The following is a 240,966-nucleotide window of genomic DNA, read 5'->3' as shown; positions in this document are numbered from 1 at the left end:
AGGGCGCGGGCGGCAGCGCAGCCCTGACTCGGACGCACCTGGCCCGGGCCGCGCGCCTCTAGAGACCTGCGCGAGACTGTGGGCTCCCCGTCCTCCCCGCCGAGTGACTCTCCCGGCGGTCGCCCCCTCGCCGCCCCTCCAGCCTGGGCAACTGGGGGCCCCAGACGACCATGAGAGATAAGGACTGAGGGCCAGGCAGGGGAAGCGAGCCCGCTGAGAGGTGGCGGGGGCTGCTCACGCCAAGGGCCACAGCGGCCGCACTCCGGCCTCGCTCCGCCGCTCCACGCCTCGCGGGGCCCGCGGGGACAGCCCGGCCCGGCGGGGATGCCGGGGCTGGGGCGGAGGGCGCAGTGGCTGTGCTGGTGGTGGGGGCTGCTGTGCAGCTGCTGCGGGCCCCCGCCGCTGTGGCCGCCCCTGGCCGCCGCCGGGGCCGCCGCCGCCGGGGGGCAGCTGCTGGGGGACCGCGGGAGCCCAGGCCACGCGGGGCCGCCGCCGCCGCCGCAGTCCTCCTCGGGCTTCCTCTACCGGCGCCTCAAGACGCACGAGAAGCGGGAGATGCAGAAGGAGATCCTGTCGGTGCTGGGGCTCCCGCACCGGCCCCGGCCGCTGCACGGCCTCCAGCAGCCGCAGCCCCCGGCGCTCCCGCAGCAGCCGCTGCCTCGCGGGGAGCCCCCTCCGGGGCGGCTGAAGTCCGCGCCGCTGTTCATGCTGGACCTGTACAACGCCCTGTCCGCCGACGACGACGAGGAGGGGGCATCGGAGGGCGAGAGGCGGCAGCCCTGGCCCCACGGAGGGGCCAGCACGTCCCAGCCCCGGCAGCCGCCCCCCGGCGCCGCGCACCCCCTCAGCAGCAGGAGTCTCCTGGCCTCCGGACCCGGTGGCGGCGGCGCGTCCCCACTGACCAGCGCACAGGACAGCGCCTTCCTCAACGACGCGGACATGGTCATGAGCTTTGTGAACCTGGGTAAGGATCTGGGGTAACGTAGCAACGAGAACATCCCCTATTTTCCAGTTTCCTGGGCCCGCGGGGTAGTGTGAGGGCGCCGAGCAGCCCCGGCGCGCAGGTCCGGCGGGCGCTGTGGGGACGCGGGGACAGGCAGACCGCGCGCCAGCCACCTGCGCGGCGGTGGGCGGCACGTGCGCTCCCCCGCGCCGCGGGCCGGCGGGGGCGCTCGGCCCCGGGGGTGCAGCCACCGCGGGCCTGCCTTCGCGGACGGCCGGGCACGTCCCGCGCTTTCTCACTCCCGCCCGCTCGGCCACGTTAGCTCCACCGCGGCCGAAAGTCCGTCCGGAGTGCAGCTATCCTGGGAAGGAGACGCTTCAACGCTCTTTCCCCTCTGAACTGCCTTGTTTTGTTCCCTAACTCGGAGTGCCAGGTTTCCCACCGCAACTTTTAGGGGATCTGACAACAGCTTTGGAAACTTGACAGGAGTGTGCTAAGAGGTATCCATGGCTCTGGGGGAGGAGGGCCCTGGTTGCGGGGGAAGGTCCCGAAAGCGCCGCGGAAGGCGCGCCAGTCCGGGCTAGGCGGGGCTCACTCCTGTTTGGGGCCGGAGCCCAGCCCAACTGGGTAATCCATCCAGTGTCCTCGCTCACATGCCCTTGGCCACTGTCCCAAAAAGCTGAACCTTTGATCACCGCGGCCCGAGCTGCACGGGCGGAGAAAGGGTGCGGGGTAGGGGCCGGGGTTGGGCGCTGAGTTGGTCTGAACCGGTTGCCAGGCAACAGAATGGAAATTCAAGGGCGGCTAAATCGGGCTCCGCCACAAAAGTTCTGTGGCAAACCCCTGACGGAGTCACATCGCCTTTTCCCCCCTTAAGTTTTCTCATCTGTAAAGAAGAAGGGTGCAAAGAAGGCTCTTCCGAGTCAGTGCTTCTAATTGGTGCGGCTCAGTTCACAAGCTGACTCAGTTCGGGGTAGACAGGGGGATGCAGGGGACGCGTCGTCTGCAGACAGACCTGGGGGTGCAGTAGCCACGCCCGGAGTGGGTGCAGCCGCGGTGAGGGTGCGTCTCCGCGGGCTTCCTTTCCCGTGCGAGACGCGTGGCTGTGCCCACGTCCCAGAGTGGGTTATCAGGGGCGCTTGCCAAAGTGGCACACAGGTCTCCTGGCCACGTCAAAAACGCCCGTCATTTAAGGGCATTATTTACTGGAATGATTCCCGAGTAAAAATATCTGGGTCATTTCTTTACAAGTATATCTATGATTCTCAACTCTGCTGAGCTTTGGGGAGAGAGAGTGGGGGTGGGGCTAAGGGCCAAGGGGGAGGGGAGGGTGTGGGGCAGGACGATTGGCATCCAAGTGGTGCAGAAATCCTCCTGGGAAATTCATGAAACAGAATCTCACAGGGAGTAGAGGCTCAGGGCCTGCCAATCTGGCTACTTGCACTGCCAGGGGTTCTGATTGGACAAGAATCTTCACAACTTATTGGAACCAAATCCAAAATTGAGCCACTTCCAGGAAGCATTCTAAGGAAATTCTCATGCCAGTCAATAAAATTTAGTAATGGGGGAGGGGTGGCAGAGGACCAATGCTATTCCTTATTCTAACTTTTCTGCTTCTTCTGACTTAATAAATTCCACCTCTTGCTCTCTCTCTCCCTCCCCACCTGCCCCGAGTTTGCTAACAGCTTTGGAGAAATGTTTTATTGCCTGCTGGCGGTAGTCCTCACCTGGACAAAAGGGAGGAAGACTGGCACTCCTGGCTTCTCCCAAAACAATTCCAGGAGCATCACCTGGGGCATTTGAAAAACTAGGGGTGCTAGGGCTGCTGCCCAGACCCAGAGCAATTACATCAGAATCTTTGAGGGTGGGGCTCAGGCACTTTTTTTTTTAAGTGTCTTAGGTTTTTCTAATGACCATAGTCATGAACCACTGACACAGGAGACCCTCATGTGTGAAGGAAATCAATGCGTTGTCCCAGTAAAAGATTAAGGGCAAAGCTTCCAAACACTGCTGCACAATAGAGTCACCCTAGACCTTTAAAAATCCAGATGATCAGGTGGCACTCTATATCAGTTAAATCAGAATGTGTGGGGGTAGAAGCTAGGTATCAGTATTTTCTAAAGATCCCCAGGTGGTTCCACTGTTTGGGAACCACTGCCTTAGACCAGTGGTGCCCAACTATTTTGGCACCAGGGATGGGTTTCATGGAAGAAAATTTTTCTCCATGGACAAGGGGGTGGTTTTGGGATGACTCAAGTGCATTACATTTATTGTGCAAAGTTCTTTGCTAGTGATAATCGGTATTTGCAGCCACTCCCCAGTGCCTAGCTCCTCCTCGGATCGTCAGGCATTAGATTCTCATGAGGAACACGCAACCTACATCCCTCAGATGTGCAGTTTACAGTAAGGTTCCTGCTCCTATGAGAATCTAATGCCAGGGCTGACCTGACAGGAGATGGAGCTCAGGCGGTGATGTGAGTGATGGGGAGCGGCTCTACATACAGAGGAAGCTTCGCTGGCCTGCCCACCAGCCACTCACCTCCTGTTAGGCTCTTGGTTCCTAACAGGCCTCAACCTGGACCCGTACTAGTCCATGGCCAGGGGGTTGGGGACTGCAGCCCTTAGGTGGTATTTGGAAATTTTGAGAGCTGGCTTGAGGCAAGTTTGTAAAGTACAGTGACGTTTATTGTGTTTAGTGACCTCCAAATTCCCCTCCTTCCTTGCTTTTCTGACCTTTTGTGGTCTACGGGTACACATTGCTTCTGAGTCACACTGCTTGAAGTTGGTTGTCAACTAATCCTGCTAGGGTGATGATTTAATACAGCATCTCCCTAGGGATATTTTTATTTTCCATAAAGGACATTTAAAGATTAAAAAAACCTCCCAAAAAATTCCAAGAGAACTCACCCATAGTGCAATTCCAGGCCCCAGGACAAGCTGGCATGGCACTGAAAGAGCATTCCAGGTAGGGAACTGTATCCCAAGCCCCTCATATCCCACCAGTGGGCTCTCTGACTACAAGTTATAGCTATTATAGGTGCAGTTCTGAACTCCATATGGGTGGTTAGAGGAGAAAACCTTTCCCAGGTAAGTAGAATCCAAGCTGCAAGCCATGCCACCTTCCAGTCAAGCAATTCTATTTCATCTTAATCCATTTAGCAGTAGGAAAGGGGGATTTCAGAATGAGAGACTAGAATGTGGTAGAATTTGATTACAGTGGCTCTGAACATAGGAAGGACAGTTCATTTGAAGAAAGTAACTGTGTAGCAATGTGGAGTCTCTAAAACAAAGGATGTTGTGAGAATTCCACAGACTTCCTAACTTGTGTCAATGTCATGTTAACTGCTGCATTACCTGACTCAGCTATTACAGAACCTACAGGAAAATAAATGTTTCAGCATTTATGTGTTTTAAAGGGCTTTTATACCTACTGAGTTAAGTAAATTATAAACTGGAAGTATAAGGGAAAGTGTTACATAGTTGTAAACATCTGTCTTCCCCTGGACTGGAGGAATAATTTACTCATGAAATATTTCAAACACCCCGAGCTTTGTCAGCCAGTGGGACTATCAGGAAGTATGAATCAACAGGATAAATTTCTCTCTCATAGCCCAAATGCTGGTCATCCGACCAGCTCATTGTTGTTTACGTTGACTGTTCTAAACTCTCCCTGGGTGAATAGGCTGGGATGTGTCACCTCCCAAGTACTAGCCCTCAGCTGCCACCCCGGCTGGTGTGCAGAGTGCCCGGGTGAGCTCGTGAACTTGCATTCAATCAGGGTCATAGATGCCATTTTCTCTTTGTTTTCTAATGCTAAAAATGTCTTGGCAGCCTAATCAGCAAGCCTGCCAATTTGGTGACCTTGGAGAGGTATCCTAAAATATCCTTCAGGTCATGGCTTAAACTTCACTTTCTCGGAGAAACCTTCTCTGCTAGCCTATGTAAGTCAATACTGCCCCCCACCGTACCCACTTCTTCACCATCACAGCGCCCTGTTGATTTCCTTCCTTGTGCCTATCACAAGTTTTCCTTTTAAAATTTGCTTACTCATTTGTTTGTGTCCCCTCCTAGGATGTCAGCCTCCAAAGGCGGAAACCACACTAGTCCACTGCCGTAGCCTAAGTGCCTGACATAACGCGGAGTGCAGGGAAGGTGCTCCACAAAGATTGAATTAAGGAAAATATAGACACAGCCCACATTTCACATTCATATTTCAGTAATCTGGAAGATCTCATTTTTTAGAAATGGTATACCTGATTTTTATTAAAGTGAAGATATTTAGGACACTGAGGTTCATGGTATTTGACGTATGTCATTAGTGCTTTAATATTATAACTCTTTTATTAGTCACCCGTATGTATATTAATTTATAATATGCATTATATCTGAGAGTAGTAAAAACGTTTCTCTAAATCTCTGCATTTCAGATTTCACTTATTTATTTTGAATTAGTGAGGTATTGATATCCAGATGCTAGGATTAAATGAAATAAAAAATTCAAATTATGCTCAGAAAAGGGAATCAGTATATTTTAGTACAAGTAATAAGAAAATTATTGTACTAAAAATACTGGCAATCTTCTGAACAAAATTATTCTTGGGAAACATAAATTAGAAGAAGAATGGAATACTCCCTACTTGTCTTTGTAACCAGATACACTGTACTGTCTTTTTCTCATAAACATAGGATCAGTAGTACTATTTTTCATTTAAGCTGCCTGTACTTACAAAGATTTTTGTTAGCAGAAAATAAATCCATGTCTGCAAGCTACTCACAGCAAAAGTAGTTTGGAGAATTTGGTTGCAAGAGTGTGATTCAAAGAAGTGGTAGATGTTCTAAAGAGATAACAATAAATGTGAAATTCAGTGTTATTTCAACAAAAAAATTGTACAAAGTGTTCTTAAACTTAAGATCAAAGGGCAAGCAGATACCATTGTTTAGACCTCAGATGGTGTTTCCTCTGGTTGTCCTTCTAAGAATGGGTATAAATCCTTTTTAAATGTGCTGAATCATGGTTAGTTCCTCTGCTTAAGAGCTTACCTCTGATCAGCTTGGAGGAGGGCTCCCCAGGGATAGAAGACGCCCTGTTAGGTGAAAAAAGCAGTGCTCAGCACTTTATTCAGCATGTAACAATTATGTTGCATCACTGTGTCTTCAGAGTTTAGCTACTTTATATGTTGGATTTCAAATTAATATTTTACTTGACTATGAGAGGTGGCAGTGAATACTGGCTATCAAAGGTGGTATAGTCTAGCAAACTCTAAATGATTATCAGCTCTGTCGTCTTTACCTCACCCATGTCTGTTTATGAAGCTGAGATAGAAAAGGAAAATGAAGAGGGTACAGTATCTTGGATAATTAACCTGTTTTCTGATTAATTATCAGAATAATTAATAATTAATCAGATTTCCACAAATCAATCCCCGATTCTCTGATTCCTATCTATCTCAAAAATAAATTATTCTAGGGAATGATTATTTTTAACTTAGTATAAAGTCATTATAGTTTTAATCCTTCCACTTTGAACTTTATTCTCTTTTCCCTCCTCCTCATTTCTGAATTTTAGTTATTTTGCCATCTTTGGCACTTTCAGCAGTGGGAAGAAAAGTAGGCAATATCTGAATCAGATACTTGTGTTTTTGACTACAAGCTTCCATAAGTTTCTGAGTAAAAGGAGTAGAAATCAATACAGAATCTCCCTAAGATATAAGCACACAATTTACCAAGTCCCTGTGCAGGCTTGCCCAGGGGCTGGGGGGTGTCTGGCATCTTCTCTTTGTGTTCCCCACAAAGAACTAGGGCATATCTGTTGTACTTTTTTCTCTGTTTTCATCATGACAGCCGAGTTAATTTTATCTAAACACATTTTCTCTTCTGACCATACCCTTTACCTGCTCTTCAACATACTTGCTCCCATCTCTGTTCCAACTCTTGCTGCCTGGAAACTTGTGAGCCGGAAAACAGCCCCGGTCTCACCTGGAATATATGAAAGCAGTGACAATTGAATTAAAGAGAAGGAAAGCCATCACCACTTTAGTGAAAATTAGAGTCACTAAAGAACCAGTGCCATCAACCAAGTTCCGAGAATGCCAGAAATTCTCAGAACCTGTGTTCCATCTGCTCACCTTCCACTATAAGCATCGGAAATCAGTGACACATTGTCAGTCACTGAAATTTGTTGGATTTTTTTGTTCAGTTACAGTGTTCTGAAGATATTGTTCTCTACAATTTTTTTCAATGTATAGTATAATATTTCAGCACCCTATGGATTAAGTTAGAGGCTGGAGTCTGACTAAGAACACAGTGTCCATCCAAAGCATGGCTTTTCTGGGGAAATGCATGCCCAGCAACAGTAAACCCATTTTGAGTTTATTGGTTAACCCAATTTGGGATTATTGGTGAATTTATGTTATCCATAGATCTTAGAATTTGAAAATTATCTTGCATATCATCTAGTCTCCTATGCTTGCAGTTGAATTTGTTAGATTTATTCACCACCATTTTTCTTCACTGCTGTTACCTTTTAAGGCTGAGGGGCCATTCCTAGAACTACAAGGAGATCCTAATGCATCAAAACAAAAGGGCCTTGGGCCAGGCCTAGTGGATAATTAAGGAGAAATTACAAAAGCGTGCAAGAGAGCACAGCCTGGGGCGAGAGAGGCAAGGGAGACCAAATCTGGAACTTTGTGGGTTTTCTCTTGGTCAATACCATTTTCTCCTACGACTCTGCTTTCAGAAAAGAAAATGCTGTGCATGTCTATAAATAGCCTCTTGTTTGGTATGCCAAAGGACTGTTGACCCCAAGGAATTGTTTTTTGCTCAACTGAGTTGAAAACCACATCGCTCTGAGCGGGCATTGTTCGCCGATATCCACTGATTCTCTTCCTGCCCTTCCCATCTCCATTATTAAAGAGATTGGGTCCATAATAGAGATGATATCTAAATTACATCACGTCGTTCCTTGATGGGTCCCCACGGTCTCATTATCTCAAACACAGCCCCAGATGACTGTGGGGAAGAATCTCCTTAAAACGTTTTTGCAGAAGGAGGTTCTAGTTCCAAGTGGGAGAGCCTTCCTGACTTTCAGGTTCATGGGCACACGCCCTTGATTACTGATCCTACTAGAAAGGCTGGGAGTGTCTTAGGCCTGAAACGTCCTTGCTCTACAGTGCCAACTTTACGTTCAGATTGTTTTCTCATCACCAGAGAGCTCCGTGGGGTCCGGGAGGAGTGGACCGGCGTGGACGCAGAGCAGGCAGAAAGCAGGGCCCCTCCGAGGCTGCCCGGGAGCCTGCTCCTCGCTGACCTCGGATATCCGTCCCCGTCCTTACTATCACTCTCCTGCCACTTGCCCTTTCACCTCTTCCAGAACATCTGCCTTTGTTGATTATTGTTCCTGTGTTTACAGTCTTGTTGGTTTCCTGTACATGAACACGGGCTGGAAAAAAAAATTCTGATTTGTGTCTCCACAGAGCGTGAACTAACCATATCGTTTGGTGGGAGCTGTTTTATGTACTGATAGGGCCAGGAGATTTTTTTTTTTATACTTGGACTTACTTATTCCCTGAGACCAGTTATTTTCCCTCCTTCCTTTTAAATCTATGAGTTATATTTAAATAGTCCAACGACTGAGTTTTGTAAGCTACAAAATTAAGGACTAAAAGTTTTTTTACTTGTTTTTTCCAGATTTTATTTGCATGCTCCCATATCAGAATAATAGAGAAGCTGTACATTAAAAAAAAAAAAGAGTTAATTTTTTTAGAGCAGTTTTAGATTCACAGCCAAATTGAGTGTAATTTTTCAGAGCTTTCCCGTATACCTTCCCCGATAAATGCGTGGGCTCTACCACCATCAACGTCCCCCACCAGGGTGGAGCATTTGTTACAATTGACGCTCCTACACTGACATGCTATTGTCACCCAGAGTCCACAGTTTACATTAGGGTTCACTTTTGGTGATGGACATCCTATGAGGTTGGGCAATGTGTAATGACATGCAGTGCAATATGGAATAGTCTCACTGCCCTAAAATCCTCTGTGGAGAAGCTGTGTATCTAATGAGGAAAAACAAATCAATGAAAATGTAAAAATTGAAGATATGCAGAGTTAGGGGAAAGAGTAATGAAATACCTTTTTTGTTTCTGGGGTTTTACCGCAGTGGTGTATAAAAGAAGTCATTTTGTTTATCTGTGACTCTGTGGGCCTTATTTTATAGTGCTTCTAAGTGTGGACAACAAATCTAAATCCATCAGAAATCTTTTTCTTTTTTTTTTTTTTAAGTCTAGGAGTTTAAAAATCTTTTTTTCTCCACATACTTTCACTGAGGTATCTGTCACCATAGTACCTAGACAATCCCTCAGGCAGAGATATGAGTGATTAAATATCTCCCTGGCTTGTGCCCTGTTTGATCCATGCCTGGCAGGATTTGGGGGAGTAAAATAAAGAAGTCTGAAGAATGAACAAGAATTATAGGAATTTTGTGTTTGTAGATTATTGAAATTTGGGGGGTTGTTAGGGGAGGAGTTAAATATTTTTTCTTCCTTTCTGAAAACTTGTATTAAAACTTAGTGTGACTTTAGGATTGAGAAACTCACAAAAATATCCTGCACTAGAGGCAGGATCAGGGGACTTTAAAAGGCTTCCTCAGGAGAGACTATTTAGATCAGACCAAAACTAAATTAACAGAGACTCCATAAATCCAGAGGTCTTTGTAAGTGAAATATAGAATAGGCTTATCTGCCTTTGAGCTGTTTTCTATGAAAGAGTACTGCACAGTGTTTAATGGAGAAAAAAATAAGAAAACACCATAACAGAAACAAGAAACATGGTAACTATAAAGAATACTGTTGATCCAAACGCTAGCAGTTCATTTGAAATGTGTTGGGAGTTTGTGAGCATTCCCTTACAAATATGTAAATTCCTGAAATCTCATCTTTTCTCTTCATGTCAATTACCCATTGTAATAGGGTATTTTCTTACTGATTCCTAGCTAAATTGTCCATGCCTTATCTCCCATCCCTCCCCCAACCAGAGGAAACCTCTTAAAAGTAGGGAAGAGCTTGGGGTCATGGCAGCGTCAGTGGGCTTGAGAAATTCAGCTTTGTTCCATAGCATCTGGCTGGGATGTGCTATGGTTTACTACTTCTCTGTGTAGTAGGATAGAAGTTTAATTGAGGGGCAGGGCTAAGGCTTAGGGGGAATAGTGAGAAGGTCATAGCTGGGGATATCTGGAGAGTAGATTTCTCTCCAAAGGCTGTGGAGCAGGCCTTTGCATTGCTATGGGGTCTATTTAGGGCACAGCCCTCTAATACCAGTTTTGGGAATTCCTCCCACAAATCTGGCACCTTGGTTATTTCATCTGATTGACTGGGTTGTTTGGTCCTATTGTTATACACACATTTATGTGTCATCATTGTCAGATGTGGAATCCAATGTGGCTGTAAGGATGAAGGTGGTACGTAGTGCATATTCGTTTCTCTCTCTCTCACCTTCTTTTCCTCTTTCTCTTCTTTTCCTCCCATTTATAAATTTGGCAACCCCATTGCAATATGTATGTTCCTATGTTCTTTCCCATAGTTTTGGAGCATTTGCCATTGATCCAGTAGAGCAGATTACACATTTCCGTGGAGTCTGGTAGTTTTCTACCACGAAAGTGATTCATTGTCTACTATAATGGTTAAATAGCTATAATGGTTAAATAGTTAAAGAACTAAATGGTTCTTGATGGTGCTAGAAAGTGCTTATGGCTGATTTATTGTAGAGAACACTCAATTAAGATTCAGGTGGCTTGAATTTAGCTGCTAGTCTTAGTATTTTCCTTTTAAAATAATATCTTGCTCAAGTCTCTTAACCAAGTTTTGAGGTCTTTTTCCTCCTCTGTAAGCTCTGAGATTGGGGCTAGATCAGCATTTTCCAAAAAGTGTTTCATGGAACACTACTTTTCCAAAATGTTCTGCAAGAAGAGGTCATGGAAGTGCTTTATCTTCTATTCCTCTCTTTGAGTGTATGAGCGTATTAACGCTCTGACAAGGCCAGCAGTAAAGACCCCTGCTAACTTGGTTTGGTAGAGTTTTGTTTTCAGCTTACTTTTGCTCTGTAACCCCTTTTTGCAGAGGCCCCTTGTATCAGGCCTGGGTCCTCTGCCCCGTGTCCCCTCCTTACCCTGCTGTCCTCACAGAGCAGGGGAGGGACACCAGGAGGCTGCATTTCCAGCTGCTGCCGCCCTTCTGTGGTTCCAGCTCTCTCTGGATGGGATGGGCCACCACCTCATGCCATCTTCGGCTGGAGACCCCTGGCTCTCTGCCTCCCCAGGGGGGACATGGCTCCCCATGGATTGCCTCACCAGGTCCTGCTTAGCTTGCTTACTTCTGTGTCCCCAGTTCCCTGCATTGAATCTCCTCCATTGTAAACACTTGTAGGGGGTTCTCTTTCCTTGGTTGGACCCTGATTGCTGCGGCTTCTTAATTCCCTGCAACACAGTTGAGAAAGCCCAGACTAGATCATGCTCAGGACTCAATTCTTGGAGTGTCCCTTTTTGTGTTTCTCTGAGTGATTCTTCAAAAAAAAAAATTTTTTTTTTTTGTAAAACAGCTTAATTGAGGTATAATTGACATACAATGAATTGCTTATTTAAAGTGTACAATTTGGTAAACTTTAACACAGGTAGGCCCCGCTAAAACTGTCACCTTAATCAAGATAGTGAATGTATCCTGAGCTACACTTTTAAACAGTCGCCTGTGCTAGGGACTGAAATAATCAATCCTAGCACACAGGAAGTGCCATGAGAAGTCCCATCTCTCATCTCTGCTGTGGCTCTTGGTGCTTTTATCTCACGGGCTTTGAACATCCTTAAGAATGGAATTTGCTGAAGATGTTTGTGAATGGTTTTCTTGGATGGGAGAACCATGGGGTCAAGTCTTCACAGGGTCAAGCTTGGTCTTGGTAATCGTGATTTATTTTTGCCCTATATCTCCCTTTCTACATTTATTTTTGGGAATAATAATAAAAATAGGCAGATCTGTATTCTGATTTTGAAAGCAAGGACTGGGGTCGTTATGGGTTGTCGGTGACCCTGTCGACATCTTGTTTCTGAAGACTCACATTTAAAAGATTTGATCCTGCTGGGAAACTGCGGAAAGATGCTTCTCTGTGTCTCTGTTTCAAATTCAGGCAATTTAGGTCGGGCACAAGTCCAAGAACTTTAAGAAAGTAGGCTCCAATTTACTCCCAACTTTTCCCTGTGCTCATCCTTCTCCACATGTTCTGTAAGCTCAAATAGAAATCGCATCTTTTCCTGCATGAAAACATAAGTATTGTATTTCTTTATGGCCTTTTGCCTTAAAGAATGGCTGATGTCACTTATTATCCTATTATCTCAGCAAGGCAAACATTTAGACTCACAGCGGCCAATATATGGTAAGCTCTAGTCAATAGTAAGATAGGGGAGAATTTGGAGAACATTAATATTTAGAGTAGTGTTAACAGAATGTTCCAAATAGCACCCAGTCACGTAATAGGACAATTTTGTGAAATTACTTAACCTCCCCCACCTGCGCCCATTCAGGGAGCCTGCTCTTTCCTTCCCTCTGTGTCCTTCATCTGCCCTTGGAGGACTGACTTCCTTCCCCGTCCCTCCGCTGGGATGGTGTCATTGAAGGCAGCTAAGGACTCGGTCCTGAGTCTTTGTCCTCCTCCCTGGAAGTGTGTGTAATTCTTTTTTCCCTATTGTACAGCCTTTTGAAAAAGTTCTCTTCTTTATTTCTGTGATACTGCCAGCACACCCTTGGGTCCTGTTCTGTCTCCATGCCTGCTGCTGCATTTTAGAGCATTTTCTGAAATACGGTAACAGATTCAGAAGGGTTGGTCTATGGCATGCGACCTACACCCTGGGCTGAGATAGCACTCGGGCTAGGGGGCTGGGGCAGAAAGGAGGCGACACCCAGTTGCAGGAGTGAGGAGATAGCATGTGGCCATAGGACAGGATGAAGGACAGGCACCAGGCTCTCAGGTGACCACAGAGGCTCGGTGGCCTGGTGGGAGCCGCTGTACTCGGAAAGCTGGATGCAGCTGCAGGGAGTTCTCTCAGAACTAAGCACCTCCCCAGGGAACTGTGTCCCTTCTCTTTCACTGACCTGTCTGTTCAGAGCACAGTCCAAGTACGGTCCTGTACCAGAATCCCACAGTGCAGTGCTTCTCAAACTGTGCAAGAACCTCTTTTTAAAAAATGTTTTAATGTCTATGGACCCATGCTTTTGTAAATTTCATTAAAAATGAATTGCCAGAGAAGTGACATTAAAAAGAACTCCAAATGCATACAAAATCAAGCCTCAACTTTCAATTATTAGATTCCATTAATATAAAAATATCAGTCAACTTGCTGCCAAACCGTCTAAATACTGTCCATTTCTGTACGTCTCTCACTGCAAGCCAGTGACAAACAGCTTGTGGATCAGCTTAGATCTATTAGCAAGCAGCTTCTCGGGCCCCACCCTGACTCACTGAGGGGATTTGGGTAAGGGGACTTGCATTTTGACAAGCTCACTTGGTGACTAGAGCAGTGACTGAGGTTTGGGATGCACGGTGCCAGCTACTCAGGTGGAACTTCAGTCTCTGCCCTCACTCCCACATCCAATTGCTGGGTGTTCCTGTCTCTCCCCAAGGTCCCTAGATGTGGTTTTATGATTGTTGGCCCTGACTTTTGTGCTGGTTTCCCTACTGTGAACCCTTCGCTGTATCCCTGCTGGCTTAGTCTTTCTGTAGCATTTCTGTAGCTCAGATGTGATCTGTTGTTCTTCCTCCAGCACCTTCACTGGCTCCTTATGGCCCACTGCATGAAGCCAAATGCCCCTGACTTCCGCCCCTGTCTGCTTTGCTCTTCTCCACTCATCTTTGCAGGCACTGTTCTCCCGTCAGCAGACTCTGCTCCACGATGTCACCCGTTTCCGCATTCTCAGTTCTATCTATTCTGTAAACCTCCGCTCAAATGCCACCTCATCAAGGAAGCCTTTCTGAAGTTTGCTAACCCATATCCATGACTCTTGGGAAGAACATGTGGGGCCAAATGACAAGAGAGTTTTGCTAGCACAGAGCACCACAGAGCTGCGTTCTGATTGCTGATGCCTGTTGGCAGGGGAGCTCCATGTGGCTTAGGGGAAGGAGCTGGGAGACTTCAGTCCAGTGTTGGCTCTGCCACCCCCAACCTCTGTGACTTTGGTCAAATCACCTTCAACACTGACTTCTCTGATCCCTGTCTTATGATAATGTTTTATTGTTTGATGTGCCCCCCCTCCCGCAAGTACCTCGCACGGTGCCTTTCCTTAGCTGATAACTCGATAATAAATGCATATTGGATGAAAGCAGGTCAATTACTCTAAAATAAAATTGTTGTATGCCATCTTCTTCTTTTCTGTCATCACTAATAACATCAGACATTTGAATGAGAGAATTGTAAACTGTGAAGCCCTGGGCGCAGGTATGAGAAATGCTTATTAAGTTATATACACAGCAGTGGTTATAAAAAGAGAAGTTGCCTTCTCCTTGCAGGGTTTATGTCCTGTGACTTTCTAGATGGTTTGAAAAAAAAAAAAAAAAAAAAACCTCAGGAAGAAGAAATATTACTTTCCTTCTATCTGATGTCATGACTGTAATAATTATGAATAAGAGTCAGAAAGACGTGCTGCCGAGTCTAAATTTAAATTTCCTGGTCGTGCCAGGCAGAAGGCTTGTGAGCAGGCACGACTCCTTCTGCAGGTGCTGATGCAGAATACTTATCTTGTCAGCTTCCACTTCAGGCTCGCAAGCTTGGCGCACATTGTGAAGGTGTTAGACATTCTGTTTATGTAAGGGCTGAGGGGTGACATAATGTCTATTGAAGCAAAGTCACTTAGCTCCCCACTAGGCAACAGGGAGCATTTAAAAACTGAAAACAGATCAAAGCCACGGGCAGGGTTGAGATACCTTTACCCAGGGGGCGGGTGGTCTCTTGGTTAGTTGCCCAAAACAGATGTGCATTATTGCCTCACTGTATTTCCAGACCATTGGCGAAATGAATCAGGCAGAATTAAACTCTGAACAGCCAATCCAGAGAGCCTGCTTAAGTGAGCACAAGTGCGTCCAAATAGGTTGGAAAAAATGTCAAATGAGAGTAAGCACATACAAGATGTGATGTTTCTCTTTTTATAGACTGTTATAAAAGTTGTTTAAAATTAAACAACTCTTTAGTACTTAAATTATGTGTAATGAGACAGGTAGGTCCTGAAACAGAGGCCTTTTTTCTTCTTCTTATTCTACTTAAATTTTGCTCTCCCTACCAGAATATATAGGACATAAGCACTTTCATTTCCAGGATATATATTAGCTGTAGGATGGAGAAAAGGGAGAGAGACAGATGGAGTTAACACAGGCCACAGAATAGCAAATCCAGATGTCTTTCACATTTTGTTTGATCCACTTCAAGGATGTAGCCAAAGGAAATATAAACATACTTTCGTATTTCAGTATTTGTAAGTCCTAGCAAGTGATAATCTTGTGTAGCTTATACTTCTAAAATCTATGTAGATATAGAGGAAAGTATATTATATGGCATATATTCCTTTTATCCCCTGGCCCAAATAAGTAGTTTATTGTTGTTTTGGGAGGGTGTATTTATTTAGGAATAAATAATAGTGTGTAATGTTGCATTATTCAGGATTTACAAGGTTAATGAGTCTTGGCTATTGAAATATCTGTGCCCTCTTTTTCCATTCAGCTGGCTCTTGTTAGAATCATTTATCTGCGGGGTGCAATCTAACTAGGGCACTTCTATTCCCCTCTCAGTGTTTGGATGGCAAAAGATGCTCTTTTCTGAAGCACATGGACTGGCCATTCTTTTGACTTCTTGTTGACCTAGAGGACTTTGTTTTCAGGCCAGTATAAAGGCCTGCTCATTCTCATGCACGCACGCTCTGTCTCTGTCATTGAGCTTCATGTTTTTTCAGCTCTCCTGGTGCTTGAAGCCTGGCTCACAGGAAGCTGAACTCAGAATCGAAGCTTCTCCTGAGCTACCACCTAGCATCCCTAACCACAGAGGCTACCGGGATAGCCCTGTTAACACTACACAAATAAAATATGTCACCAGAATTTCACTAAGATGAGGAATTTATTTCCATGATTCTCTGAGGTCAACTATAGTACATGCTTTTTCCTACTGGGCAGCAAACATGTGTTACCAAACTCTTACCTAAGTGCTTTTTGTTTACAATTCCACAGTGAATTCCTGGCTTCCTTCTTGTTGATTCCTGCAAATATTGTGATTTACTTCCACACCTTTTAGAGAAAGCAAATTCCAAGTTATGATGCATCTTTTTAACTTTTTCCAATATTTTATTGTGAAATTTTCAAGGGTACAGAAAAATGGAAAGATTTTACAGCAAATATCTGTATGCCCTACACTTAGATCCTACGATGAGCAGTTTACTATACCTGCATTAGCATATATCTGTTCTATTTACCCATCCCCTTCATCCATTCATTAATCCATCTTTTCATAAAACATGCATTGCAAAGTAAAGTGGCAGACATCAGTACACTACCTTCTAAATAATTCTGCCTGCATGTCATTAAAGTTCAATGTTTACTGTTTTTTGAGGTAAAATTTCTACACAATGAAATGCACATGTCTTAAGCTGTACAATCTGATGAGTTTTGATGAATGCATACATCTGTGCAACCCAAACCCCTAGCAAGAGAGAACATTACTGGCACCCAGAAATTTCCTTGAGGCTGCTTTTTGTCTGACCTGGGTGTGAGTAATTCAGGGGAGATTGAGAATTTAGGACTACCCCTCTCTGCATCTCTCCTTTCTGAGGTCCCCCTCCTTTCTGGGATGTCCTAAATCTGTCCTCTGGTTCTCCCAAGCAGAAAGACTGTGGGTTTCCTGTTGGTGTCCCTGCTGGGCTGCATGGCTGGGCCCTGCCTTTAAGCTACAAGTCACGAAATTGCGGATGCATCCCATGCTCTTTCCTACTTCCTAGTGTCGATACCCAGAATATGCCTGCGTTTGGTCAATCTATAGAGCCTTTGGGTAGCTGGGTGGGGTTTTTCTTTTTTTTTTAAATCAGAGTTCATGTTTTTAATCTGTGAAAGAATCAGTCCAATAAGATCTTACTGACCATTACCAGAAATGGAACCTTGTTAATTGTTTCGACAGTTTTTGTGTGTGGAATGCAGAAAAGATCTATCTGTAAAAGGATTTCAAATAGCCTATGAAGAAAAAAGTATACAGGTCCTATTGCCACATTGTGTCACATTCTGGAAGATATGGTGACAGTGTGTCTCTAACCAAATGGCATCTGAGGACTAGTTAATACATCATGAAAAAAGGGTTTCTTAAACTCAGGGAGTGTCTTCAGTATCAGATGTGACTAATTTAATTAGGTTGTCCATTGTTTCCTGAGCCCTTTCACGGCACCAAGGTAAGCACTGGCTGGAGTAGGGAGGGGTAAGGTGAGGATGCAGAAGGCAGGGAGATGTAGTTGCTGGCTTGAGAGGGAGGAGGCAGACACACGGACAGCTGTCCTTGATCCCAAACAGTATGATGGTGTCTCTGATAGAGGTAAAACCAGAGTATTATGGGAGCACCGAGGAAGACGTGATTAACTTATGGGGGCACATGACATTCAGGCTGAGTGTGGAAAGAAGAGTTGGATTTCCACTAGTAGATATGGAAGGCAAAGGTTTCATGCCTGAGGAACACCTCAGGGATCAGTGGTGCTGCGGGAATGGCAGGAAGTCTGAGGTGCCTGGTTGTGGCACTTGACTCAGTGGGGAAGAGGTTGGAAAGGTAGGCGGAGACCAGATGGTGAGGGATATTGAAGCCAGCCTAAGGAGTCTGGACTTTATTTTGTAGGCAGGAAGGCACTATTGATGCCTTTTAGTACGGCTGTGAAATGACCCATGTGTGCTTTGGGGAGATATTTCTGGTAGCAGTGTGGAAGACGCTGGGCATGGGGAGACCAACTAGGACATTTTTGCAATTGTCTAGGTAAAACCTCCATTTAATCTATATTTGCAGCATTTGAAGGTGTTTCTGAAATTTTAAAATAGTTTGCATTTTTCTTTTCCTGCAATTAAATTTAGAATGTTTAATCTAGAGAGGAAATTAGGTGACAAATTCGTGAATAGCACCCAAGAGATTATAACTTGTGGAAAAAGTACCAGTTCCAGTAACTAAAATCTTAAAGGTTGTGATTTAAATAGATATTTAAATAGAGTTAACCTGGTCCTCCGGAAACTCTTTCCCTCATTTTTCCTTAGAATTAAAAACACCCATTTGTGAGCTGGTTGCTTAGAATTAGGAGTGTCATCTGCACTCAAGGTGCAGAGAATATTCCCATCTTTGAAGCTAATTGGCCCACAGGGAGACTTCATCAGTGACCTAGGCCATGTTCCCAGGCTGCTTAGCCAAATGAAATGACTAGATGGAAATTCAACTTCATTATTTTTACCTGGATTTTTTTCTCTGCTCTTTTGGCCAACCTACACCTGTTCCAGGTAGCATGAAAGGTAGGTGTCATCTACTGGACTGGGAAGTAGCCAGTGCCAATTTAAACAGGTAGCACAATCTTCTCCTTTCTACCTCCTGAATGAATCACAGAAGGACTTACTCCTAAGTAAGTTTTATTTAAAGAGTATGATTCATAAAACTTCATCATCTGGATACCCCAAAACAAGGACAGCCATGTGCATGAGAGATGGTTTAGAGATGTTTAGACATTCCATGTTGGTATTTTCGGTAGGCTAGATTCCTGCCACATGGTCTTTGCCGCCATTTGTTATGTCTGTTAATGTGTTACCTTATATAGCAAAGGGAATTACGGTTGTTAAGCAGCTGACCTTAAAATAGGGAGATTATTCTGGATTATTAATCACGTTGAGTTCTTAAAGTCAGAAGAGGAAGGCAGAAGAGTCAGATTTGATGAAAGAGAAGGTGAGGGGAACTCAGAGCATGAGTCTTTGAAGATGGAGGAAGGGGGGTCCTCGGGCCAAGGAATGCAGTGGCCTTCAGAAGCTGGCATGGTCCTGAGCTGACAGTTGGCAAAGAAACAGGGAACACAGTTCTGCAACCATAAGGAACTGAATTCTGCTAACAAGTTAAATGAACAATGAGGAAACAAATCTTCCCCTGTAGCCTCCAGAAAGAAATGTAGTCCTGCTGGCACCATTATGTCCACCCATTGAGACCCCTTTCAGACTTCTGACCTACAGGATTGTGAGAGAATACATTTGTGTTGTTTTAAGCTGCTAAGTTTGTGAAAGCAGCAATAAGAAATGAATAGAGCAGGGGTGGGGAATCTTTTCATGTTGGAAGGCCGTATTAATTTAGTTGTAATCAAATAAAGCTGCATTCAAGAAACTTCAATTAGATATACTTAAAAATTTACATTATTTTGTAAAAATCTATCTACTGTGTAACTTAATAACTTCAAAAAGTGAAAACTATTTGTTAAAGTTAACTAACCTTTTAATGACTTTGTTGTGTCTGCTCTTTGTTGGAAAGCATTTGGTTGCAGCATGGAGGTCTGCAGTTTCAGTTGATCCTCTAGATGAGTATCAGTCATTTGTGACCTTAAGGATGTCTTGATTTGGGTTAGGTTGGAGAATGTAGATTTGCAGCAATAAGTCGTTGAAAAGCAAGAAAGCATTTTTCGGACATGTTGCTGAAGGCGTAGGTATTCTACTACATTTTTCCATATATCAGTTGGATCTTTCTTAGCATCAAACAATGACTTTAAAATGTCATCTACTGAGAGCTCAATCAATTCCATCTGTAGTTCTTTAGGTTCCTTGGTGATATCAACTAGGTGAGGCTGAAATGCTAATTTGAGTGTGATGTCATGATTCTTAAATTTAGTGAATCTCTCATTGTATTCTCCAATTAATAGATTTATAACAGTTGCATATTCTTCAAGTGATTCGTATATATCATCCTGCTCATCAATGACCTTGATGAGCTAACTGGGGAAAATGTTGAGCCAAAATTTCCTTTTGAAGAAGAAACATTTTGAAAAAAGATAACTTTTATGAAAATGCTTGGATTTTTTGGCCACATATCATATATGGACTTAGTTTTACCTTGCAAAGAAATATTCAAGTAGTTTTGATTTGACGTGATATTACATAGAAATGCTGCATTCCTATAGAATCTTGTTTTAATAATTCACATTGCTGATTCTGCTCTTCATAAAATTTATTAATAACTATCTTTTATCTTAGAGATAAAATTTTGGCTAACTCCTGTCCCTTTGATAGCCAATGCACTTCAGAATGATTGATTTGGCAAATCCACACTGAATATCTCATAGTTCAACTTTAGCATGTTATGAAACTTATGCTGCCATGGTAGGTTTGTAGGAATATAGTTAACAATACTTATAACTTGTTACAAAGTGTCACTTAAAATAGTAGCTTTAGCACAGAGATTTTGCTGATGCAAGATACAATGAAAAGAAATGAGAGCATCTGGATTTGTTAATCCTTTTCTTTAAATCTATGCAATAAACCCTTCATGATTTCCTGTCATGGAAGGTACAACTGTCTGTACATACAGTCACTAAATTTACCAAATTCAGTCCAACTTCATGACATGGATCTTAAAAGTTGTTGAAGATATCTATTCCCCATGTTCTGTTTGCAAGAATGCCCAAAGTGAGCAACTCTTTGTAGCAAAGAAAATCTTCTGTTATGACAGGAATGAAGTGTAAATCTGCACTGAGACAGTAGTATCAGTTGATTCATCCAAAACGATTAAATAATATATGTTTTCCTTTTGAAGTGTTGCATGAAGTTTTTCTGTTAAGTTGAAGGCTAAGTCATGCTGCCAATCAGTTATGGTGCTCCTTAAAAGGGAGCTATTTGTACTTTGAAACATTATTGGGGTCTAAGCATCCTACAACTCAACAATGCATTCTTTCCTAATTTCTACATTGCTGAATGGCTTCCCTCTTTTCCTGAGTATATAAGGTACTGTATAGGTGCTTCAGTGGCATTATTTCCAGGTCTTATTGCTGCTTGAAAGAATTGTCTTTGCTTTTGCTTTTCATTTTTTAATTTCTGCAATACAACCTTTCATGCCTCTCCCTCTAATTTAAAATATTTGTGGTCCTTATTAGTATTATAATATTGATGAGCACTGAATTTCTTTAATGTTGATATTGCAGTTGATAATGTTGATAATGCAGTATCACAAAGCAAGCAAATCATCTTATTGTTAGCAGAAACAAGATAATATTGCAATTCCCAATCCTCATTAAAAAAATCTGTTTTCTTCCTTCAGCATTCTCTTGGTTTTCTTTGACATGATGGGCTGTTGTTAAGCAGATAGAATTAAAAAATACCGTAGAGCTGTGCAACTGTTCACAAATTCTACTTCAAACAGAAACATAGTGCATCGTGGTCAAAAGCTGATAACAGACTGGCGACATCAGTCCCCATAAATTCTCACCAACCAACCTCATGCGGTAGTGGTGCTGGTCAGGTGGGGGAAGTTAGAACTAAATCATGAGAATAGCAGCCATCAATTTAGCCCTTATGGCTCATTAATTGTGCTGGTGAATCTGGGAGGATTATTTCATTGAAACTTATTTTATTCTTTGGTATTTTAAGTACGTTCATTAAAAAAATAAGATAAAAATATAAAAATGAACAAAAATGTATTAATAAAAATAAAAGGATTTTATTTTACAAAATTTGGATGCAGTCAAAGGCCACATTTGAGGACCTAGAAGGCCACATGAGGCCTTGAGGCCACAGGTTCCCCACCCGTGGAATACAGTGTTATTTATACAGGGCTTGTTCCCTTGGAACTCCTTAAATTAGAGTGATCTGAGATGGCATTAACCTGCAGGTGCTGGAGTCAGACTGTCAGTGTCTGAATATGGGCCTTCCCCTTAGAGGTTGTTTGACTTTAGGTGAGTTATCTTCTCTGTGTTCCAGTTTAGCACCTGAAAATATGGAAATAATAACTGCATTTAGTTCTTGGGGTGGTCATGGGATTAATTGAAGGTACTAGAAGTATGGAGCTTCTTAGAACAGTGCTTGTTATCTCTTAAGTACTCAGTAGTTATGAGCTATTATTAGATTTGTTTGCAATAAGGGGCCATTTAAAAAAATCTTCATGTTCCTTGCCTGCTGTCTGCCACCCTATTTAACACATCGTCTTGTACTGAGGGCAGGAAACAAAACGAAAACTGGGAAACTTCAGGCAGTACCTATTTATTCTTAAGTCTCTCTGGCAAGCACTTACATATTATGTATTCTCTGGAACCTGAGCAGATAGTGTTTATGAGAGAAACCTATAAAGCTGAAGCACTATGCCAATGTCAGGTAAAACAAAGTAGCACATTATGGGGCTACACCAGTTGTGGGGACCACATGTACCCTGTGAATAAGCTCAGTTCCTATAGTCAGCTTCTGATTAAAGAGACATTGGCCATCGTTAAGCTTACCCAAGCTGAATGATCAAGAGTCACTGGCAATGTCTAAATAATTGTCATGAACTGAAAAATATTCCAGTTCCATAGTCATACAATTTGGAATTCTATATTACCATAATTTCCATAGTCCTATAATTTTCTTGCATCTCAGAATGCCCCATCTCTCTAGGGCTGTGAGTGTGCTGCTGTGTTTTGATGAAATTTTAATCCTGGAGTCAATAAAGGATGAATCTGGCAAAAAAAGAAAAATTGGAAATCCCTATATCATTTAGCCAATTCAGATGCCTTAGTAAAAGAGGAGAAATTTCCAGTACCACCCTTCCGATCTCCCGCACTGATGCCGTTGGTATTCCACCCTTCAGGACAAGAGCACAGAACTTTCCTGTGCATGCTCATCGTCTATTGTGTTTTATGCATGAAAGGCAGCCGCTGAGCACCCACTGCACCAACCACTGGGGAGGGGTGGGGTAGGTATTCCAAGCTGATGTGTTTTGCAGAATATGAAGCGGTGCTTACCTCAGATTGCCAGTATCAGGACAATTCAGGGTTTTTTTCTAACCAACTTTTATTTTATCTTACGCATGTTGAGAATCTTCTAATGGATCATGATTCCACATTCTTTGGTCGCTAGGAAACTCAGAGCAACCGCTATTTATCATATGGTATTTATTTTCCTATATTATTAGCCATATCTTATTTTCTTGCCCCATTTTCTTTTTGTTCCTATTTCCACATCTGCTTAATGTTTGTTCTGTAAAATCATATTTCTATAAACTGCCTCGGATCTATTTTCAGAACAAGGCAGGGGCAAAACAAATTGCTGCTCAAAATCAATAATAAACGGTTAAAGAAGCTATTGCCTGTTGTCACGGGAGCCAATAGGTCCCACACCTACCTCTGTGGCCATGGCTTTGGGACCCTTCTCTGAGGATGAGCCTACACCCTGTGTTATGCCACCAGAAAGACTGGAGTCTTGCTAGGTGGTTATGTGTCATACACAGCCCCAAGTGCGCATGGGACAACTTGACATTCCGTGGCTGATTCATTGTAAAGATGTCTCTATCAAGTTTGACCTGGCATTAAACTCTGCTAAAGTGTGGTTCGTGGATAATGGTGCCTCACAGTGGGTTAGACAGGGAGTCTTAAGGGTAGATACCATGTATGTTGAAGGCACTTTCACTCAACATTTGTATACCTACATAAACATTTAAACATTACACATAAACATCTGAGTGTGCCAGCTTAAACATTTAACATGCTACGTGCCACTTAAACCTCTGAGTGCCTACTCTGTGCTGGCTGCTTTGCCAGGTGTCAAGGATACTAAAATATTCAGGCCGTGTATAGAATTATAGAATCATGTTGTTCAGAAGGGGGCAGCTGGTATCTAGATATGTGGAACCTCTGGACTACAGCAGGTACCATGACAGAAGTATATTTGGGAACATATCAGTTAGGAAATGATAAGGACAGGATGAGGAAGCAGAGAAGTTCTGAAACTGAAAGTTGAGCACATATTTTTGTTCTTCTGAGTTTCTGAAATTGCACAAGGCAGTGATTTCGCTTTAGATTCCCACAGTGACTTTTGCAATAACAATCACTTTTTATTTTTACTGGATGGTTTGCCTGTGTTTTACTTGTCTTTTTGCTGCTTAATTAAATGAACTCTATAAATATAGCGGCCTTGACTAGGTGTATCTTGAGATTTTTTTTGCAGCTGGTTCTGGAACTTGAAATTTTTTAAAAAATCAAAAGTCTCTTTGACTTTTTATTCCCTATTCTTTAAAAACGAAGTAAACGTTCTTTATTTGAAAGATTTAACATGGCAAGATTTTCAATAAGTTGGCTACTATTTATTTCTTTTTAAGTCTGGTTTCCATGAGATAAAGCATCAGATAACCTCCTCCCTCAAGTCTATTTCTGCCCTGATTCTCAGGCTGTCTGAGCTCTAACTCACCTTTCGTCTCTTCCTGAACTACATCAGCTATGCTGTTGGATGCATTCATCTCAGGTGCTGCTTAAGTGACTCTAATTTAGAGCAAGAGCTAAAATTCTCAACCTCCTTGGAGTTGGCTGCAACCCAAAGCTTCAAATATTGTTGGATTACTCTCTTCCCAGCCACATTAAGCTCAGCGCCTTTGATGTAGCTCGAAGGCGGACTTGACCAAGTGATATTGCCTCCTGCTGATAGTTAGGTGGAAGCCAACACCATAAAAATGAACGTTTTTACTAAGAGTGCTCGCTCAACTACCTGCAAACCCAGTCAGTCACACTGCCAAATTGGTCAAAGAAAGAAATGGGTTGAGAATTGCAAAGTGTGTTCCTTTGGCAAAGAAATGGGGCTCAGATGAATCTCACGGGGCCCTCTAACGAAAATGTAGTAGACACGTCAAACGCTCTAATTGGAAACTTCCAAAAAAACCCTCATCCCAGACCTTTAGTTTATTATAAAAAGCAATTTGGTTAAGAAATGAATAATAAAGATGAATCTTTGACAACTCTTTAAGCTTTACTTTATTCCTCCCTTAGCCCACCCACCTGCAATTCTGGAATACAATACTTCCTGTTGTTCTGAAAGGTCCTCACAGTGCAGCGGACGTTTCAGAGTGTATAATTGGCTCGTCACATGTATTCTCTGCCTCTGCATTCTCTGTAAGACTGCAGAAAGATTTGGCAATCTGGATTACACAGAGACATCATTAAATTTTATTTACAGATCTCTGTGGAGCAGTTGCAGCATGTTAGGACCTGTAATGGCCACAGAATTAGACATGGCTTTGGGCCAGGACAGTCACTTCAGTGGGCCAATTACAAGCAAACTGGCCACCAGAATATACCCAGGGCTCCCCTCTCCAGATGCTTGTTTTCTTTTAGACTTTGCTTAGCTATAGTGTAAGAGGTTTTTCTTTGTTTGTGAAGTGAGACTATTTTTCAATAATTCTAATCTAGACCTCTGAGCAATTGACAGCCTCAAATGATACAGAATCTCAGAAGTGATTTAAGCACCCTTTGAATGATATGTGCATCCCCCTGTCACCGCAGTTGCACGCTGGCAGTCCTCTAAGAGCTGCTTAAACACATCCAGGTACAGGAACTCCCTCCTTCACGAAGACAGTTCATTTGAGTTTTGTACTGTGATAGTTGATAGCTTTCAGCTCGCTAATTTTCCACCCCCTTAAAACTTCTGGGTCCTTGGGCATCCTTCTAGAGCAGGGCTTGGAGACGTCTTCTTAAAAGGCCAGATGGTAAATATTTCGTCTTTGCAGGCACGATCTTTGTCCCAACTACTCCACTCTGCTGCGACAGTGCAGAAGCAATACTTCAACAAATCAGGGTGGCTGTATTCTAGTGAAACTGTATTTACAAAACTAGGTGGCTGGCTCAGGGTCTGTAGTTTTCTGACTCCCATTCTAGAGCTAAGTAATCTAGGCCCTGAAAATGAATTACTGAAACCCTTAATTCCCAGGCTGGTTCCCTGACATAAACAGGGGCCCTTATCCTCCCCTTGTGCTGGATGAATTAATTAGGAAAGTCTATCTAATGCCATTCGACTAATTCTATAAAAGTTTTTAAGTCCTCATGGAAATGAATTTGTAGCTGGGATTATCTGCTGTTCTAAATGTGCATGATATTATTACAGCATTGAATATGGTTTTTTTTAAGGGGGTTGTTTTAATATATAATTTTTTGTGCCAGAAAATCTTAACTTCAAGGAAAGTGCTTCCAGCGTTCCGGCATCAAGTGTTCTTGGCTGGGATTTGGCAATTTGGAGATGAGGAAGATGCAGTTGAACAAAAATCTTTGCCCCCAAAGTGCACACTATTTTCATGGTTCTGAATACAACTCTCCCTTCCGAGCTGTGGGTGACAATTTAGATGTCTGCACACGATTGTTACATGAAGTGTAGTTTCCCCCTTTTCCCTTGCCCTTTATATTTTCCTCTCTGATTAGCCTCTTCCATAGGGCTGTGGTAGTGCCAGAATATTATCTACTGGGCACAATAAACACCTGCACCTAGCTCAGGGGATCAAGAAACTGGGTCAGCCAGGAGTCAGAGTCTATCACGCTGAAAAGCAGGTAATATTAAGCACAGAACCAGCCTCATTTTTAAGATTTCACATTATATATGGTAAGAACACTGCTGATGTTAAAAAAAATTTACTGGTTTGAGTCCAAAGTAATTTAAGACATTACAAAAAGGTTTCAGAGAATTTTAAGTAACGGCTATTAAAGCCAGCCCTGACCTCAATCAAGCACCTGCTGCTTAATTGATCAAATAGTCACTGTAAACCCTGTCTTTTCTATAGTAAGTGACTTCACCCCAATCACCCACTGACCGTTTCTCAGCACTTTCTTCAGAGAGGGGAGAACATGCAAGAGGAAGTGGAAAATTAGCTTTGGTGGGAGAAGTTGTTCCTGGTTAAAATGAGGCTTGTGTGTCCCTGCTACTCCAAGTGTGGTCTGCAGGCCAGTAGCAGCTGCCTCACCGGGGAGTGTGTTAGAAACGCAGCATCTCAGGCCCCACCCTGCCCCGTTTCATTTTGAATCTGCATTTCTACAAGACCCCATGGGATTCCTGGGCACCTTAACCCATGAGGCGCTGATCTCCCTCACCACCTTCCTTCTGTACAGAGGTGATACAGCAAGGCCATCCTTGTTTCAGAAATGCCCATATTATAAAGAGCTTGAGTTATTTGGAGGAGATAAGTTAGGGGAGAGAAGTCATGCTTCCAATGGCATTGAGACTTTGCCCGGAAATCACAAAATAAAATTATTCTGAGTGCCAGAAACTGTTAAGTGTTCTCTTTACTTTGCTATATGGACTTTTCTTCCTTTCTAAATAAGCATTCAATGGTACAGCTTTTCCTCTAAACACCAATTTTTTTTTTTGATATGTTGTGTTTTCCATTTGCATTCTGTTAAAAATATTTTTTAAATTTCCCTTGTGATTTCTTCTTTTGCCTGTGGATTATTTAGAAGTATGCTGTTTAACTTTGAAATATTTGTGGATTTACTGATTTCCAGTTTAGTTCCACTGTAATCAAAGAATGTTTTGTATGATTTCAATTATTTTAAATTTTAACATAATTTTAGGACCATAATATGGTTGATCTTGGTAGATGTTTCCTGGGCACTTGAATATGTATTCTGCTGTCATTGTGTGGAGTGTTCAATAAATGGCAGTTAGCTCAAATGGTTGATAGTGTTCAAGTCTTTTATATCATTATTGGTTTTCTGTCTGCTTTTTCTGTTAACTAATGAATGTTGAACTCTCCAACTATAATTAAGGATTTGTCTACTTCTCTTTTCAGTTCTAACATTTTTTCTTCTTCATGTGTTTTTTTTTTGTTTGTTTGTGTTTTAGGATATGGTCTTATTTATTATTTAACTCAAAAAGTCTTATTTTTGGCTCGACTCAGACTTAGAAGTAGATGCTCTCAGAGAGGACAGCCTACGTCTCTTGGCAATCTGTTCCTGGCGCTTTTCTTTGGCCTCCTTCATTCTCTTGGCCAAAAGTTTAGCATATTCTGCAGCCTCTTCCTTATTTTTCTTAGTGCGCTGCTTCTTCAGAGCAGTACGCCCGCGTTTATGTTGCAGGACACGTGGAGTTACAAGTCGCTGAATCTTGGGTGCTTTGGTCCTAGGTTTCTTACCTTCTTTGTTTAAGGGCTTCCTCACAACATACTGGCGAACATCATCTTCTTTAGACAGATTGAAGAGTTTGAGGATTCTGCTAGCTCTTTTGGGCCCCAGACGACGAGGTACTGTAGTATCAGTCAGTCCAGGGATATCCTTCCTCCTTTTTTTACAATAACCAAGTTGAGAACACTCAGGTTGGCATCCACAATACAACCACAGACAGATTTGTGCTTTCTTTCTCCAGTTCTCCTTGGTCTGTAACAGGAGTGCCCCTTACTCAGTAGCAGGCAGACACGGCCATGGGTCAAGACACCCTGCTTCATGGGGAAACCTTGCTTGTCGTTCTCACCAGTGATTCGGACCACGTAACCCTTCCCTTCTTCACCCAGAGCGTCGGCAGCGACTTCTGTGGCCATACGCTTCTCATAGAAAGTACGAAGTTTGCGTTCGTCGTCCACTTCAATGAGTTTCTGGCAGCCGGTGGCTGGGAAGGAGATATTCAGCTTCATCGTGAAGCAGCTGATTGCCTCCGAGGCGCCACGAAAAAGAGCCTTCTTCATGTGTTTTGAAGCTCTGTTAATAGGGACTCCACGTTTAGGATTGTATTGTCTCTTGATGAACTAGATCCTCTAGCATTATGAAATGTCCCTCTTTATGCTTGAGAATAGTCTTTGTTCTATAATCATCTTTGTCTGAAGTTCATATGGCCATTACAGCTTCCTTTTGGTTAGTGCTTGCATGCTATAATTTTCTAACATTTTCACTTTTAACCTACCTGTGTCTTTAGTCTTTATATATGTAAAGCAAGTTACTTATAAATAACATATATTTAGGTTTTGTTGATTTTTTAAAGCAATCTGACAATTTCTTCCTTTTAATTGGAGTGTTTAGAAAACTTACATTTAATGTGATTATTGATATGGTTGGGTTTAAGGCTACCATCTTGCCATTTGATTTCTATTTGTCCCATATGTTCTTTGTTCCTTTTACCCCCTTTCTCTGCCTTCTTTTGTATTGATTATGGGTTTTTGTGGTTTTTTTTTGAGACAGAATCTTACTCTGTCACTCAGGCAGTATACAGTGCAGTGGTGTCATCATAGCTCACTGAAACCTCAGACTCCTGGGCTCAAATGATTCTCCTGCCTCAGCCTCCCACGTAGCTGGGACTACAAGCATGACACACCACTGTGCTTGGCTAATTCTTTCTATTTTTGGCAGATATGGGGTCTTGCTCTTGCTCAGGATGGTCTTGAACTCCTGGCCTCAAATGATCCTCCTGCCTCGGTCTTCCAGAGTGCTCAGATTACAGGTGTGAGTCACCACACCTGGCTAATTAAGTTTTTTTAATGATTTTATTTTATCTCCACTAATGGTTTATACCTTTATGTTTTATTTATTTTTAGTAGTGGCTCAAAGGTTTACATTATACCTATGTAACTTGTCATGTAGACTTGTCACAGTCTACTTTTAAGTGTTTTAAAACTTACATATTAGTGTAAGAAATTTACAACAGTATACTTCAACTTCCCTTTTGTTCTTTGTACTGTTATCTTCATACATTTTACTTATGCATATGTGATAAACCCTAGAAACACTCTATTATCTTTTGCATTAAGCAGTCAATTATATTTCAAAGAAATTAAAAATGAGAAAAAAGTCTTTTACATCTACTTACTTGTTATTCTTTGTGCTCTTTTTTTCTAAATTTTTATCTAAAATTATTTTCCTTCTGCTTGAAGAACTTCTCTTAACTTTTCATGCAATATAAGATTTACTGGTGAATAATCTTCTCAGCTTTTGTTTGTCTGCAAAAGCCTCTATCTCTGTTTTGGAAAGAGTTTCACTGGGTCTATGACTGTAGATTGACAGTATTTTTTTCTGTCAGCACTTTGATGTTATTTTATTGACTTCTCTAAATGGCTTGATGACAAGTCTATCATTTTTATCTTTGTTCCTCTGTAACATAAAGTGTCTTCTTTTATTTGGCTGATTTTAAAGATTTTCTCTTTCTCACTGGTTTTTAGCAATTGTATTATCATGTACCTTGGTATTGTTTTGTTTATGTTTCTTCTGCTTGAGGCTCCTTGAGTTTCTTGGGTCTGTGAGTTTATAGTTTTCTTCAAAGTCAGAAAAATTTGGCCATTACTTCTTCAAATCACTTTTCTATCTTTTCCTTGTCTCCCCTCCTTCCAAGACTCAAATTAAACATACATTGGACTCCTTTACATTCCACACTTCACTGAACCCTGCTCATTTATCTTCAGTGTTTTTTTCTGTCTGCACCCTCTCATTTGGGATAGTTCCTATTGCTATGACATCAAGTTTACTAATGTTTTCTTCTTCAGTATCTAAACTGCTGTTAGTTTCATCCAATGTATTTTCATTAGATTTCTAAAAGTTTGATTTATTTTTTAGGTCTTCCAGGTATTTCCTTCTTATACTCATGTTCTCCTTTGCATTCTTGAGCATATTTTTAAGATTTGTAATAGCTATTTTAAGGTCCTTGGCTATTAATTCTATTACCTCTATCATTTCTGAGTCTGTTTCTATTGATTGTCTTTTCTTTTGGTTATGAGTTTGGATATTTTCCCACATCATTATTTTTGATGGATTTTGTTATATTCCTTTAAAGAAAGTTAGATTTTATTATTGTGTGCAGTGAAGTAACTTGCAGATCAGTTTGGTCCTTTTTGAGTTTGCTTCTAAGCTTTGTTATGGTGGATTCAGATCAGCCTTTCTTCTAGGATCAATCTATCCCACTACTAAGACACATTCTTTTTAAGGACTCTCCCCAGTACTCCATATATTATGAAGTGTCTGCATTTTGGTTCTTGGGCATACAAAATTTTCTCAGCCTTGTGTAAACTCTGTTGTTTTTTCTTTCCCTACCCCTTTTCTATGGTTCTTTCCCTGCCTCAGAGGTTTTTCTTGTACATCAGAACTCAGCTAAAGACTAGAGAAAGTTCCTCTGCAGATATTTGGAACTTCCCTCTATGTAGCTCTCTCTTTTTCACTATTCATCCTTGCAAATTTAGATGCCTTGGTCTCCCCAAACTCCAATCTCTGAGATTATTGGGCTCCATTTGGTAGTCCCCTCCCTGGGCTGCCGCCTAAATATTCTTTCCAGGCAGTGATCTGGGGCAATTGTAGGGCTCAAGTCACTTGTTTCAAAACTTTATCTACTTTTTAAATTGTTTATGGTGGGAAGGCAATTCCACAATAGTTAATTCCTCATGCACAGAAGGGGAAGTCCCATTGCGAGGTGTAAAGAAGTCGAATTAAAGACTATACTATATGTCAGTACTGGTTCTTGCCAAATTGATAGTGTAGTGTATGAGCTTCCTACGGCTGCTATAACAAAGTGCCACAAACAGGTGGCTTTGAACACAGAAGTTTATTCTCTCACAGGTCTGGAGAGTTAAAGTGTGAAATCAAGGTATCAGCAGGGCTGTGCTCTCTCTGAAGGGTTTGTGAAAGAACCTGTTCCCAGCCTTTCTTTGAGCTCCTGGTGTCCCTGACCATCGTTGGCATTCCTTGGCTTACAGAGCATCACTCCAGTCTCTACCTCTGTTGCCCCATGACGTTCTCCCTATGCCTGCCTCTGTGTCTCTTTTTCTCCTCTTGCAAGGACCTTAGTCAGATTGGATAAAGGGCCCACCTTACTCCAGTATGACCTCATCTTAATTAATTATATCTACAAGGACACCATTTCCAAATACTGTCACATTCTGAAGTTCTGGGAAGGACATGAATTTGGAGGGGATACTATTCAACCTAGTGCATATAGCAACTGTGAGTCTCAAAGTTCCTTTGATGAGGAAATTCTTTATGCTGAAACAAGACTGGTTTCTGATATGCTGCCTGCCTCACTTCCAGATCACTCTCCCTGCATCTCTGCACCTAACTGGGCAGTCCGTCAGAGTTCTTTTATAGCCACACCATGCATCCAAAGCTCCATCTTCACAGATTGGGGATGCCCATTTCCTTGTGGTTCCCTGTGCATTCCTGTCCTGCAGGGCAGGGAGGAAATCCTATCTGGCATCCCTCTGGATTCCCCCGGTCACCCTCAGTCACAGCTGCTGGTCACCACTCCCTAACATGGCCACTCTCTGACAGGTCACGTGTCTTAGAATCCGGCCTCAGATTATCTTCACAAATTTTTTTTCTTTCATTTTGTGATGCATTTCCCTAGAAGTGGCTCCTTTTCTAGATCAAAGTTCTATAGATGAGAAACAGACTTATGGCAAATTCTTTTTGCTGGTAAGGAAGAATGCCCCTGCATGGGGGAAACGCCAGCCAAATATAACATTTTCCACAAACATTTCATGTATTGCCTTATAGAGTTATAGCTCAGCCTCTTCCTGATAATAATGATAACAGATGACAAACCACACAAGTTCCGGCATCTTTGCGAATTCATATTGAGAATGTGAATGTTGGTTGAGTAGCTACCACACTGAGCTAAGTGATATCCCAATTCTCCAGGCAGGGAGCTGGAGGAAAAAACAAAGATTCTCACTCAAGGTTAGAAATAACCTGGCAGAATCAGGAATAGATTCAGTGAATGACTGCTCCACACTCAACCACCAGGCATTTTTTTAAAGACCAAGAAATTCATCTGGGTTTCTATTAGGTCCTTGCAGGACCTGACTAGATTTGTGTTTTGGAAGATTGCCACACCGACAACTATGATTTGCAACCAAGCCTATTTAAAACAAGATCAACAAAACCCCTCTCTTCCCTACAGTGCCCTGTGGTATTTGTGTGTTAATTTTGACTTCTTTCGAATAGCTGTGGGGATGTTGGGTAAGGGGTGAAGCTTTAAGATGCCTCAGCAGTTGGTCACAGCAGGCAGCTCGCCAAACCTGACACATAAGAAAAATGCATCCCTGGGGTCAGGCTGTGCCTCCACAGTTTTGGCATCGAGTCTTTTCTTCGACCTAACCACAGACCCCTCACCCTTTCTCCCCCCCCCTTCCACGTGCTCACGTGGACCTGCGGTAGAGCCACTGTCCCCTTCTCTGTGTGCTCCTCGTCCACAGGCCCATTTGTGGTTTGAGGACAGCCCGTGCAGCCTTGGGGGACAGGAGCTGCCCACGTAAGCCGGACACAAGTGGTCTGTTCGTTCATCGTGCTTCCCACCGGACCAGAGCTCCCAAGAGCAGGGGCTGACTTGTTCCTGTTTGTATCTTCAGTGCCCAGCACAGTGCCTGGCGAGGGAAATTCACCGAATCATCTTCTGAAGGGTTATATGGTGCAAGGAAGGCTTCCCTTAAAGAATATTTTTCTCGCTGATGGTTTGGGGACTTGAAGTTCCGTGATTCAGGAGGTGTTCTTTGAAGTGGCATATCCTTTGAGTTCCCCATTATCATATGTAAGTACGTATGCTTGACACTGGTGATGTCATTACTCTTACCAGGAACCCACTGTCTCCAGGAAGGTCATATGTTGCCAAAGAATTTTGCCAAATTGCTCCTTGGGCAGCTCCTAGAGGGGACCTGTGCGCACATGGGTGAAAAAAAAATGCAAGCGATGCTGTGGGCAGTTAGAACTCAGCTTTTTTCCCCACCAAGGTTCTAAGCTGCCAGCAACATGCTGAAATCCAGAACACTTTGGTGCTAGTCCTGGTTTTGCTCCAGTGAGCTGGCGACCTTAAAATTTCTAGATACCAGTTTTGCCCTTTCAACCAAACTCATGTTCTTTAAGCCCCTTCTAACCCTCAATGCTTACCTTGAACCTGCTTTGAGTTTTAAGTAATGAACACACATGGGATTAAACAAATCAGATTTTAAAAGTTTGAAGTGAAAGAATTTTTTTCAAAAAAAGAAATGAATTTGAAGGTCTGATTTTAAATAGAAGTGAATTTTAAAGATCTGCTGATTGCTTTCTTATTTTTAAGAAACCAGGATTTCTTTTTCTTTTTTTTTTTTTTTTTTTTTTTTTTTTTTTTGAGACAGATTCTTACTCTGTTCCCTTGGGTAAAATGCAGTGGTGTCATCATAGCTCACAGAAACCTCAAACTTTGGGCTCAAGCGAACCTCCTGTCTCAGCCTCCCAAGTAGCTGGGACTATAGGTACTCACCACCAGACCTGGCTAATTTCAAAATTTTTTGTAGAGACGGGGCCTGACTATATTGCTCAGATTGGTCTTGGACTCCTGGTCTCAACCTATCCTCCCATCTCAGCCTCCCAGAGTGCTAGGATTACAGGCATGAACCACTGCACCCAGCTTCAAATTTTTTTTTTTTTTTTGAGCTGGTAGGATAGAATAGTGAAATTGATACAGAAAGTATAGAATTGTAATCTATGTGGCTTTTTTCCAAATAAATCTGCCTATGTCAGTCTGTCTGTGGATTAAAGTAAGTGAATGAGAGTAGAGTGAGGAACATCAGTTTTCCACCTTGACCTTGTTGCTGGATGACTTTGGGCAAGTCGCTTAACTCTCTTGGGTAATAGTGTTTTAACATATAAAAAAAATGGATATCTGGTGAATAAAAGTCAAAAGTTCCAAATGCATCAAAAAGTTTTGTGAGATAAGTGTTGTTATCTTATGGGGCCTCCCAAGTGAGTTTTCTTTTCTTGGTGCTGTAATTAGTGGGTAGAAAGTCACCAGTCAGTTTTGTAAAATATAAGCCTATCCATATATTATTCGCCTCCCTAGGTTAACAATTCCAGCAGCTCTCAACAGTAATGGCATCTATTATTTGAATAGTCAGTTTGGCCTTTGCCTTATATTGAACATTAAAGTTACAATGCAAAACAATATCCTCCGTAAGATTCAAACTTTCTTCTCATATTTTATGCTTTTCTGTGTAACATTTCTCAAAGACTATCTTTGGATTACTTACACACACAGCTGTTTTATGAGACTATGTTGGAGCTTATGAGTCAGATTACTGTTACCAAAATGTTTGTGAAATCACTTCTTAAGTCATATATTTGCAGCATGTACAACCTGTTTGACAATCAAAACATTATGCCCTTCAGCACTTGGCTGGTCATGATAGTAAGTTTTCCAGTAGAGTGTTCCAGCATAATATAATTGAGCAGTAGACAGAAGGAGCACAGTATATTATTTTAACATAGAATCCCAAGTGCATTTCTCTTTTTGTAAGATTGAGAAGGACATATGATATTCTGTGATAGATTCAATGTGATCAATTAATAGCATAGAAAAATTCCAGTGCAGCTGGGGCATAACCAGGGCCAGCCATGGTTGCTGTTTAGTGGAGCCAACGCGGATAGATGGAAGGATGGACTGGTCAGAGCACAAGACACAGCTGTGGTCACTAAAGGGGTGAGCCAAGAGCACTGCCTGTGTGTCTCTCACCATCCCAGGCACCCACTGACACCAGCTCTCCACTGTTTGCTCTTAGCCAACCCTCAAGGCTCATCTCCAATGTCACCTCCTCTGTTAAGTCATTATTGACGTCTTAAGAGTAGGCTCAGAGACTCCCTTTCCTTGAAGTCTTTGTAGCATTTTATTTGTACTTTCTGATCGCTCAGTTGTCATCTGTTAACTTCTCCTTTCTCCCACTTGTCTGCAACGTCCTTGAGGACAAGGACTGTGTCTTTACTCACCTCGGGTTTCTCACGAAGAAGAGGTTTTTATCTTGATTAAGATGCAAGTGGTCAAGAGTCAGTGTTGTGTGTTATTTTTCAAAAGACATATCCAGACCCAGCCAATGACTTCCTGTGTTGACACTTGAAGGTTTGTTTGCTTTAGCAGTGAACTACCTTTCACAATAGTACTGGGCACCTACTATTGATCAGCAGCCATGTGGGGGAATTCGAACTTCTATGCAGTCATTTTTGCCCTCTTGGTGTTGACATCAGGGATGATAAGGAATGTATAACAAAAAGGTATGACATAAGCATGTTCTAAATGCTAGCTAGGTAAAACAGTGAATAAATTCTATAGAAATGTAAGCTCAATCCCCAGCTTACTAGTCTTTCCAGCTCTGAACATGACTGCATCTGTAATAATGCTTATATTCTGATTTAATAAAAAGATGCCACTCGGTGTGCATGTCTGAGTCTATGTGTCCACGTGTTGCAAGTGTTTTTCCAGTGGCCGTAATATGTCCTATCAACACATTGATTGTCCACCCATGTTCTCGCATTTCTCCTTCAGCGGATAAGCAGCGTGATGATAGAAAGGATCTTGAGAGTTGGCTTGATGTTTGAGCCGCCTGGAGACGCAGATGTGCAGCCAGCTGAAGTCCGTTTAGCAATGACGGTATCCTGGGAGTCTGGAGGAGAGATGTTTTAACAAGTGTGAGATGCAGCCACAGCCCAAAAAATGTGGCCGAAATGTGGCTGTGCAGCACGAGCCCAGCTTTCCACCTGACCCCTAAACTTGTGCGCGTCTTCGCATCCCTGCACTCTGCTTTGCACATCCTCAGGTGCATTCTGCAAGCATTAGATAAACAGGTTAGCTTTTAGAAACTCCTGTTTTGAAGTACAAAGCATGCATCTCAGATGTGAGTTTAGAACTTGGAGAAAGTTCTCCAATGTTTTCAGCCTCCACTGTCTGCAGCCAACCCCAGGGGAGGAATGATACAAAAGAGAGCTCAAAACGAAAGCACAAGACACCTCTTTACTTTGAAACAAGAGGACTGTAAGTATTCATTTAAAAAAATAAGGATAAAATTCTGTGTCCTTACAGCGAATAATGATCCTTTTATTTTATTTTAAAAAGTTGGGGGGAGGGAAAAAAGAGACACCAAAAAACAAAACAAGAAGAAAACATATTTCTCTAAGCAGAAAAATCTCCAAAGAAAATTCCACTTTCTTTTATGTCCCAGCCTTTCACCCTCATCTTTAAAACACCACTTAAAAAGAAAGAGGCTGGTGGGTTTCATGCAAAAAGCTATTTGCTACAGGGGACAGTTTGCCGGATACGGAAGTGTGCTGGTGGGGGTTGACATCCAAGTTCTCTTTGTCATGTCCAGGTAGAGGTATCTGAGAAGTGGGGACACTGTCCCTCCATTGTAAAGGAAATGACGGGTTCAGACGGGGAATGCAGGTGTGGCCCTTGGCCCTGCTAAAAGGAAAAAATAAATCCGTCTATGGAATTTGAAGTACATGAGAGGTTCCCCTCCAGGGTGACCTTCTCTCTACCCACCCTCTTGGCTCACATGGATGGCAAGTTATAACTGGACTACAAGGACTAATATATTGTGCAGCCGGGAGGGGGACGTGCCAAAAGAAAAATTCTGCTGGATCTAGCGTATGTGTCCTGCGTTCATTTCTAGGCCTGTAAACAAACACAGCTGTTGAGTGAAGGATCCGTCTTCAGAAAGGGTGAAAAACAGCGATGCCCTGCCAGTGAGATCGCAGCAGGGGAGAGTTGTTGCAGGGCTTGGAGGCGCAGCGGGGCTGGCCCGGGTGTCTCTCTGTACTCCAGGATAAGCTGGGCGCGAGAGGCCGTCCTGTGCTTCCAGCTGAGGCCGTGGAGTTTGCAGCACGCTCAGTGCGGGAAGGCTTTGAGGGAAAAGGAGTCTGAAATTTCATCTGCTTTCCTCAAATTAAACCTTTGTTTAACATACAAGACCTTGGCTGTCTTTCCCTGGAGGTGATGGAAGGGAACATTTATCTCTTTTTCCACTTGTGTTAAAATAATCTGCAACTTGGAGTAAAAGACTGTAGAAACTTGTGGGCCCAGCAGCTTCAGTGTATGTCAATTATAGAAACATATTGTTTACTGCTAAGAGTAAGTCTTGGGCCATACTCCTGTCTCTTCCCTTTCTCTACTGCTCAGACAGAGAGCATGCTGTCACGATGGCCCACCCCCATGACACGTCAGCTGAGCAGTTTGTTCTGGTGATGGTGCAGGGAGGTCGGATTTCTGTGCCACGGTGGACCTCTGGCTTCGGGTTGCCCACCACCTTCTTACTGCTGCAACCTCGGCCCCTTCAGCAGGAGCCGCAAGGAGGCCCAAGGGAGACGGGCGGAGTGAAGCCAAGAAGGCATTTACTTTGTGCACGGAGATCTTGTCACCTTGGCAATTGATGGCTTGAGGGTTCTGTTCATGCCTTCATTTATTTTATAGGTCATTTTTTAAATGCTTGCAGGTAATAAGTTGACTTCATGGCTGAATCTTCTCCCAGCAGGGAAAGACTTGTGACAGGTTTGAATTGGGGCTCATTCCCAGCTGTCTTCCTCCCTGCTCCCACTTGCAGCTGGACTTTTGAATGAGTCGCTGCCCTGGCACAGATCATTCTTGAGACCTGCAGACCTCAAGTCTCCCGATGATTGGTTTATGCCTTGGCACAGCAGTGCTGATGGGCCCAGGGTTATGGGTTTATTCCCCAAAAAGTTTGTTACCTTGCCAGAAATAGGGAAATCCCAATTCATTTGACCACATTCATTACTTTATTTGCTGCCTCAGGATTGTAGGATAATCATAATATAATGATCTAATAATTGCACCAACTCTCACCATTACAGGTTAAGGAAAAAAACCCTTCCCTCCAGATGAAACTTGGTCATCCTTGCTTGGTGCAGTTAGGTTAACCGGCTCCATGCCCACAGCTGACGTAACGAGGCTGTGTAAGTGCGTGGAAAGCAAACGTTCACCCCAGTACGTTTCCCACCACGTGAGCAGCTGCATCTCCCAGGGTGACGTGCAGCCTGGATTCCTGTTCCTCCATGAACTTGTCGGCCTGACCTGACCCCCTTTTAGCACGTGGTGGTGTACGGCAAGATGTTTCCTATGGCTGCTGTAGCAAATTACCACAAACTTCCTGGTTTAAGATAACCCAAATTTATTCTCGTACAGTTCTGAAGAGCAGAGGTCCCACACAAGTGTCACTGGGTTCAGACCAAGGTGCCAACAGGGCTGTAATTCTTCTGGAGGCGCTGGGAAAGAAGCCATGTCCTTGCCTTGTGTGGCTCCCAGTGGCCACCTGCATCCCTTAGCTCGTGGCCTCTTCCTCCAAGTTTAAATCTCTCTCTGACTCTCACCCCCACATCTATCATCACTTGTCCTTATTCTGACTCTCCTATCTCCCTTTTTCCCTTACAAGGGCCATTGTGATTGATTTGGACCCAGCTGGATCATCTAGGATTAACTCTACATCTCAAAATCCTTAACTTGGCTAGGTGCATGAGGCCAGGAGTTCAAGACCAGCCTAGCAACATAGCGAGATGCCCCCATCACTACAAAAAAAAAATTAGCAAGCTGCAGTGACGCAGTACCTGTAGCCCCAGATACTTGAGAGGCTAAGGCAGGAGGATTGCTGGAGCCAGAATTTCAAGGTTGCAGTGAGCTATGATCGCACCATTGCACTCTAGTCTAGTCTGGGCAATAAGTTAGACCCCATCTCTAAAAAAAATAATAACCTCAACAAATCCTTAACTTCATTGTACCTGTAAAGTCCCTTTGCCACATAAGGGAACATATTCACAGGTTCCAGGGATTAGGATGAGGACACCTTTTTTGGGGGGAAGGTGGCATTATTCTGTCTGCCACAATAAACTTGATATCTTTACAATGACTCACAATTTTTAAGTTCTTTCTGCATTTAGTGTGTGCTTCTAGTTTGTTTGTTTTGGTTTTTTTTAGTGCATGAAAGGAAGATCCTATGGAGAATTTTGAGTATTGTATCTTGTCAGCAGATTTTCTTAGTGGTTTTGCAATCTACCTTTATTGATGAGCCTATTAAAGTGAGTTATTAGAAATAATAAATTAGAAGGTTTTTAATTGTGAATGATTTCCTTGTCCCTGAATGTAGACTTGCTGCTTTTAAGAATAACCTACATAATTAAATAAAATCAGTATATATTTTGAAGGCATATCCTCTATGTCTTCATGGTATGTATGAACACATTTTGGATACCATCCCTATCCTGTTGGTGAATTTCTTGCTCCATTTTGAAGATGTTTGTTTTTTAAAAAACAAAAACAAACAGACAAACAAAAAAGAATTAAATACCTTTAAACAATTAGAAATGCCCCAGTGAGGTGAGGTATATGCCAAACAGGTCTGGAATAGCATAATATTTTGCAGATGTTTTTATGCTTATTGTAGATGACAGCAATAAACTTCTAATTAAGTCATTCATTTCTGTTTGGGGAATTAGAATGCACGTGTCTGGGTTGGTTTCTTTGAGCTTCTTTTGGCACAAAGCAGTCATTCCCAAACCGCCTGATCATCAGAGCACCCGAGGTGCTGTGTAAAGTGTAGATTTCTGTGTCCTGCCCAGGAGATTCGGATACAATACACCGGGAGGTTGGTGCTCAGGAAACTCAGTTCTCAGCTGTTTTTCTCCCAGATGCAAAGCTGTAATTTTTTTGTAGTTGTAATCTTAGGTGAAAACTTAATGCTGTTAGCTCATTCAAGCCAGAGACAATTCTTGTTCAGGGACCAGTTGGCAAACCTTTTGTACCTGGCAGTTAATCATAGTTATTTTAATTTCCTGATCTGATAATTCCAACATCCCTGCTACATCTAGGTCTGCTTTTGATGCTTTCTCTGTGTCTTCAGACTGTGTTTCCTGCCTTTTAGTATGCTTTGTGATTTGTTGTTGAAAGCTGGACAGGCCGATGCACTGGGTAAAAGGAGCTGCTTGCATAGGCCCCTAGGCCCGCAGTGAGTGGAGGTGAGGTGTGGGGGAGGGGAAGCCCTCTCTGGTCCTGTGAGTAGGCCTGGGTCTTTCAATGCAGTGGTCCCCAACCTTTTTGGCACCAGGGACAGGTTTCACGGAAGACAATTTTTTCTCCAGCCGAGATTGGGGTGGGGATCCTTGCAGGGGCCGGGAGGTGGTGGTTCAGAGCTCAGGCTGCCCATTTCCTAATATGTTGCCAACCGGTACTGGGCTTGGGGACCACAGTTTAGTGAGTCTGTGCCCTGGGCTGTGACCTTCACAGTGGGTCCCCTTGGGTGGGACAGGATGCCAGGAGTGGCCTGGAGTTGAGCATTTTCTTTTCCCAAGTATTTTAGGTTCTGGTTTATTAGTTCTTCCCGAGGGCAGGCCTTATTAAGAAGAAACAGCTTCTTTCCCCTCCCATTGTCTGAAGCAGGAGGGATTTCCCCCCATATTCACTGTGAGGGCCCAGTCGAGCTCCCGGATGTAGAAGTGCGCCCCTCCCGTGACCGGGTCGCCCCGGAGCTTTTAGCTGGGGACCTGGCCACGCTGAGCCTCCCATGAGTCTCCGCTCCCAGTTCTCATTCTCCTTCCCTGCTCTGGTCCCTGGCGGGCTCTGCTCCTGTAAGCCGCGCTTCCCTGTACCTGGCCGGCTGTCTCCCCAGGTCCTGGCGCAGCAGTTTGCCCTGTGACCTCACTCCTCTGAAGGAACGAAGCAGACTGGTTGCTTTTTCCTTTTGTTGAGCTTTTTACTTGTTGTTAGGACAGAGCGTCTACAAGCGCCTTCCATGCGGGACTGCCGGACTGGAAAGCAGAACTGAAATTCCTTGCGTCACGTGCATTTGGTGCCCTGTCCTAGGAAGAGCTGGGTCTCTGGGGTTTTTCCAGGCCATGGTTCTACTCCCTTTGTGTCGTCTTCCTACAGCTGCCTTCTGGCATTCGCTACCTGCTTCTGTGCATACGCCAGGAGCCCCAAGGTGCCCTCCCATGGGCTTCCTCAGCGTATGTGCTCATTGTTCCTGTTTCTTGCTTGTACTTGTTGACTGTAGTGGCTCCTCTGAAAAGTAGTCACCCACCCCGTTTGGCATCTCCTTGTCACACCTGTCCAGTCTCTGGACCGGAGGGGTGTCTCTTATTTCAGCAGCTGACTAGGAGCTCTTTTATCCTGCACCATCATTTTGAAGGGTAAAGAAATATTTCTCCCTCCCTTATTTGTGCCTTTCTTGTTGCACTCGTCACAGCACTGTGATATATTATAGTCATTTGTGCCCTTTTCTACCACATTGTTAACTATAAAACCAAGAGGCCAGAGATTGGGCTTTACTCATTGCTGTTATCCTCCAGTGCTCGAAATAAAGTATTGCATTCAATAAATATTATGTAACAGCTTTACTTTACCGACTATTAATATTAATAGATACAACAGTTCCAAAGGAATATGTACTTCTCCCCCCAACCAGTAAATATGTAATGTGTTAATACACTAATGCAGATAGGAAAAACAAAACCCAAAGCAAACAAGGCATGCAAATATCCCAGATAATTTCTGAATTAGTCTGGTTTGAGGTAAAGGGAATTGAGCTAGCTGTTGGGAAGGAGGAAGCAGGTCTGTGTGGATCAGCTCTTCATAGCTTAGACTTGCAAAGTGATGAGCAACCTGAGAATTGCTTGAGCCAGTGGGTCCCAAACTTTTTTTTTTTACTTTAGTAAAAAAGAGCTTTTAAAAGCCCATTGCTAAGGTTGCGCCCTTTCTTAATTCAACTGTGATGTCTGGGGTGAGAGCTGGGCATCAGAACTTTTTAAAGATCCACCAGGTGATTCTAGTGTGCAGCAGAATTTGTGAGCCACTGGCTTTTGCATCTTATGTATTGAGTTGGGATTCAGCATAGGTTTATTTGATCTATGCGTTCTTACTAACATGATCTCTGCAGGGTTTTGTTTTTCTGCATTTTCCGGCCTTTGAATTTAAAACCTGAAAGATTTAAGTGGTAGGATCACACAGAAATCAAGCACAGGAAAACACTGAAGGTAGTTGCCATAAAGGTTTCGGAATTTTCAGCGAAGAAAAAAACAAAATTGGAAAAAAATTATTGTTACAATTTGTAAATCATAATTTATAGTTATAATTATTTTTAAAACTCAAACAAGACGGCTGGCTGTGGTGGCTCACACTGGTAATCTTAGCACTCTGGGACGCTGAGGTAGGAGGATCGCTTGAGGCTAGAAGTTCAAGACCAGCCTGAGCAAGATCGAGACCCTGTCTCTACTAAACAAAAATTAACTGAGCACAGTAGTCCTGTACATCTGTAGTCCCAGCTACTCAGGAGGCTGAGGCAGGAGGATAATTTGAGGTTGCAGTGAGCTATGATGATGCCACTGCACTCTAGCTGGGGCAACAGAGCGAGAATCTGTCTCAAAAAATGAAACAAGGCCGGGCGCGGTGGCTCACGCCTGTAATCCTAGCTCTTGGGAGGCCGAGGCGGGCGGATTGCTCAAGGTCAGGAGTTCAAAACCAGCCTGAGCAAGAGCGAGACCCCGTCTCTACTATAAATAGAAAGAAATTAATTGGCCAACTGATATATATATATAAAAAAAAAATTAGCCGGGCATGGTGGCGCATGCCTGTAGTCCCAGCTACTCGGGAGGCTGAGGCAGAAGGATCGCTCGAGCCCAGGAGTTTGAGGTTGCTGTGAGCTAGGCTGACGCCACGGCACTCACTCTAGCCTGGGCAACAAAGCGAGACTCTGTCTCAAAAAAAAAAAAAAAAAAAAAAAAAATGAAACAAGACAAAAACATAATGTAAAGAAGTTGATTTCTTTGAATTTTTTATGCATATCGTCATATCTGCAAATAAAGGTAAATTTTTCTTTTTCTTTCTAATATTCATAACTCTGTCCTTTTCTTGTCTTTCATTGTCTTGGACCCCTGTAAAATATATAAGAATGGGTGACAGTGGGCATCCTTGAATGTAGTGACTTAAGTAAACAGATTTTCTAATGTTGAATCATTTTTCATCCTGGAATAAACTCTTAGTTGTATATAATTATTTTAATAGACTGCCATTTTAGCATCTTTGGATATAGTGAAATGAGATTGCCATACACTTACCCTTTTTTTTCTTTAATGCTTGTCCTGTTTTGCTCTCACAGCTATATAGCCACTTGTAGACTAAACTTAAAGAATGAGCTTGGAAGCTGTCTGCCCTTTTTTTTTTTTTTTAATGCCATGGAACAGTTTAAATAACACAATATAAAACTGATTTAAAATGGGAAAATAAGCCACATCCTGTTTTTAAGCGGTTGAACATACTTTCAAGTGAATTGATATCTAAATGCTTATTCAGTGATGTGAATGCAGCTTACATCATTGTTAAATACTAGGTCCTGCTGGTTTGCTTCAAATAATAGTGAAAAAAAAAAAGTGATCTCTTAAGGAATGACCAAAACCACATGTAACAATTGGTTCTTCTGTCTCTGGGTCCTGTGGTCCAGTGGGTAAGAATTGAGTATTCTTAGAACTGGGAAATTTTTTCATGTTTTCTCTGTCGTCTAAGTCCTGGACATAGGTTGGGATTGGTACAAAGCCCCAAAGGGAGAGGTTCTGGATTGATGGGTGTAAATATGTATACTTAGAGTCGTTATCTTCAATTTAACTTTCCTGTGGATTTTACCAGATTATCCACATCCTGAAGGTGCTCCCTGTTTTCTGAACCTTCTTGATGGGGTGCTGGTAAACATGTGGTTTCCTGGGCCCCACTCCAGATTTACTACCTCAGAAGTTTTCTGGAAGGGGGCTAGGGATGCTGTTACCCCCAGGTGGTCTCTATTATTAGGGAAGTTTGGGAAACCAAATCCTATGTGGAAATAATTCACAGTTCATTACAACGGCGATGCTTAACCTTGTCCGCACATTAGAATCGCCTGTGCAGCTTCGAGACTCGCCTTCCTCATTTAGTGGATCCGTGTCGAGAGGGGAGGCTGGGGCATCAGCATTTTTAACTGTTCTGCCGGTGTTGACAGTCACTGACTTTCAGTGTTCTTGAGAACTGGGTGATGTCCTTTTGAGACGATCATCGATGCCTTGGCATCACGACTGGGTATAGCTACGTCTGTGCCTTTGCCTAACAGGAGTGAGACTGGAGACCCTCTTTCTGCTCTGATTTTTATTTTTTACCTGCTCCTCTTGCTTGAATTTAATTCTACTTAAAATCATATGGGTCAGCCAAGCTAAACCTCTGCAGAAAAGCAGGCTGCACCTGACACATAGCAGGTGTTCCATGAGCGTCGGTTACTGCGGGTAGAATCCGGAGGTCAGCTGGGCTTGCTCGGCTCCTCAGCGCCAGGCTCGAGCTTCCTGAATCTGCGTGCCACGACCTCCTCACGACGCTGCTGCTCTGGTGTCTGTGTGGTTCTGCTGGCCTCTGCCAGCAGACAACAGTGTGTCTACTGCCGTGCTCAGAGGTTTTCTTCTGCACCGAGTTGATCCAGCTATGCAATCATTCCTGCTTCACATATGAGGAAACTGAGGCAGAGAAGTCACATAACTTTTTCTGGGACCAAGCTGTGAGTGTGTGGTACAGCGGCATCTGGAGCCCGAGTATCCTGACCCCGTGGCCTGTGTGGAGGCTTCTCACAGCCACGTTCTCTTGCTCTCCACAGTAGATTTGCCGAAGACTTTGGCTCGGTGGAGAGGGTGTCACACGGGGAGTGGGGGCAGGGCAGGCTGAGCAGCAGATACCCGAAGCTGCACGTCATTCATTCCTTTCCTTAGAAGTCCTTTCAGCTGTCATGCCACCCAGGGGCTTGTCATTCGGTCTGTGTCCCTGGCAGTGCCAGCGTTAGTGACCTCTCGGGGTCAGCTCTGGGAACTCCACATCCTTCCTCTGTGTTAGAGAGCACCCTGCTCTCAACTTGCACAGCCAAACTCATGCAGGTCTTAAGCCAAAAGAGTGGCCTCCTGTTAGTGGAGACGCTCTGTATCTTCTTGTCCTTGCTCACAGCAGAGGCAGGTTCCTGTACGTCCCTTGTCTCGCCTTCTCTTGTGCAGAATTAGACCTGCTGGAGGAGTCTTTTCCTTGGTCAATTTAAAGCCTGTCCCATAGTCTAAAAGGCCCACAGCCCAATTTGTCAGCAATGAATGCATTGATTTATGATGAAATTATAATGACTGGGGGGGGGGTGGTCAGACAAGTCTAGTCAAACAGCTGGAACTTTTCTCTCCCTGTAGGTGGGGGCCGAAGGAAGTCAAATCCCAAACCCAGTGCTGGTTTATTAATTTATAATGAGATGCCAGCTGCTCCTGGGACCAAGCACTGTGTCCTACTGCCAGCATGTCCTCTCCCTAAGGGCCAATGCCACCAGTGCCACAGGGGTCAAATTATAACCAGAGGGTGGTTAGGCAAAACCGGAACCAGAATTCAAGGAAAATTAGACTTCCCAAATCAGAATAGAAGCCCCAAGACTAAGTCTCCCCTCGCTCTGGACACTGCTTGGGTAGAAGCTGTCCTGTCTTTATCTCTGGACCCTTCTATCCAAGGTCTGATGGCTGACAGGTTCCCCCTCCCCCAGCTGGTTGTTGCCTGCCTTCTTTAGCTATTTTGTAGAACATTTCCTATGATTACTCTCATGCCTTGCAGGCCTGGAGCCAATCCATCTCTTTATGGTGGCTTCACTTGTCTTAATTGGATTCATTATGCATTGATTTTAAAATTTAATTTTCTGAGAGCAACTTTCTCTTATTTCCAGATTCTTGGAGGAGATTCCTTACTGTAACCCCTATATGCTGTTAACACTCAAGAAAAATGACGGAAAAAAAAATACTTAGAAGAGCCCAGCGCATTCTCTGTTTTCATGAAATTCTGCCCAACTAGTGCTCGATGCCATTCCTGTAGTTTCCACTTGCTCGTGCTCCCGAATGGTGCCAGTAACACCCCCATAACCCTCCCTCTGTCCTTTATCTTCACATACGTACATGTACACAGCCCAAGAGAACCAGTTTCACTGTTGATTGTGGCATTTTAGGCCAAGCCACATGAGTTCCCATATGTCAAAAGGACCTAGGGAAGGAGGGGAGAGCAGAGGACATCTGGGGACAGTGCTTGTTCACCATAATGCATCTTCCTAGGTGGCCATGCAGGGTTCTAGGCAGTGACCAGGAAGCAGGGGTCGCTGTGGAGTGTCCTACAGACAAGGTCAGGAATAGGGCAAGGGAGGGGTAAGCCAGGCTCAGTGCCAGGTAGAAATAGGGGCTCAGAACAAATATGCAAATTATTCAAATGACTTCAGAATGTGCATAGTAGTACAATTTCTATTAACATATATGTGTATTTGGATGGTTTCAAGAAAAGCATCTTAAAGCCAAAAGTTTTAAAAAGAATAGAGATAAAGAGAAATGTATACAATGGCTAAACTTAGGCATAAGACTTAAAAATGTAAATTTTAGATAATTCTAAGGTGAGCCTTCTCCTTTAATTGGCCCACGTGCGTGTGGCCTTTTTAGAAGCAGTTGAGTAGATCGTTTGGAATTTCCATGTTTGCTGCCCAACTTTGGTCTTTGCATTTAGGGTAGGGTTAATGGGACAGGTTCTCTCCCTTCATTTCTCTCTCTCCTGGCAGAGACGGTTTTCCTGAGGCTATTTGGAATTTTGGGGTAATGGCATATTAACCCGTTGGTAATGACTTCTTGGGAATGTATGAAAGTGCAAGGAGCCCTAAAAGCCTTTGACCTCTGTTATTTCCAAAGGGGCCTACGTGGGTCCAGCCCCACCTGCTGGAGGAAGGGCTAGTCCTGAGCCAAGCTGAGGAGTGGATGGGGTGGAACCCAGACTTCACAAAATGGGCCTTACAGACTAGAATAAGCTTCCCTAAGGAAATCGTTTTTTCGATGAAGAGACACACCTGGTGCATAATCCATACCAGGGTTTGGTGGTTCCTTCCGGTGTGGGGCAGAGGCAATTCTCAGCTGACTACCTCTCGTTAAAGCTCCTTGCCTTCCACCCAAGCAAGCACATCAAGATGCAAGCAGGTGAGTGAGACTGGTGCTCACCCAGGGACAGCCTTGAATTCATCTAATTTATGAAAAATGTAAAGCTTTCGCAAACTCCAGGATTTTATTACATTTGGTTATGACTCACTGTAGTTGGAAACCACCAGGCTCAAAAGAGGTACCCAGAAGGCACCTCGAACTGTGCCCTTGCTCAGTAGCAGGCGATCAGAGAAGCGAAGAGTTGATGTCAGGTGGTCGCTGGGCACCAAGCATGTGTTGGCAAGAAAGGCTGGGAGAGAGCCGCAGGCAGCGAGCACAACCCGCCTCAGGGCATCTTATCTCAAACTCCTGGCCTTGGCCTCTCAAAGTGCTGGGATTACAGGTGTGAGCCACCACACCTGGCCATACCGCACCTCATTTTATCCTTTAACGTCCCGGGTGGTATTGGAATCATCATCGTACGTGTTGAAGAGCAAAGCTCAGTATGTTGAAGAGCTTCGTTTAGGTTCACTCAGCTGTCAATGGCACAGCCAGGATTTAAGCCATTTCTTTTGACTGAAATTCCAGCATTCTCTCCATCACATCAGAGCTACCTGCTTGCTTGGTGGCAGGGGGCAGGAATCCGGCTAAGGTAAGCCAGGTCGAAGAAGAATGACGATCATTTCCAGGAGTTCTGGAAAGGGAGAGTAGAGCAGGATCTGTCTCAAAAGCAGTGTCAGAAAGGTGTCGGTGTCCGGAAGGGCGTGGACAGAGGCCATGTGGAGGGAGTTGCTAGATGTCACCAGGCTAGCCCTGGGCATCTAGCGTCACGTCCTCAGCGACTCCAGCGAGGCAGCTAGCGTGCCTGTTGTTTTTGAGGAGATTCGGGCATCTTGGAAGAGGGCGTGGACTTGCCCTGGGAGCCTCTAGATAGTGGGGACGATTCAGAGTGAGGTAGGCCCTCCTGCCCCTGCCTGCTGGGGCGTTGCCCTTGTAGACCCCACTTTCCCTGGCCATTGCGTGCAGCCCGTGTGGGAGGCAGCTGCCAGACCTCCGCCCCACGCTCCCGGGTGCCCTGCTGCACTGCAGAGGCCACAGGCTAAAAACACCCTTCCCAGGCCCAGCTCCAGCCAGCCCCAGCTCCTGATGCGATTTGCATTTCTTCAAGCAGAAATACTTGTGGACAAATTGCAGTTGGGACCAACTTGAAGGGGAGGAAGGCAGGGGCTTGAGGCATCCATTTGCCGGTTGGTGCCAATCTGGTCATTCCGCAGCAGGCTGGAGCCAGCAGGACCGATGGAGGCTTCTTGTTTCCCCAACTCTGCCTGAGATGGTGTGTGGCCCTGGGGCCAGCGTCAGGGACTGGCTTCCAGACGGTACAAGTAGCAGCATTCCTTTGGCCAGTTCTGGTGTGGGTCTAGTCGCTGTTATTAAAGGACCAGCCTAGAGCCTGTGCCTCCAGCCCACCCTGTGATTTTGTGAGCACCTAACTGAGATCCTTTCTGCTTCAAGTTGCCAGGTGGGGTTTTGTTATCCGCCACTGAGCCCTGACTGATGCAGGTAAGTCAACACCTTGTAACACCCAAATTCTCTCCCTGCTTGGGTCGCAAAGCAAGCAGGATATTGGGGCTCGTGTGAATATTTCCCCCTTCCCTCCTCTCCCTCTCCCCCTCCCCTCTTACATGAAGGCAGGCAGGGGCTGTGCGCCGATGTTGTCATTTAGCAGCGGTGCATAATCGCAGCAGGACGTGGAAATCAGTGGCCTGCGTGTTGGGGCTGGGTGGGCTGCTCTGCTGTTCTCCTCTGGCTACTCTGACAACCTGACAGAGTGTAAGCAGATGTTTCTGAGAATTTCTGAAAACAGTTTCAAAACATTTGTGTTAAAGCTTTAGTGGCAGGTTTAAGGCCTGAGCAAGGCCCAAAGCGGAGTGGTGCGTTAGGAAACATACCGGACTTGGACCCGGAAGAGCTCGGTTTAAGTCCCGCCTCTGAAATCCTAAACCTTTGGTGAGTTATTGAACAATTCTTAGCCTTGGTTTTCTCATTTGTAGGATGGTGAGGGTTGAATAGATCATCCTAGAGTCCTTTCTGGCTTTGAATGTCTCAATCTGTATTTATTACTGGCCCCTGTGGCTGCTACCATATAGTGTTCGTGTTCGTTGCCTGATTTATTTGTGGGCAGCTGGGGGGGGGGGCACTTAAGTTCACATGGAAAGTGCCAGTGTTTCAAGTGCTGCTTTGCAGTTTTATTCATTTATTGATTTATTCACTTACACATGCTACAGATACCGGTGTTTGCTATGTGTTTTTTAGGTGCTAGGGATGGAGGAGAGGCAAAGCTCTTTGCCCCTAGGCCAGAGGACCAGACAAAGGAGAAATACCAGCTGGTATTTCTCAGGCACATCCTAATGGGGTTTGGGTTGGGGATGAAGCATCCTGGCTCCTACAGGTGAATTGAGTTTCAACTGAAAACCAAGGGCATTTGGATGATATTGAAGTGACGAGGAAATTCCACCACTGCCTTGGTAACCGTGAGAGACAGGTCCAGGGATCATTATGAGACTGGAAGTTCACATCCCTTTTCTCAGTGAGAGTTGAGCCACCTGCTTCTCTCTGTGTGGCCACCTGGTAAGTCTTGACTTAAGTCGTTTGGTGTCTGCAACTACTGTTATTCCATTTTCCAAGATGTGCTGAAGAACTATTGTAGTAGTGTTAATGGAGATTATAGATATATATATATATTTTTTTTTTTTGGTAGAGAAATTGATTCCACCAATCAATTGAAAAGATTATTTACTGCAAGACTTAGTCTTTTCAGATTAAGCTGCATTGTGCAGTTCTAAGAAATATTATTATTTTTCCTTTTTTTTTCTAAGTCATGGATTTTCTTTTCCCCCCACCCCATAACAATAGTTTTAGGATTATAAAAACCAGAGAAAGGAAGGAACAAAATATGTCCAATAAGTCAGTGGCAATTACTGTTCAAATTTGAGCAGGGGAGAGGGACAATGAGAAGCATTGAATGTGTAATTCTAATTAGGAATAAATCTACAATCTAGCTACACCTTGACTATCTAGTCCCAAGCTTTTTATTCAAGGATCAAGCACTCACATTACCACAATATGGGAAGGGCATAGTGAGAAACTGCTTGTGGTGTAGGGCCGAGATGGCTTCTAAGCCTTCTAAATTTCAGCCTCCCCTGAGGGTTCCAGCAGGGGAGTGGAGTTCTTCATAAGCCACGAGAAAGAAAGGATAGCTTCCACCTGAGACGGTTGCCCCCAGGATTGGCAGGTATCCTCTGGTCCGTGTGCATGGCAAGGTGAGGGAGGTCAGAGGGGCCGGCCCCGTCCGCCCATCAGCTCTGGGTACTGGCAGGTGGCCTCGAATGCACTTCAGCTGTGAGACCATTGACACCTGTGCACGCACCACACACACGCACACGCACGCTCAGGTATGTGCTCAGACAGGCAGCTGTTAGGGCAAGGGAGAGGTGTGGTTTTATGCTTTGTGGTTTTTAAATGAAACAGGTAACACATGGATTCTTTATAAGAGCATCTTGCAAGCATTCTAAAGCTCCCATGAGTGACTGTGCGTCAAGTGGATGCCCCCTCTCTAGCTCCAGCACAGAGACTGGAAAATAGACGATAACAGAGTAAATTGAACTCCCATGAGATCAGTCGGGTAAAAAGGAAATGCCTCGTTTCTTAGAAGACTTTTGGCATTTGCAGGTTTGGAAATGGAGGTTGGAGAGGACCTTAGGCGAATGTCAAAATAAAACAAACATATAAACCGAATGAAGACCTTGATCTTTCTGGCATCATTAGTTTTCTAATAAACAAGGGAGAAGAGCTGAAAGTACAGCGTATAACCCTAGTAAACACATCAGAACTACCAAATTAGTCCTCTGTGCAAACACACCTTTATATTTAGAGCTGGAACCACTGCAGGAGTGACCTTTCTCCGAGGTTACTTGTTTGGGCGGCAGCAGTGACTCCTCCAGGCCACAAACGCTCTTCGTGGCCCCTGCCCCAGAGACACCACTGTATACATTGGTTCGTGTTTTCTTTGGCTTACGGAACGTTAAATAGTGACTGCATTGCCCCTAGTTTTCCTCCTTTCCCAAGATGAGGGCGAATAACTTTTATATGAGGAGCATTACCTGTTCTGGTCTAGTTACGTGCTCCCCGTCAGAAGTGCATCCCCCTGGGGAGGGTGGGAGTGCCATTTGGAAATTATTTTAGGTAACTGTTTACTGCCGCGACCATCAGAGCACCCTAAGGAACGTCATGGGTAGAGTTGTGTAATAGGAGATGTGAAACAGCTTCCTCAAGGTCACTGAGTCGGCGGCAGAACTTGACTTGCGTCTAGGAAGCCAGATTCCTCCTTTGTACCATCTGGCCTTAATCCTTCCCACTGGAAGAGGGCACTATCGTTCCTACCACTTCTAGTAGTCATTTCGTGTTTGGTCATCTTCCAGCCATGATTATCTTCTCCTGTATTCATGTTTTATTTCTCCAGTAAGATTACACACTCTCTGAGGACAGGTGCTGTCCAACTTTGTTTTCTCCCAAACTTACAGTCCAATGCCTCAAACAGGTATGTATTCAGATATTTGTGATTTTAGTGTTGCGTTAGGCATACGATACAACTGTGCTTCTTGGGAAATAGTGTTTCCTGACTGAGCTCTAGATTCTCTGGTTCTCTCGAAGGAACTGAGCAAGAGGACCTAGACTTGCCCTGTGGCCCAGGTTATAGCCCAGCAGGATTTGTGGTGGGTGCCCAAGAAACCCCATATGTCACTGAAGTGTGGTTTCCCTCGTGCCAGGTGAGCATGGTGCCCTCTGGGGGATGTTCCAGTTATTACCTCTGCTCTTCACCTGGGTGGATTTAATCTCTAATGAGATTTTAATTTGCAAATAGTGTACTTATTAAGAATGATGATAAAAATGTTATTACTCTTGCATAGAGCTTTATGTTTTCCCAAGTGTTCTCAGGTGCGCTATTTCATCTCACCTGCATGGTGCTCTCGTGAGGCTATTAATCCTCATTTTAGAGAGAAGAAAACCAAAAGCCGGAGGGTGGGTACTTAAATAGTGAAGAGATGCCATCCGAGGTCAAGAAGGGATTGATGAGAAACAGCCTTTTACTGGTACCTCTCTGGGGCTTGCTGTGTCTTTTTGTGGTGTCTGGTGAGCGTGTTTGGGTGCGTATGGTCTTTCTTGCCTGAAACCACAGGCCGCCTTTGGGAAACCAATTTGCACCTCTGGTTCACCTCATTCTACCTTACTTCATGGGCTGTATGTGGCTGAGTGTGTGTTTGAATTAAGTAGACTTTAGATAGTACACACGCAGTCATTTATTTTTGTGCTGTTTCCACTTAACTGTAGTGCTAATTCGTCATGACTTATTTTAGGGAACCAAGACATTTTTGCACTTGAGTTTCTGTGATCAATTTAATTTTACCTCTCCTAGTGTGTGTTGCTGGTTCCAGAAATGTTTGCCTACTGTGATGGCACTTCTAATTCTTTTTAAAAAGTAAGGGAGACCCTTCAAACTCTTACTTTTTTCTTAATCCTTGAATTAATCTAAATTTTTCTTTTATACCCCAGATAGCTTCTAAGTTAGTAAGAGATCGATGCATACCTTACTTTTAAATGTGAGACAATTCTATTTTAACCTGTACCTCGTAGCAACTTTCTGATCCAAACAGTGCAATGCATTATGTTACCGTCTTTTATTTGCCCTAACATTTGTGATTAAAGCTACTTCCACTGTTGCTTCAAGTCCCCTCTCACTGAATGCTTAGTATTCAGTAGTCAAGAGATGATTTACATTCTGCTTAATCCTCACCAAGTTTCTACAAAATGTTTTTACAAAATGAGTCATATTGCTATTTTTATTACCACTTTATACATGAGAAAACTGAGGCACAGAAAGATTAAGTAACATGTTAAAGTTCGCATGGCCAGTAAGTATGCAAAGCCCATGCCCCTTCATGAGTGCCGCGCTGCTACCTCTGTCAGCTTCAAGGCAGGCTCCTTGGAGATGTGGCCAAGGGCTCAGTGACTGGTCCATTTTTACCGTATCTGTATGGACTCAGCCTCACCACGTGCACAGTGAGCACCTGCTGTGGGAGGCAGGGTAGTGTAGAGCAAAGAGCACGCAAGGTCTTTATCATTTGGTAGGCCTGACTCTGAGTCTGCTGTCACTCACTGCCTTAGCAAGTTATTAACTGAGTCTCTCATTCATTCATTCGTTCGACCAATGTTCATTGAGTACCTGTCAAGTGTCAGTAACTGTGTCTACGGGATGCAATTAAATAAAAAACAGACATGGGAGGCCGGGCGTGGTGGCTCACGCCTGTAATCCTAGCACTCTGGGAGACCGAGGCGGGCGGATTGCTCAAGGTCAGGAGTTCGAAACCAGCCTGAGCAAGAGCGAGACCCCGTCTCTACTATAAATAGAAAAAAATTAATTGGCCAACTAATATATATAGAAAAAATCAGCCGGACATGGTGGCACATGCCTGTAGTCCCAGCTACTCGGGAGGCTGAGGCAGAAGGATTGCTTGAGCCCAGGAGTTTGAGGTTGCTGTGAGCTAAGCTGACGCCATGGCACTCACTCTAGCCTGGGCAGCAGAGTGAGACTCTGTCTCAAAAAAAAAAAAAAAAAAAAAAAAAAAACAGACATGGGTATCAACCAAATAATTACAGTACTGAGTATAATGCCAGACTGAGTTAAGTGCTCTGAATGAGCAAAAGCCTTTGACGAAGACTAAGAGGTCTGGGGAGGTTTCCTGGCATAAATGGTGCTTGGTCAAAGGCCCCATGTCAGCAGGGAATATAGAACTTTTAGAGAACTGAAAAGATGTGTGGTAAGCTCAAGGTCTGGCTGGATCCGTTCAGGATTTTCACCTTTATCCCAAGAGCATTGGGAAGTCATGAAAGGGTCTGAAGCAACTGCAGTGGGAGTGGTAGGGGCTGCCTGTTCACACATGGATGGATGGAGTGGAGTGGACGGGGAACCCGTTTAGGAAGCTGTTTTAGTATCTGGGTTGAGAACGTCAGAGGAGTTGGAGAGAAGTAGTTGAGTTTGAGAGAGATTCAGGAGGCAAGCTGACAGGACGCAGTTAGGGATAAGACGCGAAGGAGCTCGGGAGGGAGGGGTAGGGTGTGATGCATAGGATTCCGGCTTGCCGACCTGGAGAGAGGAGCATTCTTCATTGAGATAGGGAACTCTGGAAGCCCCCATGCCAGGTTGGTGGAGGTGGATTGTAATTTCAGGCATGCTCATGCTGACTTTGAGATGTCTTTGAGGCATCGAGGAGGAACTGTTGAGTAGGTGTTGGTTGGTGGAGCTCTGGAGGCTAAAAGAGAGGGATGGGGTAGAGATAGCATATGGTGCTCTGTGTGTGCAAAGGGACTTGAACAATGGCCACTGATGAGCTTGCCCAGGGAAGGAGGACAGAGTGAGCCAGAAGGCTCAGGACTGAGCTTGCAAAGACACTGTGGAGGAGCAGCCAGGGAGGTAGGAGGAAAACCAGGAACATTGAGAGGAGGGCGTCTCAAGGAGGAGAGGTGATTAACAGTTTCAAATACAGTGGAGAGCCCAGTAACATGAGAACCTGAAATATAAGAACTTAAAATTGGCCATTGAATTTTGCAACATGGTGGTCCTTGGTAGTTGAGATCCATTTGGTAGAGAGATCTAGGCAAATGTCAAATCGGAATGGGCCCAGGTAAGAATAATGGGTAAGGAAATGTGGACGTAGAGTGGAAACAACTTTCCTGCAATCTGGCTGTGAAGGGGAGGAGAGAGGAAAGGTACACACTAGAGAGGGTGCGAGGGCAAAGGGCGTGTGTGTGGTTGGAGTGGGAGAGAGTTGAGCATGTGTAAATTGTCCCTGAGAAGGATCCAGGTGAGAGGCAGTGGCTGATTCTCCAGTAGGGAGAATAGATGACTCACAATATAAAATGGAAATATTTTCCTTATAAGACTATTGTGAAAATTAAATGAGATAACATGTAAAGGATCCAGAACAGTTGGTGTTCCTGTCTTTTATGATGTTGTATATTTTTATTGGATCATTTCTAAGGTTCCATCTTTCTGGGTCTGAAAAGTTTTAATTATTTTTATTTGATTTCTTTTTACCGCCACTTATTTTTCTTAACATAGAAACATTGGTTTCCATTTCCATTCTCTCTAATATTTTTAAAGTTCATTTTTTTTATTGTCTAAGTGGATATAAATATTCATTAGCAATTTGGTTAAATCGTTTTGTATTATTATATATAAATATAAGATGCTTTTATTTCTAGCCTGCTTACTATATATTTTTCACATAGAAACCTGAAATGTTCTCTCCTTCCCAGTTTCATTTAGTGATTGTTGACATTTTTTTTGCATTTCATCATTAAATTTATGATTTGTCTTGACCTCTTCCCTGCTTATTATTTGAATCCATCTTATTTAATTTTAAGGAATATGAAAGTTTCTTTTAAAACAAATTGGCTAAGTAGAGCTCGATGGGTCTGTGTGTATGCATCTGAACGCATGTGTGCGTTCGTATCACATGAATAGTAAAGTGTTCAGAGTGTTATCACAAGTGTTATTGCAAAATAAAGCTTCTCTGTGCCAGGATGAATTTTTAAAAATTCATGTCTTAATTCAGATATTTTTTCAGGAGTTCCTTTTTCCCCCTAAATTAACACATTTGGCAAAATTCGCTTCTTTTCTTTTCTTTTCTTTTTTTTGTTGCAATTTCCTTTGAACTTCAGATGATAGTGTTTTATATGAACATGGGGAAAGATCAAACACAAGAGAGAAGGAAGTGTAGTAAGTTGATCTTGGATCATACTTTGAAGTCATCTTAATTCTTGGTAGGATGCTAACCCAGAGCGTATAGGAACAGCCAAGAGAAGAAGGGACCAGTCACCCCCGCAGAGCCTGGCAGCTTCCCCCTTGGGATTGCACGACCACTGCCTCCTTCCCAGGGCTGCAGAGTGTGCCGAGGAAGTGAAGGAGGGTTTTGTGCTTCTTACAGGCTGAGGTGCGCTAGAACCTTCCCTACTTGGCAAGCGATAGCCAGTACTTGCAAACCCAGAAGAGTAGTCAGAGCCAAGAAAGTTTATATGAATTCTGTGGAAAACAGATTTCCTTTCCTTCCCCACACACCTGTTCCAGGTAGAGGTAGAGGCTGACTCTTGAGGCTTACATGAGTGATAGTACACCAGGTAGCTCTGTTTTGTTTTTGTTTTTGAGACAGAGTCTCACTGTGTTGCCCAGGCTAGAGTGCCGTGGCATCAGCCTAGCTCACAGCAACCTCTAACTCCTGGGCTCAAGCAATCCTCCTGCCTCAGCCTCCCAAATACCTGGGACTACAGGCACGCGCCACCATGCCCAGCTAATTTTTTCTATATATTTTTAGTTGGCCAATTAATTTCTTTCTATTTTTAGTAGAGATGGGGTCTCGCTCTTGCTCAGGCCAATTTCGAACTCCTGACCTTGAGCAATCCTCCCACCTCAGCCTCCCGCCTGCTAGGATTACAGGGGTGAGCCACCGCTCCTGGCCCAAGGTAGCTCTTTGTAGCAATCCTCTCTCAGTATGTATAAAAACAGGGAATAGTACTTGTTTTCTACCCATCAATGATACAGTAAGGAAGGAAGATAACTAAGTTGGGCACTCCTAAAATAAATGATGTTTAAAAATGCAGGCAATTATTGCAGTAATTAATAATTGTATAGAGCTGAGGGGGTGATAGTTAATTGGCTTGTTTCTCTTCACTTCTTTTTATGTGTCACAATTTGCTTGTTATTAGTTTCCTTGGTAAATCAGGAAAGAGTTCTTAGATGTTCTTGGAAATTCGTCAGTATCAGACACTTGGTAAGATCGGTTGTGTTTTATTATGTGATTTTTGTATCAAAGTTGTTGTTTTGAGTGGGGACGGACTGGGAGAGGCTGGGCCTCCCTGACTTAGTAGGAGAAGGAGGCATCTTTTGTTTTTTGACTCCAATTCCATCATAAGCTGTTGAAGGAATAAGTGGAGGCCGTGCAACATGATGATCTTAAACTCTTCCCTTGTCTTCTGCTGGCAGGAGCATGAGGAGCAGCTCAGTATTTTGTTGTGCCTTGCAGACTTCTTTTGCCTTAAAAATGTCTGTTTATGGAGGGGGAGGACGTGGCTGAAAAAACACTTGTACATAAAACAGCTGTTAAGCAAATCTCCACACACTGAGATCAAGAGAACGTGAAGAAATATGTCCTTCCGAGGACCCTTTTGCCAACTTGGAGCCTCTTTCAGAAAATAAATAGAGCCACGCTACAAGTTTCTGGTAACTTAGTTACTGAAAAATAAATTGAGCTACTTAGACCCTTGAACCTTGATTTTAAAAAAAGATCTCTGGATTCTCTTGCAGTGATGCAAATGAAGCCAAAGAAACTATGCAGAATGTTTCTTTGCCCTTTTCTTAACTAATGTACCCTTAAAGAGTCCTGAAGATGCAGGAGTCAGGAGCCCTGGCTTCCCAGTACAGGGAGAGCAGGTACAGGTGTCTGCGGTTCTCTAGACTCCATCTGCAAGAGAAAAGATTGCCTGGTGCCGAAATTTACTGTGGCCTTTTCCCTTCTCTGTGGCTTGCTGTGGTGGGTGACAGTCGTGCTCAGTGGCTTCCAGGAAAGCTAGGTGTCCCACTATGATGGCACATTTGGCCACACCTCTTGTCTACCCTACTGGGAGCACTTGAGAGGATTTATTGCCTGTGGCGTATGCCGTGTGCTTGGGGTATTGTCTTTGAAAGATGAGGTCCCTTTAAAACTTCATGCTCACACTTAGAGAATTCTGGTCGTGTGCTACAGATGTTTTACAGTTTATTTCCAAACAGCTGCTTTTCCCTTCTTTTAGTCTGTTTTTCCCTTTTTTTTTTTTTTTAAATAAAATCCCTCCGGAAACCTTTCAGCTCACGTCCTTGGCAATGCTTCCTTAGTAAAAGTCCTTGCATTCCATGTCATGACATGCTCCCAGCCAGCACCTGTTACCATAGGCAGGTTGCTGTTCTGTGAGTTAGAAGTAGTTTTCTGTATGTGTATCAGAACCGCAGATTCAATCACCCTAGGACAGACAGCCTCCAGTGACAAGCCCTACCTAGCATTTTTTGAGACAACACAGAAAGTAGAAGGAAAAGCAGTGCTTTATAATTTACAATGCTCTCTCAGAGCATCAGGTAGAAAAGCCCATGCAGGTTACTCTGTCCAGTGTCAAACGGGGGAGGGTGTGCTTGAGTATATACCAATGTGACAGTGTCCCACTGCAGACTTCACCAGCAGCCAGCTGTCAATATTCCTGACCTTTAGAGGTAGGGATAGCAGGAATAATTAAGATGCACAGATGATCCCAAATCTTGGTAATGGTTTTCACATCCTTCTCATGATCCTCTTCCCCAGAGCTGCCATATGGAACTAAGTTGACTGGCTTGAGTTGACTCTCCTTTTGTTTCCTTTCCACTGATCCTCTGATAAAGATATTGAAAGTCTCATCGAAGAGGGCGGCAGCATCAGGGATGGAACAGAAAAGTAAAGACGTCGGGAAACCATTCCTTGAATAACTAAGTGTTGATCAGCTCTTAGGAAGAGGAAAAATGTGTTGATTTGTCCTCTTGCCAGTTGTGCATATGCAAATACACCATCTGTGCTGAAAAATGTGCATGGGTTTCTCTGGAAGCGCCTGAGTGAGTCAGTGTCTGAAATGGAGTTGCACCTCTAAAACAGTTATCAAGTATTTAGGGACGAGGTGCTGCAGAGCCAAGAGAGTGAAAACAATCCATAAAGGCGTGTTTGGCCGGCTCTCAAAAATCTTAGACAGTTGCAACACAGTCCTTGGCTCAGATGCTGGATTTTTCCCATTCATGTACTTTTTTTGACAGATGAATTGTTGCAGGCTGCAAAAAAGCTCTAAGAGGAATCGGGCTCCTCACTCAGAGCGGGGGTCTGTTTGCTGGCAACCCTGTTAGCAAGCCAAGATGCCGTGTGCTTCGTGGGGTGTGCTACTTTTTCTCAGCTGTGGCTGCTCTCTCTGGAAGGGTCAAGGGCTTGTATTTGTGTGCTAGGTTGGAATGAAGACCCTCAATTTAGTAAATACTAGGCTGGGGTATAACTTTCCTGGAATTCGTATTTCTTAACTCCTATGGAATGTTTATTACTTTCATTATAGTAATAACAAGATTTCTAACTCAGAATCCCACAAACACACTTGATCTTGGCATTTCCTTCTAGAGCCATCCTTAACTTTTGGCTGATTGGTGGGTTCAAATTTGTCTTTGACATGATTTTTCCACCTTCTAGATTGCTGACTATGGCAGATAGACTTTTTTTTTTTTTTAATCAAAAGTCATTTTGATGAAATAGGCATCCTAGCATGATATAATTTTAAGTATAGCTTCACACTACATGTGATAAATGTGACCTGTTACAGATACTAGAAACTAATAATTAACCTTTGGTTACAAGAATGATTCAGCCCCAGGTATGGGTGACTTTGATTTTTTAATTTAAATAAATGTGTGAACATGTATCCCCAAATAACCATCTTCTGAATTTAAATTTTGAAATATAAAGATAGAAAAGGGATGGGCCCCGCAGTGAGTTTGTCACCTGGTAGAAAAAAGATCCCTGCACACTGCTTATTACATCATATCTCTATTGTTTTGAAAATAAGTGTTCTGTGCTCCGCTCTCCGGGGCTCTTTCTCAGGAATGTGTCCTTAAATTACTGCTTGTATTTGGCACCAAGAGGGTTTTTTTCCTACCAGCTTTATTGAGGTGTAGTTGACAATGAATTCATATGTGTTTAAGGTGTACAACCTGATGATTTGGTATATGTATACATTGTGAAATATTCACTATCAAGCTGAGTAATATATCCATCACTTCATAGTTACCATTTTTTCCCAGTACTGAGAGCACTAAGGATCTACACTCTTGGCAAATTTCAAGTATGTATATAATACAATATTATTAACTGTGGTCACAAGGCTGCACAGTAGGTTTCTAGAACTCATTCATCTTGCATAGTGGAGACTTTGTACCCCTTACGTCTCCCCAGAGGCTTTTCGACACTAGTGAATGCACTCCAAGATTCAGCAGGGGAGAAGAGGAAGGGAAGGAGGAAAAGAGAACCAGCAGTCATAGGCTAATCAGTTACAGGAAAGAGTTCCTATGGAAACTGAGGTTCTGGAAACTTAATCGACTGTTAAAAACCAAGATGCCCATGCCCCTTCCAGAAACTCTTTGTAAACCCCCAGAGGTTGGTGCATCCCAGTTGGGAGGTTGTTAATTGGTAGTGAGTGACTCTTGCCAGGAATAGATAGAGAGGGAAAGGTTAAAAAAAAAAATAAAAGCATCTCCAAAGACACTTTGAAAAATAAAATTATATTTAAGAGAATATATATTTTCTTGTATTGTGTAACGATAAAAGGTATAGATGGGAAGTTTAAAATGGATAGAAAAATGGAAGGAAGAACGAGACCCCTGAGATGGCAGTTCCCGTGGCTCCTTGAGTGGAAAATGTGTGGATGGTGGTGACGGGCTGGTGGGTGCCCCCGAGTCTCATGGAGAATGGGCCACTTGCTCCTGAGTAGCTGGTTCCAAAGTATCTTGACCACTTCCTTTCTGGAAGTACTCTTGGCTGGTTGGGATTTCTTAGGAGACTCTCCCCAACTGGCCTTTTGAAAACAAATGCCCCTCCTAACCGTCTTTTCAGGATGAAGCAGGCTCCGAGGGCTTTGCCCCGGGCGCGGGAGCCCGTGGGGCCTGGGGCGGCGGTTTCCACACCCTCTGACTGCGTAGGCGCGGGGTGCCGGGCCGGCTCTGCTCGGGCTGCTCCCTTTGTGGATTTTCTGAGCAATACCCTGCTGCTCCTTTCCAGGACCTGCTTGTATTCTACCGGTTGCCACAGTCAGGTTTCTGAACCTGGGCCACTCGATGCTGGCTCAGGCACACACGGCTGTTGTTGGTGTGCGTGTGTATATTCAAGTTTGCATTCGAGTATTTTCTTCACGTGGCCCCCTTCCTCCTGCCCTTCCACTTGGTGAGAATTTTGCTAGCATCTGGCAGAGTGCAAGTGGACAGTGTTGGCAGACTCTGTGTCCACGATGGTCCTTGAGGCCTTTGCAGCACGAAGAAAACAGAACGCCACACCGACCGCCAGTTCCTTCGCCCTATGGGAGGCGTGTTTGCACAGCCCAGCGTTCTCCCTGTAGGTTTGCCCTTGTCACTGGGCCCAGCTCCTCCTTTCAGGCCAGTTCCTGCTCCCAGCTCTTCCAGCCTCCATAAAACCACTTATCCTCCTTCCCATTTACGTCCTTGGTTTCACCCTTTCTGCAGCCCCCCTCCGTGAGCACGTAAGCGTGCTCCAGTCTGCCTGCCTTCTGCAGAAACATCCCGCGGCCCCATCCCCCTAAAGCCTGTGCTCACTCTCACTTCTCCCCTTTCAGACAAAGTCCCGGAACATGTTGTCCACACTCGCTCTTCCCTTGCTCCCCTCGGCCACCCCTGCCTCTGACTGCCCCCTGAGAGGGTGGAGGGGATGTGGGTACCTGCGTGAACAGGTGGCAGTTTCCTTTTCTTTCTTGATTGATTGTGTGACTTTTACATCAACCCAGCAGGAGGAGAATCACGTCTTGTTCCATAACTTACTTTAACTGCTTTCAATACTCTGGATGACTCAAAAGCATTTCTGGGAGAACTAGAAGGTTCTAGTTCACTCCTGCAGTTTCAGAGAGGCTGCTCAGTGACTCTGACTGCTGCATCTCCCCTCTTTTGGGAGCTGCATCTTCCCCTAGCTTCTGTGTCGCCAGCTCCCCTGCCGTCACCTCTGCAGTCACTGCTTCTCGTCCCTTAAATGTTAGTGTTCTTCAGTTCTGCCCTTGGTCCACTCTGCTGCTCATCTTTGTGGAAACCTCACCTCCTCCCAGCACTCCAGTGCTCATTGATTTGATGTCTCTTAACCCAGAACTCACATTCATTCATTCATTCTCTCTCTCTCCTTCTCCCAACCCTCTTCTCTAATGACCCTGTGAACATCACTGCTTAGAAGTCCCAGAACCCCTCAAATTCAGTGTGTTGAGAACTGATTTCCTTGTGCCCCTCCCACACCAGCCACTCTTTCTGTGTCCCCTGTCCAGCGACTGACATCACCATATCCTCAGCTTCCTAAGCCAACAAAAGGGGCATTATCTTAGATTGCTGCCTTTCTCTTGCCCTAGCCCCAATTTCAGTGGCCAAATCATATCAATCCTACTTCCTTAATATTTCACATCTGTCTACTTATCTTTATCCTTCCCCACCCTTTATCTCCCACTTATACAGAAGACTTCCTTGACCTCACAAGGACAGGTTAGGTTCTTGTGTCAGTCAGAGAAGCAGAACCAATTGCATGGATAGATGGATGGATAGAAATTTATTTTAAGAAACTAATCGTGAGAGTGATGATCCCAAATCTGTAATGGCGGGGGCTGGCAATTCTAAATCTGCAGGACAAGCTGGCAGGCTGTAAACTCAGGCAGGAGTTGATGCGACTGTCTGGAGGTAGACTTTGTTCTTACCTGAGGAACCTCTGTTTTTGCTCGTAAGACCTTCAACTGGTTGGATAAGGCCCACCCACATTATCAGGTGAAGTCTCCTTTACTTAAAACCAGCTGATTTATGATGTTAACCTCATCTATAAAATACCTTCAAAGCAATATCTAGATTAGTGTTTGATTATATAACTGAGGACTGTAGCCTAGTTGAATTGACATGTAAAACTGACCCTCAACAGTTCTCTTTCTGTTCCCATAGCACAATCCCTTAACGAGTATTTCAGTGTATTAAAATGGGTTGTGTACTCTTCTGTGTCCCCTGCTGGACTGTGGGCAGGGGCTGTGTCTTGTCTACCTAATGCCTACATAAAATAGGAACACACACACAGACACACATAGACTCAGACAGACAGATAGACACACAGACATGCACATGGACAGGCACACCCAGATATGTGTGCATATGTAGAAGTGAAAGAATGAATGTTCATTTTTCTCAGCCTTTTGTGTTTTCATGGATGGTCTGTAGGAAGCAACATCACAATGATGTAGAACCAGTAACAGAGAACATTTGATGGCAGGGGATGGTTGTCAGGAAATGAACGGCGTTTCAATGTGCCATACAACCAGCATGTCACAGTTTACTATTACCAATGTCTGGATTCAATGGCAGCAGAAAGACTGCGGGAGAGAAACAAAGAAGAGATGAGCCACTTTGCAGCTAAGTGTTTCCTACTCAAGAGTCTGGTAACATTAACTGATAATTATTGTCTACCATGTATTAATATCAAGTACTCAAATGCTACATGATTTTTTTCATTGTGTAGCAATTGTGCATTTTCAGGTCACAAACTTTGGAGTTACAAGAAATGTAATTTCTTTATTTTTCTATGAATTAGTTTGTCTCACATCACCCACTTATGCCTGATGGTAGAAAGTTAATAGAATTGATGCCAGGAAAACACAATCATTTCAGAGTTTTCTCAGTTAAATCTTAGTAGTCCTATAGGAGGATGGATGAGTACGTTGTGGCACATCCAGGTAGTGATGAACTGTCAAGCCATGGAGAGAGAGAGAGGAAACCCAAATCATCAGAAGAGAGTGTGGAGGAACTATGGTTTTCTAAGGCATACCTGACTCAGTGTGAAAAGAACCATTCATAGTATTTCTTAACCCTGGAAGGGCCCTTCCTACTCTACAAAGAAAATTTTCTAGATCTTAGGATCCCAATACTGTCTGAAGGAACACAAGAGTCCTTTACAGGACACATTTATATATATATATTTTTAGTATTTATTAAACTGAAAAATAACAGCTGCCCAGTTAAAGAAGATAAAAAGGGATAGAAAACATCTCCTTTTTGTCAGGTGCTGGAGATAAAGCACCTACTATGTGCTGGGTTTTGCAAACCCAGTGGGAGTGAAGCATAATCCCTGTGTAGCCTTTCACGGGGAAAAGCATAGAGGCAGGCACCTTTAATGCATACCCAATCTGGGGTTTTGAAAGAGACATACAAAGGGGCAGCCAGAAACCCAAAGAAGGACTCTGCACCCAGTCGGAGATGATTAGCTTGGACTCCCAAAGGACAGAGTCAAGTCCTAAGGAAGAAGGAGTTGCCCAGGAAGACAATCTAGAGGGTGTGAGTAGGGGAATGCTCCAGGCTGAGGAGATGGGGAACCAAAGCCATAGAGTTGCACAACAGCCCTGTTAGTTCAGGGATCTCCAGCACAGAGGGTTGTGGCTGGCCAGGCAGGCAAGGTCCGGGTCACAAAGGGTTAGTGTTTTGTGAAGCCACTTAGATTCAACACCATGGCTGATGACAAGCCTTTGAAGGAATTTAATCAGAAATGGTGTGACCAGACTTGAGTTTCTAGCTACATTGCTGGGTAGCGCTGAGAAGAGAGGGTGGAGTAGACCCTGCAGGTGAGAGGCCACCATTGTCCAGTAGAGAGACGAGGGCCCAGGCTAAAGCAGTGACGGTATGGATGGAGAGAAGGGTCAGAAGACCCCAGGGAAGCCAAATTGGTGGGACTGAGCACTGAGTGGAAAGGGGAGGGAGGTATTAGAGATGACTCCTGGGCACCTATCTTGAGTGTACAGGTGGGTGGTGGTGCTTCCAGATGACTTAGAGAGTGACAAGGAACTGTCACTCTCTAAGTGTCACTCTCTAAGTGACAGTGGGGAAAGATGATGAGTTCAGTTTGACATGTGTTGAGGTTGAGGCACTCTTGGGAGACAGCCAGTGGGCAGTTGGAGTCAAGTCTGTCATCTGCAAGAAAGGTCAAGACTAGAGGTGTAGATTTGGAGTCTACAGCCTGGTGCAATCATTAACACCATAAGAGCAGATGAGATTGCCCGGGGAGAGTGCCCAGGGTGAAAATGAAATAGTGCCTGGCCTGGACCAAGAAGCAAGGGGTGAAGATGATGCCAGGACGAAGGCAGACAGAATCAGAAGTGCTCAGGATCCCAAAAGGGAAGGAGGCCAGTGGGACCAATGGTGTCAATTTCTGCCAAGAAGTCTCAAAAGACAAAGAAGAGCACCATCTGGATTGCCAGAGGGAGCTCATTGGTGGCCTGAGGGAGGAACGTTTTGGCAGACTTAGTGAAGATGGAGCCAAAGTGCAGCCATCGTGGCCAAGACAGTCTTGATCCTGTTGCAGAAAAGTCCCTTCTGTGCTTGGTGGAAAAATAATACTTTTTTCACCCTGTTCCTGACACTGTTGCATTAAGACATATTAAGTAACATTTTCACCTTCCTCATCTATAGGAATATTTGTTTGGGCTTTGTCTTGATGCCAGGATATTGTAGCTAATTTTTCCTAAATTCTTATCAGGTACATAATGTAGACATATTTAGAGAGAAACAAATTATCTGTGTGTATTGAATATCTTAACTCTTAGGGGGCCTAGAATTCATAGTGAAAAAATTTCTATTTTGTGAAAAAAGCAATACTTACAACATAGTGTTGCTTTCTCTTTTACTGCTTTGGTATAATTTCTGTATTGCTTAATTATATATTCAATACATAATGGACTTTTAGTTTTGTTTCATACAGTATTTACACTGGAAGCGAACTAAAGTGACTCTTTTTTAAAACAAAAGAATGTTGCTGGATTCACAATTGAATCAAATCTTTAAATTTGTAAATTAGTGCAATCAGTGAAATAACTGTCTCCTTCATAGCTATCCAAATCTTTCTGGTTAATTGGTTCTATTTTCCAGATACCAGCACAATCTTAGGCTAATAAAAAGAACTCCAAGTAGTTGTTTTTTTTGTGTTTTGGTTGTTTTTTTGGTTGTGTGGGGTTGGGGTTTATTTTTATTATTTGTCCATTTAAATTATAAAATTCTGGATTTGAGTGTCTCCTTCAGAGGATGCCTTATTAAGTGCTGCTACCTATTTATAATATGTTTCAACGTAGACTAACCAATGCAATAATGAGGAGTGTTTGGTAAAGCAATAGGAAACTTTGCAGTAACTACAACAAATATACGTCATCATACTCTTTGTGGAGATGACACACTGGAAATTTCAGGTGGTGCTTATTTTTAAATGTATGCTCTATTTAATGTGTCCCTAAGTTCTCAGTCTCCAAAATAAATCTAGCTCGGGTAGCACCCCCTCTCCCATCCACCATACAAAACATGGGCTGTTACAAATCCCAAGCAGTGAAGTATATAGTCGCTTCAGCTCTCTCTTGGCATCTAAAGCTAAGGAACTAATATTCAAAGAGGTGATGTATTTTAATCCTAATAAGCACCTAAGAATTCATTGAGTGAAAAGTTAAGTTTAGCAATCGACCTTGGCAAAGTGATGCTTATAAATTATATCAATGTGAAATTGTGTTTTAGGTGAGAAACAAGAGTGGGTGTTGAGAGGGGGAGTAATAAACCATCAAACTGCAAATGGCGACATTTCATCACACCACTGTTCTCATTGGACATTATTCACAAGCAGACTTTTGATTTATTTTTCTCACTGGGTCTGTAAATCTCTTTCTTGGAGTGCAGATTACATGAGTAGTTAAGTTCCATGTGCCAGGAGATGGCTTGGTTCATCTCTTAGACTTTGACTTTATTAAGAATAGCGACAAAAAAGTGGAACAAAGCAAGTTTTAGAGAATCTCAAAATGAAAAACAAATTTATTTTAGATGCTATTTTTTGTGTTTTATGTGTATTTCTTTTTTTTATGGAATGATCTTCTCTGTGGTAATTTGTTCCATTACGGTGCTTTGAGAAATGTAGAAACTGCAATTGAAAAGATCAGACGTCTCCATTGGTTCATCCTTCTCCTGGGATAGGGTGACTTCTGCTTGCCACCGTGTTGTGGGTCTTGTGCTTCTGTCATTCTTTCCCTTAAGCTAAATATGCTTCTGGAACTCTCTAGTAACCTAACCTTGGTCTGTTAACTAGTTGCCTCCTTTGGTTGGGTGAAGTACCAAGGAGACCAAGTCTTGGATTTAATAATGACAAAAATAATCCTCTGTCTCACATATGTACATATGGCTACAGAGTCCATGAGGCATCTTATAGTTTAAGACCACAGATTATATCTTTAGGCAGAGTCAGCCAAGTCCTTGCCGTGGGTCATGAAGGAGAGCCGAATGCAAGACCAGAAAGCTGAGGACTCTGGGCCCACCGGGAACCACAGGGACGATCTAGGCCACTGTCCTCACCTTACAGATGACAAACTGAGGCCCATGGAGGTTGAGTCCCTGCATGGTCATGCAGCCCCTTAGAGTTGATGCTGGATGGCCTCCTTTCCTGTCCAACACTCCTCCTGGTATAGTACACATGGGCATATCATCAAATATCCCATAGCGTTATTGCCAACAAGCAAAACCACACCAATTTAGGGTTCATGTTCCACATGTTCCCAACAGTCCGTTTTCCTACTTCCAAAGCCAGTGTCATTTTGTCACTTCCACTCACCTCACAGTGATGCTCAGATATTCCCTCTGCATTCATGCACAGGGCATTTCTGTGTGCCACCCACAGAGCTAAGGGTGCAGGAACAAAAATCAGATTGTCTACCCATTCATAAAAAGTTTTTCAAAATAGTGTTTGGCCACCATACCACCTGTAGCACAAGGAGGATGGTTCGTTTAGTAATTCCCTTAGATTCAGACGTCATAATAACCAGCTGAGGAACCAGAGAGACCCATGCTAGGGTTAGAGGTGACCTTATGTCACAAATTCCATGGCTAGATGCCAGAGTGATACAGGGAAACTCAGAACGTGGTCACCAGTGGGCCTTCTGGCGGGCCTAGGGAGATTGGATCATCTCATTACATCATTTTTAATTATTACCTCTTGACCTCACTCACTCACTTTCTCTCACCACATCATGTACTGATTTTAATTGGTCAGTAGCCGAAGTTACAAGCTTACTCGAACTTTCCAACATAGAGCATGAAAACTTTGGCTACTGCGAAGTCCACAGTTTTGGATGGCAAACTCTGGCAAAGACTCCAAAGGAGGCAGAGAGGGGAGAGCAGCTTGTTCAACAGAATAACCTCATTTTTAAGGCCTGAATGCCAAGCTAATTTGTTAAAATTACTACACTCAGTTCTCAATTATCCATTTCAAGGATTATTTATGTTGTGGATTTTCAATGGTCACCATGTCCCGGCCAATCAAAGCAGGGGGCAGAGTCCCATGTGAGATCAGTAATTGTGTATAAAGTGGAATTCAGAAAACTGCTAGTAACTTGGATTAATTCAGGGAAGGCCTTTTGAAATTATTAAAGGGATTAAAATTATAACTTTTTTTTTTTTCCAAAAGAAGAGTATTTGATTCCAACTGAATGTTATTGCGCCTGTTATTTAACTTTTCTGGGCCTCAGGTTTCCCCTGTAAATAATAAGGATAGACCATGAAGAAATGTAAGGTCTCTTCCAGTGCCAACATCCTATAAGCACAGAACTATTGCTCTAAAATACCTGCAGTAACTGGTAATGAGCTAGCCGGGTACTCCCGATCACTCAGCTTACTTTACTAAATAAACAAGCAGACATGATTTACAGTTGACAAGAGCAGCAACCCAAATTTATTCTTCCTGACTTACAGTTACACTGTTTATAAAAAAAGATAATGTCTACAGAGCTTAAAAGCATATAATCTTAGGGTCTTTAAATCTTGAAAGAATCTTTGATTTTCGTCCCTACCCTTGTTAACAGTTGAGCTTGTTCCCTTACCTACGTGCCATCTCCACTTACCTAAGGAACTGATCGCTTATGGGTAAGTACCAATGCTGAAGGGTCAGGTGTCTTCAAATAGGCACACATTCCAAATTCATGAAGTCCTGAATTGATGAGGTTCCAGTACATGACGCTTTCGAGTTTTTCTGTTGCTTATATTATTTTTATCAGTGCATCGTCTCTTATCCGAAAGAGGTGAGTGTTATTACGAAAAAGGAAGCCGTGTGTGTGTGTCTGTGTGGTGTTTTATCTAAAGGAAGCCACCTGGCATATGATTTCTTCCCTCCTCACATACCCACCTCCAAACATGTCAGATTTTCTGTGACCCTTTATCTCAGATGCCCTGACTATAAAATGGGATAATCTTATCTTTCCTACTTCACAATAAGTAGTGGAGGCAAATGAGATAATCAATATAAACATCCTTTGAACTCTTAAGGAGAGAGAGAGTGCTTTTAAATACAGACTTTAAAAAGTTGTCTTGTAGAATCAGATAATTCCAGTGGAACACTTTGTAGATTATCAATAATGTACATACTGTTACGTGTAAGCTCACATTTCCCCACGTATTGGCCTTTGTCCCCATGGCCCAAATGTGTCACAAAATCTCTAATATTCATATCCTGACACAGCTCTTCTTCCCACTGCTGTCCTGCCCACAGTGTCTGCGAAGCCAGGTCTAAACCATATCTGGGTGGCAGGACCCTCCTCTACTATTTAAAGGTGTTTTCTGTTCCTCTAGGGTTTGGTGGTGGGTTATATATTTACTTTTAGTTATTCTGGGGTTCCTTTGATTGTTCCGTTTTGTTTACGCATTCATAAATATAGAAGTATTTATTGGAGTGACTTTAGTTTAAAAACCAACTGATAAATGGCGCTGAATGAGCATCATTCAGGTTTCAAAGAAGGAATCAAATAGTCTTTCTTTTGGGGGGGGAGTCATAACTTTAATCTCTTAAATAATTTCAAAAGGCTTTCCCTGAATTAACCCAAGTTACTAGCAGTTTGCTGGATTCTACTTTATACATAATTACTGATCTTGCATGGGACCCTGCCCCCTGCCTTGATTGGCCAACTCTTGGTGACCATTGAAAAATGAACTCGTTAATTTAAAAAAATTATATTCAGCCTACATTTTTTAGGGTCCTAGGGACAGTGATTCCTTACTTGGACTGGCCAGGGTTAGGCATTCAGGTTGTGGCCATGAAAGAAAGCGGAGCAGACGAGGCCATGCGTCCTTGTCCTCGGCTCCAATCCGTTGAGTCGGCCACCCCCAACCGCACACTCTTCATTTTCACGGAAAAGGGTAGGAGCTTTGCCGCAGGTCTGTGAGCTGTTCAGAGTTGCGGCTGTGTTCATCTGGCCACTTAATTTGGAAGAAGAAATGTATCAGTTCTGGAATGTAGCAATGAAGGTAAAAACGAAGAAGCAAACTATTTCTGAGTCTGTGATCTCTCCTGTGCATATGAATAGTATTCCTTCATTTTCGGTTGCTCAGCATCAACTTTTTAATAGGGCATTTATTAACTTGAACAACATCCTCTTAAAAACTGTCGTGCACAATTTGCAAACTGCTTTGTTTATTGTCCTCTTGAAGACCAGTCCTCTTGTTTTTGGCATTGCCCGATGCCACTGGACTTCGGTCCAGCACTTCATCGCCGAGCCGTGACGCACGGAGAAACCCGATAGAGAAGCACCTGCAGGGAGTGACGCTCGGGTGGACTCTGCCAGGCTGGATCTGAATGGATCCTTAAGAGCAAACCCAGGTGAACAGGAAATCATTTCCTTCTGGTCAACACAGAGCGCTGAGATCCTCAGTGATCAAATGCTGAGGCCCAGGACGATTGGGTGCTGCCAAGTCATGTCTCATCCACAGGTTTGGCATCACCTGTGACCTCAGGGGCTTTTGTGAAATAGAGCAGGGACTGGGAAAGTCTGTCCTGATAATTGAGTAGTGTCAGAGGAAAATCTTCCCACCACGTTTCTCTCCCAGTCTGGGAGATGTGTGCCAAGCTGGGGTGGGTGGGAGGCTCAAGCGGCCTGTAGAATGCAGCGTGAACACAGGTGTCTTCTGTATCTCTGCAACGTTTGTGGAGAGCTTAGGCATGAGGGTGCCTCTCATGAGTTAGCGGGTTCCTGGGCCACAGTGGACATAGCAGATGTTGTTTTTGTTGGCGGAAGCAACAGCCTGGCTGGCCTCAAGCAATATGGGGTGCAGGTGGTTCGAAACTACAATTGATGAACAAAGTCGACTTGCTCTAGGCCAGGGAGACAGAGGCACTGCGCTCACATCTGTACAAGGCCCTTTCTGTCAGGGAGACGTGGAGTGCCCTTAACCAGACAGGTCTAGAAAGTAAATTCCAAATTAGCTTCCTGAACACACGGGACCTGCCAACGGGCCATTTAGGAGGCATTTGGTGGGACGCTTAAGAGATCTGCAGCTTGGATGAGAACGTTATGTGAGCTGGTTAATTTGCTACCTAATTCAGTTCACCTCTTTGTGTCCGTTATTTAAAAAACTCTCTCTCTCTCTCTCTCTCTCTCTCTCTCTCTCTCTCTCTCTCTCTCTCTCTCTCTCTCTCTGTGTATATATATATATACACACACACACACATATATATTAGATTTAAGAGAGAAGTACGATTGATTATATAATTGAGCCCATGAGAAGAATATCTCATTTGACATTTTCACTCACTCAGTCGGTAAAGATTGAGCACCTCTGCATTCTCAGCACCAGCTATATGACAGTGAATCAAACAGGTTTGTTCCTGTCTCCTGCGGCCTGGTGAGTCAATGTTGGAGCACCATGCAGAGATTGAGGATGGCCCAGGTAGTCATTCTTTCTTGATCTCTGTTTCCCAGAGCTTGTAATATTCACAAATCAGGGTTTTTGCATAAGGCAGTCAGAATTAATGGAATAGGCACAGTGTTCAGCATGACACAGGATTTACAGCACGCTTGAGTTAGGAGAACGCTATTTGATAAGTTTGTGTTAGATCCCATCTGGGGGTTGGGGGAAAGACAGGAAAGTCACTTTAAAATTTTTTTTTTATTTCAGTGTATCATGTGGGTACAAATGTTTAGGCTATGTAGTTTGCCTTTGCCCCACCAAAGATGGTGTGCACCACACCCATTAAGTGTGAATATACCCATCCCTTCCTCCCCCTCCCATCTGCCCGACACCCGATGAATGTTATTACTATATGTGCACTTAAGTGTTGATCAGTTAAAACCAATTTGGTGGTGAGTACATGTGGTGCTTGTTTCGGAAAGTCACTTGACCAGCAGGGTAGGGTCACCACCTTGCAAGGCTCGGTTCATAGGGCGTCCCCTTCACAATGCCCCTCTTCCTTCCCTCGTTTTCTCAGCCCAGAGGTGATCTCCCTTCTCTACCATCCATTTGTAACTTACAGATATCAGTATATTTCATTGATTTCATCATGCACATTTTTTCCCATTTAACTTTTGAAATCAGTTGGTGCCTAGTACCGTTGCTAGTGCGTCATTGTTTAATTGGCCATACTTTAAATTTTCTTAAGCCAGTTACATAGATGAATGCTGCGTATGATGATGCTATCACTGGCATCTTAGACTGCATGAAATACGTTAACTGATTTCTACCAGGTACTACAGTAATCAATGTAATTGCATTTTACCCTCCTGAAATGAGAACTCTGAGCTTGGACTTTCTGACATACAAAGTTGGTGTTGTACAATGAATCTAAAATGATAAACGAGACAAAAATGTGCAGGAAACAGAATTTGCTCTAGCTGGATCTGAGGGACTAACTTGGAGCGTTATACAAGAGGGAAACATCTAGAGTCGGATGTGTGACCCTGTTAGAAGAGAGCCCAAGTGCCAAGCTAAGGAATTCTGATCTCCTCTTTAGGATTATCTCAGACTACAAATTAGAGACAAAGCCACTGAGGTAGGAAATTAAAGCAGAGGTTAAAGTCACTTTCTTTTGGTTTTAACCCTCACTTAAAACTTGGATTTTTAAAAAATCATCTCCTTTTCCTACTAGCCATCTTGCAGTATAAACTGGCTTTCATCACTCCTTTCCTTTTTGCCTTTGCTTTTTTCTTTATTATTCAGTAGAGGTGCTGGCTTTAGACACTGACCATCAGGTCAAAGTTTTCAGGCAGGCGGTGTGACTATTGAGACCAATTATCAAAGTCCTTTATCTAAATGACCAATTTCACATGCAGCCTGGACTTCAATGGGAATGAATCTTCTAGAACTGGAAGACACATGGCTGTAATGCTGGAAGTCTTTTTCTATTTCCCTGTGAATGGAAAATTCATTTGTTCATTCGTTCAGCAAACATCTCGTGTTTTTTATGTGCCGGCCACTGTTTTGGGTTTGGAGAATACAGAGGTAAAGACATGCTCACTCCCTTCACACAGCTTCTATTCCAAACACAGACATAGTTTGTCAGTAGGTTATGTATACAGTGTCAGGAAGAGAAAGAACATACTTAGCACTGTTGTTGAACATGTATAGACTACCTCCTGGACTGGGCTGGATTAAACTAGGTGATTTCCGTGACTGGATGAGATGATTTAAAAAAATATTTTCCATCTCTTTCTATGACTGATTTTTAGTGTATAAAAAGTCCCAGCGATTACCCACAAATCCTCTCCCCCTTCCCAAAAACCTGATGCTTATAAACTTACTCCCAGGTCACAGCAGAGTGTGATAAAATCTTTTATTAGAAAGCAAATTATTATTAAGTTCTAAGCACATTATTGTTAATTAACACTAATTTATATAATACAATTGTCAATCTGATGTTAATTTTCTTGGCCTGTTTCAGTTTTTCATCCCTAGTCTAGAGATTCTATTAGATCTACTAGACAAAAAGCCACGTGAAGGATTGTGAATCCCACCTAAGAACTTTCCCATGTAAAAGAGCTTTGTTGGTTGCTCATCTGTCATCTTTTCAGCAGAGCCGGAATAATTGCCCAGCTCATTGTCAATACCTTCCGCAACGAGGAGTTCATAAATGTTATCTTTTGGATTATAGAGCTACACACTGACATACAGGTATGTGAAGTGATCTGTATCCAACACGTACACGATTATTATCTTGGTTGCAGTCACCTTAAAAAGTAGAATGAAATTTGTGTCATTTTCATTTAGAGACACTGAGATGCTACTATTCTTGGTAATTTTCTATGAGGTTTTTTGAAGAACCAAGTCTGTCTCACTTTAATGGTTCAGGAAGGATGGAATTTTAATTGTATAGATGTATCAGATACTCTGGAAGGAAACCAGATCTACCCCCATAAGAGTTTTGTAGAGGTTTCAAGTAACAGGAGTGAACATGAATCAGTGAGCACATATTTCACTATGACTGGAGAAAACAAACAGTGTCGATATTTGGGGCAAGAGCGTTTCCGTTTTCGAAGAGCACTTGTAGCACCATGTAAGGCAAAATTAAACCTCACAAAGAGAATTTTGAGGGTCAGTAGAGATCATAAAATATTCTAGCACAGAAGTCAGAAGACCATTAAAATCTTAAATATGCCACAATGTAAAAAATGTCCCAGTGAGGCGTCCCACACTGAGCGAGGTCATCGTGGAAGGCACATTTGAATCTGTTTATGTCTGGTTGGAATGACACATGTGACTACAGTCACATTCAGTCTCATTACTGCTCAAGTGTGAAGCGTCCACTTGGAAAGAATGCATTCTTTTACACATAAAGCTTGTTGCAATCTGAGATGTGGGGTCAGCAATGTGGTTGGCTGCTTTCTAGCAGATTAAGATCGAATATATTAAAGCTTGCTCCACACGTCACATTAACCACTTGGTGCCAGCATCCCAGGGGCTCAGGGGACAGACATGCAGCAAATGTTGCTCTCAGGACTTCAAGCACCCTGAGAACGTTCCCTCACTATCACATGTAGGGGATCAGGGTCTTCAAATGACAGTGACAAATACATTGTTATCCACTTCAACTTGACAAAATTGAGTTCTGGGAGTAGTAGTGATTGCTTCTTGGTGTGAATAGGCAACCTGTAAGTTAAATTTCCTGTGTCCCATATTTAGGATTGCTAACCTGATTGCCCTGTATAAAGACACTGACATGGCTCGGATGTTTGGCCCCTCCAACTCTCATGTTGAAATTGATGCCCCATATGGAAGGTGGGGCCTGGTGGGTGTTTGGGTCATTAGGTGGGATCCCTCATGAGTGGCTTGGTGCTCTCCTCCACAACAGGGAGCTCTCACTTTATTCACACACAGCTGGTTGTTCAAAAGAGTTTGGTACCACCTCCTTCTCTTGTCATGTGACACACCTGCTCCCATTCACCTTATGCCTTGATTGGAAGTTCCCTGAAACCCTCCCCAGAAGCAGATGCTGGTGTGGTGCAGGTGTGTGCAGTCTGCAGAACCATTGGCCAAATATACCTCTTTTCTTTATAAATTGCCCAGTTGCAGGAATTTCCTTTATAGCAATGCAAAACGGACTAATATAGACGTCTTCATAATCCTTTACATTCTTATCATGAAACTTTATGTAGCTTTTCTCACGTGTAAATTGTAACTTCTTTCCTTTCTCTACCTGAATTTTTGACTTGCAGATGTGTGGCTTTTGTGATTGTATGAACATATTCCACTGGCTCTTGATGTTTTCTCTGATTCTAAGGAACATATACTTGTGTTGGTCCTGAAAACTAGGAAACAACATGATTTAAACAAAAGAAGTATGTCAAAGTGGTCTACAGAGACTTTTTAGTATGGCCTTTTCTTAGTTATCTTTTTTTCTTTCCTTGGGTTGTATGATTTTAACTATTTTATACCCTAATGAAATTTATATTTTCTACTTAAATTTAAAATAGTCTGTGTCCTTGAACTGTGATTAGATTGCTAAATAATTTTGAAAAGAAAAATGTAGTAAGGATTAAAGTTTCATGCTTTGTCAAAAAGCTGATTAATCTAGTATAGCAAGGCCGGTAGGCAAGGAAAAACTTCACCTATCACAGGATGGGAATGGATTGGTTAACACTCCCTGTCTTCAGTTTAAATCATACCATAGAATTGAAAGTTGTCCCTAGTTTTGATAACCTCCTGCCAAGAGGGTCCCACTGCCTCCCTGCCATCCCATTTCAATATTTAACAAACTCTAAATATCTAAGCACCTCTTGCTTCTGTTTGTCAATTTTTCCTTTATTCTTAGTAAATGGTAGGTCATCATCTCTTATGTAATACAGTTCATGATTGTAGTTGGGAGAGGGCATAGCGCCCCGCAGGAAGCTCCATCCTCTCAGTACACCCAGGGCGGTGGTTCTCAAAGCCTCGTCCACAAACCAGCAGCATCAGCATCTCCTGGAACTTAACATGTGAATTTTGGGACCGTACTTGGACCTACTAATTCAGAAACTCTGGGAGAGGGACCCATCAATTTGGTTTACTGGCCCACAAGGTGGTTCTGATCCATGCTCAGTCTGAGAACCCTTGCTGTGTTGGAGGTTAGGGAGAATCAGTCACAAAGAAAAGAGGACAACTCAAACCACCCTAAGAAGAGCAGGTGCCTCCGCCCTCTACCACACTTCAAGTGTGTCTTGAAGACAACTGTGGAATGCAGCCATACTATACGGCCATGCCTGTGAATGATCCCAGTTCTTTTTTGGGTTATTAACCTTAAGGTTTTTTTTTTTTTGGAGATAGAGTTTTGCTTTGTTGCTCAGGGTAGAGTGAGTGCCGTGGCATCAGCCTAGCTCACAGCAACCTCAAACTCCTGGGCTCAAGCAATCCTGCTGCCTCAGCTTCCCAAGTAGCTGGGACTACAGGCATGCGCCACCATGCCTGGAAAAAAAATTTTTTTCTCTATGTATTAGTTGGCCAATTAATTTCTTTCTATTTATAGTAGAGACAGGGTCTCGCTCTTGCTCAGGCTGGTTCCGAACTCCTGACCTCGAACAATCCACCCGCCTCGGCCTCCCATAGTGCTAGGGTTACAGGCGTGAGCCACCACGCCTGGCCAACCTTAAGGTTTTAAATGTTGAAAGAGAAGAAAATAAATATGCATATAAAGAGGCTGCACTTAAACCAGCTTGTTTTTTTGGTTGGTAGAAGGCAAACTTCTGTAAAATGTGAACATTTACTGATAGGTAGATGAGGAAGCATTTCTGAATTTCGCCTATTAACCATGCATGTTTCATTGACCAGAAACTGCCAAGAGCCTCTTGGGGGAACCATTGGAAAAGCCAAATTGCAGAATCAAAACCAATTGCCTGGAATTTCCATGTTGCAGTTACCTTCTCAAAAGTACAAGTTCTGAATTGTCATTTTTAAACTTTGTGCATATTCTTAGGACATGGGAGGTCTAAAGTAGATTTGGATGGTCCCTGAAACCCCTTTCTTCTTCCTTTCTGACAGGCACCAAGCTTATCAGATCGTATTTACCTTAAAAGAGCAAACCAGGCAAATGTTCAACTACTCTGATCAGAGGCATCTTCTTCTCATTAACAATTCTATACCTGGAGCCTCATGGGAATTTGTGACCAAAAGGGAAAATTGAAGGCCAATTTTTAAAATGTAAGGCTTTGTCCAGGGCCCTATTTCTTCCAATGAGTGTATAGTATAGAAACATACCCTTTCCTAACATCTATGTTGATAAATGTTTAAGCCGTGGCTTTTAAATTTTTATCCTTTAAAAACCCTTGGCTTGAGCTTCTTTGAATGGAACTTTCTGGTAGCTTTCTGCAACCTGTAATAAACTCATCGGAATGAGTGGGAAATAGATATCATATGTTTCCTGAGCCTTCCTTGGCTCCATGGCCAGGAAAAAGCTGTTGTTCGAGGGGTTAATGGTGTCCAAACCTTATTTATGTTTGTGTGATTAGGGAAGTGCAAAATGCGCCTCTTGCACCCCACCCAGGTTTGTGGGAGATTAGCTGTTCTAAACAGAAATGGAAGAACAGCCCAGAAGAATTGGGAAAAGAATGCGTAGCATGAGCAACAGGATCTTTTTTTTTCCCCTGTGTGTGGCTATGTCGAGGCGGAAAAGGATGAAATGCGGTTTAAAAATTTAAATGCAGACTAACTGCTCTCCCCTCTGAAGAATGCAGAAAACATTGAATCCAGGAGACTCTCCTGACCACTGACCACATTCCACCCACCACCATTCAGTAGAAATCCTCAGATGCTGTGAAATAGGCTGACGTGGTTATTACTGCAAATGCTATTTGTTGGGGTTTTTTAAGAGTTGACAGCCCAACGGGTGAGCAGTGTGTGATTGTGCTAGAATTCCTACTGCATTCATCTTGAGCAAGAGACTTGCTATGTACAAAGTATCCTCGTTGGTTTGAATGTTGAGGAAGTCTTCCAGGGAAGAAAACATTATCAAAGGCAGCAGAATTAAGGGAAACTAAATCTGATCATTAAAATATATTGTATTAACTCTCCAAAACTTCTTGTACCAAGAGACTACTTATTCAGGCATTTGTTCACTGAAGGAACATTCATTGGTTACCTACTATATGCAAAGTTAAGAGATTGTTTGCCCAACATTTTTCACACCATCTTTAAAAAAAATTAAAATGTTTACATGTCTTTCCATAAATTCCTAAAGTTGGATCTTAACTTTCTTGGTTAATTGTATGTATTGATATGGGGAAAAATTTTAAAAGTCACTATCTTCAAGTATATTTATTTGGTTCACTGAAGAATAAGAATTACATATTTTCTCTAGGCCAAGTGGTTCATCTTACCCATAAATAGCAAAATGCAGCCACTCAAGTTATGTGAGCCTCAAAGTTTAAGAAAACAGCTACACAGAATCATGGAATTCTTCAAGTTCCCAGAGGTAGTAGAGAACATGCAGTTTGGCATCCCGAATTTGTAGACCGCATTGCTGACTGGTGAGCTTCGCTCGGGGACTTCCCCAGACCCCCAGCGGCAGCTGGCAGAGCAGCCGAGTGCAGGAGCCGAGGTCTTTCTTGTCTTGCTCCCCCCACCTCGTGTCTTTTGCATGCACTAAACTCTCATGGAGGCACTGACTGGCTTCCAGACACTGTACGTTGGAAGGCCCTGTGCTTGAGTAGCTCACAACGTTTATATTTGTCTTAGATCTTTCTTCCCCAGATGGTACAATCTGGAAGCTTGTGAAGTATGGAAATTAACCAGAGGATCCGTTAGAATCCCTCAGATTATATTTCCTGAAACATTCTTTATACTTAATAATTGCATTCATTATATTTTACCAAAAGTGTATTTGTTTATAAAGTGTTAAAGTGCATTTATTCTGGAGAGTAATCTCAAAGTAGATGAAAGATGCCATGCTCTCCTGCCTTGCTTCCTGCTACCTAGGCCAGCACTGATTCTTCACAATCCAAGTCTTAAAGGAGACATGGCGTGGGACACCTGTCCTAGGTGCGTGGCAGGCCCAGCTCATCTGGGGGCATGGGGGCTAGAGGTCCTGGGGGTTGGGGACCAAGATTTGGAGCCACCAGATCGTGGAGTGGGAGAAGCTTGCTTGGAGGATAAAATGGCAGGAGGAAGAGAGCAAAGGTAGAAGAGGAAATGGGAAAGACTATTGGGAAGGAAGGCCTGATTTGGAGAGAGATGCAGCTAGCATGGTAACTAGTTGCTATGTCCACCTTTCCACTGGTTGCCATAGTGATGAGCCCCCTGTTGGGGCAAATGTATGTTCCCCCAGGAGAAGCGTTTTCAGCTGGCAGTTTCTGAGCCACCCTCTAACTGACGCGACTTGATTCAGAAGGCTGCTTATGAAGCACTCTGCATTCTGAAATGGGATCTAACTTCACAGTAGTGGTTTTTTTCTGCAGCTTCATTTGACTGTAACAGAAAGAGTTTTGCACAAGTCACACAGGGTATAATTTGACCTAATTGATTCCAGGCCTCATCATTGTCTAACATCTTTCCCCCTCTTTATTAACTCACATGGGTTCTCGTTTCCTTTGGTTAAACTTTTCCAGTTAAACTCATTCAGAAGTGAGAATACTTTCTGCAGATAACTTCTGTAATGGAAGCACCTAATTTTCTTTTTGGGCAGTAAAGGCCCCTGCTGATGAAAATATTTATGTTCTTTTTTTTCGAAAAATAAAACAACGAAGATTCTTAATTAAATAAAAAATGTATATTTGAAAATGAATGCTCTGCAAATGGTTACACAGGGTAATGCTGATGTTCAGAGATCCAAGTCAATGCAGGCAGGTGTTCAAATGTAGAAAACAGCGTGGGCACCAAACTGAGCACTGAGTTTCCACGTTCAACATTTAGTTGTTTTGGCTTAGGGTTGAATTAGATCAAGGCTTGCACATTTTATATACTTTGACAGAATTGTGTACAATTAGATTGAGAAAAAATAGAAAGTCTTTAGGAAGGGGGAGTATCAGTGAATTGTCTGCTTGTTCTCAGGACTGATAGTGAATTAATCCCACATATAACCATCTATTTTAAACATTCGGTCTTAGAAAAAGTTTCCTTTTGTTTGCGTAAAGAACACTATCCATTCCAGTTCTTATGAACATTGGCCTGAACCTCAGATGCATTTCAAATTCAGTTGTCTTTGGGCAACAGAGACGTTTACAAAGACGTTTAATGTTAGAGACGTTTAACGTTTACAAAGTTAGACGATTACAAACTGAAAGAAAATAAAGGCGATTATTTTACTGATCTCTAGATGGAGAAATGCATTCTAGCTATAAAGTAATAGACTGTATAATATATGTGTACATATATTCCTTACATATATGGTATATATATTAGACTATATAGAATTTTCAAACTCACTATGTCAAAACATAAAATTAAACAAATACATTAACCTTTTGGTATATATGTTGCAAATATGATACACAATAAATATGGCCAAAAGCTATCCTTCTTATATAAAGAGCCCATATAAATCAAGAAGAAAAATATTAACATTGAATTAAATTATGGGAAACACATGAAAAAACTGAGAAAAAAATATAAATGTCTATAGTGTATTTTCAACAACTTGCGTTTTTCATTATTGTATTTATGAACGTGCTGTGGGGCCCTCATTCACAACATTGACATGGTGTCCCATTTATAAGATCTATACAAGGACTTTCTCCCAAATCTGGGCTTTCCCTGGGCTACTTTTCTCTGTGATTCGTATAACTAGCCATCTATCCTCATTTTTAGTGATTTCTGGGAAAGTGAAAAACCATCCCTAGCAGAGGTAAATGATCTTAATGACATAGTTTGTACATCCCTGGTTTCATTTTCTTTCCTCTTCCCTAGCTTTCGCACTTACTAATTTTTATTGTGGTGTACGATTTGATTTTATAAAGTACCTCTAGTACTTTCTGGGATGACATGGGTTTTTAAAAGTCACTGTATAAAAATATGTTATAAAAATATGTTAGAAGTTTTAAAACTTCTACAGATATTCCATAACATCTCTCTGTAATTTATCGTGGCAATTCCCTTGATTCTGAGCACCTGGAAACAATGACATGTATTAATAAATAGCCAGATAGACAGTGACCCGTCTCTCCTACTGCCTCTTGGTGGTTCCCTTTTCTTTGCTCCCCCTGCTCACCCCCCACCTGGGGTATTCAGAGTGAAAGTCCAGCTGTTCTTGGAGGCTGCCACCACCTGGTGTCCAGCTGTGGGGGAATCTGGTTAGTCTAGTTCTTCCAGGTGGTTAGAAGAATTCGGTTCCTTGTGGTTGTAGGACTGAGGTCCCCAGTTTCCTGGCGGCTGTCAGCAGGGCTGTGCTCAGATCCTAGAAGCTGTCCATATTCCTCACCAAGTGGCCCTCCCTATCTTCAGAGCCAGTAACAGCTCATTATGCCTGGGGTCTCTTCACCTCCCTGTTCTGTTATCAGCTAGGGAAAACTGTGCTTTTAACACACTAACTGCCACGTGAGTTGTGTTTAACTCATGCTAGTTTTGAGTCCCGGGCCTCGTGAAGCAAAACCTGGGTAAAACCCTGCAGTTGGTTCATGAAAATCTTGTTGATGTTTTTATTGTTACAATTAATAGTGATAATTTAATTATAAAAACATGGATAAAATGAATATAAGCCAATAAATTTCACTTTTCTATTTATGTTTTCCTTTAACTTATATTTAAGACTGACAAATCAAGAAAAACAGTTTGCCCTTATGAATTATGGTTCAAGATTTCACATTACTTTCTATGTTACTAATTTTCAAGTTTTTATAATACATTTATTGAAAAAAACCCACAGAAAACAGTTAAAATAACAAAATTTTTTTCATTAAATTAGAAAGGATCATTTTGTTTTCGAAGTTTCTATTCTACTTTTATAATAAAACACCGTGGCCCCAAGCAAAATTTTTTTTCCTAGTGTGGCAGCCCATGTGTTAAAGAGCTTCTGAGGTTAGATTAGGCCTAAATGTATAATCTCTTTTTGAGCAAAGTCAGCCAATTAGTAACTTTAATTACATCTGCAAAATCCCTTTTTGCCACATAACATAATGGGGGAGAGTGATATCTCATCATATTCACAGTCTTGGGAATTAGGCAAGAATCTTAGGAGCCTGTTTTGGGAATTTACCTAACACAGCTAGTTGCTAAAACCTTTTAGCTTTTCTTCATCCTTAAGATTATATTTTTTGTATTTCCCATTGCTGTCTTTTTGTCCTTTGCAAGCTTCTGCTGTTCTTCAGTTTTATTTTAGGATTTATTTTTTCTTCCACATAAAGCACACATATCCTTTTAAATCTGTCCTTTGTCACCATCTCTGAGTTCTTCACTAGTAACTGTAGGAGGAACTCTCTCTACCTTTCTCTTCTCACTGTGCCTCACTGTCTTCAGGCCGCTGGGAGGAGAAATGCAGTGGTCTGGAGCGAGAAGACCTGTATACCAGCTCCAGTTCTGTCCCTAAATTGAGTAGGGTTTGATCTCTTAGCGTTTCGGTTTCCTCAACCGGTAGTGACCAGTGTGTCTCTCTGTGTAGCCTGTTTGAAGTATAAAATGAGTTTATTTAAAAGTTTTTAAAAATATTCACGTTATGTGATGCCCAGCTCTTCAGTCACCTATTGTAAGATTATTCTTCCCTTGCTGGGGCCCCGTCTGTCTTGGTATGCCCGCGAACTCCTGGGACTCAATCAAAGGATCAGTCTCGGCTTCTCTCACTGAGCTAGTCGAGCCTTTACTCCAAATACCACCAGAAGTCTTGGACTCCAGACCTCTGCCAAGTGCTGCGCTACCTAAACACTGATGAACTTGGAGGTATTTTTGGATGTGTGGCAACTGCCTCTATGTACGCAGTATAGCAAGGTGATTAACTACTTCGGTACGGTGCTCACCGGCCACAAAACCTTGCCCACAGCCGGCACTCACAGTCCACATGACAGTTTGTGCTGTGCATTGACGACGAATCCGTTTTGTTCCTGTGTGATGAGGAAAGCTTTCAAGCACTGAAAGCTTGTTTTACTTTCCAGGCAGCTTTACTTGTAATTGTAAATCAGAGTAGGTAACATATACATATATGTTTTCTTTACGTTATTTTTAAATGTTCACAATTTTATTTTGATAAATGAAAAATTAGAAAAGTCCTATCACGGCTGTCGGCTAAAGTCGCTGTGCGCGTTCATCTGTGGCTGTCGACTACAGTCGACGCTCGTACCGAAGTGGTTAAGAGCACGAACTTTGGAATAAAAACTCTAGGCTCAAATCCTGGCTCTGCCACTGATAAGCTTTAGCAATTAGGGCAAGTTTCTCATCAGTAAACTAGGATAATAATGGGAGTGGAGAGAAATGAATTAGATGTTTGTAAGCTTATCACTGTGCTTGGCACATAATAAGTGTTTAATAAATAGTAGCCACTGTTGCTTTTGCTGCTAAGAATTAATGGTGGCAATGGCAAAGCCTTCGACTTGGTTGAAATTACATTATACTGAAAACATTTTGAAGGTTAAAGTAATCATAGATCACCCAGTTGAATTATAAATTAATACTAAATTTTAAAAATAAAGAAGACACTATAATAAGACCTCTAAGAAGGGAAGAAAATGACTTAATTCATTCCTGTTATAATTAACAATGAGTGTTTAACAGTAAAGATGTGCCTAGTATTAACATTTTCCTTTGTCCCCAGTTGCTGGACTTCCTCATACAAGCCATTTATCCAAAAATAGAACAAGGGGAAATAGAAAATAGTAGCATTGTAGAAATAAATAGTAGTTCTGGCCGGAAACCAAATGGTTGGCAGGGGCATTTTACTAATCACTAGTGTATTGATATGGCTTAAGCTGTGCTTGCTGGCAAAATTGTTACAGTCTGACTTTGTGACACTTCAGGATGGGTTGTGATTTTATTTTAGAATATTTCACACAGGGCCTGAAGAAGCCCCACCTTCTAGATTGCAAAGCCATTGCATTAGTTAGTAGGGTGGAAAATTGCTGGAGAGTCTTGCGTGCACATTCACAGCACATATTCGGCGTGAATTGAGGATGTAGTTCTGACAAACGTGTTAAGAATGAGGAGGAAATAGTGGGAAAATAGAGAAGTGCATGGGAGTGGGTGGAGGGGGTGGAGTTTACGTTTGTATAACATGTAGGTTCTTTTACCTTTAATCCCCTCAACAATCTACAGAACAGAGGTTCTCCCCATGTTAAAGGTAACTAGCTCAGCGGTCAAATAACTTCTAAAGGTCACACGAATTGATAAGTGGTAGAGCTGGAATTTCAACCCAGGTGGTGTGACCATAAAACCCATGCATTTCCACCATGCGACTTTGGGTTCTGACCTATAGTAAAATCATAATTAGGAGAGTGTCAGTACCTTTTGCCGTGGTATCTCCAGTGGGCCAGATGAGGATAAAGTAGACTTTGAGAGAATCCCTCCCAGTGGAAAGGGTCTTAGTTAAAGACCCATCGTAATTGTTTTCTGTCCATGCCTGCCTTTATTTCAAACTAATGGTCTGTTATTGACTGTGAGAACTAGCTTACCTTGATTAAAGTATATATCGCAGTATAGTTTGTTTTGGTGGTGGTGGTTTTTGTTTTACTTTTTTTCCTTATGTCTGCTTTTCCTGGAGGGGTTATATATTAGGTTATTACAGAAAAAAAAAACAAACCCATGATATTAGGGGAAAATGCCGTAGCATTCTACATAAGCAAAAATTATCACTGTGCTATTTTTCATATCAGTTACTAGCTGGTTGGTCTTTTTATTATGCTAATACTTCAGTTACTAAGATAAGATCCTTCAGTTAATCATGATTATCTGTTGTTCTGAACTCAGAGAAGAAAGAGAGAAACCAGGGCAGACAAAGATGCAGGCCGCCATCTACTCATTGCCAGTTTCACTCTGGAGAAACCAACTTCTAGGGAGGTCCTTGGCCAGGCAGATATTCAGTCTAATTTAAAAAACGATGCCTTGCCTTTTAACTTTACAATTTGCAATGTGTTTATCGGCATGTTAATGAGCTCAGTGATTCTCCCATTTTGTTTGTGAAAGAGATAATGGGCATTTGCTGTCATCCTCTTCTGGCGTTCAGCGCTCTCTCAGCCGAACAACCCTGCTGACGTCTTACCTTGCTTTTCAGCGCATGCTGACACGGAGGCCCTGCAGGATTCTCAAGCATGATGTGCTTTGTATGCTTTATTAAGGCAGAAAACTGCCTGCTGTTTTAAAGCTGAATTAAACATGTAGTTTTAAAATCTAAATTTAACCTTTAGCTAACCAGAATATTAGATTATCCAAACACCTCCCGTAATTTTAGAAACGTATGGTTGCGGTGTGCCTTGGGAATCGTCTTGTTCAGCCACCTCGCGTTGCCGAGTCGGGGAACTTACTGGAATGGGCAGGACGTTTGCCCAACGCTGTTCAACCCCTCGGTCCCGCCTGTCCTGCATTGTCATGTCATGAGCCCGACAGGTGGATAAATTTAGATCATGCCACACATTTTTTTAAGCACATTTATAATTGTACTGGGCACTTGAAAACTTTTAAAAAGCATAAAATAGACCAAATCCAGGGCTTAGACTGTTTTGTTCTGCTGATTTTTCTCAGAATTTACAAAATACAAAGAATTCCAGTAGATCAAAACAAGCAAACACACAGGAATTAGTGTGGGGACACTTTCCAGATTTCTTAGTCTTCCTGCCCTAGCAGTATAAAAAAGCATCCCTAAACATTTCCTTTTTTTATGTAAGACAAGAGTGGCAACATTGTGTTTACTTTTATAATTTTGGGACATTTTATCTTACACTGTGCTGAAGGGGACTTAGGGGAATAAAATAAAAAAGGCTTTGGAATCTTTAGGACTCCCTGTTAGCATCATGTCATTTCACTTACTACCACAACTTGTAGACTATTTCAACACTTCTAATTCTGATTTGGAAAGTTTTGGGGTTTGGGGTTTTTTTCCAAACCCGCTAGCAGCTGTAGGCAATAACCGACATCTTTATGTAAGTTGCACATTGTCAACATACACAACTGAAGCAAGTTCTTTATTGTGGTCTGTTGCTTTTAGAAGCTTCCCTTCTAGTAGACAGGGTTTGATCACAAACCAGCCCTCCAATCCCCCGAGGGAAGTGCTTTTAGCTGTGTTGGTGGCAAACAGAGTCCCCGAGCATCCACTCAAATCAAGGGGCCCGTCCAGGGCTTGGGGTCCCGCAGCCTAGCTCCACTGCCCTTGCTGTCAGAGCTGACGGGGGACGCAGCCCTTATGGACTTGAGGACCACATCTCATACAGCTGTCAGGTCGTACGCTCAACCCCCAAGTCAGAGGCTCATCACTTTTAGATGTGTCAGTAATATTGCAAAAAGGAAGAGCCCAGTCAGGATCTGGGGAGAGGAGATCCTTTTTATGAGTTGATGATTGCATTTTATAAACACATGAAATTGGCAAGACATTCTTTCCAGCTTTCAGAGAGGGATATCCCACGTCTAACCAGGGCAAGACATGAGGACATGAGTAATGAAGGGGAAGAACGTCACACATAATGACAAACCGGATGCCGAGAATTGGCTGGAGCAGAAAATGAGGGGATAAACAACCAGCTGTTATGTGAGACCCAGGCATGTGAGTACACACATGAGTCTGTGTGACTGTGTGTGTACATGTGTGACCTCTAATCTGGGTATCTCCTTGAGGGTGTGAGGTTGTATGGAAGATGTAGATGTGCTGTGGCAGTAAGGGGGAATGACTTGACCTAGTCTGCCCGGGATTATCCCAGTTTTAGCAGCTGGAGAAGATGATCCAGATGAAATTCAAACCTGAGTGCACAGGGTATAATTGCATATGTATTTCATTGTCTCATTACTCACAGCTAGCTCTGGCTGGAGTTCATCCAGGTCAATTTATGTGCTGATGTTTTGGGGATTGCATGCCTGGCAACAGTATTTTTTTACTATCAGATCCAGAAAACAGTTGAATTTGAATTTGGAAAACTGAAATAAACACATAGGGAGAGAGAGAAATAAAAGAGGGAAAGTAAGGTGAGAGAAGGAAGAAAAGGAGAGGCTGGAGAAGGGGGGAAATGTCCCTAAGCCCCATGGGGAAGGGGCAGCAGAGTCATTAAACCAACAGGAGCCCAACCATGGGACCAAGAGTCTGTTCTAGAAATCCTTTTTAGTTGCATTTAAGTTTTTCTCCCCCCATTACAATTTTCTACCAAAGCTTGGCGTGTAAATGAAGATGGTCTTTCAATCCCAGTGTTGTTTTTCCATCTTCCAGCTGGGGTTGAGGTAATACTGTGATATCCAAACAGAAACAGAAGCTGCATTTTTGTTTTTTGTAGCAGAGTTACCATAAATTGGACTACAGTTAGTAATCTTTTAATCAGATGGAAAGAGGCATTCCAACCATGCTTCTAGTCATCTGAGAGTATTTAAGAACTTTTTTGAAAAATAAAGTTGAGTTGGTAAAATTGGGGGCATTAGTGGTCCATTCAAGTGATGTACTTTTATAATAAGCTTTTTATTTTAAATACTGTAAATGTGTTTTGTAAATAGAATACATTTATTGTGAATAATTTATAAAACAGAGCTAACCAAAACTAAGACAATAGAAATTACCTCATACTGTGTCATCACAGCTAACTATTATTTTGTTGTATGTCCTTTCAGTCTTTTAAAAAGTATATTACATACATTTTAAAATGTGTGTGCATCCAAATGATATCATCCCATACATAAGATTTTGTAAATAGTTATTTTTTAAAGGTCCTTTTTTGTTATTAAAGTTTTCCTTTTGGAGACAGGGTCTCACTCTGTCATACAGGTTGGGGTGCAGAGGTGTGATCATAGCTCACTGCAGCCTTGAACTCCTGGGCTCAAGCGATCCTCCTGCCTCAGCCTCCCGAGTAGCTAGGAGCACAGGTACAAGCCACCAGGCCCAGCTAATTAAAAAAAATTTTTTTTTTTTTTTAGAGATGGGGGTCTTGCTGTATTGCCCAGGCTGGTCTTGAACTCCTGGCCTCAAGCGATCCTCCCACCTTAGCCTCCCATTTTTTTATTTGAAATTGCTTTGGGCATGGCAGTGTTTCTAACATAGGTCTAAAGCTCTTAACCTGAGATAATAGATTCCAATGCAGGTGGGTTTGTGGTGGATCAGGAAGCTGTTGGGTGTGATGCGACCAAAATTCCACAGATTTCACAAGTCCAAAGCCCTCAGACAAGTGTTTTTCAGGGTCTCAGGACTTGCTGACTATGCACACTGGCTCTCTGCTTCCACGGCCCCTCCGCCCTTCCCCGCCCCAAAGAGCTCTACCTAGGAGCCTTTCTAGTGCTCCAGCGCATTGTGGCCTGGAAACCCTGAACATCTTTCTGTCCACGTTTCTGAAGGGTGTCAGGTGGGGCTGGTCATGCAGAGCGTGCCCATCTTTCAGCCTGTGCCCCACGTCTGGGGCAGACGTGTCCCAGGCAGGAGGCCGACGCCCATTTCTCTAGTCACTGAATTGCTCACTCTCCGTGTCTCCCTTTCCCCAGGCACGTGTGTCCTGTGGAATGTTCTGTCTGGTAGGGGCTGTGTCTCCAGTTATTTTTTTTGTTTTCCTTTTTTTTTTTTTGAGACTTTGTTGCCCAGGCTAGAGTGAGTGCCGTGGCATCAGCCTAGCTCACAGCAACCTCAATCTCTTGGGCTCAAGCGATCCTCCTGCCTCAGCCTCCCGAGTAGCTGGGACTACAAGCATGCACCATCATGCCTGGCTAATTTTTTTGTATATATATTTTTAGTTGGTCAATTAATTTATTTCTATTTTTGGTAGAGACAGGGTTTCGCTCAGGCTGGTTTCAAACTCCTGATCTCGAGCCATCTGCCTGCCTCGGCCTCTCAGAGTGCTAGGATTACAGGCTTGAGCCACCACACCTGGTCTTGTAGTTATTTTTTTCTTCCAGGGCAACCTCACCTTTCTTGAGCTGAATATGACACCAGCCTTTTCGGAACTTCCTGCCTTACTCTTCCCTCCAAATGTGGCAGTTTGAGTCAAGAACTGTGAGACTCGGGCCCTGGGCTCTGACTTTCCTGTCTCCCCAGCCCCAGGGATAGCTTCGCCTAGTCTGAGTGGGAAAGCCGCAGTTTGGGCCTCGGTTCCTGCATGGTGCCCTTGGAGACCACTGAGCCTTGGGCCACTCTTCTGTCATTTCTGCTCCCGGATTACTCCTGTGGCCACCTGTGGGCGCTGTCGTGTGATGATTACTACGTGGGTTTTTGGGTCATGCTCCGTTTCTGGTATCAAGCACGTGACCTGGAGCAAGTTACTTCCCTCTTTGAGAGTCAGTTTCCCCAAACAGGCAAGGGGTATAGTGATGGTGACTACCACACGTGGTTATTACGAAGATGAAGCAAGACAATGCATGTATGTCACTCTGCAAGGCAGTGCATGAACATACAGTCAGGATTCAATATCTTCTCATGTAGGCGAGTCATTACCCACTTTCTAAGACTGTTGGATACTGGGCACATTGAAAAGGTGTAAACGAAAGGACTTTGGCTGTTTGCAATGTAAGGGGGAAAGTTGCTTCGAATGAGATTTAACCTAAAATAGGACTTCAGGTTATGGATTTTAATTATCCATGCTCCCTGCGCCCTGGGCAACCAAAGACTGGCTGCACATTGTCCTGGGCTATGGGAAGGACTTTTTAAGCGGCCCCAACATTTGAAACAGGAGGTGTGTTCCTTTTGCTGTGGTCTTTGTGCAGTTAACCTGGTGCCCTGGATCAGGTCCCTGAAGTTCTCCTTGTCCCTATTCCCTCCTGACACCTGGAGCCCAGTTCCCTTGCACCAGATCACAGCCTGCAGGGGGCCCTGTTTCAATGGGTTTGACTTCCATCCTGGAAGTGTGTGTGAAAGACCCTCCTCCTTCCCTCAGGCCCACCCTGTCCTAAGGTCCCCAACCTCTTCTTACTGTGCCCCCTAAACCCCCTCGCTCTCCTTTTCCTCACCATGCTTTAGATTCTCACTAAATCTAATTGTTCCCACTCCTCTGGGAACAGTGGTACAAAGTGAGGCAAACAGTACAAATGACCCAAAGAGTAGTGTGACTTTCCAAAGCCCCAGTTACAGAAGTTACCCGTGCCAGCATTCAGACTGTTTTTGATTTGATGGAATCTTAAGCCATAGCAACTAGTTCCTCCAGGCCATTCGGTTGTGGAAACTGCAGAGGGACCTCCCTGCTATCGTAGGATCGATACAGAGTGTGTTTGTTCCAGTGAACGGGCCTCCTTTGTTCTGGCACTGATCTATTTCAAAGCTTCTGAACACGGAATTGCATTTCACAGCAGGCCTGCTCAACCCTCTCTGTGACATTCAGAGCCCTAAGTTTTTCTGTCTTATATTCTCCCAGATCTCTGATTTTCTTTTTCCATGGAAAATGTTCTAAGTCAAGGGGTTGCAGCTACTACCACATCACATCCCGTTCTGTGTTTTCCTGAACAGCTGTCTGTGCCACTCACCTGCAGAGGATGAGGCTGATCGAATCGCTGACTCTGCTTCATTTCCAAGGCAGGCGGGCAAAAAGAAATTAATCACAACCTGCATTTGTGGAATATTTTACACTTCCCCAAATGCTTCCACGTATATTATCTCATTTAAGCATTTGAACAGCTCTGTGTGGCAGATGAGTTGATATTGCCTCCCTTTAGTCAATGAAGAAAATAAAATCGAGGATGTTACTCATTCATTTGAAAGAATTATTAGCCATCAGTTGTGTGCCATGGGATATAAAAATGCACCACACATGGTTCTTGCACGTGTGAGAACATGCATTCCAGTGGAGGGGGATGGACAACAACTTAATAAATTCAATGTAATGCCAGGTGGTAACAAGTGCTGGGGAGATCAAAAAAGCAGGCATTTGAAGGGGCTGTGTAGGTGGTCTGGTTCCAAGGAGGTACCATTTGAGCTGAGAGATGTGCTGAGCAAGAGAGTAAACCGCAAAGCCTTCTGGGCATCTCCCCTGAGGAAACAGCAAGTGCAATGGTCCTGTGGCAGGAGCCTGCTGGGGCCTTCGTAGAATTGCCCGACCAAGAAGCTGCTTTAATGTGTGAAGTGAGGTTAGAGAGCACACCAGGGCCTAAATTTGGTTAGGCTTTGTGCACCACCTAAAGGATTCTGAATAATATTCTGAGAAACTTTTTGCTCTGAGAGAGGAGGGCATTTGAGGTTTACCTACTGAGAACATTATCACCTGATTTGTATTTTAAAAGGATCATTCTGACCACTGTGTACAGCAGTGTCCCCAGTCTTTTTGGCAGCAGGGACCAGTTTCATAGAAGACAATTTTTCCACGGACCCGGGGGATGCAGGGCGGAGCTCAGGCGGTGATGCGAGCAATGGGGAGTGGCTGTAAATACCCTTGCTCACCTGCCGCTCACCTGCTGTGCGGCCCCCCAGTTCCTAAGTTTCATGGAAGACAATTTTTCCACGGACAGGGGTGCGGGGGTGGTGGAGTTGTGTGGCCCAGTGGCCCGGTCCGTAACAGGCCACAGACGGACACCGGTCCTCGGCTGAGGTTGGGGCCATCAGGTGTAGAGAACAGGCTGCAGGGGCAGAGGGGAATGAGAAAAGCACATGGGGTGGCTGTTTAGTAGTTCAGGTGACACACGGTGATGGTTGGTTCGGTAGCTGTGGAGACAGTGAGCACATTGGATTCTGGTAGATTTGAAGACAGAGAGGTAGGATCTGCCGGGTCGTGCAGGCGGGTGTGCAGGAGCAAGAGGAGATGAAGAAGACTCAAAGCTCAGAGAAAGGCTTCAAGAATGGTATAATAACAACGTTGTGGTTGGCTACTGGCAAGTCCAGACTTCCTGATTGGCCCAGGGCTCCCAGATCCTTCCAGAACCCTCTGAGCAAGGGCCAGTGAGTAGCAGTGTCTTCGCCAGGCTTGGCACCTGCTCCTGGAGCCCACTGTGAGTCTTCTAAGAAGTGACTTTCTGTTTCCCTCTGTCAAACCTGATTTGGATCACAGACATTTATGATCCTTTCTGACTGGTAAATAGTAGAAGAAAGAGGTTGGTAAGTTATTGTTGTGTAATCTTTTAGTTTATCTCAAAGACATTGCAGAGGAAGGTGGGGAAGTCCTAATGACCATCCAATTAAATATCAAGGTACCATTCAGTCTACAGGGTGTCCCCAAAGTCACCATGGGAAATTGGAAAGTGGAAAATTGTAGCTAAATGTACCTTTATTTACAAAATATTCATTACAAAATGATTCCTTTGTATGGAGACTTTTGGGGCACTTTGTATTTGTAGTGTTTTCAAAAGCCCATTAAGGACCCTTAAAATTATTCTATGTGCAAACGTGAACTACATAGAGGTAATCTGATAATCCTAAAAGCTTATTAGCATACCTTCAGATAATAGGTGTTCAGTGAGTATTTGCTAAATTTAGTGATTTCTTGTTGAATATCTAGTACTGGCATTTTCTGGAACCTGTATATTTCCATTTTAATCCTCTTTCCTATTTTGGTGACTACAGTCACACCTCACTTTCAGGTGGGATGAGTGTCAGTATTTCCAGTATTTTCCCAATGAGGAAGCTGAGAGGGGACGGTGTGCATAAAGGAGGCATTTAACCAAGACATTCGCACCATCGGCTCCTCGATGGAACGTGCAGGAGAACCTTCTAGCTGAATGGAGGTGTTCACCGTCAGGGTCCACTCCCTACACCAGTGAAAAGTGCAGACTCCAATCTTTGGCTGACTTTTATTGACATTGTTATGACACAATAAAATCTGGCCATCTCTGGCAACTTATAAAACCTTAGTGGTTTTAGGAGACAAAGTGTCTTCCCAGGTTGTCACTGAAATACACACTGCTTCCTCCAACCACGTGGGTATCAGAGACTCCACTGGGATCCAGTGGCAGCCTGTCTGAGAGAGCACTCCTGTGTGGTCTTATTTTCTTCCCTATCTGCGTTTTGTTTGAAGCAGGGACACAAAAGAGTAAGGTCATTCCAAACTCCCTTTCATAGCTGTTCCATAACAGAATGGGGGGCCATGTTTCCATTTCCCACTTTTGGCCCTACCTTGTCACACACGCAGGCAGGACTGGGAGTCGCCCCAGGGGCGAGTGTCCTGTGAGGTGAGCCCACGGTCCTCGCGGAATGCACAGCGGTGGCTGAGGTTGGCTGGCGGCGGCAGCATGTGTCATTATCTCTGTCTCCAAGTCTGGATGGTGGGCTTCCTCCTTGGTTCCAAAGGGCTCTGAGGGATCAGCTTCCTTTTCTCTTACTCAACAGGTCACTTCTAATCAAGCCAAATCCTTTCTGTTGTGGGCTTCACTTTCTTACTATCCTGTGTGGCATACGCCTCTGATGGGTCCCGCTCCCGGTGGCCTCTCCTGGTCAGGGGCAGCAGAGGTCAGAGGGGCAGTGCAGTCCCACACTGGCAGCAGCCGGGTCTGAATGATGGGGGGGCCAGTCACGTCATTCATGGTTTACATGGCGCTGGGCTCCTTACTTCCAACTATTGGACAGTTGAAGGTTAAAAAAGAGAGAAAAATTAAAATTCAGATCATTAATTGCACTGATTGCTAATTGCTTTGGTGGAAGATTTTGTGGGTAAGGCACAAATGGTCAAAAGTGGTTTGAATAGTTACCTGTGACCTATTTTCATTCCTGCTTCCTTTTTGGCTGCTTATTGCCAATACCAGACAGGATGAGAAAAAGGCAGGGCAAAGCACCTGCTGTGGGGGGTTGTCAAAGTGTAGCCCCGTGATTGTCCCAAACGCGCGTGGCCACACACACCTGTGTAGGGAGCACAGGCCTGTGTGCTCAGCATCTGTGGCTGCACGGCCGGGTCCTTTCTCAACACCCCACGTCCTGACTTTTGCACGGGGGAGGGTGCTCTTTGGCATCTGCAGACGGACCCACTCTACTACCCTCCTCTCTCCTGTCTTCCTTTCACCCTATGAACCATCACGTTTTGTAATTTCAGTGCCCCAGTGAGGCCGCAGTATTGGTCCAACTCAATCGTAGGGCAGCTGTCCTTCAGGGCTTCCTGCCCATCTTTACGAGCTTTCTCCACTTTCCCCCCAAACCTTCAGAAAGGCTTGTTTGCTGAGCTCATCAATCTGTGATTTGATATCCCGAAAGAACCAAGATCTTGTGACTTGGTGGGGGCCAGGGAACCACCCACCTCGTAGACCCCCCGCTGGGCGGACCTGCTGTGCTTGGGGAAAACAGAATGTTAAGGGAGCAGTTTAGCTTGGACTTAATCCGGAGGCAAATAAGTAACTTTACACTGAGATCCTCTCTTCATTGTGTTCTCAGGAAAACGAAGTGAATCACCAGGAGCAAAGAATGTGCTCTCTCCAGTGCTACACTGATAGCAAAGCGCAGTGTTTTGAATTAGAGGAGGGAGAGAGGGTTACTGAGAAACCTTTGGCTGGTCACTTTGTTGTTCCTTTTGCCTCTCCCTTCCCCGCCCCCAGATATATGCTTGGATAAGAATTTTCTTCTCCAGCCTGGTTTTTCCTAAACTCAATCCTGCAGTGAAGTGACAAGGCCATGTTAGACATGGAAATTACCGCAGAGCAACGAATCCAAGATGATTATTTCACCAAAGGCCCCAGGAAGTGGAGATGAGGAACTGTGAGAGCGTAAACCTCCAACTCAACCCAGATATGTTTTTCTTGCCCCACTTGTTAATTAGTAAATCGAAACCAAATGAAAAATACAAATAAGTACATACCACAAATCTGTCACACTTGAATGTTTCCCAGCTTATTTCTGTCTTTCTGACTTCATCTATCCATCACCATCGTTGTCTATGAGTAAAAGCACCCAAAAGCCACCTTGATAGATCAGAGTGAATTGGGCTCTTATAAATAAAACTGCCTAGGACACTGTTCAGGTAAGGATTGTTTGCTTAACTCAGAAGTTACGTGATTTCTTTTTTTCTTTCTTTAAGAACAGGAAGATGGGAGTGCTAAGACACTATTTTTCTCACTCTTTGTAAGCCTCTAAAGGTGTTTTTTTTTTCCAAATCATACATTCAAATGCTCAGTCCTGGTGAGTTTTTTGTTTGTTTGTTGTCATTTAGGAAGCATTGCCCATTCAGATAAATGCTTAGAATTGAACAGGGCTAACCACCAGCACAGCTGTTGCTCAGAAGGGACCAGGAGGCTTTGTTGCCCCAGAAAAGGGAAGCTATTCTCCAAGAACAGTCCTGGGAGAAGCATTTTGTTGTGTTTTTGCAAGGTTGTGGGGATCCAAGTTTTGTCTATTAAAGGAAAGGAACGGCCCTGCTCTGTTGGGGCCCACGGCAACCCTGCGGCAGTGTTTTTCCATTCTCTTGTTTAGAGCCCCCAGGCGAGACACGTGTCCCCCACGTAGCCTGGCATCTGTGACCACACTGAGCTTTAGAACTGAGGTCTTGGTTCTAAACCAAAGAAAGGTCCTAGCGTCTGGCCTCGCCCCTTCCTGGCCAGACTGGCCAGTGCTTGAGAAGCGCGGCCGCTTTGGCTCCAGGTGGGTCATTCGCTCATTCCACAAATAGGTGCTGGCCCCTGCTCGTGCAGGCACTGTTCGGGGCACTTGAGCTCCATGAGGACAAAGCAAAGTGCCTTGCCCTTGTGGGGCACACATCAGAGGGGAGGTCTAGCCTCAGCAGGAACAGCGTCGCTGCCGTGAGGGGGACAGCCATGTGCACGTCCTCGTGCCGGCAGTGGCTGCCCAGGGCTCGGGCCAGCCTGGACCAGGGGCTGGCCAGGATCATGAGAAAGGATCTCCCCACAGCCCCGGGTTTGGCACACTCGGTGCTGTGCCACGGAGAATACCAGGTCATCGGATGTGGTGTAACTTGATAGGAATATGCACCCCCGGTAACCCTGGGAACTGAAGCAAGGAATTGGCTTGTCGGCTACTTTTAACTTTCAAAACTTGGGCATTTCCTTAAGCCAAATAGCTCCATTGTCATGGTCAAAAGTCCACTGTGGAGAAAGGCAGGATGTAGTGTTGAGTTAAGCTGCCACCCAATGAGAGAAACTGTTGCCCAGCATAGCTCAACTCTCAAATTATCCAAGGACTGATTTTCTATCTTGTGGATTTTTCATGCATGAGTGCCCTCTCTCTCTTTCCCTTTCTTTTTCCCTTCCTTCTTCCTTCCCTCCTTCTAGAAGTTTTGATGAAATCAGTAGAATTTATTGTCCAGGTAGGAGTGTGTATGAAGAAAAACCTTGATGGTAGGGTCTGCTCACTGCAAGCTTGAACTCCTGGGCTCAAGCGATCTTCCTGCCTCAGCCTCCGCTAGTTAGCACTATTCAATTCTAAGGATTTATCTGAATAGGCAATGCTTCCTGTACAACAACAAACAAACGAAAAACTCACCGGGAGCAAGTTGATGCTGCGCTCAAGGGATCTTCCCGCCTCATCCTCCTCAGTAGCTGGGACTACAGGCACATGCCACCACACCTGGCTAATTTTTTTATTTTTATTTTACTTTATTTTTTTGAAACAAAGTCTTGTTCTGTCACCTGGGCTACCGTGCAGTGGGATTGCCATAGCTCACTAGAACCTCAAACTCCTGGGCTCAAGCAATCCTCTTGCCTTAGCCCCCCAACTAGTTGGGATCACAGGTGCATGCCACAACACCCAGCTAATTTTTCTATTTTATGTAGAGATGGGGTCTTGCTCTTGTTCAGGCAGGTCTCAAACTCCGGTCCTCAGCAGTCTTCCCACCTTGGCTCCCAAAGTGCTAGGATTACTGGCATCAGCCACTGCACCAGGCCTATTTTTATTTTATTTTTTTTACAGATGGGGTCTCGCTGTATTGGCCAGGCTAAGAGTGCATCATGTGCTGACTTGCAGCCCTGTTGGGCGTCTGCAAAGCATTTTGGTACAGCGTCTCCTTTGCCTCCCACTACCTCGTGGATAGATGTCCCTTCCCCACATGTAGAGGGTGGTCACCAAATTGGTAAACACAGGCAAATCCATAATAAGTTGGTTATTGATATTATATTTTACTACATGATGAAATCATACTACCTTTGTTTCCAGATTTCATGGCCACTCTGTAGAAGCTGCGAGAGACTGAGAACAGTTAAGTCAGTCCACACGGCTCAAAAGAGATGCTGCTGCCTCTTGATCTCACATCTTCAGCCTGATGGTCCCGTGTTCTTTTTTCATGCTAGACTCCTGACTTTCTGAAAAGGAGATAGTAGCTGCTTGATCAGGGCTCCTCACTTGTCAGCTTTCTCAGGATTTCTTCTGGCCAGACACCCTCTCAGCCGTGCTCAATCCCGACCTCCCTGTTGCTTTCCCACCATGTGGACCTCTCAGGTGTCCTTTTCTTCTTCTGTCAGTCTACCACATCTGTCTGTTTCCTCTTCTCTTAATTTTTTCTCTGACTTCCAGGATTAACTTTGTTTGTGGTCAGACTCGGCAGATATCCATCGCGGGCATGCTATGTGCTAGGCATGTGCAGTCAGTGCTCATTGATTCCCAGCCTGTCTGCTCGGGTATCCTGCACAGTGGGCCCCAGGGAGCGTGCTCAGCTAGTCCCCTTGTGTTTGGGACAGGCTATGAGTAAGCTCTGGATAACCACCAGCCCGTCCAGCCTGACCTCTGGAGAATCAGGAGCCAATGAGAATGAATGAGGTGTATACCCCAGAGAATTGAAAGCAAGCACTTGAATAAATGCACATGCGTGTTCATAGAAGCGCTACTCATAGTAGCCCAACAATGGAAAGAGTCCAGGTGTCCATCAGTGGATGAGTGGATGAACAAAACGGGGCGTATATGTGCAACGGAGTATTATTCAACCATAAAAAGGGAAGTGCCAACACACGCTGCAACATGGATGATCCTTGAAAACACGCTAAAACAAAGAAGCCAATCACAAAGGATCATATATTGTATAATTCCACTCACGTGAAATATTCAGAATAGGTAAATCCATAGAGACAGAATGCAGACTGATGGTTGCCAGGGCCTAGGGGAAGGGGAAAATGGGGTGCTATTGTTTAATGGGCTTTCTTGGGAGTGATGAACATGTTTTAGAACTGGCTAGATAGAGGTGGTTGTAGCCCAACGTTATGAAGATACTAAATGCCACTGACTGTCCACTTTAAAATGGTTAATTTTATATCCTGTGAATTTCACTTCCATTTGTAAAAAAAAAAAAAGAATGAAAAACAAAGGAGTGTGTTAGAGGTCTATTTTTCTGAATTAAGGATGTGATTTAGAAATCCATTCTGTCTTATGCATGGTGACCTTGTGATATAGCTTGAGTATAATTGAAGTAATTTGAGTGGATTAATTTCTTTCCTTGGCTTTTTCAAATTTAACATGCTTGGAGTTTGCAGCCAGAATTATTATAGAATGCAAAGCAATTTGTGAGTTAATATTCTGGGCCAATAGTGCTCCTATTTAAAAAAAAAAAAAAAAGCCTGGACAGATGTGTTGAGCAGGTCCCAAGCTGAGCTGTTTGTGTTGTGGAGAACTGCGCCTGAGTCTTGGGGAAAGATCGCTAGGGCTGAGGTCAGAAGCCTGAGTTCCATTCTGCCTCCTTGGGCCCGGTGGGGCTACTGTGGGGCCCAGGAAAGAGCAGGGAGCAGGCCCCAATGCTGGCTCAGGCATTCATTCAACACAGGTTCTTGGGCATGCTGAGTGAGTGCACTGATCCACAGCCCTCTACTGGGGCCATGAAGGTAAGTGTGACATGGACCCTGCCTTTGAGAGGCTCGCTGTCTAGCAGGTGAGGTGGCCACACAGACAACTTGTCGTTCCAGTGTAAGGTGTAGGGGGTGATGCTGAAGATGCCCATGGGACATTATGGGAATGTAGGGCTGAGGGTACCCACACCACCTGGGCATGGGTAAGGTGGAAGAAGGCAGTTAAGGAAGGCATCCTGGAATTCAATCTCAAAGATTTAAAATATTACTGCATCACTGCACCAGACTGTGTGTTCGTGCTCCCCTGCCACCCCCAATCATATGTGGAAACCTGGTCGCCAAGGTGATGGTTTCAAACAGGGAGGCCTTTGGGAGGTCACAGAGTGGAGCCCTCATGAATGGGATCAGTGCCCGTATAAAAGAGCCCCCATAGAGCTGCTCACTCTTCCTGCCCTGTGAGGGCACAATGAGAAGACGGCTGGCTGTGAGCCAGGAAGTGGGTCTCACCAGACATCAGATCTGCTGGCAGACCTTGATCTTGGACTTGTCAGCCTCCAGAACTGTGAGAAATAAATGTTTGTTTTCTAAGGCACCCAGGCTGTGGTACTTTATTGTAGCAGCATGGGCTGACTAAGACAGTTACCCATTAAGTACTTCAAGGATGTGGTTAGAATGCTATCAAAGGAAGAATAGTTAAAACTGAGTGAAAACATATTTTAAAAAGAGTTTCAGTTTGTTATTTTTCACCAAGGCATTAATAATTATGGGGGAAATAAGAACATTGATGTACCTACCCTTGTTTTATGGCTTTAATATGTTATTTTTATTTAGAAAGACTTAGGGTCACTAAAGCATTTTCAAAAGTCTGTAAAAGTCTTAATCTTGAAGATGAGGGAAGGGAAAAGTCACTTTAAGGGCAAGGAGTTTGACCAGGTGTGGTGGCTGACACCTGTAATCCTAGCACTCTGGGAAGCTGAGGCAGGAGAATTGCTTGAGGTCAGGAGTTCGAGACCAGCCTAAGGGAGAGCAAGACCCTGTCTCTACTAAAAATACAAAAATTAGCTGGACATGGTGGCACATGCTTATAGTCCCAGTTCCTTAGGAGGCTGAGGCAGGAGGATCACTTGAGCCCAGGAGTTTGAGGTTGCTGTGAGCTATGATGAGACCACTGCAGTCCAACCTGGGTGACATGTTGGACCCTGTCTCAAAACAAAAGCAAGAAGGTTGTATGGGTAAGGCAAAGGCATGAGGTCGTGGGGAGTCTGGGTGGACAAATAGGGTAACTGAAGGCCCCTCAAGGGTAGAGCTTAAGGCGGGGAGAAGTGAGGGGCGAGGGTGGGAGATGGTTGGGAATATAGACCAAAGGGTGCCAAGCAGGCCTGGTGCACGTCAGATCTGTGGTTGTGGTAACAGCTGCTGTGTGGAAGGCGGGCAGACAATGGGGCAAAACTAGTTGCAGCAGGACTGAGGCTCTGCATAAGTGCAGTGGGAGTGGAGGGAGTGGGGCCCGGTGGGTTTGAGAAACTTCTGGAACACTGTGGACCTTTCTGCAATGGTGGGAGTGTTCAGTGATGCACTTTACAATACAGTATCCACCAGCCACCCGCGACCCTTGGACACTTTAAATGTGGCCGTAATAGCGCCACGTAGTCGTGGTTACTGCATTGGACTGAGCAGTTCTAGGAGGTAAAATTAACGGGAGGTGGTAGAGCGTTGGCTAATAGCGGGCAGCCGGGCGCACAGAGGGAGAGTTCCGGGGGAGGCTAGTGGGGAGGTGGTGAGCTTCACTGTGTGCGTGTCGGCTTCCAGTGTGAGAGCACGCGGAGCAACAGGTGTGCCTGGCAGTAAGATAAACATGTCTCTTGGGGAGAGCACTGGGCTGGAGGTAGAAAAGTGTAAGGTAGCAGTTGAAAGCATAAAAGTGAGCAACACAGGGAAGCCACCTAACTGCCATTAGCCTGAAATTCCTATTGATTTGGTGGCGGTAATAGCATTTGCTCTGTCTACCTTCTGGGACTGTTATGAGAGACAGATGAGATAATGTGTGTGAAAGTGCTTTCTAAACTCTTCAGACATTTTGCAGATTTTACAATATCTTTAAGAGTTGCGAGGAATGTGTCCCACATGTTATTTTCCAAACATAAAAGATAAAACAGAGGCTTCAGATTTTGGAAGTATTGCAGAGTAGATCATCTGTGTGACCTCCTGCTAAAATATGACTAGATCCAGGATAAACAAAAGCAAACCTGTCCAAAGTGTGAGTGTCAGGGACTCAAGAACATCTTTGAGGGCTCCCCTGAGTGGGTTTCTGTGAGCAAGTTAGCATAAAAGCTGGGTCTCTGTGAGTGCAAAGACCAACACTGCTGTTGATCCCGAGACCAGCTCGGGTCCAGGACAAGGTGGGAGCTGTCCCTGAGGTTCCCACATTAAGCTAGGATCCTGAAAGGGAGATAAAATGGTTCCAGGTTGATAGTATTTTTCACAAAAACAAATGTATGTCTTTTTAAAAAAAAAAAATCACCAATGTAAACATTCAGGATGAATTTCAATTAGAAATTGCCTAAAAACCTTCAAGCACACAAGTTAAAACATCACCAAATGAATGTCATTAGAGAAATGGGAGAGTAATTTCAGACTCAGTTCCCTAATAATTTCACATATAAGAGGAGAGAAAATGTAAGACAACTACATGGAAATATGGAAAGAATTAATAATAATAGCAAATATATGACAATTGAAAATGGCAGAGTAGGCCAAACAACAAAAACAGAGCTATTAAAAAATTTTTTTAAAAAATCATTAAAGTGAAAAACTAGGCTATGGTGGCACACACCTGTAGTCCCAGCTGCTTCAGTCCCTGAAGCTGAGGCAGGAGGGTCACTTGAGCCCAGGAATTTGAGGTTTCAGCGAGCTATGAGGGTTCCACTGCACTCCAGCCGGGACAAAAGAGCCAGATCCTATTTCTCTAAAAAAAAAACCTGGAAAAAAAAACAAACCCAAGCCAAAAAGCACTAATAGATGGCTTAAACTATACATTAAACACAGTGGAGGAAAGAATTGGTAAACTTGTAAAATAGAAGAAATTAATTATCTAGTCCAGAGATAAGGAGAAAAACTATATAAAACAGCTAAGAGATGTGAATATTAGAAAGTCTAATATGCATCTAAGTGTCATTTTTGAAGAAAACTTTAAAAAGATTAGAAGAGAGGCCATAATGATGAGCGACTGGCTGAGAATTTTCCAGAATTGATGGGTGATAGGAATCCACAGATAGGTGAACTGCAATGTAATTTGAGCACAATAAATAAAAACAGAAGTAGGCACAAAATATTGTAGTGAAACTGCGACCCACAAAAAGGCAATGCCATTATCAAAGCGACCAAAGAAACCAGATGATCTGAGAAGAAATGAGGAGTCTGATATAATCAATACGTACAGAAATCTCTTCTCTCAGTCGCAGTGAGGATGTTCTGCCCATCATTGCTCTGCGGTGGAAATCGGAGGTGTGGGAGAGTCTATCTCTAGCTGAAGACAGTTGCACTTTTCTCAAATGTGAAAAATGCATGTTGTGTAGATTGATTTTTTACTAAATGTAATCTGATTGCTTCTTTATGGCAGTCCTTGTAAGTAGGCGAAAATGTGGTTACTTGACATTAGTGGAACTCTCTTGAGACTGTGATTATTCAGTTTAAGTCTTTCTTCCTGACACACATTTATGGATTTAAGTTCCTGAGTGTGTTTCCTTGTGGTGGCTGAGGTCTACTACTTATTTGCATAGTACGACATGTACAGTCGTAGCTACCAAGCATCTTTCCAATTTAAAGGGACATTAATACCTATATATGGGGTTGTAAACTGATTTTTTAAAAATAACAAATAACTTGGTTAATCCTTACCATCTGATGATATGGTGGTGCTTAATGTTGTAATACATGTACTAGGTCTTGTCTTAAAAAGTAATTTGGAATGAAAAGGTAGCTCCAGAGAGTTTGGTTGTGATGAGAGATTTCTGGATCTGGATTTTGGTGGTTCGTTACATGAATCTATACATGTGGTAAAGTGTCATAGAGTAATATACATATGTATCCCCAAAAGAAGTACATGTTAAAAACTGGTGAAATCAGAGTAAGTGTTGTCTAATGAACTGAGCTAATGTCAGTTTCCTGGTTTTGATCTTGTACTTCTGTTATGTAACATGTTACCATGGGGGAAGCTGGGTGAAGGGTACATAGGACGTCTCTACTATTTTTGCAACTACTTGTGGCTTTGTAGTTATTTAAAATAAAAAGTAAAGTTTAAAAAAACAGTCACTTAGAGCATGGCAGCCAGAAAAATAGATTCTTGTTGAAATTTATGATTTTCATAGAACATGAATACAAATATTTAGAAATATTTGGTGAACTCTAGAGGGTAAAGTCTTTCATCTCACTGTGGTCAAAAGAGAATTGGGAAGTTCAACTAGGCATCTGTATGACTATTCAAGGTTGTACTCACCTGGGTGATGGGCACATTTGTAACTCTGACTCTAACATAACTAAATCGATACATGTAACCCAAAACATTTGTATCCCCATAATATTTTGAAATAAAAGAGTTGTATGCTTGCAACATGAAAGTCAAAAGGCTGCTGTCGTTACAATACTTGGAAAACTAGCCAGAACTTTCCTTGTTGCCTAAAATTAAATAAACTTGTGCTATAGCATGAAAAATTGCATATATTAGTCAACAGAATGGCAGTTCTTTTTTAAAAAAGTTTCAATTGTGGTGTGTAACTGAAAGCAGAAACATAAAGCCTTTGGAAAATGTGGAATTTATTGGGAATTAATGTAACTGCCTTAACTAATCCAGACTGAATTAACAGAGAGTTCGTCCAGTTAGTGAGAAAATAATGAGTATGTTATTACTCTTAAACACATTAGATTGTTCTGTTTTGTTTCTTCTCTCTTGTTTCCCCTTTTTCTTTTCTCTTTTATGTTTGCAGTTTGAAATAGGCAGTGCTTTTATTTTCACTAGACCAATTTACTTAAAATAATTCAGATTTAGTGTGATATTATTCAGAAAACACATATATTAAAATATCTTTATTATAATCAAAGTAGGCAGTAGTGAGGAAAAAAAAAATAACCTCCAGTAAGACCAATCAAAAGTAAATGCACAAATAAATATTAGGATGACAAAGGAGAAGTAGCCATAGATAGAGCAGAGATTAAATAATAAGAGAATACCATGAAAAATTTTATGGCAACACATTTGAAAAATTAAACTGAAATTGACAAACCTCTAGAAAACGCACACTAACTTAAAAAGAAAGATATTGAATATCTCTACGTTTAAAGGAGAATGAATTTGTAATTGGAAATGTCCCCCCACCAAAGAAAACATGAAAATAAAACCATTATACAGAGAAATCTGCCAAACTTTTCATTTCTTGAAAAATAGAAGAGGAACCATTCCCCGACTTATTCTAAAGGGAAGTGCAGTAGTCCCCCCCGTATCCATGCTTTTGGCTTCCACACTTTCTGTTACCTGCAGTCGACCATGGCCCGAAAATGAGTGGGCACAGTACAATAAGAAATTTCATGTAAGAAAATGTCCATTTTAAATTTTTAAAATTATGGTAAAATATACATAACAAAATTGATTGCTTTAATACTTTTTAAGTGTACAGTTCAATGGCATTAAGTATATTCACATTGTTGTGCAACCATCACCACCATCCATCTCCTCAACTTTTTCATCTTTCCAAACTGAAACTCTGTACCCATTAAACACTAACTCCCCATTCTCCTTCCCCCACCCCCTGGGGACCACTGTTCTACTTTCTGTCTATAAATTTAACTCCTCTAGGAACCTCATATACGTGGAATCATATGGTATTTGTCTTTTGTGTTTGGCTTATTTCACTATCACAATGTCCTTAAGGTTCATCCATGTTGTACCATGTGTCAGAATTTCCTTCCTTTTGAAAGTTAAATGATATTCTGTTGTATGTGCATATATACCACATTTTGTCTATCCATTCATCCATCAATGGACACTTAGGTTGCTTCCAGCTTTTGCCTGTTGTGAACAATGCTTCTATGAACATGGGTGTACATACATCTGTTTAAGGCCCTGCTTCTAATTCTTTAGCATATATATCTAAAAAGATAATTGCTAGATCTTATAGTCATTTTATGTTTGATTTTTTGAAGCAGTGCCATGCCATTTTCCATGGTGCTACACCATTTTGCATTTCTATGAACAAAGCACAAGGGTTCCAGTTTCTCTACATTCTCACCAATGTTTATTAGAAAATGGCCATATTTTTAACAGATCCATATGCGGCAGGGCTGAGGAAGGAAAGGAGTTACTGGTCACTTACTGCTCTGCACCCATAGAACACCCATAGAACACAAGCATATTCTCCAGCTGACAGGTAGCATGAATCTGTGTAGGCTGCCTTCATGCTTACCTGTAGCCACGCCTGTATTTTCCATGTGTGCCTGTACAATTTCCCTCACGTTTCTAAAAGGAAAGACTTTGAGGGGAAAAGAGGAAAACTAAACACTGTATGACTTAATGATACATATGTAGTAGAACTCTTAGTTTTTAAAAGGCAGGGGAATGATAAACACATTCTTCATGACACGAGCTACCTTTGGCCAGAGGCAGGAGGAAGGAATCAGGAAGTGGTACAGGAGTATTGGTCATGCTGTATGTTGGGTGCTGGTTTCTTTGGTGCTTTGTTATTATGCTTCATGACATCCATAAATTGCATATATTCTTTTGTATGTGTAATATTACATAATTTACATTTTAAATCTTAAATCATTAACTTTCATTCCTTAGGACTTTTGTTCCTACTTGTTGGCCAAAGGTCTAGGACTGGTCTGAAATTTCAGCTGATAAGGCAAAAAGAGAGAATAGAGTGAGTTTTGTAAAGTTAATTTCACCTCATTTAAGGAATGGTATTATATTATTAAATTATGCCCTCCATATTTAATATGATGTTAAAAAGACTTTTAAAATGCAGTTGTAAAGAACATAGTTTTCTTTTGTTGAAAAATGGCCATTACCATTTTAGACAAAATGTTTTAACTGATCCTTGAAAAAAAAATTCTGGGAATTATTGCCTCAAAGAACACTGTACCGTATTCAATAGCCACTGGCCAAGGCTGGTACTCAGTAAGATTTCACTAACTGTCCTATACACAGAATGCATCGCTGTAATCAAAAAAGATAATTTAGAGGAAGAATTCATCATCCCTGTCTGTAAACTCATGAGTAAATTTGAATTCCTCAGCAAAGACAAACTCTAAGCTCATAGGGGCTAGATTCTCAAATAACAGCCAATGATGACATAACTAACATTTATTGAACACTTAAGCCATGCCATTGACTATTTTGTGTAGATTGTATCACCTAATCTTCAGAAATGTCATTATTTAACTGATACTGAAACTTTGACTAATATCTTTCTCAGCATCACATAGGTAAGAAAGAGGGGGGCTGGAATTCAAAAGCAGTGTGGCAGTTGATATGTCCTTAACACTCTTAGCTAGGACTTAATTGTGCGCCACGTGTGGCTCCACCATCGATAGCCAAATACTAGGGAGTACAAAATAGGTACAGAGGGCTGAATTCAGGACTCGGCCCTCTCCCTCTTCCTCTCGGTCATATTTCTTGAACTGTCTGACATTTAAGGAGTCCAGAACCATGTAGCTTGAATTGCTGAGCTCATTGGAAACATTAACATTTTACCCTTGTGGTTTTCAAATGCATGTGTAGGCAATAAATTGCATTTATTTCTTGTATCTCTATGAGACATTAGCAAACACACTGTGTAAATTCAACTGTAGGCAAAAAAGTGGGGGAGAAGGAGGGAGCTCCAAGCAAACTTCAGGGATCTGTGGCTGGGGAGAGTGAGGAAGGTGGTCCAGCTTCCACCATAGAGCAGTGAGTTGGGTGTGGGAGCTTAGAAAGATGGGATAGCAATCAGAGACTCATGGAAGGAACTAAGGAGACCATGAATCTCCTCTAAGAAGGATAAAGGAAAAGTTCAGAGGCTTCAAGATGATGTTGTCTTGCTAGAGGAGAAATGGAAAAATGCACATATATGACAATAGGTTCTGCTTTACATTGTAATAAAATGAATGCTTTGAACTGTGTTTTTTATTTTCTCATTTTTAGAATCTTTTTTTTAAACAATGATATTCCTTTAATTAGTGTTGGGTGGTTGCCGTTTATGAATTTTTTTATCCAGCATATTATGGGGGTACAAATGTTTAGGTTACGTGCATTGCCTTCCCCCCCTTCCCCTTCGCCCGAGTCAGAGCTTTAAGCGTGTCCATACCCCAGACGGTGCGCATTGCACTCATTATGTATGTGTATATACCCCTCCCCTCCTCCCCCCTCCCATCTGCCCTATGCCTGATAAATGTGATTCCTATATGTACACTTAGGTGTTGATCAGTTAATACCAAATTGCTGGTGAGTACATATTATTTTTTCCATTCTTGGGATACTTCACTTAGTAGAATGGGTTCTCACTCTATCCAGGAAAATACAAGAGGTGCTATATCACTGTTGTTTCTTATAGCTGAATAGTACTCCATGGTATACATATACCACATTTTATTAATCCACTCATATATCGATGGGCACTTGGGTTGTTTCCACATCTTTGCAACTGTAAATTGTGCTGCTATAAACATTCAAGTGCAGGTGTCTGTTTTATAGAGAGTCTTTTGTTCTTTTGGGTAGATGCGCAGCAATGGGATTGCGGGATCAAACAGTAGATCTACTTGTACAGCTTTAAGGCATCTCCATATCGCTTTCCACAGAGGTTGCACTAGTTTGCAGTCCCACCAGCAGAGATGCTTATCTCTTCACATCTTCAAATCTGTGAGCCTTTGCCAAGATTCTTCCTTAGTCATATATATTGCCTCCCTGCATTGCCCAACCCTCATCCTTAAGAATTGCCTGCAATTTCTCCCTGTCCTACCATGGTCAGACTTCCCTGCTCTCTTCTTCTCTCTCTCTAGTCCTCACCTGTCTTCTCTTCTTGTGTTTGCTGCCTCTTCCTGCATAACAGACCACTCAAAACACAGTGGTTTTAAGCAATCAACAGTGCATTGTCATCTCCCACACTTTTGTGAAATGGCCAGGTTCAGGTGGTTCTTACTCGAGGTGTCCCATGTGGTTGCAGTCAGATGGTGCTTGGGGCTTGGGTGCACTGGGACATCCAAGGTGGCATCTTCATAACATGACTGGTGCCTCAGCTGAGGTGGCTGGAGACTGGTTGGAGAGTTGTTTGTCTGTTTGTCTCTGGTTTGTGTGCATGCTAGCTTGCTCTCTCTCTCTTCTCCTCTCCCCCTACCCCTCAATGTAGCTTTTTTGCATGGCTAGCTTGGGCTTTCTCACAACATGGAGGTTTCAGGGGAGTCAGACTTCTTACCTGGTAGCTATCTTTCCCCAGATAAGTGTCCCAAGAAATTTAGGTGGAAGAAAGCTCAAAACTTTTGACCTGGCCCTTGGAAGTCTCTCAATACCACTGTTGCTAAATTCTGTTTTTCCGAAACAGGTCACAGAGCCAGTCCAGAGCAAGCCCAGGGGAATGGACCACCCAAGGGCATAAATACAGGGCAGTGTGGTTTATTGGGGTTGGGGGGAGAGGATGCACCTCTCCAAACACTGCCCATCACATTTTTCCTTTATTGAAATTTCTGTCCCTTTCTCTTCTTCTTATAACTGAAATACCTTAAAGTTACTGTCTTAACATTTTACTTCTCATCCCTATTTTTCCTAATTTTTGTTTATACTAAGAGTTTATTGCAAAACTTCTTTGATGAATTCTTACACATGCTCTCAAATGAATCCTAAAAATTTTATATTTTCATTTAGCAATGTTACAACTAAGCATCCAAAAGGCCCTATAGAGAAAAGCTGTGTGACTATTTTTTAGAAAGTCTCTTTGGAAAATCAGGTTTGATTCACTTTTTAACCAGCAGTGATAACATATCAAACTTAAAAGGCAGATCAGTTTTAGAGGAAAGCGATACACCGTCGTGTGTGCGTTTGTGTGTCCTTGGGTGAACTCCCCAACAATATTTCTTTTCATGCTTAGCCACTAATTGGAAAACCTGCTTTCTTTTTGGGACTGAACTGTGGTTTACTTTTTGGTTGGACCCCTTTTTACTTATATTCAAGCTCTATGCAAGCCAAAGCTTGTTCTTTTTTAACCCCTAAAATAATTTTAAAAAAAGATAACTTGAATCCAAAAGATTTATTGCATAATTACATGGGAATTCTTTATTTAAAACCTCAAACCTATAGATGGCTTAACTTTTCTTAGCTTCTGCAAATGCCATGGAGGACTTACATTCTTCTAGAAGGTTATTAGCTTTTTTTTTTTCTTTTTTCTTTGTTTAAGAAGCTAAATCTCCAAAGCTTTTCTTCGGTGATTATGAAAAACAACACGTGTAGGAGAAAGTGGGAAGTTGGAGGTGGCAAAGAATTTGATATTTTTTTCTGCCCACAAGAACTGGGAAAACTCTGCCATAGGATTAGTTTGCTCGTGAGATTTCACTGTGGTTGCCATCAAGAAAAAACTAACAGGAATGGCAGGGCAGAAGCCTTTCCTAACTCTGGGGAAAAGATCAAGGATTTACAGTGCGAAGCAGAGTGTTCTTTTGTTCCTTTATAATGATTAAGCGTTAAACATCTGAGGTTTGATAGCATTCTTCTTATACAGGACTTTAGGTAGACGTCTGAGAGCTGACTCTGGAAAATGGTGATCAGTAATTGCAATTTCCATAATTTGTCTTCATGCAGGAAAAAGATTTCGTTAAAAATTTATTTTTGTAGCCTTATTGAGGTATAATTGACAAATTAAAATTGTATATATTTAAGGTGTACAATGTACTTTGATATACATTATGAAATGAATCCCACTATCAAGCTAATTAATGTATCCATCACCTCACAGAGATCCTTAATGTTTTTTGTGGTGAGAACATTTAAGATCTACTCTCTTAGCAATATTGAGTATATAATACGGTATCCTTAACTGCTGTCACCATGCTGGGCCTCCAGAATGCATTCATTATGTATAACTGAACCTTTGGACCCTTTCACTAACTAACATTTCCCCAGTACTACCCCCTGTTCAGTTTTCTGCCTCTAGGAGTTCAACTTTTTTAGATTCCACGAATAAGTTAGACCCTGTGGTATTTGTCTTCCTGTGCCTGGCTTATTTCACTCAACATAATGTCCTCCAGGTTCATCCATGTGGTTGCAAATGGCAGAATCCCCTTCTTGTTGCAGACTGAACACCGAACCATTGCATGTGCATCTCACATTTTCTTTTTCCATTTACCCACAGGTGGACACATAGGTTGATTTCACATTAAAATGCTATAATTAATTTGCATGTAATTATACAATAAATCTTTTAGATTCCAGTTATCCCTCTCTCCTTTTTTTGTTCTTCGTTTTTGTTTTAGGGGTTAAAAAAGAACAATCCTTTTCCAAAATGTTTTTTCGGTGTAAATCCTTAGAAAATAGCAAGTGGCGCTGTTGGCACCTTCCTTCCACGCCCTCATTCTCCCCCGTGGGATCTACAAGCAGATTAAACGGAGGCTCTGGCGGCTTCCCAGGGAGAGGGTCCCATTCCTCAGAGTCGTTCAGCCCCAGGTTCCGCCAGCAGGGGAAGGCGGTGGACTTTAGCGAGAGCACCATTTTCTATGAAGCTTTGCTCTAAGCCCCTCAACAAAAATTTCCACTCAACAGTAGACAAAATTTCAGGCCCAGGGAAAATTCTCTGCCTGCTCCCCTCCCCCACCGTCCCGTCACCCCCTCCAGAGTTCACCTCAGCGCCTCCCTTGGTTATGGCAACTAGTGATGGTGACACGGGAACCAACCTGAGGAGGGGGGAACGCAGTTGGGAGGAAAGGGGGCCGCAGAGGGATGGTGGGGCCAGGATGGGCGCAGGGGTAATTGTGTGCCATTTCATCAACTCTCACACCTTTTCCTGGGAGTCACATTCTTCCCATTTTTGCAGCTGAGAAAACCCAAAGCCAAGAGTTTAGATAACTTGCTCTCATTCAAATGAGCTCAACTAAGTACTCAAACTAAAGTATTTAAACAAAATCTAGGAATTTTATCTAATCCCTGGGTAACGTGAAGGATTGTCACCTCAGCCCGGCGGCTTAGCCCACCGCCCTGATCCTGACCCTGAGCCGCTGGTAACTGGTAATCCACTTACGAAGTAGGACGGGGAACTTGGATGAGGTGAGCCTGTGGCACTTAGTCAAGTAACAATAGCTGTCACTCTCTCTTGTTTAATCTTGTAGTGGAGTACGACAAGGAGTTCTCCCCTCGCCAGCGACACCACAAAGAGTTCAAGTTCAACTTGTCCCAGATTCCTGAGGGTGAGGCGGTGACGGCTGCAGAATTCCGCATCTACAAGGACTGTGTTGTGGGGAGTTTTAAAAACCAAACTTTTCTTATCAGCATTTATCAAGTCATACAGGAGCATCAGCACAGGTATGAAGGTTCAGAAAGCCCCAAAGGTGGGGCTGGTCCCCGTTTCTCGCCCTCTGTCGTCACATGACCCCAAGTGTGTCTGTGCAAGGTGATCCGGAGTTCAGGGGCAGCACACAATGAACACGATGAGGGGAGTGTTCTGACTGGGAGGGTCTGACTGGTGAGACTTTTTTATCATGACGTTGATTTTCCAAATAGTTACCTTTTCCTACATAAGCTAGTGAACGGTATTTATGAAGCATCCTTTGTGATCAGACAACTGTACAATTTATTGGGGATTAAATTTCTCCACTTTGCATGATGAATGGGGCTGGCTAAAATAACTTCACACATTAAAAGTATATAATGGTGCTTATAAGTGATGCTAATTCAGGTGAATACAAGGTTATATGTTTGTGTGTATAAGACAGACAGACACATATGTATCTTTGAGAGTGTGTGTGGGGGATATATTTTTTTATCATTTGAATATAAAGGAACAATAGACTTTTTTCCATACATCTATATTATTCTAATTTCCTAAAGTGAATTCAGACCATTTTACAAAAGAGCTGCAATGAAGTGTGTTCAGGGTGCTGTCTGGCAGTAAAGAAACACTTCCATGGAGGGATTCTGTGGTACACAGTGAAGAAGCCAATGACCTTAAATTTTGATTAGTATCTAGGGGTCAGTTGAGTAGTTTGATGAGAATCAAGCACATGACGCATAGTAGGTTAGTAGTTAGTAGGTTGCTGCATAGTCCTGAGTGTGGACAGGGTAGAAATACAGCAGGGGATGTGACAGTCTGGCAGTTACATGGTAGATATAAATTAAAGGAAGAGAATGTATAGTGGGAGGGAACCCCACATGCACAGACTCTGTAAGAGATTTGCCAGCTTTGGTTTTATAAACCAAGTCCAGATTCTCACTTTTGGTCTTGAAAGTCTATTGACTTCCCAAGGTTTAGGAGTGACTTTGGTGTCTCCTGAACTTATTGATCTGTGCGGGTCTGTCACAAACATGCACACTGAAATCATAAGTAACATGGATTTGCCCTGTGAAAGGTTTATTTTAGTTTTGAAAGTACTGCTGGCGTCCAGTCCTTGTGCATATTTAAGTCTGTAATGGAGGAAATAGAGAAAAGGAATGGTAGATGCCAGGCTCTTGGGACGTGTCATGGTGTGAACGTACAGACTGATGTCTGTAGGCGAACTCTTAGGTGGGACAGTTGAATAATGAGTAAAATATAGCCATTGTGGTACCTTTATAATAGACCAACATTTTGGAATGAAAGGGAAGTTTTCTGATGTTTGAAATTCATTCCTAAATGAAAGTGTATTTAGTGGCTTTACCATTTACCATTGAGGGCCTCCTTTGAAAAGTAAATTGTTCATTGCTAGGTTTTCGTATTTGATACTTTGGAGAGAATTGGTACTCAGTGGCTCTTTGGAACTGCTTTAGCCGTTGGTTCTCAATCTGCCTAATTGTTTATTCCATTATATTTCTCTAGTGGAAATAACCTACTGGTACCCTTTTGGCTCAAAAATTTATTGGAAATACATGGTTTTCTCTGTCCAGCAGGAAAAACTTTATAGTAAAATCACTAGGCTTGGAGTTGAGTGACTATGGCATTTTTTTAAATTATTTTTTTTTTTTAAAGAGAGAAAGCAAGCAGACCAGTGTAAGGTTTATACTGAACTCCAGCCAAAAAAGAACAGCTGCCTTGTGCTCAGGACGGTGGTGTCATACTTCCTCCGGGCCAGCAGTGAGTTTGGAAAACAGAATCCCGACTAGTTTCAACCTTTGATGACTCTATCAAAGCAAGGAGTTGTAGTTTCTTTGCCTTCTAGGATGGAAGTATTTGGTGACTGCACGTGTTTGGTTTTTGTGCATAGGCGAGGGGAAATCTGGGAGAATTGGGAGAGTTTCATACTTTTGAAGGGTTCCAGGTTGGCTAGGAGGAGAATTTCTTTTCTTATCTGTGGGCCCAGAGCCCAGGCCTCCTGCAGCCTCTGAATGGTCTTCCAGAGGCCTCCAGGTTTAGCTGCAGGACTCCTTCCGGGGGAAGGCTTCATCTTCCCATCTGTACCATCTTGGGGGTGTCTTGACTGAAAACAATCCTCCAGGCTTGTGAAGAAACATATTTGTCTAATCTGTGTTCAAGTGAAATTTGTAGTATTTGATGTATTAGTAAGTGTTTGTGTTGCAAAATAGTTAGCCTCCTTGGAAAAGAAAAAGAGTCAGGTTTTTAAATGCTGACTCATACACTCAGCTGAGGGGGAAAAAGCTGTGTGTTGGGCGTTCTGATATAAAAGGCAGTTAGGAAGCCTGACCTGGGCAAGGGTCAGGGAAGATTCTTGGAAGATCAGCCTTTGCTGGAAACTTCACAGAAACATGTTCCTTCGACTGATTAGAAATCATTGCACCAGGTAAGTTTCAACAAATAATAAAACAGTGGCTACTTAATAGAGGGTGCCTTTAGTAAGAACAAGGAAACACTTAACACTTCACTCAAAACTTGAACATAGGGCCGGGCGCTGTGGCTCACGCCTGTAATCCTAGCTCTTGGGAGGCCGAGGCGGGCGGATTGCTCAAGGTCAGGAGTTCAAAAACCAGCCTGAGCAAGAGCGAGACCCCGTCTCTACTATAAATAGAAAGAAATTAATTGGCCAACTGATATATATATCAAAAAAAATTAGCCAGGCATGGTGGCGCATGCCTGTAGTCCCAGCTACCCGGGAGGCTGAGGCAGAAGGATCACTCGAGCCCAGGAGTTTGAGGTTGCTGTGAGCTAGGCTGACGCCACGGCACTCACTCTAGCCTGGGCAACAAAGCGAGACTCTGTCTCAAAAAAAAAAAACAAAAAAAAAAAACGAGCATAGCCGAGTGTGGTGGCTCATGCCTGTAATCCTAGCACTCTGGGAGGCTGAGGCGGGCGGATTGCTCGAGGTCAGGAGTTCGAAACTAGCCTGAGTAAGAGCAAGACCCTGTCTCTACTATAAATAGAAAGAAATTAATTGGCCAAATAATATGTATATATATAATTAGCCGGGCATGGTGGTGCATGCCTGTAGTCCCAGCTACTCGGGAGGCTGAGGCAGTAGGATTGCTTGAGCCCAGGAGTTTGAGGTTGCTGTGAGCTAGGCTGACGCCACAGCACTCACTCTAGCCTGGGCAACAAGCGAGACTCTGTCTCAAAAAAAAACAAAAAAAAACTTGAGCATAAGCACTTATATGCAATCTAAGTCATGGAAAGATCTGACACAACCCGTAGATTGGAATGCTATCAGCCACCCAATAGTCTGCACCGTGAAGTCTGAGTAGCACAGGGTGTCCTTTGTACTTTATTAATTTTTTTTAAGATGTACTCTATGGTATTGTGTGTTGTTCATGTTTTAAGATGAGTTTGGTGTTACCATTTGGTGTTATAAATCAGTGTCCTTATGATGAGGCTGGTAAAAATTTGTGTGTATGTAGGACTCACAGTTTGGAAAGGGCCTTCCTTCTCTTACATTCTTGAATTAGGACTTTGCCATGACCCCTGTCAGGTAGACAGGGCAGGCATGTTAGCTTTGACAGAATGAAGTGTGCCACGTATCAATTTTCCCAAGGCCAAATAATGCCTAAAAATGCCTGGTGTCTGAGGTGCTTCCCAAAAATCAGCCCAGTGACGTGGGGACAGTCCTGAGATACAGGCGAAGTGCCGGGAAAAGGTAAGCAATCTCCTGATGGCATGTGCTCATATCTCGATTTCCTTAGCTGTAACACAGCCATCCCAAGGATGCTGCATCCATTTGGGTGGCAGATAAGCGAGTTCTGTGGGCGGTAAAGATCTCTGCCTGTTGGAATTCAGACTCTGGTACTGTGGCGGTCTAGGCCTTTCTGCAGAAAACTTCTGCAACCATCGGTCTACTAGCTCATCTAGAGGAGGGAGTGGAGATTGGAATACATTTACATAGAAGTATTTGTACTTTTTTGCAGCATTATACATTAGTTGATTTACTTTTTTATTCTTCTGTGTTACATACATGTGAAGCTGTCTTCACACTTGGAACACAGACCGCTGGATAACTTTTGACCTTTCGTAGTCATTCACAGTAGCATGATGGTACCATGTTGCTTTTCACAACATGTACTCATGGTCTTTATTTCCATAGCACCTTTAGGTTAATAGTGAAATTTTGAGGCCTTTAAAGAGTATCATTTTCATCTGCATTTCTTCCTTGGTTAAAGGCATACTTTCATCCTAGCACTCTGGGAGGCTGAGGCAGGCGGATTGCTCAAGGTCAGGAGTTTGAAACCAGCCTGAGCAAGACTGCGAGACCCTGTCTCTACTATAAATAGAAAGAAATTAATTGGCCAACTAATATATATAGAAAAAATTAGCCGGGCATGGTGGCACATGCCTGTAGTCCCAGCTACTCGGGAGGCTGAGGCAGGAGGATTGCTTGAGCCCAGGAGTTTGAGGTTGCTGTGACCTAGGCTGATGCCATGGCACTCATTCTAGCCTGGGCAACAAAGCGACACTCTGTCTCAAAACAATAAATAAATATAATAAATAAAGACATATTTTCACTGTTTCTGGTTGAATTTTACATACCTAGAAGTCAAAGAGCATCTCTGGAAAGCCAACCAGAAATTTTGACTGATAGACATGTTCAGTATCTAAATTGTGGTCCAGTTTGGTTCATGAATTGGCCACACTTGGCTCTGTTAGTTTTGAAATTCCATGTACTCTATGTGTTTTGGCAATTGCATTGCTTGGCAGCAATGGCCTGTCTTCTGTGAGTATGATAACTTTTCTTCTCCATGTTTTATCTTGGTCCAGTCTTTCAGAGGACATTTGAAATGAGAATTAATTATCAATATAAAATTCATTTCCTCTTCATATAAACAATAACACAACTTATTCCTCTATTTGGAAATAGGCAAAGTTTTTTAAAATTTGTTTTTACGGTTTTGTTCATATGTTTCATCCCATGTTTAGAATCCTTAGGATGGGAAGAAATGCATTTTAGAATCAAGGACATAAGGCAGTGCTGCTGTAGAGTTGGTTCTCATTTTTTTTTTTAATTCTTTTTTATTTAGGTAAAATATACATACAAATTTACCATCTTTAAATGTACAGTTTGGTGGTAATAAATACATTTATATATATTTTTCTTCTTCATTTCTCTCACTACCCTAAAACTGAGAAAGATCTCCTTAAGGCCAACCCAGAGGCCTGTTGCTGGAGTCCCCAGGAACAATCCTGGGCTGAATTCTTGCTTTAATTTTTGACAGAATTCACAAATTCTGACCTATTTTACAGATAGAATATACTTGGCCCAGGAGAGAAAATAACCATTCAAGGGTAAAAACACATTTTCCAGAATTTTTAGTTTGATATTTCACTCGGAACCATTTCCAGAGATAGGGAACAGGAATAAGTTAGCAAAGGGTAATGAAGATGAGTCCAGGGTTGGACATGTTGGAGCCATGGAGGGGCGCCCAACAGGTAGTGGGGTATAGAAGTGTTGAACTCAGCAGAATGAGCTAAAAATACAGTAGATTTTTGAGACCATGAGTGAGTCACTGAAGATTACATAGCCCAGCTGTGTGAGAATAGAAAAACCCAATGGACCCAGTACCACCTGTTGGAAATACTATCCTTTTCCTATGTACTTCAGAGGTACCTTTATCATAAATTAGGTGACCATATATGTTTAGGTCTATTTCTGGGATTTCTATTTTGTTTCATTGGTTGATTTTTCTCTTCTTGCACCAATACTGTAGGGTCTCAGTTTTATAATAGGGCTTGATATCTGGTGTGTAATTCTCTCAAATTTGTTCTTGAAATTTTCTTGGCTACTAATGGCCCTCTACATTCACATGTAAATTTTAAAATCAGCTTGTCTGTTTCCACAAACAAACAAACAAACAAACAAAAAAACCTGCTGGGCTTCTGATTGGAATTGCATTAAGTCTAGAGATCAATTTGGGAAGAATTTACGTCTCATCAATATTGAGTCTTTCAGTTCAAGAATGGGGTATTTATTTAGGCCTTCTTTAATAACACTCAGGAATATATAGCTTTGTTGTGTGTCTTGAGCATTGTTATTGGGCTAAGTTTAGATACTGAATTTTCTGATGCTGTATTTGTTTTTAAAAATGTTAGTGTCTAAAGCCGGGCGCGGTGGTTCACGCCTGTAATCCTAGCTCTCTGGGAGGCTGAGGCGGGTGGATTGCTCGAGGTCAGGAGTTTGAAACCAGCCTGAGCAAGAGCAAGACCCCGTCTCTACTATAAATAGAAAGAAATTAATTGGCCAACTAATATATATATAAAATTAGCCGGGCATGGTGGCGCATGCCTGTAGTCCCAGCTACTCGGAGGCTGAGGCAGCAGGATTGCTTGAGCCCAGGAGTTTGAGGTTGCTGTGAGCTAGGCTGACGCCATGGCACTCACTCTAGCCTGGGCAACAAAGCGAGACTCTGTCTCAAAAAAAAAAAAAAAATGTTAGTGTCTAATTGGTTTTTGCTCACATACACAAATATGGTTGATTTTTTATATTTGTATACAGCAACTTTACAAAATTTCATGTTAATTCTAATAGTTTTCTTTATAATCTTTTGGAATTTCTATGAATATATCTATTTCTATGAATATATTTGTGAACATATCTATTCATATTTCTATGAATATTATCTATAAATATCAGTTTTATTTCTTCGTTTCCAATTCCATTTTTTGTTTCTCTTTTTCTTGTTTTATTGTGCTGCCTAGGATGTCCAATATAGTGTTGAAATCCATTCAGATTTCTGTCAGATTTCTAATCTTATGGATAAAAATTTAATATTTTACCATTAAAGATGATTGCTGTAAATGTTTTTGTAGATATTCTTTATTATATTAAAGAAATTATCCTCTATTCCTAGTTTTCTCAGAGTTTTTTAAATTAGGAATTGGTGTGGAATTTTATCAAACCTTTTTTTCTGAAATTTGGGATGATCATATGATTTTCAAATGTTAAACTAACCTCACATCCCTGGAACAAGTTCAACTTTTGATTTATTGTCCTTTTTATATAAGGCTGGATTCAAAGACCATATCTGATAACTCTGCTATCTGGATCACCTATGTGTCTATTTGTATTATCTATTTGTTCCCTTGATTTTTCCTCATTTGGTTTTATTTCCTACCATGCCTGTTACTTTTTTATTTTATGAAATTCTGGACATCATTTAAAAAAAAAAGTTCTAGATATGTTTATCTCCTTGCAGACTGGATTTAATGTTCTTCTGGAAGGCAGACAGAACATAGGCAAATCACTTTTTTGTTTTTGTTCTAGTTGATGCTGAGTTTTAGGATTTGTTAAGGCTCATCTGTTTCTGGTTTTCCCTTTCTCCTAGAGTTCAGTTCTTCAGGAGTTTCAGCTAAAACTCCAGACGTTTACCAGAGCCCCTCATCCTTAGTGGATTCTCAACTCTAATTTTTTAACTCTCCAGCATTATGAGATTTTCAGAAACTCTGCTTTGCTTTTAAGCCTCTGTATGATTTCTTTATGCTTGTTTTCTCACTTTCGCATCCTATGTAAACACAGCTTAATATTTGGCTAATAACTCAAATGGAAATATTAGAGTTTAAGGCAGCCAGCACTTGAAGAGCCAAAGTCCTAGAGGAAAGAGACTATGAAGAAGCGGCTCCCAACTTCTTTGAGATCACTTTTATGAGCTCACTTCTCTGCAGGCTCTTTTTTTCCTGGGACCTTAGTCCTTCACATACTAGCTTCCCTGAACTCCAGCTTTATCCCTAGCCAGTGATACTTGCACAAAGCTCTAGGCTGCTGCTGTTTTCTGCTTGGTGTCTATTCTATGTCTTATGCTAGGAATTAACAAATGCCCTGAAATTAAGAGGCAACAGCAAATACAGGACTCACCTCAATGCGTTTCCTTTCTCTCTGCGATCTTGACCCAGCAAGGGTTGCCTGGCTTGGTTGCTCTATAACGAATTAAAACAGGTTTGTTTTGTTGTTAATCCAGTTTCTTTAGTTGCTCTTGGTGGGAGTGTTAGTTTGTCTCATCATAGGTAGAAGAATAAGTCCCTGAAGTATAATATTTTTATTATTTTCATTTGGAAATCTTTTTAATGAATCCCCACAAATGTTGATATTTGATTCATTAATCAAATGATGTAGTTTTGGAAACAAGATCTGGACCCAGTATTTGATCCAGCTTCAGGATGAGAAGAGTAGTGTCTTTAGAAAAGTGTTACTTATGGACCGAGTGCGCTATGAATTCTGTTGGGCTTTCAGTGCTGCTTGCCAAAATGGACATGCACATTCAACCTTTTCAGATACCTGAGACAAGTTTCTTTTTTGAAGAGAAGGGCAAATTTGAGAAAGCCAGGATGGGAGAACACTGTTGTAGTTTAGGGATAGGAAACTCAAAAGCCTTTTATCTCTGTGCCCAGCCACACCTTTTCTCTCTCTGTATCTGGCTTTCAGAGCTGTGACCCTGAGGGACTCCTGAAATCTCCCTGCTCACTTGACAATCTCGGGCTCCCTCGGTGTGGGCCTCAGGCACTCAGTGAACTTTGCGGTATTTGTTTCTTTGCCCTTGAAAAAAGGATAATACAACTGACCCACAGATCCGGTTATGTAACTGATTGTTTCATCTTGCCGGTCCAGTGCATAGCCTTTATACCTGGAACGATCTACCTGAAATGAAAAATAAATAAATGAAGGCTCAAGGGGCTACCACACTTCATTCCTCAGCCTGTCTCGTTCTGTTCTTTGTAAGGCACAGTGTAGAAGAGAATGTTACAGAGAGGAATTGAAGGTACCATGAAGAATTGTACACACCCAAAAGAATGCAAAAAAATTTTATGTTGGGAAAGCATCAGGGTGTGGTGGGCAGGGGACGCTGTTCTTTGAGAACTGCTTGTGCACTTGGTAAACATGGAGAGAAAATAAAATAGGTTTTTATTCCTGAAAACTATGCCTTACACATTTGTCATTCCTTCCTAGAAACAGATTGCTTTGGTTGCATGCATCTCCGTACCAGGTTGTCCATCTTTGTGGGAGGCAGGCCATGCTAGTGGATAAGATTATTTTGTAAAACATATTTTCTTAAAATCACAAATTAACAGCACTTTTACCATTTACCTTTTATATTTGTTGTGAAGAGCACTTAGAACAGTCAGGTAGTAAACACCATATTAGGGTTTGCTGTGTTAATATTCTGACAGCAGAGTGATTTACGTTGGTTTGTTAAAGATGAAATAGCCATACAGAGTCAAGGTGCCTTCGATATTTGAAACATCTCTTTATATGATTTTAGCCATTGAGGTAAAAATGGGGTAATAATATCAAGGAGCATAAAATCAATGAAAGCTTAGCCAATTACATAATAACAATGTTCATTTATCCTTATTACTCAAATCCATGTGTGTATATTTATGCAGCAGTTTATCCTAATTTGTAGCACTCTACTTTCAAATCTACTATTCCTTTTCTGTCTTTTCTGGTGATAAAAGTTTAAGCATAATCTATGTTATACCTTACATAAGGGAAAAGTAAAAGTAAAAAACAAGGGCTTGACTATCTAATTTTCTAAAATGTTTGGTATTTTACTTTCATTCTATTCACAAATTAAATTTTTCTTATTGCATAAAGTCAGTTCATCAGTGTATGAGTGTTGTTTTGTATCTTAATTTATCAATTCCAGACACATAAATGGCAAAAGAATGTGTTGTGAAGAAATAAAGAGACAAGACCACAGAGTCCCCTTATCAGGTAGTTCATAAGTCTGCTTATTTTGAAAGTATAAATTCCACTTGTTCAAGGACATTTTTCTAGAAAAATGGTTCGTAGTAAACACAGTTGTACCTTGACCAGGGCAGCGTGACCTTAACAGGTGTGTAGTTTGTCAGGAAGAGTCAAACCTGGGCACGGGGAGCTCAGGTACCTCCTGCCCTTCTCCCAGCACAAAGGAGAGAGACTCAGCATGCTTTGCCCATGAAGTTGTCTCCCTTTCAGCCCAATGTCATATCCCCAACCTGGGCAGGTGCCTTGGAGTCTGTATGACAGGAGAGACCACACAGGGATAATCTTGCCACAAACACCAATTCTACGAGTCTTTGTGAATGTCTTGCTAATCAGTCAATGCTAATGCCAGGGTGAATTTTTGAAGTTTGAATGGCTAATGCCAGGGTGAATTTTGAAGTCCTAGAAATCTCTTGTTAGGCTTATTCATTTGTTAAGAACTTCATTTTCCCAGGATGATCACAATATGAGAAAAATCATGCCTTAGGGTTGGAATAACATTGAGAAAGAATAACATTGTTATGTGCTTGAAGATGGGAAGCCCATTCATCATGCAAAGGTGGGATCTATGAGTTAGTTGAAAACAAAGTATAAATGCATTCAAATTGTATCTTCTCTTATTTCAAGATTTTCCTGCAGTTTGCTAACTTGAGAGTGTGTCATCTTAGTAGGAAGGTCCAAATAATCCAGTTTTGGGGGTGATTATGGCCAGACTCTAGGATTCTTTATCCAGCAGTGACACATTATTTTAGATGTGAACATCTCATCTCGACTCTGCCAAAGTGAGATTTAGAAGGGAATTAAAAGTTTCCTTGTTTGTTACGTGGCAAAATCCGATGCATCTTATTTGCGGTTATACTTTTACAGAGTCAGGAGACTAAGAAGGCTAGACACAGAGCGTTCTGCCTGGGAAGAGGAGGGCAAAGTCAGGCGGGTCACTGGGGTTCCACCACCTGCGGCCACCATCAGCACTCGGGCTGCACACACCTGCCCTGGCTTGGTGTTTTCAGCCTGCATCCCGTCTATTTCATGACTGCCTTTTTGATCCACAATGGCTAAGGGCCTGGGCTCTGGTTAAATTCTGGTTGCCCCACCTAACACCCATGGGCCCTGAGACACTCTCCAGGGCCCCATGTCCTCAGCTGTGGGAGAGACGCCATACTAGGACTCGCCTCTCTGGCTGTCCCGAGGAGAAGAGGCCCTTGGCGTAGTGCCCGTGGATTGGAAGCACGCGGTGAATGCTGGTTGTCCCTCTCTCCTGCTCAGTCCAGGTATTTTAAGTCCATGCGTTACCTTGCCGCCCTCCCAAAGGCCCTGAGCATCTAAAGCAGGACTACCTCGCTGCCACTGGGCCACCAAGAGTGGTCTTTCAAGGCTCAGCTATTAGACTGTGTTGGTTGATCTCACAGATCTCTTAAGCAAAGAGAGCTGACGTCTTTGCACAGTAAGAAAGCTTGTCACAGACACAGCACGAATTCCTGGGGGCCACACCATGACTCAGTAGCCGAGTCAGGAGCGAGACCGTCCCCAGCAAGCCAGGAGGGTTAGTTGCTCCCGCACCGTGACTGTCAGTTCTTCGTATCCATGCTCTTCCAACCTGCTCCAAGTGAAGCTTCTGATTCGTGTTCTTCCTCTGACACTCACACCCTCTCCCTCCGTCTCGTTTTCTCTGCTTTCCTTCTCCTTTTTGGATGACGGCCTCTGTCTCATCCCCCACCTTCTCTTGGAGTAGGCTCCCATTTCCTTCATCACACACCCTGCTCTGTAAAAATAAAAGCTCATCCTGGCTCTTTCTAGAGAGCTGTGCTCATGCTTCAGACAGCATTTCTCTGCATCCTTATTACGAATCCTTAAGAATTAAGTGCCTGTGGCGTCGCTGTAAATACCAACGATGATCCTCAGTGGTAGTCCCATACGCTCCTCGTCCTTGCATTGGGGGCAACTTTACACCCTGAAATTCTCACTGGGTACTTTATTTTTTTAGAGACAGAGTCACCCAGGCTGGAGTGCAGAGGCATGATCATAGCTCACTGCAGCCTCCAACTCCTGGGCTCAAGCCATCCTCCCACCTCAGCCTCTTGAGTAGTAGCTGGAACTATAGGCTCGCTCCACCATGCCCAGATAACATTTTTTTTTCTTTGTAGAGATGGGCTCTTGCTATGTTGCCCAGGCTGGTCTCAAACTCCTGGCCTCAAGTGATCCTCCCACCTTGGCCTCCCAAAGTGCTGGGATTACAGGCATGAGCCACTGTGCCTGGCTGTCACTGGGGCTTGATGCCAGAGTGCCAGCCACATTCCACCCTGTGACATGAATATGTCCTGAGCTTCCTTTGGGTCTGGGGCTACTTTCCCACAGTGCTGTTCACACTGTGTTATTTCTGGATAAGGGTCTTCTACAGCCTTCCAGAAGAGAATTTATGTCTTTTTACATCTGAACTTCAAAGCGTTGGACTTGCAGTCCCCTCGTGCTGTTTTCCATGAACAGCCCCTGTCTCCCGGCTCCCAGTTGGTTACCTCAGTAATGGGGGGTGATTTGTCACTGTGGGGGAGCCCTATCCACATCGGAGGATGCTTTAAACCTGGCAGTCTTGAGCATGGCCCCCCACAGACTGTGGGAAGCAGCTGAGTAAACGACTGCTAGCGGTACCCACTGTTTATACTTCGAAAAGATGACAATAGAGCTCCCTTCTACTCCACGCAGCCATGTAGGCAGGAAAAATGTTTGCTGCTCCTCTGACAAAGCTAAGAATTTTAACTCAGTGTTTATTGGCCTCATAAATATTTGATTGACTAGAGATGAGTTTCATTCATTTGTCATGGGTTGTCTTTGGTAATAATCTCAAAAGGCAGTACGTCATTATGCCATTATGGAAAACTCTTTGAATCCAAACCCGAGTCCTGGTTCTTTCACTTACTAGCTGGAGACCTTGGCCGTGTGACTATTAACCTCGCGTCAGAGTGTGCTTCCCCAGTGTGAGATGGAGCTGACGACACTGCACCTAGCTTTTAGGATCATTGTAAGGACCAAGCAAAGTGAAGTAGGGGAAAGCACTGTGTAACTTATTTAGGTGTGTGCTATTATTACCATGCTGCTCCTCTTACATTTTATGCGGTTTTTTTTCCTTTTGCTGGAGACTTGCTCTGTCACCCAGGCTAGAATGCAGTGGCATTGTCAAAGGTCACTGCAACCTCAAACTCCTGGGCTCAAGCCGTCCTCCTGTCTCAGCCTCCTGCATATCTGGGACTATAGTTGCACACCACCATACCTGGCTAATTTTTGTATTTTTTGTAGAGACGCAGTCTTGCTCTTGCTCAGGCTGGTCTCAAACTCTTGGCCTCAAGCAGTCCTCCCACTTTGGCCTCCCAGAGTGCTAGGATAATAGGTGTGAGCCACCACACCCGGCCAAGTTTAGTACTTTTAATTCTAGTCATTTTCCTATCCCTGCAAGATATTGCAGCAAAATATTTCCACACTGAGAGATTTGAATCTTTCTGTGGCCAAGATATCCCCTCCCTGTCATGGGAGTCCCAGGCCATTTCGTGCGCATGGCCCTGGAATGTCAGCTCAGATTCACATTGTCACGGAAACACATGAAGGTGACAGTCCCCTGACACTGCCGTGAAATGTGAGTTAACAGAAAGAAGCCTTCACGCCACCTTCCCACAGCCCCTGGGGTTACATTAGTTGAAAACTGTGAAAAATGTAAAAATATTCCCTGTGGAACCCAGTGGAAGGAATGGACCTTGTGACTTTGCCTCGGAGAACTGCAGCCACAGCGCGCAGCTGTGCTGGGACGAGCTTTCGAATCACTCAGCGCACACCCCGGTGACACAGTCCCTGTGCAGAAGGACCTGGCATCCACTATAGACCACGTAACAGCCTCAATTAAAAGAAAAGAATGGATGATTGCTCAGAAATGTCACGTGGCTTCTTATTTCTCCTTATTTCACAGAAAATAACGTGCAGATTTTGAGGTCCTAATTGGGGAAAAAAAAAAAAAGCAAAGCCCAACCTTGTAAAGCTCACACGAATCCTGATGTTAACATTTCCTTAACCCTGTTTCTCAGTGTCTCCCTCTTCCCTCCGTTCAGAGTTTACTGGCCATAAAGTAAGCTGTTCACGAATAAACAGTATTACAAATAAATAAAATAATCCAATAATAAAATAAGTATTAAAATAAAGCACAAAATAACATGCATCTGTAATTTATCCCAATTCCAAAATCATGGCAGGAGCAGCAGGAGCCAGGCTTCCGGTGAAGCCGAGGGGTGCTCCTGTGTCCGGGCGAGGTTGATTTCTGCGAAGCCCTATCACTTGTCCCCGTCTCTGCTGATTGTGTCGTGCCCACGTCCCGGGCGGAGTCCTGCAGCGGCAGGGCTGTGCCGCGCCGCACAGGTGGACGGGCGAGTCCCGAGCTGGCACGGGGCAGTGGGGCCCGGGCAGGCAGGGCCGCTCACGCGCTGCTCTTTCTTCCTTTCTTTCTTCCAGAGACGCTGACCTGTTTCTGTTGGACACCCGCGTAGTGTGGGCCTCGGAAGAAGGCTGGCTGGAGTTCGACATCACGGCCACTAGCAATCTGTGGGTCGTGACCCCGCAGCACAACATGGGGCTTCAGCTGAGCGTGGTGACGCGGGATGGTAAGTGGTCGTGCGCTGCCACTGAGGTCCGCACGCCGTTAGTTTCCCGCCTGTTTCCGTTATAGCCGGGTTCTCAGCTGCGGGAGGGCCTTGTTCACTGTTCTCTCGTGACTGCTACTGAGAACCTAAACCTGTCCCCGAGGTATTCTAGAAAGGAGTTGGAGACAGGTTTGGGCCACATCCCCCTCGGGGGGTCAGGGCGCGGAGAGGAACAACGGGAGGATGGCTGTCCCAGGCAGGGCAGAAGGAGGGACACTGAGGCAGAGGCAGGCGCATCCCTTTAGATCCTAGCCGAGGAGCAGGTTTGCGGAGGGACCCTCCAGCGCCCTCCCCTCCTGCGGTGCCAAAGCTCAGCCCCTGAGGGTCCCCACTGCCGATCGATCGCGGCGGGGCCACCTCACCGGTTGGGAAGAAATAAGCTAGAAAGAAAAGTGACTGCAGGTGAGCAGACTAGCAGAGACGGGGCAGCCCGGAGCTCAATGGGATTCCTGTGCCTTGGAGGGAGGCTTTCGCTCTGCCCATGTGCAGGGTGCTGTCTGGGGCTTGAGAACGTAGGATTTTCTTCCACACGCTCCTTTTCTGTCGGCACTCTGGGAGACTAGGAAGTGTCCCTTCACTGTGCAGCTGCGGGACGGGGTTCCGTGCAATAAAGCCACGTGTGCTTTGGTTTGCATTCAAGGAGTCCACATCCACCCCCGGGCCGCGGGCCTGGTGGGCAGAGACGGCCCCTATGACAAGCAGCCCTTCATGGTGGCTTTCTTCAAAGTGAGCGAGGTCCACGTGCGCTCCACCAGGTCAGCCTCCGGCCGGCGCCGGCAGCAGAGCCGCAACCGCTCCACCCAGTCCCAGGACGCGTCCCGCGTCTCCAGCGCTTCAGGTAGGCTTGGGGGGAGCCTGTTTTCCAGGAGGCCTGTTGGCCTCAGCGAGAATAAACATCGAGTTCTTGGTCCCAGATGTCCGGCAACTTCTGCACAACAAATAAAAGGCCTGTCGGGTATCATACGGAATATGGGGCCTCATCATGGCCACCCATAGTCTGGGTGGGTTCCCAGGGCCCTCAGCGTGGAACGCTTGCTACCCAAAGTCTGAGTGTGCAGGCTGAAGGCATCGTGACCGTCTGTTTATCAGACAAGCATCTTTCTGTTTGGTTGGGTTTCTCCGACTCTGTTTTCATTCCCACCAAAACCCTGGGACCACCTAGATTTTTTTTCTAGTTGTATTATGGCCAGAGGGTTGTGATGTGCAAATAAACTTGGTACACTTGTGTAATGTGGACTTGTATTTGTCAGCACTCTTGGCTGGAAGAGTTGGAAGGTCAACTTGCACAGCTCTCTTGGATAGGTTTTATTGGCTCACTTAACTGAGAAGTTCAGGGGTTCTAGCTTTAGGCATGGCTTGGATCCATGGGGTTGGATGATACTAGGAATCTCTCTTCTCTTTTTCTGTTTTCCTTTGTTGCTGGCATTCTCAGAAAGACTATCTCTATATGGTGGCAACCAGGAAGGCAACCAGCAGTTCCAGGATTTTGTCACTCTTAGAACCTACACCTCACACAGAGAGCCCTTCTTCAGCCAGGCATGACTCTCGTTGACTTGGCTTGGGCGGTGCGCCCCTCTCTGGAGCTAGGCAATGAGATCGATCCCACCGCCCAGAACGGGCAAGTTCAAAGGCAAGGGAGAGAACCAGCCCCGACTGCCGAGTGTCAGTTCAGCGGGCCTTCAGAAGTGTTCCCTCCACGGCCGTGCCTTTTTGGAGGTGTCGTGGAAGTCCACTCATGGAAACACAGAGGGTGGGGGGCAGATGTCCCTTCTGTCAGTCACGTGGCTAGTAAGTATGGAATTGAAACTCAGACCTTTCTGACTCTAAAGCCAGTGCGAGTTCTGGGGTTCCTTTGGCTGCTTAAAGAACCTGGGAGTCAAGCCTGAAGTCGAGGATTTGCTGTGTGTGGGGGTTGCAGGCAGAGAACTTGCTACCCTGTGACTCTGGACAAACCTACTCTGTTTCAGCTTCAGTTTACTCATCTGTAAGGTGAAGATGATGACTACCCTGCAGATTTTCTGGGATTAGATAAAAAGCATCAAAATCTGGCTCATAATAGCCCTCAAAGATTAGTTACATCCAGTTATAGGAAGTAGGTTGTCAGGGCACATGCTGGGATCCCAGGAAAGGAAGGGAGACACTTCTGGAAGACACGTTAATTCTTCCAGGTGACTCTGTATACGTGTCCTTTTCAGTGGTCAGAAAGAGTCAATGCCACCTCCTGAGATACCCGAGCTTTCTCTGGGAGGAAGGGACTGCATTTTAGGTTCTGACTTAATAAGCTGTCTCTTTCCCAGTACCTTGGATGTGGAACTTGAGGATCCACCACCCAGTGTGATGTGACATTTTGCTTCTTGTCATCCTGGTGTTTCCTGGAAGCCTTGCACAGCACGGGTGCTCCTGTGTTTACCACCAGAGACAGTCAGGGCTGGGGATTTTGAAAAAGGAGGAGGAGGAGAAATGGTTGCTTTCCTTGATTGGCTTCAGAGGCAGCCTGCTGAACAGAGTTAATAATCTCCGTGCTTTCCTCCGGGGTATGACGCTGAAGTCTGCCAGCGGTAGGCTTCAATTTATTAATGAACTGTGGTCAGTTTGGTACGGGGACCTCAGACGTGGAGGCATCTCTTGAAATGCTGATTGCTTTTTAAAATTAAAATTTCACTTGATTTATTCAGCATCCCTCTCTCCACACCCCCGCCCACCCCGGCCCACCCGATACACACAGCAGTGTCTTTAAATTGAGAAAACATGTTGTGCCTGATTTGGGTTTGAGCAATGTCACCCAATTATTTTCCAAGCCCCTTTCAACTTTTTTTTTTCCAGTTTGATGAGTTTAAATTAAATATGGATATTAAAATTGATCTAATTTGCAATAAGGTGAGACGGTCTCTGGTTTTCTCTCCGTTGGGTTCCCCGCATCCCAGCACAGTACTTCCAAGTTTGCTTTGCTCCTTTCAGCAGAGCTAAGGCAAGAGAGTTCATAGCAAAACCCTCTGGCCTCACCTCACTCTCTTCAAAGCTCCTCTCAAGTGATCTGAGAGATCCTCGTGTCTGGCCCACTGAGGTGCTGCTTTCGGCATTTGGCTCCTTCTGTATTTATTCTTCTGTTAATGGGAGCGGGCGTGCAGAGGAAGGGACTTCCAGAAAGGCCTGATACCTGGAGAAGTGGGCTGTCTGGTTTTCTCTCCTTGTGGGGCCAGATGTCGCCGGGCCTTTGTGAACCAGGTAGATGTCACAGAGATGGCAGAGTCGGAAGAGTTGTGCTCTCCGGCGTGACTGCAGTCCCTGGCAGACTTCCCCGGGTAAATCTTTAGGGAGGTGGAAGGAAGAGATTGCTTTGCCTCTGCTGCCCCCTTCTTCCACAGTTGCTCCCGAGGAACTGATAGTTCTCCGCCGAAACAACCGCCACCAGGAGCAGCCCACCGGGATCGTCCTGCATCTGGGTAAAGAAATTAACATCATCCATCATATTGCCTGTCATCAGGGTGACACGTGGCAGGGAAACAAGTGGCTGTTTTTGGAACTGAGCTGCCTATGCCTGAGACGGCAGGACTAGTCCGCAACAGCGGAGAGGCTAAGAGCCCCACCACCCACCAAATCTACTCTAACATTTGTGCTTGGCTTTCAAGCTGGACTTTCCAAACATGTGCGCCGGACTGTGGGTTTGGATCGAAGTCTCCCTGGGTGGTTTGCACTTGCCCTTACTTCTCTGCAGCTGTCAGCTCTGAGGGAAGGCGACGTGTTGGCCACGCTGCACTTCTCCAGGGGGCTTGGATAGCCTCTGCGCAGTATCGTTTATCATTTTTACACATTTTACTAGTCCTGGTGCAAGCTGTCCTGTGCAGTCCACTGGGGATTCTAATGCACCGGGCACTTCCTTTCCAGCCTTCATTTTTCCCTAACCTGCTGCTCCAGTGGCACCTGCCCTTGGGTTCTGTAGATCCAGTGCGGTGGTCTCTTTCTACTTGCCGCCATTCTCCCCATTTTATGGTAGCTTCCTCTTGAGGTTCATTGCTTTGTCTTCTGGGGCACTGTGACACCACTTGGCCAATCCACTACAAGGTCCACGAACAAATGGCCTTGAAGGATGATTCTATTTGGTGATTCTAAATTCTGATCTCATTTTCCAGGATGTTTCCAAGACATCTTTGGGGAGGGTGGGTAGTTCATGCGACTTCAAGTCAGCCAGTGAGTCTGAGGTTTTCTGCCACATCAAGTAGCTGGCTGCTCACACTTTGGCTTTGAATTGGTCTTTATCTGCCACTTTTAACAATTCATGTAAAATTGGAGTAGTTTCTTTCATTCTTGATGTTTATGTTGTCACTACCCAGCTCTGACAACTGTCTGTGAACCCAACAATCTCTCAAGGCCCTTTGGGACGTGTCCGTCACTGCACCAGTGCCACCTGTTAGTGTTGCTCACAGTAGCTTCTCCCTCCAGCTCTTTCCCACCCATCCAAACACGGATCCTTAAGGACTCCAGGGAAAAAACGTGGCTCTGGTGTACATTTAGGCATACTATTGACCTCATTGATAGTTCATGACCTCGTTGATAGTTCAAACTTCCTAATCGGGACTGTTCAGTATGCTTCCAGCATGAGAAAGGGAACTAGAATTCATCTGTTACAAGACTATTGTGTGAGAACTTTCTTGTGACTATGCAGTTTTTTGCTATAGATTTCAAGGAACTCTAGTGCACAGATTGCGGATCTTGTTTTTACAGTGTCCCCCCTACCCTGTCCTTGGTGTCCATGGGTTGGGGTGCCAAAGCTGAGTGGTTGGCCCACCATGGCCATCCAAAGCTTGGGGAAAATAGACACAGCTCAGAACCGTGAATTAGCAGTTTGTAGTTCTTCTAAAACGTTGGGAATTTTGCTTTGTCACTTTGATCTTAAATTAAAATTGTAGGGCCTCCAGATGTCTTTGTTAAGAAGTAGAGGCTTGGCCAGGAGAGGTGACTCACGCCTGCAATCCTAGCACTCTGGGAGGCGAAGGCGAGTGGATTGCTCGAGCTCAGGAGTTCGAGACCAGCCTGAGCAAGAATTAGACCCCGTCTCTACTAAAAATAGAAAGAAATTAGCCAAACAACAAAAAATAGAAAAAATAAGCTGGGCATGGTGGCACATGCCTGTAGTCCCAGCTACTCGGGAGGCTGAGGTAGAAGAATTGCTTGAGCCCAGGAGTTTGAGGTTGCTGTGAGCTAGGCTGACGCCACGGCACTCTAGACCAGGCAACAGAGAGTGAGACTCTGTCTCAAAAAAAAAAAAAAAGTAGAGGCTTGTGCGGGGCCTCCTAAATGACATCAAACTGTAATTCTCCACAGCTGGAAAGGGCAGGCATGGCATGTGGTGGCTGAAAAGTTGGAATCATTTCAAACTCCACTTTCAGCGTGCTCGACCCTCATTGACCATGAAGCAGCGTCTACAGGACAGTAGTTATCCAGAAGTGAAGCACATCAGAAAGTCCCTTCTACCTCATTCCAAGGTTAACCCAACGGCAGCTGTGCGAAAAGGCAGTGATAAGGAGGCATAAGCAAGATGCCTAAATAATGCCCCAACCATTACCAACCCTGGTAGGGTGCCGGGGCCTGAGGGCTCAGTCTCGGAAGTGGCAGGGGGTACGGAAGGCGCTCAGAGCTCAGTCTTTGTCTGAGGGAAGCCTTTGTCTATTTTTCTAGACATATTCCATATTCAAGACAGGTAGTTCCATATTCTTTTAGAATCAAGACAAAGGCTGAGAATACACTAAAGTCCCGCCAGGATTAAATGGGGCCTCATGAGCTCTTGAAATCCCAGAGCCTCTTCATTCCCTCTGGTGCCAGCCAGCCAGGTTGTAAACAAAATCTAGTCTTTGAAAATCAAGCTGTGCCCTCAACCCGTTAAGCAATTATTGACACCAGAAATCAGAACCCAGCATGGTCCCAGCTTCTGCCGTGTGAGTGACACAGGGAACCGGCACCTCCAGCCTGCTCCTCGACGGCAGTATCGACTCTGCAGGGCGAGTGGGAGCCAGAGGCTTGTTTGGGATGAGACAGGGCCGCTAGGGCCCAGGGATACACAAAGAGTGGCCAGGCCCGCGGAGATAGAGGGGCTGCTTGAACAGCCACTATGCAGTCCTTGCCCTTGTCATTTTAGGAGAGATGGGAAATAAAAGCAGTGAATTGTTCCCTCTACAAAACAAGTTTCCTGGCCGGGCGCGGTGGCTCACGCCTGTAATCCTAGCTCTTGGGAGGCCGAGGCGGGCGGATTGCTCAAGGTCAGGAGTTCAAAACCAGCCTGAGCAAGAGCGAGACCCCGTCTCTACTATAAATAGAAAGAAATTAATTGGCCAACTGATATATATATAAAAAATTAGCCGGGCATGGTGGCGTATGCCTGTAGTCCCAGCTACTCAGGAGGCTGAGGCAGAAGGATCACTCGAGCCCAGGAGTTTGAGGTTGCTGTGAGCTAGGCTGACGCCACGGCACTCACTCTAGCCTGGACAACAAAGCGAGACTCTGTCTCAAAAAAAAAAAAAAAAAAAAAAAACAAGTTTCCTTTGGAAAGAGTTTGTAGCCTGAGCTCAGAAAAGCTGAGAAATACGGCATGGAGCTCGCTGCTTTGCCCGGAGCTCCTGCTGCACTGGTATTTTCTGGATGTGTGTGACCTGCTGAGCAGGGACACCCGGCGGAGCTGGTGGGGCTGAGGGGTCAGTCCGTGGTGGCCGAGCAGCCCCTCTGCAGAAGCCCCTGCCCAGGGCTTCTTCCTGCCTACCTCTCACTCTCCTTCCCTCCCACCTGGTTTCTACGGTGACTTTGTCTCTTTTCTGCCTTTGTTTCCCTCCTCTGTCCTCCCCTTTGTTTCTCTCCCCCTCTCCTCTACTGAGGCTGGAAAGAACAGTGGGCGGGCTGCCCAGGCCCCTGGGACCTGGCTGGGCTTTGGCTGCTGCGACTCGGGCACCCCCACCCCCCGGAGCCCCAGCCGTGTTGGCAGCTGCAGCGGGCCGTGGCTCCGTGGCCTCCGCCCGGGGCGCAGCCTCCCTACCCGCCGCCCGCCCTGAGAGTCAGGCCGCGGCTGTGCCCTACCCCCTCTCCCAGGGCTCATCCCCCTGGCGGTCTCATGGCCTTCGGTGCCAGGGCAGCTGCGTGTCGCTGGCCTCTCGTGGCACGTATCGATTCCGCCTCAGTGGAAGCCGACAGTGGGGTGCCGGCTCCCCCATAACGTGGCTCCCCTGCATCTCGCTGTGTGCGCGCTTTTCAGAGATACCAAATGCCAAGGGTGCTGGATGGAATTAACTTAGATGTCCTCCTTACGGCGGTGGGGTGTGGCCCCATGTTCAAGGTACAGCCAGCATTCAGGGCACAACCAGTGTACCGTGCACAGGGCCGCTGCCTGGGGCGTGCTCAGCCAGGGCACGAATGGGATACTTCCGCCCGCTTCAGTGCTGGGAAGGCCTGAATGAGATGCAGACCTCCCCCGCAAAGCATTGGAAAAATAAAGGCCTAAAAACGGGCGTCTTTGGGGCACTGCTGCCTGGACCTCTCTGCCCACTGTGTTGTCCTGCCACAAGGAACTGTGCCTGTCTCTGCGGGTCACTTTGTCTTTCCCACTGTGGAGCGTGGGAGTTCTTGCTGAAGGATCTTCTAGAAGGAAAGTAGATAGGTCTGTCTCAGATCTTTAAAGTTCATCCCCAGCCCCCTAAGGGAGCTTTTGAAGCTTCCAGTGTGAGGGGCACCACCTGTCCCACACTATGAGATAAAATCTCATAGTGGGCTCAAGTGGGCTCAAGTGATCCTCCTGCCTGAGCCTCCCGAGTAGCCGGGACTACAGGCATGTGCCACCATGCCCGGCTAACTTTTTTTTCTATTTTTAGTTGTTTGGCTAATTTCTTTCTATTTTTAGTAGAGACGGGGTCTCGCTCTTGCTCAGGCTGGTCTGGAACTCCTGAGCTCAAGCAGTCCTCCTGCCTCGGCTATTTAAATCTCATGTGCAAAGCCTTTTTTCCCTACAAATACTTGGGTTTTTTTGGTCTGTTTTGCTTTGCTTTGTGGGGGATTATAAAGGATAGCAAAATGTTTTCTGCTGAAGTGGCTTTAGGAAAAATTAAAAGTCAAGTCTGGTTCCACAAAAAAAAATAATTAAAAATAAATCTCCATTTAAGACCCATGTTTAAATGTCTATAATGCTCATTTGGATAAGAGAGGAGTGACTTGGGCATTTTAATACCAATCGTGTCTGAAGGCTTCTCCACGGAAGGCGATGGAAAGGGGAGGCCTTTCGCTCTGCAAAAGGCAGTTCAGATGTTCTGCTGTATCCAAAGCTCAAAACCTGTGGTGAGGGACGTTTCTCTCCTGCTTCAGAGTAGACCCGGGAGTGACCTTCCGGTTATGGAAGAGATTTGTCCCGGGGCCCTTCTGTGACCCTGAGAATTTGGTCACCGGGTCACCGCACAGTTTTTTCACCCAAACCCACCCAAGGCTCAGCCCTGCTCATCCCAACCACCCCGGGCACGATCCTGGCCTCGCTGCTGGGCACGTGCCCTGCCCTCCACTTTTGTGTCAAGGAACTGATTGGAGGACTGGATTTCACCTTCTGTGCTCAACTTCGAAAGAGCTGATCCCTTGCAAAAAGCTTTTTTCCTTGAATTTTTTTTTTATTTTTATTTCTAAGATTCTTCAGGCTGAGTAGGACCAAGATGGGGCCTTCCCTGCAGCTGTGCCCTGGCGATGCCCAGGCCCCCGGGCGCTGTGTCCGGGTGCGGTAACAGCATCACCTGGGTGTGACCCTCTGTCTGGAGGGCAGCTCCGGTTCCAGTGTCCGTGGGCTCACCCAGACCGCGGGAGCATCCTCAGTCCTCAGTGACTCTTTTTTTTTTTTTTTAAATTGAGACAGAGTCTCACTGTGTTGCCCGGGCTAGAGTGAGTGCCGTGGCGTCAGCCTAGCTCGCAGCAACCTCAAACTCCTGGGCTTAAGTGATCCTCCTGCCTGAGCCTCCCAAGTAGCTGGGACTACAGGCATGTGCCACCATGCCCGGCTAACTTTTTTTTCTATTTTTAGTTGTTTGGCTAATTTCTTTCTATTTTTAGTAGAGATGGGGTCTCGCTCTTGCTCAGGCTGGTCTGGAACTCCTAAGCTCAAGCAATCCGCCCGCCTCGGCTATCAGAGTGCGAGGATTGCAGGCGTGAGCCACCGCGCCCGGCCTCCTCAGTGACTGTTATGCATGGTCTGGGGTCGCGCTGGAACTCTGCACTTCAGAGAAACTCCCTGGTAATTCCTCCATGCGGGTGCCGGCAGCGGGGGACTGCTGTCCTGGGAACGGGCCTGCCTTAGCTCGGGGGCTGTTTGGACAGAGCTATGTGACCTTCCTTCCTCCCACTGAAGCGGGATGTTCCTGGGAAATTTTCGCTGCATGCATTTTTACTGGCCCTCTTTAGACCAAGTACGGTGGCAGTGAGGGGAAAGTTTTTCTGCAATCTGTCAATCTATTATAAAAAGGGGGGGAAAGCATGTCAGTGTACTTCCATGCGGAAGCCAGGGTACCAACCCCGTGGGGCAGACGCGGGTATTCCGAGGAGCAAGTATTTACGCGTTCTTTGCCAGCGCGGAGCGTGGAGTTACGAGGAAACTCACGCATGGCCTGAGAGTATCTGTAGGAAGAAAACCAGGAGAGTCGAATTCCTCCCTTTCCTCTCTCGGGCCCTGATCCTTGCGTAACAAAAATGTCAGTGTCTAGCTCTAAAAGAAATAGCTGTTCTTACAGAGAAAGTCCTCTTTGTTGAGGACTGGGTCCGCTCAACAGCAGGTTCACAGAACACGAGAACTGAAGTTAGGAGTGAGCCCCTTCGACTATGTCGTCATGATTCTGACCAGAAACAGAAACCGGAAACAGACGTGAAGAGGTTGTCCCTGCCTGTGTTCTGAGGACAGTCCTTCTGCACCAACCGGGCGTCCTATGAGTCAGTTCTGACAGCGGTCGCCCGGAGTTAGTGCTGACCCCACGAGTCAAAGGGCAGGGTCCCAGCGAGAGTGTCCTCATGTCAGGCTCCAGCTCAGCAACTCAGAGCTCGCCCTCTGGACACCAAATGGGCACAGGCAATCCTGACACTCAGGCCACGATGGCATCACTATGTTCGTGATTTTTCATGTCCACAAAGGGAAGTGACAGCGACAGCAGTGGAGTCCTCTGTCATTCCTGCACGTAAACGTTAGGCTTACTCCTTTGTCCCTGGCAGCTCCTCCTTATCATGGGACCCACACTCACTCTGCTCCTCTTGAATCTGGGGAGGAATGTGCGGGTGGCTGCCACCTGAGGTCTCTGATGCCTACTTACTCAAATGCTAATTTCCTCTAGAAACACCCCCAGAAACATGCAAAAATGCTTTACCTGCTAACTGAGCATCCAGTACCCCAGTGGAGTTGACACACCAAATTAACCATCACAGCGCTCTTTACTGAATGCAGTAGAAACAGATTCTAATTAGTGTAAAGAGAAAAATAACTTAAGGGTAGCAGGGAACTCATCCAATCAATAAAAAAGAGAACCAGAGAACTTCATGGAATCAAGGCCCAGCTCAGGTCTGGTCACGGGGACAACATGCTTTGGACACCATGCCATTCATCTTTGAGTCGCTCCCTCAAGCTATACAGTACAGGGCGGGGTGTGCGGTTGGCTGTGATGAAGTCACAAGCCTCTACTGCTGCTGCAGGTGGGGAGGAGGGGAGTGACCTGTCATGGGAAATGGGACTGATTCTCACCTCTCTAGGAATCCCCTCAAGTGAGAAGTGTTCCTGGAAGCTAGGTAGCCAACTATAAATACCCACAACAGCTGCATATGGGATTCTAGGTCGATGGCATCAATTTTATGATGTTATTTAATTTTCTAATAGGTATTTTTGTCAACAAGTTTGCTGTCGATGTACTTTGCATTCCTTCGTGGGTAATTTTCTTTTTAATCTCTGGGTTGCTTTTTAAGAATTTCTGTATGTATTTGGTATACTACAGTGTCATCAGATGTGGCTAGATAGGAATTTATTTGGTCTAAGAATTTCTGTATGTATTTGGTTATACTACAGTGTCATCAGATGTGGCTAGATAGGAATTTATTTGGTCTATTCAGGACTCATTGTGCCTTTGCAATTTAAAGGTGTTTGCCTTTCTTTAGTTCTACTATGGAAAATTCCCAACCATTGTGTCATCAAATATTACTTCTCTTCCATTACTGTCTTCAGAAACTCCTATTTAGAAATACGCTGGACTTTCCATTCTGTTTTCCGTGTCTCTTTACAGAGAGATAAACCTATTTTGCGGTCATTTGACTCTGCTATATTTGAAGAGGTTTGTTCAAATATATTGTTTAATTCTTTAAACAACCAATGTTCTTTTTGATATCTACCTGTTCTTTTTTCATGTTTCCTCCCCCTCACTTAGGTATCTTCCTTTACAACCTGGTTCGCAGCCCACTCTCACCTGCAGTCTCTGGAGTCTGGGCATCCTCTCCTGCATTCTAGCTCTCCTCTTGAGACCTTTTTTTTGTGTGGCTGGTTCTTTTTTTATTGAGGGATTATTTTCAGCAGAAAGTTTCTGTCTTGCAATGGCGGTTGGTTGGTTTTCACGGAGGAAGTCCTTGGTACCCGGCACTGTGAAGATTTCCGTCCAGTGCTGCTCCTGGGTTGTAGCTGGAGCTACAGTCGGTGCGAGCTGAGGTGGACAGGTGGGAAGAAGGAACGGATTTAGAATTGGAAAACCATCTCAAAACGCTGTCCCATCTGTCCTTCCAGTATAGGTCACCGACCTGACTTACTGTTTGTCTCTTTGCTTTACAAAAATCATAAAATCTGTATGTTCTCTCCTGCTTCAGGGCCAGGAAGTCCAGGAGTGCAAGTAAGAAAATCCAGTTCAAACAGGATTCCATCCATTAGGTGACTTAGTGGCTTATGTCATTGAACAGGGCAGAGGCAGCCTGAAGATGACGTGGGCTCTCGTGTCCGCTGACATCCCCGTTAGATGAAGAACATTTCTCTGAAGTCTCCTCCTTTCCCTTCATCTCTCTGCCCTCTCTAGAACCCTCCAACACAGCTACGGATTGATTAATCCTTTAGAATCTCAACTCTAAATGTGTCACTCTGTGGCTCAAAAACCTCCCAAGGCTCACTTTGTGCCTCTGGTAGGAAGTCCACGTCACTGTGGTCGGCAGGCACCTGGGCCACCCACCTGCCCCTCCTCACATGTCCTGGCATCCATCCTAACACAGCGACTCTCCTCTCGCTGACCGGCCCCCTGTGGGCTCCCAGTGGCGTCTGTCTACCTGCGGGCCCGGCACGTGGCATCCATGTTCTGACTCGTATTTGAGTAGCTGCGTACACGTCTCCCACCATCCCTTGAGTCTCTGAGTTCTTGGAGGAGGGAAGCCCTGTCTGACTCATCTTCTACTTCCCCTGGTGCCAGGCAGGAAGCACGGCACGGAAGGCTGCTCCGACGGGCCTCCGTGAATCAGTGATCAGGTTAAACCAGGCTAGAGGCTCTTTCCGGTAACGCGCGGGGCGGGTACACACACTCAGTGGGCTCACAGGGAACCGCCGGCTTGGGAGTCGCCGCTGGAGTGCAGAAGGGCTCAACCCCGGCAGTGGGCTGGAGTACGACACGAGAGCGCGTGGCCCTGCACAGTGTCCCCTTCTCTTTGTGCCTCCCCACCCCCATCACCGCCTTCTGGGCCTCCTCCTTAGGCCCTGCCCCATTCTGCTTTTTCTCAGGATGCTCTCCCGGCCCCAGTAGCTACCTGGAAAGCCCCTGTGCAACCTCGAGAGGGTCCCTGTTTAAAATACAGCAAGTCCTGCCTGGCACCATCTGGTCATGTGAACGTGATGTCTTCCAAGCCGTGCCCCTCATGGGTGTCCTGGGCACCTCGTCCGCAGGCCTTGCACACGGCAGGGCTCGCAGCATGCCTCTGCTGCCTAAAGGTCTCCATTCAAGCCAACACGTGCCCAGTAGACCCCAGGCTGCACAAAACGGAGTACATAAAATGTTCACGCAGATAATCAGGAACCTGATGGGGCTGTCGAGTGACCGAATCTGTGCCTGGCAGGGGCCTCATTCACTGCTACCCTGAGTCTAGTACAGTGCCTGGCACGTGGCAAGCCTTCCCCAAGGTATTCAAATGGAGGAATGAATGAGTTAATGGGCACATCTTTTGATCTCCTCCAACAGATTACAACAGCAGTGAACTGAAAACAGCCTGCAGGAAGCATGAGCTTTACGTGAGCTTCCAAGACCTGGGATGGCAGGTGAGCTCTCTGGACGAGAGGAACAAAGGTCCTTTCTCAGCAGTTTGTTCTCATCTGAACAGCAGCAGCTGTCACCAAAAACCTAAAGCTTAAGGGCTGCACTGATTCCTTCCGTGGAAGCAGAGGAGCCCCCAAGAGCACTCAGGCTCCGGGGGGGGGGGGGCAGAGGAAGGCCCGGGACCCTGGTGTGCACCAAGCACCCACAGCCACCTTGCTAGGGCTCCCCAGCTCTGTGGTCCCCCTCAAAATCAGTAGCCACATTTCCCAAAACTCTTACCTCATTCTTTCAAAGACCACAGGACATATTTGGGCATTCAAACAAGTTTTAATTGTGTTTTGAGACAGGGTTGGCTTTCCAATGGCTATAAATTGGCTCACCCAGGTTATCCAGAAGAGCACAGATGTTTTGCTCCATACCCAAGAGCTACCACTAGTTTGTAAGAAAAGCATCAAATTTAGGTGATGAGTGACAGAGGATAGCTTTTGTATGCAGGTGGCATCCCTCCGGTGGGAGCACTGTAGGTTCCTGGCCAGGCTCCTCTGGTCCAAGTACACACAGCCGGCCCAGGCACGTTTCCAGGCCTAACAGGCTGGTAGCAGCTGCGGCCGTATGGGCCTGTCGAGGGAGCGAGGTTTCTGCAGGCAGACTGACCAGGCTCTTCTCCCAGTTTTGCCACTTGAATGTGAACTGGGACAAATCCCTCCGTCTGCTGCATCTGCCTCCTTGCCTGTCCATGAGTAATGCCTTCTCACGGCGAGACTGAGAACACGGTGCTGTGAGAAGCGTGCATTTGAATCGTTTGTTTCTTCCTCTTGCTTTAAATGAAGGACTGGATCATCGCACCCAAGGGCTACGCTGCCAATTACTGTGACGGAGAATGCTCCTTCCCGCTCAACGCGCACATGAACGCGACCAACCACGCGATCGTGCAGACCCTGGTGAGCTCTGCGGCCTTTCCTCTAAGCAGGATCACAAGCTGAGACCAAGGGTCATTTCTAATGGCACCTTCTCCCCCTTCTGCTTTGTAACAGGTTCACCTTATGAATCCTGAGTATGTCCCCAAACCGTGCTGTGCGCCAACCAAACTCAATGCCATCTCGGTTCTTTACTTTGATGACAACTCTAATGTCATCTTGAAAAAATACAGGAATATGGTTGTGAGAGCTTGTGGATGCCACTAACCTGAAACCAGCTGCCGGGGACAGACTCTGCCTTGGATTCCTGCATCACATCTGCCTTAAAAAACAAAACGTACAGAAACACAGCTGAGTGGGACGATAAGACTTTGAAACCATGTCATGCTGGTGCCTTCCTGCCCAAGGGAGATTTTAAAGGACGTTGTTAATAATTTGCTCACTCCGTAAACAACGTGAGTAGTTTGTTGGTCTCTAGGAAGCTGGGTTTGAATGTCTGTAGCGTAAGGTCTAGTAACCACAAAAACGTAACCTTAAAGCTCACCCCCCCCCACAAAAAAAAAACCCATCAAAATTAGTTCTAATTCTAGATCGAGCTATTTGGGGTGTTTGTGAGTGAACAGGGGAAATCTCAACAGAGTAAAAGTATTTTTGGCTAAGTTATCAGCCAGTTCAGCACTGTCCATCAAAGGGAGATTATTCAGATAACAGAAACTGGGGGTGGGGGAAGGATGCCTCTAGTTGCAGATTTCATTCCCAGGAAGGCCAATGTCATATGGGATCAACATCCCAGGCTGTAACCAGGCCTTCACGGAGGTGCCTTTTGTCTCAATTGTGGCTGTTGTATGTGCTGGAGTTTTGTTGGTGTGAAAATAAATATCCTTGTTCAGTGAAACCATGTCATTTCCACACCCTGATCCTCCATTTGCTGTATTCTCGGCTAGTACCAAAAGTAGGCCGTCACGCCTTGAGGTGAGGCTCCCAGGGGTGAGAAGCATTTGTAGGCGCCCTCTTCTTTATTGGCGCAGCTCTTTGGCAAGCAGTGACCTCAGGAGCGCAGACTCTAACATCTCACTACTTCGGTAGGACGCTCTTAGCCTTGGCTGTACGGCACCCCACGTCACAGGGGTAGGACCAACAAAGGAAGGTGAGGAAGGGGCGCCCAGACTTTAAGAATGGGTTTGGGGAGATGAGTGTGTTTATGAAACGAAATCACAATTTTCTCTTGTAGAAAGTTAAGACTCAGATTAAATTTTAGACTATTTTTTACATGTCTTTTTCACAATCATGTACTGGGAAACCAATTTCATACTAAACTGATTAAATAATACATTTATAATCTATAACTGTTTGCACTTACAGCTTTTTCTGTAAATATAAACTATAATTTATTGTCTATTTTATATCTGTTTTGCTGTAACATTTAAGGAAAAGACCAGACTTTTTTAAAAAAGAGTTTATTTAGAAAGTATCATAGTGTAAACAAATTGTACCACTTTGACTTTCTCTGAATACAAGACTCATGATGCAAAGCTGAAGCCACACTCATGACGGTTGTGCTTCTCTAGGAAGTTGGGTTTGTTTTTTTTTTTTAACAGAACATCTGTGAATCACACGTGATTAATAAAGATTTCCTTTAAGGCAGAGGTTGGTCGAGACGCTGCTCTGTTATGTTCTGCCTCAGACAGTCTAAGTGGTCTCGTTTCTAAGATTCCTACCACTCACTGCTGGGCGCCGAGTGTCAGCCAGCACCCCAGCATGGGGAGTGAAGGGTGTTGGACACAGAGTGGCTGCCATGAGGAGAAACTCCATGGTAGAGCAGACAAACACATATCCCAAAGGAGTCCAGGCTTACCACTGCCTACGCCCCGAGGGTGATGGTAAGAGCGTTTAATCACGAGGGTGGCAGGAGTTAGAGCTCGCCGCTGCACCCATGGCTGGCGTGGCCACGCAGACCAGGGCCACAGCAGTCCTGCTGACATCTGTCTTTGGTCTTGACATCAAATGTATCCCACTCTTCATACATTAGAAGGTCGACCTCCTTGAAGGGCGGAACGGACAAAGTAAAACCTCTACAAGGACTACTTCGGTTCGGGGCTGCAGGGTCTCCCTGGTGACTGGACACCCAGGCCTAGGGAGGCCCATCTGGGCCTGTCCCCCCGGGTGGCAAATACAACCAGAATCTTTCTATGAGTTAATGGAATAGTCAGGAGCCACGTGGACCCTTCCGTGCCTATGCTTTCTATGGAAAACATCAAAGCTTAAAGCTCAGGTGGACTCCGGCTTCGTGTTAACACGACGTACTAACGAAATCTTTCTTCCCGTGAGAAACAAACAGAAGTTTCCCTTGAACAGTGACTGATTTGACAAGTATTAACACACATGTAAAATTATGGCATCAGCATTATCTTACTCAGGCACATGTCAGAAGTACCGCTGCTTGCGTTATGGCTGACCTCTCCCGGCGAGAGAAGTGTTAACAAAAACAGAGAATCCAGTAGTGGATGTGAAGGTATCTTCCGGATGTGGGTTTTTGTTTTTAAATATGCTCCAACCTACGGACCTACCACGTTATTAATAAGCCAATTGTGACCTTCCGATCAGAGGAAGGTCAATACTGCCACAAAGCCACCTTTCCGGAACTCAGGGGCAGTTAAAAAACTGCACTTTGAATGATGCTTTCCCCCAAATCGCTCAGGAGCCAAAAATAGTCCAGCAATTTGATTTTCCTCAACTCTATTTTAGTCTCAAAGAAAACCATTTAAATTTCATCCAGAGAAGGTTCAAGGGGATGTATTGCCACTGAAAATATTTAGTTTACACAGTGACCATGAGTTGCACATTTACTCAGAGAAACTTAGTAAAGAATCCGTAGGGTGTGTTGGTTTAAGAAACGCACACACAAAGAAGACACCACAAGTTTAGTACATTCAGCTTTCCGTCACGTGGAACCCGGAGACGTCTGTGTGACTCAACTCCCGACGCTTGGGAGCGCGAGGCCCGGCCGCAGAGGCGACTTCAAGTGGGTTGCTACAGCTCGTCTTTGGCCTGGCCCAGGACAAAGCGGTGTAACGATTCGAGGTCTCTCCCTCCACTGTGCTCACTGACTTTCTGCCCTCCACGGAAAAGCAATAACGTGGGGTAGCCTCGTACCTTAAGAAAAAAAGTATAAAAACCAGCGGTTAGGATCACACACAAACTGCTTTTTAAATCAAACCAGATCAGCTTTTACAGCTGTGGCTGGGAAATTCTGTGGCTAATTTTTCAAGGAGTACAGATCATGAAAAAAGGACCGGCTCATGTAGAAAGCAAAGCCATAGGGCTGTGTATTCACTTTTTAACCCAAAATGACATTAAAGATTAGCCTCAAAGGAATGACGTAAAGGATGGCCCAGGGACCTGGTGAAAATGCAGACTGGATTTGGCAGGCCTGGGAGCTGCAATTCTGACACGCTCCCTGGGGACGCCCTGCCGGTCCACAGACCCGAGCGAGACCTACAAGGACACATTCTTCAGCTGCAGCCACCTCTCTTCTCCTTTATGAATGGGAAGGCACAAGAACCAAGTGGCATTGGTTAATGGTAAGTAAACTATGTCTGGGGTTTCATCGATTCTCAATCTAATAAGGTCATAAACTTCAGAGGCTCCAAAAATGTTTTAAGAATACAACACAAAAAGAAAAACATAAAATCGCAAGCGTTCTAGGCCATTAGATTGAGCTCACAGCTTAGAATGAAGGCAACAGTTAACCCCAAGCACAGGAGTGGCCTGCTGGCATGGCCCTTTCAGGTGGAAGTTTATGTTTGACTGTTTCTTTTCATCAGCCACTATATATATTTTAGAATGCTGGCTTAGGTCTGAAAAATGAGCCATACAGGTGTTGATGACAAAGGTGGCAAGCCAGTTGTTGGTCAATCAATGAGAGTGGCCATGTAGGCAGCTCCACAGTCCGGACACTTGGAGTCTCAGTATGCTCGGACAGCAAGGCCTAGACACCGCCAGTGAAATGTGGACACTACTAATAAAAACAGATAAAGAAGCAGAATGCCTTTCCTCAGAGTAGCTCTTTTGCGTCTCAAGACAAAACAACTCAAAAGGACAAAGAATGGATCACTCAAGGTCAGGAGTTTGAAATCAGCCTGAGCGAGACCCCACTTCTACTAAAAATAGAAAGAAATTAATTGGCCAACTAAAAATATATACAAAAAAAATTAGCCGGGCATGGTGGCGCATGCCTGTAGTCCCAGCTACTCGGGAGGCTGAGGCAGGAGGATCACTTGAGCCCAGGAGTTTGAGGTTGCTGTGAGCTAGGCTAATGCCACGGCACTCACTCTAGCCTGGGCACAAAGTAAAACTCTGTCTCAAAAAAGAAAAAAAAAAGGGGACAAAGAAGACACTTTGTTGAGAGGATGAGGGTAGAGTGAGGTATCTTAGTTGAGTCCCAAGACCAAATCACAGCTCCACCTGGGATTTGCTCGCAACACTTGGAGCCCTCGTAATTGCTCTCATCCAGGTATACCCACCGAGTACTTGCTGCAAGTATTCCGCTCTGCCGTGCAGTCTACTTCAGCGATCTTGACCTCTGCCAAACCAGGGAATTCCTTTTTAGCAAGTTCCTCCCAGGTAGGAGCCAAATTCTTACAATGACCACACCTAGGAACAGAACAACGGCCACTTTGTTGAAGTCGTTTGAGATAGTTCACCTACACTTTACTGCCAAGACAAGCCCTGTTTCATCTGTAGGAGACAGTCAACAATTGCCTAGAAATTAATACATCAAATTCTCCACTGGGTGCCCACTAACTCTTTCTCCTCCTCCCATCCCAAACAAGGAATTCAAAATCAACCTAAGGTAAACTTTTGGGTAACCTGATCGAAGCAAGCCCCTATGAAAACAAGTTTAGATTTTGAGACCATTTCCGCAATATGGTGCATCGAGCTGATTTATGGACGCACCATGCACAGGAGTGGACGGGACACAGGACAGACTCTACCCGGTGTCTAAAGAAATCACTTGAATGCCAAAAACATTTTAAATTTGATTGCTTATGGTCTCAAAATTTCAAAACAACTTCGAGCTTCCTTGATGCTTCAGCAATTTGGTTCGAACGTTGAGGCCACAACTAAGTTTGGTTCAAACCCTCCCTTCCAGCCCTGACTTCAGTCCCTTCCCTTTTCTGTCCCTTCCCTGCTATATGAAAAGTTCCCCTTCAGGGAAAGGGGATTCTCTTTCCTCATGCTTGATCTATGTCACTTTAAGTTTTTAAAAAAGCATTATTTACTAACATTTTTAATTTGTAGGAATAAAAACTGCACAGCTCATTCAAGTCGTGTGCTCATTCACTTTTTACCCCTGCTGTCACGGGTTCCCAGGAACACTGCAAGTGTGACAAACTGAAGAGCAAAAGTGACATGTTTATCATGTTTAGATAAAGAATCTAACACTCTCCTAAACACTCTGCCTTTCCAAATGGATTATCTGTGACAACAAAGCATTATTCCTATTTTATGGTTGAGGAAACTGAGGTTCAGAGGAATCAAAGACACCTGGGGTTACAGTGGTTCAAGGTAAGTTCTGGAACCTGTCGCCCTCCCACCCCATTAAGTGCTTTGGTCTCAGCCTATCTGCAACCCATTTGTGCTCTGGTGTCCAAGACCATGGGGCACAAAGTTTCAAGTAATTGGGTGACCCACTGAATGGCTCCAACAGAAAGCTGAACTCCACTGGATTTCTCTATAACATCATTTAGAAAAAATTGAGGAAAAAAGTTACACCATAACGTTTAACTTTTTTTTTTTTTTTTTTTTTTTTTTTTTGAGACAGAGTCTCACTTTGTTGCCCAGGCTAGAGTGAGTGCCGTGGCATCAGCCTGGCTCACAGCAACCTCAATCTCCGGGGCTCAGTGATCCTACTGCCTCAGCCTCCCGAGTAGCTGGGACTACAGGCATGCGCCACCATGCCCGGCTAATTTTTTTTTTTTTTGTATATATATTTTTAGTTGGTCAATTAATTTATTTCTATTTTTGGTAGAGACGGGGTCTCGCTCAGGCTGGTTTCGAACTCCTGACCTTGAGCAATCCGCCCGCCTCGGCCTCCCAAAGTGCTAGGATTACAGGCGTGAGCCACCACGCCCGGCACCATAACGTTTATTGTTTATGTTTTAATAGCTGAAAAAGCTATCTATTTGGAAAAATACACAGATGCCACAAAACTTAAGTTTTCTGGCATGATAATTTGCCTCCATTTTACGTTTTCTCCAAAGTAAACTGTACTTTAAAATAGCCTCATTCTCTATAATCGTGGGGGCCACTGAACTCTATATTTGAATATAGCAGCAGGATAATACTTTCTCATTTCCTATAGCACGACCCATGTATAAATGCAGTATTAACGTGTGCCCAACACTGAGTCTGGAGCAAATGAGTTGAAAAACATGACATTACCTAGTACACGAGGACGAAGTAGTTTCTAATTAAACAGCCACTTACCATGGAGCATAAAACTTGACAAAGGTTAGTCCTTCTGCAATAGTGTCATCGAAGTTATTTTCAGTGAGCGCCAACACAGTGCCCTTCAGGGGAAGAAAAAGCCACAGTTGAAATACAACCCTTAAACAGGGCTTTGGGATAGCAGAGATATGAATCAGTAATTTTTATTTAAGAAACAGGGACTCTCTGTTGTCCAAGCTAGAGTGTAGTGGCTCAATCACAGCCCACTGCAACCTTGAACTCCCGAGCTCAAGCACTCCTCCTGACTCATCCTCCCAAGTAGCTGGGACTACAGTGTTACCACCATGCCTAGCTAGTTTTTTATTTAAAAAAAAATTTTTTTTGTAGAGAGATGGTCTTGCTATGTTGCCCAGGCTGGTATCACACTCCTGGCCTCAAGCAGTCCTCGAATCTTGGCCTCCTGGAGTGCTGAAATGACAGGCGTGAGCCACTACACCCAGCCAGCGAGTTTTTTAAAATGCTAGTATGCATGCTCCAAAGTCATATAAAAATATCTGTACGACTTGCATCTCACAAGCTACACACAAGGGCAGGCTAGCAGCAGCTGCAGCCTCTGAAAGGCAGAGTGTCCCTCGGCCGGATGCTGGGAAAGGTGGCAGCACACTGCGCAGGTGGGCGCCGTCTCCGGGGAGATGAGGCAGATTGAAAACTCTAGAAGGAACTCCCAGGCCACTGTGCTACCCCCGCAGCGTCAGGTGCAGCCACCGTCCTCCAGGGCTCTGTGGTGCGGATGAGCCACTGTGAGTGCCCCCGGCTGGAGTCTGCGCTTCCCCAGCTCGGAACCCCCAAGACGCCACTGCTCAGTCTGCCTGGTGCCTGGGCCCAGCTGCTCTGCCCGCTGGCCGCGCTGCGCTCCTGCCACACGCGTCCGTGACCGACCGCCGGTCCTCTCTGTGCAACAACAGAAGCACAGGCAGTGACATGTTCACACGGAACACCGTGCCTTCCGTTTTTATGTTCAAAGTCAATGTGAAAAACGTTGACAGCAGCTCTGGCTGCTGAATTTAAGGGGAAAGTGCTACATGGCTGTCTCTGCTTTAAAGCGATTCTCTCTGGACGGTCCTCCACAAAATTCTGTCTACGTGTTTCTCCAAAAATGGATCTGCGATGCTCTCCTGAGAGCAGGAACAGGGACGATTTGTCACATGCTAAGTGTCCCAGGGCTGCTCTACTCTCGCCTGGCACCGAGTAAGGGACATCAGCGACTGGGGCCACTGCGGAACACACCACCTTTCTTTGTGTCCGGCAACATGGCGCCCCCTCACTGAAAGACCCACCTACTGGTGAAAACCTGTCTTTACAAACAGAAACAGTCCTGAGACGAAAACATCCATAGCATGTAATTATATCGATTTGGGATGACCTTTATAACCACCATGACACATACGTCCCTCTCACATATGCGGTCACAGCAACTACAAAATCATCTGTTTAATTCTGAACCCGAAGCTTCAACTAACACCCAGGCCGTCCCCGACCTGGAGTCCAACTACGGACCGGGTGGGGGCCGGGAGCCCCTGACTGCCCCCATGCCGGGAGGAAGGGACAGTGGCGCCACCGCTTTTCCCAATTCTGAACAGCTGGGGCTTGGCGGGTAATGGCCCCTGTGCGTCCTGTTCTCTAATTAAATGTTGAGGGTTCAAGGTTCCCAGGGGGCACGGGCACGCTGCCCCCTCCGGCCCCGGCGTCGCAGGCAAGAGCAGGGCGTGCTCTGAGGCACACGTACGGGAAGTGAGGCAGCAATGAGTGTCCTGCTTCGGAAATCTGTTGACAGACAGGCCTGTGGTTACTAGCTGGGACATCCAGGCCCTGCCCTCCTGGGAAACACATCATCGCTACCTTTGACTGTCCCCATGGTGCCAGCGTCTATCTAAAGGAGGTGACACAAACCACTCATCAACCGTCCCTCCAGCCGAGCTCTGCGCTCATGCAACTGTCCACGGGACTCTCTGCCGAAATATCCAACGGACCTGAAAATCAGCACCTTGAACACCGAGCCGCGGCCTTCCTCCCGCTCTGGTCCTGCCCTCGTGCGAGGCACCATCCTCCGCGGCACCATCCTCCCCCACGTCCGAACGCCAGAGACCCGAGACTCCCCGCCCCAGAACTGCGCCCTACAGACGGGGCTCCTCGCCCAGGACTCCTCGCCCGCGCTTTCTCCTTCTCTCCACCCCTCGGTCACAGCCTCAGCTCGGGGCTCCTGCCTTTCGTGGCCTCCCTCACGCACGCACGCTGCCGCCAGGTCCGCTCAGCACCCTCCAGGCGCTCCCTACCTACACGGGAGGAAGTCGGTAATCCTTGGCTGGCCGCCACATCCTGTGTACTCCAGCACACCCTCTCTGGCCCTCAGGAACCCTCCCCCGCACCCCCCATCTTCCTGCTGCCCCCCCACCCCGCCCCGCCCCGCCCCGCCCCTGCCCTGCCCTGCCCAGCCCGCCCCTGTCCTGCCCTGCCCGGCCCCGCCCCTGCCCTGCCCTGCCCTGCCCAGCCCGGCCCTGGCCCTGTCCTGCCCGGCCCGGCCCACACCACACTGGCTGGGTGGTGCAGCCGCGGCCGAGCCCCTCCACTGGCAGCCCTGCCCGCCCCGTCTGTCCAGCAAACACTGATTGTCTTTCAGCTCTTTGGGGACACTTCGTGCCCACCTGCCCCCGTCTATCTCCAGCGACCACGACTGGCCCTGCACACACTCTTGTCACAGCCCCTGTGACACCTACTTGTGCCTGTCCTCACTGTCTGCCCCACAGACCCAGTGAGCTCCACAGGCAGGAAACGGGTCTTACTTGTTTTTGTTTCCTGGTGGCCTAGTTCAGTGCCGGCCACACAGCAGGGGCTTGATAAATGCAGGATGAAACCTAAAGCCTTACGCTATCTGAATGAGCGAGGACAACCCCTCTGTGCATCGGGGACGCCCAACCAAATTACATGTCCCGGGTGACTGGCCTCAGTCCCATTGCAGACGGCCTCTCTGCTCCCCATCTCGCCACGCGGGAAAGTAAAACGACTGGAGCAAGTCACAGACATGAAGGGAACAGGGCCCGAGGGGCAGTGGCTGGGACATCACAGCCACCACCCACGCACAGTCAGCTCCCAGATGACTGAATGGAAAGGAGGCATTCTCTAAGACCTTTGACACCAAGCATGGTCTCAGGATCTGTATCTATGTCAGGTTTTTAAAAGGGAAGGTTCTGTGCCGACCCCTCCAAGCACGCAGAAGATGATGAGGAACTGTTTGGTGTGGAGAAGGCGACCGTGGCAGCCGGCCACCAGAATGACCCTGCACTGTCTGCCAGCTGTCGGAGGGGAACGCCCTCTGCGGGCACTGCCGGCGACCCCGCCGCCGAGGCACCCACCTTGCTGGCCTCGGGCTCGGCGGCCAGCCCGGGGGCCTCCGAGGGCGCAGCGGTCTCGGTCTCCGGGGCGCCCGGCTCTGTCCTCTGCAGCTGTGACTCCACGTACTCTCTCAGGGACTCCAAATCCCGCTTCCCTTTGTACTGGTCAACCTGTCCGAGACACAGGCCGCACAGAAATGCCGCGGAGTGAGTGACACGGGTGCTGCGGGCCACTTACCCTCCCGACCCCGCCGCCCGGTCAGATGCACCAGCTGCGCCCCCTGCGCACACTCAGCCGGATGTCTCGGCTCTGGGGAGAGAACTTGACAGCTCCCTCTTCCCTCTGGGGAGTTTCAGGTCACGAGAGTCTCGGCTGAAGGCCACCAGCGAGCCGGGGGCCCACCGGGCATTTCGAGCAGCCGACCGTGGGCCAGGGACGGAAGGCGGGAGGGAGGCAGAACCTCACCGCCAGCAAGCGCCGACCGCTCGAAGGCCTGGAAGGCTGGTGTTCCTGCCAGAGCACGGTCACCCTGTGACTACAGACCTGGCCTAACCCAGCAATCACCCGAGCCACTGAAACGTCTCAAAGTAGTGTAACAAATGGCAGTTTTTCTCAACTACCCAAAGCTTATCAATGAAGAGAACACATTTGTTCCACTATACGTATTCCCCCAAACCAGGGCCCAAATGACCAACACTGACAATTCACTGTGCCCACTAAACCTGCGGTCCCCAACCTCCAGGCCTCAGCCTGGTCCTGGTCCATGGCCTGTTAGGAAAAGGGCCACACGTCACCACCTGAGCTCTGTACCAGCCCCCGCCCCCGCCCTGCGGTCTGTGGGAACACTGTCTCCCATGAAATTGGTCCCTGTTGCCAAAGAGGTTGGGGACCACTGCCCTAAACCACCCAACAGCCCAGCCCTCCGGCGTTAAGAGCTGAAACCTTCTGTCTCAATACTAAGAACCGAAGACACACCTTCTTCCCGTCTCGGAACCAGAGCAGAGTGGGATAGCCGCGGACCTGGTTCCCCGAGCAGAGCTCGTAGTGCTGCGTACAATCGACCTGAAACAGAGGACAGTCACCTGCTCCGTCAGTTTCTTCACCAGCCTTCCTGCCAAAGGGACTATCGAATACCTTGTACTTAAAAAAAAAATTGTATCTATTTTTCAAGCAATTCAGAATCTGCAGCCATTCCTGCCAGCAAGGTGCAGTATTTAAAGAGACTTTTCCTAAACGCTGCCCCAAAATAAACAGAGCTACGGGGAGCAGGGTGAGATTTACTCTAGAGACAAGATTTATTTTAGCTCACTTAAAAATGCCAATTTTTAGGGAGCAACATTTTAACTTGAGCAAGTTAGGAACTAGAGTCGGGGACCTGGCCTGATATTTGGGGCAGGGGTTTAACCTGGCTGTCAGCAACTGGGACCCCATGTCACAATACCAGCTTAGAAACTTACTCTCATGTTCAAACTTACAGAGCTTTAAAATCAAGGGGGAGCAAGTAGTCAGTTTTAAACAGGAATATATGGCATATAATAAAGGTAAAAACTGAAAAGATGTCAAGATTGTAATCTGTCCTTAATTTTATAAACCTAACTTACCAGCTATCACAGCTCTTCAAGTTTTTAATTTCATTTAACTCTTATAAAAACTGTGCCTGCCCAACATTTTCAAGATTATCACTTATTCTAAGTCACTTCTTTCTTTCTGACTTTCTATCAGCATTAAAATCAGCGAGGCAGGAGCGAAAAACTAAGTAGTTTTTCGCTATGTCAGCAAAGGAGAGTACAATATTACTTCAACACATTAGCCTGCAGACAGAGCAACTCAAGTGCTGAACTGAAGTGCAGGGTGCCTCAGCCCGAGGTCTGTGGCGGGGGCAAGCATCTTTGAGGGTCCAGTCTAAACCAGACGCTCGTGCCCAGGGGCGAAGGACCTCAGTGTGGCCACCCAGGCTTGTGTCTGCTCACGCCTGGGTCTGCTAGGATCCTCTAAGGGCACAAACCAAAAATAAATGCTCTCCCCAAAAGTTCATTAAATAAAGTAAGGATACCAGGAATAGGGTAAGATGGAAGACAAGAAGATTATTTTATAATTATTTTATAATTTTATAATTATAATAATCCATGAAATGCTCAATCAATATAAACACATAATCATAACACATTAGAACACATTCCTGAAACAGTTTAACGAGTGACAGTGGAAAATCCATTTAACTAACAACAATAGTGATTATAATTTACTAAGCACTTGCCCTGCACTGAGCATCATGCTAAGCAGTGTACTTTCATCTTCACAATGGCTGCATAGATCTCAGCTCAGTTTTTACAAAGGGGGAGACTGAGGCATAGAGAAGTCTTGCCCAAGGTCAGCCAGCCAGGGCTAGCCAACCCCCAAGTTTATGCTTTTGACCATCTCACTGCCCCAGGCAGAACATCCTCTCAACTGTCCTTCCTAGACAAGCAGATTACTTCTGTATACCAATCAGCAAGGTAGAAAAATGAGATTTTTAGGAAAGGAAATCCACGCGGGATGTCTGGTGGGTGCTGGAAGACGGCTGACAGTAAAAGTGTTTGATGGCCCAGGAGCTGCTCTGGAGCCTGTTCTGTGTATTTCCAGAAAGTCCAGTCGCACAGAAGTTGTCAGACATCACTTCTGGCTTCTCTCGGGTGGGAAGCGCTGGAAAGCACCCAGGCCGCGGCGCACGCGGGCTCGCCACGGAGGAGGGGCCCCGCGTGCTTGCAGGAGCACAGGGCCGGGGGCCTTTAGCAAAGAGCTCTTGGGTGAGATCAAACGTGGACGGTGTCCAGCACGCCCCGTGAACATTCTAGAAGGCTCTACCCTGTATCTTTGCAGAAGGGGCTCCAGGGCTGCCAATTCAGAATTGGCCATCTCTTCAAAATAAACAAAGCGGCCAAGGCCGTAATTTATCTCTAGACGGTGGAAAAAGAGCCAGCAAAACTCAAAACCAGCCTGCCATCTGTGAAGGTGAAATGAATTATCAAGTGGCACACTAAATGGAATTAATAAATCAAGGTTGCGACTTTGCACACAGAATGAATAATGGGCTACTCTGCTAATTAATCCAGCCCGAAGCAGTCCATTTCCAGTTTAATAAGGGCTTTCACTTACCTTGCCAATCTTGACAGTTTCGGAATGTTCAAGGCCCAGCGCCAGCTGCTCCCAGGTCGGAGCCAGGGCTTTGCAGTGACCACACCACGGAGCGAAGAACTTGATAAAGTGGTCGCCTTTAGTGGAGAGCCAAGGCGGGGAAGGGGGAAAAAAGGCGCTGTGATTTACGTCATACCTAACTAGAGATTTAACTGAATAATCGGATCTTTGTCCTCTTGCTTAGCAAACCTCAGTTCGGTATGAACCCTTTTATTGGTACAGAGGGACTCCCTGCCAAATATGTTTCTGTCTGTGACTTCGTAATGATACTCCAAGCAAAACCAAATTTGTTATCTTTGATGGACACCCAGGAACCAAGTCATTATTTGGAAAACTGGCAATTAAGGGAGAGAGTCAGGCACTTATCCTGCCTTTCCTACAGGAACTAAACCACTGAATAACCCAGTGATGAACACCAGCAAATCTCCCTTGCTAAAAAGTCAAGGGCTAGGCCGGGCGCGGTGGCTCACGCCTGTAATCCCAGCACTCTGGGAGGCTGAGGCGGGAGGATTGCTCAAGGTCAGGAGTTCGAAACCAGCCTGAGCAAGAGCGAGACCCCGTCTCTACTATAAATGGAAAGAAATTAATTGGCCAACTAATATATATAGAAAAAATTAGCCGGGCATGGTGGCGCATGCCTGTAGTCCCAGCTACTCGGGAGGCTGAGGCAGAAGGATTGCTTGAGTCAAGGAGTTGAGGTTGCTGTGAGCTAGGCTGATGGCACAGCACTCACTCTAGCCTGGGCAACACAGTGAGACTGTGTCAAGGGCTAAAAATAAATAAATAAATAAATAAAGTCAAGGGCTGCTTAAATTAGACAATCAGGCAACCCTCTGGAACACACGGGCCCCGATGCTGACTGTCACAGCCGCCACATCCCAGAGAGACACGTTCGGACATGCTGTGCTGCCACCACCAGCGACGAGGTCTTCCCTTGCCCCACTGGAACTGATTATGTCCCCAGACCCAAAGACCAATGCGCAGGAAATAGAGAAATCAAAGAAACATGTAAACCACGCCGTAGGGACACAGTCAGCAAAGGGCAGATAGCCGGAGGCTCCACGGGGCACACCGCCTTTGTCCTTGGCGAGAAGGAAGAGGAGAAGGTGCAGATGAAAAGGGCCTCAACAGGCACACAGGCCCCACGACTTGGACGGGGCACGGGAGGCTGGCGGTTTCCTTCCTTGAGCCGGACAGTGGTTACGGGGTGACCGCTTTACAGCCGCTCACGGAGCCCTGCATTTGTCTTCTTTAACTGTGGTATATTTTACCATAAAATAGAAGGTTTGAGAAACTAAGTATCACCAATATCAGCCCCTTAGCTGTGTGGGGGAATCAAACCCCAGAGCATCACCATCTGGACACTGAAGATTTTTATCTAGACTATTCTACTTGGACGTCAGACTGATACCAAACCAAAATCAGGCAGTGGCCAGGGAGAGAACTAAGCATCGGACCGTGAACCTCGGCCTCCGAGCACGGCAGGGAACGTACACAGAGCACTGTGATATTTAGGAGACCGTTTTCAAAAAATGAGGCGTGGTACAGAAACGTATTTCAAGTATAAAGAATACCTAATTTCATTCATATGTTATAATGGTCCTACTAAATTCTGTTTAAACAGGCAAGAGAAGCTATTGTTTCTGCCTGTGGCCAATAAGCCTATGATTAACGTTTGTATACAAGCATAACTCAGCGACATTGAAGGTCTGCTTCTAGACCATTGCGATATACAGAATATTGCAATAAAGTGAGTCCTACAATTTTTTTGGTTTCCCAGAGCATATCAAAGGTATGTTTACACTATGCTGTAGTCTATTAAGTGTGCAAGAGCATTACATCTTAGAAAACAATGTAAAAAGCTTAATTAAAAAATACTTTATTGATAAAAAATGCTGACAGAGAGACATGAAGTGAGCACATGCTACCCAGAAAAACGGCTAGACTTGCTTGATGCAGGATTGCCACAAACCCTCAATTTGTAAAAAATGCTGTGTTGGTGAAGTGCAATAAAGCAAAGTATGCTTGTAAATAAACACTTTCTGTTCAGTTAGTGTGCAAATTAAGTGTGCCTATTCATGACTTGTGAGCTACAAATTTCCACGTCTGAGGCTTCAGCTTATCATTAGACCTGGCATTTTGCTATAAGGGCAGAGACAAAAGGAGAAAGAATGTTTACGAAGAAGAGCATTAAACAACCATCCTAAATGATCCTGGAGAGAGAGAGACTTCACCAGGTCTACTGATGCAGTTTCCTAAGTGTAGCAAGAAGGCAAGGCCAGCAAGTCAAGGAGTAAGCGTCGGTGGTTCTGTGGAGCAGGCACCCACCCCCAATGCCAGGAGACTCACCCACCTTACCTTGTGCGACATGCGGCTCAAAGTTGCTCGCTGAGAGCTCGTACAGCCCCTGCTTGAGCTCAGGGGCTCTGGGCGGTTCTACTGCTGGCTCTGGTGTCTAATGGGAAGAAACAGAACGGCAGTCACTGGGTTTGTCCATGAAGGCAAGGTGAAACCCATCAAGGGAGTGACCTGCTTCTGTCTAGAACCTCCGGCAGATGGCCCTCATCACCTGACCACCTGGAGCCTTTGTGCAAGGCCGCTGCGCAAAGCAGCAGGACGGGATGTTTAGGCAAAAGCCCCTTGCAAGCCTTCACCCTGGGCAAAACCTCTAGGTCGGGGTTCCAGAACTACTGGGTGACAGCCATCTACACCCTGAAACCCAACCAAACAAAACAAAGTGAAGCACAGCCCCTTCCCTGTCCCTTGCTTTGAAACGTATCCTGGGATTTCACATAGAATACAAAATACAATTCCTGATGGACTTAATCTGAAGGATCAGTACCTAAAGAAGCATGGGTAGCACAGTGGACGAAACCGAGAGTGAGAGAGCAGCAGGTAGCAGGAGGGCCTGGTTATCCTTAATTCACACAAATGGCAGGAAAAACTGTGACGGACAGGTAAAAGTAGATGCCACGAAGGAAAATTCAGGTGAACGAAAGGCAACAGAGAAAACCACGCACTGGGCATAAGCTGCACTTTTCAGAAAGAATAGAATTCATGTGCCTAAGTGTGGGACAGAAACACACCAAGAAGGGGCAAGTGGCTTTTTAAAAGATGCTCTGCCAGTCCCCAAGTGACACCAGTGCATACCACTACACAATTCCACATTTCTCCATTTTTGAGGCCCGGTACAGTGGTGGCTTCCAACCGAAGTAACCATAAGTGAGGAAAAGATAACTGAATCACGGCTTTGCCGCAGACACACGGGTATGTATTACTAAATTTTTATTTGGCAGTTCTAATTCCTATTAAAAGGAATATCCAAATTAAGTCATTAAAGGCTTTAAAATAGCTGACAGCTCAAAGCTTTGCAGAGTTGTGATCTAATCATAAATCACTGTGAAGTTTTCCTTTCTGCTGCTAGCTTGTCAAAACTTTCAAAGTGCTAAGTACCCACACAAAGAATGCCCGAGAGAATGGCGGCTAAGTGAACAGTGAGTTTAAATAAGGGAAATAAAACACCGTGTGTCATCCTTCCTAAGGCGGTCAAAGGGCTTTCAATATTAAAATGCTCACTTATGGCACCCAAGGGCACTGTCACTTCCTGTGCTCCTTGGCAGACACCAGAGCAGCCCACCACCGTCACAGGAACACCACGCTGTGTCACAGAAACGGGTCCGGTCTCACTCTGCTGGTGACACAGTCAGCTGATACGATTCTTAAGAAAGCGATCTGGCAATATTCATCAAGAGCCACAAAGATGATCTTTGCAATTTTTTCTGGCCTTGCAATTTTGTCTGGGAATACTATATTCTAATAATATTACTCAAAAGGGGGGAAAAGTCCTTCACAAAGGTAAATGTTTTCCTTACAGCATTACTGATGACAGAAAAATTGTAAATAACCTAAATATCCACTGACAGACAAAAGTCAAATTATGGCAAATCCACATGATAAAATAATAGAAAATATTACCAAAATAAAGACCATCTAACTATATAAAAATCATTAATGAAATATGTTTATGTGATTATAACTGTTCAAGAAAAAAACAGAAGCAAACGTGGAAATATAAAAATTGGGATACAGGCCGGGTGCGGTGGCTCATGTCTGTAATCCTAGCACTCTGGGAGGCTGAGGCGGGAGGATTGCTTGAGTTAAGGAGTTCAAGACCGACCTGAGCAAGAGCGAGACCCTGTCTCTACTAAAAATGGAAAGAAATTAATTGGCCAACTAAAAATATATAGAAAAAATTAGCCGGGCATGGTGGCGCATGCCTATAGTCCCAGCTATCAGGAGGCTGAGGCAGGAGGATCACTTGAGCCCAGGAGTTTGAGGTTGCCATAAGCTAGGCTGATGCCTTGGCACTCTAGCCTGGGCAACAGAGTGAGAATCTGACTCAAAAAAAAAAAAAAGCTAAGCTCAAATTGAAAAGAATTTTTGCTTTGCTGCATAAAGTCCACATGCTTGACCTTTTCCACATTAAGGCACACTGTCATTGTTTCTGGTAATTATCCGAGACCTCCTGTTGCTGGGAGACACTTAAAATCCAGCAAGTAGGTAACTGCGATTCTGGGGCAGCAGAGGGTGGACTGCAGCAGGCCATCCCTGCACCGCCCGGGGGACAGGACCCGGACGTGGCCTCACAGTCCTTACTTTCCTGCCGGTGCAGCTGCCGCGTCCCTTAGAGTGAGAGGTGGCCCGTGAGATGAAGTCTTTCTGCCGTCCCCTGGCTGCTGGTGTCCTGACTCAAGCCATCACAGACAACTGGCTTTTTTGGTGAAAAGTTTATTTTAAAGGTTTATCTGAGGCTATCAGCTCCTCTCTGAAACTGGTTTCCACCCATCTAATGCCTACCGCCCCTCCCCCAGAACATTTTCACAAAGGAAATAACGTGAAGCTTAAACCCATATGAAAGTTACACCTGCCCATCCAGCTTTCCTGCTGTGACAAAGATGCAAATTTGCTCTCTGAGAGGTTTGTGGTTTTCCCCGTCACCTAAAATTAGATAAGCCTCTGGCTCAACACCATACACCATGCCCAGCATTTTCCACCGTGCCGTCTGAGAGCTTTAAGACGCAAGGTACGGCAGCACCGAAGCAGAGCCAAGTTTCTGATTAGCTGTGACATCCACAGAGAACACGGGACGGAAATGAGAACCACACAAACACCCTGGAAAACGACACGCACGGGCGGCAGGGCTCCAAGACGGCTCAGATGGCAAATGGCCCCTTCAAACCAGCGACGCCACGCTGACACAACAAAGCAGTCTGAGTTAATTGCTGAACCTGAAATTACATTCAAAGGCTTGAGACGCTCCTTCCAGGTTCATCAGAAGCGTGGAGCTGGGAACACGCGCCGCCCCTGCAGCTCCCTGAGTACGGCAGCAGGGACCAGCGCCCACCTCGACCTCTGGCGGCCCGAGCACTCCGAGTTAATCCCAAAGCAGCACCCGCAAAGGGACACTCAACCAATGACTTACGATCACAGCGATTTATAACAAAATGAAGACTGTAACGTCAGCTGGGAGAGGGAAGACTGTAAATTCTTCCCAGTAACATTCTTACAGTGTCTGCAATCTCCTGACGTTACCCCTGGTGCAGGAAAGAGCATTAAGACCCCGAGAGCATTCACGGTGTTCAATGACGTCAGCAGCGACGCCAGTTAGGCCGTGGCTCGGAGGACTAAGGAGACAGGGAGGAGCCGGGCTCTGGCAAGGCTGGCGAGGGCAGCGCAGAGCCGGAAGCCGCGGAGGAGGACAGCGAAGGTCTGCAAGCCGGGAGAGGCGCCAGAGTGGCCTGGACTGGGTGCTCCGGCTTGGGCCTGACCCCAGGGGGTCGAGAAGCCAATCTCTGATGCTGGGGCTGTCAACTGTGTCACCTGTGAGAGGGCGCCGTGGCGATGTCAAAAGCAGTAAGTGCTCATCTGAGACCGCACACGGAAATATCTGGAAATGACGCTCGCAGAGGCCTGACTGTAGCCAAAGAACGGGCAGGAGGCAGCAGGGGGACAAGGTGGACAAGACAGTGGTAGCTACTGAAGCTGGGAGTTCGTTAGACTCCTCTCCTTTCGTGCACGTTTGACTATTTTCATAAGAAAGAGTTTTTTAAAAAGTCAGTCTTTGCTTATAATTTCAACAAGCTCTAAAAAAGGAAAGCTGCTTGTTTTAGGCAGCCTTAACAGTTCACCTCGACTGGCCGCCGCCCTGTCACACATCACCCCAAAACCCGGCAAAGAAGGAGGGGGGTGCTCACCGCCGGCTCCTGGTTCAGCGTCTGCAGCATCCAGTTTTCCAGCGTCTGGAAGTCCCGAGGACCCTGGTACTTCACAGCTTCTTGGCCAGGCTTGAAAAACTTTAAGCTGCAAGAATAACAAAGCAGCAGACAGAGCAAAATGTTAAAGCCCTTCCAGCTGCTCCGAGTTGGGAGCACTCTTATCGGGAGCAAAGTCATTTGGTGAAACAATCAGAGAATGAGCTGTCAAGGAGCTGCAGCCAGGCACATAGCTGCCACTCGCTGATAAAACCTGGAAAGGAAACAAAAATAATGCTCTGGGAGATAATAAATTCACTTAATCCTAAACTTTTAGACAGTTCTTATTTTATTCAAGGAAAATAAATCTGAGGTGAAAACTTCCAGCCTCCCACTGTGACCTAAACCCCAAGTTGCACATGTTCAGTGCTCGTTTATAGAACCTTCAGGCTTTTCCCTGCTGAGTGTGTGTGTGTGTGTGTGTGTGTGTGTGTGTGTGTGTGTGTGTTTAAACAAGGACTGTGGCAGACACAGCATTGTTTTGCAATAAGTGTATCCTTCTAGGCTATGTTGGCAGGTATTTGACGCTTACAAAGCATGAATATTGTTACTATGAGAATTGGAGTTTCTAACTATAAACATCCTTGACACTGGCTGATGTAGCCCATTCACTTCCCCACAGAGAAGGACTCTTCTTTGTGCTGTGTATGTCAGCCTCTGAAGGAATCTGCAGAGAGGACACAGGAGCAGTTCCTTTAAGGGTGGCAAAAGACGTGACCAGAAGATGAAACTAACACTCCTAGTTCCTGGGTCACCCACTGGTCATGGGAAAACACGCTCCAGGTAAAACTTAATAAAAACGTCAAGGGTAGGGGAAAACGTGGCTACAGACAGAAGAAAAAGCAATACAGACTGGTATTTGTTGGCAAGCCTGTTCATCTAAAACACCCCTAACACCTCTACAGCATGCACGTGGACTTTGAGTAGATCCCCAATGTACAGCATCAGAATTGTCAGCAGCCAAGATATGCTGAAATTCCATCTGAAGGTTTGAAGAGAGTGTTAGTTCAACAGCTGTAACAGAATACGACAGACTGGTGGCTTATGAGCAGAAACTTATTTCCCACAGTTTTGGAGACCGGGAAGTCCAAGATCAAGGTGCCAGCAGATCCAGGGTCTGGTGAGGGCTTCCTGGTTCATAGACGATGCCTCCTCACTGTGTCCTCTTTTATAAGGTGCCTAATCCCACTCGTGAGGGCTCCACCCTCATGACCTAATCCCCTCTCAAAGTCCCCCACCTCCTGATACCATCACATGGGAGATTAGGATTTTAATGAATGAATTTTGGGGGATACAACTATTCAGTCCATAAAAAAAAGCCAACTCCCCTTAAAATGAAGTCTCATAGCTATATGAGAAAAACAGTACCTTGCCTAGATTAGGCATTTAAATTAAAATGGGTAAATTAGCTTTACTGAGGACCTGCCCAAGTCTGAGATTCTTCCTTAATAAATTCACAGAGCCCAGGGACAGAATTGGAGCTTCTGCTACAAACTTTCCAGTCGGTCTGGGCCATCTGACTTCAATTCTCACTGCCACTGGCAGTGAAGGAGGTGGGCCACAGGGTATGAGACGTTCCCACTATTACCAAACCCCCACAAGGGCATGTGCATCTCCTGGAGATTTGTTTCTCTTTCAAGGAGACTGCAGGGGAAAGAAATCCTCGCTTAGGTGTCACTTTGGAAAACAGCAAGAGGAACCTTCTACTACTATAGACAGTGTCATGGGTTCAATTGTGTTCCCCAAAACAGATCTGGGTGGTCCTAACCCCCAACCACAGAGTGTGACCTTATTTAGAAACAGGGTCTTTACAGAAGTAATCAAGTTAAAATGTGGTCATTAGGGCAGGGCAGGCCCTAATCCAGTGTGGCTGGTGTCCTTCTAGGAAGGGGAAATTTGGACAGAGAGACACGAGTGCAGGGAAGGCCACATGAAGACAGAGGATTGGAGTGATGCACCTGCTTGCCAAGGGACACCAAAGGTGGCCCGCACACCATCCAGAGCCAGGAAGAGGCAAAGGATTCCCTACAGGTTGCCAAGGAGCACGGCCCTGCCGAGTCCTTGATTTCAGACTTCTAGCCTCCAGGTCTGTGGTTCAATACATTTCTGTTGTTCTCAGCGACTCAGTTATGTGGTGTTCTGTTACAGCAGCCCTAATAAAATACAGGGGTTTCCCTCCTGAGCCCCGCCCTGCTCACAGTTTCCCAGACACAATGATTCTTTACTGGTTCAACAGGAAGACCTCCCAACATTTTCCTGTCCACAGCTGGCCATGTCTAGTGGCTACGAGGGCTCACACCCCTTCCTTCTCCAATCCTCAGCTCTGATTAAACATATGGGGAAAGAATGACAGAAAAGCTAACATACAGGTGCACACCCCAGCTTAGGCATTTACAGTCGTCATCTGATTCAGGTCTCACCATCACTCCGATCGATGGGTAGTTTTAGAGGAATAAAAGCTCACATGGACAAATCTATAATTGCCCCAATGTGACCACATTTTATACAACGCACTCCACTGCCTGCGTTCTATGGGAAAAAATATGTTCCTGGGAACTTCTGCAGGGATATGATGGTCACAGAGGTTCCTTCCTATTCCATGTCCAGAGTAGTGTGAGCTCATTTTTGTTTTATTATGTTTATTTATTTATTTTGAGACAGGGTCTCACTCTGTTGCCCAGGCTGGAGTGCAGTGGGCCGATCCTAGCTCACTATAACCTCAACCTCCTGAGCAATCCTCTTGCCTCAGCCTCCCAAGTAGCTAGGGCACACACCACCATAATTGGCTAATTTTTAAAAATTTTTTGTAGAGATGGGGTCTTGCTATGTTGCCCAGGCTGGTCTCAAACTTCTGGGCTCAAGCAATCCTTCCGCCACAGCCTCCCAACGTGCTAGGATTATAGGAGTGAGTCACCACACCTGGCCTATTTTCATTCTTTTTAACAACACAAATCCAGTGTAGGGTTTATTTGGAGAGACCAGATCTTCTACTTAAAAATCAGGACACATGGTATTCAACACGGATCTTTTTAAGTTTGTGAGTATCACCCACAGAGTAACTGACGTTGCAGCAGACAGCTGTTACGACCAGGTGCAGGTGGAACCCTTCACTTCCCTCTCTGAAGCCCCAAAATGTGCGTCCTTCTGAGCCCTAGCAGGGCTCCCATTTCACCTTCCTGCGACAGGGTTTATGGCACACACAGCCACAGAAGGTCAGCAGTTTAAGAGTGGGAAGACAGCACAGCCAGCCCATCTCTTGTCCCTGAATTTAAAAGTAACAGACTCTGAACAGGTAAGTAATTTCCTCCTTATCCTGCTACGCATCACCTGCTTCTTTGGGACACTCTCGATCCACACTTTAAAGGCACTGCTGTGCCGCATGCATAGGACAGTGGATGCCTGCATGTAAGTACACATAAAATAGTAGGTGATTTTATCCTCACTGATCTGATTTGATATAGATTCAAATTATGGCACTTAGATTAGCAAGCAGCCTCCAAAGACCAAGAGTTCCAGGATCTTTTATGGAAATGTCAAATTTCCAAATGGTAGGGGGAACCCTAATATTTATTGGATGTGCCCAGATTGGCGTTTGCACACACGCTTTCCCATGTAACTCCCACACCAATGTTATCAGGGGCGGGTGGGGGTCACCCCGCTACTTAGACTCAGAAGTCGAATGATGCAGCCAGAGCTGCACGGTAAGGAAACGGTGGAGCCGGGATTCTCGGTTCAAGCCCCAAGTTCCCTCCGCTTTTCCACAATACCCCTCAGGTCTGAAGATAAGCTCTGACTTTATGCTTAATCAACGGCCCTCTGTATTACCCAATTAATAATGAATCATATGGAACTGACTGCATTCCTCGATTGATAAATATTTAGAGAGTTGCAATGGTCAACACCACCTCCCCCCCCAACCCCCCACTGAAAGTAACATCTTCCCTTTTTCAGGAAACTGCTCTCCCCTCCAACACTCGCCATGGGGTCTGAATGGGGACACGTCTTCCTACAAGCTCCTGCCTCCCCGGCCACAATGACCCTTCCCAGAAGGGGCGCTCTGTGCGAGCAGGGTCCTGCTCACCGTTTCCCAAATGTAATGATTCTTTACTGGCTCAGCAGGAAGACCCCGAAACGTGCTCCTGAGCACAGCTGCCCATCTCTAGAGGCTACAGGAGGAGCCACACTCCCTCCTCCAAGTCCTTCCCGGGGACAGAGACACAGCTGGAAAGTCAGGTCGCCTCCAGGGAGGCACAGAAGAATCAGACCCCTAAACCCCAGATCTGAGACTCAAAGCTTCCTCCACAGCCTTTTAATCCCCTTAATTAACCCCCTCTTTTGTCTAATATGCCGGTCTCAATTTCTGTTTCTTATAACCAAAAAATCTCTTAACCATCAAGGGAGTAAGTAGCATTGTACCTTGGTTGGTCACCTTCCTTTCCAACAGAGAAGCCCTTGTCGCATGGGAAATAACTCTAGGAAGGGTGTCTGGGAATAAGAGTCACCAAAAAATCAAACCGAAATTGATGGCGCAAAGCCTGTGCACATACTGGTGAACATCAAACGTGGCGGGATCTCACGTTTGGGAGACCACCATTTTTGTCCCGCGAACATTTTCTCACAAACAGGAAAACCCAACACTGATCGATTAAAGGCTTTTTCCAAACACAAGACAAAAGGCATCTAAGATAGCCACAGCACTAAATATAATTTTTTCCCAACAACTGCCTGCTTAAATGTAGCATCTCCTCACTCCTCAGAACTACAAAGGAGGTTACCCAAAGTCTAACATGGACTTTCTTTGGCAGCACGTGGCCGGGAACCCCCTGGGAAGCTGCGCCCTTCCTTCCGACTTACGTGGGGTACCCGCGCACGCCCTGGGCAGAGCACACATCCGAGCTGGCCGTGCAGTCCACCTTGGCCACGTAGACCTTGGCGTCTTCCATGCTGTTATACTTGTCTCCCAGGTCGTTCCAGGTCGGCTGCAGCCGCTGGCAGTGTCCACACCTGCAAGAAGGGAGAGGAACAAGCACACTGAGGGACAAGCGCACCAGGCCATGGGTGTCCAGCCCACGCTTTCAGCCCGGCCACAGGACAACGGGGCTCTCGACCCTTTTCACACTGAAGCAGATGGCAGCTCACGACTCTGGGACCTCACTCCCCTGCTTAAACCCGGGCACACTTGCCACGCTGTCCTCAGAATCAGAACAATGTCCTAGATCCCCTCAGTCGGGCCCGGACTGACCTTGGACTTGAGCTCTATGCCAGAACTCCCCCTCCTTCCTGGTGGCCTACTCCTGAGCCCAACTGCAGTGTCTGCAGTTCTCTGAAAGGACTTGGGCCTGCCTTGGCCCTGGGACCCGGACACACTCAGATACTTCCTCCCTAAACCTACCTGGCTAATTCCTGTCTGCCTAGGTTTACTTTGGGCGTCACTCCCCCCAGCAGGTCTGCCCTGCCTTCCCAGGCTGTTTGGCACCAATTCTCTTCTCCTCCCCTTCTGGAAAGCTGCCCCCCATCCTGGGCCACAGCTGAGCACTCCTACTGCGACCATTTCTTGGTAAGTCAGGTCTCCTCTACTACACAACCAAATATCCACAAATGCAAGGCAACCTCAAAATTAAATCAACTCTGCATTTTCTCCAATGGGAAGCTAAAAAAGAGTCTGTGACCACTCAAACTTTTAGAGTTTACACAATCAAACATCTATTTATAATATTAACTGTATGAGTTTAGTTATATACAAATATTTTGAAATCATCTATCATTTAAAATATGTTAATTGGGATCATTGCTTCTCATCACTCTTCGCATTTCATGACGGCATCTGCATCTCTCCCAGCACTAGATCCACTCTTGGAGTTGCACAGCTGGCCACCTTCCTGCGTGGTCTCAGCCGTCTGCAGTCCCATACTTGCATTTTATGAGACACCAGAAACTTTATCCCAAGTTTCAGGTACAACTCCATAGCATTGTGGCACATGGGTTTGTTTATCTGCTTTGTCATTTATCTGGTAAGTGAACATTAATGTCTACAATGTAACCACCTGTTGTATTTGTTTAATGCTCTTTAAAGAAAAAAAACCACTTGCTTACAAAAACACTCCACATTTATAATTGTGAGTGCTCCCTCAAAATAATTTCTCAGTAAAATCTCTGTTGAAGCTCTTTGCTTCTTTTTTGACAGATGACCTCAAAAATAAGCATTTACATGCAGCACTAAAAAGGTTTGCTTCAAGCTGCTGCATCTTCCCTAGGCAGCACTTCCTTGGCCAGCTAACAGAAACGCTGCTGTGTAAGACACTCACATGCAACACGATTCCCTCTTTTCTGGAAGATAACTGGGAGGGAAAACCCAGCATTGTATTTAAGAACATGTGGTGTAAGTGCCAAGAAGGCAAGCACTTCTTGTCCTTTCTGCTACTGTACTGTCTCATGCACGGGCTTGGCACACACTAAGGGCCTGGCAACTTCTTAGGTGAATGAATGACAAAAGGCACAGTGAAGCTGCATGTGTGGATTTAACTTCTGTAGATTCAACAAAGTGAGCCTGGAAAAGGGGCAAAAAGAAGGTAACAAGAATAAAAGAAAAAAGCCAAGTCCCATGGAACCCTGAAGTGTACACACACAGTGGGCGATGTGAATTTTTTGTTCCTTGGCTGGCCTCAGCTCCTTCTCAAGGCATGGGCACCTTACCACATCAAGTGTGACCCTACTGTCTAAAGATACAAAGTTGAGAACTAGTCCATTTGATGCATAACCAAAAAGCCACAAATGCTAGAGGAAACGGTGGCTGTGAGGACTTACTGACTGTGGGGCGGTCTCCAGCAAAGCACCTTCCCTAGGGCATTTTCAAGGGCAGTTCTAACCCTAGGAGAATTTGTCAGATATGCTCATGCTAAAACTTTAAAACTCCTCTCCATCCTTGACAAGCTTTCTTGTGAAAACATGAGACTAGATTAAGAATGAGAATAAAGAGTAGGTTCATTATGCATTAAATCAAACCTGACCATCAGGGACCATCACCAAGCTGGGCATGCCAGTCCCCTTTACCCCTCATTGTGATGGATCCACAGGTGCCCTCTAGTCGGCCCTTCTCAGCTGGGGCCCTGACAGCCACAGTATGCACTCTGAGATGGCCAGCTGTAATCAGAAGGTAGCCTGTGGCCAAGTAACAGAGCAAAGCCACCTGGTCCAAATCTTGACCTAACTATCGCCAAGTTCAGGATGAACCACAAACTGGCCATAGCAAAGCTTCGACCTGATGTTGGCACAACATCTACAGCAGTAGGACAACCCTACTGCTGCCAAGTTCAGAGCAAAAACATACAGATCGATGTTACATGGTGCCTCAGTCCCCAAATCACACGTGAGCTTGGAGCACCGAATGGCAGTTTAACGCTGAGCTCCCAATGCATTGAGAGCTCAGCTCGCAGCGACTCTGGGACCTCCCTCCCCTGCTCAGACCTCCCCACAGTCGCCACCTTGCTCCCAGCACTGGGTCTCAGCATTAAACTTAGCAAGGCCTTGCTCCAGAGCCTCCTTGGTTGAGCCCTGCTGACCTCCCATTTGACCTTCACCACGCCAGAACTCGCCCTCCTCCCCTCTGGGCCTCTCCCGAGAACACTACTGCTTTATCTGCAGCTTTCTGAAAGGGCCCTCTTAAAATCTGACTTTTAAATGCCATCACAGAAACCCACACAACTCTGTTTAAATATTTGTAGTAGACTATTAAGAAGTAAATAAAACCTTAAAACAGTTACTTTTTCTGGGAGCATCCACCTAAATGTGTAGAAGCCACATATTTAATATAATGGGAAAGGGACGTACTGAATACCAAGTGCTCAGACTTGCCAGCTCACTCAGACTCAGACTTGCCTTTCCTCTCACCAGCCCAGGACGAGCTGGTGTTTACTGCAGATGCTCCAAAATTTAATCCCCATTGGCGATGCAGGTACTTTCTACACCTACATGTCAATTTTTCTTTTAAAAAATAAAGGAAAAAGAAAACCTGTAGACAGATTTATTCCACTGAAATGGGCTCCGATTAAGTAGTATATTTAACTGGAATAGTTATTCTGAGAATACTTTTGCACAGAGTAACTATTAATATTGATTCGCTGCTTTATGCTACAAAGTATTTCCATCTCATTGATAGTACTAAAAATTCAAGTTTGGGAACTTGAAACACAATGTATTCCTTACATACATTGTTAATAAATGATGGCTATGACCCAGACTGGCCAAAAAAATGGGACTTAACTCCAAATAAGCTGAAACACAGCAAGAGCCTGAATACGAAGCACAAAGAAAAAGATTTCTCTTACTTTGAAAGGCACAATTTCTGAGCAGGCCAGAAAGCATCTTTTCTCTATTTGTTGCTATTACACATCTCTCTCCCAAGCCCTGGGGAAGAATACCAAATTCTGCACTAAGCACACCCAGGCCAGTCCGACATCTCAAATTGTCTTGTGCCCTAAAATCAGGGTATTCTGCTCTGGCCTACGAGAACTTCCCTTCCTCAGGGCACCCAGGTCCTGGCAGGAAAGCACTGCATGTGCGTGTGTGAGTGACAGGAAGCCCTGCCCATGAATAACTCTCAGGGTAGGGGGCTCTTGGGTCGGCAGTGCGGCCCACCCCAATACCCACCTAGAGAACCAAAGCAGGAGGTTATCACCTGTTTAATGGGGTGACTTTCCCCATCTCACATTTTACGTATGACCTGGCCCCAGGGGAGCGGAGGGGAGGAGGTGACAGATGACAGCCCTGGAGGGCTCCGCGGCCCAGACCGGAGCTCACACCCACTGCTAGCTGCGGAGGGCGGCCAGAATTCGCACCGTCTGGGCTCCCGGGGCAGCACAGGGACCCGGCTCCCTGGGCCGTTCGTTCCCTCCTACTCCACGAAACACGCAGAGTGGGAACTCACACCTTCCCGAGTTCCCACTTTCTCAACTGAAGCCTCACGGAGGGGACACGCGTCCACACCGACCCCAGCGGTCCGCAGGAGGGGCGCCCCCGAGCGCACGTGGCCACCGGCCCGGCCCACTGCCGGCCGCCGCGTCCGGCCGACACAGGAAGTTTGGGCGCGGGGCGGGGGCCCCCGGGTGACGTCTGGGGTCCCCGCTGCCAGAAAGGACGACGACCCCACCTTCCCCCCTCGGTTCCAAGGCGGGTGCCCGGAGAGCTCGGGAGCGCGGGGCAGGGCGGCCTTTTCCCGGCTCTCCCCTCGGGGCCCGCCCCCTCCTCCCGCGCCGCCCCGGCCCCGGCGCCACGTCAGCCAGCGCCGGGCCGGCTGCACCCCCGCCCCGGCCCGCGCCCTTGCGCCCCGCGCCCCGCGCCCGCAGCGCCTCGCCCGCCCCCGGCCCGGAGCCCACGCGCCCCGCTCCCGCCGCGCAGTGCGGCCCGCCGGCCTGCGCCAGTCACCAGGGCGCGAAGAACATGACGAAGTGCGCGGCGCTCTGGATCCCGTGCGTGAACATGTCGGCCGTGTACAGGTGCTTGGCGTGCGGGTCCTGCGCGCCCGCCGCCGCCTCCCCGGCCTCCCCGGCCTCCCCGGCCCCGGCGCCCCAGCGCCCGCCGCCGCCGTGGCCCAGCAGCAGCAGCAGCAGCGCGGCCAGGCCTGGCGGCCGGGCCCGCGGCGGGAGGAGGCGTCCTGGGCGCGCGGGCATCGCGGCGGGGCTGGGCGCGCTCTCGCCGCGGCCGCCGGTCCCCTCCGCGCCGCCGCCGCCCACGGCCCGCCCCGCGCCCCGCCCCGGAGAGGCCGCGCCCCTTCCTCTCCCGCCCGCGCCGGCGCGCGCCCGGCCCCCGCTCCCCGCTCCCGGCGCCCCGCGCCCGGCCCCCGCTCCCCGCGCCCCGCACCCGTCCCCGCTCAGCGCTCCCCGTTCCCGGCGCCCCGCGCCCTGCACCCGGCTCCCAGCTCCCCTACCCCGCCCGAGTCCGCGCGCCGGCCAGGCAGGGAGCGAAGGAGGGGACCGAGCCTCTAGATCCTTCAGCGCGCGGGCCCCGGCACTTCCCGGGACTGGCCGGTTCGCCTAAATCCCGCGGGGCCGTGTCCCTCTCCAGACCCAGCCCCCCACCGGCCTTTCTCTCGGAGCGACCGTGAGCACCGACGAAGGAACGAAGAGGCCAGGCAGGGAAGCCACAGAGGGGACTGTCGGCCTCAGTCAGTCTCAGCACACAGACACCCCGGGATTTCAGGCCAAAGGAAGAAAAAAGAGCTGCTGTCAGCAGAATGTAGGAAATTGGGCAAAAGTGGCTGGGGTTTACACCTCAGTGAGTCAGATACTTGGCCAGACCTCAGCTGCGATTCTGGGCCTGGGCTCAGAGGGGTGATGAAACCGGCTTCCCAAGTGAACTCCACTGTCCCTGCCCTGCCTTAACTTATCGTGAAGAGGAAAGGCCAACGCAGCCTCTAGTAGATGAGAAGGGCTCTTTGCAGCCCTGGCCAATGTCCTGGGCCCTAACTCATCCCGGTTACAAAATGAATGATGACACACCTGCTCTGGCTGAACTCAGCCTTGTGGAATGGCCAAAGGGCATGCCCGGCACTGGGCACCTCGTAACTCACACCTGCACACACACCTTATGGCAGATGGCAGTCGGAATCCCAGCCCTGCCCTGGGGATCTGAAGCTAAAGGAGGGTGAATCACCAGGTTGCTTCCTGGACTCTGGTCTGTGATTATCCTCAATCCAGGAGGCCCCAGGTAGTAACACCTGGCGTGGCATCGGGGTAAGTGCCTATTGACTCCCCTGTCATTATTCTGCTCCAGCCCTAGTTTCAGCCACTTGTGAACCTTTAACCATGGTTTGCCAAACACAAAACTATCAATTTCCCTCAAAAACCTACTCTCCCAGCCACTCAAGAGTCAAAACAACCACATTTCTTGCAACTATCATTTCAGTGTTCATATCCTGAGAAGCCCCTAAACCTGGCCTATTGCTATAGATTTCCAAGTGTGTCCTTCATTCACATGGCTAGAAAATTAATTTTCCTAAAGCCTGTGTTTGATGAAGGCAGTTTGCAGCTTAAACTCAGACCAACACACCACCACTGTCCCTATGGCCTTGGCCTATAGGGTAAAACACAAATTCCTTGGGTTGCCATTCAAGACCTTCTGTGATGTGGTTCTGTCATGCTTCATGTCCCTGTGAAAATTGCCACTAGAAATCCAGGGATTCTCTCCAATAATCTGTTGTTGTCAGATGCTAATCCCTATGCTCCACAACACTTCTTACCTTCCAAACCCTTCCACTGTGCCATCAGGAAATTCCAACAAAGGATTACCATATACAATTCATATAGCATCAACCTCTTCCCTTATCTTAATAGAAACGTAACTCTAGGAGCTCTCTCAAGTGTTGGCTGCTTGTTCTTCCACACCTGGAGTCCCTCAGAGCCAGACGGTGAGGCAGGCACCTTCCTGTTCCCCATTGTCCCTTCCAAATCATTTCTCCCCCTTCCTCCTACAAACCCTCAGCTCTCCTTAAATTGGTCCTATTGGCTGTGACACCCTCTGTGCTTCCAGTTCCTGTGTTTTCCCACAGCACTCCCCCTCATTCACTACTGACTTTGGTTCCTGGCTCATAGTGTTCCTGGTCACCGCTTTCCTGTCTTCATTCCGGGTATTTTCAGCATCTGGTGATGAGCCATCTGTCTGTCCCTCTGTAACTCCCTCCCAGAGCGTTTGTCATCACCAGCATCTGCACCATCTCCAAAATCTGAAGTAAAGGCATCCCACCCTGCGTGGCCCCTGCTAGACTTGCAGTTCACGCGCTCAAGAAGCCTGCTTCTGCGATGCTTCTCCTTCACCGTGACCTCTGAGCTACCGATGCCGCCATCTCATAATCCCTCCCCGTCCTCCAGACAGCTATGGCTGCCCTGCTCCTGACCGGGCAGATCCCGCGGGTCCTCCTCCTGCTCGTCCTGCCTCGCCAGAGACGCTGCTGAGCCTCGCCTCTGCTTTCCCTGTGCCTTTAACCGCGTGGCCAGACTCTGCTGGAGAAAACTCACACAACCAAGCAGCACTTTCCCTTCACATTCATGAAAATAAGCCTTAAATCCTACTCAGCCCTGCCCAGAAACTGATGGCATTTCTCCGGGCTGTCCCACTGTCTGACCAGTACTCCCACTGATGCCGCCCCCAGACCCCCAGCAGCACCATCTCTCAGTTGTCAACTGGACCTCGTACGTCTCCCAGAAAAGTGAAGCCAAAAGCACGAGCTCCTCCATCTTTCCACTGCCAAACCTACGTGCCCCTACGCAGGCGCTTACTGTTTTCCTTCACAGCAAACCTCTTTCAAACGTTCCCTGCACTTCGCTTTCCACATGTCCTCCAGCCTGGGCCACTCTGGACCCCAGACCCAAATCTGCTCTTCTCAAAGTCACCAAGGATTCACGTTGACAAGTCAAAGGAACACTTTGGTCGTGTCCTTGGCCCTCTTAGGCCCATCAACACTGGCGCCACCTGAATCTGCTGTCCCTTCAGCTTCTCTGATTGGCCGCCACCCACCCTTGGATGTTAGCTTCTCCGAGCTCAGCCTCCAGCCCACTTTTCTCTCTGTGCTCACTCTCGAGGTGACCCTGTTCACTGCCATGGCCCTAAATACCATCTCTCTGCTGATGACACCAACATCCACCCAGCAGCGAGGCTCTCCCCGAGCCCTCACCGCCTCCCGATTCCTCCTCTTGTCTGCCTTGCGTGCACACCAAAACCGAACCCACGGTCCCCATGGCAATCTGCTTGTCCCCTGGCCTCTCCATCTCAATAAACGGTGCTTCCTTGCTGTTTGTTCAAACCAGAAACCTGGGTTGCAAACTTCTCCTTTTTCCTCACTGCAGCACCTTGACCGCCACCTCATGCCCCATCTGCCCACCAGCAAGCCCAGTCCTTTCCGGGTCTGAGCTATGCCTCCCACAGACTTGTTTCTTGTCACCTCTGCCACATCTTCTCATCCTACCCACTTCGGTAGTCCCCCGAGTCCCTCCGATCTGTCCTTTGTGCGGCAGCGAGGACCGAGTCATATCCCTCCTTCACTTAACTTCCTTCGGCGGCTCCCTTTCCACGTGGAGTAAAATCCCAGCCTTTGCCTTGGCTGTCAGGGGATTTCAGGAAAGATGCAGTCTCATCCCAGACCTCTGTGCTCTCTGTTCCCCTAGATTCTAGCCACTTGGGATGATTCTAAACACCTTCGGCGAGTGCCACAACCCCGTCCTCCTGAGGGGTTGACATGCCACTTCATATGGTAGCAGCTACAAGTGGCCCTGCCTAGATGCCCACTTTGATCGGCCTGGCTTCCAGCTCAAAGGAGCCTAAAAATGGAGACACAATTGCATTTTTACGGCAATGAAGTAAAACATAAGTTTCCCAGGAAACACTTCCCTGACTGCCAGCAGGGGTTAGGCACCCCCTGCACTCTGCTCTCCTAAAATGTTGTCCTTTCTCTCCAGATGCCTTAGCAGAACAGTAATTATTTGCTTGTGTCATTTTGTGTTTTGTGTCAGCCTTTCCCCCTAGACTGCAAGCCCTGTGGGATGAAGGGTGTGAACGTGAGTCTGGTGCACAGCAGGCATTTATTTAATAGCTGTTTGTTGAATGAATGAGTGAAGGAATAAATGACAAATAACATTTGTCTACCCTCAAATGTGGTAGAGGATGGCTTCCTTGAGAGAGACCCCGTTAAAATCACAGCCTTGTCCCAGACAGATAAGCCAATAGGTACTGGGGCCAGTGTTGTCACTACTGATGAAGTCGTATTGTGAGACCACCTTTTTATTGCAACCCTGTAGCCTTCAAGGAGCTGCACCTGCTTCCAACAGCAGCCGAGTGGGGCACGGCAAAGCCCTTTGTTGGCAGCTGTCCTCCTCCCTGTGAGCGCTGTGAGGACGAAAGCAGGAGGAATTGCCACTGACTGGGGAAACCATAGCTTTTGTTTTCCAGGAGGGTATCATGACCCCCCCAGTGTGTTGTCAATTTGGGAAGAGGACTCCGCAGAACATTCAGAAGCCAAAACGCCACCATTTGAACCCTTTAACAGGTGCGTCCTGAGTTATTATTGGGCTAAAAGTGCTACTTTTAGGCAGGTACTGAAAGTGTTCACATCCTGTTCTTCTAATTTGGTCAGAACAGCCTGAAAGGTGCCTCTAAAAAAGAAGAGAAACTGCTTTTCTTGATGAGCACTTGTGACCATTCAAATGTGATTGTTGAGAAGGGGGTCAAAGCTAGTGGAATGCTCTCGTCAGAGAAAATCTAAGAAAAAGATCACAGCAGTTTCCCAGCCTGGAGTCACCCAAGGAAGTAGAGCTTTTTCCAGTGTAGTAAAATGGTAATGGAAAGTTGATATCTACTCACTACCCACATAAGCTCCTTGGGCAACACAGCCTGGTACACAATTCATAAGCGTACGTGTGCACATGCACACACACACACACACACACACACACACACACAAACCCATGTTATATCGTAATAGACTCAGGTGTGTGGGAGATAGAAGCTTTCCAAATTCTATGGGGGGAGGCATGGTGGAGAGAGTGCCTTGTTGGCTGGGTCATGACCAACGTGCTGAAAGATCTGTGGTGTTTCTCAAAGTCCCCGAAGCACTTGCTCCCGCTCTCCCGGGCTCACTTAGTGCTTGCACATGCGGGCTGTCCTGCCATTCTCACGGCTCTGTGTCTGCCGATGCTACTCTGTCCCACAGTCCCCAGGCGCAGGGCCCACAGGCCGACTGCCCCAGAAGCTCGCCCATCAGCACCCGGGCTTGAGAATGAGGGGACACGTCCCACTGAGGGTGCAGGCTGCTCACGGCGCCCTTCCACTCTTGGCAGCGCTAGCTGGCACAGATGGCCTTGGCCCCGGATCTGTGGCGTTCCACACGGGCCTGGGGACACACCTTTCTCAGGGCACCTAGAGGCCACTTTTTCATGGCTGCCTGAGTTGCAGACCCTGCCTGTCCCATCTCTGGTCCGGACACTAGACGTGACCCCTGCAACCTCTGCCCCAGCTATGCCACCCTTGCAGGACGGAGTTCGCATGGCCTCTGAGAGAGGTCAGCTGTTCATGCACCGAGTCTCGAAGGATACTTAGACACTGGCCAGATGAAACGGAGATGAGGGAAGAAAGAGAGACAAGTTTATTTCCCAAAGGACTTCTCAGAGATTCTGATATGTCAGTGTCCCCTCCGAATCTCTGAAAGTGTCCTATGGAGTGTTTCCCACACTCATGTGACCGTGCACTCACTTTTATTTGTGGTGTCTCTTGTGGTGTTAGCGCTCTGAGAACGCTGAGAAGTGCCCTGCGGAGGGCGGGTCGCATTTCACGCGAAATGATCAGTGTCCGGTCTCCTTTGCTCACCTGGCTGCAGCATCTCCTCCCTTTGGTGCACTTAACTGCAAGGTAATTCGCTCAGCAAATATTTATGGGGTCTAGTTTGTGTCCGGCACTTTTCTAGGTACAGAGGATCAGCAACGACTGAGCTAGACAAAAACTCTGGCCCTAATGGCACCTCGGTGCTAGCTGGGCACAGGGCCAATGGCGAGATAAAGGCGACACATACTTCAGTAGCCAGTGGGAAGCGCCAAGGAGAAACCGTAAGGCAGGGGAGGGGATACAAAGTGTTAGGGTTCAGGCGGGACTTCAGGGTTTGGACAAGGTTCTTGGGGACGTGGTTTTTAAGTAAAGATACGAGGTGTGAACTAAAATAAATTTTAAGGCTCACCACCCGCCCCCCACCGGCTGACTGAATGGACACCCTCGTGGCCAAAGGAATATCCTAAAACTAAATTGTCCGCCAGGAGGAGGGAGGTCAGACAGGCCTCATCATGCCCCCCCACCTTCTTGGAGACTTCCTTTGTGACCCATTGACAGGCCTAAGGGTGTGCAAGACAAACCTGCAGGCCCTCAATTTACACAACAAATAACAGTTCCTGATGTTAAAACATTCCAAGCCTTTAGACAAAGCTTCCTGTCTTTCACCAATTACAAGCCAAAGGATCTTTAAACCCACCTACAACCTGTAAGCTCCCCCACTTCGAGATGGCCCTCCTTTTTAGGCCAAGCCAATGTATACCTCCAACTTACTGATTTGTGACTTTACCTGTAACCCCTGTCTCCCTAAAATGTATAAAAGTAAACTGTAACCCAGCCACAGCGAGTCCACTTGCTCTAGGCATCTTGGGAGTGGCTCCGGGTCATGGTCCTCAAATTTGGCTCAGAATAAACTTCTTTCAGATATTTCAGAGTTTGGATTTTTCCGTCCACAGAGGGAATAACACACGTGACTGTCTGCAGGAAGAGCATTCCAGCCAAGGGAACAGCAGCTGCAAAGGGTGTAGAGCAAATGAGGAGGAGGCGAGTCTTGGGGGTGCAGCGGGAGGAGGTGGGCGCAGAGCTCTCTTGGGGGCGGAGGGGAGAGTCGCTCAATATTGAACATATTAAATTGGGGATGTCTGCAGACACCCAGAGTTGTTCAGAGGGTCACTCAAGTCCAGGGGGGAGAGTGGGCCTGATATAAAGTCGAGAGCCATTAGTCACTAGGATGGAATTTAGGGCCCTGAGGCAGGAGGAGGTCCCTGTAGGAGTGAGTCTGGAGGACAGACAAGGTTCAAGGCCGAGCCCTGGGGCGTCTCACTGCTTTGAAGAACAGCAGAGGAGGGGGCAAAAGAGATGAACTTGAAGTAGCCGGGAGGGTAGGAGGAAAACCTGATAACTGTTGTCCTTAAAAGGCCAATGTTACTCTCCAATGCGTCAGGGTTCGGGCAATACGCTGACAGTTCAGGTGGGATGAGCTCTAAGCGCCTGCCTCTGGACTTGGCGGTGCGTGGATCGCTGGCGCCCTTGGCCATAGTAGTTTCGGTGGAGAGGTGGCAGGAATCTGGCCGTAGTGGCTTCAAGAGGGGGAAGGGAGGAACTGGAGACCATGTGACGCGATGTGTATAAACAGCTCCTTCTAGAACTTCTCTTATAAAGCAAAGGAAAGGAACACAACAGTAACTGGAGGGGAGGGAGGGGCCAAGAGGATTTTTGGTGTTTGTTTTTTTTTTTTTAACATGAAAGAAAAGTCAACATATTTGATTTTTCGATGCTCCAGAAAAGAAGGACACATTGATGCTGCAGAAGGCAGAAGGGAGAATTTCGGGAGCAATGCCCCTGAGTGCGTGTAGGGGGATGTCACCAGGCGAGCAGGAGGCCAGGCTGGCTTCCCCAGGAGCACGGCAGCTGCGTGTGACGGGAGGCGAGCGGGCACGGCGCAGACACCCTCAGAGGCGGGCGGGCGTGGGTGCTGGGCACTGGCACCCGACCTCTTCCGAGGGCTTCCATCTTCTCTCCATAATGGGAAGCAGTGCCCTGAGTTGAGACTGATGCAGGGGGAGTACTGGAGGTTTGGGGAGGGCAGAGAGGTCTGAAAGAGAGATCTAGAAAGGAATGGGGAGTGAAGAGACTTTGGTGTTATTGCCTGGTGGCCTCCAGGCTCCCCTGGAAGTCAGTGTGACGTGCCTGGATTTTCTCCCACACGTTCTGAACTCTCGGTGTGCATTCCGCTGTGTGGTTCAGCCACAGAGGATTTATCCAGGCTTGTGATGGGGTAGAAATGACATACGTGACTATGGAATTCAAGCTGGGTAGACTAATAAAACAATTATCTTAAGAAATTGCAACACTCAGCCATGTATACACACAATTCACAAGTTCACTGCCTCTTTGACATGGTAATGATTTCCGGTGGGTCATGTGTCTATCAGTTTATTGAAAAGTCCTACTCCACACCTTCCTCTGTAGTTCTAACGCCGCTGCCGGCTGTGACTCCCGGTTCCCTGCACTCCCATACAAACAACATGCAATGATTCTGTCCAGAGTCGTCTTGGGACAACAGGCCTATCATGTCACTGCTCTGTCTTCTGTATTACTGAAATAATTTTTGGCAGAGTTGATTCTGCTCTTTACCACTTCTAATGCATTTTGAAATGCTGATATTAGCTGCTTAATTCTAAAACATTTTTTCAGTACCTCATTTATTTCCCTTTATGGCTCTGCTTACTTCTCAACTTAATCCTTGCTTGTCATGTCATCTTACCGTTCATCTTATTTTATGGAGACTACATTTCTTTTTTTTTTTTTTTTTTTTTTTTTTGAGACAGAGTCTCGCTTTGTTGTTCAGGCTAGAGTGAGTGCTGTGGCGTCAGCCTAGCTCACAGCAACCTCAAACTCCTGGGCTTGAGTGATCCTTCTGCCTCAGCCTCCCGAGTAGCTGGGACTACAGGCATGCGCCACCATGCCCGGCTAATTTTTTATATATATATCAGTTGGCCAGTTAATTTCTTTCTATTTATAGTAGAGACGGGGTCTCGCTCTTGCTCAGGCTGGTTTTGAACTCCTGACCTTGAGCAATCCGCCCGCCTCGGCCTCCCAAGAGCTAGGATTACAGGCGTGAGCCACAGCGCCCGGCCAAGACTACATTTCTTGAATGCTGTTGAGAGTAAAATGCCGATGCTGTATGAAATTCATCATTTTTTGCCCAAAATATTTTTCAAAAATATACTCTTTCTCTGAATCTTATTGGTGGGATTTATAGTAAAGAATCTCTTCATAGACACCATATTAGTTTTATTCTTGCTTACTGATTGTAGCTAATCCAGTCGTCCACTCGGAGGAAAGCAGCAAGCACTTGAGCCACAGGCTATGCTGAATAGGGAACTTCGCCTCTGTGAAATTTCCCTTCTGTTCAGAGTGAAGCCATTCTGCCCGGCCCCAGGCCGGTTGTGGCCAGGCCTCCAATCCGGCACACAGAGATCTGCCTCTTCAGCCCAGTTTTTCTACATAGCTGTTACCATGTCAACAAAGACTGGCCTTTTAGTGAGCCCACTATCCAAGGATGCTACTCCCACCATGACCAGCAGTGTCTTGTTTGGTGGGGTGGCCAGCATCCAGCCCAGTTTTACCAGACTGCTCACTGTAGGGCAGAGGAAGGGCAGAGGAATTTGTAGGACAGAGGAAGGGCAGAGGAATTTTTCCACTTGTCGGGAATTTACTTGGGTGGGGCAATGAGCTAACCACAAACCTTTGCTTCTGGTCATTGCTTGCTTGCTACACCGCTGTAAGGGGAATTATGGGATGAGGTCATTGAAGCACAGGCGACTGGCCCATCAGGCAATAGAGGGCAACCAACCCGCCAATTATTTCAAAAGGCAATAGTGGGCAACCAATCATTTTAAAGGTCAACACATGATCCATGCGTGATCAGCTTGTGTGCAGCTTGTGCACCATGGGGATAAAAGGCATGCCGTAGTTCCGGTCGGGGTCCTTGCCTGCGAGAGTGGCCACTGCGTTGGTGCTCTGGGGCTTGGACCCTGGCTAGCCAGAAAATAAACTTCCTCTTGTGTGATTGCATCCTCAATGTCTCTGCTTTTCTGTCCGGTGGGGCTGTGGAAGGTCGGTCCCTAACACTCACCACCCCAACAGTGATTACCTTCACCCTTTAGGGAAAGGGTAAGTTCCTCTCCTGAGCCGCAGAACCACCGTTCTCCACTAATTACGGCAGTCTGGACCTCTGAGTCCTGTATCGACCCCATAAACAGGGATTGCAGCAGTGGACACAACCAGTCAGACTTCACCTGAAACTTCCCAGCTGTCTTAGTGTGTTTGGTCTGCTACAACAATATACCATAGACTGGGTAGCTATACGCAACAGAGAGTTATTGCTCATAGTTTTGGAGGCTGGGAAGTCCAAGGTCAAGGTGCTGGTAGATGCAGTGTCTGGTGAGGGTTGCTTTCTGGTTCACAGGTGGTGCCTTCTCACTGTGTCCTCACGAGCTAGAAGTGGGAAGGCTCTCTGCCTCTTTTATGAAGGAATTATTCTCATTCATGAGGACTCAATGTTACTACCTACATGACAGTCACCTCCCAAAGCTCCACCTCCTAAAACCAGCACATTGGTGATTAGGTTTCAAGATATTAATTTGGGGGGGACACAAACATTCAAACCATAGCACCAGGTTAGTCTCACAGCCCACCCTTTTCTCCAGAACTCAGCCCTTGCAGCCCGGAGATTCACAGAGGCCAAAACTTTGTCCATTCTTTCCCAGGTCATGCCATTCCTCAGGGAAGGGTGAATCTCTGACATGCTGATGATATACTTCCTTAGCTTTTTGTATAAATGGATGCTCTTCCTAATTTTACATTTCTTAGATTACTTATTTAGGAATTGGTAGGGGATGAGTATTTAGAAATCCCAAACCAAACATCTCTACCTGAAAGTCCCAGAACATTTTTTCAAATGAGAGCACAGTTATCTCAGGTGTAGAGATTATAGCAGTGCTTTTCCTTCCTTTGCTCTTAAGCAACATGGCCCTTGGAAATTGCACATTCTAAACTTGAAAAACTTGAAAAACTAGAAATTTAATTCTGTTTTTGCATTGCAGATTAAATGGATCATAGATTAGACATTGCCTTCACAATTAAAGAGAATCTATTTGTTAATTTATTTGCTTTAAATTAAGAAGTTCAAGCAAAAGTTAATACTATCAAATGAAAGATTCCTCAAACCCATTGCATTTTATTTTATAAATAGCTCATTTAGAAATATTGTATCACTTATTATATGTATACTAATTCAGAGTAAGTTAGCATCCATCTCTGAAAAAAAAATTCTTATTGCTATACATTCAAATGTCTAAAGAAGGATCAGTATATTCCTCTTAACTTCCAAAGAATAATGGATCATTCAATATATTTCATTTAATGAGCATATCCAGACTTCTTTTGCTTGAGTCAAAATTTCTAGAACCAAAGGCCATGGAATTAACTTTAAAGTTGTTTATAAACAGAACCCCTTATGAAAAACTTTGAGAAATGTTTTTAAAAAATCGTATACAAGTATGTTTTCTCTTTTTCTCCCTTTTACTATTTTAGTAAAATTATATCTCCATAGAAATAAAAAAAATCTCCTTTTAAAGAATTTTAGCCCATATTTAATTTCATCTGGCTATGTCATTATCTTTCTTTTTATCCTCTTTTTAATCCATATGAATAAAGATCAAAGGTTTAGACACTTTAAGAGTTGTTTGTTCAATGGACACGTGGGCATGGAAAAACAAAACCAAACCAAACAAACAGAACCGATTGCATTAGGGTAACAAAATCATCTCAAAGTCTTCAATCTTCACAATCGGAGAACTGTAAAGCCACATAATTTTTGGCCAACATTAAAAAGTAGTCTTCGTCGTGCCTCCTTGCTCAGTGTTTAACTAAACATGGAAGAATCTACAGCCTCACACCCGTAGGTCAGACATAATATAAAACACACCAAATGCATTTAATGACGGACAAACCCTAATGATGTAACTATAATTTTTCTGCTCCATTAAAATATCTCCCTGCATTTTTCATAAACACGGTGATGCGATTCCTGCTGTTCCAGCCAAATTCCCACACCCGCAGCGGTGTCCTCCCTCCCCTATGGCGGGAAGAGCGGTGGGGCTCTGAGGTGTGCTGGGCTGCCATGTGCAGGCAGCCAGCTTCTGGGGCTGCCACCCGGCCCTGCTGCGTGTCTGCAACCGTAGCTGCTCACATCCGTGTCACTGAGGCTTGCAGCGTCCGGAATTTCTGAGTTACAGGGCTGTCTCTGCCAAGGACTTGCTGGCAAAATTTTTGTCTGCAAAATAGACGCAATAATGAGGACCTCAAATGGACTTCAAGTGGTGCCCTACACCCTGGAAACTTCTGTTGGCAGAAGTCAAGGGAGAAATTCACTCTTCCCCTAGGAAAAAAAGGTTTCGATGGCAGTTCTAAACGTTGTCCCTGGTGTAAGACAATACATTTATTTTAAATGCAAATAAGGCCAGTGATGGAATTTGACGCTGGAGTGCGGAAGCCAAATCCAAAGCTACCCTCCTTCTGATTCTTGAGGGGTTCTTGGCCACAGCACTGCCATCCCGTGCACGCGGGTCGGAGTCGTGCCCGAGTGCGGCTGGTGGGAAACACGGACACAGAGGACGATCTCTGTATGGGCTGATTGAACGGGCGCTGGGTGCGTATGCTGAACCCTAACGCCCAGGACCTCAGAATGTGACTGTATGTGGAGACAGTGTCTTTAAAGAGGTAATTAAGTCATAGTGCGGTCATCAGGGTGCGCCCTAATCCACTGTGACTGGTGTCCTCAGGAGAGGGGAAGATGAGGACACAGACACACGCAGAGGGACGACCACATGGGGACACAGGGGGAAGATGAGCATCTTCCAGCCATGGAAAGAGGACTCAGGAGAAACCACCCTTTCCCATACCTCGATCTCCAGCTTTTGGAACTGTGAGGAATGAAGTTCTGGTGTCTGGGCCACCCAGTCTCCGGTGCTGTGCTGTGGCAGCCCTAGCGAAGTGAAACCCTCTCCACGTCTTCCCTCATTTGGCGCTACTGAGCCTTGGGGTATCTTCCCATTCGGAAGGCGCCTTGGGCCCCAGGAGTGAACAATGCTGGCAAGGTGGCTTCTGCCTGTGGCCACACGGTTCTTTGCAGGAGGCACCTTTTTTCTACTATCACGGTGAGCTTCCTTTTCTTTTTTCCTCTCTGTACTTTTAAAAATGCAACGAAAGACAACGAGACTAAAGAACAAGAGAGAAAATGAAGGTGGTAGGAGAGCTGCAGCACCGTCCTGGCTGTCTGAGAGGGGGTCACCCTGAAGCCGCCACTGCTCAGAGCCCTCTGCCTGTGACTATCCAGGTGGGGGCCTGGGGCTCCCAGCACACACATTTTTCACAGGAATTATGGCAAAGTCATTTCTGATACCCACAAAGTAGGCATTTGTTTGTGAGTTAGACAGTTTTTGGCATTTGTATTAACAGAACAAAGAAAGTGAACCTTCCTTGGGTACATGTTTCAATTCATAGTCATTTTGATCTTTCCCTATTCATCTAGGAAACATCTGGTCCCCTGACGCTTATTCCAATACCTGGAAGCTTTTCCACTTTGAACTGCTAAGTGACAATATATATATATATTTTTTTCAGACAGAGTCTTGTCTGTTTCCCAGGCTAGAGTGTGGTGGCATCAGCCTAGCTCACAGCAAGCTCAAACGCCTGGGTTCAAGCAATCCTTCTGCCTCAGCCTCCCGAGTAGCTGGGGCTACAGGCATGCACCACCATGCTCGGCTAATTTTTTCTATTTTTAGTTACCTGGCTGATTTCTTTTCTATTTTTAGTAGAGACAGGGGTCTTGCCCGTGCTCAGGTTAGTCTTGAACTCCTGAGCTCAAGCGATCCTCCTGCCTCAGCCTCCCAAAGTGCTAGGATTACAGGCATGAGCCACCATGCCCTGCCCAAGTGACAGTGTTTGATCATTGTACCTCTGTTACATTTATTCATCAGGATGTGTCTCTGTGTTTGGGATCACTAGGTGTAAAAGGTACTCAAGCTTTTAGATCTTTATAGCAGTTACAATAAATATTGTCTGCAGATTATGAAACAATCACTTGATCTTCCTGTTGGTGATGTAAGTGCCCCCACTCTTGTGGACTCAGGGTGAATTAGCATGGTGGGTGGGTGCTTTCCCCCTGGGCTGCTCAGGAGCACTGCTACCCAGACATACAGGGGGGTCCATACAGAGGCAAGACTTACAACAGTAGCTGCATTGGCCAAGCCCCACCTCCGCACCCAGAACTGATCCCCCAGTACCCCCTGAGCTTCTGAACTTCTTCCTGACTCACATTTTACATTATATTTTTGATACTACTTGTAAAAAGGCAAACCAATTAGTATGTGCATTGAGAATTTACTAAGCTCACAGCAAAACATGTTTTGTTTTCACAGCTGTGCTCACACACTTAAATGATGCCATTTCAAGGGAGATAGCATGATGTAATGTTGGTGACCGCACAATTGTCATCCTGCTAAAGAGAAAAGTATTGTGATCTCAATGGAAAAGAAAAGTGAGGCTTTCATCTGTAAGCTTAGATCCCATCTAGGGCAATCATCTCCAACTCTGAGCAGGGCTCGGAGTGGAAATTACTACAAACTGCTGAACGCAGATGACATCATCTTGCCACTCACAAATGTTATGGGTTTGACAGCCCAGAGGATGGCATGACCTAGAAGGCATCCAACTCCAACTTAGTTGACAAGTTTTATATGTCCGAGAGGAAATATTTTCATAAAAGTTATTCTCTTCTCCATTTTCTCTCTTGGTTTGGCAAGTGCCACCACAATGAAATTATGGCCGTGACAACGAGCCATTAGCTTTCCCCAGAGCCATGAGCAACAGCTCCCTCTGCATGGAATTATGTGAGTTTTAGGGCCTTTCCCATCAGAGCTTTCACAACTTGGGGCTCTGGAGGCCGAGATTTAAATAAGTGCCCATGCGATTGTGCTGTTGGTCCTCACGCAGTTTCCCTGCTACCCTGCTAATCACCAGGGCTCTCCAGCTAGGCTGCCAGAGCTCGTACACACCACCTGTATGCTGAAGTTGTCATGGGTCATAAAGACAGCGTTTCCTGCCTGCTAACTCTGCAACTGCTCTCCTGTGTTTGAGGGAAGGCTGGACATAGTGTCTATGCTCAGATTCCCTTCCACTAGGGACACACACCTTCTTTACATCACCTGCAGCCCTGGCGGCACATTCTGGATATGCTATTATGTCCAGACTATGGAATTATATTTACCAGTAATCATAAACATGGAAATAAAAGGAAAAGACACAATTATGGAAGTACAATGGCACCAAAACCATAAGGCGCCCTGGACACCAATGAGGCTTTGGGAGAAAGAAGAAAAATGCTACGTGCTCTCAGTTACTTACGGTGCTTGGTCTTACTCCTCAGTTTCTTTCTGCACTACCCACAGCTCTTTGACAGCTTTACAACCAATGTCTTTCAGTAGCAACCCCCCAAAAAAGTGAGGCTTTACAATTACCCTTTTAGGGACCACTGACATTTCTGAATCTCTGGTCTGGGAGATCGGTCCCTCTGCCACAGCGCCACCTCTGTTCAGGAGGACTCCCACTGCTGCCCACCGTGATTGCGAAGAACTGGGCTGCCATTCATTCCCCCACTCGGTACACCCTCAGCCTGTCTCGTTACCCTGGGGAACTTTTTGTTTTGGGAATGAAGATTCCACAGGGCCCCTTAGAGCTCCAGAAAGGGTATCAAGACAATGTTTTACTTAGAAAAAGGAATGAAAATATCAGGCCTGTAAACAGCCTTCTCTCTCCCAGAGCCATTAGCTTTCCCTGGAGCCATGAGCAGCAGCTCGCTCTGCGTGGAATCATGTGAGTTTGCAAGCAGGCTGTATGCCTCGTCTTCCTGGCCTGGGCCTGGGCTCTCACCTGCCTTTGCTGTCTGATTATCGTCCAGTGACAGCATTGAGCGCAATGTGGTCTGTATTAAATTCAAGTGGAAGCGCAGTCCCTGCTATAGCACAGATTCCTTGGGGGCAGCAATCATCACTTGCTATTCTTTATAATCCCCTACATAATACATGTCAGTCCATTTCCTGTTGCTTATAGCAGAATACCTGAAACTGGGCAGTTTATAAACAAAAGGAATTTATTTCTTACAGTTATGGAGGCTAAGAAGTCTAAAGTCAAGGGGCCTCGTCTGGTGAGACCCTTCTTGCTGGTGGGGACTCTCTACCGAGTCCCGAGGTGGCTCAGGGCATCACATGGTGAAGGGTGCTGAGCTGCTGGCTCAGGTCTCCCTTCCTCTTCTTATAAAGCACCAGGCCCTTGGCCGGGTGTGGTGGCTCACGCCTGTAATCCTAGCACTCTGGGAGGCCAAGGAGGGAGGATCGCTGAAGGTCAAGAGTTTGAAACCAGCCTGAGCAAGAGCGAGACCCCATCTCTGCTAAAAATAGAAAGAAATTAATTGGCCAACTAAAAATATATAGAAAAAATTAGGCAGGCATGGTGGTGCATGCCTGTAGTCCCAGCTACTCTGGAGGCTGAGGCAGGAGGATTGCTTGAGCCCAGGAGTTTGAGGTTGCTGTGACCTAGGCTGATGCCATGGCACTCTAGCCCCAGCAACAGAGTGAGATTCTGTCTCATAAAAAAGAAAAAAGAAAGAAAGGAAAGAAAGAGAGAAAGAAAGAAAGAGCCACTAGGGTATTTGCTTTATTTATGAACTTAATATGCATATCCAAGTACATCATTCCTTATATGAAACCTCTGGGGTCAAGGTATGTCAGCATGTTTCAGATTTTCAAAAGTTAATATAGTCCCTATATAATGTACTATGAAACATGTTATCAGCAGGTACATTTACAAAAAGTATAAATAAAGGAATAAACACAAGCCTCACATTAGTTCAGGTTATGTTTTACCATTAAATAAGTTTGCTGAAAACTTATGGGAAAACTCTCTGTTTTCAAAGCTTTTTGGATTTCAGAATAATGAAGGATTATGGAACTACAGTCAAAGAGAAAAATGAGTTTACTTCTTTTACATTAAATTTCTATACCTGATATAATATTTCTTTTTTTTTGTTTGTTTTTTTGAGACAGAGTCTCCTTTTGTTGCCCAGGCTAGAGTGAGTGCCGTGGCGTCAGCCTAGCTCACAGCAACCTAAAACTCCTGGGCTCAAGCAATCCTCCTGCCTCAGCCTCCCAAGTAGCTGGGACTGCAGGCATGTGCCACCATGCCCGGCTGATTTTTTCTATATATATTAGTTGGTCAATTAATTTCTTTCTATTTATAGTAGAGACGGGGTCTCGCTCTTGTTTAGGCTGGTTTCGAACTCCTGACCTTGAGCAATCTGCCCACCTCGGCCTCCCAGAGTGCTAGGATTACAGGCGTGAGCCACCGCGCCTGGCCAATATTTCTTTTTTTAAAATATTGGTTTTATTTCTACACTCTTTCATTTCTAAAAAGTTTACAAGTAATCAATTAATACATGCTCAACACTTAAAATTCCCATGATGGAGATACAGTGAAAGTCCTAGATGGCCCCTCCTCACCCTGGTTTTCCTTCCTTGGAAGCTCCACTGGTGCACACGGGAGCACAGAACACACCTCATCTGTGTAAAGTCTCCTCACAAGGCACCCTCACCTCCCTCTTCCCCCACCCTCCCTTACCGCGTCCTTGAGGTATAGAAGGAAAATTCTATTATCCCCCAGGTTTAGAGAAGAGAAAAATCAGATTTAAGAACATCATGAGCCTTGCTTTGTGTGATAGAGCCAACAAGTGCAAAAGAAGGGACTAGAATCCAAATGTTCTCTCAACATCCTTTATGTTTTCTGCCATCGCAACCCAAATTCTATTGTCCTGTGGATTCCTAATACCATGTCTGGAGCCAGGGGTCACTGGTGAACAAATGAGCATTCATCTAAAAGGAGGTCACTTCAGATCAAGGTAGGTCAAGTCTCCCAGAAGGCTGGGGATGCCCCCTGCTCTCCCCATCCCCCTACTCCCCTGGTTTAGCCTAGGAGCTTCACAGATTCCTGGGAATTCTGAAGCACTTCCCCAACAGATATTTGCCAGATGTCAGTAACATCCTGTCCTATCCCCATGGTAGCTCTTTGCCTGGTCACTTCATTAGCTTGTACTCTCACAAATGTGTGCAATTCGCTCATTTCTTTCCCTCTATCCTTTTTTTTTAGAAACAGGGTCTTGCTCTGTTGCCCAGGCTACAGTGCGGTGGTGCCATCATAGCTCACTGCAGCCTTGAACTCCTGGGCTCAAGCCATCCTCCTGCTTCAGCCTCCCAAGTAGCTGAAACCACAGGTGTGTGCCTCCATATCCAACTAATTTTGGTTCTCTAAAATCACCTTTCCCATGATCATATTTGTACCATAACTTTTAACAAAGAGTGAAACTAACTTGGCATATTGTCTATTTGTTTGTCTTTAAACTGAATTCTGAGAGGAAGCTATAGATAAGCTATGGGGGCTTCCATGGCTTATAGTCTGTGCCTTCTCGTTCTAGAAACACATCTGTTCCGCAATATGGAAAGCCTTTTCCATGCACGAAAGAAGTTCTCTGAACATATTCTGAAGCATAAAAATCTTCAAACATAACATCCCTGAGGCAGATGGAGAAAGTTCTCAGGAACAAAGGGTTATCGTGAGGGATGAGAGCTTATTTCACTAATCCGCATCAAATGCAGTCTGTTAAAAAGAGATTAGTGCTTATTAACCGAATCGGGTATCAGTGGCTGCCCTAAATAGAACATGTTATTTGGCAAGAGCTCTTAAGGAACTTGTCCTATCTACACAAAAACATGGAAAAGTAGCATTAGCCACAGTGTTCTTAGGAAACTGTTTCTCATTTTAATTATCTATATTTTAGGGCAAATGAAATGGTGTGGAGTATTTGAATTAGATATTTGCCATAATCAAGAAGGATCCCTTACAATCATTTTGCTTTTACAGAATGTATGAACACTTTCTTATTCAATAGGGGTGACTTAAAAAAAATATCTTTTGTTCCTCATTGAAATATTTTAGCTTTTTCTTGAGGGAGAAGAGAACAGAAAAGAACAGGTAGCTTCTTTGCTGGCAAGTTTACAAGAACTACTTATAGTTCCTCTAAAACTATTTATATGTCAATGTGTTTTAGAAAAAGTTGTTATAATTCTGCTATTAGGCCATCTCTTATTGAAATGAAAAAGGCAGATTAAATTATTTAAAAAAAACAACTCCCCAAACATCATTTGTTCTTTGCTTAAATCACATCTTTAAAGAACTGAAATTAGCCAGGTCCAATCATTCTTGGCACTGGTCAGTGCTGACAAGGGTTGAAATGGCAGATGGAAGGAAGGAGGGAGGTATGAAGAGGTACAAGAGCTGAAGGAAAGGCAAAACACCAAAATAATAGTAAAACGTGTGATAAGAGGGCACTATTGAGCATTTGGAAAACTATATATATTAAGCCTTTTCATGTATCTTGAAAACTGTTAGTAAAAATGTCTTTAAAACTGGAAGCATCATAGATAACTAAACCAGTTGTTGGTGCCATTTCAAAGTTGAATGCTTAATTACCATTGGGAAGGGCACAGTAGAGACTTTTTTCAGTTACTATCAATTCCTTAACAGAAAATAAAAAAATTTTTTTGGTAAGGACTTGGCATATATTAAGTGTTTGATGCATGATTAATAAATGTTATTTTATTTATTTATTTTTTTGAGACAGAGTCTCACTTTGTTGCCCAGGCTAGAGTGAGTGCCGTGGCATCAGCCTAGCTCACAGCAACCTCAAACTCCTAGGCTCAAGCGATCCTCCTGCCTCAGCCTCCCGAGTAGCTGGGACTACAGGCATGCGCCACCATGCCCGGCTAATTTTTTCTCTATATATTAGCTAGCCAATTAATTTCTTTCTATTTTTGGTAGAAACGGGGTCTCGCTCAGGCTGGTTTCAAACTCCTGACCTTGAGCAATCCACCCGCCTCGGCCTCCCAAAGTGCTAGGATTACAGGCGTGAGCCACCGCGCCCGGCCAATAAATGTTATTTTTGAATATATAACCATATATTGTTTCCAATTTAAAAAAAATATATGTGCTATAAACAACAGTAATCATTTTGACTATGAACTATTGTTAAATATTAAACATAATTACTTAATCAGCATTACATTTTCATACTTCATACCAGCCAAGTCATAGCTCACTGAAGGGAAGGAATAGTGAGCTATTCTGAAAGTTCTCACAAAAACAAGTTTACATTTATTTTATCATCATTAACTTTCTTTATAAAATTTTAGATATATTCCAACCTATGATACCATTAGGGCAATAAAAATCATAGTAAAGGGGTAGGCAAATTTCAAAAAGTCAAACTTCTGATGAAAAACCTGTTCAAAAAGCAACATCAATATTTATAACTCAATGTATAATAATGAGACTTAAAGTTTAGGATACCAGGTATTATATTCCCTTGGACCTAGCTAAATCTACAGAAGCCGGAAAAGTGTCCTACTTTCAATTACATTCATGATTTTATTTCTACCTCAAGGCAAACAATTCATTTTTAAACCACAAGCTTTTTTTTTTTTTTAATTTTAGTGTATTATGGGGGTACCTGTGTTAAGGTTACATATATTGCCCATGCCCCCCTCCCCCTTCAAGTAAGAGCTTCAAGCACGTCCATCCCCCAAATGTTGCACATCTTGCTCGTTGTGTAAACCACAAGCTTTTAAACCATAACCAAAGGATTTTTGTTGAATGCCATACATTGAGGGTGCAAGTTTTTTGTAGCTTTAAAAATACCTGTTATCTAAGAAAATATTCCTGACTGACTCTACTTGCTTCTTTAAAACATGTAGGTAGAGTGTGAATTCAGGAAGCGCATTATAAATGACTCGTGAGCAATACAGTGGAGAGCAAACAGGGCTCTCCACTAGCACCTGCAGCAGACCAGAGCCAGTGCAGCTCGCAGCTACTTCCCACCTCTGCCAACACAGGAAACGTGATGAATTAGTTCAGTTTACAGTCACCTACGTGCAGGTGATACTTAACTATTTTATTACAGCTCGATTCTGAAAAGAAGGAACTACTATTACCAGTTATTTGCCAGTTAATTCCTTGTCTGAAGAACCCATAAGTGAGCCCACTTGTTTGTTTATTTAAGGAGGGACTCAGATAATTAGAATTAGGGTTTTGTTTTATTTTGTTTTAACCTGTGTGCCTGGTATTTTTGTAAGAAAATATTTTTTTTGGTTTTTTTTGGGTTTTTTTTTTTTTTGAGACAGAGTCTCGCTCTGTTGCCCAGGCTCGAGTGCCGTGACATCAGCCTAGCTCACAGCAACCTCAGACTCCTGGGCTCATGCAATCCTCCTGCCTCAGCCTTCTGAGTAGTTGGGGCGACAGGCATGTGCCACCATGCCCAGCTAATTTTTTTCTGTATACTTTTAGTTGGCCAATTAATTGCTTTTTATTTTTAGTAGAGGCAGAATCTCACCCTTGCTCAGGCTGGTTTCGAACTCCTGACCTTGAGCAATCCTCCCGCCTCAGCCTCCCAGAGTGCTAGGATTACAGGTGTGAGTCACCTTGCCCGGCCAAGAAAATATGGTTTTAAATTTTTCAATTACACCACATCATTTTCTCAAAAAGAGAAAACAAAGTCATGACCATGGTACCAAATGATCCTAGAGAAAAAGTTTCAGAATAAAATCCAAACCCTGAGGGAACTGGAAACCATGAGTCAGGGCGGGGTTTGAGGACAAATTTGCCTTGACCATTATTCTTCCTTTTGTCTCCCTAGATGGAATTTCTACGGTTCTCCAATATTTACCCAATGTTGGCATTTTCTCTGGTCCCACAAGAGGAAGAGAATTTCCTTTTGCCTTAAGGGTGTGATAGAGTTGACGTCTTCGATGTCCCCACTATTTGACAGGAACACTGCGTATGATCTTGGTGGTATTCATTCTCTCCATTGTTGCAGGTCACTGGCAAGGACACACAGAGGATCTAAGCCACCTCTTTGATGCCCATGTGGAAAGCATCCAGAACTTTCTGGGGACTTCCAGAGGTGGTGGTGGATACTGTATGTCTCAAGATGCCCACGGCCCACAAGGGCAGGAGATCCCCAGATGCGATCTCTGTGCACACCTGTCCTCACACTGCTGGGCTACACTGATTTCTCCTTCTGATCTTTCTCGATAATTCTGCAGCCATATGTCCCAGAAATTGGCTTTTATGGTGAAGGAGGGGCCTTATGGAGAAAAAAGTTACAGTCTGGGTTTCTACCTATAAAAACCTTCATTAAGCATTTAAACTTATAAACACTTAAATTATAATTATTTCTTTGCTCCCAGTGTTTTAAGTATGTATTGTGCGAACCCAATAAAGTGTCCATGATCTTGACACTAAGACAAGTTCCCAGCAACTCAAAATCTGCAGCTGCAGAAGGGACAGCCCAAGGGGACTAACATAATTGCTTCTGCATCCTAAGTTTACCGATTTGTTTACATTATGAAAAAATATCAGATAATCATTAGGACCATTTTGTTCTGGAAATATAAACATTGAATGCAAATAGAATACTCTCTTGGAAGTCTCTATTGAAAGGCTTAAAACTGTTCAAGTCCTGGTATTTAGAACTATTTCTAAGAATTTATCCTAAGGAAATAATCTTGGAGGTAACAAAATGTTTTCTTGCTAGTTGGGTTTTGTTTTGTTTGTTATTACAAAACAAATGTTCATTGTTATCATTTGTTATAACAGTAAAAAAAAGTTTTAAAAATAAATCATTTGATTAAATAAATGTACTTATTTATTTAATCAAGTAGATTAAATACTATGCAGCTACTTAAAAAGATATCATAGTAGAATATTTACTGAAAAGAAAAGTGTCACACAATATATTAATTTAAAAGCTGCTAGGAAACATAAGAGCCTGAGCTCACTTACTAAATGAGATATTGGATATGAGAAGTTTATCATCATGTTGAAATGTTGATTATTGTTAATACACATGAATGCTAATAATTATACATACCACATAATAAAAGACTGGAAGGCATATACTAAAACATGACAGAGATTGTGTCTGAGTGATAGGATTATGGATAATTTTATTTTCTTCTTTTTGGTTTGTGTACTCTAACTTTTCTACAATGAATATGAAAAAATGAAACACTAATGAAAATGACTGCTCCTCAGATCTATATTCTTATACAAGATACCCAATGTAGATTCCTTTTTTAAAAAGTACCTGAAATTAATTTACATATATTATTATGTATACATATACATATTATGCTCATTAGAAATAAAGTTTCAGGATAAACTTTTATTTTGCAACAGAAAGAGAAATAAGTTTGATATTTTTAGTAAGAAGAAAAAAATAAAAGCTTACGTATAGAACTGTATGAGAATATTTGAATTTCATGTGACCGCAGATCACTGTTTTCCTCACAAAACAGCTTGTATCTTCCAAACAAGCTAAACTACATTTTAATTACATTGTTAAGTTTTTTGAGGGCAGGAATCATTTCTTATTGGCTTTTGTATTTTTAGAACCTGGTCCCAAACAAATAATCTATGTTGGTCAAACGAATAGATTAACAAAGGTTTAACCATGTTTTATACAATCTGTCTAATTCTCCCACTATATAGCTATTAAAATATCTTTATCTATGTTAAGAAACATTTCTCTCTAAAAAAAAAAACCCTGGAACTTAGACAAACCAAGAGGATAGTATTCACAATGGAATATTACTCAACCTTAAAAAAGATGGAAATCTGCCAGTTACAACAACATGAATAAACTTGGAGGACTAAACTAAGTGAAATAAACCAGACATGGAAGGGAAAAACCACTTTGATTTGGAACTAAAAAAAGTTGACCTTAGAGAAACAGAGTACGTTGGTGGTCACTAGGGGCCAAGGGGAAATGAGAAGATATTGGTCAAAGGGGACAGACTTTCAGTTTCAAGATGAATAAGTTCTAGAGATCTAATGTACAGCATGACTATAGTTAATAACACTGTGTTGTATACTTAAAATTTGCTAAGAGAATAGATCGTAAGTGTTCTCATCACACACATACAAAAAGCAAAACTATGTCTGGTGATGGATACATTAGTTTCTGTGTGGGAGTCATTACATAAGACATCCTTATATCAGAAACACCATGTCATACACCTTAATTTTTTATTTTTTAATCATATATCAAATAAAGCTTGGAAAAAAGAGGGCAGTATTGGCCGGGCATGGTGGCTCACGCCTATAATCCTAGCACTCTGGGCGGCTAAGGTGGGAGGATCGCTTGAGGTCAGCAGTTTGAGACCAGCCTCCCTATCTCTACTAAAAATGTAAAGAAATTAGCTGGATAGCTAAAAACAGAAAAAATTAGCCGGGCATGGTGGCACACACCTGTAGTCCCAGCTACTCCAGAGGCTGAGGCAGGAGGATCGCTTGAGCCCAGGAGTTTGAGGTTGCTGTGAGCTAGGCTGACACCAGGGCACTGTAGCCCAGTGACAGAATGAGACTCTGTCTCAAAAAAAAAAAGAGGACAGTATTTAGACATTGATGTTTCTATGGGCTGTTTATCATTATCTCCTTATATGGAACTGAGAATATAATTATGTTACAGACTTTAAAATGGTTTGGATTTGTGTGAATTGCCCAGGGGTAATGCCTGTGGCCATGGGTTGGACTGTTTTCCTCCCAACCAAGCAAACAGACCTGAAAGCCATCAGACAGGGCGTCCTTGGGCACCGACCACTGACCCAAACAGGTGAGTGTGCCACTGCCTCTCCGCCAGGCTCATGACTAGTGTGTGCTAAGTCCACGGAAGGACAGGCCACCTTTTGCTCTTCTTTTTAAGTGGTAAAGGGTTTGGGGGCCAAATGTTCCCTGAGGGAAACGTTTCTTATAACCAGCCTACACCGCCCACTGCCACGTGGTTCTGGGTCCCAGCATTCTCCTTGTGCGCAGACCCCTTGCTGCCCTCAGCAGTGCACACCTGAATGGAATCCACCCAGGTCCAATCCTGGCCAAGTGCAAAAAGCTCCTCTCAGCAGGAAACTATTAACTGCTCAAGTCCCCAGGCTAATTTTACAGACTACCCATAAAAAGGAAACTGTTGATGTTGATGGCGGCCATGTTGCTTTCCCATTGAAAACCCAGCGTCCAAAGTAATCCCAACAACCACAGAGTAAAGAAGAAAGGGCTCGTTTAAAATAAATCCAAATGATTCAGAAGTTTAACTCTTGCTTCTAGGAGTTAATCGCTCAATGACACATTTCCTTTCCTAAATAAACGTTGACTGTTTGACAGCTGGTGTTGGATCTCTTACATACGTGGACACGGCTCAGTTCCTGGAGGGAGAGGACTGAGTCATCGGGCCACACCTCAGTACACTCACCAGGACACTGAAAAGGACGCTCAGTAATGCCACGGATTGCATCTTTGCAAGTAGTGCCATGAGAGGAAAAATGTTTCTTATACTCGAGAATGACAGGGGAAAATGGAAAGTTCTCTTATGTTAAATGCAGATTTGGTTTGGTCACTCTGTGAGAGTGACTTAGCACTAAGTGTGTGAAGTGATAACGGAAGAACAGATTCGTGCTGAAGAGCCTGCCTGACAGCCCCACCTCCACAGGTTCTTCTCACGTTCCATGGCTCATTATAGGCAGTTCTTATGGTCTCCCGCTTTAGGGACCGAAGTCCTTCAGAATTTCCTGTGATTAGTTTTTCTAGTGTTAGGGGAAGGAAAATGATCTCTAGGGTCAGATAGCACAAAGTTGAATTCTGAAATGAACAGAGGTCTTGAAATATGAGGCTGGGAATAAAAAGGATTGGGAATGTACCTTGGGCATAATTAATGTAGACTCTAACTAGCTTCTTAAAACAATTATAAAAATTGTTTTTAAAGGGAAAGTTTATTAGCTTCATTTTAATAGTCACAATATATATTTGAGACATTTTAGGGGAACAAGACCACAAAGTTCTAATCTTCTTTAAGAACCAGGATGGGTCCCTTTTAGTTGTTTATAGACTGAGGAACTTAGCTTTCAATTCATTCAATGACAAGTACCTACTATGTGCCAAAAAATGTCCTAAGCAGTAGGGAAAAGGCAGAGAAGAAGACAGATAGGTCTTTGTTCCCAGGGGGTTACGATCTAGGGAGGGAGACAGCTAATATACAATAGAAATATTATAAGTACAAGATCTTTCTATAAAAGTAGACAGTGCTGAATGCTATAGATAAAATAAACCAGGGTGTCATAATTTATTTAGTAAATTATGAGAATAATTTTAAGTTTTAATTTTAATTTTAAGTGAGATGTCCATAGGGGGTTTTGAAAATTGAAGGAAGGAAAGAAAAAAAGAAAGAAAGGAAGGAAGGGAGGGAGGGAGGAGGGAGGAAGGAAAGAAAGAGAGAGAGAAAGAAGGAAGAAAAGGAGGGAGGGAGGAAGGAAGGAAAGAGAGAGAGAGAAAGAAAAGAAAGAGAAAGAAAGAAGGAAGGAAAGAAGGGAAGGAAGGAAGGAAAGAAAGGGAAGGGAAGGAAGAAAGAAGGAAAGTTAGACAGATGCTGGGATCTAGAAACCTGTGCACATGCTTAGGAAACCCTGAGACGGCCATACTTGCTCAGCTCTGACTAACCTTGCAGCTGTGCACAAGCAGGCAGTGGAGGCTCAGACATAATTGTCAACTGCCTGGCTGCGTGTTGCAGGCATGCCACAACCTAGACGTAGAGACTTTTGGCAAAGATTGAGAGACTTACTGGTTCCAAGTATTTAAGTAAATTTATGTCCAATCCTTAGCTGACCACTAAACTAACTAAGCAGGAACTTTAGTGGCCACACACAATGAAGAATATAGACTTTATGGAATAAGTACAGAAAAGTCACTAAACGAATAGCAAAACCAATAAACATCAAAACCAAAAAGGCCCTAGGGAGCAGGGAGAATCTGATTTTCAGAATCATCACATTATATTATTATTTAAAATGCCCCATGTTCAATACCTGCACCCCCATGTTTATTGCAGCACTATTCATAATAGCAAAGATATAATCAGTCTAAGTGTCCATCAATAGACAAATGGATAAAGAAAATGTGGTATATATGGAATACTATTGGGCCATAAAAAAAAAAAAAAAACAATGAAATCATGTCATTTTCAGCAACATGGATGGAAATGGAGGTCTTTACATGAAGAGAAATAAGCCAGGCTCAGAAGGACAAAAATCGCATGTTCTTACTCCTATGTTGGTGCTAGAAAGTTGATTTCACGGAGGGAGGGAGTAGAGTGATAGATTCCAGAGGCTTGGAAGGGTATGTGGGTGGGAAGAGGGATGAAGATTGGTTAATGGGTACAAACATACAGTTAGATGAAGGAATAAGTACCCATGTTTGATGGCAGAGCAGGGTGACTATAGTTAACAGCAATGGATTGGATATTTCAAAATAGCTAGAAGAGAGGACTTGAAATGTTCCCAGCTCAAAGACATGACAAATACTTGAGGTAATGGATACCCTAAATACCATAACTTGATCATCACACATTCTATGCATGTAACAAGATATCACATGAGCCCCATAATTATGTACAAATATTATATATAAATTAAAAAATAAAATATCCCGTTTTCAACAAAAAATTATGAGATGTACAAAGAAACAAGAAAGCGTGACTCATCCACAGGGAAACAAGCAATAAATAGAAACTATCTCCAAGGAAACCCAGATGTTAGACATATTAGTCAAAGACTTTAAATCAGCTTTAAAAAATATGTTCAAAGAAGAAAACCATGTCTAAGAACTAAACAAGGGAATGATGTCTCACCAACTACAAAATATCAATAAAGAGATAGAAATTATTTTTTTTAAAAGAAGAACCAAATAGAAATTCTGAAATTGAAAAGTACATTAACTAAAATTCAAAAATCTTTAGCTCAACAGATTTGAGCAGGTAGAAAAAAGAATTAGTGAACTTGAAGATAGATCCATTGAGATTTTCCAGCCTAAGGAACAGAAGAAAAAAAGAATGAAGGAAAATGAACAGAGCCTCAGAGACCCTTCAGAGACCAATGAGTGTATTCACATATGTATATGGGAGTCCCAGAAGGAAAGAGAGAGACAAAGGGGCAAAGGAATAAGGGAAGGAATAATGGCTGAAAATTCCCTCGTTGGTGAAAAACACTAGCATACATATTCAAGAAGCTTAATAAATACCAATTAGGATAAACTCAAAGATTTCTACATCTGGACACATCATAATCAAACTGCTGAAGTTAAAGCCAAAGACAAAATCTTGAAAGCACCAAGAAAGAAGTGACTCATCATGTACAAGTGATCTTCAATTATATTAAGTGCTGATTTTTCATCAGAAACCATAGAGGTCAGAGGGCAGTGGGATGTCATATTCAAAGTGCTGAAAGAAAAAGTATTGTGAGTGTACTGGAGGCCAGTGAAATAACATTTTAAAATGGTAAATTTTGTGTTACCTATATCTTACCATAATAAAAAAATAAACAAAATAATGGCAAATGATTATTTTTTAAGCACACTGAAACAACAGCAACAAAAAGCAGGAACAACAATATTACATCGACATCATACAGAATTCATAATACATCAAATAGAATAAAAATGCCATTGATAAAATACTTAATACACAAAGAAAATATAACCACTATTTGACATATGCCCTTTACACAAATTATTCCTTTTTGTTCCTGCAATAAATAACACAGCAAAGTTAATCCTACTGGTAATCTTGGGTTATAAAAGCGGCAACTCAGTGCTGTTCAATGGGTATAAAGTTTCAGTTATGTAAGATGATTAAGTTCTAGAGATCTGCTGTACATTGTGCCTACAGTTAACTATACTGCATCATGCACTAAACATTTGTTGAATAGGTAGATCCACGTTAAGTGTTCCTATGACAAAAAAAGAAAAATGATCAAAATTGTGAGTCATCTAGGAATACATTTAGCAAAAAATAGAAAAAAATCAAAAGGTAATTATAAGACAGAAAAGAATATCTGAATAAAAGACAATGTATCAGTTGGCCAACAAAAATAGATAAATAGGACCTGATCTAATTAAAAAGCTTCTGCACAGCCAAGGAAACTACCATGAGAGCAAACAGACAATCTACAGAATGGGAAAAATATTCGCATGTTACACATCTGATAAAGGGCTGATAACTAGAATCTATAGAGAACTCAGGAAAATCAGCAAGAAAAAAATCAAACAACCCTGTCAAAAAGTGGGCAAAGAACATGAACAGAAACTTTTCAAAAGAAGTTAGACTAATTGTTAACATATGAAAAACTCATCAGGGAACTACAAATCAAAACCACAATGAGATATCACTTATCCCCAGTGAGAATGGCCTTCACCAAAAAGTCCCAAAACAATAAATGTTGGCATGGATGCAGAGAGATCGGAACACTCATACACTGCTGGTGGGACTAGTTCAACCTTTGTGGAAAGCAATATGGAGATACCTCAAAGAGATACAAGTAGAACTACCATTTGATCCAGCAATCCCATTATTGGGCATCTACCCCAAAGAACAAAAGACATTCTATAAAAAAGACATCTGCACTCGAATGTTTATAGCAGCACAATTCACATGCAAAGCTGTGGAAACAGCCCAAGTGCCCATCGATATAGGAATGTATTAATAAAATGTGGTATATGTATACCCCATGGCGTTCTACTCAGCCACAAAAAACAATGGTGATCTAGCACCTCTTGTATTATCCTGGATAGAGCAGGAACCCATTCTACTAAGTGAAGTACCCCCAGAATGGAAAAACAAGCACCACACGTACTCACCAGTAAATTGGTATTAACTGATCAACACTTACGTGCACATAAAGTAATAACGTTCATCGGGTGTTGGGCAGATGGGAGGGGGCAGGAGGGGATGGATATATACACACCTAATAGGTGCGGTGCACACTGTCTGGGGGATGGACATGCTTGAAGCTCTGACTTGTTTGGGGCAAGGGCAATATACGTAACCTAAACATGTGTACCCCCATAATATGATGAAATAAAAAAAAATTTAAAAAGAATATCAGTTGTCTATTTCTATGTCAGAAACCACTCCCAAAACTTAGTGACTTAGCGATGACTTCCTATTTCTCACAGTGCTGTGTGGTTGTCACGGGTTGGCTTGCCTGGTTTCTCGCCTCACCTGGGCTCACTCACGCAGCTGCATTCAGCTGGCTGGTTGGCTGGTCTTTCATCTCAGGCTTCTTCTTAGCATGGTGGTCTCAGGACAAGTTTTCCAAGAAGGCAAAAACAAGACGTCTTGAGGCCTAGGCTCTGGAATTTACACAATGTCACTTCCACCATAGTGCCACCACCAGTCTAGATTCTCTTTTTTTTTTTTTTTTTTTTGAGACAGAGTCTCACTTTGTTGCCCAAGCTAGAGTGAGTGCCATGGCGTCAGCCTAGCTCACAGCAACCTCAAACTCCTGGGCTCAAGTGATCCTCCTGCCTCAGCCTCCCGAGTAGCTGGGACTACAGGCATGCACCACCATGCCCGGCTAATTTTTTCTATGTGTATTAGTTGGCCAATTAATTTCTTTTTTATTTATTTATAGTAGAGACGAGGTCTCGCTCTTGCTCAGGCTTGGTTTTGAACTCCTGACCTTGAGCAATCCGCCCCCCTCAGCCTCCCAGAGTGCTAGGATTACAGGCGTGAGCCACCGCGCCCGGCTTCTCTTTTTTTTTTTTTTTTACTTTTATTTTTGTTTTACTTTTACTTTTGTTTATTTTTGTTTTAATTTTATTTTTATTTTTGTAGAGACAGTCTTACTATGTTGCTCAGGCTGGTCTTGAACTCCTGGCCTCAAGTGATGCTCCCATACTCAGCCTTCTGAGTAGCTAGGATTATAGCCTTGAGCCATCATGACCAGCTTCCAGATTTATGATGGAAGAGCTGTGAAGAATTTGTGGCCATATTTAATCGACCACAGCTCATTGTCTAAGTACCTACATTCCCCTCTGTGTAGTAAAGGATTTAACTTTACCTCCAAAAAGCTCTGGCCCTTGCCCTCTGCTTCTGGGAAGTTCTCTCTAAGGTCTTTGTTTGCCTGGGGGCTTTGAGTTCACCAGAGAGTATTAATAACAATGTGATTTAGAGTGAGGGGCTGGCCACACCTGAAAGTTAAGCAAGGTGAAACAGGGTGGGGGCCGCAGTCACCTCCTGAGGGGACAGAACCTGGAGAATGAAATCAACCCTGTGGAAATCTATCATGGCTATGAAGTGGATCCCCAGTAAAAACTCTGAACATTGAGGCTTGAGTGAATTTCGCCGGTTGTCAATATCCCATGGGTATTGTCACACATCAGTGCCAGGAAGGTCACACACCCTGATTCCATGGGGAAAGAGGCAGTGGAAGCTCCATGTTTACTACTTCCTTGGACTTTTCCTTTGGTTGATGTTAATCTCTTCCTCTTGTAATAAACCATAATCATGAATATAGCAAAATAAATAAATAAAATAAAAGAGGGAACTGAGGCTCAGAGAATTTAAGCAACTTGCCATGGTCACATAGGTAGAAAACAATGGAAGAAACTTTTTAAACATGAACAACACAGCATCAAAACATACACAGGAAAATTTGTTTAAAAAATAGGAAATCTGCCAATCATTGTAAGATATTTTAACATAACTATATTAGCCTTGAAAGCTCAATTTCAGAAAAAAATACAGATTAGGTATATAAGAAATATGCATATAAATGAATCATATAATTAAAAGTATGTATTATTTGCTCATAGCATAACAAATTAAAAACTAATAAAAAATTTTGGTTAAAAAATAACTAGAAATTTAAAAAAATTATTTGAAATAACAAATGATTAAAATCAAAAAATAAATACCATGATTACAAAAATTTAGGAAAAAAAATAAGAGAAAATAGAAATATTAAGAGTCACCAGGCTGGGAGCAGTGTCTCATGCTTGTAATCCTAGCACTCTGGGAGGCTGAGAGGGGCAGATTGCTCGAGGTCAGGAGTTCGAAACCAGCCTGAGCAAGATCGAGACCCTGTCTCTACCATAAATAGAAAGAAATTAATTGGCTAACTAAAAATATATAGAAAAAATTAGCCAGGCATGGTGGCACATGCCTGTAGTCCCAGCTACTTGGGAGGCTGAGGCAGCAGGATTGCTTGAGCCCAGGAGTTTGAGGTTGCTGTGAGCTAGGCTGACGCCACGCCACTCACTCTAGCCTGGGCAACAAAGCGAGACTCCATCTCAAAAAAAAAAAAAAAAAAAAAATCTGATAGACTGGACTTCATCAAAATTAAAAAATTTTGCTCTTCAAAACAAACTGATCTTTTGGGGGCTGATGGAAATGTTCATTATCTTGATTGTGATGATGGTTTCAATGGTGTACATATGTCAAAACTCATCAAATTTTACACTCCAAACATAAACAGTTTATTGTGGTCAATTACATGTCAATAAAGTTGCAATGAAGAAGAATCAGAAACAAAAGTACCATGATAACTAAATACAACTTTTAAAACAATGAACTAATAAAATGAGAAGCCATAAACCAGGAGAAAATATTTGTAATAAGTGAATCTTACAAAGTACTTATATCTAGAACATACAAAGAACTCGTACTATTCAAAGATGAGATAAACAATGCATAACGACATGGCTTGAAACTAGAAGAACAGACAATTTCCCCCCAAATTTACAAATGATCAAAAATAACATGAAAAGATGCTTACTATGTTTAGGCATCAGAGAACTGCAACTTAAAACCACAAAGAGATACCACTACTCCCACCTTAGAAAAGCTAAAAATAAAAAGACTACCAATAATCTGACTTATATATGGACTCTAAAAAAGTCAACTCATAGAAACAGAGAGTAGAAGGTGGTAGCAGAGGTGGGGGAAATGAGATGATGTTGGTCAAAGGGTACAAACTTGCTGTCATGAGTAAGTTCTGGAGACTTAATGTACATCTTGGTGACTATATTCACAACAATGTGATAACATATGTACCTAGTTAATAACAATGTACTGTATACTTGAAATTTTCTAAAAGAGTAGATCTTAGGTATTTTCAACACACACACGCACACACACGCACATGGTAACTATCTGAGATGACTGTTATGTTCATTAGCTTATGGTAATCACTTCACAATGACTGTGAAACATTCATACATGTGTGAATGTATAGTATACATATATTAAAAATCATGTACAACTTGAATTTATATAATTTTTTGTGAATTTTACCTCAATAAAGATGACAAAACTAGGTTAGAGGTGTAAAATGCAGATATGTATGAGGATGTCAATATGACCATAAAGATAAGCAGCTGAGGCAGGAAGAAGACATATATACACGTCTGTGCGCATATACATGTCCCATTGAAAACAGGACACCACATTCCTCTGTGCTGTCCAAGCAGTGCCTGGCTAAAAACACATCCCATACACCACCAAAAGGCAATTACAAAAACAAAATGAATATTCTGTTTATATCTGTGATGAGAAGGCAATATACACTGTCTGCCTTAACAATTTCTCCGCTGTCTACTTTTTCATACTTATAGCATTTCTATTTCTCTTTCTAAAACATTCTCAGAATTAATTCTATCCAAGCTTTAGCCTTAATATCATTTTTACCTCTCAAATTAACTGCTTTTGATACTGCCTGGATATCAAAAAAGTCCAAATAACTGACCAAGCAATGGAAGAACCTTTCTGAGTGACTGAGGAGGGGAAGAAATGAGATGGGCCAAGTCAGAACTCTGCAGAGGGAATGTAAACGGGAAGGACTGGGAAGAGTCATTAACACTTTATCATCTTTATATATTTAAGATTATTTGTTGGAAACTGAAACTCCTTCCAGGTGAAGCATGCATTTATAAATGTTTAAATGCATTTTTTTTAAGTTCACTGCAGCTATAGAAAATTGTTCCATTATCTGGAAGCCCCTGCCAAGTTTCCAGCTTCAAATTTCCCATGATGTAGAATGATTATATTATCGTGATTAAGTGATCTGATTCCATTTCCTCTGTATTAATGTTGATGTACCTTTCATTGCATACTTTATACTTAAAAAAATAAAAAGATCACCACTACCAAGTGTTGGCAAAGATGGGGGCAACTGAAACTCCCAAACACTGTTTTTGGGAATATAAAATGGTACAACCACTTTGGAAAACAGTTTGTCAGTTTCTTACAAAGGTAATCCTACCCTTAACATATCACCTACAAATATGCTCCTAGGTGTTCACAAAAGAGAAATGAAAACATATCCACAAAAGACTGGTCTATGAATATTCACAGCAGCTTTATTAATAATAGCCAACAAGTGGAAACAACTCAAATGTCTATCAATGAATGAAGGGATAAACAAATTGTGATGTGTTCATGTGATGATAAAATGCTTCTCAACAATAAAAAGAAATGAACTAATGATACAAAGAACAGCATAGATGAATCTCAAAAAACATTAAGGGTGGGAAAGAAGCCAGAAATAAAAGATTCCACTTATGGATGTATGATTCTACTTACAGCAACTTTCTGGATGGATGGAAATGTTCCGTACCTCAGTTGAGTGGCATTTCATGGATTTATACATTTGTCAACACTCATGAAACTGTTCAGTGTACACATTTTATTGTATATAAATTATACCTCAATAAAGTTTATTTTTTAAAAAACACAAGAAGTAGCCATTCTGTTGCAGTTCATGAAGTAGGACAGACATTCACATGGCTTTGATGTGTTTATAATAATCATGGTGTGAACCTGGTCAAGGGCACAGGAATGGAGAAAATAAGCACATGTCTTAGTACAGGCAAATCCTTAGATTTTTATCTGGTGAATTGACTTAAACATTAAAACGTTTTGAGTGTTGGCTTGAGTGTTTGCACTTAAAACATTTTGAGTGTTTGCTTAAAACTATTCAGGTGAACACTCAAAATGAATAAAATTGAAAGACAGTTTAGATATTGAATATTTTAGTTATTAGCAAATCAACAAGTAATTTATATTAGACACCCGCTATGATCTGAATGTTTGTGTGCCCCCAAAATTCATATGTTGAAACCTAATCCCCAATGTGATAGTATTAAGAGGTGATTAGGTCATGAGGGGGATTAGTTCCCTCATAAATGGGATTAGCGTCCTTACAAAAGGGCAAGCTTGTCTGTCCCTTCTGTCGTGGGAGGGCACAGAGAGAAGGCACCATCTCTAAACCAGGAAGCAGCCCCTCACGAGACACCAAATCTACCAGTGCCTTGACCTTGGACTTCCAGCTTCCAGAACTGTGAAAAATAAAATTTCTGTTGTTTAGAAACTACCCAGTTTGTGATATTTTGTGATGGTAGTCCAAACTGACTAAAATAACACCATGACAAAGGCCGGTATCAGGATATGGGCGTGAGGGTGAAGGTGGATTCCCATCCTCTCTCCACCACGCGAGCTGCAGAGACCTGGGCAGCCGTGTAGGCGTTCTCAGCCTGAGCTTCCTCTCTACTTTGTGAGTTTGGGGGGGGTTAAATGAGAAAATCCATATAATGCTTTTAGAACAGTGGCTATGTTCAAATAAAGCCTCAGTGTAAATATGTAACACTAACGCCGTCATCACAGGACACTTGGATGCTTCACGTCTGTGAAGGCGACTCTCCGAGGGTCTTCTGTGCCTGCCTTCCTGGGTTTGCAAGCGCAGAGAGAAATACATAGGAATTACCGACCACATCAAAACTGTATTCGGATTCTCACACACATCGTCAATGTCTTAGAGGAGCAGAGCCATAAAAGTTAACTTCTAAGGTGGGGTGGCCCCTGGGGATATCATCCCAGCGTCCTCATGAGTGGAAAAGGGCTCAAAGGGATTGTGAGGGAAGGGAAGAGGGAGATTGGGAGCAAGAGAAAGGGCACTGAAAGCAGAGCTTTAGGGCACAGTGATATGAGAGACAGAGACAGAATAGGAAGAATTCAGAAGGAGAAAAGGCAGGTTGGAGAGGGAACTTGAGAAAATGTCATAAGAAAATTATTCACTTAAATCAATGTGTTTCACCTGAGGGTCTGACAAAAGAAGGGTTCTGCATGCACCCTGTTCTGTATGTCCCCACCAGACACAGAGCAATTTCCAGTGGGTCGAGAGCAATTTCAGCCCCGTGAAAAAAGGAACTGTCTAATAGTCAGACCTGTCCAATATTGGAACCTCATGAACCCCAGAGCCTTAAGATCCTGTTGATAGAGAGGTCTTGGGAATTGCTGGCTTGTTTATTTCTCCTTCTACCGCTGACACTACTTATTCTCCTGAGTGTAACACGCGTTCTACGGGCAACTTTACTCCTGGTAAGCATTTCATGAAATCCTCACGAAACAGGCTGCGGGATAGCTGAGCAGTGCTCTCGCTTGAGAGGCAATTCCCGGGTTGCCTTTCTAACTTCATATGTGAATTCGTTCTGGGCATAGCCCTGAGTTTAACAAGAGCCAGAGGGAGAAACACCCGAAAAGCACCCCAGTTTACCCTTAGGAAACACCAATGAGAAAGATCTGCTAATTTCTGTTTTTTCCCACTTCCATTTCTCAGCATAAACAGTGAGATGGGATTTTGAATTTTCAGATCTTCTAGACACTTATTTCTGTAAAAGTATTTTATAATCTATTAAATTAATTTGGATTAAACATATTATTCTGAGGTATCAAAGCAGAGGACTGGGAATTGAGGTACTCGAGTTTCAGATGAGTTAACAGTCAAGAACTACAACAAAAGTCTATCTTTAAGTTCCACTTGAGACTTTAAAAACAGTTTCCTTATAAAATATTCTGCGCAAGGTGACTTTGCTGCTGATTGTACCCATATTTGGTCTCAGTCCAGAGTGATTTCTTTCCCCTGCATGACTTAGTGACAAGGCATCCGGTTATCTAGCGCTGCCTGCCTGTGAACAAGCAGCACGGCTGCACAGAGCTCTTCGCCCCAGCCGTCCTCGCCGTCTCTGTCACTGCGGAGCTTGTCGGGTGACCCCCAGGCGTGTGCTCCCCACCAAGATGCCTGGAGGCAGAATGTCTTAGGCTGGCTGTGACCTTGTGTGCCATAAAAAGAGAGACTGACTCACTACCCTACATAAACAGAGGGAAGGTTTATTTATGGAGAGAGAGGAGGAGATGGGGGAGGGGGAGGGGTTGGGGGGGAGAGAGAGGAAGAGGCGCAGGGAGGGACTGAGCCTTGGGCTGTAAAGGAGCAGAATCAGAGAGGTTCAATCCTGAGCTCTCACTTTAGGAGGAAATCTATGTGGCCCCCCTGGAGGCTCTTTTGTCTACACCAAGGGGAGCATTGTAGGAGGACTGGGTGACTTGCTCCCATGGCTTTATCACACTGGACTTCCAGGAAAGGACGTCAGGGCTCTCAGAGCACAGGGCTTCCCTGATGTAGACTAATAGCGAACTCAAGATGAGCAAACTTTGGCCAAATTTCCCTAATTTCAGAACTTGACATTAAGGTCAAATGCTGCCTCCTCAGAAAGGCCTTGTCTCTCCAGTCTAAGCTATGCGGCCCCTCCCATCACCCTCCACCACCTTCGCCTATTTTTTTAGTTTTTTTTTTTTTTTTTTTGAGACAGAGTCTCACTTTGTTGCCCAGGCTAGAGTGAGTGCCGTGGCGTCAGCCTAGCTCACAGCAACCTCAATCTCCTGGGCTCGAGTGATCCTTCTGCCTCAGCCTCCCGGGTAGCTGGGACTACAGGCATGCGCCACCATGCCCGGCTAATTTTTTATATATATATCAGTTGGCCAATTAATTTCTTTCTATTTATAGTAGAGACGGGGTCTCGCTCTTGCTCAGGCTGGTTTTGAACTCCTGACCTTGAGCAATCCGCCCGCCTCGGCCTCCCAAGAGCTAGGATTACAGGCGTGAGCCACAGCGCCCGGCCCTACCTTCGCCTATTTTAATATTGTTTTTGTAGCATTTATCACAATCTGAAGTTATCTGGCGTATCCGTTTACTTACCTATTGCCTTGGCCACGAACTAGGATTTCCAGGGGGCAGGGGCTGTGCTTTGTTAAACACTGCTCTATCCCACTGCCTGGCCTGGAGGAGGCGCTCAATAGACGCTGGGTGAACAAGGGAAGGATCAAATGGATGAATGAATGCACTAAAGAAGTAGGTCAGAAAATTTTGCTTTGAGAGCTGTAGAGAGTAGACAAACAAAATAAAGAAAAGGAAAAAGAGGTTCAGCTGGTTTGCGATTGCAATCACCCACTGTCTGCCAAGTCTCCCTGCCACTCCCATTCTACCCAGCCATCCCCCAGGTTTAATCCAGAAAGCTCTTTGCAAGGTATCTAGTGGCAGTTTGTTGAGGACCCAGGCAGCACATTACTGATGATTCAGAAGGACTGAAGATGACTAAAGTTGTATTTGCAATTCAACTATAATCTAGCCCAGAAATTCTTGACCCAAGGAAACATACTGGAATCTCTGGGGGAAGGACGCATGAAGAAGTGTGTGGAGCTTAACATGATCCATATTCTAACTGCTTTGCTTTTGGTGTTTTAACACGTATTATTGGGGAGCTAGGTTCAAAAAGCCTGTAAAATAATCTAAATAATGCAGCCAGACAAGATTTAAATGAAATATTAATAAAAGGAGAGAGAGTCAAGGATGAATCTAAAATTTGGAGCTCTAATGTCCGGGAGAACAGTGGTTTCTGTTAACCATTACAGGGAATTCAGGAAGCTGATTTGGGGGATGAAGCTAATCATAACTCCAACCTTCTGATGTTCAGATGATAGCAAGACATCCTGCAGATGCCGCGGCAGCCTGTGGGTAAGCCAGTAGTAGGGTAAGAGTTAGGGAAACAAACGAGAACCTTACACAAAACTAGATTATGCACTGTGGTATAACAGAGACCATATATCTGTTTTTTGTCCCTAGTTCCTAGCACAGAGCTTCAAAAACCCTTTGAACTTCTTGAGTGACAGGAGTTCTTATACTAATGAGGTGACCCATGGTGGGCCCCTGGATAAATTCTGGATGGGGGCTGATCACCAGAAAGACCAACCATGTGATTAGAGTGGTGGAATTTGGGCTGAGTCCAACCTTTAGAGAGAGGAGGGTTGGTAGAGATTGAGCTCAATCATATGGCCAATGATTTAATCAGTCATGCCTACATAATGAAACTCCAGTTAAAAACTCTGGAGATTGAGGCTCAGTAGAGCTTCCTGGTTGGTGAACACCACACTGACATGCTGGGAGGGTGATGGTCCCCAGATTCCACGAGGAGAGAGCGTCATTCTGCGTCTGGGCCCCCCCGGACCTTGCCCTATGAGTCTCTTCCATTTAGCTGCTCCTGAGTTGCATCCTTTATAGTAAAATTGTCGTCATAAGTATATCACTCTCCTGAGTTCTACCAGTCATTCTAATGAATTATCGAACCCATGGGGGTCAGGGGAGCCCTCAAATTTCTCACCAGTTAGTTGAAAGTGTGGGGAGTCCCCAAGACTGGTGGCCAGCATCTGAAGTGAGGAAAGTCTCATGGAAGCCTGAGCCTTAAACTGACACTAACTTGAGGTAGTGTCAGCATTGTGTGGCAGGACACCCATTTGGGGTGGAGATGGAGCATTTATACATTGCTGGGAGCACGCACATATGTGTTACATGATGGCTGCCAGGGTATATCAGGATTTTCAGAAGCCTAGCTCCAAACAGAAACATTATTGAATTTTATATTTTATTTAATTCTTACTATTCTGAGTTATTAACTGACAGTAATTAAGAAATTCTAAATACTTCCATAGGTAGTGATTTTGCTTAAATTTAATCCAAGAAACGTGGAATAGGATGATTAACCTCGTAGGTAACACTAAGTGTATGTGACACAGCCACTTAATCAAAGAGAAAAAAGCGTAATCTTTAAACTTAAATATATGAAATTATGAGCACTGAGGAAATCTAAGAAATTATATTGCTGCTTAATTCTTGTCCTCTTTACTTCTTTAATTCTGCGATGTCACTGATTTTTAAGACGATGAGTTAATTACAGACTTTTGGGTACTGGGGAGGGAAGTAACACTAACACATTAAACACAGATGCTCCCCACTTACAATGGGGTTATATCCTGATAAACCCACAAGAAGTTGAAAATATTGTGAAGTGAAAAATGTATTTAGTGCACCTAACCTACTGAATACCATAGCTTAGCCTAACTCACCTTAAGCAGGCTCAGAATATTTATGTCAGCCTACAGTTGGGTACAGCCACCTTGCAGCACGATGCACTGTCGAGCACTGGCAGTTAACCCTTGCAATTGCGTGGCTGGCTGGGAGCTGCCCAGCATGGAGAGAGAATATTGGACTACATATCGCTAGCCCAAGAAAAGATCAAAATTCAAAATCCCAAGTATAGTTTCTACTGAATGCATATCACTCTCACACCATTGTAAAGTTGAAAACTTGTTACATCAAAGCATGGTAAGTCAGGGACCATCTGTCTGCATAGATATTCACTGTAAGATACCGTCCCATTTCAGAAAAGGTAACATGAAAAAAAAATAAAGCACACCTTATATAGTTGAGGAAAAAACAGTATAATATAGTGATAGTTAAGACTGTCTTTCCTTCTTTCTAATTTTCAGATGACTTGCCTTAAATATGTTCAATGTAATCACTTTTTCCTTAAACAATTTTCTGTTCCCAAAATATGGCTGTCTCGAAGCATAACTCATAATAAAATATCATAATAAAATATGGTACTCATAATAAAATATCCAAATTGGGAGTGAAGTGGCTGAGACAGGCCTATTTCATTCTATGATAAAATTCTGAAAATCAGAAAATACTTAACTTTCTACATGAACTGAATTTTGGAAAAAGAATTCTTATAAACCACGTCTTCATACATTATATACTGACAAACCAGCTTTTTTCCCATATACCCACACAAATGGCAGGCCTTCCATGGAGCAAGCAGGCTTTCTTCTCCCACTGGGCTGTTTCACTATGTGGAGAAAATGAGAACAAGACACTGTCATCAGGGTGATATGGTATCGGCTTAACGGACATGAACATAGGGAACAAAAAGGGAACACTGTCATGGGTTCTAAAGACCCAGACAGAGCCTTCCGTGGTGGCCGGGGAGCACGGGCACACTGAGCCCTCCCAGGGCAGCAGGTTCACGCAGCAGGGATGCACAGTGGGTCCCCTGCCAGCAGCCACCTGCCACCCTGGGGCTTCTAGATGACTATGTCATGTCCCACCTGTCCTCCAGATGGCTGGCTCAAAGGAGGCAGTATCTATAAAATTCATGAGTATATTGTTAGGACTCTGTGAATGAAAGTCCCCTCATAACAAGTAAGTGAATTTTATGTCTTTCTGATCTTGCAGTTTCCTTGGGTCATCAATATAAATCAGTGAACTGCCCAGTGCAAGAAACTAGCCACAGGCAGGGCGTGGTGGCTCAGAGACTCAGACTCAAAAAAAAAAAAAAAAAAAAAAAGAAAAGAAACTAGCCATAAATATGAGTTATGGCTAATCACAATATTGATTAGACTGAGAGACTAATGGCAAAAATGCTACAACCAAAGCATGTGATCCTTACCAGAGCCTAAGCAACCTAGCTAAGCCTCGCCTTCACTTGCCACAAACTTGCTGCAAATATGTTGTATGATAGCCAGTAAACATGGCTTTTTTTTTTTTTTTTTTTGAGACAGAGTCTCACTCTGTTGCCTGGGCTAGAGTGCTGTGGTGTCAGCCTAGCTCACAGTAACCTCAAACTCCTGGGCTCAAGCAGTCCTTCTGCCTCAGCCTCTCGAGTACCTGGGACTACAGGCATGCGCCACCATGCCTGGCTAATTTTTTTTTCTATATATTTTTAGTTGGCTAATTAATTTCTTTCTATTTTTAGTAGAGATGGGGTCTCGCTCTTGCTCAGGCTGGTTTCGAACTCCTGACCTTGAGCGATCCTCCCGCCTTGGCCTCCCAGAGTGCTAGGTTTACAGGTGTGAGCCACTGCACCTGGCTGTAAACGTGGCTTCAATTGAGGTAAGACACTCTCATGAGGTCCCTCTCTTCAGGGGATTTAAGTGACCAACATATAAAAACAAACCCATCCATATGTTAAGAAGAAGGAGTGCTGTAAAATCTGAGGGTTAAGAACATTCTGCCTTTCTTTAGATGACTTAGCACAATACCATGATACATGCCTCGTAAATACTTCTGGAGATGCTGCTGATTATTTTATAGTAGGTGAAGGTGAGTAGGTATCAGGTGAGGAGAAAGAACATATACAGTCATCCCTCAAAGGGAATTGGTTCCAGGACCTCACACGGATGCTCAAGTCTCTTATATAAAATGGCGTAGCATTTGCATAACCTATGCATGTCCTCCCGCGTAATTCAAATCATGTCTAAACTACTTATAATATTAATACCTAATACAATGTAAATGCTATGCAAGTAGTTGTTATAGTGTATTGATTTTTATTTGTATTATTTTTATCATTGTGTTGTTTGGTTTTTTTTCCCTGTGTATTTTCGACCCTTGGTTGAATTTTTGGATGAGGAACTAGCCAGTTGTATCACATTTATACACAGTGTGATCAAGTTACATAGCATTGGCATGAAAGCGTTTGTGTAAGTCACTATGTACATACTAATTATGTATCAAAATTCCAATACTCCAGCAGGCTATGGCATTTGCTTCGAGTCATTATTGAAGAACAAGCTCTGTGATTTTGAGTAATAATGAAGCAGAACTCAGATTCCTTACTGTCCACTGTCCTTGAATTAATAATGGTTAATAGGCTGGGCGAGGTGGCTCACGCCTGTAATCCTAGCACTCTGGAAGGCTAAGGCAGGAGGATCGTTTGAGCTCTGGAATTCGAGACCAGCCTGAGCAAGAGCGAGACCCCGTCTCTACTATAAATAGAAAAGAATTAATTGGCCAACTTGATATATATATATATATATATATATATATATATATATATAAAATTAGCCGGCCATGGTGGCACATGCCTGTAGTCTCAGCTACTAGGAGGCTGAGGCAGGAGGAATGCTTGAGCCCAGGAGTTTGAGGTTGCTGTGAGCTAAGCTGACGCCATGGTACTCTAGCCCGGGCAACAAAAGTGAGATTCTGTCTCAAAAAAAAAAAATAATAATAATAATAATAATAATGGTTAATAGCACTGGCATTATTGTACAGGATTTATATAGCACTTTAGCATTTAAGTGATTTATAGTACAGTATTAAACTTGTTACTAAAACTGCTTTAGTTGTTATTTTAAAAATTTCTATGAGACCATGAAGGACATTTTCATCATGATTTACAACAGAATCTATCAAAGCCAATGCCTACTTGTGCATCTGGTGACCCTAGTAAAAAAAGAAAAAAAAAAACCCTGCAAAGCATTGTATCATTGCACCCCTCCGTCTAAAGGCAGGTTTGGTGAGTGGACTAGTTAATGCTAGTTTCAGATGCTCTTTTAGGCTGCTCAGAACAAGCAGGTCTAATCCCTAGGCTGCTTCTCTAGGTTATCAAACCCATCCTTCAAAAGTCAAGGATGTGTCAACCTTGGCCAGGCGCGGTGGCTCACGCCTGTAATCCTAGCACTCTGGGAGGCCAAGGCGGGCGTATTGCTTGAGGTCAGGAGTTCGAAACCAGCCTGAGCAAGAGCGAGACCCCCGTCTCTACTAAAAATAGAAAGAAATTAATTGGCCAACTAAAACTATAGAGAAAAAATTAGCCGGGCATGGTGGCACATGCCTGTAGTCCCAGCTACTCGGGAGGCTGAGGCAGAAGGATTGTTTGAGCCCAGGAGTTTGAGGTTACTTGTAAGCTAGGCTGACGCCACGGCACTCTAGCCCAGGCAACAGAGTAAGACTCTGTCAAAAAAAAAAAAAAAAAAAAGGATGTGTCAACCATTGAGATGAGGATTTATAGGACAACCAACCAAATCCTCACCGTGTCACATAATCATGTGGTTTTATTCCAAGAGCAATGGAAAATGAATAAATTCTCTCTTCAAGATGGGTTGCTTGCATTAATTTTTTTTTTTAAAGTTAAGTATTCTTTACACGACCCAGGAATACACGAAGTCCTCTGGCTAACTTAAGAACATGGGAGTGTGTTGACAGCTCGGACGGGGCAACCAGGAAACCATGGGCTAATTGGCCGCTTCATCCCTTTTTCCTTTTCTGTGTCTGCCAGGTGGGGCCGGGTTCCGGAGCGAGGCCGGCCTCCGGGCATCCTGCCTGTTATCTCTGTCTGGCAAACAACCACTCCACGCTTCCAGGACTTCAGAGCCTCCCAGGGCACAGACGATAAGTTATGCTCAGCCCACGGTGCCAAGGGGGTTTTTGGCCGAGGGACTGAGGAAGACCATTGTTGTCGCTGGCTGTTATCTCTGGAGCCAATGCCACTTGGCAGAAGCGCAAGTCCATCTCCCGGGTGTGGAAACAAGACGCTGGGCCCTGGATGAGTCAACACGCTCATAAACAAGAGTCACGGAGGAAATAGCGGCCAGTCTTGAAAACAGAAAAAAAAACAAAAAAAAAGAGAGAGAGAAGCATTTTGAAGTTTATTGGATGCCGAGATGTTTGTCCTCTGCAGCGCAACCCTACTTTATCTCACTTCCCAGCCTTCCTATCACAGACGTGGGGAAGTTCATAGTTTATCAAATGCGAATCAGCCGCAATGTTTATGTCTTGCTTACATAGCATGGAAAGTATTCTTTGGTGCTGGGGATACTGTTTTCTTTCATTGCAAATTTATATCTTTGTCACTCACCTCCCTTTTTGTCGGACTCCACATTTTAGGAAGTCTTCCGTCTGCCAAGACACTTGCTGTCTCCCGAACGTATCGCCAGGCCGTCGGGGAAACCGCCCTGCCCGTGGCGCGTCTGCAGGGAGATAAAAACGGCCAGCTCCCTCCTGATGTCCACAGAGCGGGACGGAAACCTCGCTCTGGGGAAGGCCCTGCCCCTGAAGCAGAAGCTCAGGGCAGAGTGAGACATGTTGTGCCACACGCGTGTTCCCTGCAAACGCAGCATGGGGCTGCGGACTAAACGACGGCCCTGGGAACCAAGCGGCAGCGACGGCCCCACCTCTCGGCACCGCGCGCCACCGTGACGCTCACGCCAGGAGGACTAACGGGCTTCGGAGATCTAGCTGGAACCCCGAGGGCCCACATGACGTGAGAGCTCAACTACTGAAAACACAGCGTGTCGCTACGAGGATTCTTGAAAAACGCTGGGGTGGGGTGGGGGATGCCGACTCTAGTCCCAGGGTCACCTTTCCTTCTAGAGATCTAGAATGCACAAGAGTGCTGCTCCCCAAGATCACCCGGATTGGGATCACAGGAGAGAGGGGTCTTCCTAGGGCGATCTATGGACATTGTGTACTAATCCTGTGGTGACAGAGCCATCAGAGGGTAACCACGTCTCTGTTCCCTCCAGAAACCCCTGGCTTTGCCCTGGCATATGTATTTGTGATGCCCTGTTTCACACTCTAAAGTGTCTTCATTTGGGCCGGGCGCGGTGGCTCACGCCTGTAATCCCAGCACTCTGGGAGGCCGAGGAGGGTGGATCATTTGAGCTCAGGAGTTGGGGACCTGCCTGAGCAAGAGCGAGACCCTGTCTCTACTAAAAATAGAAAGAAATTAGCTGGATAACTAAAAATATACATAGAAAATAGCCAGGTACATGCCTGTAGTCCCAGCTACTCGGGAGGCTGAGGCAGGAGGATTGCTTGAGCCCAGGAGATTGAGGTTGCTGTGAGCTAAGCTGACGCCACAGCATTCTAGCCAGGACAACAGAGTGAGACTCTGTCTCAAAATAAATAAATTGATTAATTAAATAAAATTTTTAAAAAAGTGTCTTCATTTAGATGACAAATGCCTCCCCACCCTTGCCAGTACACATCCTAATGGAGCTAAAGATAAGCTTTACTGCTGCCGTCAATGCATCTAGGGCCACTTACCACCTGTGCTTTTATTTAATTTGGTTTCAACAAATGCTTGTTAAGCACATGTGGGGTGGGGCACTAGCCACAGAGTTCAGCAAAGGGGACAACATGAATGATGGTCCTCACCACAGGCCTCCGCTAGTCAGAGACAGATGACTACATGGTGCTGCGTTAAATGCGACAGCAGAGACACGCACAAAGCAGGGCCTCAGGGCCTCCTCTCGATGTCACTTTAGTGAAGGAACTGCCCGCTCGCTTGGAGAATCATCTAGCAGACGTCCCAGCGTGCAAGTGGCAATGGCAATGCCGGCTGTGCGAGCAGACAGAAACCCACAAAACCACGGCGGAGACGGGCTTCTCGCTGTGCTTCCAAAAGCGTGATCAGATTCTGGAGAGCACAGTGTAAATGGGGACACAGAGGCACTCCTTTTTTCCCCTTAAGATATTCACAATTTTTTTTTTTTTTTTTTTTTTTTTTTTTTTTTTTTTTTGAGACAGAGTCTCATTTTGTTGTCCAGGCTAGAGTGAGTGCCGTGGCATCAGCCTGGCTCACAGCAACCTCAATCTCCGGGGCTCAGCGATCCTGCTGCCTCAGCCTCCCGAGTAGCTGGGACTACAGGCATGTGCCACCATGCCCGGCTAATGTTTTCTATATATATTAGTTGGTCAATTAATTTATTTCTATTTTTGGTAGAGACGGGGTCTCGCTCAGGCTGGTTTCGAACTCCTGACCTTGAGCAATCCACCCGCCTCAGCCTCCCAAAGTGCTAGGATTACAGGCGTGAGCCACCACGCCCGGCCGATATTCACAATTTTTAAATTTAAATATTCACTTCTATTAGTGCTTGGCTATTACAAAACATCTAAAACAAATCCATCCTGAAGAAGCTAAGATCCAGGCATCTTAGTCCATTTAAGCTGCTATAGAATACTATAAATTGAGTGTTTTATAAACAATAGAAGTTTATTTCTCACAGTCTGGAGGCTGGGAAGTCCAAGATCAAGGCACCAGTAGATTCAGTGCTTGGTGAGGGCCACTTTCTGGTCCATAGATGGTGCCTCCTTGCTGTGTCCACATAGGGTAGAAGGGGGAGGCAGCTCACAAGGGCTCCCCTCTTGACCTAATCACCTCCCAAATGCCCCACCTCCAAATAGCATCACCTCAGGGGTGAGGATTTCAACATGTGACCAAGAGGCTAATGACAAACAAAAATGCTACAATCAAAATGTGTGGTCCTTACCCAAGCCTAAGCAATGTTGCTAAATCTCACCTTATCTTGCCAAAAACTTCCTGAAAATATGTTGCATGATAGCCAGTAAACATGGCTTTGATCAAGGTAAGACTCACACGCTGATGATGTCCTTCTCTTCAGGGGATTTAAATGACCAACGGATAAAAAGAAACCTATCTGCCTATTAAGAAACAGGGTACACAGACATTCAGACCATAGCACCAGGTATGGAGATTAGGATTAAAAAAAACTGCTCCCAGTTCTATTTTTACTCCTGCTTAGTGGTGGCAGACCATCCTCCAAGCCGCCTAGCACCAATGCAAAATTTACGAAGTGCTGGGGTTGCTCATTATCTTTTTGTGGCTGAGTAGATGCACCTGCACTTTCAAACTCTGTTCATGTTTGGTGCACTTTCTACCTAGAATATTCCCCTCTCTCTCTCCCATTTGTTGAAAGATGTCAACCTAAAGAACAGAGAGGGAGACTCTCTAAAAGAAAACGATGTTTATTCGGGAATAGGGCGTTGCAGTGGGAAATATGCACACCATGGTAAACTATGTGGGGAGGTAAAGGAAGACAAAGGTTTTTAAAGAAAAAATGAGGAGGATCACATAATTGTTTTGAGATAATTATCTTTGGCTACAAGGATCAACACCAAGGGTGATGCCAGTCTGAGGCTGGACAGACTCTCAGATATCCTCTCAGAAGTATTTTTGTGTGTGTGGAAGTTTGCAGTGGCCTTTGTGCAAAGTTGTGTTTTTTGCAGAGTCTTTTGTGATCATTCTTGGTATCAGGCATTCATGCATGAGAACTCCCTTCAGGCCTTCCTCAGCCTCATTTGTCAAGGTTTTTAATAAGATCGAGCACGTTTGCATATGTTTATTGGCCATTTGGATACTCTCTCTTATGAGTTTCCTGTTCAAATTTGTGTTGCCCATATTTTCTACTGGACTTTCTGATGTTTTATTTGATTTTCAAATGTTAAACCAATCTTGAATCCCTAAGATAAACCAAATTTACTTGTGATCTATTATTCTCTTTATACATTACTACATTCAGTTTGTTAATACTTTGTTCAGTTTTTGCTTCTATGTTCATTGCCCGTGATTTTTCTTTCTAGTAATATCATTGTTGGAATCTGGTGCCAACCTTATGCTTGTCCCATAATACCAGTTGGGATGTGTTTCTTCTTTTATTAATCTCTGGAAGCATTTGTGTAAGATTACTATGGTAGGAATCCTCAAAGACCCTACTATCCTGTTATTCATGCCCTTGTATAATACTCCCCTATTAGTGTGGCCCAGATTGAGTGACTTACTTCTAAAAATAGAATACAGGAGAGGTGATGGGATGTCACCCCCAAGATTAGGTTACAAAAAGACCGTGGCTTCAGTCTTCGGTGCTCACTCTCACTGGCTCATGCTGGGGAAGCCCGCTGTCATGTTGTGAACTGCCCTATGGAGAGGGCCACAAGGTAAGGAACTGAGTAAGGTCTCTGGCCAACAGCAAAGGAGGCAGGAAGGTCCTCAGTCAACAGCCTGTGAAGAACCGAAGCCTGTCAACAACCACATGAGAGAGCTTGGAAATGCACACACTACAGTCAAACCTTCAGATGAGACTGCAGCCCCTGCCAAGAGCGTGCCCGTCCTGTGGAAAGACCATGAACTAGAGGCACCTGGGTAAGCCACACCTAAATTCCTGACCCACAAAAACTTCAAGATAATAAACTTTGCCTAAAGTCACTAAGTTTTGAAATACTACGTTTTGCAGCAATAAGTAGCCAATACAATCCCTTAAACGTTTGAAAGAATTCACTGGTAAGAACATTTAACTCTTGTTTTCTTTATGGATGACCTTTAATTAGAGATTCAATTTAATAGTTATATAGTGCTATTTAGATTTTCTATTTTCTTCGGGGGTCAATTTTAAGTTGTATTTTTCTAAATTTCTGTCCATTTCTCTACATTCTTACATTTACTGGCATACAGTCTCATACATAACATCCTATTATCATAAAGATAGGATTATCATATTCAGATCTGTAGGATCTAAAGTATGTTCCCTTCCGCATTCTTGGTGTTGGTTATTTGTGTCATTACTTTTTTCTTGACCAGTTTTACCAGGAATTTATCAATTTTATTAATCTTGTTAAAGAAACAACTTTTGGCTTTATAAATCCTATTTTTATTAATTATTTGAATCAATTTATTCCTTCCTTCTAGTGTCTTTTAGTTTAATTTGCTTTTTGTTCTCTACACATTTCCTTTCTAAATTTATGTATTTTAAAATAAGTTTTAAAATTTTAACTTATTTTTATGAATTTAAATTTATAGTTAAAATAAGTTTTAAATTTATTTAAAACTATGACTTTTCCTTTAAGCAAGGTTTTAGGTGCATCCCCAAAGTTTCAAAGTCCTACTTTAATCCTCTTTCACTTTCCAATATTTTCTAACCTCCATTGTGATCTCTTCCTTGGCCCAGCACTTAGGTAGAGGTGTACTCAAGTTATTTCTAGTAATATTCTGGTTATTCATGTCTAGCTTAGTTCTGCTATAGTCAGAACACAGTCTGTATAATCTTAACAGTTTGAAATTAGTTGAACTTGCTTTATGGCCCAGCATGAGATCACTTTTTATAACTATTCCTGTGTACATAAGAATTGTATATTATGCACATTGTGTACATTGGTACATTGCTCTATACATGCTAATTTGATCAAGCGTGTTGTCTTGTTCAGATCTTCTACATTTTACTGATTTTTAAAGTATCTTTTCTGTCAATTACTGAGAAAGCCATGTTATTTGCTGCAAATTTAGAATTCTTATACTTTATTGGTGAAGTAAACATTTCATAGTTATGAACTATCTCTGTCTCTGGGAATACCTTTTGCCTCCATGTCCTTTTCTACGATATTAATCTTTTTTTTTTTTTTTTTTTTTTGAGACAGAGTCTCGCTTTGTTGCACAGGCTAGAGTGAGTGCCGTGGCGTCAGCCTAGCTCACAGCAACCTCAAACTCCTGGGCTCCAGTGATCCTTCTGCCTCAGCCTCCCGAGTAGCTGGGACTACAGGCATGCGCCACCATGCCCGGCTAATTTTATATATATATTAGTTGGCCAATTAATTTCTTTCTATTTATAGTAGAGACGGGGTCTCGCTCTTGCTCAGGCTGGTTTCGAACTCTTGACCTCGAGCAATCTGCCCGCCTCGGCCTCCCAGAGTGCTAGGATTACAGGCGTGAGCCACTGCGCCCGGCTACGATATTAATCTTAACAGTGGGATTATTTTACACCAGTTTTCTTTTGGTGTTTGCACAATATAGCTTTTCCATTCATTTACTTTTAATCTTTTGTATTCTCATAATATAAACATGTCTCTTCCAATGCATAAAACTGTTTTTAAAATAAACGCAACCATCAATATTTATATCTTAATGAAAGCATTTAGTTGCTATACATTTAATGTATGTCTTGATATATATGGGTTTAAGTCTGTATCCTCCTATTAGCTTCCTGTGTGTCTTGCCTGTTCTAGGTCCTTTACTCCAGCCCCTTCTTTTGAATTGACTCAATGTCTTAAAATAATTTTCTGCCATTAATTTGGTAGTTTTCAATCTTTTACTATTTTTTAGTAGCAGAGATTACACCATGCATTGTTGAATGATCATAATTTCATTTATAATCCTGATTGTTGAGATTCTTTAAAAATTTATGTTTTTAACCCCCAAAATACAGCACTATCATCTTATGAAAAACATTTATTTAGATTTACTCATTTACCCCATTTCTTTGTTCTCCATTTCCTCCTCCATCTCTAAATGACTGGAATCATTTCTCTCGCCTGAGAATGCTCATTTGTGTTTCTTTTATTTCAGGACTGCTTGTATGGAACTCTCAGTTGTTATCTGAAAATGTCTTTATTTCCTTATAACTTTTGACCTTTTTTTGCTAGGGATAGAATTTTGAATTAAAAATCCCATTCATTGTGTTCTTTATTGTTATTATAATTTTTAGGTGTAGAATTTCTATTTTGTTCGTTATACAGTTCTGCTTAAATTTTCAATCTTATCTTTTGCTTTATTAAATATATTAATCATTGTTATTGTAAAATCTGTGTAAGATAATGCCATTATCATGATCCCCTGTGAATCCATTTCTCTTGTCTAGTCTTTGTCTTAGTATCAATCACATTGTCTCAACTCCTCATATGCATGGCCATCATTGCCTGAATTCTGGACAACGTACCTGAAAAACTGAGAAGTAATTTAAAGCTAGGAGAATTCCTTCATCTAAGAAGGAATATAAGTTTGTTCTCAGTAGACACCCAGGGACTTCAGCAGTCTCAGTGATCTTAATGCAACCACAGATTGAGGTGCTTCACAGCTGAACAGCAGTGTCTGTCAGGGAAGGTCTACTTCTGTTCACACTTACTCCCATAGTGCAGCCTTTCAGGGTTCCAATCCAAAATTTTGCAGGTTTACCAGACTGTTGCTGTGTCAGATGTCTAACTCAATTTTTTGTTCCTAGTCCACTGAGTTGTTTTTTTTTTTCTAATAAAAACTTTTTATTATTTAATCCTTCTTTAATTCTTTTTGTTTTTTTTTGTTTTTTTAAATTGGTTCATATCTGGTCAAGTCCTAGTCCACTGAGTTTGTTAAACACTCTTCCCATCTTATCAGCTACCTCTTAGGCAACAGGCAGAGGTCCCTAAGGAAAAAGCGGGTCCAAATGCCTACCTTTCTGTACTTCTTTCTTTTCCCTTCTTTCTTGGCACTATAATTATTCACTAACTTTTTTTAGCACTCCAATGTATTCAACCAAGTTTAAAAAAAAAATTGTTCTCTGGGGAGGACTGGTCTGAATTGACTAGTCTGCCATTAACAGAAGCAAATTCCAAGTCTAAGTATTTTATTGTCAACACATATTAAATACTTATCCATTCATGGTAGTATGCTGAGAGCATAGCAGCACATATAACAGATTTGAAATAAAACGAGCAATTATTTCTGTCTCATTGTAGAATATATTTACAGCATTATTCGATAGTTGGAAAGCATATTATCATGAGTTTTGATAGAATGGCAGGGAATATATACTATTCCTTAATTCCATCAATTTTAGAGTATGAAAGAATCACTCCAGTTCACCCACACTCCTCTCTCCCCATTGCACAGAAGCAGTAACTGTGCCCTGGGATGTTGAGTAACTTGCCCAAGATCCTACAGCCAGCTATGGCCCACGTAGATCTTATATCTGTTTTCAGACTTAGAGCTCTGAGTTCTTTCTTTCACAACGCACTAGTTTTGTTGTTTGAAAAAACTTCCGTACATGAATTGAGATTTCAAGTATGTTTTTGGCATTAACAAGGAAGTGAGGCTAGAGCACCTGAGATGACAGGGCGTTCACGTCATTAGGCACAACTTGGAAAAAAAAAGGTTGGGCAGGAATACGTTGATCAGGTAAAGAAACTGATGGATCATTTTGAAAAGAACGATGAGGAAAGCAGAGAGATACTAGGGAAAGTTGAGGTTATCCTGTCAAAGCCTCTTAAAGCAGAAAGTGAGGCTCTTGGTTTGTAATTTAATACATCTGATCATAATCATGGTAAACTAGGCAGGAGCCAGGGAAGGGAGGCAGCTGTCTCTGCCACATGTCTGTTGGTGTAAGGTAAATGTAGGGCAAGGTGAAAGGCATGGCCAGGAAGAGATGACATTCACTGTCATAAATAAATACACAGAGAAGTAAAAATTTTGTGGAAAATAGAATTTTTTTCCCCTGGACCCAGATACTTTATAAACCCAGGATACCATGTATTCTGCAGAGTACAGTCAAACTAGTCATGGGTGAGTTTTCAGTGTTTTTATTTTAGTTATTCCATAAGTCTCAAACATTATTTCATATATTGTGTGTTTCCATAACACACCTGCTAATAAAGATACCTGCTAGGGTGCTAGGAGCTGTAACGAGAGACTTCTTCAATGTTGTCGCTAGCATCACTTCTGAGCCACATTATTCCTCCATTCGCATACTAATTCCCTCATTCGAGAAGCACTTATTAAAATTTATGCTGGAACTAAGGAAATAGATAAAAGACATAACCCCTGTTGCCAAGAAGTTGCTTGGCTTACTGATGGAATTTCCTAGTACCCCATGTTATTCTTGGCTGTGCAAAAATTAGATTTTAACATTTTTATTATTATATAAAAATTATGGGTTATACTATTGAGGGAAAAAACTCTCACTACTGTTGCAGATTGAGGTTGCCATTGGGGTATTTGGTATGAACAGTGGGTGACACAGGCCCCATGATAGGATCTGAGTAACAACTGTCGTCTTTGCATAGTGACAAGCCTGTGTCACTTTTCCTACAATAGTGTGAAAACAGCAAAATGATATCTTATTATTGCTTATAAAGATTTAATGACAATAAAGAGAGCCAATGCTCTATCCAGGAAGGAAGAAAGTGGCTATGTCATTTCTGAATGTTTGCTAGGATGCTAAAGTCAAACAAGGCTGAGGATATAAGGAACGCTGAAGTTCAGATGGCATTGTTGTTTACAATTAAAATCAAATCATATTGAACATTCAGTTCCTCAGTCACACTAGGGACATTCAATTGCTCAACAGTCATGTGTCGCTAGTAGCTACCATATTGGAAAGCACAAACGTGGGGCATTTCCACCACCACAGAAAGTTCTATTGGACAATGCTGGGAGAGAAATGGGTGCCCTAAAAAAGCTTGAAAGATTGTATGTGGTGCCAGTGGGTTTGAATAGCAAAAGAGGAAATATTAAAAATTATAATATAATGAAATATTTTTTAAAATTCAGTTGGAACTTTTAAACATGTCATTTAGCTAAACAAAAATGATGCAAACAAATATTATTCTGGCACTTGGGGTGCTAGGGTGCTTGACTGTTTTGAATCTTGTTTGTGGGGCATGCAGGGTGCTATGCCCATGTGTAGCCACCAGATGATCACTCGCTGTGTTGTCTCAGTGTCATCCAGCTGGTGGCTGACAGAAAAGGGCCTACAAAGCAAAACACTGGAAAAGGCAAGGGCATTCACCCTACACACATATACAAGCACATAAACATGCCCTGTCTGTCTGCTACTGGCTTCCATGATATGGGAAAGGTTCTTTAGAAAAAGAAGGTCCTCTTATTCATGTGACTGGACACTTAAAGAGTGTTGCCCTCAGCCAGGCGTGGTGGCATATACCTGTAGTCCCAGCTACTCAGAAGGCTGAGGCAGGACGGTCACTTGAGCCCAGGAGTTTGAGGGTGCTGTGAGCTAGGATGAGGCCACTGCACTCCAGCCTGGGAGACAGAGTGAGACCCTGACTCAAAGAAAAAAAATGTGTTGCCCTTGACCTAGTCACATGGGAGGAATAGGATAGAACCACTGGGGAGTGGATTTTAGTTAGTGCAGCTTTTCTTGCGCATGTTGTCATAGCATGCTGTTCTACACTCCATTTACTTACTCAAACCCAAGTCAATTTGACGCATCCTACTCTTGATCTTAAAACATAAGACAGAAGTACACGGGTGCAGTATTTCTTGGGTCTTGTGAATGAACAAGACTTTAACAATGTAAAACCTGTTACTGGGGCCTAAATGAGATTGGTAAATGCTGGTTTCTTTTATGTCTTCTGTCTACCCCCTGGTGGAGGGATTCATTACTATTTAGAGCCAAAGAAGAAAAGAGAAAGAGAAAAAAGCATGAATTATTTCCTGAATATCTACTCAGTCCCTCAACAATCTCGGGTTTGTTGTTTATATGACAGTGCCAGCTCACCAGGAGAACAACTGAAATCCATTACTTCCCTTTGAACATGGACCAGCAGGAGCAGCACAGCAGCAGGAGGGCTGTCCTGCCAAAATGCTGGACTTGGAACTGAAGGGGCCATTGCTCTGGGCTTTGCTGCTCTGGCAGGTCTGGAATCCTCCCCTTGGACGCGGATAATACCTATGACTCAGAGGAAGGACTGTCAACTCTTCAAAGCAGACCTAGCTAATTGTGTAATGTTATTCTGAGGCACTGGGAGAAGCCAGAAAAGAAGGGAAGCTGAGGAGAAATTCCTTCCTTTGTAATAATCAGCTTCCATCCTGCACCATCAGATTTGATTATCCTTATCATTTCTTGCATAACTACAAATGTTTTGACTGGTCATAGTGACCAGACTTCCAGGAAAAAAAAAAAATCTGTATTTGACTCTATGACTGCCTGTGGTGGTAAATTCCTTAGACTAGATACATGCAAGTATGAAAAGCTATTTCCTTTGATTTATTCATTTACCAGTTCTTAACTCCATCAGTTGCCTCCTTGCTCTCAACGTTATAGAATGAGGCAAAAAAAAAAGAAAGAAAAAAAGGAAAAAAAATTCTGTTCATTTTGTTTCATCCCCTTTCAGTTAGACAATTTGATATAAATATCCTCTAACTTTTTTCTCATATTGCACAGTAACTTTAAAAATTAACTTTTTTTTAACTAGCTGGTTTTTTTAAAAAAAATATTGTTCATTCTATCTGTCTGATTATATTTTTGCACCCATTAACCATCCCCACTTTATCCCCATTCATCCCCACCCCCCACTACCTTTTCCAGTCTCTGGTAACTATTATTCTACTCTCTGTCTCCGCGAGATCAATTATTTTTAATATTTAGCTCTCACATATGAGTGAGAACATACTAGTTCTTTTTTAATTGAATAAGTACTAAAAGGACTTGATTACAAATATTTAGGCACTACAATAAATAGAAAAAGGAAAAGGAAATATCCCTCCCATCGCAGACCTGTAAACCCTTGGTTCCCTAGCCCCCAGCTGGGGAGGTCATCGGTATCAGCTGCCAGTGTACACTCCAGAGAGATCCAAACCCGCGTTTGTGTGTATTTCCTCCTTTTACATTGTATCTTGCTTTTTCACATAGCAGTATGTCTTGGAGATCATTCCATATTATCATGTTTATCATATTATCACCTCAGCCATGTTCACGGCTGAAGAGTATTCCAGTTTGAATGTACCACAATTGATTTAGCCAGTTCTATATTGATGAATTTTTATGTTGTTTCTAGTATTTTGCTCCTATGAAAAGCTCCAACTATGATCTTTGGACACATCTTAACATACAAATGCATGTATGTGCATTTCAAATGTTGATAGATTTTTCCAGATTGCTCTCTGAACAGGTTACATCAATTTATTTATTTATTTATTTTTTTTTTGAGACAGAGTCTCGCTTTGTTGCCCAGGCTAGAGTGAGTGCTGTGGCGTCAGCCTAGCTCACAGCAACCTCAAACTCCTGGGCTCGAGCGATCCTTCTGCCTCAGCCTCCCAAGTAGCTGGGACTACAGGCATGCGCCACCATGCCCGGCTAATTTTTATATATATATATATCAGTTGGCCAATTAATTTCTTTGTATTTATAGTAGAGACGGGGTCTCACTCTTGCTCAGGCTGGTTTTGAACTCCTGACCTTGAGCAATCCGCCCGCCTCAGCCTCCCAAGAGCTAGGATTACAGGCGTGAGCCACCGCGCCCGGCGGGTTACATCAATTTAAACTCTCACCAGCAGTATGTAGGAGTGCTTGCTCCCAACTTCCTTCTTAATACAGTATCTTCTAATAATTTTTTACAATCTTCTATCATATGCCAGTTCTGCCTGAAAAACCACACAAAGTACAGCGACCTCTAAATAAACATTGGGTCCTGACACTGAGCCTTCTACTTCATCTCTTGTAAGGCCAATCTCATCTGTATCAGCCCTAAAAACTAATAGGCAAAATAAGCAAAATGAAAAAAAATAAAACAAAACAGGTTACAAAACAAACCAACTAGAGCCACCTACAGGTCCCCAGGCTTCAGTACCACCAAATTTGTGAACTGCCAGTTTGTAACCAGGATGTTTTGGAGGGTTGGAGGTGGGTAGAAGAAGCTACAGTTTCCATCAGATTGCCAGAATGGTCTGTGACTGCTGCCAAGAAAACCCCCAAAAAAGGATAAGAACCAGTGATCTACTTGAAAGAGACGGAATTAAAAATTGGATAAAAATTCAAATCATTTTATGGCTTAATGCATATAAACTGAATAACACTGTATACTTAAACTATTAATATGTAAAATAATTAAATCCCTCTAGAGCAGTGATTCTCAAATTTTGGACTAGAAAACTTTCTGACACAAAATCTGTAATCCAAAGTGGTTGTGCCAAAGTTCTATTACACCAAGTAGAGACATTAAGAAAAAAATAGATATCATGTTCTATCATCATTTGATAAGATTATTTTAACACCAAAAAGTAGGAAAGCTATAACCTGAGAGTAAAAGGTAGTTCTTCAAGGTAGATAAATTTAACTCTATCTAAAACTCACTACACTGCCCCCTATTTTCTCATTTTACCGTCCAGCCCAAGTATCTGAGTGACACAGACAGGAAAACTCTGTCATGTTGGATCATGGCCCATGGAGTGGCAATGGAAAGCTACTGCTATCAGAAACATCCTCCTAAATTTATAAAAGCCAGGGGTCCTTCCGTCTTGTTTTTGATATGTGCAATTTAGAAATTTAGAGGAAAGAGCACCAGATTTTGAGTCTTGGATTTGCTGCTAATTAACTTTAGTTAAGTTACTGAACCCTTCTATGAACTTCAGTTCTTACCTTCAGATAAAAATAACACCATTTTCCCCACCACTTCATGGGACTGACAGGTTCAAAGAAAATAAATTTGTGAGCAAGTTTTTTGTAAACTATAGTGTATAATACAATGATTAAGTACTAACATTTATCAAATATATGTAAAGTGCCAGATACTGTTGTAAATGGTGCACAAATACTATCCCATCTAGCCCTTTTGGCAACCAAATGAGGACACTGAAGCTTAGAGAGGGTAACGGATGTGCCGAGTTTATACAGCAAGTGCAGAGTAAGGTCAGGACTGGCCCTCCTGACTGTCAGGTTCCAATTCCATATCTTAATCATCATGATATACTCTTTCCTAACTAATAATAAAAGTATTACTATTATTATTGTAATTCTTGAATGCTTCAATTTTAGCTACTGGCCGAACATACAATAAAAATTAACAATTTGTCAGACCCAAGCTCTTCAGATAAATTAGCAAGACCTACAGGTGACAGCTTCTAGTTTAATACCCAAAGGATTTGATCAGAAACCATTTAGCTAATAGATGCCAGTTGGTGTGTCACGTTCAGCTAATAGATACCACTTGGCTTTTTATGTTCAGATATTAAGCTTTGCAGATAATTATATGACCTAGCAGGTAGAGCACTCTAGTATATATTGCTAAGAAAAAAAAACAACTGGGCATTTTTGCATTCAAATTAGAAAGATATCACTGGGTAAAGATGTAAAAAGTGGGGATGGGGGAAACTGGAATATAAAATTAGAAATGTCAACCCTTTTGACATGTGTAGCCAATTTTCAATATCTTTTTTTGCCAACAAAACAGTATGTGAGACTTGCTGAGGCTGGAAACTTATACCATAAGAGACTCTGTGGTATGCTATATTTTTCTCATCCTTTTTATTTTATGACTTATACTATATTTTTCTCATTCATTTTATTTTGTGACTTATTTAGAATACCTTTTCTTTTAATCAAGGCAGAATCATTTCTAGTTAAAGTTGATTTCAGCTCTAGTGTGTTTACAGTCTGTAGCAGAGAGACTAAGGTGGCTGGCATTAGTAATGGGGCAGGGTCTCTTAGCAGGGGGCAGCATCGAGGACCAGCAGCTGTGTGTGGTGGCATGGCCAGCGCCAGCATCCTCCCACGTGGGTCCTTTCTCTTGACTTTCTGTTCTTTCCTCACAGCACAGGACCACAATACTTAACACTCTACTTGGCAGCTTCCCAAGTGAACTTCCAGCACCCCCAGCCTCACGCCATGGACCCCCTAGAGCAACGCTTTCATCACGCCACTCTCCGCCTGTGAACCAGCTGCCTTTCCTGCCTGGTCTCTGTGGCATCTGGTCTGAAGTCCTTGCTTCAAGGTCTTACATCATTAGCTTCCATCTGCTTTATCCAATCACCTTTTCGTTACTTCGCCAACTCAAGCCTACTTCAAGGCATGGAGGAGACTTCATCTTTCTTTAGCAGACAGAATGCTTGTTCTTATTCTTCTCTCTTGGATTTTCTACCTGCTCCCTCTGCAGGATGACATAATACAAAGAGTGCAGACTTTGGAGTCAGGCAAGATGTAGCTGTGACTCTCAGACAAACGCTTTTTATCTGTTTCTCTATATGTTGTTCAACATTCATTGAGTGGTTACAGTATGTCAGAAACCGTGCTAAGTTCTTAACTCATTAAATAGTTTACTCATCGCTCTATACCTGTGAGGTAAGAGCATTATGTTCCCCATTTTACAGATGAAAAAATTTGAAACACAAAGACATGAACACACAGCCAGTCAGTAGAGGATTCAAGTTCAAAACTGCCTGGAATTCAGAGCCATTGTCTGAACCATCACTTAAGAGCAGCTCACTGGTATAAACTTGAGCAGGCTACTTAACCTCTCCAGTCCTTCATAGTCCCACACATAAACAGGGATATAAATGTCTACTCAGCAGGATTAATGAGATTATACAGATAAAGCTACTATCAAGGAGTCTGGAATTCAAAAGAGGCTCCATAAATGTTCCTGTCACTTTTCTGCCCAATTACATTCCACTCATCTTTTACATCCTGCCTCTTCCATGACACCTCTTTGGAAGATGGATTGACCTATTTCAGCCAATAGTGATTTCCTCCTATAAAATGTAGTTGGTCTAAAATGTAGCTGTAAATTGTTTTCCAACTATTTTATTTAAGTTAGCCTTAGCTTTCTCAACTAAAGTTTTTTACAGGGCAGTAATCACAGATTATACTTCATTTATAACCCCTGCTCTTAGCCAAGTCCATGGTAAGAACTAGATAAATGTTGACTGGCTTAGTAACACAGGCCCCTGGATGCAGTCTAAGACACATCTTGCTTTAGGAAAATTTCATTGTATATTCTAAAATGCTTACAAAAGGGTACATGGTAAATACGGAGTTATAATCTACAATTTACCCAGCACAGGTAACGATGATTTAAAAATTCAAACAAACTCGAATTTAACTTTCCTACCTGTGTAAGCTGATGACGCACCTGGTTGTTGAAGGCTAACAGACTCTTGATATTTGCATAAAAAGCTGTACTGTATCTTACCAAACTTCTATATTACCAAGAAATAATGTCTATACTAGAAAACATTAACAGCAACCACCCTTAAATAGATATAGCAGACCGTTAGGACTTCCTTGATGAGCTGATTATTCGTGGCTGGTGAGTTCCCTCTGAAGCAGTTATAAAGGCTAGTGAGGTCACTGAAATTTAAAGAGCTGGCTAACTACTGTGTTAAGCCAATCCTGGGAATGAGCCAAGATAACAAAGCCAAAAGTGATTCCACTGATAGAAACTAAAGCCAAACAACGAAGACAACTGATTTATGACTCCAAATAGTTCATTCTCAAGTTCTTAAACTAGGCCTAGACCACCGAAACCCAGCCCCAGCACATTCCACAGAATGAACGAAGTGCTGAGACTTGTGCCTGGCCCTCCTCCACTCAGACCACCTGCACCAGACCCCAGACTGCGCACGTCCCACTTCCTACCCATGAGTGCATGGGACACACACACTTTTGCCTTTAGTTTTTGTCACTGACTCTTCAGAAATTCTTAACTTAATCTATTATTTTTTTAATAAAGCAAATTGACCCATTTCTATCTACATTTTCTCAACTTGAGTCTTTTGGCTTGGAAAGAGCCAGTGGGAGTCAAAAGAGACAACGTCAAGGCCCAAGGACGTCTTTAATGTGGACGTGTGGCCACACACACTGTTCAGCAGGCAAGGGCCAGGCTACGTGGAAAGATTATCTTCAAGGAAGAAAAATCTCAATTTAGCTATTTCCATAATGTACAAGGAATTGGCCAATTTTTGATACAATCAGAAATAAACAATTTAAATGCTAATTTCACACTACACTTCTAAAGTTTACATATTTCATTTGAGAAAATGAAATAAGTTGATTTTGATGCAGAATAAAAAGATACTGCATCAAAACCTTCCAGACAGAGAGAGGATTTATGACTACCCAAACAAGCCACACTGAGAATAGTCTTTCAGTGAAAAACTTCTGGAGGCAGCCTATCCCAGCAGTTCCCAACCTTTCTGGTACCAGGGACCATTTTCATGGAAGACAATTTTTCCACGGATAGGGTGGAGCTCAGGCAGTGATGCAAGCCATGGGGAGCAGCTGTAAATACAGATGGAGCTTCACTTGATCACCTGCTGTTCACCTTCCGCTATGTGGCCCAATTCCTAACAGGCCATGGATTGGTACTCGTCTGTGGCCCAGGGGTTGGGGACCTCAGGCCTATACAACCTCCCTAAGTAATGTTGCAGTATCTCAACTTTCTCTGCATTCTGTCATTGTTCCTTCCTGCGACACTTACACACAATATATTATACCTTTTATTCAGGGGGAAGGATATGTCAACACAAAATCAAATTCAAACATTCAGATAAAATTTTAAATAGGCCATTGTGGAAGTTTCCAAATAGCTTTATAGCTGTCATTGTACAGGCTCAATGTCCAGGTGACTGTCCCCAGTTTTTTCACAGCGTATCAAGAGAAAAACCTGTGTGTGTATCCCTGATGAATAGCTTGTACCAGATGAGAATTCCAGAAAGCAACGTTTAAATATCAGCAATTTTCTTGTTATTTTTTGCTATGGATACCCTAAGGCTACATTAGTGATATTTACATTGTTAAGCACCACAAAGACAGCTCTTAATAGGAATATCTACCAATCCACATCAGGAGCCACGGGGGTTCAAAAACCCTGAAAATACTATAAAACATGTTTTGCTAAAATGGATATTCATTCTTCCCAGAAAGTTTACATTTCTTATCTGGAAAGCGTGAAACAAAACTCCCAAATTCTCTTCAGGAGTAAAAGGAAAGCAATCTCATAAAACAAGTATAGTTCAAAAACCGCACGTAGTCTCTGGGTGGTCCCAAAAGTGGACAGAAGAGGAACAGAGCGCTACCCTCTCACAAGAGGCGATGAGGCAGCACATCGTTCATAACCCACAGACAGACAACCCACCATGACCAGAACCCTTCTCAATAACACCAAGTGGTTAATAACTTATTACGTCACTGGATTCCAGCGAAGGAAACTGGAATGTCATACCTTCATTCACAACAGTGTCTCATGGAATTATTTTTTCCGGATTCCTTGGGAAGTTAAAGTATTTGAGAAGAATATCAGGAACTGTTGTTTCAGCCTGTTTTGTGAGTAGATAATTGCCTTCCAACTCCATTATTTCAGGAAATGATGTGTGTGGCATTGTTCCTAGATGAGGAAGCAATGTGCTTCAGCAAGACCCATACATGAATATTAAAACAAAACAAAACAAAAGCATGCAGTCTAAACCACTTCGCTGAACTCAGACTTTTTGAGTCTGGTCTCTAGATAAGAGGCTGGCCCCAGACAACCTACTCACATACCAATGACATTCCTTTGAAAGGGTGTAAGCAAAATTTGTTTTGAGAAATGAAAGTGTCACCAAAATTACTAAATGTGGTAATAAATAATTTCAGTAAATTAAGTGCTATTGAAATAGGTTCAGCAGAGACCTATTTGAAAATCTAAACCTTTCTATAATTTGGGTCTGAATCAAAGACCAGCATGGGAACTAGAAGTAAAACATTTCATCCTGAGAAATACCTTTGATTCCATGGAATATATTAGCTGATCTTCCTGAAATGTGACATCATTTGTGGTACCAGCTGTATGGGTGTGCCATTTAAGGATTTACAAAACTAATATTTCTTTGGCTTTAATATGCATATTAAGACCATAGAAAGAAGTCTAATCTAACTAAGTGCTCCAGGGGGAACTGTTACAGACTTCACTTTAAGAAGCTTAAAACTTCTTATGATCATGACCTATCAACCTTTTTATGGATGGACTACACACAGTAAATTCCCCAATGGACAACTAGAGTCAATGGTGATGATGATAATAGTGATGATAATAATAATAATATTTTTATAAAGCAAATATTAAATATAGCACTCACATGTGAGGCTCCATTTAAAATATATTACATATATAATTTATTTAATCCTCAAAACAAAATTATGAGATAAGTATTGGTCCTTTTACCATCCCTATTTTACAGATGAGGAAACTGAGGCACAGAGAGGTTAAATAACTTGCCCATGGGTCACCCAGCTAATAAGTAACAGAACTGGAATTTGAATTCATAATGAACACTCTTGTCCTTTCTGATATATCATCTCTTATGGTTCTTAGAAACTTTTGTCTGACTCAGTTATGATATTATACAATATTCCTATCTTTTCTTAACAGAGGGTATTACCTGGATGTTTTGTCAATGAAATGAGAAGTACTGAAAATTTTCTAATTAGAGTCCAAATAATTTTAATAGAAACTATAGTTCTATCATGATTCAACATTAGTTTCCAATAGCTACTGTAAAGAGGTTTTATTTTTCTCTTGAACAGTATGCTATGGTGCTATTTGAAATGCTACTTCAATAAAAGGGAAACTTTCTATGAAATATCTGTGCCTAGCAATATCTATGCCTAGCACTATTATTCAACAGTGTGAGCATGTATTTCAAAATGCATTACCAAATGTAGGGTTAGGTTATTGAGAAATGCTTGTTCTTTCATGGTACATTAAAAAAAAAATCAGGTATGAAGACACCCAGGTGAAAAGACTAGACCACAACACATCTATCCATTCATCTATCCATCCATCCATCCATCCATCCATCCATCCATCCATCCATCCATCCATCCATCCTTCCATCTAATCAATAAGTTCTATATGCCAGGCACTGAGAATACAGAATGGATAAGATAAACAAAGTACCTAACCTCATAGAGCTTAAATTCTAGTGGGGGAAACATTAAATAACAATGGGACAATACTATTTCAGACTTAGTGGTCAGGGAAGGCCTCTGTGAGGAGGTAATGTTTGAACAGAGAGCTAAAGGAAGTGAGAAAAGGAGTCCTGATAGGCTCTAGGGGGAGAGCATGCCAGGCAGAGGATCCCAAATGGATATGAACTTTGGGATGTCTGAAGATCAGCAAGAAAGCCAGCGTGGCTAGATGAAGCTAAGCAAGGTGCATGGGGTAGAGATGAGAAGTGAGATAGACAGGACCTCGTAGGCCATGGCAAAGAGTTTAGATTTTATTATGAGGGAGAGGAAGTCATTAGAGGGTTTTAAGCAGGTGAAGGATATGATCTGGTTCATGCTTTCTAGAAGATACATAGCTGCTGCATGGAAAATGGATGGTGGGGCTAGGGGAGAGAGAGCAAAGGGAAGGACTGGTTAAGAGGTACTAGTCTAGGTAAAAGATGATAGTGGCTTAGGCAAAATTGTAGCAGTGGAGTTGGTTGAACTGCAGTTATATTTGAGATATATTATGAAGGTAGAGACAACTCGGCTAACTGACAGATTAGATGTGGAGGGTGAGGGAAGATCCAACCATGACGCTGTGGTATTGATCCAAGCAACTGAGCAAGCAGAGGAGCTGTGCACCGAGATGGGGAGAGCAGGGAAGGGCAGGTAGGGAGGAAGGAGCACTGAGAGCTGTTTAGATAGTGAGGTTTGAGGTGCCTATTATATGTCTAGGTGGAGATGTTAGTCAGGTAGTCAAATATATGAGGGAAAAAGTCAGGGATGAGATATAAACTGGGGCGCTGATAAAGGTCCAGGACTGGCTTCAGGGAAGTACCTCTAGGGAAGAGAATACTGGGAGGTCTGACCTTAAACCGTATCAATAACCAGAGGCTGGAGAGGCTGGAGAGGTAGAAGGCAAGCCAGGAATAGCTGGCAGTCAGAAAGCCAAGTGAAGAAAGTGCTTCTGGAAGGAGAGAGTAATCTATTGTGTCAATCGCTGAGGTAGAATAATACGAAAACTCAGGACCAGTCACTGGATTTGGTTTGGTGGAGGTTGCCGGTGACCTTGACAAGAGTGGTTTCATAGTGGTACTGAAAGTCGGGCTGGAAAAGGTTTAAGGGAGACCAGAGTGAGGCAGGTGGAGATGGCAGCAAATATCGGCCGCTCCTTCCAGGCATCCCGCTATAAACGTGAGCAGATAAATAAAGCAGTAGCTGCAGGGCAAATGTGCAGGTTAGGGAGGGACTCCTGGGCTTAGGTAGCAATTAAAACACATTTGTAATATGTTTATGATTTTGCATAATCTCCAAATTTTTATCTCTTTATCTTCTGAAAAAGTGAAAATAGGAAATAAAATTAGTTTGATTATAACTAATGTTTAAAACACGCATTTTTCTTCTGTACACATTTAATCTGTGTTTTTGTTTTGTTTTTACAAAACATGCAAATGGTTGTCCAGGGTTGGCCCGGCCAGTCAGTTGGCCACAGCAATGAATGTTACGACTTTCCAGTTGCTATGGCTTAGAATTTTGCTTTCTCTGACACTTAAAAAGGGAACTTTCCCTTTTCTTTATCAAAATCCAATCTAGATACTTCTAGGTAGGAAACGGGGATACATCTCCACATGGAGAGCAGTAACTAGACCTCATAGGTATGACACCCACCTTCTCTTTAAGGAATCGCTTCCTGTCACTACCACACTACATATTTGATGCTGAGGGACATGCCTTTCTGAATTCCCTCTACACAGCCGAGATAATGTCGGAACATTTAAACAAAGTTTCACTGGGGATTTGGGGGTTACAAAATGGAAATAGGCACAAAATAAAATGTAACTAGAGAATCCAGTTTACAAAGCATAACTCATGCGCTTTTGGTCCAAGCACTCCTACAAAGATGGCTCCCAACTTATGGTCTATCTCCATGTGGCAGAGACTCTCTGTGATTCTACCCACTGTGGATGAGGGAGAAGAAAAGGATGGTCAGGGAGGGGAGAGGGGAGGCAGTCTCACACCCACCTGGGCCTTCTCTAAGACTTCATCACTTTCTCAGGTGATTAACATTAGTAATGTCTACTTTTTTCAGGACTCAAGGATGGTCTTACTCTGTGGCCTTAAGATTCCTGCATGCGATTTTATGACAGTAAACCCAATGATGATACAAGACACACATACATGTATCAGATACAGAATAGAGGAGGGTGTTTTGCTATACTCTCATGACTGCAGATGCCACTGGGACCTAGGATCTCCAAGTGGGATCCTAACTCACTTCAAAGAAACCCAGGTCTTTGACAGCAGGATTAGTTGGGGCAAGAAAGAAAGGAAGAAATGAAAATAAATTCCGGGGGCTGCTCTCCATTCTCACCTGTCATTTCTCCAGCTCAGTGCAAGCTAGCAGCCTCACAGCCAACTTAATAGCCCACGGATACCCCATGCCAAGAGAACCAAGGACAAAATGTTATGAAAACTCACTGCATCTGCAAATGCGATACCTTTATCCAGTGATGGGTTTAAAGAACCATCAGTATTACCTAGGAACACTAAAAAATGTGTGTGTGTGTGTGTGTGTGTGTGTATGTGTGTGTGTGTGTGTAGGTGGTGGGGAGGGGTGCTTCTCTTCTCATCTGCTTCTTCTTATTGTCAACAAATCCTACCTAAAAACCTCAAAATCTCTTCCGCAACACATAAGAGGGAAACTGTGAGACTTTTTCTGAAACTGAGATGAAGAGTGAACTGTTTAAAGGCAGTACAACAATAGAAAGGGAAGCAGACTGGTGGGAGGCTGGGACTGGGGCTACAGAAGGATTTGTTTCTGAGCAGTGGAAGCCTCCCTCAGGGATTGGGGATGAAGACATCCAGCTTTACTGGCTCCTACCTGGCAATATTACTTTCAGGGCCGCAGCCAAACAGGTACATACCAGGTCCCCCATGTTAAGGCTCTGGATACATTTCTCAAAAAAAAAAAAAAAAAAAAAAAAAAAAGAAAGAAAAGAAAAAAATATATACAATGGCAGATTATTAGCTTTCAGCATTACATACTACTGGTACTATAATATTTTGAGACTGATAGTCTTTGTGGGCCAGCTAAAAACCTAATTACCAGGCACATCATAGTTTCTATTGAGAGATTTATTCCAAGTTCCAAACAGATGACCTAAGTGAAGTTTTAGAAAAAAAATTTGTTAATTGGGAGTAATTGTGTTTTTTCCAAAGAGGTAAGATTTCAAGTTACTACTTTTGCAGTTCATAGCTTACCTTACGAGCTTTTCAGAGAGAAAAAGCAAATATTATAAACTAGGTATGACAGACTATTTAGAAGCCTGATGGTGTAGATTAAAAATAAAGGAACATATTTACCTAGTGTTTATGTATTTCTTCATATGCAATCATTATAAAACACAAATATAATGTAAATAGCAAGGATAACTCAAATCTTCCTCAATCAAACTCATAGTCAGCCTTATAATATGGAACTTCCCTTTTTTAATACATGGTCAGTACATGTCCCAAGCATGGGATATAAAAGAGCATAACACATTCTTTGTCCTTGAACAATTTAGTCTTCTGGAAAAGGAAATGGGAAATCCTTAAACAGGGACAGCTGCTTAATAAAACCCAGTTGTATTTTCTCATTAATTATATAAAAGCAAATATTTATCTAAAAGACAAAGAGAAGGCCCTTTAATAACTTTCTTGATTCCTAATTTATAGTAATGGTGTTCTCAAAAGAAAAATTTCAGTCACTTGGGCCAACAATTATGATTATACATAAAAGGGAAATAGAGCAGATTATCTAAACTCAAAGTCGTGCAAGTAATTGTCATAATAGTCCATAGACATATCTATATATGGATGTTAAAAATGCCCATAATCTTCAATTCCAAACCAAGATCTTCATCTTTATCCCTGCCCTGTCTAGACTAGGAATTGCTGTTTTCAGCTACATTCTGAGAAAAATTCATGTGCAGGCTAGTAATTTCCTTAATCTATCAGTCATACATCTGAGTCCACAGTTACCTTCCTGTAACACGCTCATCATGCCACTTACTCTAATAGTCCCATTACCTACAGGATAAGCACAAATTATTGAAGTTGGAAATGATGTAAAAACCATCTAAGTGGTATGTTTAAAGTCTCTCAAATTTGATGACAGAAGCATAATTAAAATGTAGGTCTTCTGACTCTCAACCCAGTGTGGTTTTCAATTTTGTCTTATCCACCACTGCTTCAACATCAAAGAAGTCTGCCAATTATTGTTTGCATTGGCCACGAGTGTGTTTGATAAACAAGGGCAGAAACCAAGCTTTAGTCACCTTTTTAACCCTAGTAGCTATCTAGGAGTACAAAATGTTTGGAACATAGGTGCTCCGTAAGTGCTTATTGAAATAAACTGAGCTGGAAATACTTGCCATCTTTTTTATGATCTAAATTCTACTGAATTAAAGTTTTATCTTTATTATGAATGATTCTCTGATCACAACTCACAAAGATAGTTCCTACTTGGGATTCCCTTATTTTAATCATATACTGCCTGCTTACCATATCATGGTCTTTGTCATGATATTATGGTCTTGGTTTTTTATTTTATCATTACATGTGTACAGCTTGATTATAAATTCCTTTAGGACGGAGTGCTATTATTGACTATATTTCTTTTGAAATATAATCCTGACACAACACAATGCTCCAATGAATAAATGTTTATTGAATTCTACTTCGGCTTCTATGCTAGGAGAGGAAAAAATACTCTGACAATTAGCTGTTTAATTTCAATTACAGTTTTCCACCACTGATTATATTTTTATGTCTATAAACATGCATTTAAAAATTGTAACTCTAACTTAATTTGGAGGAAAGGACCAAGGGTTTTGCAAAATCCATGTAAAAACATTATTGGGAATGTTCTGTTTCTTGATTTGGCTTTGGTTATAGAAGCTGTAACTTTGTGATTTGTATAGTGTTCTATACTTCAATATAAAGTCCAAAAAATTACCAGGGAATTTTTTACTGTACTTTTATTGCTAATAAAACTCCCACATCAATTACATAATGAAAGAATCTATATGTTTAAGACATGAAGAAAATTAGGAAAAAATGCAATCTCATCAGCACTCCTAACCATCCAGGAATACTGTACACGTTTTCCTACATTTTGGTATTTTTATTCAGCTATATACTTTAAATTTATTATTTCTTACACATCTCTGTCCATAGATGGTATGCACTTATCTACAAAAAACGGTTTGGAGGAGGGGAAAAAAAATGTTATCACAGTGACATCTACTGGTGTTTAGCTATAAATTTCAGATTCTAAGTGAAGGACAGACTCTTCAGTGTCAAGATTTTCCTTAATAAAAATAATATTACTTTTTTCCATTTTAACAAACTATTTGATAGATATAATTTTTAAAATTGATTTATATGATACATAATTGATCATATAAGAGATTTGTATTTCATGACAATGATCTTACTGTAATTTTATGAACTATTTTCTTTAAAAACACATTTCTAAAACAGCTGGTTAAGCATTTCAGATGACATGAAGTTTTTTAAAAAAGTAAATTAACTTCTGGCTTTCTTTTCAAATTCTATTTTATAGGAAAGTATTAAATCCTGACATTTACAAAATACTTCCTCTGAAGAACTGTAATGTTAGCAATATGGGCAATTTCAAAGTTAAGAATCAGATCTAACCCCCACAATATGCCGAAATAAAAAAAAAATGTAAAAAAAAAAAAAAAAGAATCAGATCTATGCAGAGAAACTTTTAAGCACAATCTAGCTTAACAAAATCATACGTTGATTCATCTTATAGACAAACTTCACACTCACAATGGTGATATTTTCCTCACAGGCTAACTTTTCATGCCTGCCTGGTCTCAACCAATTTTTTCTTATTTTAAATTTAAGGGAGAAAAACCATTACTCCAAGGAATGATGGCATGTACATATCCTCATTCAATTTTTAAAAAAATACAGTACTGCTTATATTGGCTGCAGAGTGGATCTGCTGACCACGGGGAACCAATGCATTGGTAAGGGCTTGTGTACACTCTCTTCCGCTCTTGGTGTCAGTAAATGCTGCACCATTTGAGCTTGATGTTGTCTGCTCTAGGTGACCTTGAATCATGCACTGGTCTCTTCTTGGGGTGGCACTTATCTGCCCTTTAGCCTTGGCCACACTTATATCCCTTAATTTTTTAATTGACAAATAATAATTGTATATGTTTATGGGGTACAATGTGATACACTGATACATGTACACATTGTGGAGTGATCAATGTGTAGTAATCAGGCTAATCAATATAACCATCACCTCACATTATATTTTATCTTGTGGCACAGCCTGATCACTTAGTGAATGGTAAAACAACAGTAAATAGCTTTAATAATTTGGAATATTTAAGAGAATTTTACATATTGACTTATTAATATTTATAGTACATGAAATTTTTTACAAAGCTATGTAATTACAATGAAAAAATTTTGGGATCTATCTTTACTATGGATTTTCACTTATGGAATTTTTAAAAAACCATAAAAGTGTTATTTAGTCTATCTGATGTGTTGCTGCGAGGTCAACATTAGGTAGGCCAAACATTATATTCTCTGTATTTTGCTGTTCTGCTCTTTCTTTAAAAGAACAAAATGGGTACTTCTTAATTGTAAGAATTAAATGAGACTAAATTACATATAAGGCACTTATAAGTACACTGTAAGCTATGTTATACAAATATGAGTACTGTGTTAACTTACCTTAAATTGATTTTACTTCACAATTTCTTCAAAGAAAATTTGAACCTTCGGGCTTATGAAACATAAATATGGAAATATCAGAAGTAATACTGTTTTACTGTTGTTGCCAGATCATTCACAAGAAAGCACTGTTTTCAGCAGTTAAAAATTCAAAAATGAGCAGAATGAGGAAGAGCAGGCAGTACGTGATATGGCTGATTTCCCTTCTCCACTTATTGTATGATCTTGAATTATACCAATAAAATATTAATATTCATTTTATTGGAGTTTAAAATTAATGAAATAATTATAAAACCTTTATGAAAGACTAAGAATGAACTACTAGGAAATATATCTTCTATAATGGAAGCTTCAAATATTTTGACTGAATTAGTATTTAAAATATTTTTGTGGTATTTTTTAATCCCAAGATATAGACTTATGGCCCCAAATGGCAAAAAAGAGCCTCCACAATATAGGGAAAGGCAGTCATTACACTAAATTCCAAGGCAATAAAACCCTGTACCTTTTAATTTGCAATAGAAACTAGAATCCAATAAACACATGCACATTAGGAAACTATTGAAACGGTAAATGGAAATATTCAGACAGAAAGTCAATGTATTACAGAAGCAAAGAAGAGAATTCACTATGCATCTTAGAGGCATTGTGACTCCTTCAGATTTTCATGGCCTTAATGGATTTAGTACCACAGATTTTGCCCCTATAACTACATGTCTCAGTAGCCTGAGACATTTTCACAAACCACAATAA

At 43.9% G+C, this 240,966-nt stretch overlaps 2 protein-coding genes and 1 pseudogene across 2 annotated transcripts; 1 reads left to right on the top strand and 2 right to left on the bottom strand.

The window, feature by feature from the left end:
- Nucleotides 1-300: 300 nt before the first annotated feature.
- BMP6 (bone morphogenetic protein 6) lies at nucleotides 301-142,230 on the top strand. Its single transcript, XM_012753571.3, has 7 exons — nucleotides 301-964; nucleotides 111,763-111,955; nucleotides 126,226-126,374; nucleotides 127,054-127,251; nucleotides 139,595-139,671; nucleotides 140,500-140,610; nucleotides 140,704-142,230. Exons 1-7 carry the CDS (start codon nucleotides 325-327, stop codon nucleotides 140,851-140,853), a joined length of 1,518 nt encoding a protein of 505 aa, XP_012609025.1. The 5' UTR covers nucleotides 301-324; the 3' UTR covers nucleotides 140,854-142,230.
- Nucleotides 27,792-28,561, bottom strand: LOC105865177 (small ribosomal subunit protein eS6-like; annotated as a pseudogene).
- A 1,015-nt stretch (nucleotides 142,231-143,245) lies between the features above and the next one.
- TXNDC5 (thioredoxin domain containing 5) lies at nucleotides 143,246-169,617 on the bottom strand. The gene is made up of 10 exons (XM_076010466.1): nucleotides 169,332-169,617; nucleotides 164,766-164,915; nucleotides 159,855-159,960; nucleotides 155,959-156,055; nucleotides 153,562-153,677; nucleotides 151,402-151,488; nucleotides 150,447-150,596; nucleotides 147,076-147,158; nucleotides 145,110-145,239; nucleotides 143,246-143,739 (listed from the first exon to the last, which is right to left on the bottom strand). Exons 1-10 carry the CDS (start codon nucleotides 169,574-169,576, stop codon nucleotides 143,617-143,619), a joined length of 1,287 nt encoding a protein of 428 aa, XP_075866581.1. The 5' UTR covers nucleotides 169,577-169,617; the 3' UTR covers nucleotides 143,246-143,616.
- Nucleotides 169,618-240,966: the final 71,349 nt, after the last annotated feature.

The sequence above is a fragment of the Microcebus murinus genome, chromosome 15 (genome assembly GCF_040939455.1).
Source record: "Microcebus murinus isolate Inina chromosome 15, M.murinus_Inina_mat1.0, whole genome shotgun sequence".
In the NCBI taxonomy this organism is placed as follows: domain Eukaryota; kingdom Metazoa; phylum Chordata; class Mammalia; order Primates; family Cheirogaleidae; genus Microcebus; species Microcebus murinus.
This window is presented reverse-complemented; position numbering and strand designations above follow the sequence as displayed.

Bases quoted from the DNA above. Each gene is read 5' to 3' on its own strand.
- TXNDC5 (XM_076010466.1), bottom strand. From the start codon at position 169,576: ATGCCCGCGCGCCCAGGACGCCTCCTCCCGCCGCGGGCCCGGCCGCCA. The intron at 164,916-169,331 runs GTGACTGGCGCA...CCCTTCTTGCAG, and splicing joins GTCATGTTCTTCGCGCCCTG to GTGTGGACACTGCCAGCGGC. The intron at 147,159-150,446 runs GTGGGTGCCTCG...CTTCCCCTGAAG, and splicing joins CCGAGCCCGAGGCCAGCAAG to GGCACTGTGTTGGCGCTCAC.
- BMP6 (XM_012753571.3), top strand. From the start codon at position 325: ATGCCGGGGCTGGGGCGGAGGGCGCAGTGGCTGTGCTGGTGGTGGGGG. The intron at 965-111,762 runs GTAAGGATCTGG...TTAATCTTGTAG, and splicing joins CATGAGCTTTGTGAACCTGG to TGGAGTACGACAAGGAGTTC. The intron at 111,956-126,225 runs GTATGAAGGTTC...TCTTTCTTCCAG, and splicing joins ATACAGGAGCATCAGCACAG to AGACGCTGACCTGTTTCTGT.